The sequence below is a fragment of the Malaclemys terrapin genome, chromosome 4, assembly GCF_027887155.1.
Source record: "Malaclemys terrapin pileata isolate rMalTer1 chromosome 4, rMalTer1.hap1, whole genome shotgun sequence".
Taxonomy (NCBI): Eukaryota; Metazoa; Chordata; order Testudines; family Emydidae; genus Malaclemys; species Malaclemys terrapin.
This window is the reverse complement of record NC_071508.1, coordinates 145,528,624-145,816,266: the sequence shown is the minus strand read 5'-3', so window position 1 is coordinate 145,816,266 and position 287,643 is coordinate 145,528,624. Positions and strand designations below refer to the sequence as shown.

Sequence of the window (287,643 nt, the reverse complement as noted above, 5' to 3'; positions counted from 1 at the left end):
TCCCGCCCCCGCACAACCTGTTCTGTCCTTCCAATATATTTTGTACCCCGGAATGATTGTGTCCCATTGATTGCTCTCAGTCCACCAGGTTTCTGTGATGCCTATTATATCAATATCCTCCTTTTTCACAAGGCACTCTAGTTCACCCATCTTATTATTTAGACTTCTAGCATTTGTGTACAAGCACTTTAAAAACTTGTCACTGTTTATTTGTCTGCCCTTTTCCAATGTGTTAGATTCTTTTTTATGTGAATGTTTATCATCTGATCTGGCCCTTACATTATCCTCCTCCATCCTCTGCTCCTGACTGTAACCTGGAGATTCTCTATCATTAGACTCTCCCCTAAGAGAAGTCTCTGTCCAATCCACATGCTCCTTTGCAGCAGTTGGCTTTCATTCAGAATGCTGTTGCAAAGATCATTTTCCTAATCCAACACTGATCATGTTACCCCACTCTGCATCATCCCAGTGGCTCCCCCTTTAAACATAAGTTCCTTGTCTTCACTTCCAAGGCCCTTCCTGACCTGTCCCCACTCTCCCTATCTTATGTCATTCAGTATCAAAGCCTCAGCTCCCACCTCCGCACAGCCTCCATCACCCACTTGTTACCGTTTCAAACACGCACTTTCATGCCTCCTCCGATGCTGTTCCTTGTGCTTGGAAGGATCTCCCCATAAACATCCGCAAAACTGACTCATTGGTTGCCTTTAAATCCCTCCGGAAAACCCTCCTTTGTGGTGATGCCTACAAAAAAGTTGACAACAGTTAAGCTGTTGGTACCGTGTGCAATGAGACCGCTGTCAATCGTACTGACCAATATTGTCTCCTCGTTGTACTCCCCGATCACTCTGTATCCACCTGTTGTTGCTTGTCTCATACTTAGACAGCAAGCTCTTTGTAGCAGGGACCACATTTTTGTTCTGTGTTTGTACAGCGCCTAGCACAACTGTCCGTGACTGGGGCTCCTGGGCACTACAATGATGCAAATTATAAAAAATAATAATCAATATCAATGTGAGGCAGCCATGAAAAAGGCAAATATGATCCTAGGATGGATGAGGTGAGATAGTTCCTGGAGAAACAGGCAAGTTTTAATGCCATTGTACAAGGCATTGGCAAGACCTCCTCTGGAACACTGTGTACAATCCTGGTCACCTGTGTTGAAGAAAGATGAATTCAAACTGGACCAGGTGCAGCGAAGCGCTACTAGGCTGATCCGGGGAAAGGAGGGCCTGTCTTACTAGAAGGGCTGAAGGATATATCTACTCTGCATCCTGGAGCAAGCCCTCCCATCCTGAGTCCACAGACGTGTGCTAGCAGGGCTTGCCTAGCATGCTAAAAATAGCAGCGTATCTCTGGTGCTTTGACAGCGCGACTGGGACTGGAGCTCAGGTTCTCGAGCAAGGGTGCGGGGGGTGGGGGGGGCCCTTATAATATTCAAAATTCTACTGGGGCCCAGAAACCCAGCTTAGGAGAGAGTTTATCTACACTCAGAAGCCAGGAATGTTTGTTGGCAAGACCCTTCCCGTACAGCAATTCAAGAAGGCTTTGCAGAAGAGCAGCTGGGGCGTGTTAGAAGCAAATGTTAATAATAGCATTTGAATCGTTTCCTTTTAAAAGCTCAGCTCGGACTGGCTCTCCAAAGAGCCTACGGCCCCATTCTGTCCTCACAGTGGAGTAACTCAGTGGGCCTCAGGGGAGTCGCTCCTGATTTTCACCATGTGAATGAGAGCAGAATAAGGCCCTAACTGGAAGGCATAGTGCCAATTCTCATATTATGATTTATTTTTTTAAAGATCCTACAAAGATTATAGTCGTCTAACTGGCACAACAAAGTCATACACAAGAAGTTAATCAAATCCCTAAACGGTTTAATATGTTCTTTTCAATCTTTCTTGGGCCAGCAAGTTGCTGCCCCCAGGGTCATAGTCTCTCCACTTATGTCTAAGCAACCCCCCGCCCTATGAGCTAGACTGTGCTTCTGTGACGGGGTCCTGTTGATGAGATATAGGTCTGGTAAATTGCAGTAGAGTTTCTTCACCGAGTGGAATTAAATAAGAACGTAAGAATGGCCTTACTGGGTCAGACCAATGGTCCATCCAGCCCAGTATCCTGTCTTCCGACAGTGGCCGATGCCAGGTGCTTCAGAGGGAATGAACAGAACAGGTAATCATCAAGTGATCCATCCCCTGTCGCCCATTCCCAGCTTCTGGCAAACAGAGGCTAGGGACACCATTCCTGGGTCCATCCTGGCTAATAGCCATTGATGGATCTATCCTCCATGAACTTATCTAGTTCTTTTTTGAACCCTGTTATGGTTTTGGCCTTCACAACATCCTCTGGAACAGAGTTCCACAGGTTGACTGTGCATTGTGTGATGAAGTACTGCCTTATGTTTGTTTTAAACCTGCTGCCTATTAATTTCACTGGTTGACCCCTAGTTCTTGTGTTATGTGAAGGAGTAAATGACATTTCCTTCTTCGCTTTCTCCACACCTGTCATGATTTTATAAACCTCCATCATATTCTCCCTTAGTCGACTCTTTTCCAAACTGAAAAGTCTTTTTAATCTCTCCTCATATGGAAGCTGCTCCATACTCCTAATTGTTTTTGTTGCCCTTCTCTGTATCTTTTCCATTTTTTTTTTTTTTTTTTTTTTTTTTTTGAGATGGGGAGACCAGATCTGCACGCAGTATTCAAGATGGATTTATATAATGGCATTATGAGATTTTCTGTCTTATTTTCTATCCCTTTCCTAATGGTTCCTAACATTTCCAGGCTTCATGGTGTGCCATAAAATAGGGAAAAAGAGTAGCAATCTATCAGTACAGAAAAGAAAAGGACCTCACTCCTGAAATACTAAAAAACAACCCTGGTGGTATTACTTGGTTTGACAGTCTTGCGGGCCAGGAGGCATCATACCAAGAAGGTGACACAACTTCAAGATGAGGGATTCTAAAAATATGAGGAAGTTAATTAGAATCAGCCTGAAGAGGCGAGATAGGACTCTGAGATGGGTCCACACCAAATCTCAGCTCCAAACACTTTTGGCTTTGTGGGTGTTGAAAATCCAAACAGAGTCAGATCCAAGTTGCTCTTGGTAATAGCCCAAACCAATCCCCCAGTCCTGGATCACAGGGCCTTTCAAAACACCCATCCAAGTGTTGCCATTGGATCCTATCTCTGGCCGGAAAACACACATTGTGTTTGGTGAAAAATTTCTAAATTTCAACATTAGCTTTTGTTCCACATCAGAATGAACACAAGATCTTTAGGACATTTTCACAAAAAAGTGTGAGAGAAAGATTTCCCCCAGCCAATAGCCCAGGTTAGGGTATTCATCTGAGATATGGAAGACCCATCTCTGATTCCTTGCGCTACCTGATTTGGAGCAAGGAATTAAACCTGGGTCACCCACATGCCACAACCACCAGGCTATTGACTATTTTAGATTCACTCTCCCTCACCGGAAATTCCATCCTGGACCTGAGAAACCTTCCCAGCAAAAGTGATGTCGAAATAGATGTGTTTCCAGGAGCACATTCAGTTTTGCCAAATTGGCATTTTCCAACGAAAAAAACCCCATTTAATTAAAAATGTCCTGATCAATTCTATTCGGAGTTAAATTCCATGGAAATCAGGACGGATGTTGCTTAATAAAAGCATACTGGAGGCAAAGAAAGCATGCCCTGACTCAGAACAACAGCAAAAAGGAAATAGCAGAGGAAACATAACAGTGTGGTTAAACGGCTGTATTCAATATTTTTACAAACATCCAGGCCATGTGCTGCAGTGTTAATGGCATAAAAAATTAGCGTGGGAGGATAAGATGGGGAGTGACAATTAACAAGACAGAGAGGGAATGTGAAGAGCTGATAGCTGATCTAAGGACGAAAAGATACAAAGACAAATAGTACACACCCTTCTTTAAATACATCAGAAGTAGGAAGACTGTAGACGAATCAGTGCATTCTCTAGGCGTAAAAGAGGAAAAAAGGATAAGTAAACTGCATGTAGAATGACCATTGTTGACAAAGTGTTAAAGAGAGAGATTTTTTCTCCTTTCAATTGTTAAACCAGTACAGAAGCAGGGTAGAGACTGGTTCCTTGTCTCTGGGCATGGCTACACTTGCGCATTAAAGCAGCCCCGTGTGCTCTAACTCACGACCCATCCACACTGGCAAGGCACATAGAGCACTCTGACTCCACGGCTAGAGCGCTCTTGGTACTCCACCTGGTACTCCACCTCGGCATTTGATACGCCCCTGCTGGAGCGCCGCGGTGCCAGTGTGGACACTCTGGTCTGTTAGTGCGCTCTGATCGGCCTCCAGAAGTGTCCCACAATGCCTGTTCTAGCCACTCTGGTCATCACTTTGAACTCTACTGCCCTGCCCTCAGGTGACCAACCATCAAACCCGGCCTTTAAATTCTCTGGGAATTTTGAAAATCCCCTTCCTGTTTGCTCAGCCAGGCATGAGTGCTCTCAGCGAATCTTTCCAGGTGACCATGCCTCCATGCGCTAGGCGATCCCCAGTATGGAGCAATGACGAGGTGCTGGACCTCATCAGTGTTTGGGGCGAGGAAGCTGTCCAGTCCCAGCTGCGCTCCAGCCGTAGGAATTACGATACCTTCGGGCAGATATCAAGGGACATGATGGAAAGGGGCCGTGACCGGGACGCACTGCAGTGCAGGGTTAAGGTGAAGGAGCTGCGGAATGCCTACCGCAAATCCCGCGAGGCAAACATCCGCTCCGGTGCTGCCCCCACGACCTGCCATTTCTACAAAGAGCTGGATGCGATACTTGAGAGCGACCTCACCTCCACTCCAAGTACCACCATGGACACTTCAGAGCCCAGACCAACAAGGCAGGAGGAAGAGAGGGAGCAAAGCGGGAGCGAGGGTGCTGAGGAGGAAGAAGACACCCCGCAATCCCTAGATGCATGCAGCCAGAGCTGTTCTCAAGCCAGGAGGAAGGTAGCCAGTCGTGGCAGCCGGTGCTTGGGGAAAGACAAACACCAGAGGAGGTGCCCGGTAAGCGGCTTTTATTTTGGGAAGGAAGTTATTCAGTGCGGGCTCTTGGGGCAAGGAGGGTTAGGGCTGCATGCCTAGATGCAGAATAGGGCGTTGATGAGCTCTCTCACATTGCAGTAATTGGCCTCAGTGATCTCTTCAAAGGTCTCATCCAGAACTGGGCAATGCGCTTGCGCAGGTTTCGTGGGAGAGCCACTGTGGTCCTTGTCCCAGTCAGGCTAACGTGTCCGCGCCACAGTGCCGTGAGGAGCGGGGGGACCATTGCTGCACACAGGCAAGCTGCACATGGGCCAGGGCGGAAGCCGCATTGCAGTAGAAGACCCTCCCTTGCTTCCCAGGTCACCCTCAGCAGCGAGATATCTTCCAGGATGAACTCCTGTGTGGAAAATGTGGGGACAGTGTTCAGTATAGGGGTCCCCTGCAGCTGTTGGCTCTCCCCAAGGCACAGAAACCCAGAGGACAGTACAGCCATGAAAGAGTCAGTCCCCCTTGACCCTGTGCTTACTCATCATTTTGGGGCTCCTTGGGTTATGTGCACTTGCTTTGGGACGGGCAAATTATGCTATTGTGTAGACTGTGCTTGGCCTTAAGTACGGGGGAATCATTGCTCTGTCTGGTGTGAACAATGCTGCCTCTGTTAAGTGTTGCATTTTGCCTTTACAGATGCAACCTTGAGATCTCAGCCGTCCGTGTTATCACCGGCCAAGAGGCTGCAAAGAATCAGGAAGAGACCACGTAGAAGCAAAAAGGACATGCTGCATGAAGTCATGCAGCACTCCCTTAGTGAAAATCCAAAAGTGCAGGAGTGGCGGGAGAGTGAAAGGAGGGTCCGCCAGCAGAATGCGGATCACTGGCACCAAAGCATGGAGCAGCTGATAAGCATCATGGAGCGCCAAGCGGACTCAATCCAGGCGCTTTTAGCCATGCAGGTGGAACACTTCTGCGCCTCCCCCCCCCCCTCAGCCCTTGTCCCAGAACTTTCCCTTGTGCCCCCATGTCACCTCCAACCCACTTTCCCCAACATTTGGGTTCTTATCGCCACCAGCTGCCTCCAACACCTGTAGCTTCACCACCCAGCCCTGAAAACTATGACCCTTACCCACTGCACTCAACCCCCATCACCCCCATGCAACATAGCCATCCTGAAGTGCAGCGTTCATTGCACAGCACTCCAAACAGGAAGGCTGAGTATGATAACAGGACATACGCAAATCTGTGATTGTACCGTTCCCCACCCCACCCCCTGGCCCTTTGTGTTTCCCAAGCAGTTGTGTTTCTTTTCAATAAATAAATTTTCTTTTCAATAAATGGATTTTTTTGCTTTGAAAACATTCTTTATTATTGCATAAAGAAAAAGATACCTTAGCCCAGGAAAGCAACAGGCACTGCAAGTCAGTGTATCATACGTAGCAAACATAGATGACTACTCACACTAGAACCACTGCACTTCACTCCCGTGCAGGGCATCAGCCATTACTGCTGGTTTTCAGCCTCAAATTGCTCCCTCAAGGCATCCCTAATCCTTGCAGCCCCGTGCTGGGCCCTTCTAATAGCCCTGCTCTCTGGTTGTTCAAATTCAGCCTCCAGGTGTTGATCCTCCAAGTTCCATGCCTGAGTGAATCGTCCACCCTTCCCTTCACAAATGTTATGGAGGGTACAGCACGTGGATATTACCGCGGGGATGCTGTTATCGGCCAGGTCCAGCTTCCCATACAGAGAGCACCAGCGGCCCTTTAAACGGCCAAAGGCACACTCCACAGTCATTCGGCACCGGCTCAGCCTGTTGTTGAACTGCTCCTTGTTGCTATCAAGGCTCCCTGTGTGGGGTTTCATGAGCCACGGCATTAACGGGTAAGCGGGGTCTCCAAGGATCACAATGGGCATTTCGACTTCCCCTACAGTGATCTTCTGGTCTGGGAAAAAAGTCCTGGCTTGCAGCTTCCTCAATGGGCCAGTGTTCCGAAAGATGCCTGCGTCATGCACCTTTCCGGGCCAGCCTGAGTTAATGTCAATGAAACGCCCACAGTGATCCACAAGTGCCTGGAGAACCATAGAGAAATAGCCCTTCCGATTAATGTACTCGGAGGCTAGGTGGGCTGGTGCCAGAATTGGAATATGCGTCCCATCTATCGCCCCTCCACAGTTAGAGAAACCCACTTGTGCAAAGCCAGCCACAATGTCATGCACGTTACCCAGAGTCACGGTTCTTCTGAGCAGGATGCGATTAATGGCCTTGCAAACTTGCATCAGCATGATTCCAACGGTCTACTTCCCCACTCCAAACTGGTTAGTGACCGATCGGTAGCTGTATGGAATTGCCAGCTTCCAGATTGCAATAGCTACCCACTTCTCCACCGTCAGGGCAGCTCTCAATCTCGTGTCCTTGCGCCACAGGATGGGGGCGAGCTCCTCACACAGTCCCATGAAAGTGGCTTTTCTCATGCGAAAGTTCTGCAGCCACTGCTCGTCATCCCAGACTTGCATGACAATGTGACCCCACCACTCAGTGCTTGTTTTCTGAGCCCAAAAGTGCCGTTCCACGGTGGTGACATGTCCATGAATGCCACAAGCAATCTCATGTCGTATGCGTTACTTGAGTCGATATCATCATTGGAGTCCTCGCTGTCACTTTGGATCTTAAGGAATAACTCAACTGCCAAACGTGATGTGCTGGCAAGACTTGTCAGCATACCCCTCAGCAGTTCAGGCTCCATTCCTGCAGACTGAAAGGGAAGACAGAGTGCGCAGTACAAAAAAACGTTGAAAGATGGCGCCAATTGTGGACAGAAGCAGAGGGGTTGCTGGGATGCCAACCGATGGATCATGGGGTGTTGGGACAGGACCCAGAATGCCTCCCCCACCTTCCCACAAGCCACAGCACCAGAATAGGAAGAGGTGCTCTGTGGGATAGCTGCCCACAATGCACCACTCCCAATGCCGCTGCAAGTGCCGCAAATGTGGACACGCCAATGCGCTTGCAGCTGTCAGTGTGGACAGACTCCAGCACTTTCCCTACTGCGCTCTACGAAGGCTGGTTTAACTCAAAGCGCTCTACATTTGCAAGTGTAGCCATGCCCTCTGATACTGTCCACTGTTAATGCCATAAATGTGTCACTGCTCCTGGAGGAAAGTGGGAGTAAGACTTCTCCTTTGAGTAGTACAAGTGTGATTTGTATTTTAATCTCTGGCTGGGCCAGATCCTCAGCTGTGTAAGTCTGCATAGCTCCATTGCAGTCCATGGAGCTATGCTGGTGTAAACTGGCATCACTTCATGGCCTTCAATGGAGCCGCGCCAATTTGCGCCAGATGAGGGTCTGGCCCAGAGCTTTCTCTTACATCAAAAAAGACCACCTACCTACCGGAATGACTTCTCAGAGCGGCCACCCAAATCAAATCAGAGACAGAGAGTGACAGGCAATGTAGGTCATTACAGACCAAAGAGAGGTTAATTGAACTCTTCCCTCATTATGCCAACGGCTTGTGGGAAGTGACACCTTTCTAACATTCCCATGACCGTGCCTACAGAAGAGCTGATTACAGCATATGTGCAGAAAACCACACAGAGGTTGGTTCATCGGCCAAGACATTCCAAGAGTTCAGACTCATTGCAGGAAGGGAACACGAACAGTGGAATGAGCCCTGATGCGTGATTTTTTTCTTTTTCAAGGCATCCATAAATCATCATCCGTTTCTCATTAGCACTCCATACCCCGCCCCAGGACAGCCAGGAAAAAAGCCAACATGTGAAAACATCTGTCCATGCTCCTTCGCTATCGCAGGAAATGGTTTTTGTTTAATTCTGGGCGAATGCTTGATGTTCAGCCATCAGAAGTTGGCATGGCAATGCTGCTGCCTGAGCCATGTCATCACAGGCTCCAAATCCGGCAGTTGCCTACTCGTTACGTTGCCCTCACCGACTGCCTGGGAATCAGTTCAGGAGGAATCCAAGCGACAGGCTTGAGACTCTTGCAAATGTACATTAATTGCTTCCTTTAAAATAAATAATTCTGCACGTAAAATGACGAAGCCAAGAAAAAATAAAGAATTCTCTACTAACTGGAGTGGAAGAAAGTGCTGCTAAATATAGAACTCACCAGAGCCCGGCTGACTCCTGGGAGCGGGTCCTCGGCGGGCGGCACAGCTGCACTGAAGACAGTGGATGAAGTCAATGGGGCTGTGATGGTTTAGACCAGCTGAGGTTCCGGCCCAGTGGTGCTGCTAGCCCGTACTGGCATTCTAGATCTGCGGGCCCTGATTCTCCTCTCCTTTACACCAGAATGAATTAGGAACAATTCTGCTGAAGTCAATAGGTTCAGGCCAATATGTGACACCCCAGTTTTAAAGATAAAGCCGGGCTGCTTGCCGTTATAGTTGATGGCGTATAGGTCCAATGCACCCCAAACCAATCACTGAGAGGTTCTGAAGTCAAGAGGGACTTTTAAGTGCACAAGTAATGCAGGATTGAGGCCTAGGTTAGCAATTGAGGAGATTCAAGATGGCTGCCACCCAGCCCAGGATTTTAGGGCAGGCTGGTTAGGCAGACTTTTCCTTCTATGGAAAGCCCCACAGTGCAGCAGCGTGTCACAGGAAAGAAATCAGGCTCTTTGGGGAAAACCTCTCTTAGAGAGAAGTCTGGACAACTCAGATCATCCATAGAAGAGTCTGCAAAGAAAACCAACGCCCTACATGTTGCCTCCTGCCAGGTTCCTCTGGCAACAATGGCTCCTTCCAGATGCTTTAGCAAAACTTTATTAATCAGTCCCAGTCGAGAAAAATCTGCTATAAATCAGTTGCTCATTATTGTTGCAGCTGTTCCTATGCAGAGCAGTAACTGCAAGGACTATTGGTTCACAGAGCTAATAAACAATAAAATCTGCTGGAGTCAATGTTAACCCTTTTATTATTATTATTACTCCTATTCGGTGAGAGCAGGAGCATTTGTGCAAAGTTGAGATTAAAGTCCTGTTTTTTACATCCATCATTCCCAGGACATGGACCACCAGTGATCCACTCAGACGGTGGTGGTGGTGGAATATAGAAAGTTGCTGATCATTAATGATCTGGAGGACGGCGTGGACTGCACTCTCAGCAAGTTTGCAGATGACACTAAACTGGGAGGAGTGGTAGATACACTGGAGGGTAGAGATAGGATACAGAGGGACCTAGACAAATTAGAGGATTGGGCCAAAAGAAACCTGATGAGGTTCAACAAGGACAAGTGCAGAGTCCTGCACTTAGGACAGAAGAATCCCATTCACTGTTACAGACTAGGGACCAAATGGCTAGGAAGCAGTTCTGCAGAAAAGCACCTAGGGGTCACAGTGGACAAGAAGCTGGATATGAATCGACAATGTGCCCTTGTTGCCAAGAAGGCTAATGGCATTTTGGGCTGAATAAGTAGGGGCATTGCCAGCAGATCGAGGGATGTGATCATTCCCCTCTATTCGACATTGGTGAGGCCTCATCTGGAATACTGTGTCCAGTTTTGGGCCCCACACTACAAGAAGGATGTGGAAAAATTGGAAAGAGTCCAGCGGAGGGGAACAAAAATGATTAGGGGGCTGGAGCACATGAGTTATGAGGAGAGGCTGAGGGAACTGGGATTGTTTAGTCTGCAGAAGAGAAGAAAGAGGGGGGATTTGATAGCTGCTTTCAACTACCTGAAAGGGGGTTCCAAAGAGGATGGATCTAGACTGTTCTCAGTGGTAGCAGATGACAGAACAAGGAGTAATGGTCTTGAGTTGCAGTGGGGGAGGTTTAGGTTGGATATTAGGAAAAACTTTTTCACTAGGAGGGTGGTGAAGCACTGGAATGGGTTACCTAGGGAGGTGGTGGAATCTCCTTCCTTAGAGGTTTTTAAGGTCAGGCTTGACAAAGCCCTGGCTGGGATGATTTAGTTGGTGTTGGTCCTGCTTTGAGCAGGGGGTTGGACTAGATGACCTCCTGAGGTCTCTTCCAACCCTGATAGTCTATGATTCTATGCAGGCTCCTCTTCCTTGTTTCCAGCTGCTAAACCACATTTAAAGACGTTAAACAATACCTCCGATACGTTCCTAATAATATTTTTCCATGCGAACAATTGCTGCGGTTGTCACCATCCCAGATGGGAGAGAGGTGGGGTCTGTGTGATCATGAATGGGAGTGTCTATCCGATATTTTTTATTACGATGTTGTCTGTATCATGGAAAGGTTGGAGAACGCCAGTCATACCCGCAGGGGGCCGGATTTTCAAAATAGCTCGACACCCAGCATCTCCCATTGCTCCCAAAGGGAGATGCTGGGTACTTGTGAAAGTCTGGCTGACCTCTGGAAAAAACCTGCTCTGGTTGCAGGTGTTCGATTCTTCTGGAAATTCTGGCCTATGGACCTGACCTGCTTCTCATTGATTTCAGGGGCCTACGATCAAGCCCTACGTCAGAGAGCGGCTTCCAGGACTTGCTATTAGCAACCTTCAGATGTAGATAGTGCCAAATTATCTGCTGTAGAAAGGTACCATACAGCTTCCTCTCCCCAGACACCAGAGGATTTGTTTGCTTTGCTCTCCGGGCATTATGGACAGCACAGAATTTATGACCAGGTGATTCTGTTCTTTGTAGTCATTATGATGAATCAGTCTTTATTCATGGACTTAGATTAGAAGAAAAGTCAAAGTTTCTCAACCTGTTTCATTTCTACAAAAATTGCAACCAAGATACTGGAACAAATTATTAAACAATCAATGGGTAAACACCTGGCGGATAATAGGATTATAAGGAATAGCCAGCATGGATTTGTCAAGAACAAATCATGCCAAACCTATGTCATTTTCTTCTTTGACAGGGTTACTGGGTGGGCGGATTGGGGTGGGAAGCAGTATATGTGATATATCTTGATTTTAGCAAGGCTTTGGACACAGTCCCTGTGAGTGGATGCAATGGTGTCCCCTCTGGCCAGGTGGGGGGCATAGCACCTGAGTGATCACAACCTGGTAGGGCTGTTAGTCTATTCCTGGTGCCCAGGAATCTGAAACCTCCCTCTGCTCTTAAGTCCGTCAGTAGGTTAGTAGAGGAACCGAGACCCGTCCACTCCACCGGGTTCCAGTTCAGGGCCTCAAGCTCCTGGGCAGTGGGTATAAGTCTACGCCTCTGCTGACGCAGCCACTGCCGACTGCCGCTGGACACGTGGGCCCTGGTGGTCCTGCCTCTTCCCAACCCTGCTGGGAGTGGGCTTCCGCCGGAAGTTTTTGCTTATTTATTATGCACCATGCAGGTTCCCGGGCAGTTGAGGAGGAGGTATCTGCTGCTCAGCTTCCCGGGTCCCTTGGACTCCCAAGCTTGATTACACAGGGAGATACCACCTCCTCAGCCACCCGGGAACCTGCATGGCACATGTAAAATCCCAGCGTTCTATGCTGGCCACTGCCTGGCTGCTCCTTTCCAGCACTCCACCCTCCTCCCCGGAGATCCTCGCCGCCGCTCACCAGTTCCTCCTCTCCTCCCCGCTCGGCCCCCCTGCTGCATTCCTCCTCTCCTCTCCCCCTCCCCGCTCAGCCCCTCCACCGCCGCTCGCCGCATCTCTCCTCTCCTCTCCCCCTCCCCGCTCAGCCCCCCCTCCACTTACCACATCCCTCCTCTCCTCACCCCCTCCCCGCTCAGTCCCCCCACCACATCCCTCCTCTCCTCACCCCCTCCTCACTCAGCCCCCTCCCCCACCTCCGCTCACCACATCCCTCCTCTCCTCCCCTCGTCCCCGCTCGGCCCCCCCGCCGCCGCTCACCGCATCTCTCCTCTCCTCACCCCCTCCCCGCTCAGCCCCCCCCACCTCCACTCACCAAATCCCTCCTCTCCTCACCCCGTCCCCACTCGGCCCCCCTGCCGCCACTCGCCGCATCTCTCCTCTCCTCACCCCTCCCCGCTCAGCCCCCCCCACCTCGACTCACCACATCCCTCCTCTCCTCACCCCCTCCCTGCTCAGTCTCCCCCACCAGCGCTCACCACATCCCTCCCCCTCACCCCCTCCCCGCTCAGTCCCCCCCACTGCTCGCCACATCCCTCCTTTTCTCACCTCTCCTCGCTCAGCCCCCTCCCCCACCTCCGCTCACCACATCCCTCCTATCCTCACCCCCTTCCCACTCAGCCTCCCCACCTCCGCTCACCACATCCTTTCTCTCCTCAGCCCCTCCCCACTCAGCCCCCCTGTTGCGTGGCTAGAAGTTGCAACATTAAAGGTATGCCACATATGGTAATAGCTCGACCTATCACCTGTAAGATCCTCCCTCCTCTGAAGTACCAGAAGGATGCCTGATCTCTGGGGAAATGAGGGGTTTAGCTTTATTAGGAACTGGGGAAGCTTTTGGGAGAGGGGGAGCTTATACAGGAAGGATGGGCTCCACCTAAACCAAAACGGACCCAGATTGCTGGTGCTTAAAATTAAAAAGGTCGTAGAACAGTTTTTAAACTAAAGGCTGGGGGAAAGCCGATAGGTGTGGAGGAGCATGTGGTTTGGACAGAGACATCCCTTAGGGGAAGATCTATACATGGAGATTCCCTATGTCCACTAAGGAGGAGAGGATGGAAAATGATAAAATACAGGGAGGATCTGATGAGAAACAGTCAAATGAAAAAAAGTCCCATTCAATTACGTCATGCAATAAGGGACAGCCAAAAAATGACAAGTTTTTAAAATGCTTATATACCAATGCTAGAAATCTAAATAATAAGATGGGTGAACGAGAGTGCCTAGTATTAAATGAGGATATTGATATAATAGGCATCACAGAAACCTGGTGGAATGAGGATAATCAATGGGACACAGTAATACCAGGGTACAAAATATATCGGAAGGACAGAACAGGTTGTGCTGGTGGGGGAGTGGCAAGAAAGTGTAGAATCAAATGAAGTAAAAATCTTAAATGAACTAATTTGTACTATAGAATCTCTATGGATAGTAATTCCACGCTTGAAAAATAAGAATATAGCAGTAGGGCTATACTACAGACCACCTGACCAGGATGCTGTTAGTGACTCTGAAATGCTCAGGGCGATTAGAGAGGCTATTAAAATAAAAAACTCAATAATAATAATGGAGGATTTCAACTATCCCCATATTGACTGGGTACGTGTCATCTCAGGAAGGGATGCTGAGATAAAGTTTCTTGACACCTTAAATGACTGCTTCTTGGAGCAGCTAGCCCTGGAACCCACCAGAAGAGAGGCAAATCGTGATTTAGTCCTAAGTGGAGCAGAGGATCAGGTCCAAGAGATGAATATAGCTGGACTGCTTGGTAATAATGATCATAATATAATTTGGAGGCATACCTATCTCATAGAACTGGAAGGGACCCTCAAAGGTCATCGAGTCCAGCCCCCTGCCTTCACTAGCAGGACTAAGTACTGATTTTGCCCCAGATCCCTAAGTGGCCCCTTAAGGATTGAACGCACAACCCTAGGTTTAGCAGGCCAATGCTCAAACCACTGAGCTATCCCCCCTCCCCCCCAATTTAACATCCCTATGGCAGGGAAAACACCACAGCAGCCCAACACTAGCATTTAATTTCAGAAAGGGGAACTAAACAAAAATGAGGAGGTTAGTGAAACAGAAACTAAAAGGTACAGTATCAAAAGTAAAATCCCTGCAAGCTGCGTGGAAACTTTTTAAAGACACCATAATAGAGCCACCATCATTATAGCACAATAGACCACCTCTTCACTCCAAACCAACTAGTAGAGCGTTCAAGGGAATATAAGTTCTCTTTGTGCATTGCCTTCGTGGACTACGAAAAGGCGTTTGACAGCGTACAGACTAACGCCGTTCTTGAAGCTCTTTCAGAACAGGGCATCAGCATGAAATATACCACATTACTAAAGGAAGCGAACTCTGGCTGCAGCATGGACATATAGCTGTTTGATACTCTCCTCCGAATCCCCATCAAGAAAGGTGGGAAACAAGGAAATACAGTTTCACTAAAATTATTCACAGCCTGTCTTGAATTGGTTTTTCGATGAGCAGACTTGAAAGGTGGGATTAATATCAATGGCGAGCAGCTAAACCGTCTCAGGTTCGCAGATGATATAGTGCTGATAGCCGAAAATACAGCCCAGCTTGAGAGAATGCTTAAAGAACTGAACACGAAAAGTAGTCAAGTCGGATTAAAAATGAATCCGTTAAAAACGAAATACATGAGATCAGATGCTCTACCAAGAACCCAAATAACTCTTGGAGGAGAGCAGATCCAAGAGGTTGATAAATACATTTATTTGGGCCAGGAAGTCAACATGCGCCACGATCAGAAAGGCGAACTGTCACGCAGAAAAAAAGCTGGATGGTGCGCATTCAATGACATCAAGGACATCCTCCAAGGAAAGATCAGAAAACAACTCGTGCGAATCTTTTCAACTCGACTGCGCTTCCGGCGATGTTATGGCAGGTAAACATGGTCGCTGACGAAGATTGAAGAACAGCAACTGTCCGTCACACAGAGGGCGATGGAAGGAACATTTCTGGGCATTTTGCTCCGCGATCACATCCCCAACAAAATATTTAGGCAGCAGTCTGGAGTGCGAGACGTTGTTGTTGAAAGCCGGCTCAGCAAAATGCGGTGGGCGGGACATGTGGCCTGACTCAGCGACAACAGATGGAACGCAGCTATATCGGAGTGGTATCTGCGAGAACAGAAACGCGGTCGGCCTCCAAAGAGGTGGGATGATTTCCTAACAAGGAGACATGGACAAGCATGGCGAAGGATGGCCAGTGCAAGAGAAGATTGGAAGACATGTTGTGATCAGCTCAGTCGCAACCGATGAAGGACCGACAGGGTAGGCAGTCCATGCATAATATAAACTCAACTTAAATGTATACCCCAATTTAAAAAACATAGTAAGAGAACCAGAAAAGAGCCACCGTGTTTAAACAACAAAGTAAAAGAAGCAGTGAGAGGCAAAAAGGCATCCTTTAAAAAATGGAAAATACAGTCTAATGAGGAAAATAGAAAATAAACTCTGGCAAATGAAGTGTAAAAATATAATTAGAAAGACCAAAAAAGAATTTGAAGAACAGCTAGCCAAAGACTCCAAAAGAAATAGCAAAAAACATTTTAAATACATCAGAAGCAGAAAGTCTGCTAAACAATCAGTGGGGCCACTGGACGATCGAGATGCTAAAGGAGCACTCAAAGATGATAAGGCCATTGCGGAGAAACTAAATGAATTATTTGCATTGGTCTTCACTGTTGAGGATGTGAGGGAGATTCCCAAACCTGAGCCATTCTTTTTGGGTGACAGATCTGAGGAACTGTCCCAAATTGAGGTGTCATTAGAGGAGGTTTTGGAACAAATTGATAAACTAAACAGTAATAAGTCTCCAGGACCGGATGGTATTCACCCAAGAGTTCTGAAGGAACTCAAATGTGAAATTGCCGGACTACTAACTGTCATCTGTAACCTATCATTTAAATCAGCTTCTGTACCAAATGACTGGAGGATAGCTAATGTGACGCCAATTTTTAAAAAGGGCTCCAGAGGTGATCCTGGCAACTACAGGCCGGTAAGCCTCACTTCAGTACCGGGCAAATTGGTTGAAACTATTGTAAAGAACAAAATTGTCAGACACATAGATGAACATAATTGGTTGGGAAATAGTCAACATGGTTTTTGTAAAGAGAAATCATGCCTCACCAATCTACTAGAATTCTTTGAGGGGGTCAACAAGCATGTGGACAAGGGGGATCCAGTGGATATAGTGTATTTAAATTTTCAGAAAGCCTTTGACAAGGTCCCTCACCAAAGGCTCTTAAGCAAAATAAGCAGCCATGGGATAAGAGGGAAGGTTCTCTCCTGGATCGGTAACTCATTAAAAGATAGGAAACAAAGGGTAGGAATAAATGGTCAGTATTCAGAATGGAGAGAGGTAAATAGTGGTGTCCCCCAGGGATCTGTACTGGGCCCAGTCCTATTTAACATATTCCTAAATTATCTGGAAAAAGGGGTAAAAGGTGAGGTGGCAAAATTTGCAGATGATACAAAACTACTCAAGATAGTTAAGTCCCAGGCAGACTGTGAAGAGCTACAAAAGGATCTCACAAAACTGGGTGACTGGGCAACAAAATGGCAGCTGAAATTTAATGTCGATAAATGCAAAGTAATGCACATTGGAAAACATAATTCTAACTATACATATACAATGATGGGATCTAAATTAGCTGTTACCACTCAAGAAAGAGATCTTGGAGTCATTGTAGATAGTTCTCTGAAATCATCCACTCAATGTGCAGCGGCAGTCAAAAAAGCAAACAGAATGTTGGGAATCATCAAAAAAGGAATAGATAATAAGACAGAAAATACCATATTGCCTCTATATAAATCCATGGAACGCACGTGGCGAGTGGCGGCGGGGGCAGGGCCAAGCAGGGATGGGGGGAAGGAGAGGAGGAACGCACATGGCGAGTGGAGGCGGGGACGGGGAGGCGGGGCCAAGCAGGGATGGGGGGAAGGAGAGGAGGAACACATGGCTAGTGGCGGTGGGGGCAGGGCCAAGCAGGGATGGGGGGAAGGGGAGGAGGAACGCATGTGGCGAGTGGCGGCGGGGGTGTGGCCAAGCAGGGATGGGGGGAAGGAGAGGAGGGATGCACACCGTGAGCGGGACCTGGGGCAGGGGACGGGGCTGCTGGTGGAAGAGGCAGGACAGGGAGCTAGGCTTCCCGAGGGGAAGCTTCACCCGCTGCCCATGCTCAAGCTAGATAAGCTGGATCAGGGTTCGTCGACTCTGGCTGTGCTCTGAGCTCCTTCCTGCCTTCCCCCGGGCCTCTGCAGGCTCTTCAGCCTGGAGGTCTGGTCATCTCTTTCCAGGGTGTTGTCCCTGGGTGGCTCCTTCAACAGCTTCCTGGCAGGAGATCCCTTCTCCAGCCTGCTCACTCCTTCTGTGTCTGCCCTTCCCAGCTGGTTCTCAGCCCTTTTATCCTCCCAGCTGCGGTGAGGCTGCCAATCAGCAGTGCCTGTGTTAACCCTTTGGTTACTGGAACAGCGCAGGGTACATATCCCCCGCATGACAGTCCCACATGACATTCTCCTAAGCAAACCAGAGAAATGCAGTGAAATTACTTACTATATAGGGTGACCAAATGTCCCGATTTTTAGGGACAGTCCCGATTTTGGGGTCTTTTTCTTATATAGGTTCCTATTACCCCCCACCCCCTGTCCCGATTTTTCACATTTGCTGGTCACCTTATTACTATAAGGTGGTTGAAAGACCATCCTCGCAGAGCAGTGATCAATGGTTCACTGTCACACTGGAAGGGTGTATCTAGTGAGTCCAGTAAAGGTAGGGTGACCAGATAGCAACTGTGAAAAAACGGGACAGGGGGTGGGGATAATAGGCACCTCTATAAGAAAAAGTCCCAAAAACGGGACTGTCCCTTTAAAAATGGGACATCTGGTCATCCTAAGTAAAGGTCCGCTACTGTCTGGGTCCACTCCGATTCCATATTTTCATTACTCATTTGGATAAGGGAGTGAAGAGTGTACTTACAGAATTTTTGGATGACATCAAGCTGGGAGGGTTTGCAAGCCCTTTGGAGGGCAGGATTAATAGTTAAGGGGCAACATTTACAAAAGGTGCCTAAATGATTTCATAGCCTGTGTTCTATGGTCTTCCTTGTTATCCTCTTACTTTCCACTTGCATAATGGCAGCTCTCACATCCTCCTTCCAGCTGGCCGTGTTTGCAGCATTTTTGCAATTCCTTCCTCAGCACTTATTTTTGGCTAGAGCAGCCATTCTCAAACTGTGGGTCGTGACCCCATTTTAATGAGGTCACCAGGGCTGGCTTAGACTCCTGGGGCCCAAAGCCAAAGCCAAAGCCCGGGCCGCACCACCCGGGGCCGAAACCGAAGCCCGAGCCCCACTGCCTGGGGTCGAAGCTGAAGCCTGATGGGTTCAGCCCTGTGCGGCGGGGCTCACATTACAGGCCCCCTGCCTGGGGCTGAAGCCCTTGGGCTTCGGCTTTGGCCCCCCAGCTCAGGGCAGTGGGGCTGAGGCTTTGGCCCCCCCACCCGGGGCAGTGGGCCTTGGGCAGGCTCAGGCTTCGGTCCCCCCTCTTGGGGTCGTGTAGTAATTTTTGTTGCCAGAAGGGGGTCGCGGTGCAATGAAGTCTGAGAACCCCTGGGCTAGAGCATAGGCACCAACTTCGGAAAAAAAACAGTGGGTACTCAGCTCCCACCAGTATCCCCGCGGATCAGCTCCCCCTCCTCCCCCCCAGCGCCTCCTGCCCACCTCAATCAGCTATTCAGCGACGTGCAGGAGGCGCTGGGGTGGGGGGTGGGGGAGAATTGGGGGCAGGAAGAGGTGGGGGAAGGCAGTGGAATGGGGTGGGTCAGGGGCGGGGCAGGGGCGGGGATGGTGGTTGAGCGCCCCCTGGGAACTCTGGAAGTCAGCACCTCTGGGCTAGAGTCCTACAAGTGGCATAGACTCCAAGGCCTGAAGAGACCACTCTGATCACCTGTATCACACAGGCCAGAGACCTGCCCCAAATCATTCCTAGAAAAACATCCAATCATCATTTTAAAATGGTCAGCGACAGAGAATCCACCTCGACCCTCGGTAAATCGTTTGAATGGTTAATTACTCTCACAATTAAACATTTACGCCTAATTTCCAGTCTGAATTGGTCTAGTTTCAACTTGCAGCCACTGGGTAGTGGTATTCCTTTCTCTGCTAGACTCATTCCATAGTTGTTCCCCATGCAGGTCCTAACTCCCTTTCCGTTCTCTGCAGTTGGACCTCACACCGGCTGCTTCTGCCACGCCATGAAAATCTTCTCTGCTGCTTCTTCCCTTTCTCCACCTTCACTCTCCATTTCACTCCAGAAGGGACCCAGCGTCCTCCTGAGCTCTCACATACATAGGCATTGTTTTTGAAACCCCTTGGATACAGCGCCAGCTCTGTGAAGCTCTCTGCTACGACCATGGTGCCCAGAATGTCCCTGCTGGTACAGGACAGGGAGGATCTGGCTGGATATGAGGATACTCTTTACTGAAGAGTTTGGACCCAGACAGACCCAGCAATCCTTCTGGACTACATCACCTTGGAGACTGTCCCTGGTCCTGTCCAAGGCTACACACCCAGGGAACAGGCTTCCGGCTTCACCAAATGTCTGACTGATGACACTATAACCTTGTGTGGAGCTTTGTCCCCCTCTACGGGTGACTGAGTCACATAGCAGTCGATGACCCTGTTCCCAGCCAAGGCTTACAAAGCTCAGATACTAGAAGTTCCTGCTTTCACATCCCAGGTTCAGGTCCTGCTGTCCCCAGCAGTGTCCCAATGGTCCTATTCAGAAAAACGAGGCCAGCTCTCTCCTCTTAGGAAGTGCGTCTCAAAATGACTCCCCCTCCCCTAATGCATCAGTTCAGAAGTACCCCACTTCTGAAGGGCTTTCAGTCCGCACTGTCGATCCCAGAGGATGGTTACACAGAGTCTAGCTCTTTGAAGAAAACCACAGCAAGTTTGCGTGCAAGAGACAGTCACAAGTCAGCTTGGATAAAAATAGAAAAGCCCATATGCTGGCTCTGCAACAGAGAGAGGTGGTTGAAATATGGAGCTGCCTTGCATAATCTTCTGGCCTTAATATCAGCTCATCCCACGGCCGTTACACCCTCCTGACGGCTCGCCGCTTTCACGCTGCTTCCCACACTCGTCACGCCGCTTTGTTCTCTCCTTCAGCCTCCTTACATCACTGCGCAGATGGCTGCTGCCTCTGCTGGCCATTGTAATAACAGCCTCTGAGGTCTGCTACCCTGTTTCCCCGAAAATAAGACATCCTCCGAAAATAAGGCCTACTTACAGTTTTGCCTCTCGTTGTAATATAAGGCATCCCCCCGATAATAAGACCTCCCCGATAATAAGGCATCCACCGATAATAAGGCATTTTTCATTTCTGAAAAATAAGACATCCCCTGAAAATAAGACCTAGCGCATCTTTGGGAGCAAAAATTAATATAAGACACTGTCTTATTTTCGGGGAAACAGGGTAACAGCCGTATATTGCTCCTCCCCCCCGCCCTCCCAGGCGGGACACGGGATTATGAACGAAAGGCCAGATTCGCCCACCTGGGTTCCGTCCGTGGAAAGCTGGGGGCTCCCAGGAGCGACAATCCAGCTGGAGCAGAGGGTGCAGCCGTGCCAGCCACCTGCAACTCCCACCCTGCTGGAGAGCTCATTGTGGGAGCCCAAGGCGTGGGCGGGGCTGGCCAGTGAGGGGGCCCGGGGAGAGCCCCCAGGAAATGAGCTGATTTAGCCCATCTCCAAAGGTGCCTGAGACCGCCTGGCTCCTGGGGGGTGAAACTCTGGCTGGAGCTAAAGCTGCCCTTGTCTCACAGAGCTGTTGCCACCCCGTGGTCCTGGGGATGAATCACTGCTTGGGGGCAGAGAGTTGGGGCTGTTCCCACAAGGGTGTGTGCCTTTCACCGCCCATTGCTTACCGGGGGGGAGGGGTATTCAAGCCCTGTGTGTTTGCACCCAGGCTGCTGGGATGGCTGGGTAGGTGGTTTCTTTCCCTGGTAAGCGAGATGGGTGGGCCCCCAGGCAGTATTAGCTCATGATCTTCGCCGACCTCTGTTTATTCCTGTTAGCATGGCCCTGAGCAGGGATGAGTATTTAATAGCCAAAGCAGCAGCACGCAAGCCTGCTCGCTCCCAAACAGCAGCCGAGGGGTCACTCCCAAGGCTCAAGTAAACAAGTTCTCTGTCCTCATTCCACCCTTCCCAGTTTCCAAGTCTCTTGCTATTCAGGCTGGATTGGCTTGGCCAAGACCTCTCCCAGCTGCAGGTCTCTGCTGGCATGAAACTCGCCTGGATCCATTCAGGGCTTCAAGCTCAGACTTTTGTTCTTGTCTTACGCCTGCTTTGACCATATGATGGTGAGGATTAGATAGGCAGATGCCCTCATGTCAGCCTAGTGCTGCTCGGTCTTGATGCACACATGTCCTCTCTTAAAAACCCAAGATGTCCTCTCTTAAAAAGCTCGGGTCCATGCTGCTTACTGTCCCCTCACAAGTTAGAAACAAAGGATCCTTGAGCTCTTTCCAGTTAAGCCCTGTTTGATATCGGTGCAGCCTACTGGCCCCAGTCTTTATAAATTTCTTCCCAGCGTGTATTAGATGTGTCTTTATAATGTGGTAAGTGTAGCAGCGGTACAAGCTAGGAAGGATGGTCCAGTGGTTAGCAGGCTACATTGGGCAGTAAGAGACCTAGATTCAGTTTCCTGCTCTGCTCCTGGCTGCCTGTATGATCTTGAGCAAATCACTTAGTCTCTTTCTGCCTCAGTTTCCCCATTGATACAATGGGGATAATAGCACTGCCCTACCTCATGGGGTGCTGTGGGGACAAATTTTACAGACTGTGAGGTGCTCCAACCCTATGGCGATGGAGGCCAGAGAGGTACTTACTCCAGACAGGTATGATGTCACTTCTGCCATACCATCAAACAGACTGCCTTTTTAGGCATGACTAGGATGAAGCAAGATGTTTGATATATTTGCCAAAAAATGATCTGAACCCGGAGGGTTCTAAGTTACTAAATCACGTTGACTCAGAGCACCCTTCTTCCCACAGTGCTTTATAAACTATTAATAAATATCTGACCACACTAACCGTAGGGATTTTTTTTTTTTTACGCAGATCCCATCGGCTGTTTTTGGATCACATAACCAGAAAAGGTCACGCACTGTTGCTGCATCAGGGAAATGTTGACTTTCAGCGCCATTCTACGGGTGGAGGGAGGAAACCCTTGTTGTCAGTAGTAAGTAGCTGGGGCAGGCTACAATTCCCTTTCCCACCGGCAGAGGAAGCAGCTAGCATTGCAGATAAAAGCCAGACGCCTCCAACATCTCTTGCCAGGGTGAGAGCCAGACCAAGGGAGCTCAGACACCTTCCCTGGCAAAAAGGCCGCTAGATTTTTTCCAAGCCCTCTCCTCCTCTCAGCCCCTGCTTTGAAGGGGTGTCATGGGGGGGGGCAGGAGGGGAGTCCCCAGTGACTGGACCTTTAAAGGGGCTGCTAGTGGTCCAGTGAACTGGACCCGTAAAATGAGAAAGAATCGCTGTAGCAGTACAAAAATTGTGAGGGCAACTCAAGGCAGTCGTATTCCCTGGGCAGGGGCGGCTCTAGGCACCAGCAAAGCAAGCCCGTGCTTGGGGCAGCCCATTTTGCAGGGGCGGCAGGGATCCAGCGTGGGAGCTGAGAACCAATAGGGGCCCCTGGGAGCTGTAGTTCTGTGGTTAGCTCCCTGCCTATAGAGCCAGCCCTGGAGCAGGGAAAGAACTACATTTCCCAGCATTCCCTTGGCCACTACCAACAGGAAAGAGGGGGAGGGAGGGAGGAAGCTGCAGCCTGCTGTGATTGGAGAGCTGCACTGGGAAGGAAGGGCAGGGATACCACATTTTAACATTCAAAAAATAGGACACTGCACGGGGAGGGAGGGTAGCCCCATCCTGCCCCCATCCACTCCCTCCGACTGCCCCCCACAGAAACCCCAACCCATCCAACCCCTGCTGCTCCCTGTCCCCTGATCACCCCCTCCTGGGACCCCTGTCCCAACTGCCCCCCGGGACCTCACCCCCTATCTAAGCCTCCCTTCTCTTTGTCCCCAACTGCCCCCTCCTGAGACACCCCCCCCAACTTCCCCCCTAGGACCCCACCCCCCTACCTGTCCCCTGACAAACCCCTGGGACTCCCATGCCTATCCAACTGCTGCCTGTCCCCTGACTGCCCCCCCAACCCCTGACCCATCTAACTCCCCCTTCTCCCTGCCCCCCCGGAACCTCCTACCCCTTCTCCAACCCCCCAGCTCCCTTACCGTGCCACTCAGACCAGTGTGTCTGGCTTTGTGCAGCGCCAGACACGCTGCCGCATGCATGCTGCCGTGCTCCCCTGCGGAGCCACAGCCCCCCCCCCCCCTCTCCCCCCCCCCCCCCCCGCCCCTGCACCTGCCTTCCAGATTTGAACACCTCAAAACTCAGGAGTGCTCAAGCTCAGTTTGGGCAGCTGTTACTTCATTTCTCCCAAATCAAATATACTGATCCTCTGGAACTTGCTGTAGAAAAAGTCGGATAAAATTGAGCAAGAAATGCTTCCCAGTGGTTATTAGGACTGGAATTGCTATTTTCAACAGCCATTGCCTTTTTTTGGTTTGTTTGTTTGTTTGTTTGTTTGTTTAAAAGGAAGACAGTGATGTTGCCTTGGGAAATTCCCCATAGAAAGAGTGGAAGAAAAGAATAATAAAGGCACCTCAACTTTTCCTCATTTATGTAGGACAGTCTTATCATCCAGATATCTTCCAATCACACAAGCTGAAAATTGTTCCACTTTACAGCAGTTCTGTAACCATATGGGAACCAATCCTGTCAGTGTTCTGTGCACATCTAAAATTCCTGCTGAATGACCTGCCCTGGGAGCTAATTACCAGTGACCCAGGGCTGCAGCGGAAGGAGGGTGCAGGTGTGTGTGGGAGGGGAGCGCCAAGGGCTGGGGTGGCAGGAGGGGTGTGTGGGGGGCAATGGTGGGTGGGTGGGTAGGGGGAGAGCCCAGGCTGGTGTGTGTGGGGGGTCTGAGAGCCCAGGGCTGGGGCAGCAGGGGGGTGCGGGTTGGGGGGAGGAGGGGGAGAGCCCAGGCATGGGGCAGCAGGGGGGTGCGGCGAGGAGCCTAGGGCTGGGACAGGGGGCAGCTAAAATGTTTTTTGCTTGGGGCGGCAAAAAACCTAGAGCCGACCCTGTCCCTGGGACCACTAGGCAGAGATTTTCAGACACTCCCATGGAATCGGGCATAGCCATCAGTCACAAGGGGTCCCTTAGGGGTTTCTGAAAACCTACGTCATGTTTGGAAGTGGACTAGATGTCAGGCTGTCAGTGTCACTTTAAGCGCTCACCTGTCATCCCATGCACGCTCGCCCTAATTTACCGACAGACATAGTTTCGTTAAAGTGAACTTTCAAAACAAAACAGGCAAACACACTAGTCCTCAAAGAGGGAGCTGTGCACGGCTGCTTACAGACACATGCCTGTTGCTTTTTGCTGTAACCCTGTCTAAATAGCGGGGGGGGCGGGGGGAGAAGGGGAAGAGATTCAAGAAAAAGTGTTTGGGGAAGGAAGGGAGAAAAGAATCTACCCTCTCCAAACCGAAAAATCTCAGAAGGAATTTTGCTCATCCTTAGCAGACAAATCTACTCTGCAGAAGACACCAAGCATAGAAAATTTCCGCCTGAAAGGTAAATGATTCCTAGACTCCGAGGCCAGAAGGGACCACTGTGATTATTCTAGTCCAGCACTTCTCAAACATTTGTACTGGTGACCCCTTTCAGACAGCAAGCCTCGGAGTGCAACCCTCCCCCTTATAAATTTTTTTTTTTATATATATTTAACACTATTATAAATGCTGGAGGCAAAACGCAGTTTGGGGGCAGAGGCTAACAGCCCACGACTCCCCCCCCTCCCATAATAACCTTGCAACCCCTTGAGAGCTCACGACCCCCAGTTTGAGAACCCCTGTTCTAGTCTGACCTCCTGTATCACACAGGCAAGAGAACTGCCCCAAATAATTCCTAGAGCAGAGCTTTTAGAAAAACATCCAATCCCAATTTAAAAATTGTCAGTGATCAAGAATCCATCACGACCCTTGGTAAATTGTCCCAATGGTTAATTACTCTCACTGTTAAAAATGTGCACCTTATTTCCAGTCTGAATTTGTCTCGCTTCACCTTCCAGCCATTGGATCGTGTTAGACCTTTCTCTACTAGCTTGAAAAGCCCATTATTAAATATTTCTTCCCCATGTAGATACTTATAGACTGTGATCAAGACACCCCTTAACCGCTTTGTTAAACAAAACTGATTGAGCTCTTTCAGTCCATCACTACAAGGCACGTCTTCTATCCTTTAATCATTCTTGTGGCTCTTCTCTGGACCCTCTCCAATTTATCAACATCCTTCCGAAAAGTTTGCTGCTTTGCAATTTCAGAACAAGCCCTTTAGAGTTCCTACTACAGGAATTGGCTAAACCGCCCTAAGTGATTTTTAATTGATGCTATAAGAAACTAACCTCAGCGGCTTGCTAAGTGTTGCAGATCCATTACAACAAGCGATTTCTTTCACTTTAGCACTTAAGAAAGGTTTGCCCTGGAGTGAAATCTGTGGCTGCAGACCGGCAGAGGGTGAACGGTCTGCTTCGGAGAGTGTGCTGACAGGGGAAGAGAAAGAACAGTGAAAGCAAAGGCCTTGCCAAAGAGCAATTAGTGAAAACAAACAAGCGCAGTACAAGATTTTTCAGCTGTCAATTTCCTTTAAAGCTCACCCCTGTGTTATCAGCGCTATCAGGTTTAAACCTCAGCATGTCGTGGCCACTATTGAGAAACTAGACAGCATTATACACAGAGCTCTGGTTTTCTTTAAGGGGAAGTTATTCTGGAGGAAATTGCCATGTCAGAGACATTCAATGCTCCATTTAGCCCAATATCCTGCCTGCCTGCACGAGTGACCAGTGCCAGCTGCTTCTGAGTAAGGCACAAGGAACCCTGTAATGAACCATTTTTGAACAACCTGCATATAGGAAGAAACTTCCCTCTAAACCAGGACATGTATTTTAGGCCATGTCTACACTGCATAGTACGCCTAGGGCTGTGGGACTCACACCTGCAGACTCAGTGTTTTCTAGCCCAACACATCCAGCCGGAGCCATTTCTGGATCACACGCTCCCAGCAGCTGGAGACAGCAACACGGATCCCAGCTTGGTGGAAGAACTTCTTCAGCCCACATTGTCAGTCCGATTTCAGGGGTCGGGCAGAGCATCTCTGGACAGTGGTATCTGATCTGCTGAAGGCATCTCTCAGAGGGGGACATTGGCATGCCAGCCATGACCCCCCTGACACTGCTCCTACTTACTGCCATAGCTGCACATTCCCCATAAGTAGACCAGTGCCTCTGGGGCAGGCCACAAGCCTGGGCTGGGGGATCACATCGTCATGCAGCCCTGGGATGACCAGCAGTGGCCCCAGAGCATGGGCAGGGGTATAAGGTTTGGGGCAAGAAATGCCGAATGCGGCGCACCTCCCTTTAGAGGCCTCCCGGCCCGCCACCTTCAAAACCCCACTGCCAGAAGCTCCCGAGAAGTGGAAGCACCACCAGTGCCCAGACCGTGGCCCCACCCATGCTCCACCCCGAGGCCCTGCCCCCACTCAGCCTCTTCCCTCGTGGCCCCGCCCTTGCTCCATCTCTTCCTGCCCCTGCTCCGCCTCTTCCCCCAAGGCCTCCCCCTGCTCGTTGCTAGCTCCTCTCCATCACCGCCCCTGTTGCTCGCCCTTAAGGCAGGAGAGGTAGAAAGGACCAAGCAGCAGGCGGGCTTTGGCGGGGAGAGGCAGAGCAGGCATGGGAAGAGGTGAAATGGGGGCATGGCCTCGGTGAAACAGCCGAGCAGGAACAGGGCCTGGGGGCGGAGCATGGGCGGGACCTCAGAGGGAAGAGGCCAAGCCGAGGCAGGGCCTCGGAGCAGGGGGCGGGATCACACTCTGAGCACCGGTGGTCCCCCCCACAAACATCTAGTGAGCTTCTGGCACTCGTGTCCAGCTTCCCCAAATGCAAGAGTCCTGCACTGCCTATGCGCCAGAGCTTTTGCATGAAGAAGCAGACATTCCTGGAGGGTTGTGATCAGCTTGCCCTGAACTGTGAGCACCACGACACCCACATGAGGGTCCAGAAGCAGGTTGCTATAGCCACCTGGAGGCTGGCTACTCCAGATTGCTACAGGTCTGTTGCTAACCAGTTTGGAGTTGGCACGTCAACTATGGGGATTGTTATGGTGGAGAATTTCATCGGGACTCTGATGGACACAAAAGCTCCTGAAATAATTGCTGGCTTTGAGAGCACGGGTTTTCCATGCCATGGTAACTGAGGGAACTCAGGTGCCCATCCTTTGCCCTCCACAAGGACCACGTGGTACAGCACCATAGGTGTGAGCGACGTGGCAATTTCCTGCAATACCCTGGACAAAACTTACTGAATTCAGTTGAAGTATTTTAGCAGTTTGTTGTATTAAAAACGCAAATGTGTGTGTATTATTGTGGGATGGTGTGGAACATCTCTAGGAGGCAGACATGGCTAACGTAAGCCCTGGGAAGTGTCACGAGCTTCGAAGGACTTCTGTAAACAACGTGCCAGATAAGAATGAACTTTTAGTTGAATGGGTTTCCTAGGAAAGACATGCGGGGAGGGTCAGGCAACTTCTCACCTCCGGACTTGAACTTTTGAAGCTATGCCCTGAGAAGAAATCCATTGTCTGCTGCTCACCTCTTCCCAAGGGCCCAAGATCAGAGGGCCAAACTGTGTCAAAGAGTGACTCACAGATCCATGAGGGTGCTTGTACTGAGCAGTTATTATCTTGTGACCCCCGAAAAACCCCTGTGTGGGGTTGGAAGAACTGACTCCTACCAGAGCCCTTGCTGGAGTGGGAGGTGATCTCTGGTAAGTCTATTAGCGTGCAAGTAGGTTCTTTTATTGTTTTAATGTTGTCTCTGTAATGTTTTCACCTTAAGAATAAATGTGCTTGCTTAGAAAGCGCTCAGGAGTAACACAGCTGTGGGTAATTATGCTGTTTTAACCTCTGAGGAGAAAACAAAGCAGGCCAGCTTAGGCAGCCCGACTTTCTGGAGAGCTCACAATGTAGGCAGGGAACTGTGCAGCCTAGAAAAACCCTGGTCAGGAAGGAAAGAGATGCAGGTCTCTCCCCAAGAGAGGTGACAGCTGAGGAGTCTGGAGTCTAATCTTCTTGCCCTTGCTGGACCACGACAGGTGCAGTCGCTCTGAACTGTGACAGTTTGCCCTCTGCAAGGAGCACATGAGTACATCAACCGCAAAGGGCACTACTGCATCATGATGCAGGCCCTGGTCAACCACAGATGCAAATTCACAGATACTAATGTGGGCTGCTTCCCGTTCCTGGGAGTCAAGTAAGACGTTTTGGGATGGATGAGCTGAGAAAAACAGGCTTAGGGGGTTGTGGGACAGCACTGGCCGACCTTCCAGACCTGAGTCTGGCTACCTGGACTGGAGCTGCAGCTGCACTGGCCCCGCATTCTAGCAGGACTATGGCTTGGGCCCTTATCGCTGGCCTGCAGGTCCAAATCTTGAGGGCTCTCTGGCCTGACTCAGACCAATCTGTGAGTGGGTGGCAGATAGGGTGACCAGATGTCCCGATTTTATAGGGACAGTCCCGATTTTTGGGTCTTTTTCTTATATAGGCTCCTATTACCCTCCCATCCCCCGTCCCGATTTTTCACATTTGCTGTCTGGACACCCTAGTGGCAGGGGTGCATTCAGAGCCCAGCTTTACTATGTAGTGTAGTCAGACCCAGATTAGCTGCCTCTTCCGAGAAGTCACAGCGTGAAATTAACAAGAACCAAGCCAGTTTCACAACAGCTTATTCACAACGGTGAAATTGCCATGAATCTAGTCAGCAGTTTCACTTCTGAGCTACCTTCCCCAGAGACCTGCTGACAGAAAGCCACAAACAGCCCCCGAGACAGACAATGGAGCTGTTCACAATCTCCTTTCCCCATTCAGCAGACAGGAAGTGCTGAGTTTCAGCATTGGAGGAAAAGCTCCTTCTACTTTCCAGTAACCACATTAGCAGATCTTCACATATTTCCAGACACACACTGACACAGCGGCTGCTCACAACAGATGAAGCCCCTAGCAATGTCCAGGGACAGCATTTGGGTACCAATCCCAACACCCTGCCCAGCAACAGGGATAGATGCTGGGTTCTCACCAGGGCACTGCCTACAGAGCCCTGGGTGATATTAGCCTGTAGTTGTTCAGCTCTCTTGCTACTAGGCACGAAATCCTGGCCCTGCTGAAGTCAGTGGGAGTTCTGCCAATGAGATCAGTGGAGCTGAGATTTCACCCCAGGCATCTGGCAAATATAATGGCAAGCAGAAGCATCCTGTGTGGGAAAGCCAAACGAATTAGGGAATGAAACAGCTGCAAATCCCAGCAGCTGCATCCCTGAAAAGGCACGAGAGGGCCATACATGTGGGTATAGGACCCATAGGCAGGACACATACACAGCCTCACTCAGTGCATTCCACTCGGGTGGTGGTGTCACCGATGACACACCCAACCTCAGAATAAATGTTTTGTTTTGTGGCTGGGCGCCTCATGCCTATGTCACTTGAAAGGTCGGGTGAGTCATCCTCCGCCCCCATCGCATCCCAGCAGGCGGGAGCTGTAAGACAGGATGCAGGGGTGAAGCCAGAGCCAGGTGGGGCGGGGGGCTAAGGAGATAAACAGCACTGGCAGCAGGAGATGCATGTTCAGGATATTAACCTTCACTAATCAGGAAGCGTATAAAGACGAGAGAGGCGTTTTTGCTTAAGTGCCAGCAGATCAAATACTAGCAGCTGAAGAAGGAGCTAAAACAAACCGTGCAGGGAAGTAGCGGTGTATTTTGGGGAGACACTGGCCATGCCAACAGCATAGTTCAAAGTAAAACAACCACCTCCAGCTATTGCGAAGATCATGGTGTGCAATTATAGAAATCAGCAGGCTCGGTTCTAACAGCATCTCAGCCCACACCCACCTCCCCACCCCTCTCTGTGCCTCTGGCTTACTCCGCTGTGCAGCCAGAAATAACCCAGTTTGCCAGCGACCAGTGCCACATTCCCCTCCAAGGCAGTGCTGTGCCAGGAGGATCGAGCTGTGGCAGCAAACAAGAGCCATAGTGGTTCCCCTCCCCCCAACTTTGTATTACTTGTGGTCAGCTCTGGCCTGTTGCATCAATAGGATAGTATTTTCGGCGTGCTGGCTGCTGTGACCTTTGCTTGGCTGGTTGGGAAAGAGAGGAATTTCACAGCTTGTTAAACTCCTGAGCAGACGACATCTCACTCTCTTCCTATCTAGTCACATTGCTAGAGCCCTGCCAAATTCATGGCTGTGAAAAATGTTGTCATGGACCATGAAATCGGACCTCCCCTGCGAAATCTAATTGTAGAGGAGGTGCAGGGCTGGGGACGTACCAGCTGGGGGCTCCTACTCCAGCTGCTAGTCCCCTCTGGGCTGGGGAGGGATGGGACTTACTCTTCCCCTGCGCAGCTGCTCTGGGGAGGAGATCAGACCCACCTCTTGGAAGCTGCCCCAGCTGGAGGTGGGTCTGATCTCCCCTATGCTGCTGGGAGTGCCCCAGCCAGGGGCTCCTCGCTGCAAGTCCTGGGGCAGGACCGGACTTGCTCTTCCCTGGCATGGCTGCACTTGGAGGGAGATCAGACCCACCTCCAGGTACCTCCTGCAGCTGCAAGAAGCACTGGGACTGGGCAGGAGCCCAAGAGGTATAGAACAGAGCAATTTGAAGAGCTCCACCCTGTTTTACCTTTCTGGCTCCTGTGAAAGTAGTTTCGATTTCTCCTCTTTATTATGGTTTGATTGATGTGTAATGCGTCCCCAGCCCCATTTTTTTGCATACTTCCAGTTAGAAATGAGCAGCCCATTTGCAGCAAATAATTTTTTTTTTTGCCTGTTAACAGTGTTTTGCCTATTCTTCTGTTTGCAAATCGTCCGTGAGCAGCTTGTGATTTTTTTCCCCAAACGCTCAGATAATGTTGGCAACTGGTTCTTGGCTTGCAGCTTTGCCACGAGCATTTTATTGTGAGTTCACAATATCCAAAATTCAAGCAGTGGTTAGCTTTCACTAGACACTGGGGCGGCGGGAGGAAGGAAGGGAGAAGATGTCACATACTATTGTCCCCATTCCCTTACTGAAAGAACATTTCAGCCTTATATTGCCGAGGCAAATATTGATTCACTAGACCATTCCCCGCTAGGGTGACCAGACAGGGGGTGGGGGCTAATCGGAGCCTATATAAGAAAAAGACCCAAAAATCGGGACTGTCCCTATAAAATTGGGACATCTGGTCACCTTATTCCCCGCAGTTAACAAAGAAAGGAGTAAGATTAATTTTGAAAAGCAGATTTTCGCTGGGTTTCTCAGATCCAGATCTTCCCCTGATTTTCATATCAGACATCTGCCTGTCTCCCCTCACGTTGCACTCTCAGCCTGGCTACACTCTGAGTGGAGGCTCTCATCAGATTACAGCTCAGCGAAATGTCTGTCTGCCCTGTGAAAGCTGTGGTGACTTCACTCTTCCAGGCTCTCTCTCTTACCCACCCATCTTTCTAGATCTCTGATGTCTCTGGCAGTTAGCAGGCATCAATGTCTTTACCCCCCATCCCAGCCAACTTTTGCTCTGGTTTTCAGCCACACTGTGATGGGATGTTCACCCCACCCTTGCCCTGACAGGACTGAGGCAATAAGCGCTGACTCCATGGGTGCTCCAGCCCCTGAGCACCCACGGGGGGGAAATGATGGTGCTGAGCACCCAGTGGTTGCCCCCCCATATCAGCTCCCTCCCTGCCCCTCAGTGTTTGCTGCCTGCTGGCGGGCCCTGCTAATCAGTGCTTTCTCCTCCCTCCCACCACCGCGGTCAGCTGTTTCGCGGTGTGCAGGAGGCTCTGGGAGGGAGGGAGGGCATGGTGTGCTGGGGGCAGAGGATGGAACGGGGCAGGAAGAGGTGGGGCAGGGGCAGGAAAGGGTGGGGCCTTGGGGAAGGGGTGGAGTGGGGGCAGGGCCTGGGGCAGAGCTTGGGGTCGAGCACCCCCCCCCACTCTCCAAGCCCATTAGAAAGTTGGCGCCTGTGGTTGAGGCGGAGTGAGAAGGGGCCGAATGAACCCAACAGGCCATGGCTGAGGGGAATCCGGTGGCTAAGCAATCCCCTGCCTGAATGAGGAAGCCCAGTTGAGGAGGAACAAGCCGGGCTGGGACTGTAAAGGCAGGGAAGTGGCCAGTGAAAGGAGCTGCTAGGACAGTCTGCGGTCACTCACAGGGAGAAGGGGGGAGTGTTTGGAGGCTACAGGGACAGGTAGCCCCCAGTTACTCCCTAGGGGGCAAACCCAGAGAAAGGGGAGGGCTAGATGGGAAGGACAGGGCTCTGGGAGAGGCAGTAAGGTCTAAGAGGGAACGGACCTTGGCTGCTGACTAGACGGTCACAGAGCTGGAGTCGGTGGGTGGCAGGCCTGAGTTCCCTTGCGAGCCAGTGAGGGAGTGGCACGATGTGGCAGTGAATGGGAAGACTGCCCGGGGTTGTTGATGGAGACTTTGGTACCCTGGAAGGGGAAAATAGCGAGCCGGCCGGCGGGCTGAGACACAGAGAGGCAGCCGCAGCTGGTGGAGTGAGAGCGGGGCTGCGCAGGCAGAGAGACGGTATGCAACTGGGGGAAGGGGTACTGACCCAGCGAGCTATTCCCCAGAGCGGCCAGGGGGAGGCGCCATCCTAGCGCCCCCTCACACACACCTACGTCAGTTCATTGGTCTGCTGCCCTGCCCAAATGCAAGGGCGTCTGTAAGGGTGGAGTGACTCCTGATTGGCTGTAAGCTGGTGGGGGCAAGACTGGAATTGGGGCCTGGGAATGACAGGCTCCTACCTCTTACAGGAATCAGTCCTGCCGTCTGGAACTGGTGTCTGAGGAAGGCCTTAGGCCCCCATCATCGCAGCAACAGGAGGTAGCTGAGGTGAGGGGCAAGGACCAGAGACCTCTTTGAGCAGCGAGGGAGTAGTGTCCTCTCAGCCTAGTTCATAGATCAGCAGGATTTTTGGGAGGTGGGGTTTGAAGGACCATTTCCCCCCACCCCAGGAGAGGGGGACAAGAGCCCCAGCTACAGGATGAAAGGCTGGAGTTACTGCAAATGGAAAATCGGCCACAACTGTTCAGAAGCTTCCCCCGGGAAGGGCTCCAGAGGATGTCTGCTGCCTGTCAGCACTAACAGCTGGAAGCTCTCCAGGGGCAGCCTAAGCTCCTGGCAGCATCTGGGAAATCCTGTTAAAATGGAAGCAGCAGCCGGTATCACCAGTCCCAGACATTCACAGAGCGCGAGTCGCCCCCTAACACATTGTGAGATTTGAAAATAAATAAATATGTAAAGTTGGGGGTCTTTTGAGTTGCTTCCGGGGGTTTTAGCCTGTAGGGAAGGGTCCCATTTTCCAGCTTTTCTCTGCAACTACGAGGCTAGAAATTTCCTTTTCGTTTTTCAAATGAAAGCCAAGAGTCTGGAGTAAATCACAGGACTCCAGGAGCTGGCACCTGAACAGAAAACACCAAACGGCCTGGGAGTTGACCACTCCGAGGTGCTATCCTTCTTTTCGCAGCACATCCCAATTGCTATTGGCTCCCCACTCCACACCCCATTTTATAAGTTTATAGGGCAGTTCTGCTGGTGGCTGGGGAAGGAGACAGGTGGTGTGGTATTGACTTTATTACCAGCTGGCCCTCGGGCACGGATTCTTAGCAAGAGGGCTCAGAGGTGAATGCAGAACGGCATGGCCTAATACTGAAGCAAAGGCTCTACCCGAGGCAGCTGCTCCCGATTCTGCTGTTTATAACAATGTGCGTCCCTCCATTGGGACTGAGATAGCAACCATCTGCTCACGTCACGCATATAAGAGACGGGACAGGCTGAAAAGCCCCTGGGGAGGCAAAAAATAAAGCCAGACATTTCTATAAGTAATGCGGCCTCCCCCAGCTTTGCTTTCTTCCCAGGGGTCTTGCTCCTGAGATGCAAGACAGAGGAAAGTTCATTTTAAGCCAGATGGGGCTTGGGGCCTCCAGCGATCCACGCTGCAAAGCACTATCCCCCTCTACTGGGCATCTGCTCCAATGATGCATCAATGCAGGAAGCAGAGGAAACAAATATTCGAGCCAGCTAGTGGGCTATATGGTTGCCAAGAATCCAAGCCAAGGTTTAGTTTTATATGCAATTCTGAAGGCTCCTGCCCTGCGTTCTGCTCAGAACTTCAAATATACTATGCAAAATACAGTAGCTAGGACAGCTCATCCCCTTTGAGACCATCATAGAATCGTAGGAGTGGAAGGGACCTCGAGATGTCTGGTCCAGTCCTTTGCACTCATGGCAGGACTATATTATCTAGACCATCATCGACAGGTGGTTGACTAACCTGCTCTTAAAAACCACAAAGGATGGAGATTCCACAACCTTCCCAGGCAATTTATTCCAGTGCTTAACCACCTTGACAGTTAGGAAGTTTTTCCTAATGTCCAACCTAAACCGCCCTTTCTGCAATTTAAGCCCATTGCTTCTTGTCCTATCCTCAGAGGTCAAGAGGAACAATTTTTCTCCCTCCTCCTTGTAACAACCTTTTATGTACTTGAAAACTATTATCATGTCCCCTCTCAGTCTTCTCTTCTCCAGACTAAACAAACCCAATTTTTTCAATCTTTCCTTATAGGTCATGTTTTCTAGACCTTTCATCATTTTTGTGGGGTCGTGGATCAGCATTCATGTCACACTCCCGGGGCCAGGGAAGCTAATGATCCAACCAGCGGACCAAATTCAGTGATGAATCCTGGTCACATGCCACCTGAGGCACGTTGTGCATACACTAAAAAGAATCATTTTTGTTGCTCTCCTCGGGACTTTCTCCAATTTGTCCACATCTTTCTGAAATGTGGTCCCTGGAACTGAACACAGTACTCCAGTTGAGGCCTAATCAGCGTGGAGGGAAGGGCGGGTGCCACCACAAATTCTGCCAGCTCTCCCAGCCGATTCCCCACCACACGCAATCTCATCCCAGTCCTGCCGGCATTAAGCCTCAGCTGGTTGGGCCTCACCCATGCCCTGAAATTCAATCTGGCTAAAGGTTTCGAATAACGCCCACCCCTGCGTCAATCATGGACCTACTCGTTCCAGTCGCCTGTCCTGCTCAGATGTGGCACCATCAGGACAGGATAAAGGACTGTCAATGCTTCCTGACACAATAGGGCCTGATTCTTAGCAGGGCTGAGCACCCAGAGCTTCCATTGACTCCAGTTGCAGTCGTGGGTGCTCAGCACGTCTGAAAATCAGGCCCCAAGGGTCAGATCCCCAAGGGTATTTCAGCACCTAACTCCCATTGATTTCAGCGGAGAGACGCCCGTTTCAACGAAATCAGGGGGAATCCGGTGCTGAAATATCTTTGAGGATCTGTGCCCACGTAACTGCCTGATCCAATGCCCTAAGAATCAGTGGGGAACTCTCCATTGATTTTAATGGACATTGCATTGGGCCTTGAAAGAATTCAGTGTAAACAATCTAGGGGAAGTCTTTGCACATTGTATTCTCCAGCATATGCAATGTTGGACTAAATCAAGCAAGAAGCCTATCGCAAACTATATTCTTGCAGAAGCTACATCAACATGATAGGGTACAACTCAATGGCAGTCGGAATAATTAAAGACTTTTAATTTCTCCTGATGAACAGCTGCAAAGCTAATGTTGGATGGGTAGCATAGTTCCCATGGGATGATTCCAAGAACGAAATTTGTCTTAAACTGGCCAGAACCACCAAGTGAACTTTTCAACTATAATGAATGGAGAGAGGATCTGAATTTCAGATTAACTATCAGCCCCAATACAATCATTGGAAACCACCAACATTTCAAGAAGCTGACACATCCAAAGACTTATCTTAAGAAAACTATTTGTGCAGCGGAGGCGTGACACAGACCTGGTCTTGGGAAATAGATTTTCCTTGTAGTTTAGGAGTAAATTGCTAACGGAAAAAACATAAGAGCCAGAGCCGCATCTCAAATAAGATTTTCGTCAAGCTATACCAATCGAGGGTCTGGCCCCAGGGTTTTATTTTTGGAAAGGTGGGATACAGCTTTTCAAATTTTATTTTTTTTATTGCAAACTACTTATATTGGACCAATGCGGCAGTGCCTGGCTTCTCGTTTTAAAACTGAAACATTTCTTTGCCGAAAGAACTCGACGCTATGTTGGCCTTTTTGGTAGACAACAGCAGGACAAGGTTCATCACCACCATTTAATTCCTCCAACTTTCAGTTGAGTCTACATGATGGCCGTCAGCCACAGGGTAGGTCTCCACTGCCATCTCCAGGTGCTGACATACCCACGTTAGCTTGGATCTAGCTACTACTGGAGCAGTGAAGGCCTGGCAGCTTGGGCTGAAGCATGTGGTGCCATGGCTTCATTCCTCTGGTACCTGAGCTTGGGTCTGTCTACTCAAGCTGCAATCACACCCCATGCCAGCAGCTTAGACGCCCCTCAGTCACAGGAAGGATTGAGTGAGTGAGTTCAACTCAGAGCAGCCACTGTCATTAGGCTTCTACCAGCGGTTATTGACCGCAATGGAAATCGTGCATCTCAAGCTAAAAGCTGAGATTCCAAAGGGGGAGCAGAGCCAGGTACCTGGCAGTGCTGGGGGCTAGCGCTGGGTGAGGACAAAAGAGGCTTATTGTATTAATAGACGGGCCAGATCCTCAGCTTGTGTAATTTCGTGTAGCTCCGTTGAAGTCAGTGGAGCGACACTGAGTCACACCCGCTAAGGCTCTGGCCCATTTATTCCTCATGTTGAAGTCTGGTAGCCATTGTATCCCCTTGATTAATCACTCTCTTTGCCCTAATTTCCCCCCATTAGCATTAGCCCCATGCTTTTCTGATTCTTGCCAAGTCCCTGCTGCAGTTAACTATAGCTTCCTTGGTCCGAGACATCCCTACAGGACCCCCCGGCAACAAAACTTCCAGGAGATTGAAACACATATGGGATGATGAAAAGGTGATCTACCTTGGCCTATCACTCGATTGCTTCCCTCTGATTTGCCCTGGTACCTAACCGAGCAGCTCTCTGTGATATTGTAGTTACATCCTGATCTGACCTGCTCCCTGCAGGTTAATGGGGGCATCTTTGTTTCTTTCCAATATTTCTTTAATCCCAGTTTCTTTCATTTAAGCTTCCACTCTGACGCTTGCACTCTGATTTCAAAAACCCAGTTGCACCAATTGTGAATACACGTTGCATTCAAGTCTCGGTCCCCAATCGGCTAGTCAGAGCTCTACGTGACATCAGCTCTGTCCACCTATAATTGTTCCTGCAGGTAGTTGCCGCATCCAACTGGACGTTGCTGCATTTAGAAGTAGGCTGTCAAGGGGGACTTTGGAGAAAGACTTGCCCAGACCAAGGAAATTGAGTGGGGAAATTTCTAAGACACCTCCCATTCCCCTGACCCCATAGTCATCTGGGGGCAGATTCAGTCCCCAGCCTAACTCACAATATCTTAAGGGCTTCCCTAAGTCATGCTAGCTTGCTAGGGACCAGGCTTCAGACTAGTGATGGTCAGAAAGCAAGGGGCTCTGGCCACAACCCCTCCCACGTTGGATTCACCCCCCTGCCCCAGGGTTCCAGGAATGGGTGGCACAGACTCCGCTCTCCGCCAGCCAGGAATTCAGGGATGTGCAGGGTGTGAATGCCGTCTGTACAGAATAAGCCTTGTGAGGTATCCTAGGAACTAACACCTGGTCAATGACACCATTGTAATAAATATGTAACCCTGGTATGTGTACAGTTAGGAATTGGCTCTGCGGGATGCTATGACGCCAGACGGCCTGGAAGGCAGCTTTCTAGTTGCATTACCTGGGCAGCGCAAACAGCCGGATAGAGGCTGAGAATCTGACCTCGCCTGACAAGTTCTGATCTCACTTAGCCTGGTGTAACTCCACTGGCTGCTGTCCTATTCCGGAGTGACACCAGCATATACGAGATCAGAATCAGGGTCACTGCCCTGTCTTTGCTCTCGCAACAGAATCCCCACTCCAAGCATCTGAACTTGAGGGTGGGGAAGTTCATGTCCCAACATAGCAGCTGGGGCTTATCTCTGCAGCGGGATGGATCCCAAGCAGCCCTTGGGGAGTTCAACTCTGGATGAAAACTTGGCAGCTCACTCTCTTCCTTCCAGCTGGCCAGCAGAACCATCTGCAGGGGATCTAGGGGACCCTAGAAAGGAAACTCCCCAGGTCATGTCGCATTCAGCTGCAATTGCATCCTTGACGCTCTTAAGAATGAGCATATCTGTGGGAAATATTTCAAATGCAACATTTTCCCAGTGCAAAGGGGCCTGTTTCCAAACTCAGAATTTTTTGTGGAAAAAAAAATGGTATTTTAATTTCTCATTTTTTGCTGACAAATCTGGAAAATTTGAGGGTTTTTTTGTTTTGTTTTTTCCTCTTCCCCCCACCTTCCTTCAGTGACAAAATGGACAATAATAATGTCTAGCTCTTACATAGCACTTTTCAGCAGCAGATCTCAAAGCACTTCACAAACCCTAGAGACAGAAGGTGGGTGAGGCAATCTTTTATTGGATCAACTTCTGTAGGGGAGAAAGAGACAAGCTTTTGAGTTTCCACAGAGTTCTCCTTCAGGTCACACTCGTTAGTACATTTATCCTCACAACCCCTGCTCTGAAGTGGGCAGCATTATTACCCCATTGTACAGATGGGGAAACTGAGGCAGAGAGCAGCTCAGTGACTCGCCCAAGATTATTCAGGAAGTCTGTGGCAAAGCAGGGAACTGAACCCGGGTCTCCCGCGTCCTAGGCCAGTGCCCTAATAAGAAAAGGGAAAACCACAGACATTGTCAGCAATTTTCACAAAAAATTTGGAACGAATGAGAGTTGGTTCCTTTCTAAAACCTGTGGAATGCAAATGCCTGGGATTTTTGGTGGCCTTTTCCCTCCTCTAATGCCACACCTTCTGGTGAACTGAACATATTCTTACAGCCAATGAATGCCAGACACATTAGTAGATCATAAAGTTAATTTTTTCCAGTACATCATTTACCACAGGGCGGGAGGGGAGGGGGGCGCAACTGCTGTGAGGAACACTGACTAAAATGCCACTCTAGCCTCCTGTTTGTTTATGAAGGTCGCTGCTGTGACCTCATTACCGACTGTCACGGTAGGTTCTTCAGAGCATGCGTTGAAGAGAAAGGTCCCTCGGAGAAAGAGGTGGATTTTAGCACTTAAGAAACCACAGATCTGTCACCTCTGCCTGCCAGGAAACCGTCAAGGTTCCTCAACCTCTGTGCAAAATTCATATATGGCTACCTGCCCCAACGGACAAAAGTGTATGTCTCTGAGACCAAAAAAACCCTAAGCCAGACTGCAAGGATGAATCTGATTTTGGGCTGTCCATTGACCGTAGTGATTGTTCTGCACTCTCTGTCCATTAACAGGGCCAGATCTGTTTTTCCCCCCCACATTGGATCATTAGTGCAATCGTCTCAGCTGATTAAAACACATCATGACCTAGGTTTCAAAATAGTCTTTCCTTTTTTGACGTTTGGGTTTTTCCACAATTTTCCCCTTGGAGAAACACTTGAAATTTTTTTTTTTTTTTTTTTGGCAGGGGAGGGAGGTATGATTTATATTTTTAAGCAAGAGGGAAGAAATCAAAGCCAAAGAAGTTCTGCTTGAAGGCTGAGGAGGAAGGGGGAGATTCTCAGCTGGTTGACGCCAGTCTCGCCATCTTATGCTAGCTGAGAATCTGGCCCCAAATTTCAAGAGGTGTTTATCACCCCGTGCCCAGCTTAAAGTTACGCACAGCAAGAACTGCTCTCACTTGAAAAATCAGGTCATTTAAAAAGAATGATCTATGAGAAAGCTCTCACGGGTAATCAGACCCTCAGCTGCGATAAGAGGGTAGAGCTTGAATCTGCCCCTCAGGTTAAGAACAATGCTCATTGGTGAAATATACCTGCTCCTGCTGCTTTATGGTTACGCATATTTTACCAGGATAAGTCTGAAATAATTCACAGGCCTGGTTCTGATTTTACCCTCCCCGTCTCCTCTCAATTGCCCAAGCCCATTGCAGATGACATGACTGAGGTGTCAGTTTCCAGCCATCCCAGAAAGGATACCACACTCACTCCTTGATTAACGACATCCCTGGACTCCGGTTACTAACTAGCGATGTGTCCAGTAGCACTGGGCAATCTCTTCACATGCATATGGCAGGAACAGGCAATGGACTGCTTCCTCTAGGAGAAAGACACCACACCTCCCTTGCTCCTGATGGGTTCAGATTCCAAGGGACTTGCAGCTAGGAGGAGGGTGGGGCAGAAAAGTGGATAGGCATGGTGTAACGTTTAGGGTGCAGTTCAGACCAGTGAGAGGTTGTCACCGCATGTCCTGTAATATTGGGGACCTTAAATGCTCTGCTGCTCAGTCTCACAGCCCACACACTATCTGCCAGCAGACAAGCAGGCAGTACCCCAAGGGGCTGGGTGCTGGGCAGTCCTTGTTCCACACTCAGACCCCAGCAGCCTGCCTACAACAGCCCTTGGTTACTACTTGCAGGGTGACCCCAACACACCCCCAGTCCTGAATTTCTCCCAAACCCTCTACTCTGAAGTATCTGGCCCTCTCCTGGAACACACCGAGAAGCAGATAAGATTCGTTGCTCCTTTAAAGAGACACAAGCACCACTTAGGAGTTTACAATCACTTCAATTCAAATACAGTACCGGGTCCATTAAGGTTCAGCGATAGCAAATAGACGGGATTGATGGTAGACCAGGTTACACAAACAAACGTTAAAATAGGCTTTCTAATGGCTAAGACCTAACAAGCTATAGTCTTTGCTCAAGGTAGTTTTCTCAATTATTCTATGTCCAACATGGCTGACCAAACCCCTGGCCAGGAGTCAGTGCATGGAGAACAAAGTGCTTGGTTCCTTTTCTCCTCAGGGGTAGGATGAAGATGGAGTCTCTCTCTCTCTCTCTCTCTGTGTCTGTGGCCCTTATATACCCAAAGGGATTGTCTTTGTCCTAAAAGTCAGGAAGGCCTCCTGGAGATTCAGTCTCCTGTGTCTCTTTGGGGTAGGGTGACCAGATGTCCCGACTTTATAGGGACAGTCCTGATATTTGAGGCTGTGTCTGATACAGGCGCCTATTACCCCCCACCCCCGTCCCAATTTTTCACACTTGCTATCTGGTCACCCTACTTTGGGGTGCATGAGCCGTGTTAATTCTCTGTCTCGTGAGTTTGGTCTCAGGCTAACCCCCGCTGGTTTAACTCGATGGCTTTGTTTACTGCCAATATGTAAACTGAGGTAAACCCGCCTGCCTTTGTCTAGGACCAACTGATTTGTTACCTGTCCCGAGGCCAGGCCGTCTGGCGTCGTAGCATCCCGCAGAGCCAATTCCTAACTGTACACATACCAGTGTTACATATTTATTACAATGGTGTCGTTGACCAGGTGTTAGTTCCTAGGATACCTCACAAGGCTTATTCTGTACCAATGGCATTGCAGGGATGTGCAGGGTGTGAATGCAGGGGGAATAGGGTCACAGGTGATCAGTTCAACAGGGGTCCCAGAGCAGTAGTGGGCGCCTAGCTTGGGAGAGGCAGGTAAATGGGGAGGGAGCGGGGTGCCTGGAAGGATTAAGGGCAGTTTGGGGCTCGTGGGATTGGGGAGCCAGTGCTCAGCACGGTCGGGGTGGGAGAGCTGGAATGTCGGGGCTGAGAAGCCAGGGGAAGCAAAGAACAATGAGGAGGGAGAGGCAGGGGAAAGCTGAAGAGGAGGTGGGGCTGGGAGAAGGGTGAGAGGAGGCAGCAGGGAGCCCACCCAGCTGGCCGCCTGCTGCACGCTGCAGTGGTTGAGAGGAGAGGAGGTAGGTCAAAAAGTGGCGATGGGCCTGGCTCCACCGAGTCCATGAGGCAGTGGGCCATAGCACCCCGCCACACCTGGCATTCACCAGCTAGCTGCCAAACAGAGACAGACACCACCAGGGGACCCTGGTTCACCATCAAACAGGTTTGTGAACAAGGACGTATCACCCACAAAATAACTCCCAGCTACGGTCACTTCCTCAAGTCAGCCTGAGCCGGAGGACTCACCAAACCAGGGCAGCTCCAGTGCTGACCAGAGGAAATGGAGTGAACAGGCTGTGAACCGTCAATACAAGAAAGCCACATGGTGGTTGACTAACCTCAGCTATGAGCTGTTTCTGTTTCTCAGGGAGATTGAAGGTCTCTGAGGGCAGGATGGGTGACCCAGTTGGCTGCCTTTCCAAGCTCTCCCTTCAAGCTCAGCCGGGGAGTCATGTAAGTGGCCTCCCTGTTACACGTGGGATGTATTATCAAGGAATGATGAGTCATCATCACTGAACTACAGACCTTGATTCACTACACATCCTCTGAAAGAGTGTCTGTTTCCCCGAAAGATAGGCCTGAACCAAAACCTGGGCTACTAGGATCTCCAAACTTTGGATCTACTTCTGGGTCAGAACTTTGACCTTCATCAGGCACATCTCTAGTCTCCAGAACTGGTACAATTTTCCTCTGGCGGCCACATCCATAAAACCACCAACTATCCTCACAGTGACCCTGAGCAGTGACGTTGAACCCAAAACATGCAGCCACATGTAGCCTGTGCCAGGCCCCCTTGTCGCCCTCCCACACGGGGTGAAGAGGAACAGTGAGGTGGCCTGGTCACAGCATGCTGCACTGTGGCTATACCCAGCTAGCAGTCCCCTGGGGACTGTTGCCATGTGGCCTAGGTTTGAGAACCCTGTAAGATGCAAATTAAGCCGAGGACAGGGGTGGGCAGAGAATCAGGGATATGTGAGTAGCTCCCCGACAGCCTGTCTTATGGCCTTCAAATCTCATGCTTCAGGGCTTTAGCTAGTCACCTGTAGCGGTCAGGAAGAAATTTCCCCACCCCATGTTTTGGGGCAGGGGGGAAGTTTGGGGGCCAGGGGGGTGTTGTCTCCCTCCTTGATTTTAGTAAGGATTGACACAGTCCCACATGGTATTCTCATAAGCGAACTAGGGAAATGTGGTCTAGATGAAATTACTATAAAGTGGGTGCACCACTGGCTGAAAAACTGTACTCAAAGAGCAATTCTCAGTGGTTCGCTGTCCCACTGGGAGGGTGTATTTAACGAGGGTCCCACAGGGGTCTGTCCAGGGTCCAGTACTACTCAACATTTTCATTAATGATTTGGATAATGGTGTGGGGAGTGTGCTTATGAAATTTCTGGATGACACCAAGCCGGAAGGAGTCACAAGCACTTTGGAGGACAGGCTGAAAATTCAAAATGACCTTGATAAATTGGAGAAATGGTCTGAGATGAAATTCAATAAAGACAAGAGCAAAGTACTTCACTTAGGAAGGGGAAAAAAATCAAAGGCACGGTTACAACATGAGGGATAACAGGCTGGGGGGTCACACTGCTGAAAAGGATCTGGGGGTTATAGTGGAGCACAAATTGAATATGCGCCAACAATGTGATGCAGCTGGTTCTTTTACCCTATTGACACAGAGATCAGAAGATCCTTTGCTCTCCCCATATAAATAGTATTTTACCAGTTAACACAGGCCTCAACAGAGTCTGGGCCAGACCTAAGCTAACCAATGCTTTCCTTGGCCCTCCCTGGACCACAACTTTCATCTCTCTTGATGCTGGGGAGACAAAGGGGACTCCTTCCCACCCCCACTTAAGCACCAGCCGGGGCCTCCTAAACAAGTACAGGGGCCAGACTACTGAACACCACCAGAACAAGTTTATTAACAGCCCATCCAGCCACCATCCAATACAGGCTCTGCAAACTGCCTGCTCTCCACAGGTGCCACTCCGTGGCAGAACAACATAGAGCATCATAAGCCGGTTCCAAAGCTCCAGGACCAAGCAGGGCTGGACATTCAATTGTCTCTTGTCCCTAAAAGCAGCCACCATCTCTGCAGCGCAGGTGTTAGGTCACTCTCAGGGCAGCTGGAGGAAACGTATACAGCAACCATCCAACGAGCATGAGTAAGTTGTGGATGAAACAAAAGAAAACTGACTTTGGCTTTCATCTTTGCCAGCCTCTTAACTGGGAAACTGAACGATAATCACCAAGGTTAAAAACATGTACACGCTTGCCCATTATATTCGCTGGGCCCATTATATTCACTGGCTTGCCTTTATGATATTTAGTTGCTTCTAGTAACAGAGGGGTAGCCGTGTTAGTCTGAATCTGTAAAAAGCAACAGAGGGTCCTGTGGCACCTTTAAGACTAACAGAAGTATTGGGAGCATAAGCTTTCGTGGGTAAGAACCTCACTTCTTCAGATGCATACTTCTGTTAGTCTTAAAGGTGCCACAGGACCCTCTGTTGCTTTTTAGTTGCTTCTGTTATATTTGCTGTAACGCAAGAACGCTGCAGGCCTGTAGCCTGTAAGATATTAGCTGGAGCATAGGTTAGCATAAGTGTGGTTAAGTAGGCCATAACCCTGGACACAGATCAATGGTCACTTTTCGTTTTTGGGAACTAAGGAGAGCTTGCTCGATGGTAGGAGTTAGAATGTTCCAGGCAGTGCGACCGCAAGGAACAGGGAAGTAATAACCGCAAATCCGCTTAAGCAAGGGGTGACAGGTAGCATCATGCGCTAAAATGGCAGTCACATGTATCAATATGTTAACCTATAGAATAAGTACATCTCAGTATTACATTGGTGAAAAGGCTTAATATGGGCATAGAGGTATAAGCATGAGGAGGTGATGCCTATAACAGGGCAGTCAGCATGTGGCCTGGGGCTGTTCTTTCCTGGGCCTCTTCTGTTGCCATCTGTTTCTCTACTACTTGGCCCTTCAAACTCATTGGGGAACTTGGACCATTGGACACTGTGGCATGCCAGAGACAGGGCCCTTTGTCTCCTATCACAAGGTCATCAGCTAAGGGTGTGAGTATGCAGTTCTAAGAGCTTGTGCATAGAATGCTACCACAGATCACCCTGATCCTGTATTATCTCTATCTTGCTATGTGGCTTGGGTTTATTCTAGCTTTATCCATTATTGTACTAAAAGTACAGTGCTCTACATCCAAAATGCTTCTGAAATAAATGTAGTCAAACTTTACTAATTCTGGGTCACTGAGAATAAAAATGATGCTTAAAATTGTTGATTGGCTCTAGTTTTCAAGATATGCTATTGGGTCAGTATATACGACCCTTGACTTGGGAATGGCAGAGGATAAGTGAGTTATAAAGGGAAGGGATCTCAATTTAAACCAGAAATGACTAAAATACATCTTTGACTGGATCTATGAATAAATCTATGACTGGGTTTGGACAGTACTTGCTTTTTAGGCAAAACAATGAATGATGCAATCTGAAGCTGGTATTGTGTCATACATGATATGAATTGCATCATGTTATTCCTAGAAGTCATGGATGATGCAATCATAACGAAGCTTACATCACTCTGCTGAACAAATTGCCCTATATCAGCTCTAGAAATCATACAGTGTCGTGCTCTCTTATTTGTCAGTGTTTTATTTTGCAAAGGAACACATTTCTGTTTATCTAAAGTGAGCAGAGATGCCTCGTACTTGTGTGAACAGTGCAGATAACTTCTGCTATGTTTGTGGTGAAGTGACTTTTGCATCACAAAAGCGCAGTATAACCACTATGGTTAAGAAAGCCTATCACCTTTATTTTGACTGCAAAATTGGAGATCAGAACAAGAGATGGGCCCTACACATATGCTGCAACACTTGTGCAACAAATCTTCGCCAGTGGTTGAACAGGAAAAGGAAATCTATGCCTTTTGCAGTGCCAATGATTTGGAGAGAGCCAACAGATCATACCAGCAACTGTTACTTCTGCGTGGTGCCTCCAGTTGGGAAAGGTGTGTCAAAGAAGAAAAAGTGGACTGTGCATTATCCAAACATTCCATCAGGTATACGCCCAGTACCCCATGGAGAAGGACTGCCGGTTCCTGATGCACCAGAATCTTTCTCACTTGAGTCAGACAAGGAAGAGGAAGAGGATGAAACTTCTGGTCCTGAACCATCAATGTCGCAGGACCCACATTTTCTCCCATCCTCCTCCTCTGAACCACACCTCATAACACAAGGTGAACTGAATGACCTTGTCAGGGATTTGGAACTACCCAAGAGTAAGGCAGAGCTGTTGGGCTCCAGACTACAGCAGTGGAATCTCCTGGCAGGTGATATTAGGGTTTCCATGTTCCGTGACTGTCAAAAGGATCTTGTCCCATTCTTCTTCATGGAAGGTGATCTTGTAGCCTGCAACAACATCGATGGTGTGATGGCAGCCCTCAACATCGTTCACGATCCAGATGAGTGGAGACTGTTCATTGATTCGTCGAAGACGAGTCTTAAAGCTGTTTTACTGCATAATGGCAATGTTTTGCCATCAATTCCAATTGGTCATGCAGTCCATATGAAGGAAACCTATGACAATATGAAACAACTTTTGAGGTGCATAAACTATGACCAACATCAGTGGCAGCTTTGTGGCAATTTGAAGGTTGTTGCTCTCTTGCTTCGTCTGCAGACTGGATACACAAAGTACTGCTGTTTTCTCTGCGAATGGGATAGTCGTGCAAGAGATTCCCACTACATCAAGAAAGATTGGCCACTCCGACAGTCATTGGAGCTAAAGATACATTTTTTGCACTCTCATCTAGATTTTTTTCCACTGAATTGCGGAGCAGTGAGCGATGAGCACGGCGAGCGATTTCACCAGGACATTGCAACAATGGAGAAACGCTATCAGGGCAAATGGAGCCCATCAATGCTTGCAGACTATTGCTAGACAGTGACAAGAGATGCTCCATTTAATGAATACAAGAGACAAGCCAAGAAGCGCCGAGTAGACACTGAATAGAACTAAACTATGTACATAATAGTTTTTTGCCTTTTGTTTCATAATACATTTTATTTATATAACCCTTTTGCTGATATTTAAAGTGTTACATAAACAGGACAGGTGAAATATTATCATGTAAAGCAACCATAAACACATGAAAAGATCTAGGTTTACAATTTATGATTAAAACTCTACTATCTACACAATATACATAGACATAAAATGTAAAAACTTAAATATCTTAGAAACAGTAGCCAATCAGTTGTTTTAATTGTCATATTTGAATCCAGCACATCAAAATACATAATAAATAGCACATTTTATCTCTGAAGCAGATGACTTCTCAAAAATTGTAGACCAGTGATATCTAAGATTTTACTTTGCCCTCAGTGTGAGTGTCGCTGTCATCTATCCTGAGACTCCCCACAAGATATTGAACTCCATAGTGTGAATTCTGAGTAGTTTGATTCTGGGGGAAGAACCTTATCACAGTCAGGTTCAATTGGCCATTAATCTAAAGATTAGCAACCTTAAAAAGGGTCAGTCAACAAACAAAAATCAGCAAAGGAAAACAGAGCAGATGCATTTTCCTGTTTCTGTCTAATGCACTTTGAGGTGCTTGGATGGGAGGGCCCATATTATCAACCTAGGCCGGCAAAGGAAAGAAAGACCAGCTGATATCAGTCAATGGGTTAGAGCTTCTCACCTCTGGCCATTGTTGTGCAGTCATGGCTAGGATAGAAATCAAAATCAGTTTCTTGGCGGGTGGGCGGGCTCCACCTGCCGCAAACGTGGACTTCCCCGGCCCCCCCTGCAATCAGATGTAACACAACAATTTGACTATAGCGGTAGGTCTACTAGGAAAGCATTCTGTAAATGATATGCAAGTCACTGTTCGTTTACTTAAGGAGGTACTGAGCGAAAGGTGATATCTGCTTGCTGAAGATCAAGAAAAACAGGACGGGGAAGGCTGACACTGATCTGTCCCTAGTTATCTGATAAGATCTCTAGTACTCAGATGTGCTAAGCTAGGGTGACCAGAGGTCCCTATATTATTGGGACCATCCTGCTATTAGAGGGCTTTGACTTATATGGACAACTATGCCCCCACACACACACCCCCAAAAAAGTATCCCAATTTTTCACACTTGCTCTGTGGTCACCCTCTGCTAAGCTAATAGAAATAAATCAGGCTCTTTACTAGGTGATGTGACAGAGGGAGGAGGTCTATGTCGAACTGTGAACTCCGTGTTGCTTTGTGTTGGCCATTTGGTGTTCACTGCCGGTCTGGATTGTCAAAGCAGGCTGGCCTGACTCCTGCTCAGAAGGAGTGAGGAGACCCATCAAGGGCCATCAACACTGATTGTCTCTTCCCTAATGGCCCATCCACAAGAACAAACAATTCTCCTGGCTGGGAGAAGTTCTCAGCCTGAGCACATGGCCAGTGAGATCAGAGACTCTATTTAGGGGTAATATGCTCTCTGTGAAGGAGGGGTGGGGGGCACCCACCACCACCTGCCAGAAGACTGGGCAGAGGAAAGAGAAGACAGGTGGAGTCGGCCTAAACCTGAAATACTGACCAGGTCTCTCAGGTTCCCAGAACGGGTGAGATCAGACTCATGGAGGTGGCATCTCAGCACTGTTTGTTGTTTTTCCAAAGATCTGTAACTCTGTTTACAGTAAAGTGCCGGTGGTGCAAAATCCCTTTGTTAAGCCGGCATTCCTTGCTCACCTGCCACGCTGTCCCGGAAGGGGTTAATTGAGAAGCCCAGCACCCACAGCAAAGTGGCACTCTGGACACAAATAAGCAGCTTATTCCAACACCCATGATCCTTCCACATCCCCGCCCCACTCTCCTTCCTACTTTTCCCTCTTTTCTCATTCTTTTACTCCCCACGTCCCATCTCTTCCTCCTCCCCAGGGATGCCGGCTCTGCATGCCAGGCATTCAGCTGGCACAGGCGAGATCTAGCCCATAGACTCATAGAAATGTAGGGCTGGACGAGATCTCAAAAGGTTACGTCGTCCATCCCCCTGTACTGAGCCAGGATGGCGTATACCACGTTCAATGGCGCATAGTAAAATGGCAGATGAAATTCAGTGTTGATAAATGTAAATTAATGCACCTTGGAAACCATCGTCCCAGCTATACATATAAAATGGTGGGGTCTAAACGAGCTGTTACCACTCCAGAAAGAGATCCGGGAAGCATCATGGATAGTTCTCTGAAAACATCTGCTCCGTGTGCAGCGGCAGTCAAGAAAGTGAACAGAATGGTAGGAATCATTAGGAAAGGGACAGATAATAAGACAGAAAATATCATATTTCTGCTATATAAATCCATGGCACGCCCACGCCTTGAACATTGTGTGCAGTTCTGTCGCTCCATCTCAAAAAAGATATATTGGGATTGGAAAAGGTTCAGAAAAAGGCAACAAAAAGGATTAAGGGTCTAAAACAGCTCCCATATGAGGAGAGATTAATAAAACTGGGAGTTTTCAACTTGGAAAAGAGCCAACTAAAGGAGGATATGATAGAGGTCTATAAACTTATGGATGGTGTGGCAAAAGTGAATAAGGAAGTATTATTTACTCCTTCTCATAACACAAGAACCAGGGGTTTCCCAATTAAATTAATTGGCAGCAGGTTTCAAACAAACAAAAGAAAGTCTTTCTTCACCCCACACACAGCCAATCTGTAGAACTCGTTGCCAGGGGATGTTGTGAAGGTCAAAACTATACTGGGGGTCAAAAAAAGAAGTAGGTAAGTTCATGAAGGATCGGTCCATCAATGGCGATTCGCCAAGATGGTTAGGGATGCAACCCCTTGCTCTGGGTGGCCCTAGCCTTTGACTGCCAGAAGCTGGAAATGGACGTTCTGTTCATTCTCTCTGAAGCACCTGCCATTGGCCACTGTTGGAAGACAGGATACTGGGCTAGATGGCCCACTGGTCTGACCCAATATGGCCGTTCTTATGTTTGATAGTTTCCCTGGCATCGCAAAGCTCATGATGGTGCTGTAAAGGAAAATTTAGGGGGGGGCCTTAGGACTCTGGTCAAGCTTACAGGCCTAAAGAGTTGACCGAGCCTGTTTTTGTAGGAAAAATCCCCAAAGCAGAACAATGGCTTTGTGTGTATAAAGGGCAGGAGGGGGCAGAGTGAAAAAGTCCCCAAGTAGCATAATTTGCAATAGCCAGGCTTATGAAATATATAACCGCAACAGTTGTGTTAAAAAGGTCGCTGACCGCAAAAGAACAGACAGTAAGTAACAGGAGTGGGGAGACGCTTGGTTTTGCTTTTGGCCTGTATTGATTTTGCAATGTATTCCAAATAAGGTGATTAATACGGAAGTATGTGTAATTTGTCTGCGGTTTTAAGCTTTAAAAAGCTTGCGTGTTCCTTGACTCGGGGGACAGCTACTTAGAGCTGTTACCCCCCTGCGCGCTGGTAATCAATAAAGGTGCCTCAGGCTGATCTAATCCAAAATCAATCGTGTGGTCAATTTTCCACAACAGTGCCAATAGCACAGCCGGCTTGTGAGCAGAGATGGACACCCTAGCAGTAATGGTGCAGAACGAGGTAGAAGACAACTGGGAGATATTCTACCCAAAAGCAGGGGTGTGAAGGATCTGGGATCAGAGAGGCCTCCAGGATGGGGAAAAGGAGTAGGCTGATGTGGAGTAATGTTTCCCTTCCAAGCAAGGAGCTCTGCTCCACATGGTTACACTGCGACTCCCCTGTGGTTCAGAAAAGCTGGGCAGGGAGGAGGGGGACAGATCTGACTTCCTTGCCATCTCCCATTGGCATGAGATCTCTAAAGCCTCCAAGCAACGGTACCTGACAGTCCGTGAAGCGGGACAGAAATGCAAAGTGCTGCTGAGTCAGCCAGGCCAGCAATGGGGAGAGGTCTCCAGCTCATTGGGTGGAACGCAAATCTCACTTGTGTACAACGGTCTCCATTGTTTTAAAGTGGTTTTATCCAATGCAGGAGTTGGGATCTCAGCAGGAGGCCAATGCAGTCAAAGCAAAGCTCCGCTATCCTTTGTACAGTAATTGGGATGTGCTGATCTCACAATGGGTAGGCCTGGTGACAGGGCTGGGCTGGGCTAGGGAATAGAATGTAATACAGACTCACCACACGGATTCCTCAGACCAATTTAAAGGGGAAAGTCAACAGAACCCAGGTACTGAAACTCCAGTTCATTTCAAGGTCCCACTCCCAGGCTCTCTGTTCTGGAAAGCAGTTATCATAGAATCACAGAATCGCAGGACTGGACGGGACCTCGAGAGGTCGTCTAGTCCTGTCCCCTGCGCTCCTCCAGGTCTATTATCTAGACCATCCCTGAGAAGTGTTTGATTAACCTGCTCTTTAAAAACCTCCAATGATGGAAATTCCATAACCTCCCTATGCAATTTATTCCAGTGCTTAACCACCCTAACAATTAGGAAGTTTTTCGTAATGTCCAACCTAAACCGCGCTTGCTGCAATTTAAGCCCATTGCTTCTTGTCCCATCCTCAGAGGTTAAGGAGAACAATTTTTCTCCCTCCTCCTTGTAACAAACTTTTATGGACTTGAAAACTGTTATCACATCCTCTCACAGTCTTCTCTTCTCCAGACTAAACAAATCCAGTATTTTCAATCTTCCTTCATAGATCATGTTTTCTAGATCTTTAATCATTTTTGTTGCTCTTCTCTGGACTTTCTCCAATTTGTCCACATCTTTCCTGAAATGTGGCACCCAGAACTGGATACACTACTCCAGCTGAGGCCTAATCAGTGTGGAGTAGAGTGGAAGAATTACTTCTCATGTCTTGCTTACAATACTCCTGCTAATACATCCCAGAATAATTCTTGCTTTTTTTGCAAGTGTTGACTCATATTTAGCTTGTGATCCACTGTGACCCCCAGATCCCTTCCCACAGTACTGCTTCCTAGGCTGTCATTTCCCATTTTGTATGTGTGCAACTGGTTGTTCCTTCCTAAATGGAGCACTTTGTATTTGTCCTTATTGAATTTCATTCTATTTACTTCAGACCATTTCTCCAGTTTGTCCAGATCATTTTGAATTTTAATCCTATCCTCCAAAGCACTTGCAACCCCTCCCAGCTTGGTATTGTCTGCAAACTTGATAAGTGTACTCTCTATGCCATTATTTAAATCACTGATGAAGACACTGAACAGAACCGGACCCAGAACTGATCCCCGCAGGACCCCTCTTGACATGCCCTCTCAGCATGACTGTGAACACTGATAACTACTCTCTGGGAACAGTTTTCCAACCAGTTGTGCACTCACCTTGTAGTAATTCCATCTAGGTTGTATTTCCCTAGTTTGTTTATGAGAAGGTCATGCGAGACAGTATCAAAAGCCTTACTAAAGTCAAGATATACCACATCTACCGCTTCCCCCCATCCACAAGTCTTGCTAGCCTGCCAAAGAAAGCTATCAGGTTGGCTTGACACGATTGGTTCTTGCGATGGAAGGTGCTCTCCCAGAGCAAATTGGGATCCGGGGGCAGTGCTAAAGCAAAACAGCAGGGGGCGTCTGAACTCAAAGGAGGACAAAAAACAGCCTATATTTCCTCCACTGAGGCTGAACCAGCAGGTCCAACTAATCGGAAATGTCCTGACCGTTTACGAGAGAAAAGATGAAAATGCACATGTAGAGAAGGTGATCAATAGCACTCCAAGCTTCCCTGTGTCTTTCCACAGGGCAAAACCAGCCACCATATGCCAGAGTAAAGGAAGCCTGGGACTGCTGATGCTTTCCATGCCTTTGATATGCCTACCCCAACCAATTTCTCCTGGAAAGCTCTTTAAACATGGAGAGCACAATGGAAGGGCTAAGTATTATCGCTCCTTCCTGGAACAAGTGCTTCTGCAACTGCTTCCCCCTGCCTGTCTCTGGAAAAGAAATCCCCACCAAATTGTACAAGCAAGCGGAGGCCTTTTCAAATGTCTAACAAATGGGCTCAAAACGGTGTTTGATCCCAGAGACTCAAACAGACCAATCAGGTGCTGGAGGGACTTTGTTAGATAGCTTTGCCAAGTAAGTTGATTTTCATTTTATGAGGATCACATCATCCCTTTTGCATATTATGTATTTTATCCTCCGACTCTCACCTTCTTCTCAATTCAAATACACAAAGGAATGCTCCCGACTGGATGAAAGTTACCAGCTTTATTATGTACCAGTAAACTGCACACCGTCAAAAAAGAAAAAAGTGTTCAGGAAAAGACCTGAAAAATCAATATCACGTGTCTCAGGCGCACGTAACATCAAGTCACAATGCCCTACACATGCAATTCTCCAACACAACATCCTGGAAAATACAGATCTGCAGCTTAAACAGATGAAATTACACTTTAATATTCAACGTCTGAGAAGGAAACGGATAGAATTGATGCTCACTATAGCTGTGCTTCATTTAACTTAAATGCGTCAATACACACAGTCACACAAAGCCAATACACACAGCCTCATTCCATTCCCTTGACACGTACAGTGCCCTGAAAAGGACTTCTGTTTTGAAGCACGACATGGATTCATTCTGTATCTTAATGCTATCCCATTGCAATGTAAGCCCGGGAATAGCAGAACTTGAGTGAGCCAACGCTGGGTTTGTTAAAAACTTGAGCACCTCCACTCATTTGTAACCCCCGTTAGGAATTGTTGAACCCTGGGTCCCAACTTAGGGCTCCTGCATCTACACTGCATTATGTGTGCCCAAGTCCAACCACCCGTATCCCAGAATTCCTAGCATCCTCCCCAAATGAGGGGCCGTGCTAGCCATAGGCACCGACTCCGTGGGTGCTCCGGGGCTGGAGCACCCACAGGGAAAAATTGGTGGGTGCTGAGCACCCGCCGGCAGCTCCCTGCCCCAGCTCACCTCCGCCTCCGCTCTGCCTCTTCCCCTGGGCGCACCGTGTCCCCACTTTTTCCCCCGGCTCCCAGCGCTTGCACTGCGAAACAGCTGATTCACACGGCAAGTGCTGGGAGGGAGGGAGGAGGAGGGGGAATGCGGCGTGCTCGGGGAAGAGGCGGGGCCGGGATCTGGGGAAGGGGTCCAATAGGGGCAGGGAGGGGGTGGAGTTGGGGCGGGGACTTTGGGGAAGGGGTTGGAATGGGGGCAGGGCAGGGGGGCATGAGCCCCCACCGGCGCCGGGGAAAGTTGGCGCCTATGGTTCTAGCGCTTTGTTCGTGGTGCAGCATGGGAAAACTTGACTGTCCACCAGATTTGACTGTCCAGAGAACAAAGAAAATTGGCGTGTGGGACACTTTTGGCAGACTCCCAGAGCACCACCAGTGGGACTATGTCTATGCTGCGAAACAATACGGCTAGAACCCTGGTCCCAGCTTGACTCAGGCTCAGACCCTGCATCCCTGGGGGGTCCTGGGACGCCGGGTCCGAGCCTTGGACGAGTGTGATTTGTGTTTAGACAGAAGGGGAGTTAGCCTTGACCCTGAGTCTGGACTCTGGGGTTACACTGCCGTGTAGACGTACCCTAAGGATTCAAGACCTCTTCCTTTTCCTGCAAACACAGTATTTTTTTTTTCACTCAAATCCACCTGAATGGATTGGGTTTGTCGATGATTTTTTTCTCTTGCTGCTGTGTCCATCTGTTATCCTTCCCCGGGATTGCTTCAGACCCAAAGCAAATACATGAATGTAACCCAGAGTCCTTCTGTCAGCCGATGAAGAGAACTGTGAGCAGCCTGACGATAACCCAACTCTGCAGCCGTATACATCAGACGTCTGATGAGTTCTCTCCTGTATGCACGGATCCGTCTGGTCTTAAGTTTTCTGCTGGTGTCGGAAAATTCAGTAAAGCTTCTCAGGTAAAAATCCCAAACTAAATTGCATCATCTAACCTGTTTTAGGATGTGATACTGTGCTCCTCACTCAGGCAAAACTGCCACTGACTTCAATGGGACTACTCAGGGCGCTGATCCTGCAAACCCTTCTGCACATGGTTAGCTTTACTCGGGTGAGTAGTCCCACTGCACGGCTACTCACCCGAGCAGTCAGTCCTAGATTTTAGAGCAACTGTGATCATTCAGACGGATCCCCTGCATAACACAGGCTTGGTTCAGGGATTCCTGAACCAAGCCAATAACTTCAGAACAAGACACCCAATCTCGATTTAACATTTAGCACAGGGACATTTCCTGGATCTGGCCCAAAATGAATAATGCCAGCCTAAGATCTTAGTATTTAGATTCAATTTGGTGTAGATAAAAGACAGCAACATACCTGTACTGGGTCATTTGCTGTCATGAAAACTTTTACCTGCTGCCACACAAAGGCTGCATTGCTATTAAATGTGCATTAGACAAAGAAGGGATATTAATAGCCTTCATTCCCTTTGGCTCCGTTTAAAGATTTCTGGCATAGGCACCTTAATAATCCTTTGTTGTTTTTTCTCTCCAAGAGCTGTGAACAGTGGATGGAATTTCCCTTACTGGTTGTGCCTATGAACCAAGAGTGAAGTTCATGACAGCAAAGAGCCTAAACTGGGCATAATTTAAAGCCTCCATAAGCCTGGGGGTCTTGAGCAGCATATAGGGCCTTGTTTGGGGGGCGGTGAAGGGTCCACTCCTGCTCCCACTACCGTCAACAGTAAAACTCACTTAGATTTCAACAGTGACAATTATTGGAGTGTAACTCTGTGTATAGTGGCAAATGCCAGCAAGCTCTCCCTGCTGCTAGCAGAGAACGCCACATGGGCTCATGACCAGCAACCAACCAACTCTCTGTATAACTTAATGTAAATGTATTCATCTGAATTTGGGTTATTGCAGATTATGTATTATATGTATCTTATGAGTTTTTAAACAAACTTTGCACCTGTGGATTATCTAAGCACTATACCCGGATGTACAGACACACTGTTCTCAACTCAATGTGTATTATATAATTTTAACATTAGCTTTAATAAAAATTTTATATCTGGCACATAAATACCTTGCAATGGTGGCTACAAAAGTCCCATGCGAATGCCTGGTCTCACTTTCTGGTGACAATGTAAATAAGAAGTGGGCAGCATTATCTCCCGTAAATGTAAACAAACTTGTTTGTCTCAGTGATTGGCTGGACAAGAAGTAGGACTGAGTGGACTTTTAGGCTCTGAAGTTTTACATAGTTTTGTTTTTGAGTGCAGTTACGTAACAAAAAAAAAGTCTACATTTGTAAGTTGCACATTCCTGATAAAGAGATTGCATTATGGTATTGAAAAGATACATTGAAAAATACTATTTCTTTTGTTTGTCATTTTTATGGTGCAAATTTTTGTAATAAAAATAATAATATAAAGTGAGCACTGTGCACTTTGTATTCTGTGTTGTAACAGAAATCAATATATTTGAAAATGTAGAAAAACATCCAAAAATATTCAATACATTTCAATTGGTATTCTGTTGCTTAACAGTGCGATTAAAACTGCGATTAATCGCGATTGGTTTTTTTGAGTTAATCTCATGAATTAACTGCAATTAATTGACAGGCCAATGTTAGATTTATAATACAACCTTGGGGGGAAAAAAAGAAACTTCTGCTTTGAAGCCTGCCTTCAAAACTAGGTCAAGAAATGGTCCGTTCCAGTCAGGGCCCTTGAGAAAACCAAACGGCTCTAGGTCTATTTCTCTCTACCCAGGCATTTCAAATAACTCCCATCACTTGGGCACCTAGGCAGCACGCAAGTCTGGGAAAACCCAGCGTTTACAATGCTCTGAGCAACTGATTAGCATTTTTTGTTTTTTTGTTAACGCTATAAAGGAGACTGGGAAATTGAGCCCAGTGGTGTCAAGGGCTTGTTCCAAGGGCAGTTTGTTGAAATAAGCTGATGCCAGCTGATCCAGTGCACAAACATTCCCACGGCCTTCAACGGGTCTTGACCAGGCCTTAAACTTCTTCCCAAACCTACCAGGTGCCTGATCCTGCAGCCCGTGCTCACGAGTAGCCCCTGTGGATTAGGCCCCACCAATGAATATGTTACCATCAATGTTCCTGCTAATTTTTCCCACCCATGTGCAGAATTAATTTTGTTATGTGCACCAATATGGAGGTGATGTGCGGTAGGGGTGGGGCTGAGGGGTTTGGAGTTTGGGAGGGAGCTCAGGGCTGGGGCAGAGGGTTGGGGCACGGGGGGAGGGCTCCAGCTGGAGGTGCAGGCTCTGGGGTGGGGCCATGGATGTGGGGTTTGGGGTGCAGGCTGCCCCTGGGCTGCAGCGTGGAGAGAGGACTCCCCCCAGCCCTCTCTCCCCACAGCAGCACTTGGGCTGGGGGAGAGTTTTTCTCCCCCTCACCACAGCCCCAGAGCTGGGGGGAAGAGGCGCCTCGCCCCATCGCCACAGCCCCAGAGTGGTGAGGGAGAGACGTCTCATCCCATCGCCACAGCCCTGGGACTGGAAGGGAGAAGCACCTCGCCCCATTGCCGCAGCCCCAGAGCTGGGAGGGAGAGACGTCTCGCCCCACAGCCGCAGCCCCAGAGCTGGGAGGAAGAGACGTCTCGCCCCACAGCCGCAACCCCAGAGCTGGGAGGAAGAGACGTCTCGCCCCACAGCCACAGCCCCGGAGCTGGGAGGGAGAGACGTCTCGCCCCACAGCCACAGCCCTGGAGCTGGGAGGAAGAGACGTCTCGCCCCACAGCCGCAGCCCCGGAGCTGGGAGGGAGAGACGTCTCGCCCCACAGCCGCAGCCCCGGAGCTGGGAGGGAGAGACGTCTCGCCCCACAGCCGCAGCCCCGGAGCTGGGAGGGAGAGACGTCTCGCCCCACAGCCGCAGCCCCGGAGCTGGGAGGGACAGACGTCTCACCCCACAGCCGCAGCCCCGGAGCTGGGAGGAAGAGACGTCTCGCCCCACAGCCGCAGCCCCGGAGCTGGGAGGGACAGACGTCTCGTCCCACAGCCGCAGCCCCGGAGCTGGGAGGGAGAGGCGCCTCGCCCCACAGCCGCAGCCCCGGAGCTGGGAGGAAGAGGCGCCTCGCCCCACAGCCGCAGCCCCGGAGCTGGGAGGGAGAGGCGCCTCACCCCACAGCCGCAGCCCCAGAGCTGGGAAGGAGAGGTGCCTCTCTCCTCGCTGCAGCCCTGGGGGTCGGGGAATTGCCGCAGTCCTGCACACCCCAAGCTCTCCCATCACCAGTCCCCACCTCACCACACTGCCATCTTCCAAGCCCACCTGTGGCCAGGTCCCTGAGTGCAGTGTGCACGCCTGCGCGGCTCTGCTAATTAAGTGTGCAGCCTCCCGCGCAGCCGTGCCCCTTAGAGGGAACACAGATCACCACCACCGCTGATTGTAAAAGGGAAGCAAGCGCCAAAGGGATGCTGCCTTTTTCCTGGGCAGTAAGTCTCCCAGTCTGGGAGAGGATGTGAAACAGATCTCCCGGCATCAGTAGCAACCTTTGCTCTCCAGCCTGGGTCACTGCAGACTCTTCCCTTTAAACCCTGATGCCTTTTGCACAGCTCTGAATGGCTGTCCTTCCGCACTCTCCCGCCCTAGTCTGCTCAGGTCGCAGCCCCCTGACTAGTCATCACGGGAGGAACTGGGGACGGCTGCTGGCAATCAGCCAGCAGGGAGCCAGCCAGTTTTTACGTCCGGCCCCATCCCTGCTCAGAAACAGCAGGGTGATGGATTCAGCTGAGCAGAGCTAGCAGTCACACACAAACATGTCAGGGGAAAGTCAAGACCTGGGAAGTCCAGTGTGTTTGTCTTCCCCACTCGGCTCTCCTTTTCTCAGGCCAGCGCCACACGCAGCTTTTGTACCGATGTCACTATTTCCGGGAGGGGGGCGATTTTTCTACCGACATAGTTATATCCGTACAGCTCCTAGGCCTGATCTACACTGGGGGGGGGAAGAGAGGGATCAATCTAAGTTATGCGACTTCAGCTACGTGAATAACATAGCTGAAGTTGACGTACTTAGATCGACTTACCGTGGTGTCTTCACCACAGTGAGTCGACTGCTGCCGCTCCCCCGTCGACTCCACCTGCACCTCTCATGGTGCTGAAGTACAGAAGTCGACAGGAGAGCGCTCGGGGGTCGATTTATCACGTCTAGACTAGACCCGATAAATCGACTTTGGTGGATCGATCACTTCCCGCTGATCCGGCGGGTAGTGTAGACATACCCCTAGTGTGGACACAGTTATACTGGTGTAAAGGTGCCTTATGCTGGCGTAATCACATTTATACCAGTATAACTGCACATACACTATGGCTTTAACTAGACTGGGATAGTTCGGTGTGTGGACAGAGCCCTCAGCAATGGGAATTAGCTTGTTCACACATCCTGATCAGCTTGCAAAATGCAGAACGCTAGGCTATTTCCCTTCCTGATTTACCATGAAACGCAATACAATAGGTGAGATTTAAGTGGTGACCTGATGGATGCTCCCGCAGCAGCCAGGAACATTCTCAGAGCCTGGCTGCGGTAACACAGATCATAGCGCTAGACAAAATGACCTGCGCTTGATCGGCTTGGAAATCGGGCTTTAAACCGTAATCCTGCTGCGGCCTTCACTTCATGACCAGTTTCACACAACCACATCCCTTTTGGTTTTAAAGAATCGCTATGACCATTTTAAAGATCGGATCGGCATGGGTGAAACATCCTGGCCACCCTTCTAACGGCCTTCGTTAGCACCCGTAGGCTGATCATTGGCCATCACAGCTCCGTGTGTCGCTTGGGCGGCTTCTCTCTTCCTACGAGCCTTGGGACCGTGCCACGCAAGTCTCTCCCTGGCGACTGGCCTTTCTCTGCTTCCAGCCCCGGTTCTTCCACCTGCTCCTCTCGGACCGTCGACTTCTCTTCAGAGACCTCTTCTGCCTGCTGCAGGTCCTCGGTACCACCACGACTATAAACTGTGTGCACTGTGAATTCAGGTAGGGTGGCCTCCATCATGCGTAAGAAATTGTAAGCAGGAAGAGGAGGCTTCCAGGCTTCATCAGACAAAGTAGCTGAGAAGAGACACAATCAGAAGTTAATGACCGAGGGTTGGGACACATCGGATGGCAGGTAGGCCCAGATCTTGCACTGAGAACTGCACGACCCTATAGACCCCTCACTGTGTGATTCTCAGTGCAGGCCAGGGCCTAGCATTTCTCTCTTTAGCATAACAGTTTGGCCAGAGCAGTTTCAGTCAGTAATGGAAATCACAATTTCACTACAGTTTCCATTAGCTACTCGGGACACTGGTTTTTCTCATGGCTGGAAAGAATTTGTATTTTTGAAATTGGATTTCTTCTTTAAACAGCGCCTTCAAATTGAGGACAATAATACAGTCATTTAATAAACACAATATGCAGTCCTGGCCCTTTTAAATTCCTCCTGTAGTAGAGGAGATCTCTTGCCCTCCAAGGTGAAGTCCAGTGCGTAAGACTGTGAGCGCCTATAAAAAGTTCCCAAAGGGCTAGAGGAGTTTTAAAGGGACAGGACTCTAAATACCATATTCTTGTTTTGCACACGAGAAACTGGTGTTTTTTCAAAACATCTCCATTTCCCCCAAAAGTTGTGTTTTTTTTTTTTTTTTAATTTCAAGCTTTGCATCACATTTATCCCCGTCCTTCAAATCATTTTGTCCCTAGAAAGATTTAATGCAAACCAACAGTCTTTGGTTATCATGTGTTATGTGTATTGTGTTTGATGTGTATTATGTATTGTGCATTATGTTCTTATGTGTGCAAATAAAGCTCTTTGCTTCAAAGTTATGTTTGCTCTTCTAGAATTGCTGCACAAGGGAACCACGCTGAGCTTATTTAACTAGAGCCAAACTGGACCCACCCACCATAAAAGTTGCTTTGTAAATCTACACCTTCAGCATTAAGAATGTTGAAAAAGGTGGACAGTGGATATCTTGTCTATTGTTTTGACTATAGAAGAGAGGACTAGTATTAAGACAAATCTTCTGTTCTAAGTACAAAGGAAATCTCCTTCTGGTGCATTAGTATATCACAGCTGAACAGGGAGGAGGCGGAAATCACATCTGCCATATGAAGCAGTTGGGACACCTCTAACAATAATATTTTAAAAAAAGCTTTCACTGGGGACTTAACCATGTGCTTAAACGCTCTGTTGAACTGGGGCCTGAATTAAGAAACAATTGAGTGTGTACGGCTGAATGAGGTTTCTACAAAAGGCAAATGCCCTAACAGAAATATAGTATGCAAGGCATAAACATATGCACAGAAGGTGAAATTGGGACTTAAAGGCTGAAAAGGGCTTATGTGGGACATCACCGGGACACTGTCCTTACTCTGCCCACGGGTGAATTCGACACGAAGGCCCCAGTCCTGCCATGAGCTGGATGTGAAATGAATGACAAATGAAACGCGATAGAGAAAATGATCCCTTCAGTATCAGGTGAGCAGATTCAGATTGTTTGCACGGAGCTGGGGAAACACAAAAGATTGAACGATACTGGTGTCATTTAGGGCCTACCAAGATTGGGAGATTGGACAGAAAGGCGAGAAATTGAGCTTTACTCGGCTGACAACAGGAGGTAAGAGATCGTTATCTTGTCCAAGAAAACTACTGAAAGGAAGTGAGGTGAATCTGTTTCCATTAGATAAGACAGGTTCTTAAGTATGTTTTCAATGGTAAGTCTATGGTTTGTGGGATTAAAGCATGAGATAAATTAGTCTTCAGACTCTTTCTAAACTAAAATTCGATGCAGTTGTTGAGGGCCTTTTATTACCACAAAAGCTTCACCTATTACCACAGTGTGGAGCTTTGTCTCCCTCTAGTTGCCGGACCACGTAACAGGTTTATGAGTATGCCGCTGCCTCACGGTGCACACATCAATTCTTAGCTCAGGAAGTAGAAGCCCTGTCCTGAGTTCAATCTCCACCAACAACCAGTCTATTACCAGGAAGCAGTAGCAGACTCATAAACCTAATATGTGGCCCTGCCACTAGAGGGGGACAAATCAGCAAACCGTCTCCAGAGGTTTAGCACTTCTCAAAACGTCTCAAATTCTGAACTATTGCGACGGAAGAAAGGGACGTGTATTTCAACAAGAACGTTGGCAGAAAGTGTGTCCTCTTGTCCAAGCTGCTGTGCGTGAGTCGCACTGACATTGCCAACATCTGCTGGGTTTGGATAAGTTGGCTTTAAACAAGCACTCTAGAATCCAGTCAAACCAGCTTATCCAAATTTTAGTTTGGAAAGAGTCGTACGGGAAGGGAGCTAGATGTTAGCACGGAGGTTCCATCTCCTGTTTGCCTGTGCCATCCCCGCTATCAATCAGCCCCATCACTACACCTATCGCCATAGGATCCAGGTGCTATCCTGAGCTCAACAGTAGTATAAAGAATATCGCCGTTGGTTCTGTAGACACTGACTGGAAATGGTTTGGAAATTAGGATCTCTAAGGAATTATTCCAGTGGAGAAAAAGACTCCACTTACCAGAAACTACCCAGAGTACATGGGCATGTAGAGATGTCTTTAGCTGTGGAGGGAAAGAGATTTGGGGACAACACATGGTAGATACGACGTTAAAAAGGGATGTCCACAATCTTGTTATTGGCCACTAGGAAGCTAACCCAAAACCCACTGGAGTCTTTCCATTGACTTCAATGGGGTTTGGATCAGGCCCTAGGTTATCTCCTCAGAAAACACCTGGTTTTGCCCCAGTGTCATTAACAATCCACCAGGTTTGTATTTCACATTGCTCCAAAGTTGAGTGTTAGTTTAGTGATTGTGAGTCTGAAATTGTTGTAGGGATGACTTATGAAAAGCGTTTTGGCTTTTTCCGCCTCAGTTCCTGAGTCACACAAGCCACTGCACAGTTACCAATAACGACAATACTCCATCTTCAAAGAATTTACAATACGAGGCACCAGATCCCTTTCCACCGATACTGCACTTTGCCAGTAAATGCACGGGAAGGCTGCATGCCTAGCACTGAAAGTTCCTAGTATGAGAGCTGGGGCAGACGCAGGAGACTTTTCATTAGCAATCAGCATTGAGAAAGCCCAGTTCTCAGTAACAGGCGTCAAATATAGTTGTGTGGATTATTGCAGAAAACTGATGGCAGTTCAGAACAATCCCCCCCAGCTGTCCCGCAAAGCACAGCACCTCAGACTGCAGAATCCGAGCAGTCTTTTCTGGCTGGACTATTTGTGCTTTGGCTCAAGCACAGAATAACTGAACTTTCCCATCATTAAATAACCATGACAGACAATTGAGCGCAGTGCCTAGAAACATCCGACAAGCCTTCATACTTACTGCTGGGAATCTCGAGCCCGGCTTTTAATTTCTCGAGCCAAGACAAGACGTTCGTTTCGGTGACAGATTGGTCTGAAGGAAATGCAAATACTTGACCGCCGGAATGAAGGTTCACCCAGGCAAGAAGAGGCAGAGGAGGTGGAGTGCTGAAATATGCCTTCAGGACTCCTCGGCCTACAGGAGTGTTTTTCCTGTAGAACAGATCCGATTGAACTTGGTCACTAACACTTAAGCCACGAGACAGGAATAGGATGTCCCGATTTGATAGGAACAATCCTGCTATTCGGGGCTTTTTCTTATATAGGTGCCTATGACCCCTCACCCCCTGTTCTGATTGTTCACACTTTCTATCTGGTCACCCTAGACAGGAATGAGCAGCAAAGGGTAGATCCTGCGAGGTGCTGAGTGCTCTGCCCTGACCCAGCAAAGCACGTAAGTCTGTGCTTAACTTCAAGCATGTGGCCACTTGCACTGAGGTCCCTGAGATTACTCAGGTGCTTCATGGTACATGTGCTTCAGCTGGACTAGGCCTAATGTGTCTGTGTGAGGGTGATCATTTAATGCGGAGAACGTGTGGCCCACTGTTTAGAGGCACGGGGGGGTGGGGAGGAGAGGGGAGGGAAGAGGTGACTTCACTCCTGTAAGATGATCAGCATGAGTCTTAAGAACCACATAAGTCCTACTATGAGTGCTGCCTAGGAGCTGGGTTTCTGCACAGCAGTGAATTTCACCCTAGAAGAGGATGCATTTTACTAGCTATAAAGCAAACAGGCATCTCCTTCCCGGTCTAGCCATTTAAACGACACAACCTTTTCCTCTTTGAAACGACCCTTCTTCCTTCCAAAAAGGTGATTTTTATTTTTAAATAAAGAGCAGTGGAGGATCGGGGGCAGGGAGAATTTGAGAAGGCCAAAAATTCAAGGGGCGCTTATATACTGCACATTGCTGGCAATCAGGTTGTTTGCCCTTTTAAAAAAAAAATAGTGCATTCCCCATCCACTAAATTACTCCCCACCCCGCAATACAGTTCTCAGTGCACAGAGCACTTTCTGATTCATTGATTTTGGCGCCTCAGGGAAGAGAAAAACATTCAGAGATGGAACAATTAAAAATACATGTCGGGGAGGGGCTAAAAATCTTCCCTCTTGCAACTTTGCATTTCTTGGCTGTTAGCTTTGCTCTGTTTCATAATTTGGTTGATGGTGGGGGCGGGGACGGTCCCTTCTTTTGCTTTAATTCTTTCGCTCCTTCTTTTGAAAACTTTCCTTTCTCTCCCATACCCAGCCCTTCATTGCATTGTTCATGAGTATTTTCACGTTAGTTACTCAGAAAGTAAAATCTATCAAATGAACTCCTTCAGCAAGAATTCATTTACCCTGTTCTCCTATGGGTGAAAAATAAACTCCGGGGCAGCATCAGTTATAAGAACAAGGATAGGATTCAATTGATAGTTTAGTACTTTTCCTTGAACGCTGGTAGTTATCATTCAGCTCTGACTGCACTTGGCTCTTTGGGCTTTAATCACTACTAAATAACTCAGCGTCAGCCTAGGAATATGGACTAGGACTGCAATGGACCTCCTGCTTCTGCAGGCATCCTTGCCGTGATCCCCACACTGAATAACGGGTTAAAAAACCAGCTCGATGGTGTTTTCATTAACTGCAGAACCATGCTGTGAGCTAGGTCCTGGAAAGAAGCAAACGTGTTTTTTCATGCTCACAGGTTCATCCAGCAAGCGAGAAACGCCTCGTGGCCCTTTCCATTCGCCAAACTCAACATTTCCAGTCTCACTCTTCGATTTAGGCCTCCATCGTTGAACAAAATGAGTAAGGGTTTTTCCAGGCTCAAGTAGTCGGGGAGATTTTCCACTGTGATTTCTGGCTGCAAGAGAACAAAGTGAGATGGGTTTTAGAGTGAAAGGATCAAGGCCAGAAGAACGCAGGGGTTAATTTTACGGATTGGTGCCATTCTTACATTGGGTGGAAGCTGCTCAGATTATGGACATGTTTAAAACACCTGGAAATGCAGACACATGAATCCAGCGGGCTTAACAAGGCATGTGGGTGTGAAATTCACCCCTCTCCAGAGGAACGGTGCAAGGCCTCGGCACCACTTAGATATAACCCCACCCTCCCAGCACTCATAGACTCTAGGACTGGAAGGGACCTCGAGAGGTCATTGAGTCCAGTCCCCTGCCCTCACGGCAGGAAACTTGTTTAAACACATCTCTGAACACATCGCGGATGGTCATGCGGGATCTCATGAACTCCCTGTGTAACTGAGAAAATGCATTTATTTTTACCGTAAGCAGCAATTATACTTACAAATGTTTCCAGTAATTGGGACCTGATGGTCTGAACTATGTCCGGGACACTCTGTTTTGATAGCGGGACGCTATCTATTCTGTGATCTTCACGCCTCACTAGGAGCAGCGCTGGAAGAGGCACGGCATATTTACGGGCCCTACAGGAAAATGGTTTATTACAACCATGGAATGCCACATCTTACGCACGCAAAAACTGCTGCAACGCATTGTGTATGTCCTGAGGGACTGGATCAAGTGCACAGTAGGGAAATGCTGGGGAGGGAGAGAGACTTGACGTCATCAGGGTCTCAGTCCTGTAAGATCCTGAGCACGCTAGGATCCAGCAAAGAGACTTTAAAGTCAGAAGGGACCACTGTGATCCTCACTCTGGCCCTGCCTCCAGTGGGGTTCCTTCTATGCTTCAAGCCAGGCATGTGCTTACGTGCTCTGCTGGACTGAGCACGGAGAACCCGATTGGCAGAGGTACTTAGGCACCAAAAGATGCAGCTAGGACTCTAGGCTGCAAACACCGACGTCAATGGGAGTCTGGCGCCTTGGTGCTTTTGAGAATCCTACTCGGTGTCGATCTGCTTCTTCAGACAACCAAATCCCCTTAAAAATCTGGCCCCGGCTGTTTGGCTCCTCGCCGGAGTGAGCTCGAAGGCCCTGATTGGCTTTAATGGTGAGCATGCGATGAAGCGGTCGGCTGAATAACGGCCGGCATGGGGGTCTATGTTCACCAGCCCCAATGGGAAAACTGCCGACTACCAGCACAGAGGAACCACCTAGCGCCTTGTGGCTGAACACTGAAATGGCCAGCAGCCACTCGCTGCAATACAGCAGAGTCAATAAGGATTTGGGCAAAGTTTTCCGGTGGCTTTAAAACTCTAGAAAAGGGCTTCCCTTCTCTTGGTTCCCAGCCACATGGATTTATAGCACGGGTACAAAAGAAACTCGTGGGACCCAGGGTATAAACGGAGATTGATGCCCTTTTGAAGGCTGAAGGAATGGGGTCTGGAGAGACAGCCATGGACTTCAATGGGATTTGGATCAGGCCCACTCTGCACAGGAAGCCGGGGAGAAAGAATCAGCTAAAAGTAATCTACAAAGGGGAAAAAACGGAGAGGGAGACTTTTTCTTTTGCCTCTTTCTGATGAATGAAGAGGGATGAACATTTTCTCCACACCCCCGCACTACTCTGAAAAAGGGGAGGTTCTGCCTTTTTTTTCTTTTTTACGTTAGCAGTTTGGTCTTGCCTGCCCCAGACGATTCTGGGGGTAAAGAACTAGCAAGGTTGTGAGATGACAAGGACGCGAAAACTTAGCAACGGAGACTGGCAGGGACGGCTCCAGGCACCAGCGCAGCAAGCGCGTGCCTGGGGCGGCAAGCTGTGGGGGGCGGCCTGCCGGTCGCTGTGAGAGCGGCAGTCAGGCAGCCTTCGGTGGCATGCCTGCGGGAGGTCCTGCGGCTTCGGCAGCAATTCGGCGGCGAGTACGCCAAAGACGCGGGACTGGCAGATCACCCGCAGGCGTGCCGCCAAAGGCAGCCTGCCTGCCGTGCTTGAGGCGGCAAAAAACAGAGAGCCGCCCCTGGAGACTGGGGAAAAGATTCCTTCAAACAGAGACATAAAGTGACTTTTCCAGGATTACCCAGGAGATCAGTGGCAGAGCCAGGAGAGAATCCAGTTCTCCTGCATTCCAGCCCAGTGTCCTCTCATAACTGGCTATCATAAGAACACAAGAACAGCCACACTGGGTCAGACCAAAGGTCCATCCAACCCAGTATTCTGTCTTCCGTCAGTGGCCAGTGCCAGGTGCCCCAGAGGGAATGAACAGAACAGGGAATCATCAAGTGATCCATGCCCAGTCACCCATCTCTGTTTACAGAGCAGTGCTGGCCTTATGGCCCTCTCTACTCTATGGCTTGTACCTGTATTTGAACAGTTACGGTAATGCCCGGACAGCTGGAACGTTGTCCTTAAAAAACAATGGAATTCACTGACGTGCAGATCAATTCATATTCTTACCAAAAAAGGAAAAAAACCCAAATACTTACAGAACCAACGCATCATCTTCAGCATACAGTCCTGTTGTTACATATCCCCTGAGCATGTTTCCTGCTTCGACGAAAGCTTCCCTTGCTGTAAAAATACATAAATAAGTAAATAACAATCCCAAAGAAAAGTGCATTTTTTCCTTTAGCCACTCCGAGAGGGTAGTTGAGCGCGGGAACAGGTTTCCAAGGGAGGTAGTGGAATCCCCGTCTTTGGTGGTTGTTAAGAACAGGTTGGACAAACACCTGCCAGGGACGGTCTAGGTTTACTTGGTGCTGTCTCTGATCGCTTGAGTTCCCTTCCAGCCCTGCATTTCTACGATCATACCCTGTTGGCAGCAATAGCAAAGTCTGGGGCAAGGACTGTCTTTTTGTTCTGTGTTTGTACAGCACCTAGCACCATGAGGTCCTGCTCGATGACTGTGACTCCTAGGCACTCTGATAATGCAAACAATTACCAACACTATGTAGTATCTACATCCTGATGGAAGGCCAATACAAGCACATTGTCTTACTGATTCTACATTTACACCCCTTCAAATCCAGCAAACTAATTCCTTCCAACTTGGCTTGACTTTTAAATCTTGGCGAGACCCTTCTGAATTAATTAATTAATTAATATTTATGTATAGCTCCAAAGAGCCCCAGTCGTGGACCAAGACTGCACTGTGCTAGGTGCTGTACAAACACTGATCAGAAAGAGGGTCCCTGCCCCAAAACACTTACAATCTCAGGCCCCGGTCACCGTCTAATCAAAAGAGGGCAGTGTTGCAATTTCTATCTTGACACTGCCCTAAACTGTAGCTGCTGCAAAGATGTTCTAGGCCATTAACGCAGAACTCCAGAGGCCTCAGTTCAGGGCGGTGTGGGTTCAGAAAACTGCTTATCTAATTAGAACATGTAAGTTACATTGGGGGATGAATGTCCTAAACGACAGGTCTGGTAGCTACAGAGCAAAGTTCTTAAGGCTCTATTGCTCAACCCAGCACAGTCTGGCATCTCTGCAGACTGAGTAGCTCCCATTTTTCTATCTCCCCCACACACACCCTTAAAAAACCCTCCAAACATGACAGCTAAATGCAAAAATCCAGCATTCTTTCTTGATTAAAAGAGAGAATTCCTACACTCGGGAGAAGCCAGGAATTTCCAAAACTTAAGACTGCAACTTTAACCCAGCCAAGTCACACAGATGTACCTTTTTATAATCCTCGTTAAATTTTAAGACTCAAAATATTTGTTTTTGGTTTTAATATATACCACAAAAGCAGCATAGCCGCACCTAGGCATTCAAAAACCATGAGTCAGGTCCTGATAAACCATGAGATTGGGTTAATAATAATACATGTGGGGTTCTCTTTCTTTGCCTTCTGTTTATGAGCTTTTAGGGAACACTCAGGTCACATTTTCATGCTCTCCTCTTCAATCACAAGGGCTAGAAATGCTCTTATTTTTCTTTAAAGGAAAGCTGAGATGCTCACATAAATCACATGACTCCAGGAGCTGGGGCTTAAAGTAAAGCCACCAGATATCACAAGCCTCATGATAAAATTGTGAGACCTGGCCGTACTGTAATATAGATAGCATGCACAACACGGATGAATGAAAATGATAGGTGCTACCTTAGTTTTTGGAATTTCCTCATCTTTGGCTGCTTAATCAAACCACTTTAACAAAGCACCAGTGGTAGGGCAAAACCAAAATAAGCCCCCAAAGGAACAGCTGCTTAAAAAGGGGAGGGCAAAAAAGATCAGCAGCAAATGGAGCTGAACTGCCTCTCCCATTTTTTTTTTTTTGTCAGATAATATAAACAAAATACAGGGACTAGGTGGGTGAGGTGATATCCTTCAGCCACCTTGTCTCTCAAATATCCTGGGACCAGCACGGCTACCACAACAATGAATAAACCAATACAGAGGATGGATCTACACTGTCCTCAGTGGTAGCAGAGGACAGAACAAGGCGTAATGGTCTCAAGTTGCAGTGGGGGAGGTTTAGGTTGGATATTAGGAAAAACTTTTCACTAGGAGGGTGGTGAAGCACTGGAATGAGTTACCTAGGGAGGTGGTGGAATCTCCTTCCTTAGAGGTTTTTAAGGTCAGGCTTGACAAAGCCCTGGCTGGGATGATTTAGTTGGGGTTGGTCCTGCTTTGAGCAGGGGGATGGACTAGATGACCTCCTGAGGTCTCTTCCAACCCTTATCTTCTATGATTCTATGATTCTAAGATTTACTAGGAAGTGTCCAGGCGGACACAAGACATATAGACTCCAATTCAGGAAAGTACCTAGGCAGGTGCTTAAATCTAACCCTATTCAGGACAGCATTTAAGCAGGTGGTTGGGACTTGAGCACGTGTTTAAGTGCTGCCCTACATAGGCAGGGACAATGAGGATGCTTTCTTGAATTGAGACTGTGCTCAGCTGAACCAGATTTTGATGAATTCCTCAGGTTGCTTGTGGCCTGGATCGTCCCCCTCTTTCGTGCGCCTCTGTTGAGCCTCAGCCTTTTGGGGGCTGTCTGAGGCAGAGCCAGAGCTGCCTGCCTATTCCACTGCTGGAGTTCCCTTTTGAAGTGATCACTGTGGCAGCCATTGAGTTTTCTGTAGGAACCAGAACCCCTGAAATTAACGTGGCTCCTCCACAAGATAACGAACCCTACCAAAAAGAAGTGTTGTCTAGAGTCATCATCAAACGTTAAACTGGGTTCCGCTTTAATTCCCCCAGAATCTGATCAGCTCTTCACACCTATGGCCCTCGATAGAGCTTTGATACTTGCCTAGAATAAAAGTCCGTTGGAACAACAGGGAGAGTAACTGCCAAGGGAGACAGCTCTGCGTCCTACACAAAGTTTCACTGGAAAAAGAAACCTTGGGCATGATCCAGTAGTGAAAGTTCCCAAATATCAGCCGTATCTTATGAAATTATCCTCTATCCAACAGTAACTCTTGAGCACAGTATGTCTAGCCTCTTGTGGAGGGATGAAGTGACCTCTAGACATCAGTCAGCTGCTTATAAATTCAAAATACTGTCGTGACTCTTCACTGCAGCAATGGAAAAGTTCCACGAACAACCCCTGTAGGTTTTACATGCGCTGTATTTTTATGTCTCCTGAAAGATCATAATCAGGAGGTGAATGTATTGTAGGAGAGACGTGGCATAATAAACTGCAGTGGCACAAATTATGCCCCGTGGCAGATAGGTGTTTGTTACTCACTGTTGGCTCAAATATCAAACATAGTTTAAAACATTATCCTGAGAACCAAAGAATAGTTGTAGCTGTAACAAGTGTTTTGTTCTATACCCACCTTCATGACTCTGCGCCAATCGGGACGCGTGCCAGGCTCCTTTTTCAAACCTGTGCAACGCTCAGATTTTGTTTGTAACCCTCCTTACTGGTTTTGCGAATCATGAGGTTTCAGCTTAAACAAATGTTTTACCACTGCCCAGCCAACATCTACTCTGCGATCACACAGTGCGGTTAAAACACGGCATCAGACGCATCAGTGATTTCCAAGGCAACCGGTGATACTGACAGGTAGCAGAGGACAAAACAAGGAGTAATGGTCTCAAATTGCAGTGGGGGAGGTTTAGGTTGGATATTAGGAAAAACTTTTTCACTAGGAGGGTGGTGAAGCACTGGAATGTGTTACCTAGGGAAGTTTTTAAGGCCCAGCTTGACAAAGCCCTGGCTGGGATGATTTAGTTGGGGTTGGTCCTGCTTTGAGCAGGGGGTTGGACTAGATACCTCCTGAGGTCTCTTCCAACCCAGATCTTCTATGATTCTATATCCAAAGCAACAAAGAGGTAACCCCATATTATTTGTATTACGGTAACACCTACAGGCTCCAACCAAGAGCAGGGCTGCATGGTTGCAACTACAATTCATAGGACCTCACCCAGAAATCTCCTCTATGCCTATGGCTGCAGCCCAGAATCAATGGGGCAGGAACCATCATTGTGTTCTGTGTTTGGTCTGTGCCCTAGTGCAATGGGGTCATGGCTTAGGTCTGGGGCTCCTGGGCACTCCCAAAATACCAATTGTAGCGGGGTGGACACCCGCTCCTGCCTGGAAGGGCTTGAAAGCGGCCCTGCAGAGGGCTGCAGCTCTAAAAGCTGGGCTGATTGGGGAAGCGGCTGCAGCTGGGCCACGCCCCAATCAGGGCCCAGCTGGCCCTATAAAGGCTGGGAGCCAGGCGCAAGGACGCAGTCTCTCTCTGCATTCAGAGAGAGAAGGGCCTGGCTGCAGGGAGCTAGAGACAGGGTACCTGGGTGGAGCAGGGCTGGGGACAGGCTGAAGAGCTCGGGAGCTCCAGCCTGGAAAGCCCCAGGCTGTGGCCTACCATTGGGCTAATAGGTACTGGGGGTTGCCGAGGGCAGCCCAGGGTTAGGCCAAGGCAGCAGGTCCAAACCCTCCTTGCCAGCGATGAGTGGCCTATACTGCAGTCTGCCCCAGGGTGTGGGGCTAGACGATGACCGGCAGTAGCCTTATACTGAGGCGAGGTGGGAATAGTGGGTGGGGGTTCCCCAGGGAGGGGAAACCCTAAGACTGAGGGGTTACTGTCAGGGGGCAGCACCCCAGGAACAAGGGCACCGGGGTCCTGGAAGGGACACGGGGCCACAGGTAAGGCGGATCACCAGCCTACAGAGGGCGCTCTGGATGCTGGAAGAGCTAATTCCTGGAAGTAACCAGCAGGAGGCGCCGCAGGGGTGAGTCCGCTCCTCTACACAAATTAATAATAATAATAATAGTGGTAGTAGAATGACGGTAGCACCTGGCCGCCTGAACTGAGATTGGGGCCCCGTGCTGTGCAAACACATAGCAAAAGAGCTCCTGCCCCAAAGAGCCTACAGTCGCTAAGCAGACAAGACAGACCAAGGCTGCGACAAGAGAAGCATCATTTAATTCAGCAAAGCACTGAATTTTTAATAAAAACCCTAGTCCTCAGGGTTGCAGAGAAAAGCTGGAAAAGGTGACCCCCCCTCACCCTCCCCGTCCACCCTCAAGCTCAAACACCAGACAGGAAGTCAACAGACCACAACATGTATTGGCTTTTTTTTTTTTTTTTTAAACCTCTTGATTTTTTTTAAGCCAAGCTTGTGATTTCGGGGACCCGACTGATGGTTTTTTGAACTCTTGGGCCTGACAACCCTAAGCCGGACTCCAGCCATGGCATTTGTGCGAGCCAATGTCTGCAGACCCCTTTCAGTGTGTCTACACTGCAATAAAACACCTGCGACTGACCTGTGTCAGCTGTCTCAGGCTTACCGGGCTCGGGCTGCGGTGCTCTAAAATTGCAGTGTAGACGTCCGGACTTGGACTGGAGCCTGAGCTCTGACATCCTGCAACGGGGGAGGTTCCCAGAGCTTGGGCTCCAGCCCAAACCCGAATGTCTACACTGTGATTTTATAACCCTGCAGCGTGAGCCTCCGTCAGCTGACACGGGCCAGCCCCGGTGTTTTATTGAAGTATAGACACGCTCCCTAAGCACACATGGTGAGAGGGATTCTCAGCCTCTATTCTCGCTCCCTTCAGATTTCAGTCCTCACAAGCGGCCTGAGCCCAAGCCCAATGAAGTCAATGGAAAGACTCCCATTAACTGGCCTCCCATTCAATGCTGCATGCAGGCCGATAAGCCCTTCATCCCATTCCCATAGGCCCACTGAAAACCTTGCAGTTAGGCAGCGTTTTAACTAGCAGTCAGTGAGCCAGGAACTTTGTCAAACACAGTAAGTCTTACAGGTGCTTCCTAAGTACACAATGAAGCCAGTATTTAAGAGAGCATTTTGTTTCCAGTATACTGAAAGAATCAACCAACTTTTGGTATCAAATCAAGTTAATCTTCTATGTGATCTCCTCCAATTTTTCCAGGAAACTTCTTTGCCACTGTTCTTTACAGACATCCTGTGGGGCTTGTCTGTATGGGGAAATTTGCCAAAATAGTTGTACCGGAATAATTATTCTGGAATAAGACCATTCACGCAGGGGTTTAGAGCACAATAACTATAACTATTTTGGTACATTTCCCCTGTAGACAAGCCCTTAGGAAAACGTTTATTGGTCCCTTGAATGGTTATCTAATAATACAATTTAATTGAAAGTGCATTGATTGTTTTTTTTGTTTATAGCTGGACATCCTGTTAGTCTAACTTCGGTTCCTGGAAAAACCAAGCATATGCCATCATGCTGTTCTGGAGTAAAAGCGTCATGAGAAAAATATCCAGAGACGTCCTCATTCCGCTAAGCAAAGAGGTGAGCTTTCCCCTGAGTCAGGAGACCTGGGATCTGTCCCTGGCTCTATTTCTGACTTGATCTGGAATGTCGGGCACGTTCCAACATCTTTTGGACGCAGTCATTCATTCGGAAGGCCTCGATTTGTGGGCCCCGCCCCGATGCGCTCAAAACTAGAAGCGGCTTTTGAAAAGCTGGCCCTGGTGCTCAGTTTCTAAAATGGAGAGGACAGTGCCCACCACCATTATAAAAAATGCTTCAGGTTCTACTGATGAAAATGACCCAAAATCCATGGGAGTCAACAGGTGCCTTTCCATTAACTTTAATGGGCTTTGTATCAGGCTCCATAGCAGTGTTAAATATTATTATTACTGTTTGAAGATTGTAATGTGCCTTAACTATTGCCGATTAGTCCTATACCTTTAACTCTATTACTCTCATGTTGTGCCCTCGACACATTTTTACCCCCTTCTGTCAGAGCGTGGGTTGTGCCTGTGCGTCTCTGAAGCCAGTATGAAGTGCAGTACAGAAAACAGTGCTATGGAACAAGATGTAACCAATCTGCCTCTGGCAGGCAGATTCTCTTCCCAGCTGCAAAGCCTCCCTCTTTCTGCTTTCCAACCACGGCCGGAGGTTCTCAGATTTCCAAGCTGGGTGAAGATAACTGACAGGATGTGGGGTCAAAAGGCCACTTGTGTTCAGTTGGGCTTTGACTGGGGCATGGCGAGCCAGGCTATTTCTTGAGCTGTTTTTGAGGGGAACTGTGCCTGCCCATTCTCCCTTTCCAGGTTGATTTATAGTCATTTAACTCTCTCACATTAAAGTCAGGGCTGGTTCCATTTAGAAACATCATGGACCAGATTGCCTCCTCTCCGTCTGCTGATGGAGAAGATGGAAACCCATGGGGCTCGGAAAGGTGCGGGAGGCAGGTACCGCTTGTGCCAGCAGACCCATCCTTTCTTCAGACGTCCTGGAAGCCCCTCTGCAGAGATCAGGTTATGGAGGAGGGGGAGGGGTAGAATGGGGTTCGTGGGAACCAAGTGAGAAAACTGGAGCAGAACTCAACCTGCGGAAATGTCAGCGCAGAGTAATTTCCCATCGGTCAGGAGAGAAGATCGCATGTTTTAAGGAAGATGCCGGAGGTCCATGCAAAAGAATGCACATGCTATTGTGCACCTACTGCCTGCCTAATGACCCAGTGGATCCAACTCATTTGCATGTGCAGTCATAGCAATCTGACTCACTACCCCTCCTCTTGACCCTGAGTCCTCAGCATATACAATTATTAAGATAACCACCGACACCTCACTAAAGATGTTCAGTGGGTCCAAGCACTAATCACTTCCACGCCTGCTTAGCTTGTAAAGTAAGATGACCATCAGGATTTTTCAGTTGTCCCATCTATTTAACTTAAGGTTTAATACCACTGTCCATAAGTACAGTGGCTGGACACCTTCCATATAAAGTTATTAGCAACAGTGAAGTCCCTGTGGATTTCACAGAGTCACTGGCACTTCTCCTTTTATGGGGTAGAAGCTCTGCTTGGGGTAGGTTTTGGTTTTGATTTTTAAAAAATGTATTAGCGTACTTTTGGTTTCCTTTGTTCCAGGAGTTGGGCGGATTGTGGGTTGGTTGAAATTTGCTGGGCAGAAGGGGGGAATGGCATTCTCACAGTTGGAAGGCCTTTCTGGAGAGGAAGGGTGTGTAGTGTTTCCTTGAGATCATCAGTCTTTGGACTGGCCGGACCTTGATTTTCCCTGGAAGTTTGTTCCATAGCTAGATCCCCTCAACTGAGCATGCTTTGTCCTTGGCTCTCACGCACACTGTCGTGATATTTGTGAGCTGCGCTGTCCCAGAGGAACTCTTCAATCTAGCTGGGGGCTTATCCATTGCTTGAGCTGAAGATCAGGACAAGGTTTTAAACTGGCCCCAAAAGCTGACCAGGAGCCGGTGGCAGGGCAGGAAGATGGGCCTGATATGCACTTGTATGCTCACTTCTTTCCGCTAGCCCTACAGCTGCCGATTACTGCATCTCTCATAACTTATTCATTCCACGAGGCACGTAGGCCCCTGCAGCCGCATATTCAGAGATTGTTCTGCCACGAGCATGAACGTTCTACCGCTCGCTGCAGCGGCTGGAAAGATTAAGGAGGGTGGTCGTTTGTAAAGCTGAGCATGGTGCAGAGTTCACACCAAAACTTGACACGCACAATCCTCACATCTACGGTTGTGGTTTCATCTCCATGGCTCCTTCTTACTTATCATCCAATCAAACCTACCTTTCTTCTCTCGCGTACCCAGTTGGTGCACCGTAGCTCAGTATGACGTTTGGAAGGGAAGGAAAATAATCTAGGTGGTTACTTGTGGCCGTAGTAACTGAGTGCCTATGCACTCTGTTATGTTTAAACCACCGGTACTTGAGTTCACAAGGAAATCCTGCGTTCTACTCTCAGGATGGTGGACATGTAGAGGGCAGAGTTAAAAAAACAACAAACCCTTAAGGCTGATCTTGAGTTATCCACTTGCAAATAAGAAAAAGTGTTAACAGTGCAAACATCTCTCTCACCCTCGGGTAACTCAGACCCACCAAGAGATTATCTGGAGACTCCCCCGCAGCACAGACAAACCCTTTGTGTGACTGGGTACTTGGGTTCTTCTGTTGCTCCATCCCTTGCTGGCAGGGGTTGGAACCCTGCAGATTCAATGTAGCTGGTTAACAAAAGAGCTGGGCTTGTTCAGCCTGGTAAAACGAAGGCTGCAAGGGGCTCTGATTGCTCTCTATAAATACATCGGCAGGAGGAATCCCAGGGAGGCAGAAAAGCTAGTTAAGCTAATGCATAAGGGGGTCACAAGAACAAAGAGGTATAGACTGTCCATGAGTAAATTTAGGCTGGAAATCAGAAGGGTTCTAACCGTCAGAGGAGGGAGGTTCTGGAACGGCCTCCCAACAGGAGTAGTGGGAGCAAACTAAGGGTACGTCTATACTTACCCGCTGGTTCGGCAGCCAGCAATCGATCTTCTGGGATCGATTTATCGCGTCTTGTCTAGACGCGATAAATCGATCCCGGAAGTGCTCGCCGTAGACGCCGGTAATCCTGCTCCGCGAGAGGAGTAGGCGGAGTCGACGGGGGAGCCTGCCTGCTATGTGTGGACCCGCGGTAAGTACCTTTAAGTTCGAACTAAGATACTTCGACTTCAGCTACGTTATTCACGTAGCTGAAGTTGCGTATCTTAGTTCGAACTGGGGGCTTAGTGTGGACCAGCCCAAACAATCTGACAGGTTTCAAGGCGGAACTTGATACATTTATAAATGCGAATATTTCCCGGGGCTGCCTGCGACAATGAGCCAGGACATCCCTTCCAATCCTATGCAATGCCACCCTGCACATAAAGGGAGGCCTTCCAGGTAATAATAATAAAACACCTACCTCTTACACAGCGCTTCTCATCAGTAGATCTAAAAGCACTTCACAAAGGAGGGCTGTGTCATTAGCTAGATGGGGAAATGTAGCTACAGAGAGGGGAAGTGACTTGCCCGGGCTCACCCAGGAGGCCAAGCTAGGAATTGAACCCAGATCTTTTCAGTCCCAGTCCTCTGGTCTAGCCACTAGCCTACACAGTGCTAAAGAGAGCATGAAAGTCTGAAAGATGGAGCCCTAGGGGTAGCCAAGCTAGGAGAGGAGGCATGGGCTGGAATATAGGGGGTATTATAGCGAACAACTGTCAATAAAGCCAACCCCCAAGAAACAAGCGTGTTTAACCTTATTCAGCACATACAGCCTTTATTCTGGAGCAGGCTGGAAAAAACCATTAGGCAGGAGAATAGTCAATCCCAGAAGGTGCATGTCTTGGGGATATTAAGAGCTGTGGGACACAGGGCTGATAAGGGAAGTGCCATCTCCATTTTACCTATAATGCCCACACTGCAGTGCTACCTTGGCTACTTCTTTCTGCCTGGATAGCATTTCTCGCAGAGTGCTGCTACGTGAGGAATACATGCAATCCACTGCATGCGCATCTTTCACCTCTGCAGCCATTCTCTCTCTCTCTCTGGAGGGCCGTAATTTAGTTCAATATTTTGCTCTGAGAGAGGAAATGAGTTATTGCCTGGGTGTGGAAATCGCTTCCTTTGGAGGACAATCAACAGACCATCATTAACAGGTTTGCTCCAGAACCTACAGGAAAAAGATCACTAGAAAACTTCTAAAGGGAGGATTTAACTTAGCAGGGCCCCGATCCTGCAGCATGTGGATGGACCTGTGTCCCAGTGTGGAGAGCCACTGAAGTCAATGCCGGGGCACAAGCGTCACCCCACACGTACCTGCTTGCAGAACTGGGGTGTAGGGCCTCATTCTCTGGAACAGCCTTTGTTGTGAGTGCACCAACAGAGAGCTAGACTGGTCCAGTAGACAAAGCACTAAACTAGGGCTCAGGATATCTGGGGTCTGTTCTCAGCTTCTTAGATGAGTCACTTCACCACTGTTTGTTCTCTCACCCTTTGTGCATCTTGTCTATTTAGACTGTAAGCTTTCCAGGGTAGAGACTGTCTCCCACGAGTTGTACAGCCCATAGTACAATGGGGCTGTGCTCTCATGTAGGGCCTCTAGCCACTACCGTACTGCAAATTATCAGTGTGACCACATATGCCCAGTTACATCATTTAGCAAACAAGGAACCAATGAGTTCCTCTCAAATGGCAGAAATCCTCATCTTTAGGTACCAGATAGGAGCTCCTAATACTGCTAACCTTGTATTCTCTCTCTCTCAAAGTGCCACGTTTACCTGCTTTCATGCGAGGGTGAAATATTCCCAGAACTGATGTGCTGTGGTAAGAAGACGAGTCGGCATGGACTTCCCCACTTAAATATTCATCCACTTCTTCAATGGTGGTCAGCTTCACAGGGCAGGAAATGCTGCTTCTAGAGAAATGAATGATAGGCAGGGGGAGATGCTTTGTTCAGCATGATTAAAAAACAAAACAAAACATGCAGCTGTGTTAAATAAGCAAAAACCACAACAGAGTGAGTGCAACGGAAGACAGAGACACCAGGGAAAATCCCAACCGGCTTCTGGGAAGGGACAGCAGACCCGTGTCACGACTACTCATCTGTCGTGGGTTTGCTCTCTCATCCTCTCCCCAGAGGGAGAAGCACGTGGAGTGGAGCATCTTGTTTCGGTAGTGTGGGTTTTTGTTCGTTAAACATACCTGTTACTCCATGTTTATATTAGAAACAGCAAGGTCAAGAAATGCACCTTGCACTTGGAGCAGAAAGTGGGGAGGCTTGTGATGGTCTTTAGTTACCATGGGAGTTCATTACACAGGCTCGAACCTAGGGTGACCAAATGTCCCGATTTTATAGGGACAGTCCCGATTTTTGGGTCTTTTTCTTATATAGGCTCCTATTACCCCCAACCCCTGTCCCTATTTTTCACATTTGCTGTCTGGTCACCCTACTCGGACCCACCCCAGAGAAAGTTCTGTCTCCTGCACAGATGAGCTTGACTTTTATTGCTGAGAGCACCATTGGGCCAGAAGACCGTGGTTGGCAACTCTGCTCTTCGTCCCAGAGTTTTAAACAGTCTTTTAGGTAACCTGGGCCCAGGTCAAGAAGCTCTTTAAAGATAAGGACTGAGACCATGAACTAGATTCAAAATTCTGCAGGAAGCTAGCATAGAGAGCAGAGGACAGGTCGGATGGGCTCATGACAGCCTGTGTTGCTGAGAAGATGCACTGCAGTGTTTTGTACTAACTGGAGTTTCCTACGAGCTGAAGGTTTCATGCCCAAGTACAACATGTTGCTGTAGTCCAGCCAAGAGGTGATGAAGGCATGAATAAGGGAGGCCAGGTCTTCATCCACCAGGATGGGATGGAGCGTCCAAGCCAACCGGAGATGGTAGAAAGCGTTACTCACGACCATCGCGGTGTCAGAGCCCAGCGTCGGTGAGGAATCCAAGAGTACTCCTAGACTACAGACTGATGGACCAATTGTGGGTGTGAACCTTCAAATCAAAGCAGACAGCACCGTGGCTGAAAATGCCCTGAAATAATTTCCTCTGCCCACCAGCCTCACTTCTGCCTTGCTTGGGTTCAGCTTCAGACAGTTGTTCTACATCCAAGAGCTGATCTCATCCAAGCACTTGTTTTGAAAAATTTGAGATGAACCTCCAGTAAAAGTTTGCAAAGCCTAGAAAACGTTATAGGCTGTACACATGGGGGGGGGGGGGGGGGGAGAGGGAGGAGGGAGGGCAGCCAAGTAGCAGACAGCCTAGACCTTGAATGGATCCATCTTGATTCCTTCTGGGGACAGGATGAAACCTAGGAACTCAGTTGAGGTCTGATCAAATGAGCACTTTTTGAATTTACTGTAGAGACCGTGTTGTCAGATTCTCTCCAGGACTGTGCAGTTGTGAATGGTGTGTTGGTCCAGATCATCTGAGAAGACCAATATATCATCTGAGTATAGAACTACAAACTGGCGCAGTAGATCTTATTGCACACCATTAATGAAGTGCTGGAATGTTGCTGGGGCATTAGTCAACTCAAATGGGATGACCAAATATACAAACTGTCCATAGCAGGTCTGAAAGGCAGTCCCCCTCTTGGATACAGATGAGACTGTAAGCTCATCAGAGATCCAGTTTAGTGTATATGCGGGCAGCCCCCACATCGTCCAACAACTCAGAGATTAGGGTTATTGGTTAGTGGTTAGTGGTTCTGGACTTACTTGATTTAGGGCTTGGTAATCAACACAGAGGTGGAGGCTGCCGTCCTTTTTTATGAAAAGGACTGGGGCATGGGCTGGTGAGGTTGACCTGCAGATGAACCCCCGTGCCAGGTTCTCTTGGAGGTGTCCTTGTAACGCTACCAGTTCAGGCTCTGACATTGCGTAGATCCACCCAGACGATATCTTCACCGCTGGCTGGAGTTCTATAGGACAATCATAGTCCCAATGTGGGGGGAGGCTTTCTGCATTCTTTTTTTAAAGACATCAGCATCGCTGCAGTACTGAGAGGGAGGGGGAATTCCATAGTTCCCCCAGTAGATGTTTCGATGTGGGAAACTATACCTATTTGAACCTTCTTGGGCCTGAGTGCAACCCTTCCTGGTCCCTGGCCGCACCGTCAGCAGAATTCTGATATGAAAGCGACCTTCTGTTCTCACCAATGAATGAGGGGGCCATGAAGGGTTAGCCAGGAGACTCCAACGACCAGGGGAAAATGTGCAGAATGGATCATGCCAGATCGAATTATCTCTGTGTCCCTGAATAACAGCCTCCAGGGGGACAGTCTCCTCCACATCTGGACCCAAAGACAGTGGAGAGCCATCAATAGTTCCAATCATCTCCAGCGTGGCCTCGTGTTGCAGGGGAATCTGTAGGGCCTGAGCTGTAGCTGGTTCCACAAAATTGTCTGCTGCTCCTGAATCGATGAGGGTCTCTTGGAGGGGGATCTGCCGGGGATCTCCCCGGATGCACAGCTGGATAGATACCTGCAAATGGGAAGCCTCTGGATGGGGCTCAGGGTGGGTCTCAGTGAGGACTAGGGTACAGGGAAATTATTTTCCCTCAAGGACCAGGCCGGTTTCCCCCACTGTGTCTGGACAGACTTGTTTCCCCAAGCTGCTGGGCATTCATACTGGGCAGGTCGAGATGACATGGCCAGGTTCACTGCAGTAGAAGCACAGGTGGCACCGACGGCGCCGTTCTTTTTCTTCAGGAGTGAGGCGCTGATGAGCCAGGTTGGCTTGCACAGGTTTGGCGGGCGATACACAAGGTGAGGTCCCAGTAGGCCTGTAGAGGGACTGCAAGGAACATCTTTTCTCCTTTCTTCATTCTCACAGCAGCTCATCTGTGCAGATGGCAAGGTCCACAAGGGTGTCTAGGCCTCCAGGCATCTCTACCCAGGCCAGTTTGTCTTTGATTTCTTCCTGCAAGCCCCCACTGGAACTGGTACAGCTGTGCTGTTTCGTTGCACTCTGTATCCGCTGTGAGGCGACAGACGTGTGCCACACAGGAGGCCATTGTGCCTTGCGCCCCTGCCGAAGTCTTTTCAGCGTGGCCTCGGCCATTCGAGCTTAGGGTGGGTCATCGAAGATGATTGATATCAGCTGGAGAAAGGCATCCCAGTTCGACAGCACCAGCCTACAATCTTCCAGCACGGGGGGGGGGAGCAGTCTAACACATCTCCTGTCAATAGGCTGATTACCAGGGCCACCTTGGCCTGGTCAGAGGCATAGATTCTGGGACACATCAGAAACAGAAGGTGGCATTGGTTGATGAAACCGTGGAACTGCCTGCGGTTCCCGTTCAACCATTCATGCCAGGGTACGGCAGGCGGCGCTCGCAGCATGGCATTGTCGGTGCTCAGCTGCCTCAGTTGCTCCTGCAGCTGCTGGTTGTCCCTGATCCTCTGAGCAACTTGTGCCTGCAGTGCTTGATTATCCACCTGGAGGAGGAGGTCCCGTTCAGGGGAGTCCTATGCTTCTGGGGGCTGTGGCAGTGCGGCTGGGTCGTGGGCACCGGGCTCGGCCCTGCAGTTATTGTGGTCCGAACAAGTGGTCACGGCTGGGTCATGGGCAGCCAGACCTAGTGGTCAGAGCTGGAGTTCACAGTCATAGAGACAAGAGTCAAGAATACCAGTAGATCAGAAGCAGGAGACAAACGTGAGATCAGAACCACAAGTTGGGCCAGGCCGGGTCAGGATACCAGGGGGTCAGAGGCACAAACAGGATACCAGGGGGTTAGAGGCACAAGACAAAATGGATATCAGAACCACCAGTCAGATGCCAGGAAGTCAAACTGGGGGAGCGGGATGGATCCCAGTTGTTTGGACAGTTTCCTGTTCCTGCTGCTGGCTTAAATAGGGCCAGTGGGCCAATCGGCTGCTCTGGGACTCTGCCATTAGGACCTCGGGGTGGAGCCTCAAACTGGGCCTGGGCTTCACGGGTCCTGGGTAAGGAGCTGTCAGCAGGTGGCCAAGTGGAGGGTTGGAGCATGGCTGCTCCTGTGGACCTGGGTTTGGAGGCCCGTAGGTCATGACTCTCCAAACAATAAACAAACATAAGGTGTCTCTCTATTGTGACAGGGAGAGTCAAACCAGTGGATGGACGTATCCTTTAAGAAAAGTTATTTCCTGATAGTGAAAAGGTGTGGAAGGTTGTTAAGCTCATTTCAGACCTACCCACTAAACTCTAAGCCTGGTGTTGAAACTAAGATTAAGATCCAAACTATGACTATGTAAACAGACTACGGTTCAACTTCTGGGACAGTAAAGATCCTTCAGAAATGTCAAGCTGAAATACTAACAACACTGGCATCAACAGGACACTCACAGCCTGAGGAATCTGAGCAGTTCTGCTGTTCCGAGCATGCCAGTGTAAGTCAGCGACCCTGCTCCCTTCTCATACATCTTGGTAATGGGAAATTGAGTGACGTTCTGCTTCATGCAGACATCAGGCCAGTCCCAGCAGTTTACTTTGGCAAGCGAAATTCCTTGGGTTCCTGTAGCGGAAAACAAAAATATTTACAATAAAGTTCGAGGAGTCAAAGATGAATTATTTAGGCAGAGCGCTTTCCAAATGAGCACTTAGTTAAATACCGAAATATACGGTAATATCCATGTTAGAAATCCCTTTGGCTTTGGACTTCCCGGAACTGCAGTGTTGAGGGCTAGATTCTGATATACTTACTCATGCAGAGTGGTGCCTTAGTCCTGGAGTACTGCCATTGAAATCAATGGGACTGCTCACGTAGTAAGATACCAGGCTGGTGAGCAAGGGTATCAGAACCTGGCCCTAAATGAACCTCACCCATCATCCCAATAATAGTTTCATTGCTAGGGAACTTATTAAAATTCAGTTGAACTATTGTTCCCCTGTCTGCCAATGTATTAATTATCACAGCATGTTTGGCTCACTTTTTGGGTCCTCTGTGTGGCTGATTATGCCACTCAGTGACGCACCGGTAGCAGTTTCATGTTCAGTGAAGTGTTAACTTGCTTTTTCTGCACCGTGTACATTGTACGTACAGAAGACAGGAGAATCAGCTCTGAACGGTGGGGTTATAATGCCATTAAGACAGTAAGGTGATGTCAAAACATTACAGCAAAGGACAAATGGCTTGTGTAGCTATCGGAGCTGCAAGATGCAAGTACGGCCCCCTAAATCAGAACTGGCCAGTTGTCTTATTTAATAGATCTAATCTTGGATAGCTTCTGGTACTCCTCTCCCACCCCAAAATCATTTCAGTGCCAAAAGAAAAGGGGTATGAAAGGGAGGACGTGGCATCATATTAGAACTGGTCTCCTGGATTGCAATGGAGACATTTTGCTCAGCAATCTTTAACATGAAGAGAAATATTCATGCCACAGCTACAGATATTATAGTCCATGTTTATTTACCAGCAGCCAGCATGTTCTTTAAGGCAGTGGTAGTAGGGGTACACAGAGGGCTTCCAGGGGGTACATCAACTCATCTAGCTATTTGCCTGCTTTTACAACAGGCTACGTAAAAAGCACTAGCAAAAGCAGTACAAACTAAAATTTCATACAGACACTGAGTTGTTTATACTGCTCTATGTAAGTGCAATATTTCTATTCCAATTGAATTATTTAAGACGTATGTGGTAAAAAAGAGAAAGTCAGCCATTGTTCAGTACTAGTGTTCTGGGACACTTTTGTATTTTGATGTCTGATTTTGTAAGCGGGTAGTTTTTAAGTGAGGTGAAACTTGGGGGTATGCAAGACAAATCAGACTCCTGAAAGGGGGACAGTCGTCTGGAAAGACTGAAAGCCACTGCTGTAAGGTAGCTCCTGGCAATCTTTAATAATACAGTCGTCGTATTCCGATTCAGCACTTCTCAGCAGGCGCTCAGCTCCCTCCAGGATTGGGCCCATTGCATGAACAAGTAATTCAACTCCTCTGACATACCGTCATATCCACCAGGCAGAACTTCTGGCTGAACTCTTATGTTAAAAATAAAAAATAAACAAAGTTTTCCAGTCCAACAATATCCAGGGTTCAGCTACGCATGGGCTATGTCACACAGCCAGCGCAGGGACACCGGGTTAGTCAAGCTGCTGGGAATTTTAGATTCCTCATCTGCAACCCACAGCAGCCACGCACGCAATATACTATTTCCAAACTATTAGGAACCCTTCCCCTGGTGTCCAACTGCCAACCATCAGAGATACCCATCTCCCTCAAAGCTCTGGATGCCAGGAATTCACTCCCCACTCTCATCTTGTTCAGTCTTTCCAAAGAGTAAATTTCCCACAGTCAAAGTTTTCAAAAACAGGAGCCCAATTGTTGGCTGCTAAGTCTGCATAAAGGCACAACAGCCCAGATTCTCCAAAAAGAACAGGAGTACTTGTGGCACCTTAGAGACTAACAAATTTATTAGAGCATAAGCTTTCGTGGACTACAGCCCACTTCTTCGGATGCATATAGAGTGGAATATATATTGAGGAGATATATATACACACATACAGAGAGCATGAACAGGTGGGAGTTGTCTTACCAACTCTGAGAGGCCAATTAAGTAAGAGAAAAAAAACTTTTGAAGTGATAATCAAGCTAGCCCAGTACAGACAGTTTGATAAGAAGTGTGAGAGTACTTACAAGGGGAGATAGATTCAATGTTTGTAATGGCTCAGCCATTCCCAGTCTTTATTCAATCCTGAGTTGATTGTGTAGGATTGAATAAGGACTGGGAATGGCTGAGCCATTACAAACATTGAATCTATCTCCCCTTGTAAGTATTCTCACACTTCTTATCAAACTGTCTGTACTGGGCTAGCTTGATTATCACTTCAAAAAAAATTTTTTCTCTTACTTAATTGGCCTCTCAGAGTTGGTAAGACAACTCCCACCTGTTCATGCTCTCTGTATGTGTGTATATATATCTCCTCAATATATATTCCACTCTATATGCATCCGAAGAAGTGGGCTGTAGTCCACGAAAGCTTATGCTCTAATAAATTTGTTAGTCTCTAAGGTGCCACAAGTACTCCCGTTCTTTTTGCGGATACAGACTAACACGGCTGCTACTCTGAAACCTGTCAGATTCTCCAAGGCATTTAGGCTCCTAACTCTCATTGGATTTGAGTAGGATTTAGGCATCTCACTACCGTTGAGAAGCTGAGGCAAAGGACTTGTGCTCCTAAGTCACTTAGGTGCTTTTGAAAATCCCATCCTTCGGAGCCTCATTAGACTCGGGTTTTGAAAATGTGGACCCACCTCTGTGACCAGCCTCCCTGCCCAGGGGGAAAGCTGTGTAAGTTGCCAGCAGAGGACGCTTCTTTTTTTAACCACACCAATTGTTCTCCTTTGCAAAAGGATAGGTGTTGCCCCGTAAGGGGAAGCAGATAATGCTGTGTGTCACCTGAATTCCTGCGTGGCCGGGTTGCTCCCGGGCTCTTGACAAAGCACTGCTGGCTCCCTGACCGGGTGCACGAACATTTATTTGGCTGTTCCCCTGTTCAGGCCTCCAGCAGTCTCACTCAGGAACAACACGCCAGTTACTGGTAGTACATCACAGCAGTATTCCCGCGTCAGTGCTACCTTCCCTCAGGGAGGCTCTGGCAGGCTGCAGGCTCCAGTCAGTTCCTGGCCCCAGCCTGGCCTCTCCCTCACAGAATGAGAGCTGGACGCCTGCTGTCCTTTCCAGTCAGCCCCCAGCTGAGCTCAGCTCTCCCCTCCAAGTCTGACGCCTACTGCAGGGGTAGCAGAGCGGGGCTGGCTGAGCCCAACGCTCCTCATCAACACTTTCCTGGCCAGTGTAGGGTTTAGAGTCCATCGCGTCCACCCGTGTGTATTCTCACAGCCGAACTCCATCTTGTTTCACAGAGGGTAGACATCATGCCAATCGAAACTCAGCTGGATCAGGGGAACTGAGGCCCTGATACCGCTGTCATTCCTAAAACCTCTACTACTCTCGCAGAAAAGATATTCCCCCAGTCACCAGACTCCATTCTTTTCGGGGATCTCAAGGACTTGATGAAACTCTTGCCTAAGCTGGTTATTGAGATCCTCCACTTAGTCCGAAATGCCATTTTTCTTAGCTCCTCTGTGCAACCCGTGTATGGCCTTTGGCTGATGTCTTCTCAAATGGACATTCAAGCCTCTGGCAAAGCCAGCTGTGAGCCTACATCACTGTTTCTGTAATTCTCAAGCAGTTTGCACCCAGAGAGAATTTTAGCAATGGGATGGAGTGCTGCTCTTCCTGGATGTAGAACAAAAGGAACATAAAAAGACCTCTGCATGCAGTTATCTGGATTTTGGCATCAAAAGATGAAGTTGCACGATGCTTGAGCAGCAACGGGCTTGAATCCCCATCATCTTCAAGCCTAATTTGTAATGCTCCAAAATGGAGGTGGAAAAACAAACCCACTGAGCCAATAGACAGCTAATTATCCGAATGGCCACAAAACACCTTAACCAAACAGACCAAGGGTGAAAGAGACCAGGCTAGTGAGAACACAGGGCCAGAGGTGGAGAGTGATTAGAATATGAGGCCCCCCCACCCCAACACACACACACTCAGGGTAGTTATGAGCAAGGTCAGATTGTTAAGGGTAGAGCTCACCTCCATAAAACCATAACGACCGAGGTCTCCAGAGAGGAAGGCAAAATTTCCCAGTGTGAAAACTCCACAGAGAACATGGCCCATGGCCCAGCCTCAAGACTTGGGACCGGATCCAAACTGACAACCTTCAAAGCCAGCCGTGGCCGGCGGCGCCACCATCCACAGAGGAGTAACCTGATTCACAAACCTTTAGCCAGCAACTCAGGGAGACTCTCTCTCCAAGCCCTAGACCACGCTGGAGACAGTCAGCGTCACTCCCTGCCCGGGATAAACCACGCAATCGTATCATCCTGCTTTTGTAACCGGCTGCGGAGGAGAAGGAGCCAGAGCAGAGAACATGGCCAGCTATAGAAGCAATGGCACCAGAACTGGGAAGGTCAGTGGTCCATGGCCCTCCCCGTTTTTGCCACGGCCCGCCCCAACTCCTCCTGCCGAGGCCCCGCCCCCAGGCCAGGCCGGCAGCTGGAGCCTAGCCCGGGAGGCCAGGCAGCGTGGGGCACCACGCCACAGACCCTCCGTCTGCCCGGGCTGGGGTGGGGGGCAAGAGCAACCCCAAGCCCATGTCCCCGCTCCCTGGGCCCCACACCCAGGACAGGTGGAGGGTCCGCAGATCCCCATAGCTGCCTGGCCACACGGCTCTTACCACAGCCAGGCTGCGTGGCTCTGATGCCCCATCCCCTGGCCGGAGCCAGGTTAGGGAGAGCCACATGGGCAGCTGTGAGGAGCCACAAACCCTCCACCTGCCCTGGGCGGTGGTCTACGGGGCAGGGACATGGGCTGGGGGATGCTATTGCCCACCCCTCTCCACCCCCCGGGCAGGTGGAGGGTCCACAGCTCCCTGCTCACTCTGGCTTCTGGCTTGGCCGTGATGAGGCCTCAGGTGGAAGGGGTGGGGTGGGGCCATGGAGGAGGCAAGGGGCTCCCCCACTTTTAGGAAGGATCCGCAACTGCTGTTTGGAGGGGGAAGATCTTATCTCACACTTTCTCTGGCTCTCTCGCCTGGCCTGATGTCACCATAGGGTCCTTCCCGCACAGGGCAACGCCTGCATTTCAGATTGCTGTACGGCTCATTGTAAGGTCACCAGCCGGGGAGCGTGCGCACATCATCTCAGTGTCCTGTGGGACAGCAGACTTTTCCTGGATAACCTGCTTGCTCATCCGCAAAGCCCAGCCTGAAGACACTGGCCTCCAGTCTCCCCACTAGCTCAAGATCACCGATCCTTGAGGGAAGAGGAAGGATCTCACACCACACCTGACACAACCTGCCCCTGCGGCTGCTTTGCCCAGAGACGTGACACACGCCACTAGGACTCAGGTCTCTTTTGGAAAGCCTGCTCCCTGCACTGGGGCATTGCCTCGGCTAGACCCAATACCCAGAGATAGCAGATTTAAGCCAATGTCCTGCTTGCCACACACCAGAGTCGTGATTCTAGGTAACTTACCAGGCAAACCCCCACCACAGGAAGAGAAATCCACCTGTGACGTCCGGTTTCTTCCATTTCCCACTGGTCTGACAGCATGAGATGCTGTTATTGATCTTCAATTGTTTGGCGCCATCTAGTGGCTACAAGATCATTCACGGACAGCTCCATTTCGTGTTGCTAATTCTCAGATCTCGACGGGAACTGGTTTTTGTGTTTCATGGGGAAATTCCATGATCTTGAAATGTTTTCTGTTCCGAAACGGGGCATAACCAAAAAGTGTCAAAATTTTCCAGGAAATAAAATTCCAAGGGAAAAAGTGGTTTGGGGGTCGACTGAAACATTTAAAAAAAACTGAAGGATTTCATTCCAATTTTGAACTTTTAAAACTTTTTTAATGTACTGAAAAACAATGAATTTCATTTCGAAAGGGAAAAATAAATCAAAACGTTCTGTTCCGAAAGTGTCAAAAAAGGGACGTTTCAGAACTATTGAAACGCCTTGTTTTGAGGGGGGGAAGGGCAGAAGATTACGTGTTTTGAGTTTCATAAAAAGGGCTTTTCAACAAAAAATGAGCAGCTCTACCCAATATCTTTCTTTCTCAGCACAGCTGCAGCCTTCCTTCACGCTGGTCAGCAAGGTTCCAATGGAACAGATGTGGACTTGGACAGACCTGTGGTATGGGGACAGGGGAGCAAAGGAGAGCCTTGGGTCTGACACTCGTGACATACCTGAACGCTCAAGCAGAGCTCTCGTTTTCATTTTAATTAGGTTGCCATCAGGGACTCTGTTGGCTCCCATTAACAGGCTCAAACAGATGCTTGGTTGGAGCCTCATTTCATAACAGCCACATTCACCAACACCTGCTGCTTTCCCTTCCTTTTTTATTTCTACCTAAGGATCTCGCAGACTCTTTCTGACATGCCAACAACGAGCTGCAGGATAATGGAGTTGCCCTCACAGACCGGACCAGATCATGCTAAGGGATGGAGGAGCCGGACAGTTTCCTTCCTCGCTCAATATGGTGCCACTGGTGAGGAGGCAGAAGATGTAGTGACTCCCAGTGGAGACATGTTACAACACACGTGGTGATTTAATTGGTGACTGGATGATTTAGTTGGGGATTGGTCCTACTTTGAGCAGGGGTTGGACTACATGACCTCCTGAGATCCCTTCCAACCCTGATATTCTAGGATTCTATGATTTTATGAAATCTCGGCCCCAATGAAGTCAATGGGAGTTTTGCCGTTGACTTCACTCACTTTCCCCTGGAGCAAGGATTGCTGTTGCAAACCCAGACCAGTGCCTGTGGCAGTACGCATGACAGCAGCAGGGTCTGAACCGCTGGAGGGAAGTTCACTGGTTAAGTAAAAAAAAAACTGTTATAAAAATAACAATAACAGCCCTCTCTGAGACTTCCTGTTTATTTTCAGGACTTTGTTTAACCGAAGAACAGCAGCTAGCAAAGCTTCTGGCCACATTCCCTTCATGGGGTTTAAAAGGCTAGAAATGTTGAACAGCATCAAACCAACACAAATCACAAATTGTATCTCCAGAGCTCCCTCTCCTGGGTCCTTGTTCACAAGCCCCACACTCTGTTCCTTGCCAAGGCTCTGCACAGAACTGCTGTGGTTCAAGCTTGCTAGGACGTCTGCTTACTGTATGTCGGACACTCGGGGCAGAAGGAGACCAAAGCAAGAAACCCAGTCATGGCAGAGCACAGCCGCCAGCAGCAGGAGTGAGCCAGGAGAATCACCAGTAACAGCAGTGGCAGGTTATTTTCCAAAGGGGAATGAGGGACACCGAGCACCATGTGACTCAGAAAGTAGTGCAGACTTCCTCGAAGGATAAATTCCACCCATCCTTCTCTACTCACCGATCACCTGCTGTCTTTTAAGTTAACCCTCATCATTGCTATTGCTGTGTATAATTTATGCAGTGCCATAGATGTACATGAGCTACACCTGGCAAGAGACATAAAAAGCAGTAAGAAGAGGTGCTTGACACATATTAGGAGCAAGAGAAAGACGAAGGAAAGTGTAGGTCCTCTACTCAGCAGGGAAGGAGAGATAACAACTGAGGACATCAAGAAAGCTGAGGTGCGTAATGTCTATTTTGCTTCAGTCTTCACTAAAAAGATTAATGACCAGATACTCCACACAATTAATATTAACAACTGGGGAAGACATGCAAGCCAAACCAGGGAAGAACAGGGTAAAGAATATTTAGATAAGTTAGATGTATTCAAGTCAGCAGGGCTTGATGAAATTCATCCTAGGGTACTTGGGGAATTAGCTGAAGCAATCTCAGAGCCATTAGCAATTATCTCTGAGAACTCCTGAAGATGGAAGAAAGCCCAGAAGACTGGAAAAGGGCAAACATAGTCCCTAGCTTTAAAAAGGGGAACAAGGAGGACCTGGGAAATTATAGACCAGTGAGCCTAATTTCAATACTTGGAAAGAGAGTGGAGCGAATTATTAAACAATCAATTTGTAAGCACCTGGAGGAGAATAGGGTTATAAGGAATAGACAGCATGAGTTTATCAAGAACAAATCATGCCAAACTAGCCTTATTCCCTTCTTTGATAGGATTACTGACCTAATGGAAAGGGAGGAAGCAGTAGATGTGATATACCTTGATTTTAGGATGGCTTTTGACACAGTTCTGCATGACAGTCTCATAAGCCAACTAGGGAAATGTGGTCTAAATGAAATTTCTATAAGGTGGGTGCACAACTGGTGGAAAGACCATATTCAAAGAGTAGTTATCAAGGGCTTGCTGTCAAATTGCAGAACCCCACTAGATAAGCCCTCCCAGAGGTCTGTCCTGAGTCTGGTATTATTCAATATTTTCGTTAATGATTTGGATTATGGAGTAGAGAGTATGCTTATGAAATCTGCAGATGACACCAAGCTGGGAGGGGTTGCAAGTGTAATGCCGACAAACCCCGGTCATCGGTGGGCGGGATCGAACCTGAGACCTCTGGAGTTTAGTGCATGAGCCTCTACCGCATGAGCTAAAAATCAATGGGCTCTTAGCTAAGATTGTAGAGCAGACTCATTAATCTCTCTCTAACTGGTCTCGGTGCCACTAGATGGGACAGAACACCACACCCAGGGGTGTGGGTTACACAAGCATTTTGGAGGACAAAGTTTAAAATTCAAAATGACCTTGACAAATTGGAGAATTGGTCTAAATTCAACAAGATGAAATTCAATAAAGACAAGTGCAAAGTACTTCACTTAGGAAGGAAAAATCAAATGCGCAACTCCAAAATGGGGAATAATTGGCTAGGCAGTAGTACTGCTGGAAAGGATCTGGGAGTTACGGTGGACCACAGACTGAATATGCATGATGCAGCTACAAAAAAGGCTAATAAGATTCTGGGGTTTAATAAAAGGACTATTGTTTGTAAGACACAGAAGGTAATTGTCCCCCCCATTCAGAATTGGTGAGGGCTCAGCTGGCGGACTGTATCCAATTCTGGTTACCACATTTCAGGAAAGATGTGGACTAATTGGAAAGAGTCCAGAGGAGAGCAACAAAAATGATCAAAGGTTTAGAAAACCTTATCTATCAGGAAAGGCTAAGGCTAAACAGGCCCTGTTTTTTTAAGAAAAGAAGACTGAGGGGGAACCTGATAACAGTCTTCCAATATGTTAAGGGCTGTTATAAAGAGGAGGTGATCAACTGTTCTCCTTGTCCACTGAAAGTAGGACAAGAAGTCATGGGCTTAATCTGCAGCAAGGGAGATCTAGGTTAGATATTAGGAAAAAATTTCTAACTGTCAGGGTCGTTAAGCTCTGGAATAGGCTTCCAAGGGAGGTCATGGAATCCCCATCATTGGCAGATTTTAAAAACAAGTTGGACAAACAACTGTCAGGGATGGTCTCGATTTACTTGGCTTTGCCACAGTGCAGGGGGCTGGACTTGACTTCTCGAGGTCCCTTCCAGCTCTACATTGCTATGGGTCTATGAGGCTTTACAGGTAATTAGGACAGTGTCCATCCCCCAAGGGCACCATTGTTTTACATTCCTTGGTTTGGAGGCTGTGACCCAAGAATCTCCTACTGCCAGTTGTCAAGGGGCTTACAAGAAACTCCAGATTCTGGTATGTACATTTGGGTTCACCAAAGAATGTCGCATGAGGTCTCAAATGAGAGCCAGTGTCACGCTGGTCATTAGTATCGTGAAATGTACGTACAGATACTGAGTACGGAGTTATGTGTATAGACACTGAAAATAAGACCGTAAAGTTGGTAGCATCTATTGTTTACATGTCAATTGAACACTGTCTCCTTCACAATGATTCACCTATCATGAGTCTGAGCTGAAGGCAAATGAAGGACTGTGAGGACATCAGAGGGAAAACAAAATCTAACAGGAAGAGTTAGGGGGAGTGAACCCTATCTGGAGGTGTACATCAAAAGTTCAGGCTTGGCTGAAACCACTGTAGAGAACTTTGGGTGCGATAAACTTCTTTAGACAAGAGAGTGACTTTTCATTAAGTTTAGTCTCTAGAAAGCGTGTTATGATTTTCTTTTATATGTAACCGCTGGTTTCCAATATTTGGACTCACTATTATTTGAATCTCTAATCTTTGGCAAGAAACCCGTTCTTGTTTTCCCTGGAAATATATCTCAGTGCTTAAGCAAAGTACTGTTCCTTTGGGAAGAGCAGGCCTGGTGACTCGGTGAGTGTCTCATGGAGAAGGGGATGGCCACGGCAGGGGATGTACCTATTGCTACCTGTCCAGAGAGAGCAAAGCCTGCAGAGGCCTGGAAGGCAGTGCTTGTGCCAGAGGCTGGGGTTTTCAGGGAGCTGACCCACAGCAAGTGCAGACAAGATTGCTTCGCACTAAGGGCAGGCTGTGGTGCGGTCCCTCCCAACCCTGGGTACCCCCGGGAGTCTCACCCGGGCATCCTGCTATGGCAGGTTCTTGCCTCTTTGTGCCCAAGAGTTATTTCACCTTCTGCCACTGTCCTCATGTTTGCTGTAACTGCTCCTTCATAGTCGTGCGCAGCCCATTTCATTAGGGTGTGCAGCCAGGGAGCCCCGCCCCTGCCATGCCCTAGCCCTTCCCCCACCCTGCCCCCATCCACTCCCTCCTACTTCCCGCCCTCTGACTTCCCCCCTCAGAACCCCCAACCCCCCCTGCTCCTTGTCCCCTGACTACCCCCTCCTGGGACCCCTGCCCCTAACTGCCCCCCAGGACCCCACCCCCTACCTAAGCCTCCCTGCTCCTTGTCCCCTGACTGCCCCCCTAGGACTCTACCTGTCCCCTGACTGCACCGACCCTTATCCACACCCCCACCCCCAGACAGATGCCCAGAACTCCCACGCCTATCCAACTGCTCCCCACCCCCTGAACTCCCGACCCATTCAACCCCCCCTGCTCCCTGCCTCCCCCAACCCCTCTCCACACCCCTGCCTCCTGACAGCCCCCCCAGAACTCCCGACTCATCCAACCCCCCCTGCTCCTTGTCCCCTGACCACCGCCTCCAAAGACACCCCCCCCCCCCACGACCCTCCTTACTCCCTGTCCCCTGACTGCCCTGACCTCTATCCACCCCCCGCCTCCTGACAGACCCCGGGACTCCCATACCCCATCCAACTCCCCCTGCTCCCTGACCGCCCCCTCCAGAGAGCCCCGCCCCTATCCACCACCCCATAATCCCACCCCCTATCCAATCAGGGGTGGCAGGTTTGTATGATTTTTGGTGGTGCCCAAGCAGAGCTGTCCCAACCATAGGACGGATCGGGGCAACCGCCCTGGACCCCGTGCTTTGGGGGGCCTTGTGCTTCAGGGGGACACAGGGTCCAGGGCAGCCTGGGGGCTTAGCGGGGAGCCTGGCACCAGCGAGCAACCCGGCCCCAGCATGCCCCACCCCCTCCCCCAAACCCCCACCACTGAGCAATGCTGGGAGCCGGTGGGGTGGAGCAGAGCGGGCTGGGGCCAGGTCACTTGCTGCTGCCAGCGCCAGACCCCCGCTAACCCCCAGGCTGCCCTGGGCTCCTTGTCCCCCATAAGAATATCCTGAGGCTCTCTCTGCCTGCAGCTCCCGCCCCCTCCCTGCAGGGGAGGCGTGGTCAGGCAGCTCTGGCACCGCCCCCCCACAGCTCCCATTGGCCGGGGTTCCTGGGTTGGGAACCAGGTCAGCACTGGGAGTGGGGAGGGAGGCAGCGTACAGAGTTGCCCCTGCCTCTGCCGAGACTCTCCCCTGCACACAGGGACACTGGGGATGGGGGAGCTGGCCCTGAGGTGAGAGCACCACACCCCCCGGCCCAACCCACCCTGCTCCCTGTCCCCCGACTGCCCCCCGCCACTTCCAAACCTCCTCCCCCAACCATGAGGGAGGCTCCTAGCAGTGTCTGGCTCAGCACGGCGCCATACATGCTGCCCCGCGGGAGCACATAGCCTCGCCCCTCCACAGCTCTGCCTGCCCTGCATTAGGGTGTGCCCAGGCACACCCCCTGCGCACGCCTACGTGCTCCTTATTGTAGCTACCGACTGTTAGTGCCTAGGGGTGACTTTCCCCATCTCTTGCTTGCATCTGAAGAAGTGAGGTTCTTACCCACGAAAGCTTATGCTCCCAATACTTCTGTTAGTCTCAAAGGTGCCACAGGACCCTCTGTTGCTTTTTACAGATTCAGACTAACACGGCTACCCCTCTGATACTTTCCCCATCTCGTACACGGCTCTCGTTCTTGTTTCCAGGATGTTATTCGTTTACCCCTCACACTGCAAGCAACTCACACACGAGCCTCATGCTCCTTGGCCCAGGAACAGTCATTTTCTTCTACGTCTGTACCGCACCTAGCACATGGGGCCCTGAGCCCTGCGTGGGGCTTAGACGAGCGTCGATAATGCAAATACCAAATAAGAGTAGTCCCTGATGTTAGCACATTCCTTGCTCTTAAGACCGTATCTTGACACCTGCTGCTATTTATATTTCAGACTGGACTTGTCCACGTTCATGCCCACTTGCAACCCATTTTCTGCTTTCATTTACATCCGTCCGGAGTAACTCCAGTGCGGTCAATGGAGTAACTGATTTACACCAATGTAACAGAAAACAGAATTTGACTCTATAGGTCAGATTCTCAGTCCTGTGAAGGTCCCAGAGTGGCACAAAAGGACTTTACACCTCCCTCGGTCAGCAGCGGGGGATTCCCTTCAGCGTGGCTCTACGCTAGTCCCTCCTGGGCTGCTCTCCCAGTACAGGGAGGGCGTGTCAGGAACAGGAGGGGACATTCTGGGGGCGGGGCTGGATAATACTGAGCTCCAGTGATCCTCGCAATAGAATGGCCCCTAAGGGTATGTCCACACGGCAATAAAAAACCCGCGGCACCAAGTCTCAAAGCCCGGGTCCGCTGAATCAGGCTCGTGGGGCTATAAAATTGCAGTGTAGACGTTCAGGTTCGGGGGAGAGCCCAGGCTCTGAGATCCTTCCCCCTTGCAGAGTCTGTGAGCCCAGGCTCCAGACCAAGCCCAAACGTCTACACTGCAATTTTATAGCCCCACAGCCCGAGACCGGCAAGCCTGAGTCAGCTGACCCAGGCCAGGTCTTTTATTGCAGTTTAGATGTATTCTAAGGGGCTATTACAAGCCTGCAGAAGTTAGAGCAGCCCTCGGGTGTCTGTATGTGCGTGTATATATCCTGGATGAAATCCTCTCCCCATAGCACTCAAGGTGAGTTTGGCCAGGATTTCACCCACTGTACATATACACAGAGGCGCCGACTTTCTAATGTGCCACGGGGTGCTCTGGCCCAGGCCCTGCCCCCACTCCATCCCTTCCCCCAAGGCCCCACTCCTGCCCCTTCCCACCACCGCCCCACCTCTTCCCACCCCCTCCCCTGAGCACGCCCCAATCTCGCTCCTCCCCCTCCCTCCCAGCACATCCTGCACGCCGCAGAACTGCTGATTGCAGTGGGCAGGAGGCGCTGGGAGGAAGGGGGCAGGTGGTCATGGGTGGGGCCCGCCGGCAGGTGGGAGGTGCTGCGGGGAGGGGGAGGAGCTCCAGGGGGGCTGCTGGTGGGTGCTCAGCACCCACCATTTTTTTTCCCTGTGGATGCTCCAGCCCCGGAGCACCCACAGAATCGGCGCCTATGTATAGACACATCAGTTAAACTTCCTCCTTTGTAAAACGAGGACATGGTACAGGATATGAACATCGCCTGCTCTTTAACAATGCAACGGAGCTTTGGCACTGTACCTTTTAACGCAATGGCCACCTCTACATACGATTGCAACATCGCCAGAGACACCGCTTCCCCTGCAACATACAAGAGACACTGTCAATAGCGCAACATCACACACGGCCTGTCTGTCGGCAGAGCCGGGGTCACTCCTGGTCAACAGGATGGGTTACTCTCTATAGATCGGGATCGGCAACCTTTCAGAAGTGGGGTGCCGAGTCTTCATTTATTCACTCTCATTTAAGGTTCCACGTGCCAGTCATATATTTTAACATTTTTAGAAGGTCTCTTTCTATAAGTCTATAATATATAACTAAACTATTGTTGTATGGAAAGTAAATAAGGTTTTTAAAATGTTTAAGAAGCTTCATTTAAAATTAAATTAAAATGCAGAGCCCCCGGACTGGTGGCCAGGACCGGGGCAGTGTGAGTGCCACTGAAAATCAGCTCGCGTGCCGCCTTCGGCCTGCGTGCCATAGGTTGCCTACCCCTGCTATAGATCATGCTTCTTCGGTGTCTCAAGCTTTGCCATCGTGACAGACAGCGACAGTAGCTCTCCAATTTAACGGAGTGAATTGTTCTGGCATTAGGATTGCCATGCGGAAGGTAGAATTACACTGAATGTATATGTCACTACAAAAGAAATACCTAGGTATTTATATGGAGACCTTCAAAAATAAAAAGATTATCTCTGTTCAAAAAAAAAAAAAAAAAAAAAAATAATGGAGATATCCCATCTCCTAGAACTGGAAGGGACCTTGAAAGGTCATCGAGTCCAGCCCCCTGCCTTCACTAGCAGGACCAAGTACTGATTTTGCCCCAGATCCCTAAGTGGCCCCCTCAAGGATTGAACTCACAACCCTGGGTTTAGCAGGCCAATGCTCAAACCACTGAGCTATCCCTCCCCCCGTATTAGTATTAATCTATTACAGAAATCGATGTAATTGTATTGTTCAGGGTGCGTGAGGACACCTGGAGCCTCACACAGGCATCTTTTCAGCTATTATTTAAATAGAAATAATTAAATAAATACAGGTTTCAGAGTAGCAGCCATGTTAGTCTGTATCCGTAAAAAGAACAGGAGTACTTGTGGCACCTTAGAGACTAACAAATTTATTAGAGCATAAGCTTTCGTGGACTACAGCCCACTTCTTCAGATGCATATAGAGTGGAATAAATATTGAGGAGTATATATATCTCCTAAATATTTATTCCACTCTATATGCATCCGAAAAAGTGGGCTGTAGTCCACGAAAGCTTATGCTCTAATTAGGGTGACCAGATGTCCCGATTTTATAGGGACAGTCCCGATTTTTGGGTCTTTTTCTTATATAGGTTCCTATTACCCCCCACCCCTTGTCCCGATTTTTCACACTTGCTGTCTGGTCACCCTAGCTCTAATAAATTTGTTAGTCTCTAAGGTGCCACAAGTACTCCTGTTCTTTTTGTAAATAAATACAGGCACTCTAACAATATACTAAACTCTACAAGAAATGTGCACCCACGGTGATATGGATATGTGTATTGTACTCACAACTGGCATAGAATAGCACCACCATGTGGGCGGTCTCCATCAGAGCAGCATTAAAAGTTTCTTCTGTCAGGGTAGGGATGAGTTCCAAAGGGAGTTCTCGCTTCCTGTCTCTGTAAACCGCTTCCATCACCTGGTCATCTTGAACGTCTAGAGCAAATCAACGTACACATAAACACGAGCACACAGATGCAGCAGGAACTCAACGTTTGCCAGGGTTTGAAAAGACCAAACGCAAAAGCAGGACGAAACCAAGCAATTTATTATGATGCATATGTATATTCCAGTAGCACCTAAAGGGGTCAGTCAAGATCAGGGCCCCATTGTGCTAGATGCTGTACATACATACAACAAAGACAGTCCACGCCCCAAAGAGTTAACAGTCTAACTATGAGATGAGAAACAAGAGGTGGATAGGACAGGCAGATGGGGAACAAGCGGGAGACTGTTCTGATCAGTGTAATAAGCAGCAGACAAGACTTGCTACTGATATACACCTCTATCCCGATATAACACGAATTTGGATATAACGCGGTAAAGCAGCGCTCTGGGGGGGCGGGGCTGCGCGCTCCGGCGGATCAAAGCAAGTTCGATATAATGCGGTTTCACCTATAACACAGTAAGATTTTTTGGCTCCCGAGGACAGCGTTATATTGGGGTAGAAATGTACTATTTAACACTATTCTGCTAGGAACTCTGAGCTTCACCGAAATGAATAGAAAGATGCAGAGTTATGCCAGCTGAGGATGTAACCCTTGGAATAAAGAATACTTTTATCTAGGAATCCCATTCACATTTTAGTTTTCCTCAGACTCACACCGGCCGTTTCCTTTAGCTCTTATGTGAAATTACTGGAAAACATGAGCAACTTGCTAGGAATGTATTTTAAAGGAAGACTTATACAGGCATGTAAGACAAATGGGATTTGAGCACAGCACACATAGGCACTCAAAAGAGGGCAGCCTATATTTTCAAAAATGGCTCCAGATTTTGGGGGCCTGACCTGAAATACCTCAAAGGGGCCTGGTTTTCTGACAGTGACGAGCACCCGCCCTGTCTCGAGTTGGACACTTCAAAATTAAGGCCCCAAGCCAGTTTGGATCACGTAGGCCAAGGCGACTACAGTACTTCTATATGTTTCAGAATGTCTCTAGCAAGGAGGCACTAGTTGTATGAGTAACTCTCCTTAGTAATTAACTAGCACGGGACTAAGTGTGAAAAGGAGAATTCCAAACACCAACGTTACCCTGGTCATAATTGTCACTTTCATCCTCATCTTCCTGGATCTGTTCGCCCTTTATCTCATCTTCCACAAGGGCTATTATTTCATCAGTGTCTTCCAAAACCAGGTATTTGATCGGCGCACCCTGGGGAAGAGAAAAATACCAGCTGGGACACAAGGGCATTTATTTGCACCTGTGCTCTGGAATGGCTGGAGTTGCTGCCATATAAAATGGAGGCAAGGGGGCGCTCAATGGCACCATGTGGCCACTTTTTGTTTGTTTTTGGACATGTCAGTAGACTTCTAGGGCTGCTGCACATGGCTCCACACTCTCACATTCGGCAGCTGGAACGTCAGGCATCCAAGTCGAGATGCCTCTGCAGTTCCTCCTCCTGCCCGGAGGGTCGCTGTAGTGTCCGCTGGGTGACTCTCCTCTTCCCCTCTCCTATTCCCCTGGCAAACTTACAGTCAGCACAGAGCAGCTGGCAAGAACTGGGAGCAACAGCAACAAACTGGGGAGACAATGCTGCCACAAGAACTACCCTGCCAACACCCCTTCCCCGATGGGAGTTACCCTGCAGGGTTCAGTATTGGGACCAGGCAGTTCCTACTGTCTCTGGACTGTAGCTTTAAAACCCCATATTAATACTAATCTAGAGGGTTCCCAGCCCTGTGGTTTGCCATTAATGTGCTCCAGCCACTGGCACTGGTGAAAAAGGAGAACTGAAGCAAGCCTCTTTTTCATGCAGATCTTACTCAAAACACACCTGATTGTTGCCTTGCCTGCGTCCGTTTTCCCTCCAGTGACAGACCTGTGTGCGCTTGGCTGCCGGCCTCGATCAGGAGGCTACATTAGTGTCACATGACCCGCGAAAAGCTGCCGACCGGCTAACACCTGCTTTTGCAGATGTCTACAAATTATGCAACACGTTCACTCGAAACTCTGCTCTGCAGGTGGATACAATCGCCTGTCCATTTCAGACAAACTGCTGGGGCCACGGGCAGTTCCCCTGAGATGATCAAGAATGTTAACGGAACGCTGATGCATTATTGGTCTTCCCAGAAAATAAGAATTCTAACGAACGTTTGCAGCGGAGTAACCACAACCCTGACACGGAGAAGGATTCTAGCATAGAAAGGTCTCCCATTCAGATCGGAGTCCAAGAACTTTTCCTTCCCCTAACTTAGATTCGTGCCCGGATTCTACCTTCTTCCTCTGTTACAAACCATAAAGCAAAGGCCTGCTTTGTGTAACATGAACATCTACTCTTCCGCTAAGGGGTTATTTTGTGCAGCACCACGAAATACCCTTATTAATTTGTATTTATGTGCTTGGTGCTGTACAAGACATACAATACAGACAGCCCCTGCAATCGCAACTTGCAATCAAAATAAGACTGAAATCTATCAGAGAGGAATTGGAACTGTGACTACAATCTTGACAGCTTTCTGTTTTACATACCTCAGGTAATCATACAATTCCCACCTAGGGACCACCTGGGCACCTCACAAGCTTGTAACCTATTTTTTCTACAAAACACCCCTGTGAGGCAGTGCTACTACGCCATTTTACAGGTGAGGAACTCAGGCACCGGGCAGCTACGTGACTTGCCCACGGTCACAAAGAAAATCTGTAGCAGGGCAGGGACTAGCACCCAGAGCTCCAAGTTAGTGCCCTCACCACTGGATGATCCTTCTTCAGTGATGAACTTTTGAACAAATCTGGGCCCAGCTCCTGCCCCCCTGACAGATTTTTGCCCCTGATCCCTAAATGGCCCCCTCAAGAATTGAACTCACAACTGGGGGGTTTAGCAGGCCAATGCTCAAACTACTGAGCTATCCCTCCCCCCGTATAATGAATCCACCTCCATGAGAGGCGCTGGTGACAAAACAATATAGAAATGAGGATTTCACAACCACAACGGTTGAGAGGTGGATTCTTGCCAGACAGGATGCTATCCAACCAAGTTTCCTTTAACCATCTTAAGATCTGTGTTTCTGGTGATAGTGGGTGCTATTAGGACAGGATGTGAATTCCTGCTTCTCAGGTAACGACTGCTCTTTTAATCTGGCTGCAGACGAAGGCCGTAGGCTTAGGCTTTACAATATGGCTGCAGACAAAGGCCTTATCCTGGTGCCCTAATGTGTGCAGGTAACACAATGTGGGCGGGAGGAGCTCTCCCATCGACACAACGCTGTCTGCACGGGGGCGTTAGGTCGGTAGAACTGTGTCGCGCTGGGTGGTGGATTTTTCACACCCCTCAGCGACGTACTTATACCAATGTACGTTTATAGTGTAGACCTGGCCAGTAGCTCAGTGTTGGCAGCCATGAGCAGCCCTACACTAACGAGCCCGGGCCGATATGCATTGATAAGGGAAGAAATGTCAGTTTTACGCGTCCAAGGGGATTGGTTAAAGAATAGCGAGGAAAACAATCGTGAAAAAAATAACACCTTGAACTTCTGCCGGGAAGTGCACTATGTTAAAGCAATCAGATTAAACGTGAACCAATCGTGTCATGAATAAATACAACAACTAACCTCTTCTGCTGTCTTGAGGGCTATGTTAGATTGGAGAAAAACGTTCAGATGTACGGAGTCCCTGTCAAAATATAAATCAGATGTTAAATGGTGTCATGGATAAAGCAACATTCTCCCCTGGATACTGCCTAACTCCTGGGCACTGGTGCTTCTCTAGCAGCACAGGGGTGCTGTCAGTGTCTGACCCTCTAATCAAGGGGAGATAACAGGCTACCTTTGCCCACCCCCTCCTCAGCTGCGCAGCCCTGGATCTAGGCCAGTGTGTCTTGGATATTTCTTTCAAAGTAAAGCAGAGAAGCATGTGAAATCTAGCGGTGCCGTTTTGAAGGGCATGGGTTTCAAAAGTGGCATTGGCCTGACTCTGCTCCCACTGAAGTCAGAGGGAGTTTTACCACTGGATGCAGGGAGAGCAGAGTTAGACTAGCGGCTACTGAGGCTACAGAGGCTGCCAGGAGCCCCGGAGGTAGTTCCAGCAGGCATCAGAGAGGAATCTGACGGATGACCAAAGCCAAACCCAGAAGTAAAGGCTCTGCACAAGCTGCCACAGTGCAACTTCTGAGAGGTCAGCAGTCAGGGCTTTTGCAAAGTGCGCGGCCATCACCTTGTCCCCCCTCCTCACAGAGTGCAAGCACATTGCCATGAGATGCCTGAGAGTTCAGAGTTACCAGGCGGCAAAAGCACAGGGTCTTCCAAGCGGCCCTATGACAACCCAGCTCACTGATAATAGCATCACAAATAGCAAACAGATCCTACTTGGAGTTCTGTCATGCAGAGAGTCCAGCACACACTCTGGGCTAGCATCCACGACTCCTGTCCCTTCCTGGGTTTTCCTTTACTCATAATTTAAAAACAAAACACAATCCTTTGTCTGAGCTTCTTCCCAAATTGGCCATTGCTCCTTCCTGTGTTACCACACAGCCCCTCTGACTCGGAGAGAGGCATAAACCCTTTTATACTCCGGGGCTGATGCTAATGAGGCCAGCCTGGTCTGACTGCCAAGAGGAGTCAGCAAAACAGCTCCACATGCAGGGACCAATAACTTGACAACTTGTCAAGGGGCCTGTTCTGGTTCTCATTTACTCTTGTATAAGTCCAGTGTAATTCCACTGACTTCACTGGTTATTCTGAAGCTATACCGGTGTAACAGAACAGAACATGTAGCACTTGTTAGTCAGCCTGAATACAACACAAAGATATAAGTCACCTTCAAAAGAAGGATTGCTCATAGGAGACCATCATATTACTGAGCTTATATACCTTGACAAGAGGGCAACTCCTGCTTTCCCCAGCAGCTGCCACGCAACAAACTCAGCAGTTCTCTTATCAACTTCATAGGTCTCCTTCTGACTGAGAATAAACACCAGCGGCAGACCGAGCTGTAGGTGAACAGTTGAAACCTTTTCGGGATCTTCAGCAACTTCAGTCTAGAGAAGAGATACAATTAAATGGTTAAATATCGGCACGGGGTAGGTTAGTGATCACCCATAGGTGATTAACAAGCTTAGATTTTAGATAAGTTATGCAAAGTAGATAATGAGATACTATTTTAGTTTATCCTAAATAAATAGGATTCAATCACCCCCAAACCAACATCTGGAACACTGCCATCTGAATACGCCCATTAGGGTTGATATTTAAATGGAGGAGCATCTTGTGCATTGAAATGCTGACAATTTAGGTGGAAACGTTCATAGATTTTAAGACCAGACGGGACCACTGGGATCATCTCGTCTGACCTCCTGCATAACCCAGGCCATGGGTCTTCCCTCACTTGATTCCTGCTTCAAGTCCAAGCGGCGTGGTTAAACTGGAGCAGATCTTTTGGGAAAAACATCCAATCCGGATTTTAAAATTGCCGGTGATGGAGAATCCACCACACCCCTAGGTCGGTTGCTTCAATGGTTAATTACCCTCACTATTAAAACGCTGCACCTTATTATCTGTGACCATTGACCCCCAGCACCATAATCCCTACGGTGGCTTAGAAAATCCCACCAGGAATGCGCAGTACGACCTGGATTCTTTTTCCCTCCCTGTTTTCATCATGCTGCTGCAGCTAGCACATGACCACTGATCTTCTGCATGACAGACCCAGGCATGACTGATCTTCTGCATGACCGTGCCAGGGCACAGAACGCCCCCAACGAAGGGTGTCCCATGCCCCCGGGGGGGTCTCGTTCTGACCCGTTTCCCCACGTCTAGCTCAGCGGAGGGGATCTGAAGCTGCGGTTGCACTGGCCCAGGCACCTTGCAGCCACAGGGCAGTCTCTGCTGGTGTGAACCCATGGAAGTCAATTTACACAGCCAGAGTATCCGCCCTTGAACGTCTGCAGGGACATAAACACCCTCTGCAGAGCTCTGAGGCCGGCTCCTGAGTTCTCTCTCTCCCCTGCCCCTCTGGAGGGTACAATACCCTCTGCAGGGCTCCCAACCAACACACTAAAGCCCAGGGATCCAACCCAGGTCCCACTGAAATCAGTGGGAGTTTTGCCATTGACTTCAGTGGGGTCAAGATTTACACCCCAGGCCTTGCCCATGGAGTTGCTCTGGGCTTCCTGCCCCAGCTGCAGGCTAGCCTCGGGTGCTTTCATGCAGTGCAGATGATGGCGAGTATCATTTAAACCCATACCACAATGGGTGCTGCCATCAGTTTGAGATACGTGTGGATGTTCAGCGTGGCCAGTGATTGCACCATGGGAGTCCTCCTACACGGCTGGGTCAGATCCGGGACCCGCTGACAATGGCAGAAGAAGAGTCGAGCAGACAATGCATCAGAATCTTCATGGCTAGAGGAGAAAAACAATACACTGAGACTGTGTTTGTCACAGTGCTGGGTACATGCCCCCATGTCTCCTCTCAGTGATCCAGCCAGGGCAGCCATTCTTGGCTTCCAGCTCCCCTGCCGCGGCCTTTCTGGGTGGAGACGGGTGTTTCTCTCCCTTCTGACCAGGGTATGTCCAGGCTGCACCGTGCCTTGCCTTCCCTGTATATTTCCCAGCAGAGACGGGCTGCCCAAGCGCACCTGCTGGCTTTCCTTTCAGAGATGGGTAAGAGGTGTCATTGCTACAGTGACACGGTCCCGCACAGCACTGCCGATCCGAGCCTGCTGTATTCGCAAGGTACAAAGAATTCCAGAGAAACCACGTTAAAAATCAATAAAAGAGTCTACCCGCCTGCTAATAAGCTTATCGGGGCTCACCCCAACCCGAATCTGGGCTCCGGCAGGAGCAGTCCTTCAGCACCCCACCCCAGGGCGATTCCTTGTGGTTTCAGGTTCATCACAGCTTCAGCTCAGAACAAGCACCCAGGCTTACAGGCCCAGGCTTTCCCTTTCCTAAGGATTGGGGCCCCTCGGGGACCAGGGTCCTATTCCTTTGCTGGATCAGGAAGAAGGCCCTGAGCCAGTTTAAAACCAGGCCATTTATCCAAAAATCCTCTTTGTCCATTGATCCCTGGAGAATTCACTTTGAACTAGTATAGGCACACCTCCCCAGGGGGTGGCTTCACAGGGCTGACAACTGGAGGAATTACGTTAGCCTCCAACTTATACTAGGGAAGGTACATACAGCTCCACAACACATACACAGTGGCGTTGTTAATACACTGGAGTCCAAAGATATTAACCCTAATTCAATAAGGTTTGCCTTAATTCATTAAAGTTTATCTTAATTCCATGAGGTCTGTGCAGGATATGGAAGGACGTTGTCAGTCTGCCACAGAGTTCACTACTGTCTCTATGCAAGGGACACCACTATAGGGCCTAACCACATCAGCCACGCCATCAGGGGCTCGTTCACCTGCACATCTACCAATGTGATATATGCCATCATGTGCCAGCAATGCCCCTCTGCCATGTACATTGGCCAAACCGGACAGGCTCTACGCAAAAGAATTAATGGACACAAATCTGACATCAGGAATCATAACATTCAAAAACCAGTAGGAGAGCACTTCAGTCTCCCTGGACACTCAATAACAGACTTAAAAGTGGCCATTCTTCAACAAAAAAACTTCAGAAACAGACTTCAATGAGAAACTGCAGAACTGGAATTAATTTGCAAACTTGACACCATCAAATTAGGGCTGAATAAAGACTGGGAGTGGCTGGGTCACTACAAAAAATAATTTCCCCTCTGTTGATATTCACAACTTCTTGTCAACTTTTGGAAATGGGCCACATCCACCATGATTGAATTGGCCTCATTAGCACTGACCCCCCCACTTGGTAAGGCAACTCCCATCTTTTCATGTGTTGTATATTTAGACCTGCTACTGTATTTTCCACTCCATGCATCTGATGAAGTGGATTCTAGCTCACAGAAGCTTATGCCCAAATAAATTTGTTAGTCTCCAAGGTGCCACAAGGACTCCTCATTGTTTTTACTGTATTTAAGACATCCCAAAATTATTATTATTGTTTGTATTACTGTAATCCCTACGAATCCTTATCACGGACCAGGATCCCATTGGTTAGGTGCTCTACATACACAGACCAAACACAGTCCCTGCCCCAAGGACATTACAATCTAAGCGTTAGACAAGAGACAGCTGATAGATACAGGAGTACCAGGAAACAATGATGGGAAATACCGGTCAACACACAGACCAAGAGCCTAACTGTGGTCAGGGTTTTTGTAGGCGTCACGGCAAAGGAGAGTTTTGAGAAGGGTCTGGAGGCTAAGTGGGTGGCTTTGTGGATGCTCCCAAGCGTGTGGGGCGGCGTGGCAGAAAACACGAAGGCGGTTGTTTGAAAATTTGACAAGCGGAGGAGCGAGGCTGGCATGACGGCTGAGCAGAGATGAGCATCGACAGAGAATGAGAGATGAGGGCTAGGGTGGGCAGAGACCATGAAGGGCCCTGAAAGCGAAGACAAGCTTGTGTTTGATGCAACAGAGAAAGGAGAGCCAAAATCCGCCACAAGATTTTAAAGTTAGCAAGAACAGACAACGCTCAAATTCAAAGGTAATCCGGTGGGTGTTCAAGACTCTGGGGTCTATTCGACCAATCCTAGCATTAAGATGCAGTATGGTGCCAAAATAGTTTTTAAAACCTATGCATATTACCAAACTACCCTCTACCGGGAGTCGAATGGCCTCGCTCCATTGAAATCAGAGCTGGGGAGCTGGCCCCATTGATTTCAATGGTGGTGGAAGTCAGACTTCAAGTCTATTTCATTCTTTCTCATAAAGAAAAATGCCATGGGATCTACTCTGTAATTGGCTACAATAGGAATCCTCATGTGAGAAAGGATTACTCACAGGAGTAAGGGTTTATAGGGCTGGGCTCATGGTGTTTTACATCTGACAACTTGGGATTCATTAATTACATTTACAACCCTGTATGAACCATTTCTTGGCCTTTAAACTAAAATCAAAAGTAGCTTCAGTTTAGGAAAGGCAGCGTTGCCTAGCAGATAGAGCATTAGCCTAGGACTCAGGAGACCTGGGTTCTTTCCTGTCTCTGCTGCTGGGTGACCTTGGGCAAGTCACTTCCCTACTTTGTTCCTCAGTTTCCCCATTTGTAAAATTGGGCTAATGACATTGACCTCCTTTGCAAAGCGCTTTGAGATCTACTGATGACAAGCGCTATAGGACAGCTAAATATAAGTTTTATTCTATTAATACATAATAGTTCCTGCTCTTGCAGCAGGATGGATTCATTGGGCCGGATGCTTACTTGGTAATAATTGGTGTAGTGCCTCTGACATCCATGGAGCTACTCTGGTTTACACCAGCTGCGGATCCTGTTCTGATAATAGATGTTCTTCTTTAACTACTACAAGTCTAGGCTCCTATGTCAATGTTCTAAAAAAACTGCAACCATGCCACCTAGTGGACAGCCAGATAACTCGATCAAAGATAACGTTTCCTCATTAGTATGTCATGCTTTACGCTATTGCAATGTGGAAAGCAAAAGTTGCCCTATTTAGCAAAGTCAATCCTCACTTTAGGATATGACGAGAATGATTTTCTTTGTTAGACATTGGCTGGTGAAAGGGTAAATATAAGTGTCCTTTGGCAGACATGTCTGATAAAAGCTCATAGATCCATAGAGTCCAAGGCCAGACAGGACCATTGTCACCATGTGGTCTGATCTCCCGTACCACACAGGCCAGAGAACTTCCCAAACTAATTCCTAGATCAGAACTTTTAGAAAAAACATCCAATCTTGATTTTAAAATTGTCACTGATGGAAAATCTACTACAACCCATGGTAAATTGTTCCAATGGTTAATTACTCTCACCATTAATGTGCGCTTTATTTCCAGTCTGAATTTGTCTAGCTTCAATTTCCAGCCATTGGATCATGTTAGACTTTTGTCTGCTAGACTAAAGAGCCCATTATTAAACATTTCTTCCCCATGTCACCTCTTAACTTTCTCTGTTAGCTAACTAGATTGAGCTCTGTGAATCTATCACCACAAGGCAGGTTTTCTAATCCTTTAATCATTCTTGTGGCTCTTGTCCTGGAGGGATAGCTCAATGGTTTGAGCATTGGCCTGCTAAACCCAGAGTTGTGAGTTCAATCCTTAAGGGGACCATTTAGGGATCTGGGGCAAAAATCTCTCTGGGGATTGGTCCTGCTTTGAGCAGGGGGTTGGACTAGATGACCTCCTGAGGTCCCTTCCAACCCTGATATTCTATGAACTCTGTCAAATGTATTTAATCCCAGCTATTCCTTTATAGTCACCCATCCAAGTCTAGGCAATATCATTGGTATGAAAAGGCGGCGGGGGGAAGTTAACAGGGAGCCAAGAAATGACACAATGATCTGAATCCCAAACCTTTCCATGGAGTTTTTCAAATGTCAAGTCTCTGTGTTCACAAGTGAGGACAAGACAATAATTGTGGAACGTGGAAGCCAATCAAAGTGTTCACCTGAGCACTCCACATAAGCATGTGAACATAAGGGGTTGCATCTTGGGAAAATGCAAGCAATAGCAAAACTCCCATTTACTTCAACAGGACCAGGATCCAGTTGACACTCTCCTTCCCTTCACTTCTCCTGCACAACCTCATGCTGGAGATCTCCTAGTCTCCTTGACGTTAAGGCCAGAAGAGATCGTTATGATCATCCACTCTGACGTCCTGCATAAGCCAGGCCATAGAATGTCACCTAGGGATTCCTGCACTAGAGGGAACTAACTGCCCTCAAGCCCAATAAGCGGTGGTTGAACTAGAGCATCCATTGGATGGGCCAAAGCCACAACACCACTCTCTAAAGGGAACCCGTTAAGTCCTGACGTCTCTGCACCCTGCCTCAGAACAGTGTTCGTGTGTGGCCATCACTTGACTTCCATGGTGCCTTACACTCATGTCCCTTGACTTCAGTGGAACCAGGCTTGGCCCAAAAGAAATAGCTTGTTTAGATTCCAGTTTTCAACCTTTAATAAGTGGAACAGGAGTACTTGTGGCACCTTAGAGACTAACAAATTTATTAGAGCATAAGCTTTCGTGGACTACAGCCAACTTCATCAGATGCAAGTGGGCTGTAGTCCATGAAAGCTTATGCTCTAATAAATTTGTTAGTCTCTAAGGTGCCACAAGTACTCCTGTTCTTTTTGCAGATACAGACTAACACGGCTGCTACTCTGAAACCTTTAATAAGTGGGCGGTTTGGTCCAGTGGCTAGGGCCCGAGCTTAGCAGCTGGGAGACCGAGGGTCAGTTCCCTGCTTGACCACAGAGTGCCCATGTTGCTTGGGGCAAGTTGCTGTGTGCCTTGTTCATTGTGCCTCAAATAGGGATACTAGCATTGTTGTTGTGAGGTGCTCAGACCCTATGACCCCCAAGGTCACAGAAATGCCTAAAAAACATAAACCAACCTGTGTGATAGTCCCATCCAGTCTAACCTGGGTGAGGTTTTTCGGAGTGAGCCAGACGCTGATTCCCTGTGTTTTCCAACACCCACAGACGTACTATACTGTCGTCAAACTTTGGGCCAGCTCCTCAGCGGGTGTAAACTGGTTCTGCTCCAGTGAAATCAAGGCTGCTGCACTAATTCACAGCAGCAGAGGACTGAGCGCCGTACGTCCCTCTGCAATAGCTGAGGGCCCTGCTGAGCCAGGAGCCCCCCCACAAAGAGCTGTTGGCGTCATGAGCACCTACACTCCCTGTCTCTTTATGCTGCAGCTGGTGGACTAACAGTGCAGCTTTACTCTGAAAGGTGACAGCAGGCCTGCTGCATTCAAAAGTGCTGTATTTTGCCCAAGTCCTCCTGGGGGGAGGTGCCACAGAGCTGTCCCTCCCTCCCTTCCCCACCAGATCTGCAAGTCTGTGCTCTCAAAAGCAAAGGGGGACGACTGGTTGAGTGCCATTCTTGCAACTGTGTTAACTTGCAGCCAAATCAAGGGGCTCCCATCAGAGCCCACCTCAGTGTGACTGAAAAGTCTTATGAATTGCCCCGAAAATGAATCTCTCTCAATTTGTAGCTTGAATGTTTCAAACAATAAGCAGGAGGGTGGGAGAGGGTCACTGAGAGGGGACCTGGCCCGGAGGAGAATCTCCCCCTGTCCAGCCAAACTCAAGCACTGACTGCGGATTGTTTGCATCAGAGTCCAGTCCAGCCAAGCTCAAGCTGGATTCCCTTTGAAAGAAGCAAAGTGAAGGGAAACCCACTGACACTGCAGCAGCTGAGATCGAGAGCAGCTCCTCGGGCTCCGGGGCCCCACGGGGAGGAAGACAGGCAGCATTCCTGACTCCGTTTTGTCAGGGGGGCCGTGTATTTCATTGCTGATCCGGGATCGGCGGCACAAGTCACTTCTGGAAACCTTTGCAAGTTTCCATGTGACGCAAAGGAATGGGTGGCATTAGCCGTGCTTTGGGAGAGTCCCATAGCGCCACTGATGTCTATGGCATGTCACTACGAAACATCGACAAGGGACCAGAGGTGATACCCTGGCCCCACCAAAATCAATGGAAAACTCCCACTGACTTCAGGGTTTCACCCCATAGTTTTTAAAGCTGGAAACCTCAGTAAAATCCACGTGTCAGAGGGACACCGAGCTTCAGTGGGGCAGGGCAGCCCCAGTTGCCAATTTTCTGTGTTAAACCATCCCTGGGACCACTGAGTAAAAGACGGCCTTGTGTCTAAGGCTCTGGCCTGGAACTCAGGAGAGCTGGGTGCAAGTCCCAGCTCTGCCACAGCCTGCCTGTGTAACCCTAGGTCAGTCACATCATCTCTCCGTGCCTTCCTCCCCCGTCTGTGAAGCGGGGACGATACTTCCCCCACCTCATGGTGAGACTGAATTCATTGATGTATGCGACTCTCCAGTAAGAGGAGCCACGTCGGCGCGTAGACAGAAATTGTGCCAGTCTATCGAGTGCTGGGAAAATAGGTTCTGATCCCGCTGACATCAACAGAAGCCGAGGTGGCTCAATGCCTCACAGAATCAGGTGCACAGAGTGGTCTGATCTTCCACCCAGAAACATCAGCTTCCTCACGTTAGTGTTCTGTCCCTCCCTGCTCAGCCCCAGAATCCTGACCTCTGGCTCCGTGTGTGACTGACAGAGCCACCAGCTCTTCCCTGGTCTGACTTTCAGGGGTTGCTTAACGTTGTAAATGTGGGGGGTTAAAACATCCAGGATGAGAGATGGGCACCACAGCCAGTTGAGGAGGAAAAGACACAAGTCCTGAAGAACAAAGCTTGGCCCTCAGACCCCGAGATAGCTACAGGCCTGGCAGTCAGAAAAAACAGCTCTTCACTGGTAAAGTGACTGCATTTGCTAGGGAGATCAGTGAGAAGCTGCCAGTGTGCCATCCCTGATGGTTTTTACAGTATTTGGAGCACAGCTGCATTTTCAGTTCAACGTTAGGGCAAAGGCTTGTGCTAGTTCTACTGACACTAACCTGGTTCACCCGCGTCTGCTGCTCCAACCGCAAAAAAACAGATTCTGCCACATTTACAGCAAAGCGTTCTCTCCTCCGCGAGTAGTCTCCTTCATTTCAACGGGGCTATTTATGGAGCACTCAGAACCTGGGTCTGCGCTTCTTCCCACCTGGGACTGTGACCAAACCAAACCAACAGCATAAGCCGTTCAGATGAGTCCCTTTCTCCGACCGTTATACCCACCCAATGTCCTTCGCCAGCGCCGCTTCTGTGGTTAAAACAAACTGGTGGGCAGTACCATATACAAAAGCAGCTTCCATTACTGCTCTGTGCTCTAAAAAAAAAAAAAAAAAAAGGGTTCCAGTTAATACATTCTTAGCCCACTCCCTCACCCACGCGAAATATTACAGCCCAGATTTTTGGAATCGGCGTAAAAAAAAAATATATGCCTGACTAATTGGCACGCATTTCAGTATACTCTGCATGGTGAAATGCATCTTTCTTTTAAACAGAAATAAAGATGTTTGGAGATCTGGGTCAGAAACTCAGTTCTGCACTATCTTATCAAAAAACAGAAAAAGCTCCTGAAGGGATATTAAGATGGAAGGTTGATTTTAGTACCTGGCGTTCCAATCGCTGGCACATAGGCAAAGACAACATTTGATCTTCCCTTCAGAGAATTCTCTAGATTCTGAAGCTCCACCAGTGTTGTAATATATTTAACTTCGTTAAAGAGAAGGGCGCTGAGAAGACATAAAAATCTCATTTACAGCATTCTTCAAAAGCAACCAGAAAATTTTCACCCACAACTGCAGGCACAGAGCAGAGCAGGTGCACCTCTGGCTACCTGCCTCATGAAGCAGCAGATGCAACTGCTCCGATTTGCCCCGAAATAGTCCCCCAGGATGTACCGAGTTCATGTTTATGCAAAGCGTCAGGCAACAAGCGAAAAAACAAAGCAAATGATTTCACACAGATGAATGTTCGCTCTACTTACAACAGGGTATTGGCTACAATGGCATTCACGTCGAACAGGGCATCTGTGGGGAATTCTCTGAGCAATACGTTACCTCTAGGAAAGAGAACAACCAACCAAGTCATAAATCAACATAGAGGTTATTTATCCATGTAGCTGTACTTCCTAGTTCCTGATTCTTTTTGCAGATTCTAAGCCCAGACGGGATCATTCTGATTATGCCGTCTGACCTCCAGCATAACAGGCCGTAGAATTCCTGCACTGAGCTCAGTGCCTTTGGTTGAACTAGTGCATTTATCTTTTAGACAGACATCGCCCAAAATGCTCATCTGAGAGGAGACAAGAGACTCCTCTTAAATTGGACAGGTCAGTTAAAAGGAAAGCGTTTGTGCAAGGGATATGAACGTCTATGGGAGTTGGGCACCTAACTCACTTAGGTGCTTTTGGTGGTGTCTTCAATCTAACAAGCCTGCAAGAGATCCAGAACGAATCCTGTATTAGCCCACTTTGCATTAACTTCAGTGCACTTTGGATCAGATCCTTTGTCAGGTAGGGAGACCGATCAGTGGTGAGCAAATGTAACCCATGCTTACTCTGAGTGGTGCTCTGTCCCCCTCTAGTGGTGGTTGGGCCACATAAGGTAGAGCTGACTGGGAATTTTTCATCAGTGTTTTTCAACTGAAAATCCAATTTTCACAAAATATTTTTGACAAATATTTTCAGTTTTTCACCAGGAAAATCTAAATGAAATATTTCATTTTTGATCAGGTCAATAGCTCCTGAGCCATGCAGTGCCTCGTGGGAGTTGTAATTTGGGTGCCTCGGCCCCCATTCTCCTCCATGGGCCAGGCTCCCCGGCTGAACTACATTTCCCATGATGCATCATGGTCTGACCTCTGGCTGAACCTCTACAGTGCATCAAGGGAGTCCTATAACCATGGTGCATGCAGTCATATAACCATGGGAGATGCAGTCCAGTTTTTTTCCCCATAATGAAATCCTGCAGTCTAGCAGACTCTCGTCTCTGTTCCTTGTAATTTCAGCCTCCTGGTTTGTTAAAAAGAAACAAAAAAGTGTTCACTTACATGCCAGTTCTTGGTGTAAAATGACCGCAGTTGCCTTGTATAAATATTTGCTTCCTCCAGAATAACACCAAGCAACTTATCTCTAACAAAGTCAAGAAAATCACACTAAATTCACCCAGGCACCTCTTGTAAGGTCTAACCCATTCCTTCCATTCCCATCCAGTACTATTACAGGGCAGTGATCTATCTAGGGATACCTAAACCTACCTGGGCATGGGGATGGAGGGGGGGTGGACCAGGTGACCTCTTGAGGTCCCTTCCAGCCCTACATTTCTAGGACTCTATAAGAGCGATTTGTGGTATCCATTCCAGCTATTCACCTAAGCCACAATTTTAAATTGAATTTTCCATACTGATTCATCATTGAAAGCTAAAGGTTCCTCCCTGTACTTCCTGGATAATCTGAGAGGCTTCTAGGACTGGCAGACAGCTTGTCTGCTACTAATGGGCCTGATCTAAAATGGAGGTCTTTCCACTAGTTTCAAAGGATCATGGTGGAAAGTGTCTCCTTCGTTGCTACAGCCTTCCAGTGCTGGACATGTCAGCTTGCTGACGTGGTTTCCTTAAAACCTTGCAACAGAGAACCTTTCAAAAACAGTATTTTATTTAGTCACTAGCATGTAATAAAACTCCATTCACCTGAACAGGTACGCTTTCATTAAGGCATTTTCTTTCCCACAATATCTTGATACATCTTCGAGACAATTAACCTGGGTATTTAAAACAAGTCGTTATAAATCTTGACGCATAGACAGATACCTACAAATATATAAAGTTGGAAGCATTTTATGGTCCAACTGTATGAAAGAGAATTTTTTAAACCTATTGTAATAGGCAAAAATGCAATGAAGTGATACTGTGAATGGGATCCAGTGTTATGATTAAGATTTTACAAGCACAAAAGTCAGGAAATTCCAAGTCATGGTTCTCAAACAAACATAATTTAGCTACCTTCATTCAGTTTCACCCAGTTACTCCTATAGTAAGCCCAAACTATGTTTGATAGCTAAGTGCTAATTTGCGTAGGATAACACTTAACAGAAAAGGCCGAGGAAAATTTCTTTATACTTCTCCTCAAAATATTTGGACTGAAAGCAAGCGTGTGAAATTTCAGCCAAAAGGTCATCTTTTAGAAAACTGAACCTGCCTCAGGATAAGGATTAAAGGTTCAGTTGGTTGCAAAATGGTGTTTTTTTCCCCCACAGTAAATGTAGATTTTTTTCAGCCAAAATCTGAATATTGAAAATATTACTATTTAGAAATGCTGACATAGTGCCTCCCATTGTCCTCTGTAGGCAGGGCTCGGACTACATCGCCCATGATGCACCATGACCTCCCCTACTAAAGATGGGAGGGGATGCATCATGGGAGTCCCTTGCCACGATCCATGCAGGGAGACCCCTGCACTCACACAGAACCCAACGGAGCTTAATGGAGTTCCATGCAAGCCAGGGGTTTGCCAGCAGAGAGCCAACTCTGAGAGCAGAGAGCCCCCAGAGAGCAGGGTTGGACAGATGACAACAGCACCTTCTCAACTAGCTGCTTAGCATTGCTAGTGCTGCAGTTTAGAGGTGACTGCTGTGAACACATTAATACATCTGTTCCGCAGACAGTGACAACATAACCACCTGTACGGAGAACTGTCCCGCGTGCCCATGTGATCAGAATTACAGCCCCACCAGAGAGCAGCCGCGTTATTGAGGAGTCTACATTTCTCAGCTAGGAAAACAAATGACATGTTCATTTACCTTCACCACTGAAATCCCATAATCCTGAAGAGCTCCGACCGAGTTCTCTAGCTGTTCCAGAAACAGACGGACACCTGGAGAAACTGAAACACCAATAAGAGCTGGTTTCTCTAGATCTCTGGCCCTCTTGAGTATCAGGTAGAGTAGCTAGAACAAAACCTAATGTCACCTAATCTCTCTGGAGCAGACTGAGTTACCCTGACTCACACTGAGTAGTAGCTTGCTCCACAAGTCTCCCCACTGATTTCAGCAGGGCTACTAATCAACACAGACACGGGTATGACAAGCTGGCCTTATTTGCCTCAGTTTCCCATTTTACAGAGAGGGGCAATGTTACTTCCTGTTTCCCCAAGGAGGCACTTTTGGAGAGAAATACAACCCCCTTTTGGCAAGCTAGTCCACAGAAGGAGTTCCTTACGCGCACACAGAGCTCCGATGAAGGCAACGGGGGTCTGACAAAGACACAGAGATCTGCCCAGGCAGCTCAAACTGCGGGATCGGTGCGTCCAACAGGAACAACAGTAGGAAAGCGCTCGCCTCCTCACATTTCTATGATCATCAGGAATATGCCGGGGAGTTGGCAAATTCCTGCTCTAAGAGATGTTCTTTCAAACTATTTAGGGTTTCAAGTTTTCCAAGAACTGTGACCATCTGATTTTCACCATTACCAAAGGGCCTTTTCCACAGCTACAATGTTATTTGCTCTCACAAGCACGTGAGACTTTCCCCTCAAGTTGCTTATTTCTCCTGCGAAGCCAGGATAATGAAAACACATACATTTAAAATACATACCATCTCGACTAAAATAAACCAGGGATGCTCTTCCCGGCTGCAAGCTACTGAAATACTCCTGGGGGCTCAGCTCTAGCAGTGTATTTGCATTTCTTGCCGCAGCCATGTAATAAGTACATAACAGGAAGAAAGAGAAGCAAGAAACCCATCCATTCATTTGGGGGAGCATGATTTCATCAGTTAAAGTCACTGCAGAAGCCACATCTGAAAAAATAAATAAATAAATAAATAGTCTGCTGTTTACATAGATTTCCAGATCTGTGACTAATTTACAAATGTGACAAGGCCAATAAACACCAATGATTAAAATGCGAGTTTATCTAACTATAAAAATAGCAGATGAATTCAGTAACAGCAAAGCTAATGTTGATTACAATTGCAGGCCATTCCTGTTTCTTATTAATTATATTTGCAACCCTCTGTGGCTGTGGTTTGGGGCTGGGGATTTTTTTGTTTGTTTCTGTTTTGGTTTGGTTTTTTGAGATGGTTAGAGAAAGTCAAGTATCCAGAAATGAAAACAGTGCCCACCTACACACAGATCTTTCAATGCACAACTCTCCCCACCCCCCCACCTCAAGTAACTGATTAGGATCAAAGTAGCTTCATACACTCTACTGATCATGACTTGCATGAACAAAAAGCTTCCCAAAAGGCCTGATTAGCCACTTCTTTGCTCCAGTTTTACGCCAGTGCCACTAGAGTGAAATCAGGGTAACGCAAAGGCCAACCAAGCCTTTTTACTGTGCACAAATTGGGTTAAGATAAGAGCAGACACATGAGATGTTTATTGCATTTCCCCCTCATCCATGCACAGGTGAAATTCACACCCCCTTCTCCTTGCGGCAAAGCTGGAGTGGGGACCTCTATGAAACTTTGGGAGTTGGATCTAGCCTCCAACTTTTTTGCGCAGGATGTAGGGCAGCCCTGCGTGCAACTGCCATCCCTGGACCGGCACAGGGGCCAGAGCTGCAGCAGGATCTGCATCCGAAGAAGTGGGCTGTAGTCCACGAAAGCTTATGCTCTAATAAATTTGTTAGTCTCTAAGGTGCCACAAGTACTCCTGTTCTTTTTGCGGATACAGACTAACACGGCTGCTACTCTGAAGCAGGATCTGTGTTGGCTCTCCCTCTCCTCCCCGCCACGCTGCCTGGTGAGGAGCTGGCACAGAGCCCCCTGAATCTCAATGGGTGCTCTCTCCAGGGCTGCCCAACCCCCACACACTAGCAACACTGCAACTTGGCTCTGTTGGGGAGCCTTCCACAGACCCCTTGAGAGGCTCTGATGATCTCCGCCCTGTTGGTAAAGTAACCTTCGGGTGACCTTGACACAGCAAAAATCATGAATCCAGTTCATCAAACCTCCCAAAGCAAACGAGTGCTGTTCTTCTATCCAGAACCAACACAAATAAACAAGGTGCCTTTGCAAGAGTATTGCAGGATTAGAAAATGTCACCTGTATTTGATTCTTCTGTGTAATGTTGGTTTGCAATAGATGACTCAGCCACTAGATGTCACTGTTTGCTGTATAGCGTTCCTAACAAGGTGTGGTTCCTGGCAAACAAGGGAGACAAAGCTGGGATTCAAGCTGCATAGAAGCCCCTTTGTTTTGCACTATAGCTGCTGATGATTTCTTTACTCAACACCTCCTGTTTAAGGCAGACCATGAAACTGCATATTGTGACATCTTGTGCTCCCAGCTATTAGGGTTGCCAATTTTGGTTGGACGCATTCCTGGAGGTTTCATCGCATGACATAATCTTTAATTAAAGATTAATCTTTGAATCCTGGAGACTCCAGAACAATCTGGAAGGCTGGCAACCCTAACTAACTGAGGCTGTTATAGCAGTAGTGCTCAAAAACAAACACAAAATCCGGCCACCCTCCAACAGCAGACATAGTTAATTGTGGATAGACATAGTTTTTGTGGATACAGACTAACACGGCTATCCCCTGATAGTTAGCAAAGACACAGAGACCTAATCTTCAGGTTCTCCCTCTGTGTTCAAGTACTCTGCCTTTCCTGCTCTCTGCATGGAAAACAGGACACTTTAAAATACAAGTACACACAAATTCCACTTTATAGTAAGAAGGCTTGGAAGGATTAGATATTTATTGGTAAACGTCAGTAAACACTGATTGCACTGTATACATACTAACCAATGAAAATATATTTCCTTCTATAATAATCTAAATGTACAGGCAGGAGAAATAAGGAAAATGCTGTTTGAGAATTTAGAGTCAAAGTTCAGTGATTTAGACTTTCGAATTAGCTTGTTACAAAGAGACTAGCAAATGAACAGTAAAAACAGGTATGATTTGTTAAATGAAGGATATTTCCTTTGTGTAGTTTGATACGTGATATTGACAATTTATGTCAACGGTTTATAAAGCCTTAACTCTTTGAATCTCAATGTCTAAATAATTGTCTGACCCCTCCCCAGCATTTCATACAGCTGCGAAAATGTAAATGGATACAAAGAGAAAAAAAATGCTTAAAAATATGTCGATATTATCCATCAAAATGATAAAAATCTAATTCTGCCAAGATGAATAGTAAGCAACACTATCACCACATGCCATTGTGTCTGTCCGCTCCTTGTTGAGTGATGCTTAACATCCAGGGGCGTAAAAAGTACTCCTGGGGAAATTCTGCACCAAAAAATTTAAAATTCTGTGCACCATATTTTAAAATTCTGCATATTTTATTTGTCAAAATAACACTATATAATCATGCCAGTTTCAATGATTTCGGTAATTTATTTCAAAATACCTGTCAGCAAGTATGTCTGTAACAGTACAGACCAAAAAATTCCCCCAGGAGTAGAGGGTTAAAAAAAGCCCTATGACAACCCAGTTCCTGTTTCTCTGCCCACTCCTCCCAGAGCCCAGGGATCCAGAGGGAGAAACGGACGGATGCTGGGTCCCGGGCTTGTAGGGAGTTTCCTGCACATCCCTTCCTTCCTTCAGGGCCTGCGGGGAACTGCTGCTGCTGCGAACCCTCCAGCTCCCTCCCTCTCTCCCCGGCAGTGTCTTCTATTTGTGAGCGGGACTCTGCTGGGTCCAGCGGCTCCTAGTGGCAGTCAGCAGCTCTGCAACCCATTTCTGTCTGGGGGGTAGGAAATTCTGCATGCACAACATTAATTTCTGCGCAAATTCTGCATTGCGCAGTGGCGCAGAATTCCCACCGGAGTAAAAAAGAATGCACTCTCCACCAACTACTTAAACTTGTCTCCTGAAAACAGACATTGTTTTTAATACTGCCTGAAAAACACTTTAGGGCTTTGAATCAGGCCCTAATAAAGTACAGAGACAGCGGCTCTGGAAACCCCTTAGACAGAGCAGAGGAAATTTCATTCTCATTTGAGAGGCTCTGCTGATCTCCGCCCTGTTGGTAAAGTAACTGGAATTGACTTTGCTCTGCTGTCTTGTTTGTTCCCCTGCATCAGGGACAGCTTGTTGATCAGGAAGAGCATTTGCAAGGCGGCATCATTGTTTGGTCGTGGGGAAAAGAGAGCAGCGTCCTTCTCTCCGTGGTGTGGAGGAAGCAGCGTGTGACAGATCAGGGGCTCCACCAGCCGGGGCACTACGGGAGCCACCCAGGGGAGACATTACATGCTTAAAGTTTTATACCTAGAAGATTTTAAGTGTTTGAAGTTTTTAAGATGTTTACAAGACCCCATCCTCTCTCCCTGTTATGTCCAGTCCCATCGTCCCACGCACTGCTTGGCCACGTCGACTGTGGTCCTGCACACCCCACCCTGGGTCCCTACGCACCCTCAGCAATGACCAGCCTTTCCAGGCCTGCCTGTGGCTTGGCAAGATCTCCCTGTCACCCGTTCTCTGCCTCTCCTCATGCTCCCCAGTAGCTGGCATCTCCTTAAGGCCCTCGGCCTTCTTCCAAGAATCCCTCCATCTCCCCCATTATTCTTCCCTCCTCTCTATCCCTCCTCCAGCCAACTGCTAGATCCCACCCACATCGCTCCCACATACATGCTCTCTATGCCTCCCCAGGCCCCTTCATCCCCTTGCATGTCCCCCAGGCCCACTCTCCTTTTCCCACATTTCACACACCCTGCCCCCTTTCAGTTTGTTGGTAACTGGACACTGAGACCCCACCCCCGCTCAGTCTCTTCCCCCAAGGCCCCACCCCCAACACTCACACCTTCCCCCCCCCCATCCCCTTCGCTCCCTGGATCGTCTCCACCTCCCTCTCCCACCCACCCCCTCAACTGGGCTCCTCTGCTCCGGGGCCGGGACGGGAGCTGCTGCAGTCTGACAAGGAGCCAACTTGCAGGGAGAAGGCAGCCCCGGCTGAGCAGGGGCTGGGGTGGGTTAGTGACCCAGCTAACCGGGCTTTTGGGGTCCGGTCAGAACATCTGACTGGACACTTTCAGGTCCCCTTTTCAACTAGACTTTCCCGTCAAAAACTGGGCACCTGGCAACCCTATGCCCACAGGGTCTCCTGCATCGCCCTCCATGGCCCACCAGTGTCCTGGGTCCCCCTCCACATTCCCCTTCTGCAGATCCAAGATCAGACAGTGCAACTCCATGCTAATGCTCGATGTGCCCCTCGCCCCCAGTCCACCGCCCTTCCAATCACCTCCCACTCCTTCCATGCCCTCCTTCTGGACTCCTGCCCCGTGGATCCGCCCCTGCTTACCTTCCCCCTCTCCATGCCCCCCATCACTGGCTCACTCCAGCAGCAACTGCAGCAAAGGCTGGAGTCAGCAGAAGGTCAGTTTAAATTATAAATGTTTACATTATTTCTACTGTAAATAGTGCTCTCTGTGCACATCAAACCAGCTCTTTATAACTTGGGAATTCCCCAAATACCCCCTTCCTTCCCCCCTCCTCCTCCAAAATCAACTCAAAGGCACCTCTCCCCCAGCAAAGCCAATAAAATAAACATGGAGGCTTGACACCAACCCTTCTAGAGACAGGATGAGTCCCTCCCCACCCCAAAAAAGAAAGAATTAGGGCATTTTCCAATGACAGAGACACTTTTGAGACACCGTAACTTTCAAATCTCTCTCTGAATTTCACCAAACTTCCCAAAAATTCCCATCCCAGGGATGAATCATAGAATCATTGAATATCAGGGTTGGAAGGGACCTCAGGAGGTCATCTAGTCCAACCCCCACTGGGTGTGGAGATGTGGCAGGTGGAATTTTGGGGGGGAACTCAGTTTATTTTTGAGAAAGCTGAGGGTTGGAGGGGAGTGTTTTAAAAAGTCAGATTTACAGGGAGAATCTAAGTTCAGCTTTACCTGTGGGTCAATTCCTGCTGCTTTGTAATGAAGTATTCTGAAAGGAGGCCTAGAAGTAAACAGGAGTGTGAGTGAATAGGGAAATAGACACCACGCCTTATTCTCCACGGTCTTGCACCTTGCGTCATCATTTTCACCTGTGCAAGATGTGTGTATTATTATTATTATTATTTATGTATTATTATTATTTAATTCCCACAGCTCCCGGGAGCCCCAATCATGGACCAGAATGCCATTGTGCTAGGAACAAACAATTATATCATGTTCCTGTGTAATCTGGTAGCATTTCACATCCACTCAGCAGTAGTATTAATCATCAACCAGGGTGCAAGGCACTGGAGAATCAACCCACACGGCCAAAGCAAGAGCTAACTAGATTCTAAGGGTACGTCTACACTTACCGGAGGGTCCGGCGGCAGGCAATCGATGTTCTGGGATCGATCCCAGAAGTGCTCGCCGTCGACGCCAGTACTCCAGCTCGGCGAGAGGAGTACGCAGCATCGACGGGGGAGCCTCCCTGCCGCGTCTGGACCCGCGGTGAATTTGCGTACCTTAGTCCGAAGTGGGGGGTCAGTGGGGACCAGGCCTAAGTCTTGTCCACTAACTCAGCCATTAGTGCCCGGCAATCAAGGTAGTGGCACCAGTGCTGATTCCTTAATTAACACAAAAAGAACAGGAGTACTTGTGGCACCTTAGAGACTAACAAATTTATCTGTGCATAAGCTTTCGTGGACTACAGCCCACTTCATCGGATGCATGTAGTGGAAAATACAGTAGGTATATAGTGTGTATGGTAACACCCATTGTTTCATGTTCTCTATGTATATATATATCTTCCTACTGTATTTTCCACTACATGCATCTGATGAAGTGGGCTGTAGCCCACGAAAGCTTATGCTCAAATAAATGGGTTAGTCTCTAAGGTGCCACAAGTACTCCTGTTCTTTTTGCGGATACAGACTAACAGGGCTGCTACTCTGAAACCTGTCATTAATTTACACTGTTTGCCTTTATGCAGTGTAGTTGTAGCCCCGTTGGTGGCAGGATATTACAGAGACAAGGTGGGTGAGGTAAGATCTTTTATTGGACCAACTTCAGCTGATGAGAGAGACACAAGCTTTCTAGCCACAGAGCTCTTTGTCAGGTCTGGGAAAGGAATTCCCAGCCTCCCAGCAAAATGCAGGGTGGAACAGATGGTTTAGGGTTAGTAGTTAGCACATATTGTAAGGGACCATTCAGGGTAGAGTGGCCCGTTAACACCTCCGCAGTCATAGGACAAGAGGGGTCAGTGGGTTACAGATGACTGGAACAAGCCATAAATCCAGTGTTCTAGAACAAAAGTTGGTCCAATAAAAAATATTACTTCGCCCACCTTGTCTCTATAGTTTGCCTTTGTCCAGCCTGAGGGGTCAGCACCAGTTTGGCTGCATGGATTGCTGAGTCAACACTATTCCCAAATGGCCGCTTGTGCCTCTCCACCCCCTCCCCCGAGACCCCCTTGGCCGCTGCTTGCTCCTCTCCCCCCCTCCCCCAGGCCCCCTTGCCCGCCACTCATGCCTCTCCCCCCCCCAGCTCCTCTCGCCTACCACTCGTGTCTCTCAGTCCCCTCCCCCGAGACACCCTTGCTCGCTGCTTGCTCCTCTCCCCCCCTTCCCCAGGCCCTCTCGCCCACCACTCATGCCTCTCCGTCCCCTCCCCTGAGGTGGAGAGGAGCGAGCGGCAGGCAGGGGGGGACTCCGGGGAAGAGGTAGAGTGGGGGCCAGACGAGGTGCAACGTGGGCAGAGACCCGGGGGGAGAAGCAGAGCAGGAGCGGGGCCTCAGGGCAGAATGGGGGCAGAGCATGGGCGGGGCCAGGGGCCAGGTGTCGGTGGCCCCCCCAACTTCTCCAGCGCTTCCACCTGTGGCGCTCCAAAGGCGGCAGGGGGAGGGAGGGAGAACCTGATACTGGGAGTTGAGTTGGGAGACTGGGCCTGGGTAAGGACGCGACTGGGAGCCAAATGGGAGACAGAGATAAGCTGGAAACAGAAGACTAGGACTGGGAACCAGGGAGGGAAATGGAGGGTGATGGCTGGGAGCCGGTAGGTGAACAGGGAGACTGAGATAAGATGAGGAGCTGGGGGGAGACTGGGATTAGGAACCAGTGGGAAGGAGGGAGAGGGAGAAGGGAGACAGGTCTGAGGAGGAGCTGGGATGTGGGAGGAGAATTGGGACTGGCAGGGCAAAGAGATTGGGACAAAGAGCTGAGGGGGGCACTGAGACTGGATGAGTCCAGAGAGAAAGGCTGGAACTGGGAGACAGGGGTGTGTGATGGGGCATCTGCCCCACACTGGCCCATAAGGGGTTAATAGAGACCTAGGGAGGTTGTGCAGGAGGCAGCCAATTGGAGAGGGGCTGTGAGGAGCAGCCTATTAGGGCCAGGCTGGTCCATATAAGAAAGGCTGCAGAGCAGAGAGCAGCTTCAATCATTCCCTGGAGCTTGAGGAGGGAGGTGGTTGGGCTGCCTTGCAGGCAGAGGGCAACAAGCACCCTGGACCGACCCGTGCTGCAGGCAGAGACCCAGGGAGCTAAAGGCAGCTCCTGGTGGGCTGGAGGGATCTGCAGGCTGAGGCCCTGAGGCAAGGGCAAAGAGGGTGCTGGGGCCATGGGGAAGTGGCCCAGGGAAATCTACTGAGGAGTCGGAGGGGACGCAGCAAGTGATGGCCATCTACAGGGTCCCTGGGCCAGGGTCTGGAGTAATGGGGTGCCACTGAGGAAGTGGCCAGACATTGGGCTGCAGTTGCCACTAGGGGACAGCTGGACAGCTGACGGGCTGTGTCCTGAAGAGGACGTTGTGGTCCTTGGAACGACACGGGTCCAGGAGCAGAAGTGGCGGCAGCAGTGAGACATCACCAGAAGAAGGCCCGCTGGCTAGCAGAGCTAATCCCCAGGACAGCCAGTAGGCAGCGCTGCAGTGGTGAGTAGCATACCGTCACAGGAGGACAACTGGGCACTAGAATGGGGACAGAGACAAATCAGGGGGGTGGAACTGGGACTGGTTAGGCAAACAGAGTGGGGACAAGAGGGCAGGAGGACTGGGAATGGAGGGGTAAGAAGACCAGGAATGGGAGCAAGGGAGAGACTGGGACTGGGAGCCAAGGAGGGGGAACTGGGAGCCAGTGGGTGTGGGGAGACTGAGATCAAACAAGAAGCTGGGGAGGAGATTAGACCTAGCTGAGCATGGAGAGTGGGTCTGGGAACCAATAGGACCAGAGAAGGAGGTGAGGGGAAGGAGGCGATTAGGACAAGGAGCTAGAAGCGGGGGAAGCACTGAGATTGGATGAGGAGCCCAAGAAGGGAGACTGGGGGAGCCTTTGGGATGAGGAATGTCGTGGGGGGGCAGAGTGAGAAAGTGAGTGGGGGAAGGGTGGAACTGGGGCTGGTTGGGCAAGGAGTGCAGAAGTAAGAGTGGAGGGCAAGGGGAGACTGAGATTGGGATGGGGAGTCCAGAAGAGTGACTCTAGGACTGGGATCAGGCAGAAGGGGCCAAGCTTGTGGGGAATGGGCAGAAAAGTCCATGCCCACTAAAGAACACACCTTTCCATAGCCTGGAATGGAAGATTCCCGAGTCTCACCATTCCTCTGCTGTCAGCAAATATCTGCGAACCTCACTGGCAAAGTGTTCCATCCCCAGCGAGTGCTGGTCCTCACAGAGGATGACAACCTACTACTGCTGTCACTAACTACTTTAGCTCAAGTGGCATGGATCTGTACAGTAGATCTAAAGGTTCCGACCATGCACATTTCAATGTGATGCCACATGATGGAATTTCTGGGATTTTTAGTTTGTTTTTTAGACAAACCTGAGATATGACACACAAAAAACTTGTTAAACACATTAGTAAGGTTGCAGAGTCGTGCACTCAAAAGTTAGAATATGCCAGAATTTAGGTTGCCAGGGCAACCTTAATTCCCCCTGTGCATTATGACACTATCTTTAATGACATGACCACATACTACTTGTTTCCACAGGACCCTCGCCTCACTCAGTGCACAGGCTGGACCTGCTCTGGGGATGAATCAGGCTCTTCAGTGAAGGAGGCTGTTGTCTGAAGGACCCTACCTCATTGTTTGATCCTCATTTTCTGAGTGCTTGACTTGAGGCCCTGTGGTCTGATATGCAGACGTGCTGAGCACTCACAGCTACAACTGAAATCACTGGAAGATGTGCTTTGAACTAGGGCTGTTGATTAATCGCAATTAACTCACGCGATTAACAAACTCAAAAAAATTAATCGTGATTAACTGCAGTTTTAATCGCACTGTTAAACAGTAGAATACAACTGAAATTTAATAAATATTTTGGATGTTTTTCTACATTTTCATATATATTGATTTCAATTACAACACAGGATACAAAGTGTATATACTTTTTTATTACAAATATTTGCACTGTAAAAATGATAAACAAAAGAAATAGTATTTTTCAATTCACCTCATACAAGTACTGTAGTACAATCCCTTTGTCATGAAAGTGCAACTTACAAATGTAGATTTTTTTTTTGTTACATAACTACACTAAAAAAAAAAACGATATAAAACTTTAGAGCCTACAAATCCACTCGGTCCTACTTCTTGTTCAGCCAATTGCTCAGACAAACAAGTTTGTTCACATTTGCAGGAGATACTGTTGCCCTCTTCTCAGGGCCGGCTTTAGGCCAATTCCACCAATTCCCCCGAATCGGGCCCCGCGCCTAAGAGGGCCCCGCACCCAGTGGCAGGGCCGCCCAGAGTGGGGGGCAAGTGGCAGAGAATCCCTTCCCTGGCTAGAGGCGCCTTTTTAATTTTTACTCACCCGGCGGCGCTCCGGGTCTTTGGCGGCGGGTCCTTCACTCGCTCCGGGTCTTTGGCGGCACTTTGGCGGTAAGTCCTTCAGTGCCGCCGAAGACCTGGAGCGAGTGAAGGACCCGCCGCCAAAGACTAGGAGCGCGGCCCGGTGAGTACAAGCCTCATGTGTTTTTTTACGTGGTTTTTTTTTTTAGTCATCCCTGCCGGGGCCCCGTCGAAACTGTTCGAATCAGGCCCCGCACTTCCTGAAGCCGGCTCTGCCTCTTCTTATTTACAATGTTACCAGAAAGTAAGAACAGGCATTTGCTTGGCACTTTTGTAGCCGGCATTGCAAGATATTTACATGCCAGATATCTAAATATTCGTATGCCCCTTCATGCTTCGGCCACCTTTCCAGAGGACATGCTTCCACGGAGATAACGCTCATTAAAAAAATAGTGTGTTAATTACATTTGTGACTGAACCCCTTGGGGGAGAATTGTATGTCTCCTATTCTGTTTTACCCGCATTCTGCCATATATTTTATGTTATAGCAGTCTCGGATGACGACCCAGCACATGTTCATTTTAAGAACACTTTCACTACAGATTTGACAATATGCAAAGAAGGTACCAATGTGAGATTTCTAAAGATAGCTACAGCATCGACCCAAGGTTTAAGAATCTGAAGTGCCTTCCAAAATCTGAGAGGGTTGAGGTGTGACACATGCTTTCAGAAGTCTTAAAAGAGCAACACTCCGATGTGGAAACTACAGAACCCGAATAGGGTGACCAGATGTCCCGATTTTATAGGGACAGTCCTGATTTTGGGGTCTTTTTCTTATATAGGCTCCTATTACCCCTCCACCCCCGTCTCGATTTTTCACATTTGCTGTCTGGTCACCCTAAACCCAAACCACCAAAAAAGAAAATCAACCTTCTGCTGGTGGCATCTGACTCAGATAATGAAAATGAACATACGTTGGTCCGTACTGCTTTGGATTGTTATTGAAAAGAACCCATCATCAGCATGGACGCATGTCCTCTGGAATGGTGGTTGAAGCATGAAGGGACATGTATCAGGGGGTAGCCATGTTAGTCTGTATCTACAAAAACAACAAGGAATCTGGTGGCACCTTAAAGACTAACAGATTTATTTGGGCACAATGCCCAAATAAATCTGTTAGTCTTTAAGGTGCCACCAGACTCCATGAAGGGACATATGAATCTTTAGCGCATCTGGCATGTAAATATCTTGCGATGCGAGCTACAACAGTGCCATGCGAATGCCTGTTCTCACTTTCAGGTGACATTGTAAACAAGAAGCAGGCAGCATTATCTCCTGCAAATATAAACAAACTTGTTTGCCTTAGTGAATGGCTGAACAAGAAGTAGGACTGAGTGGACTTGCAGACTCTAAAATTTTACACTGTTTTATTTTTGAATGCAGTTTTTTTGTACATAATCCTACATTTAAGTTCAACTTTCATGATACAAGTTCTGTAGTGCAATCTCTTTATCACGTGAATTGAAAAATACTATTTCTTTTTTTTTTTTACAGTGCAAATACTTATAATCAAAAATAAATATAGAGTGAGCACGGCACACTTTGTATTCTGTGTTGTAATTGAAATCAATATATTTGAAAATATAGAAAACATCCAAAAATATTTAAATAAATGGTATTCTATTATTGTTTAACAGTGCGATTAATCACACGATTAATCGTGATTAATTTTTTAATTGCTTGAGAGCTCTACTTTGAACATTAGCTCTGCAATGCTAAGTACTCTGAAAAAATCAGGGCCTAGGAATCTCAAACTGAGCACCCAAAATTAGCGAACACTTTTGACCTTGATTTCTCTGTTCCCCAGTTGTAAAATGGGTTTAATACCCCCGTACCTCACAGGGGTTTTGTGAAGATAGATTAATTAATGTTTGTGAAACACTCGGATACTAGAGTAATGAGCATCCTAGAAAAACCCATGAGGAAATTAATAATTCTGCCTTCAAAGCAGGGACTGAATAGTGGACAGTAAAAGAGACTGGGGGCCACTCATTGAACAGCAAGGAGAAAACAAAGTACTGAACAGCTACTGATTAACTGAGCACCATCCATCCTGTGCACTGAATGAGGCAGAGGTCCTGTGGAGAAAACCATATGTGATCCTGTAACTAAAGACTGTATCATAATGCATATGCACAAGCAGGCCAAATTAAGATTTCACGGGTAAGCTTTGTTCTGGCATTTCCTAACTTTTGAGTGCTTGACTTTGCAACCTTAATCATGTTCCGTTAAGTAAGTAGGTAAGTAAGTAAGTGTGTGTGTGTGTGTGTGTGTGTGTGTGTGTAAAATGTATATTGTTTTGCTGGGGGCTGAGTGAAACCTCATTTGAAGCTAGTAGGTAGAAGAGCTGCCTCTTCATTGAGGATAAGTATGAAAACAATCAAGCTTCTTTCTACAATAGATAGCTGAAGCAATAGAAGCCGCCACTCAAAAGACAGGCCATGCACAAAGCTGGCCAGGAATCTGAGCTATGTGGGTGGAGGGGTTTGAATGCAAATACAGGGGTCAAGGTATTCTTGGAGGGAGATCTGTGTGTGAGAGAAGGAGCAGAAACACCACAGACGCACACAGACAGCAGCAAGGAAGCCTCAGAGACAGATAGATAAGCACTTTGTAGTGTGAACCTAGGAAAAAGCAAAGAGCGAGAGAGAGCTTTGTGGGCAGAGTACTGGCTGGAAAGAGGCTTGGAACTGTAAGCAAAGAAATTGTCTCCAGCTGTTTGATTCCTGGTGTGTTCAGAGAAACAGTCCTTGGTACATTCTTGTAAATAAACAGGATTGCATCGTGGACATACCTGACTCCATCAATTTCTCCTAACAGAAATAACCCACAAGACCCAGAATATTGATTATTCACTTGAGTCACAAGAGGTAATTATATATTTGGAGGGCATATTTATGGGTATGAATCTGTTCCTTTCTGTCACTTGTCCTGCAGAACAGGTCCAGATACTATTGTCAAGGCTGATTCCCCACTCTGGCACTTCGAGAAGGTGGGGGCCCGCAAGGATTCTAAAAATTAATACTGGCCATTCCAGGCTGGTATTAAACTCCCAAGGTTACATCTTTTCTCTGACCTTGGATTGGTAGATGCTGCCACCACCGAAGTGCAGAACCCCTTTGAGAGTCCAAGAAGGCACAGTTGGGAATTCCTTCCTGTGGGGTACCCTCAAGCTCTTTCACCCCACCCCACCCCGGGGAAGAGCTGAGAAGAAAAAAAAAAAAAGGAAATCCGCTGTTGCCACCAGCTAATTAAACAACAGGTGCACAAACCTCTTAAGACACAAAAATCCAATTCTGTTCTTTAAAAAGGTAAATTGTATTAATTAAAAAAAAAGAAAATACATCTGGGAACTCAGACTATTGCTAGATTTTAAAAGAGCAACTACAAGGATTAAGCACCAAGAATAGCTTTCTTGAGGTCCAGCTTAAAGGTTACAAGCAAAACAAAAGCATCTGGGGTTAGCACAGAGGGGTCTACAAGCCATAAAGAAATAAAAAAGGATAAACCTAATCGCATCTTCCTAGACATTTCCTGATCTACTTACATAGCTGGGGTTTCAAATGAGTAGTTTCTAGGTATGATACCGAGGATTTTTCATACCTGGCCTCAAACTTCTTACAGCATAGCTGTTGCCCAGTCCACCTCTCTCTGGGAGAACAACAGACAGACAGACAAAAGGGGCATCTTTGTTTCAATTTTAAAAAGTTCTAGCCTCCCCACTGGCTCTTTTGGCCAGGTGCCCACTCACTTCCTTCTACCTATACATCGAAGTGAGACTTTTTAACCCTTTACAGGTAGAGCAATTAGAGAACAGCTACTAAGAGGGATTTTATAGCTGCTGGCTGGGTGTCCATAAAAGGGAGCTATACCCCCCCCCCTTCATTTATCACAACTATATATTGTGTTTTGACCTTGGGGTTATGTGCAGATGTGGTTGCCCCATCTCAAAAAAGATAGGTGGGAATTGGAAAAGATTCAGAAAAGGGCAACAAAAATGATTAGGGGTATAGAACAGCTGCCGAATGAGGAGAGATTAATAAGACTGGGACTTTTCAGCTTGGAAAAGAGCTAACTAAGGGGGGTATGATGGAGGTCTATAAAAACAAGACTGGTGTGGAGAAAGTAAACAAGGAAATGTTATTTAGTCCTTCTCATAATACAAGAATTAGGGGTCACCAAATGAAATTAATAGGCAACAGGTTTAAAACAAATAAAAGGAAGTATTTTTTCACACAATGCACAGTCAACCTGTGGAACTCCTTGCCAGAGTATGTTGTGAAGGCCAAGACTATAACAGGGTTCAAAAAAGAACTAGATAAATTCATGGAGGATAGGTCCATCAATGGCTATTAGCCAGGATGGGCAGGGATGGTGTCCCTAGCCTCTGTTTGCCAGAAGCTGGGAATGAGCGAAAGGGGATGGATCACTTGATTCCCTGTTCTGTTCATTCCCTCTGGGGCACCTGGCATTGGCCACTGTCGGAAGACAGGATACTGGGCTAGATGGACCTTTGGTCTGACCCAGTGTAGCCATTCTTATGTTCTGATACCAACACTCATACATTGTTGATTTCAGTGGGGCTTGTGCGTGTATAGCTAAGGGTGGAATCTGGCCCATAGTATTTATTCCAAATATAAACAAGAGCTGGCAAGAGCCAATGAGTTGTGTCTCCACTCGAAATGCAATTTACAATTTTCCTTTCGTTCAGACTGGAACGACCCATGTTTACAAAGCGGGTTCCAGTCCCAGCTCCAGCTTGGGCTGTGATTGATTGTGATCAAGATTTCCAAAAGCGATTAGTGGTTTGGGACGGGTTGATTTCCCCCCCCCCCCCATGCCCAGCTTAAGACACACACACACACACACACACACGCACACACCCCTGAAAATCAGGCCCCATAGGTGTCTTCAGCTGGACACCCAAAAACGGTGACCACTAGTCACACTGGAAAATCTTGGCCTGCATATGCTGTCTGCAACCTGCTGATTTGTTACTTTATTATTTGTATTGCAGTAGAACCCCCATAGAACTAAGACGAGGGCCCCACTGAACAAGGCGCTGTACATAGTAAAACAGCCCCTGCCCCCACACAGCTTACAAAACAAAGGGTGGGAAGAGGAACACACAGAGGTGAAATGATTTCCCCACGGTCAGGATTAGAACCCAGGTCTCTGACGTCTAGCCCAATGCTCTACCCATTAGAACATACTGCCTTCCGCACTCTTCACTGGCTGGTTTTTGGTTGCAGTGTATATTTCTTAAAATGCTCTGGCTAAAGAAGACTATTTGTACATAGTGTTTATTAATGTTTCATCTGCTTTGAAACAGGGACTGCAAGCACTCTGGTAAGTGGATTGGCGGTGTAGTTTCATTGTGGCATCTGTAATTATTCTACAGCCTTTATAGATATTCAGCCCCTGCTCATGGTAAGCAATCCCTCTGCACTCAGTGCTCAAAACGGAGCTGAAGGTAATATTATCTTCACCTAAACTATATCTGAAGCAATAAATCATGGATGCTTTGGCCAGCAATAGAACTTGCATGCTGCCCATTCAAGGAGTGGGAGTAATAAGACAACACTGCCACGGTAAATTGTCTGCTAACAGAATGGTAGGCAGGATACACACACTCACTCTGACTGAGCTCCCAACACTGAGCTAGGCACCTCCCGGTTCAGATCAGACAACCGAGCCCCAAAGAGCTGCCCATCCTCCTAGGATGGAGGAGGGACTCATCAACAGGAAGGAGTTAACGGAGGAAAGACATCAGCCGCCTTAGGGAGATTTATGCAGTTACTCAACAAGAGCTGATGCCGAATTGTTTTTCTTTGTTGAATATAAATACAAATATATCAATGTCACTGTATTGTTTGCATCACCCAGTTAACTGGTTGTGTCCCAAGACCGCAGGGTTTAGAGGAAAGTGCATGGAGTGAGAGGGAAGAAGCTCCAAGTTTTAATCTTGGCTCTGCCACTGACCCCCAGCATGGCCTTTTGCATGTCCCTTCAGTTCTCTGCCTCAGTTTCCCCATCTGTAAAACGAGAATACTCATTTGTGACCTTCATGGGAGTGTTGTGAGATTACGTGTCTACAGCCCTTTGAACATGCAGCTTAATCAGGAATGGGTGTGAAATGCTATCCAATCAGAAGGCTGGCACTTTGCATGGATGTGCTTTACACCTAAGGCATTGGAGAATCAGGCCCATCCAACACTCTGTAAGGGTTACACAATATTATTATTATTACTGTTAGACATTTACACTAGGGCTCTACATCGACTCTTTCCAGGAATCTCTGTGTCTCTTGTTTAACCTCTTACTGGTTTTAAATCAATGGAAAAGAAAAACTACACGCACAGGGAATTAGAAGTTATACAAGCGCTCCAGCTGCTTTGATCATTTCCAGGGGGCACATAAGCCCTTAAGCCAGCTGAACTTGTCCCTTTGTGTAGGGTAGGGTTACCATATTTTAATAAAATAAAAGGAGGACAATCCACGGGGCCCCGGCCTAACTCCACCCCTTCCCTGCCCCAACTCCGCCCCGGCCCCGCCCCAACTCCGCCCCTTCCCCAAAGTCCCCGGTTCTGGCCCGCCGAGTGGCTCCAGCCCGCCCCAGCCCCGGCCCCAGCCCCGGCGACTCCAGCTCGGCTTGGGCTCGGGCTCCGGGGCACCGGCCCCGGCCGAGAGGCTCCGGGTTGGCTCGGGCCCCGATTCCGGCCGAGCAACTCTGGCCCGGCCCCGGCCCTGGCTGAGCAGCGCCAACCGGCGGCCGAGCACCGCCAGCCCCAGCAGCTCCAGCCCGGACCCAAGCCCCACGACCCCTCCCTATTTTCCCGGATATGTCCAGCTTTTTGGAATTTCCTCCCAGGCGGGGATTTGAGGACCAAAAAGCCGGACATGTCCGGGAAAATCCAGACGTATGGTAACCCTAGTGTAGGGGAATCTCTAGGGGGTATCCTATACCCTCTCCTCTGTTACCAACCCCACTTTAAATGACTAGAATTGTTTAAAATCTAATTTACTTCTCCCCCTCCCCCGCCAGTGCTGTCTGCATCTCCCAGGCAGCTGGGACAAAGGAAATAGCCCTCAGGACACTTTCACTTGGGTTTCACTTTCACTTTCAGGTTCTCACTTCTCAAGTCAGCACTCTGCAGCATGGTTTGGGTTGCAAAGACTGCAGGAGCCAATGTTGTCTCATCTGGTTACAGTCAAGTGCAAAGCCCCTGTTCACTGATGCATGTTTTTGAACAGAAACAATTTCTACTCCTAGTCAGGGACTGAAGTTGGCTTGTCTACACATTGCCTCCTGCCCCCTCTGTCTGCTCATCCGGCCTGGCCTTAGGGACCCTCCCGCTGGAGTCTGTGGAAAGCCCTGCACTGTGAATAGATCAAATGGAGCACACCCCAGGATGGCTTTGGGGCCTCACTCACCTGGCAGGCGCTACCGTGTGTTTCGGACACCATTTTTGGCCCCGAGGACAGTGGCGTGAAGTTCTCCATCCGTCCCTCCTCTGGCACTGGTGGGATGGGATCACATCAGCCCCGCGTTACCTCCTCTCCTGTGTGTTCCTAGGCCTTTCTTATGAAGAGTGGTGGCACTGGATGCCTCCGGCGGGCAGGTAACAGGGCTCACCCTTGATAGCAGGAGGACACGGGTGTTGCTCCACAGTTAGCGCTGAAAGACCCAGGCCAAGCTAAACCTTTCCGTGCTGGAGATCTAGGTATTACCTATAGCAATGGGGATCTCTGAGCTCCCCTATAGCGATGAGGCTCTCTGAGCTCCCCTATAGCAGTGGGGATCTCTGAGCTCCCCTATAGCAGTGGGGATCTCTGAGCTCCCCTATAGCAGTGGGGATTTCTGAGCCACCCCTATCGCAGTGGGGATCTCTGAGCCACCCCTATCGCAGTGGGGATCTCTGAGCTCCCCTATAGCGATGAGGCTCTCTGTGCTCCCCTATAGCAGTGGGGATCTCTGAGCTCCCCTATAGCAGTGGGGATCTCTGAGCCACCCCTATCGCAGTGGGGATCTCTGAGCTCCCCTATAGCGATGAGGCTCTCTGTGCTCCCCTATAGCAGTGGGGATCTCTGAGCTCCCCTATAGCGATGAGGCTCTCTGTGCTCCCCTATAGCAGTGGGGATCTCTGTGCTCCCCTATAGCAGTGGGGAATCTCTGAGCTCCCCTATAGCGATGAGGCTCTCTGTGCTCCCCTATAGCAGTGGGGATCTCTGTGCTCCCCTATAGCAGTGGGGAATCTCTGAGCTCCCCTATAGCGATGAGGCTCTCTGTGCTCCCCTATAGCAGTGGGGATCTCTGAGCCACCCCTATAGCAGTGGGGAATCTCTGAGCTCCCCTATAGCAATGAGGATCACGGAGCCACCCCTATAGCGATGTCACCAGCTAGCCCTATAATAATGGGGATTTGTGAGGTCCGCTATCGCCATGGGGATCTCTCCGCTGCCTCCTCGCAGATCTGCGCCGCTCCTGTCCCCCCCCACACACACACACTCGCCCGCCCGCACAGGCCTCTCTGCGCAGCTGATCCCAGTCCCAGGCAGCGCGGGGCTGCGGCTCGGGAGGGCGGAGCGAACGGCGGGCGCTCGCTGAGCCGGGAGAACAACACAGGCGGCCAGAGGGAGGTAGGAAAGCGAGTCGGGCGGCGGCGGCAACCCAAGAACAAAGCCGAGCCCGGAGTGACCGCGGTGGGCGGCCCGGCTCTGACTGACAGGCCCAGCAGCCACCGGGAAGGGCAGAAGGAAACGGCGCGGGCGGGCCCGGCGGCAGCCAATGAGAAAAGTCTGCTGTCCGGAGCGAGCGCCTCAAATAATCTGGCTCAGCTGATCGTCTCCAGCCGAGAGTTGTTTTCGAAGCGAGGGAGCGCTGCAGCGGGGCGGGCGGGCGGAGAGAGGGGGCAGGCGCGGGCTCTCTTTTGTTGCATGGGTTTTTAGCCGTTGTTGTGAGTGGGGTGGGGGGGATTTTCCCCGCCCCTGGTTTTTACCCCCCCCCGTTTTATCCCATTGCAGCCCGCTCCCCTCCCCCCATGAGCGGCACCGTCTCTGCCCCCCCCCGCCGGGGCCATGCCCGCCATCCCCTACCCCGTGGAGCTGGGGCTGACGGTGCTGCACACCGCCCTGTACGCCTCCCTCTTCCTCTTCGCCTACCTGCAGCTCTGGCTGCTCCTCTGCTACGGGGAGAAGCGGCTGAGCTACCGCCCGCTCGGCCTCTTCCTCTGCCTGCTGTGGGCAGCGCTCCGCACCGTGCTCTTCTCCTGCTACCTGCAGAACTCCCTGCGGGCCGCCCCGCTGCGGCGCCAGCCCTTCCCGCACTGGCTGCTCTTCTGCTCGCCGGGCTGCCTGCTCTTCGCCGGCCTCTGCCTCCTCAACCTCTACTTCGCAGAGGTAAGGGGGGGGGGTGCGTGCCCCGGGGACTGTGTGTGCCCTGTGTGTGTGTGTGCGTGCCCCGGGGACTGTGTGTGCCCTGCGCGGGGACCGTGTGGGTGTCCTGTGTGTGTGTGTGCGTGCCCTGGGGACTGTGTGTGCCTTGCGCGGGGACTGTGTGTGCCCTGTGTGTGTGTGTGCGTGCCCCGGGGACTGTGTGTGCCCTGCGCGGGGACCGTGTGGGTGTCCTGTGTGTGTGTGTGCGTGCCCTGGGGACTGTGTGTGCCTTGCGCGGGGACTGTGTGTGCCCTGTGTGTGTGTGTGCGTGCCCCGGGGACTGTGTGTGCCCTGCGCGGGGACCGTGTGTGTGTGTGTGTGCGCGCGCCCTGGGGAGCGTGTGTGTGTGTGTGCGCCCCCTGCGCGGAGGCACTGTGTGTGTTTACCAAATTCTGTAAACTTGGGGCTGAGGAGGGGAAAGGCTGCGGGGATTTGCCTGGATTTGCTTTACTTACACACACACACACACACACTAGTGTCACTTGGGAAGACCAATAACCTCCGTGTTGCTAAACTGGGCTGTGGGGTTGTGTTGTGTGTGTTTTAAGGGGGACTAGATAAAGTGGTGATCGCAGGGACTGGACGGTTGCCAACCATTACGTCACCAGCTAGAGCCTGTTCTGCTATTGTTGCTGCGTTTCTCTCTTCCCCCCCCCCCTTTTTATTATTGTGAGCAGGTTTATTCTTCTGCCCCTTGTGGTGCTGAGGTTCCAGGAACCTCTCGCTGACCCCCCAAACCCTAGGCTCAGGGCAAGAGTCACTGCTCAGCCCCTAACACAATGGGCCAGTATTTATTGGGACATCTGCGAGGCCATTCGGGTGGCCTTTGTTGTTGTTTGTCACTTGGCTTTCCTTTCTCTCCCTCTAGAGCTTATTTTTTGTGGGTCTGATCCACCCCCGTCTCCCCAAATTCCCCAGATATTTATCCCTAGCCCGGCCTCTGATGAACGGCTCCCCCTTTGCAGGGACTCTGATGAAGCAAGTCACAAACTAATCTGGCAAGACTTTCCTGCTAGCTGTATTATTATGGTTGAGCTCGCCTTTCCTCTGCAGCTCTCAGCTGTTCAACAGCCTCACAAAGGCATCGCCAACACACTGAAATCCTTCAGTCCCAGGGGAATTATGATTTCACTTTCCCTAGGACATTGGCATTCACATGATAACACACAAGATTAGCACCTGAGCAGCACAGTTTCTTCTACATTTCTTCCCATTTCTCCCCTCCCCCCCCTCCCCAAAATAAAAACACCATCACCTGAACACTGGTGAAGCTGTCGATTTTTAAAAACTGTCAAAGCTATAAACACAAGTTATTATGTAACCTTTGTTTGACTGCTATCTTCTCTGCCAAATTCCGATTTACCTATCAATAGGTATTCAATACAGTATGCCCCCAAAAGGCAAAGGGAAGAGGGGATAATTGGGCTCCTATTGGTAACAATATGCCTGGGTTTTGTTACACTTGTAAATTACTTAAATGCTGCAGTATGTGTATGTGCATCGGGCTTTCTTCAAAGCTTAAAAAGATCCTTAAGTAATGAGCTAACTCTTTCTGAAATTGCAAACTAAATTTAAATAGGTGAGGTAAAGGGAAAGACAAAACTTATTGTTTTGCAAGGAGAAATGACTGGGGGGGGGGATGGGTTTGAGGAGGGGTGTTTATCTTGCTGCTCTAACTAGCATCAAGTGGGGGAGAGGGATACTCGGTGGTTTGAGCATTGGCCTGCTAAACCCAGGGTTGTGAGTTCAATCCTTGAGGGGGCCACTTGGGGATCTGGGGCAAAATCAGTACTTGGTTCTGCTAGTGAAGGCAGGGGGCTGGACTCGATGACCTTTCAAGGTCCCTTCCAGTTCTAGGAGATAGGATAACTAGGCAGGGAAAAAATAAATATTAATCTAAATGTCAAAAGCTATGGAATTTGAATTGGTGAGGGGGACTCTAGGATAATTTTTAGCAAAGACAAGCATACTTGGTTGGGGGGCTGGAGCCTCAACTAGCCTCTAGAGTCACATACACTAGAGCAGTGGTTTTCAACCTTTTTTTCATTTGTGGGCCCATTTTTAAAAAAATTCAAGTGGTGGTGTGGATCCCTTTGGAAATTTTAGGCCTAGTCTGCAGATCCCCATTGGTCCATGGACGACCGGTTGAAAACCACTGCAGTGGTGTAAAACCCTGTCCGTATATAATGCCTGCATCTGTAATTTTCATTCCATGCATTCTTACCCACGAAAGCTTATGCCCAAATAAATCTGTTAGTCTTTAAGGTGCCACCGGACTCCTTGTTTTTGTAAAATCCTTGTGGGTCAGAATGGCAGCATTTACTTGCACAAGTGTAAGCAACTACACTTGGTGCAAGGTGGTGGACAATTGGGCCCATGGAGTTTCTGAGAAGGCACGGGTAGAGAGTGCCTGCAACGTCTAAACCATTTGTTCGCCTGCCTGCCAGAAGAACTGAGCTCTACAGATGAAACTGGCAAGGTTAGACTGGAGCAACCCCCCATGTTTACACTTCTTACTTTGGCTCTAAGATTGTCCTATATTGTTAACTAATCAGTAAGGAACTGCCTTGATTTAGCTTATGACGACTCCTGATGAACCAGCTAAATGGATCCAGGACACTCTTAAACTGAAACAAGAGGTGCCACCACAAGGGGGCCACTCCAATGTAAAATTCAGAGTAACAGCCGTGTTAGTCTGTATCCGCAAAAAGAAGAACAGGAGTACTTGTGGCACCTTAGAGACTAACAAATTTATTAGAGCATAAGCTTTCGTGGACTACAGCCCACTTCTTCGGATATGCATCCGAAGAAGTGGGCTGTAGTCCACGAAAGCTTATGCTCTAATAAATTTGTTAGTCTCTAAGGTGCCACAAGTACTCCTGTTCTTCTTTTTCCAATGTAAAAGCTGTTCCTAAATGGAATGGGGGGGGGGGGGGGAGTGGGTGCAACTCTGGCATTGACAAGGCCATTGGTATAGGATTGCAACTTGCTAAATGGTGACACTTAAAACAAACTAGCTAACACTGTCCTTCAGTTCTTGATAATGATCTGCGAATGGGTGATATGGAAAACCCTGTCCACCTAATCCTTGGACCTGTAGATGTAGTACACCATGATTCAAATACCTGACTTGCACGCTGGTGGTAAGTACCTCTTTTTAAAGCAGAACATTAGGCTGGTTACCCATTGGCTTTCTTGTGCAATGTTCTTGGAGAAGATTGAATAATCATGGCCTTTAGGACTGTGCAGAGAGGTGGCATTTTTTTCCTCCGTGCTTCTTTATCTTGAGTCATTGTGGTTCCCAGCTGGCCTGGTGTCTGAGAACCGCATCCTTTAGCTCACAAACAATTCCCAAGCATGAAAGTGGTGCTGGGGTGTGAGGGTAAACTGCACTAGACTTCTATTTCACAAACACCTACTGACAAATCACATTATTTCTGTAAGTATTACCTGTTTGAAAAATGCCCCTCTTCTACTCCCCTTCCCCTCCCCCCCCCCCCCCCCCAAAAAAAAAGAAAAACCACAGAACAAAGTGCAGAATAAAAGATGACTAGAATTCTCTCTGGGCTTCCAGACCCACTATGTAATTTTCCTGTTCAACTTGTCAACGCTCATTTTAAAAGCCTTATTCTTGGTTGCCAGAGACATGCTGCTTTAGCAATAACAGTTGTGGTTTTCCTTCTGTTGGTAGCTAGTTACGTGTTTTGATGCTCCAAATGGAAAAGCAGTAGATACATAACCTGCATCTCTCCTTACTCCATCTCAACTCATTAAAATAGGTTCTGCTTTCATCTTAACTTCATCAGGCTTATTCTGAACTCTAGCTTTGTTGGATATGTCCAAGTCAGCAATTTGTCTCAAATGGGGCATTTCCCCACCCCCATCATGCCTCCAAAGAGGGGTATCTCCAAATTATAAATCCAAGAATTGCTTGTCGACTGTCAATGATACTCCAGATGAGACCTAAAATAGCTTTTGCTTTTTTAATTTTGTAGGCAGTAGATATCTTGGCTTCTTCCTAGTAGGCTAGCTCTGAAAGAAGTCTTCTCCCTCTACTGCCAGTCACTCCCCCTCCTTGATCATCCGGTGGGGCCTCTTATGAGTAACTTCAGCCACAGCAACCACTCGCTTCCCCTTCTACAAAAGCCTGCTTGAATGTGTTGCTTCCTCATCACTCCTTATGTATAGCAATATGACTCGGGGCTCTGGCTCTGCCTTGCAGGAGACTAAGAGGTCCTCTCAGCTTGCCTCCCTAAGGTTGGCTTATCCATGACCTCCAGTGTGTCTGGGTTTCTCTTTTTAATGGTGCAACTGACTAGACTGCTTCCCCTTCTTTAATTACACTGGAGCAGATGTGCATGTAAATCATACCCAGCCTGGGAGTTCTTGTATCCCAAAAATATCCAAGCTAGATAATGAAACTGAACAGTTTGGTCACTGTGATTCTTGTACCCTTAAACCTTCCTCATTAGCTTTATCTCGTTCTCCTGTTTAATGAACATCTAGTATCTCTATTTTTCTCAACAGTATGACTCTCAGGATGGGTTCACTGGGGGGCAGGGATCCTGGACAGTGTTAAAACTGCCCTGTTCACCAGCTAAGGAGTCTCCAGAGATTGGAAGTGCCCACCACCATGTGACATAATAGAGATGCTGCCATCTTTCTGTGCTGGGAAATGCAGGGTGCATCCCAGCAAGCCCTTGGGATTTGTCAGTGACCTTATCAGGGCAGGTTTCAGAGTAGCAGCCGTGTTAGTCTGTATCCGCAAAAAGAAGAACAGGAGTACTTGTGGCACCTTAGAGACTAACAAATTTATTAGAGCATAAGCTTTCATGGACTACAGCCCACTTCTTCGGATGCATATAGAATGGAACATATATTGAGGATATATATATATATACACACACACATACAGAGAGCATAAACAGGTGGGAGTTGTCTTACCAACTCTGAGAGGCCAATTAATTAAGAGGAAAAAAAACTTTTGAAGTGATAATCAAGCTAGCCCAGTACAGACAGTTAAGAAGTGTGAGAATACTTACAAGGGGAGATAGATTCAATGTTTGTAATGGCTCAGCCTTATCAGGGCAGTAACATTCTGGGAGGGGAAAAAACTAACCTTCCACAGTTTGTTCTTGGTTTCCTTTCTTGGTTAGACTGAAGGGTGTGATGTGTGTTTTTTGCAAACTTTGGATGCTTCTGGGATGTAGTCCCTAAAGAGCCTGTACGATTACACTGTATGTGATTGTAGCAAAGATGTACCTTATACAGAGACTACAGCTATGCTGGCATAATCCTGTAGTGTAGCTGGGCCTTCCCATTCCTGTAGGAACACCACCACCACCGCCTCAAGCAATAGTAGCTACATCAGTGAAAGCATTCTTCAATGACATCGCTGCATCTACACTCAGAGTTTGGTCAGGTCAACATTGTCACATCCTATGTAGCTACATCAACCTAACTCTTGAGTGTAGATGGCTCTTAATGACAAAAGAGCATATCCAAATGTGACTGCTTCATGGTGACAACACACCCGGATGTCTCCATAATCTCTCTTTAAACTAGGCAGTCATGTTCTGTCTCCTCTTACGCTTGGTGAGAGGACTTCCAACAACTTCAGTTGAACCAGGACAGTTCTGAGGAGTACTATAGAATCCCTTCCATCCAACTGAAAGAAGGGGCTAGTGGTACGTCACTGTATTCTTCCCCGTTTGAGCAGGGGACTTTGGAGGTAACTGTGCTGAGTGTTTGTCTATGTGGAGTACTTACAGCTCTTAGCTCCTTTCTTCCTAGAGAGACTTCCCACTTACAACTCCAAGACTGGATGGCGGTACTAGTACAGCACTGAACGGTCCCTCTGTATGTCAGGCTTGCACAAAGAAGCTCCCCTAGCGCAAGGGAGCTGTACAGTTCCGCCAGGCCAATAGGGCTCCGCCTACTAGGGCTGGGAACAAATGGCTTATATCTACAGAACATGAGGCCTAAAACTTTTTGGTTTTTTTGTTTTTGTTCCCCCTAACCTTGGCTGGCTGAGATCACAATCTCATGACTTCCTTGTCCTTTCCTGTTAATTTTCAACTTGATTCCAGGACATGTAGCCATATAAAAACTTTGTAGCTAAAAGTCCATGCTCTTATACCTGCTAACTGCTTGAGTGGTGGAGTAGCATTGTATATTAAGGATGAGGTAGACCCTAAAGAAATTGTGATGGAATGGATACAAAAATCTGTTTGGGCCAAAATCACATTAGGGAAGAAGGCTACTAGATGTTCCCCTGATAGTGTTTGGAGTATGCTACAAACCACCGGGATCCAATTTGGATATGGCTAAAGTCCTCTAATGTTTTTAATGAAATAAATACTACTGGGAATTGTAAAAACGACGAGTCCTTGTGGCACCTTAGACTAACAAATTTTATTTGAGCAGAAGCCTTTGTGGGCTAGAACCCACTTCATCAGGTGCATGGAGTGGGTGGGGGGGGGGGGAAGTAGGCAGGTATAAATATACAGCCCATGAAAAGATGGGAGTTGCCTTACCAAGTGGGGGGTCAAGGCTAACCAGGCCAATTCAATTAGGGTGGATGTGGCCCATTCCCAACAGTTGACAAGAAGGTGTGAGTATCAACAGAGGGAAAACTTTTTTGTAGTGACCCAGCCACTCCCAGTCTTTATTCAGGCTTAATTTGATGGTGTCAAGTTGGCAAATTAATTCCAGTTCTGCAGTTTCTTGTTGAAGTCTGTTATTGAGTGTCCAGAGAGGTTGAAGTGCTCTCCTACTGGTTTTTGAATGTTATAATTCTTGATGTCTGTGTCCATTTATTCTTTTGCATAAAGACTGTCCGGTTTGGCCAATGTACATGGCGCAGGGGCATTGCTGGCACATGATAGCATATATCACATTGGTAGATGTGCAGTTGAACGAGCCCCTGGTGGCGTGGCTGATGTGGTTAGGTCCTATGATGGTGTCCCTTGAATAGATATGTGGACAGAGTTGGCAATGGGGTTTGTTGCAGGGATTGGTTCCTGGATTAGTGTCTGTGTGGTGTGTAGTTGCTGGTGAGTATTTGCTTCAGATTGAGGGGCTGTCTATAAGTGAGGACTGGCCTGTCTCCCAAGGTCTTTGAGAGTGAGGGATTGTCCTTCAGGATAGGCTGTAGATCCTTGATGATGCGCTGGAGAGGTTTTAGTTGGGGGCTGAAGGTGACAGCTAGTGGCGTTCTGTTACTTTCTTTGTTGGGCCTGTCCTGTAGTGGGTGACTTCTGGGTACCCTTCTGGCACTGTCAATCTGCTTCTTCACTTCCCCAAGTGGGGTATTGCAGTTTTAAGAATGCTTGATAGAGATCCTGTAGGTGTTTGCCTCTGAGGGATTGGAGCAAATGCAGTTGTATCTTGGCCCTTGGCTGTAGACCATGGATTGTATGATGTGGTCTGGATGAAAGCTGGAGGCACATAGGTAAGTATAGCAGTCACTAGGTTTCCGGTATAGGTGGTGGTTGTGTGACCATCGCTTATTTGCACTGTAGTGTCCAGGAAGTGGATCTCTTGTGTGGACTGGTCCAGGCTGAGGTTGATGGTGAGGTGGAAATTGTTGAAATCCCGGTGGAATTCCTCAAGGCCTCCTTCCCATGGGTCCAGATGATGATGTCATCAATGTAGCGCAAGTTGAGTAGGGGCATAAGGGGACGAGAGCTGAGGAAGCATTGTTCTAAGTCAGCCATAAAAATGCAGTGCCACTGATTTGAAGGTATATGCTGTCCCCAAATCTGAAATAGTTGTGCATGAGGACAAAGTCACAAAGCTGAGCTAGGTTTGCTGTGCCCTTACTGGGGATACTGTTCCTGACAGGTTGTATTCCTCTTTGTGTGGAATGTTGGTGTAGAGGGCTTCTACATCCATAGTGGCCAGGATGGTGTTTTCTGGAAGATCACTGATGGATTGTAGCTTCCTCAGGAAGTCAGTGGTGTCTCGAAGATAGCTGGGAGTGCTGGTAGCGTAGGGCCTGAGGAGAGAATCCACATAGCAGGATTCTCAGGCATTGGCACTCTGACAGCCAGACATAATAGGGCATCCAGGATTTCCAGGTTTATGGATGTTGGGTAGCAGGGGCTCTAGGCATGTGTCTGTGTAGATTTGTTCCTGTGCGTCTTCAGGAAGCTTCTTGAGCAGATGGTGCAGTTTCCTTTGGGAATTGTGTGATTATGGGAGACTTAACTTCCCAGATATAGATTGGAGGACAAGTGCTACTAATAGAAGGACCTAGATTCTCCTGGATGTGAGAGCTGACAGGTTGCTGAACCAACAAGAGGTGATGCCATCTTTAGATTTGGTAGTGGTGAGGACCCAGTAGAAGAACTGGATGTAGAGGACAACCTTGGTTCTAGTAATTGTGACGTAATTCCATTTAAACTAAATGGAAGGATAAACAAAAATAGGTCTGCAACAAGGGTCCTTGATTTCAAAAAAGCTAACCGTAAATTTAGGGAATTAGTTAGGGAAGAAGACTAGACCAAAGAACTTGAGGATCTGAATGTGGAGGAGGCTTGGAATTACTTTGTCAAAGTTGCAGAAGCGATCTGAAGACTGCATCCTGAGCAAGGGGAGAGGGAAGGGTTGCAGACCAAGCTGGATGAGCAAGCATTTCAAACAAGTGATTTAAGAGAAAGCAAAAAGTGTACAAGAAATGAAAGATGGGATGGATTAGCAAGGAAAGCGACCACTTGGAGGTCAGAAAGTGTGAGGATGAAGTGAGAACTGCCCAAAGCCAAGCAGAGTTGGACTTTGCAAAGGGAATTAAAACCAATAGTAAAAGGTTCTATAGTCCTATTACATAAGAAAAAACAAGGAAAGAAGATGTGGGACTGCTAAGCACTGAGGATGGGGTGGAGATTAAAGATTATTTAGGCATGGCCCAACATCTCAACGAATACTCTGCCTCGGTTTTTAATGAGGCTAATGAAGAGCTTAGGGATAGTGGCTAATAGCAATGAGGATATGGAGGTAGAAATTACCCCATCCGAGGTGGAAGTCAAACTCAAACAGTTTAATGGGATGAAACTGGGGGGCCTGGATCACCTCCATCCAAGAATACTAAAAGAACTGGCACATAGAATTGCAAACCCAATCGCAAGGATTTTGAATAAATCTGTGGACTCGGGTTGTACACTATGACTGCTAATTGCTAGTCTAGTTTCTATTTTTAAGAAGCGGGGGGGGGGGCGGAGTGATTTGGGAACTACAGGCCTGTTAGTTTGACCTCCATTGTATGCAAGGTCTTGAAACAAATTTTGAAAGGGAAAATCGTTAAGGGCATAGAGGTGAATGGTAATTGGGATAAAATACAATATGGTTTTACAAAAGGTAGATTGTGCCAGACCAACCTGATCTTCTTTGAGAAGATAATTGTGTGGTGTTTGTTTTAAAGGGAAATGTGATCAGTCTAATCAACCTGGATGTCAATAAGGCATTTGATACAGTTCCATATGAGAAATTATTAGTTAAATTGGAGAAGATGGGGCTTAATGTGAGAACTGAAAGGTGGATACCAAACTGGTTAAAGAGGAGGCTACAACAGGTCATACTGAAAAGTGAACTCTCAGGCTAGAGGGAGGTTACTAGTGGAGTTCCTCAGGATCAGTCTTGGGACCAATCTTATTTAACATTTTTATTACTGATCTTGGTGCAAAAGTGGGTGTGCGCTAGTAACATTTGCAGATGACACAAAGTTGGGAGTTATTGCCAGTATGGAGAAGGATCAGAATATCATACAAGAACTGGAAGTAATAGAAATGAGATGAAATTTAATAATGCAAAGTGCCAGGTCATGCATTTAGGAACTCACAAGAATTTTTCCTATAAACTGGAGACTTTTTACTTGGAAGAGAGAGACCTGGGTGTATTGGTTGACCACAGGATAACAATGAGCTGTCAATGTGATGCAACCGTGAAAGACTAATACCTTGCCTGATGCATCCTAGGACTGTATTTCCAGTAGAGACTGGGAAGTGTTATACCATTATACAAGGTGCTGGTGAGACCTCATCTGGAGTAGTGTGCAATTCTGGTCTCCCATGTTTAAGAAAGATGAATTCAAACTGGAACTGGTGCAGAGAAGGGCTACTAGCATGATCCAAGGAACAGAAAACTAGCTTATGGGAGGAGACTCAAAAGAGCTTAGCTTGTTTAGCCCAACCAAAGGAAGGTTTAAGGGGAGATGCTCTCTTATAAATACATCAGAGGGATCAATATCAGGGAGGGAGGGGAGTTATTTAAGTTAAGCACCAATGTGGACCTCAGAACAAATGGATATAAACTGGCCAACAAGTTTAGGCTCAAAATTAGGTGAAGGCTTCTAACCATCAGAGGAGTGAAGTTCTGGAACAGCCTCCCAAGGGGAGCAGAAAAGCTAACTGACTTCAAGACTGAGCTTGACAAACTTATGGAGGGGATGGTCTGACAGGACTGTCTACAATGGCATGTGGGCCCATTGGCAACTGCCAGTAGCAAACATTCCCAGCTGCTGGAGACAGGACATTGAGTTACTGCAGAGAATTCTTTCCCAGGTGTCTGGCTGGCGGGTCTTGCCCACAGGCTCAGGGTCTAACTGATCACCAGATTTGGGGTTGGGAAGGACTTTCCCCCTGGGTTAGATTGGCAGAGACCCTGGGGGTTTTCACCTGAAACTGCAGCCTGGTGCAGGGTCACTTGCAGGTTTAATGTAGTGTAAATGGTGGACTCTCTGTAACTTGAAGTCTTTAAACCATGATTTGAGGACTTCAGTAACTCAGCCAGGGGCTAGGGGTCTATTACAAGAGTGGGTATGTGAGGTTCTATGGCCTACAATGTGCAGGAGGTCAGACTAAGGTCAGAAGGGACCATCGTGATCATCTAAAGTCTATGAACATCCATCTGTCAAAGGCTTGACAAATCCACTTGCCGAGGGAAAGTGGGGAAATGTTCTCTGGCAAATTGGAAGTTCACCTGTCAGTTTTGGCTGCTTTCAAGCTCCCATTCTATAACTGGAGTCCTCTGCAACCCTAAGACCCTTCCAAAGGTGTTGCTTTCTGCCTGAGCCTGCAGTCTCTGGAAGGACAGGTGTGAACTGTCTAAGGCCCAAATCTCATGTGTTCCTTCCCCAGCCCCTAGAGCACAACTGGTATGCAGCCTGGCTGCTCTGAAGGATTCTGCTGGATCTTAAGGGGGAGGATTGTTAGGGGGCTTATTCCTTCATCCTCTCACTTCCTTGGTCCTTCTCGCATGAACAGAGAGCAACAATACCCAAAGTCCAAAGGTGCAAACAATTAGATGTTTATTGGGGGTGAACTTCCAGCAAGCATGATTCCAGTTTCCTTTCTTAGTGTCCCCCTTCCCAGCTCTGACACCACAGAGCCTTGCCTGTGTCCCTGTTCCCATTTCCCCCCCTTAGTGAAACATGATTCCAATTCCCCCACCCCCATTCCCTGTTCCCATTCCCCCCCTTACTTCCTGATTGACTGCAGGCTACATAGTAAAACTTGAGTTCTGCTTAGCTATACCTTAACCAATCATTTTACTGAAATTTAACTAACCAATCCTGACACATTGTAACATGGTTATTTAACCAATCATATCCCACCACCTTAATTGGTTTACACCCAGCAAAATTAATTCTACAGCAGGCAGAAACAATCACAGAACCAGACGGAGATTATACAGACAAACAATAGGGAAGTGGAGACTACAGTGATAGAACAATACAGAAATGAGGATTTCACATCCCAGCTATTGATAAGTGAGTTCTTGCCAGACCGGATGCTATCAAACTAAGTTTCCTTTTACATCTTCTAGGCTCTTCCCTTTCTCTGGAGGTGATAGGAATACAATCCTGTCCTAACAGCCCAATATCACCTTATTTCAATGTGACTAGTTTGGAATGTGAGGATGTGACCAGACACTTCCCAGTTTATGGCTGGCCTCCGCTGCTTAGCGGAAGGCCTTAGCCTAAGAACCAGGCCTCAGACCATCACAGTAAGAGAAGGCTCTTAGACAGACAGTGACTTTGATTTTCTTTTATACCTCTCTAACTGGCCAAGTGATAAGAATACACCTAAATTCTTAAAGTATAGGCCTTTGCAGACAGGCCTGAGTATCTATATCCGAACAAGGATGTGAAAACGTTCTTGCTCCTCTCCCATAGGCCTGCTGTTCCAAACACAGCAAGTAGCTGCTGCACTGCTTGTGCCACTGGGTGGGGTAGGCAGGGCCGGCTCCAGGCACCAGCTTAACAAGCAGGTGCTTGGGGCGGCCAAGGGAGAGGGGCGGCACCTGTGGCAATTCGGGGGCGGCAGGTCCCTCACTCCCTCTAGGAGCAAAGGACCTGCCGCTGCCGATCGCGGCGCTTTTCTTTTTTTTTTTTTTTTTTTTTGCTTGGGGCGGCAGAAATGCTGGAGCCGGCCCTGGGGGTAGGAGTGCTGCTGGGCATCTGACCAGTGAATCAAACTAGCAGCAGATCCACCAGCTCTATCACTGTTGCATCAAGGAACCCCTGAACCCCCAGTCCCTGACATGCTGTCCAGTAAATTTGCGCTATGATGCAGGATGCCTCATTCAGCTCCAGAGGCAGATCATTCTGTCTTGGCCTCCTAGGGTTTGTTCTCCCTCCTTCTCTTCCTCCTCTTCCCCCCACCCCCACCCCCCCAAGAGCTCTGGACACTGGCCTGACTTAGCTCCCATCCAAATTGATGGAATTTTTACCATTGAGTACAAGGGCAGCAGAGTTATTCCAATGCTGAGAGCTCTGGAATTCCACCCTTTAATCTTGAGGGGTAAAACTTGTAATTCTGGGGGCTACAACCATTCATTCTTCTGCTCACCCAAATCCCTATGTGCCCTGTTAACAAAGACCCTCTTCTAGATGGCAACCTACTGGATAACTTGTCAAGGGTTTGCAGAGAGTATAAAGCCTCTAGTAGCCGAAAGCTATGGTCTGCCTAAACTGTTAGAATTGGCATCGAGGAGGTGAGATGCAACACATGCTGATGGCTTTTATTAAAGTCTATCTCCTGCCAAGGCTTATTGATCATAACATTTTGCTAGCCCTGAAATATTTGTAAAGTACTGGTCCTGCATGCTCATCCTCCACTTCTCATGGCAGCAGCTGAACAAGGATCCGAGAGCTTTGGGATGCTCTGCAACTTTTAACAAGACCGCTTTAATGCGTGTGTCGTAGGCAGGGAACCTGCTGCCTAGTGCAGCCAATGAAGTATTAAGAAATACTCTTTAGATCAAGATAAACAAGATTTTTTTTCTTACCTCCCATCAATGGCTCACTTCCACTGGGAGTGCAGGGGGTTTTAGTGTAGCAAAGAGTGCGGGTGGAAGAAAACACAAGCCAAAAACTCTTTTCTACTTTAATCTCTTAAGTCAGGTCTGAGCTCTGTTGACTTGTGCCTTTCAGAATAGTCATTCAGGGTGATGATACAAACATCTTAGTTGGCGCACAGATGTCCAGGATACACAAACACTCACTAACCACAGACTTCTCTAGTTCACTCATCTCGATGTCCCTCTTAGTGTTTTCAAAACCAGAAAATCCCCAGCATAGTGAGCTAGCTTTGAGAATGAGCCCAATGTACTGCTGATCTGCCAGCAATAGTCACAGCTTGGAGGAATATGAAAAAAGCCCTTGCACTGCCAATAGCTCTTCAGGATGGATTGGGAGGCAAAATATCTAGTCTCAAAAATAAGTTGAACTTTTTTTTTTGGTGGTCTTAAGCCAGTCTCTAGCTATTAGGCCTAATGGGGTCGGGGGGCAGATTATCCTACATCTGCATACTGTGTGGCATTCTTCACCTCTGAAGAGTCTGGTACTGGCCACTGTCAGATGGGATACTCTACTAGACAGACCTCAGGAATTGCCATATTGGATTGGACACCTGGTCAGGCATGAGTGCTAGTGGCAATTTCATCGTGGCAAAGGTTTCCTGGAAGCCTTTTGCTGTCTGTAGTTGCTGAAACTCAGTATTCTGAAGCCTCTCAATGTGAATTGGCAGCTTTGATGGCTCAGATGTGAATGTAGAGGGAGACGTCCGCTCAGAATGTTGCAGTTAGTCAGCAGCGAACCGCAGTTCATCAGCCCCAAAACACCCATGATGTAGGAGCTTAGCTTTTCAGTCTAGCTTCCTGCAGCAGTGGGAGAAACCGAGCATCTGCACTTGGGCAATGACCCTACAACTGCTTTGAGATCCAAGAGCAAGTGTCTGCTAGAAGTGGTAGTGTCTCTTACTCCAGTCCTTCAGCAAAACCATGCCAAGCTTTCTTCAGAGCTCTGCTACCCCGTCAAACTTGCCACCTTGGCTTCAGAAATCTTGAGACCATATGAGTGTGACTGTTTCAGAACCCTTCCTTGCCAGACTAGCCCAGTAAATACTCATACCCTTATAAGCAACAGACAGTGCTCTCCAAAGACTGAAATGGCGTTTCTCCTCCTACTGCTTCAGTGTATGAATAATGAAAGTACTTATAGTGATGTTGTGTTGCAAACCCACACAGCCTGAATGCGAGTAGCAGCCATTCTACTTGCTAGCTATGTTGAGGCCATTACCGGTTAACTTCATTGAAAAATAGGGCTCTTTTCTGAATTAAGGATTAGGCGATAGGAAGGTTGCAGTGTTCTTGTCGCTCGCATCTCGGTAGCTGGAGACTTGTCTGTCTGGTTCCTGTACCCTTAGAATCCTTCAAAGGAGCCTATGAGGTCTAGGTGCTAGCATTACTGAAGTTCAAACCCTGCCTAAGTCCTTGGTAAAGACACTGGAAGCATTAGTCAGCACCGTATGAGGATTACTCACTGCAGTTTGAAGCACAACAGACACTTGATCTAGATGGAGGGAGTCACTCCTGACTTCTAACCTCTTTGCTGAGCAAGTGGTAGTGAATCTACCTTCTCAGGAGGTGCCTGGGCGTGTTCTAAAGGACCAAGTCTTGTATCTTGACACCAAGTAGTGCCTCAATATGAGCCTCCTTGGCCTCTGTTTAGAACATTGTCAGGGGCTGCTCTTGGGCACCCTGCTCCTCTGCCCCGAGCAGACGGATGATCTAGGGCTCCCCATAACAGGCTGTCTGGGAGATTCTTCCCATGGCCTGGCTTCCAGCCTGTCCAGGGGATGGGGCTTTTGGGGGATGGGGGTGAAGAGTGAGGGGCAAAGGCCCACCTCAGCACCCCCCCCCCATTGGGAAGAAGCTGGTGCCACCCCTGAACCTCAGACAGGTATGAAGCAGTGCCACAGGGAATCCAGATCAAATGCTGTCCTGGATTGATTCTGACCAGGACTTGAATTTCAGGATTGTCACACCCAATTGGAACAGGTGGTCACCCTACACATCTTGTACAAAAAGGTACTATAATAGTATGTCTTGTAAGGTGTCCTTTGAAAACTCATTTGCTGGTCAGTATCATGCTGATACATAAAAATGTGTGGCAGTATTGTGAAGTCCTAAACTATCCCTGTGATAACATATGTTCCAAACCTCACAACCCTGCCCAAACTGAGGTTGGGACACTGCTTTGTCCTAAACAAAGCAACGTGTGCTCTGCTTAATTTGCATATTAAGCAGTAAACAGAGTACTCAAACATGGAGGGAAACAAAGCTCAAACAAAGTAAGCCAGCAGGAAACATCCTTCCACATAGGCTGTCTCCTCCTTCCCAGCTGGAAACGTTTTTCTAGAGGTGGGACTAAAACTATAAAAAGGAGGAACAAACACTCCAAGGCACCATCTCTCTTCTCCCTGCCCATCACATTCACTGCACCTGAAGTGACAAAGAAAGAAAGCCTTGAACTCCGGGGCAGGGGTCCTGACCAACAGGGTTTCTTCAGTAAGACTGCTGAAAGCATGTGGTGAGAAACTTTGCTTGACTCTGATCTAGTTTGTTAGTTAGGTATTAGTAAACTACTTGTCTTTGTATTTCTTGTAACCGTTTCTGACTTTTTGTGCATCATTACTTCTACTCAATGTAGATAATCTTTTTGTTTTATTATTTTATCTAATCCAGTGTGTTTAAATTGAAGTGTCTGGGTAACAAGTTGTGTACCTATTATTCACTCAAAGGAATGATGAACTTAAAACACTTTGTACTGTCAAAGGTGGCTGGGCAATACCGGGCATACGTGACTGGGGGTATGCTGGGGTCACCCCGCAGTATAACAAGGGCTTGTGAGAAGCAGGGTGTAACTGGCAGGTTGCAGTTACAGATGCTCAGGGTGTGGCTTGCATGCTGGAAGGCTACTTGTGAGCAGTCCAGATGGGAGCTACTTCAGCAAGGCATTGTAAGGTACTCGAGGTTACAGGGCAGGGGTGACACCAGGGTACAATCCAGATTAATGAGCAGGTATGTCCCATGTACCCAACTCCCTTTTTAAGAAGGAGAGGTGCTTATAGCCTCAACTTGCCCATACTGCTCCCTTCCCAGTTGAAGAGCCGCTCCAAAGAGTGACATGACACATCACATGAGCTGCTGACTTTTTTCTGTCACATTTCTAGTCATATGGAATTGTAAATCTCATCTACTCTGCAGAATTCAGAGGGCTGAAGTCCCAGACATGCTGAAGAATTTCTTCAAATACATGGTGAATCATTGTTAAGCAAATATAACCAACTGAGCTTCTGCCAGGGTGAAGAAACCCAGAAGCAAATGTGCACATACTCTATTGCAATATAGTTCTGAGTTCTAACATAATCAAATATCCGTCTAACCAGAAATAGCCCTCTAATGGCTAATTTAAGAATAGCAGCTCAAGCCCTTTCTTTAATAAAGAAATTAAACAGGACCAAGGTCCTAAAATATTCAATACAAAAAGCATGTCACAAAACAAACTTTACTTTGCTGAACAATGTAGCTCTCATTCAGCTACTGAAGACCAAATTCCACTCTCCTTGTAAAGTCCTTAGGAGCAAAGCCTCTTGAAATGCAAATCCTGTCTTCTCAAAGAGGGGACAGTTATTGCCCAAAGAATAACTGGATTCATAAATTACTTATTTAGTTACTAAAACACTTTTGCTTGGACTATACTCTCATGACCTATTCAGTCCACCTCGCAGAACGGGTCAGTTTTCTACGTGGCAAATGGTTGCAGGCTACAAACGGTATGGAGAACTAGATTGTCACTTACCAGAACTAGAAACCCAACCCTCTTCTGCTCTGTTGCTGAGCGGAATCCCTTCTAATTACAAAGTGAACTATAACATGTACTGTAAGCATGTTAGAATAACTTTCCACACTCTTGTGTTTTTTTTTTTTGTAGGTTATATTCAAAGTCAAATGTGCAGCAGAATTCAATAAGTACAAGTAAGTGACTCCTCTTCTTGCCTACCCCAAACATGTCCTCATTGGGGGTATTAACGGTACAGCGTATCTGAAATCTACCAAATGCTACATTCGTACTTCATAGCAATAGCTTTTTGTTTTTTGTCTCTTACCCAGATGTTGTTTAACAAAGATTTAATTGTTACCTCAGAGCACAGTGGGGAAAGCAAAGCCCTGAAGTTGTGGGCTAGTCACGGGCAACCTGATCATCAGATTTGGGTGCCTACGTGGGTCTGGAGGTGAAGAACTCGATTGTACCCATAAGGGAGATGCTATAGCCCCTGGCTTGCCTCACACTCACACACTCTCTTACTTCCAGAGAGGCTGTCGTAGGTGCTAAGGGTACATCTACACAGCAGTGGGGGAGGGGGAGGAAGTCTAGCCAATGCCAGCCGGTTCAGCCTCACAACCTGAACCCTGCGAGCTTGCTTCATTGCTGTGTGGACTTCCAGGCTCAGGATGGAGCCCAGGCTCTGGGACCCTCCCACCTCACAGACTCTAGAGCTTGGGCTCCAGCTGGAGCCCTAACATCTACACAGCAATGAAACAGCCCCATGGGCCAGCTGCCAGTGTCTTGTCTGCTGTGTAGACACAGCCTAAGGGTCTAGAATGAGCACTGCTATTGCCGCTGAGCGTTAGACAGCTCCTGTTTCTGTAATTCATGGGAGGCTATTGGTGCTCTAGCACATTAGGGTCACACATGATGAGACTGAGAACCATCGTAGAACACTTCTGGGATTCGCCCCATCCTGTCTAGCCATAAGCCAGTGAAGGAGTCTTACTTCTGCAGGTCTTTGTGATCCCTAGCTTATGAACCCATGCCATGGGCATCACAACATGCCAGCCACTCCTGTTGCTCAAGCCTGTGTGTTAAGTCATTCTAATAGTACATCCTTCTGTATGGAAGGGACTTCAGACCGTGTCCGTTAGACCAAGAACTAACGGACCTGTGTCAGGAAACACTCTCAATGGGAAGTGTGTACATTGTACTGTATTTGCAGCCGCTTATTTTCACCAAGGCTGGTGGTTGTTGGGCTGACTCTCAACTTACATTTAATCTAAGTTAGAACAATAGTTAAGTTGTGTGTGGTGTGTGTGTGTGTGGGTTTTTTATCTTGCAACTTTAATTAAAGATAGACAGGAATCTTGTAACTCATGATTCCTTGCAAGCTTCTACCAACTGAATGATTTCAATACCAGCATTATGCCAACTAAACAACTTAAACTGGCCTTCTAAATGGCTTCCCTAATTCCTTGGCTACATGACTGACCTTTCACACTTGCTAGTCTCCTGAGTTCTAGCAAGTGAAGAGCAATGCTGGGAGTGAAATGAACTGATAGAGAACAAGGGAGAGGATGTGGTGGTAGAGACTTCTTCAGACTGTTTCTCTTTCCTTTTCCAGGATCCTGTTGTATCTGGGCTCCATATTTATCAGCCTTCTCTTTCTCGTTGTGAATTTAACTTGTGCAATGCTTATCCATGGAGATGTCCCAGAGAGTCGGCTGAGATGGACAGTATTTGTTCGGGCACTAGTCAATGACAGTCTCTTCATTCTTTGTGCCATTTCATTAGCTTGTTGTATGTGCAAACTTGCAAAAATGTCATCGGCAAACGTCTACCTCGAGTCAAAGGTAGGTAAATGCTCTCTAAACTGCACTGAAATGATTTACTTCAGTCCATGGGGGTGCAAGTCCAAGACCATGACCCCATCATGCTAGACGCTCTGCAAACACAGAACAAAAGGATGGTCCTAGCCTGGAGCTAGTAAAACTCTTTTCAGTTTGGGTTCTTCAGTTTGTGTTCGTGCTTGCAAGAGAAGATTATAACTCACAGATACTGGACCTTTTCTTGCATTGAGTCTCTTAAATCACTTGTTTCAGTACAGAGCCTAGATCTGGTACTAATGGTGTGTTGCTGTCTGACACCAAAGTGGCTTAATGTCGAGGCATTTGATAGTAACTGCAGTCCTCTGCTAATGTGACACCCAGTCTAGTAATAAAACTCTGGTCTGTTGTAAGCTGGCTTTCTCCTACGTCACTTGTGTTAGAAGCAGTAGTCCACTCCATGACATGTAGCATATCCTTATGGGCTAACTGCACCTGGTGTGGGGTTCCCTCTCTCCCTGCCTTTTCCAGAGTAGACCAAAAGATGTATAAACGCACCCACATTCCATCAGCTGGGAGCACTGCGCATAGGCAGCCTGTTAGCTTCACTGGCCCTTCAGGGTCAGGGAGACGCTCTCCTTTCCTCACCTGGCCATGACTTCCACCACTTGAGGGACATGCACAACTTGCTGTGCATAAAATTACAATTTTATGGGAAAATTTGTGTAACCGCCTATTTGATTTTTAACGTATCTCGCTTCTTCTCCTGTTCTTAGGGCACATCTGTCTGCCAGGCCATTCTTGTCGGTTCAGTAGTTGTTCTTCTGTACTCTTCAAGGGCTTGCTATAATCTGGTAGCAGTGGCCATATCTCCAGAGAATGTTCCTAGTCCATTTAATTATGGCTGGGACAACCTTTCGGATAAGGTAACTAGTAATATTAACGGGTGGGCGTTGAAGGGTGGTGGGGGGGGTCTCAAATCCAGAACGTGGCTACTGAGGAGAAAAATCAATGTTCTGGGTGTGTGGGATCTCACTAAAGATGCTATAGCAGTGTTCTAAAAAGCTCTCCTATTCCAGTTCCTGCGACTCACTAAACAGTCAGTTCTAATAGCGGATGTGTCCTATTAAGCATTACATTCCTATCTACAACTAGACATGTCTATGGAGGAGCTTAACCCTGAAGACTCAAAGGCAGCCCAGGTAACTCTCACCTGATGCTAATACATTAAAAGAGCTGCTGTATTTGGGGAAATATGACTGTCACCCCATCGCTACTTTCTTAGGCTTCTCCTTTAATTTGGGGGGTTACTTGTCACAAGTGCTTCTAAATGTTAGATCTCTGGTGGCAACTACCGTACCTTCCTACTCCACGTAACTGCCCCTAACCTCTTACTAGCCATAACGGGAAGATGCAGCGAATGGGATTTGCTTGCCAAGTATCTAAATACTGACCAGGTGCACAAGAGTAAACATCAGTGAGATCTTAATTGGACCCCAAACTGCACCCTCTTAATGATGAGTGCACACCTGTATTGCTGGTGTAATGGCACGATATACTGTGCTGCAATATAGACCGGTCGGTAGGTCACTCTAGATCCTGAGCATCTGTGACCAGCCAGGGTTGTCTGAAACCACAGTGGAGACGTATAGAGCACATCTGTCTGTCGTCATACCCTCTGCCCTAGAGGCAATGGTGCTGATGGGATACTAGTTACCACATCACTGTAAACATGGGTGTGAGAGCCTCCCATGTACCACCCTATAATCCAGAAACATTCTATAAAATGTCTGACTTGACATGGAACACTTGCACTAATTGGTGCAGGGTCCACTTTCTACACTAAGGAACTAGCCCAACCCCCCCCCCCCCCCTGAAAACGGAGTAGGCTTGGCATGGAAGCTCTCAGCTGAAATCTGTAGCAGCTAGTACTGGCCACTCAGTGGCAGGATACTGCCCTAGCTGGACCACTGATCTGAGCCAGTCTGGGAATTGCAGTGCGCAATGCTAATCCGAAATCTTTCCAGATTTGAAATGCAGAAGCGCTTCCGTGCACTGCATCCTAGTCTTTCTTGGAATCCCATCACTCTGGGGTAAATCTCCATGGGTTTTTTTGTTTTGTTTTCCCCCCAAAAGTGCTGTGTTAAGAACAAAACCCTGGAGGTTTAAACATAACTCCTGTGTTTGCAGATGCATGCAGAAGAAGTCAGTGGTGAAGAATATGTGGTGTTCGGAGTAGTCCTCTTCCTCTGGGAGCTTGTGCCAACCAGTTTTGTGGTGCTGTTCTTCCGGGCTCAGAGGCTAACTCAGAACTTGGTAGGATATGAACTAATTGCTCTAGGGTTAAGATCTTTTTCAAGTTGCTCTTTGCACATAAAACTTGTCTGATTTACTCTAGCTAAATAGCTCTTTTTCCACTACATAATCGCTAGAAACAATTGGGTGCTTTTTAAAAAAAAAAAAAAAAACTTTCTCCCCTCCCTCTATCAACAGACACCAGCTGGCATGATAAACAGTCATAGTTATAGCTCCAGAGCATACTTCTTTGACAATCCAAGGCGATACGACAGTGACGATGACTTGCCAAGACTTGGTGCGAGAGAAGGAGGAAGGTAGGTTGGGAGCTGTTCTGAAATCCAAATCGCCATTCAACTCTCACGTGTGAGCAGCAAACAGTGTCTACAGAGCAGCCAATTCCTGCTCTTCTTTTAAGCCCAAGAATCTTCCCTAGCAAAGGGGCCTAGAACTGGTAGACCAGATTAATAAGGCAGTTCATAACGTAAGCTTTGGCTTGCACTAAGGACCTGAGATCTGAACTTACCCTGGTGGAAATCATGGACTTTGGTTACAGGTGCTAACCATCATTGAAAATGAGGCCACTCTTGTGTGCTTAAAGTCAGAGAAAAGAAGTCTGTTAAAATGCATAGAGGTTTACAGGCATGTGTACCTGTAAACTAAAAACTGCTGATTTCCTGGTGAAGACTTGCAAGCTGCAGAAAGTCCTGGGTAAAGTGGGTGGGTGTGTTTGTTTTTTTTTCCCATTGATTGATTGGTTTGCGTGGTGTGTGTTTGTGGTGTTTTTGGCTGGAGTAACAATTATTGCTGTATAACAATCTTGAGACACAAGATATATGAAAACTTAGCGGGGCTGTAGTGTTCTCCTCAGGCTGAGGTCCAGGCATTTCTCGGAGTTCATCTTGGTGTGATGGGTGCTCCAGAAATACTAACAGTCCTAGAAATGCCGAGTGAACTTGTCTATATTGGCTTTATTTTAGGGCTGGCAATTAATTGTAGTTAACTCACATGATTAACTCAAAAATTAATCGCACTGATAACAATAGAATACCACTTGAAAAACATCCAAAAATAGTTAATAAATTTCTACATTTTCAATATTGATTTTAATTACAACACAGAATACAGTGCACAGTGCTCACTCTTAGTATTTTTTTATTACAAATGTATGTACTGTAAAAATAAGTAATAGTTTTCAATTCATCTCATACAAGTACTGAAGTGCAATCTCTATCGTGAAAGGGAAAATCTGCAGTTTGGTTACATAACTGCACTCAAACAAAACAATGTAAAACTTCAGAGCCTCCAAGTCCACTCAGTCCTACTTCTTAGTCTGCCAATCGCTAAGACAAACAAGTTTGTTTACATTGACGGGAGATAATGCTGCCTGCTTCTTATTTACAAGGTCACCTGAAAGTGAGAATAGGCATTCACATGGCACTTCTGTAGCCGGCATTGCAAGATATTTACATGCCAGATATGCTAAACTTTCGTATGCCCCTTCATGCTTCAGCCACCATTCCAGAGGACATGCTTCCATGCTGATGTGGTGGGTTTTTTTAAATGAGCATCAATTAAACTTGTGACTCTACTCCTTGAGAAGATAATTGTATGTCTCCTGCTCTGTTTCACCTGCATTCTGCATATATTTCATGTTATAGCAGTCTTGGATGATGACCCAGCACTTTCACAACAGATTTGACCAAATGCAAAGAAGGTACCAATGTAGCTATTTATAGAAATCTCACAGCATTCAACCCAAGGTTTAAGAACCTGAAGTACCTTGCAAAATCTGAGAGGGACTTGGTGTGGGGCATGCTTTCAGAAGTCTTAAAAGAGCAATGCTCTGCAGCAACTACAGAATCCAAACCACCAAAAAAGAAAATCAACCTTCTGCTGGTAGCATCTGAGCCAGATGATGAAAATGAACCTACGTCGGTCCGTACTGCTTTGGATTGTTATCAAGCAGAACCCATCATCAGCATGGACACATCCTCTGGAATGGTGGTTGAAGATGAAGGGACATATGACTCTTTAGTGCATCTGGCATGTAAATATCTTGCAACGCCGACTACAGTAGTGCCATGCGAATGCCTGTTATCACTTTCAGGTGATGTAAACAAGAAGCAGGCAATAATACTGCCTGAAAACTGTAACCAACCTTGTTTGTCTGAGTGATTTGGCTGGCCAAGAAGTAGGACTGAGTGGACTTGTAGGCTCTAAAGTTTTACACGATTTTTTGAATGCAGTTTTTTGTACCTGTTCCTACATTTGTACGTTCGACTTTCATGATAAAGGTATTGCATTACAGTACTTGTATGAGGAGTTGAAAACTTGTGTTTTTACAGTGCAAATATTTGTAATAAAATGAGCACTGTACACTTTGTAGTCTGTGTAATTGACATTAAAATGTAACAAACATCCAAAAATATTGAAAATGGTATTCTCTTGTTTAACAGCACGATTTAAAAAAAAAAAAATCGAATCATGCAATTAATCACTTGACAGCTGCTTTGGGGGTGGGGGGAGGGGAGAATGCTCAGCTTATGACATCCATTAGAAAGGGCCTGACCTCTTTTAGGTGCTGGACACCTACTTTCTGAAAATTAAGGGCCCTTTAAGATGTCAAGTTGAGCATCAAAATCACTGGTCACCTCTGAAAAGTTGAAGCTTTGTCCAAAGCTTCCTATCTGAAGCCACTTTCAACTTCTGTTTGTATTAAAACTCCCGCTCTAGACAGCACAATCCTGGGATAACGCTAGACTCCCATCTCTAACCAATATTTCCCATTTCTTCTCTCCAAAGCTTGGCTACCCCTCCTTGCTCCGGCTGGTATGGCACTCTGACTGGGAGCGATAGCTATGCGGTTATTCCCTATCTGAGTGGACCTAAGCCAGATACTGCCCCGCTGCTCTTCACATGTAGTGATTTGGAAGCTAACAATCACCATACCTTATACTCCACACCGCAGAACTGAAGAGCCCACCAAGATTCGCTTCTCTTGGGGGCAGCTTTCGTGGGAGTCCGATCATTTTCCAAACATCTAACTTCATCTGCACAAACATTCCATTCTCTCTTGCAGCTGTAAACCAGAACCTGGAGACTTAGGCTGCGTGTGGTATGTAAAACTGTTACTCATGGTACCGTGTAGCAAAGGGAAGGTGAAAAATCTCTGGGAGCTCTTTGGGAGGGAGGGGGGAGTCCAGTCTTCTCAAGATGCTCGCTGGCAGCTAGAAGCACCAGAGCTGACTCACTAGACCAACATCAAATGCGTATTTGCACTTTTTATCTGCACGTTCTGAAGGAACACCTCACACTCCGACTTCCCTTTGGAACAGCCCGCGTCTGTTCCATGTTCATCTTTTAATTGCACATCCATAGATGGGAGAGGTGCGGTCATCCTGCGAAGACAGGCGCGTCGATACATAGGCCATGCTGCACTCTGCAACCTGATCCGCTCCAAGGACAAATGCACCCTCTTCAGAAACTGTGTGGGATTTACACTAATGAAGAAAGTTACCTAATGTATAATGTGCCATATTCACACAAGACAAATGTAGTGTCTCTTTGCTGGGGATGTGGGCTTACTCTAACTCAGTCCTCGCGGCAGCGGACTGCTAAAATACTCTTAGCTGGACTGTGGGTTAAAGCAAACCTTCAAGCATGGGTGTTGTGAAGGCCTTTTAAAAGCCTGAGCTCAATGGCTTCTACTAGCACGAAGGTCACTGAACAGTAACCAGCTCTGCTCTTTTAAACAAAAAAAAAATGCCACCTCGAGCGAGTCAAATAAGTGTGGTTACCGTTAAGCTTGTAGAGAGAACACGTGGCCATGAGGCATGCTCCTTGCAGGGTGGCTTCTTAAGCAAACCTAGCAGTCAGTCTGCATAAGAGCGGCGTGAGCATTTTATTTTGGCCCGAACGCATACATAACACAGCTTCTTTCATACTAGGATCTGTTCACTGCATTCCCTAGTGGAGTCAGTGCTTAATCTGCCTTGGGGAGAATAGCAATTTTATATTTAACCTGACTGAATATAAACTAGAGGTCATTCTTAGAACATGAAACTTCTCTTCGCTTTCATGGCCGCTTTCTCTGACCGAAATCACGAAGCCTGCAGGGTGGTACCTGCATGCCACTATTTGGGACTGCCTCAAAACTTCTAGTTCTCCTGTCTCTTCAGACTGTCTGAGGAATAAGTGTCCCATGACATTCCACTGAATGTACTGTAAAAGTAGTGCAATGTGTCCTGAACTGGGGGGGGGGGGGGCCCGCATTGAAGTATTAGATAAATTTTGGCATCTCATTGCAGGGTGTGCACTGGAGGGTGGGTCTAGTGAGTGAGAAGCATTTAATGGAATGTGTAGGTTTTTTTTTTTTTTAACATCCAGGATTTTATTCTGGCAGGATGTTGGCCTTTAAATCACCTTTTTAACTGTGTCTAAAAGCACCCTATTCAAAATTGGAAAGCGAGACATGGCCGTAAGAATGCACAGGTGTTTGGATTAGGCTCTAAAGTTAGCTCTTAAATACACTGTTGGTTTACACGGATAGTAGCTCCTACAAGGAAAAGCATGCCTCTAGGGCAAAGCTGCTCTGGCCAGGGTAGGGCAGCTGCTATCTCCAGCCTGTAGTAGACTTCCCCTGGATCTCTCCACCTTAGCATTCCTTTAGAAGCTTAAACTGGAAACGGTTGGCATACATTGCTGATGAGAGGAGCTGGTCCTGCCGATCAACTGCATGCTCTTTCCAAGGGTGTGCTTTGTTTTTAAACTTGAATTAAGATTTGATGTTAGAGTAAAACTTCACTGAGGGACTGAACAGGACCACATAGTCTGTAGGATCATGGGGAAGTGTCCCCACTGGACAAGTGGGGATACTGCTGGCATATGGAACATGACTGACGTGACTGTCTAGCCTTTAAAATGCTGATTCCCAGGCTCACAGGTGTGGGTGTGTGTGTGTGTGTGTGAGACTCTCTCTCACACTCACACGCGCACACACACATACGTTTTCCAAGAATAAACTCTTGGTTCTCAAAGAAGGCAGTGGAGACTTGGGAGCAGGCCTAGGATCTGTGTGGGAAAGAACATGTGAGCATATTTACATCCTTGCTCTTACTGAGCTACTTCTGAAGCCCCTCTCTCTATAGCCCCCCACCCAGAAACTGAGCAGCTGGATTGAGGTGTAGGGGGTACTCTAATGTCCTCATTTTACTCCCTTGCTCACTGGTCCAAAACCAAGGCAAGCCGTGCTCTTTCCTCTAAAGGCTCGGAGCCTGTGTTTGACAGATCACTGGGTCCTTCTCGCTCTAATACTTGAGCTGAAAGGACTTTTATTTTAGCTACCATTGTACGACCCGTTTCATTGCCTAGGGTGGGATTCAGAAACCAGTTGCTCTGTCTTGATCGCCGCTTGACTTATGGTGAAACTAGCTAGGGACCTGAACTCCAGCTGCAGCCCTTCTCTTCCCCTCCCAGAAGTCACCAAAGACACAAAGTTCAGCCACTGGCCCCTGTTCTTGCTTTAATAATAAAAAAAAAACAAAGTCCAAAGCACTAGGAGCACTTTAAGTTTCCTTTGGAGGGAAGGGAGTGTTGCGCAAAAAAAAAGGGCTACTGGCTCATTGTTCATATTGCACTGACGCACAGAACGACAATATGATCTTCCTCTCATTAGGGTCACAGATCAGGGCCGTGAGTCTCGTTGCTTAAGTACGTATTAGTGAGTGACTAGCAACTGTTTTGGGTTTTATTACTTTGTATGGATGGCCATTAATTTCCGAACTCCAGCTCAGATTGGGGCCGGTCTTGTGTTTTACTGAAGTAATTTATAGCTGACATGTACAATGACTTTTATATGCATAGTTGCCTTTCATTCCATATTATTATTATGTTTTTTTTTGTAATGGTTTAACTGTTTCTTTGCTTCGTAGCCAGTTGAGAGCTGGTTGCAACAGGAAGCTGTGGCCAATGAATGTATCTATTTGTTGTTGTTCACTAAACTGTAACCAAGCACTACTATGTTGAATAAAAAATTCTTCTGTGCTATTTATGGGCATCTGGGCTGAGTTCTGCCAACGGCGGTCTCTGCATCACTTGTCCACTGATCAGTGGACTTTACCCCCAGTTTAAAATTTTTAAAGTTACGTTCTTTCCTCTCCCTCTTCTCTTCTCCCCCTCCTCCCCCTCGCTGCTTTCCTGCACAGAGATCCAGCTTACACTCAGAGCCTTTAGAGAAGTGCCCCTTTAGCAAGTGAGTGGAAGTCTAAGAGGAATCTTCTGGCTTGAGGAACAAACTGAGGAAAGTGATAGTAGTATGTGGGTCTCAACCTCCTTAACAAGCATTCCCCATGGCACCCACCATCCACATCTTGTAGGTTAACTGTCCTAAGGTGGATCAGCTGGAAGGGTCAAGTGCCTCTTGATGCAGGAAAACCACAAGCATAAGCTCTCGGCATAGCCCAGTCTGTAACTTGCCAATCCACGAGGTGACTCGGGGCATCTTAGTGACTCTGTATCTGTCAGAGGAGCAGTAGATGTGTGTGGCTGCAGCACGAAGCAGGATGAAGATGGGTGAGCAGGAGTGAGAGCCTGGCCTTCCTCAAGGGGAGGTGCAAACTACCCTTGACATAGCCTCTAACCCCTCCTACCCCACCTACTTATTCTGTCCTGCAACCCTCCATCTCTGTCCTGCGGAACGTAGGAGGAAAGGGCTCTAGCACTCCTCTCCCCAGTTCGTAAGCACGAGCTGTGATGGCGGAGTGGCTGCCATGCTTGAATGGAGTTTTTCTTTACGGGGGAACATACTTCTGGCCCTTGTACCCAGCCTTGATTCTAACCCACCCTCTCCTGTAACAAAGCAGATGAGTAGGTGGAGGTTCTGGGCCCTGTAGCATGATGCACTTAAAATTCACTTGGGGGGGGGGGGAGAGAGAGACAATATGCCACAAACACACAGCTAGTAAAGGCTGGGGGGCAGCACCTCCTAGGCCAGTAACACCCCCAAGGGGCGAGGGGACAAGGCACCCTAGGATATCTGTCGGGCATTGGGGGGAGCGGGGGAGACTCCATGAGGAGGTGTTTCAGGCAAATGTCCCTCTCCTGTCTCGTGCGAGGCTTAAAGGCCTTGCAGATCTTGCACTTAACCGCCTGATGGGCCTCTCCCAGACCCAAAGATGGGAGTCGTGGGGGTCGCCTGTGGGCAGAGGCTTGCTGCAGGAGCTACAGGGGTTGAAGGCAGCCCAACACTCTCCCCTGCCCCCAACTGCTAAAGACTATACTTAACTAAACAGGACAATTCACTAACAATGGGTAACTATATACAAAGATAAGTAGAAGAGTTAGGGATTAGTGGAGCACTTGTGAGCAAGAGACCACTCTTCCACCAACCGGCACTGGGGGTAAGAAGGAACTCAGGGGGTTGGGCTGTCAGGGTCATATATAGAGCCCCATATCGGTGCTCCAGGGTCTCCACAGCTGGCCCGACGGGTAGCTCCTAGGGAAAAGTTTCTGACATGCACACCTAACTGGACGTGATATGAGTAAGCACTCCAGGAAGAACACCACATTTAGCTTCCCTGCTCGTTAACTGTGCAGAGGCCAGCCATGTCACTAAGGTGCCAGAAGCAGCCAAAGCAGGGACTGCTGTGCAAGGTGAGAAGGGATAAAATAGGACCCAGCTAGGGTCCCCCATACCCTCAGCCCCCCTCTCCCTCTAGGGGAAAATAATACCCAGCTGGTACCTCCCTGCCTGTGATCTTGGGGACTCCAGCCAGAGCAGGGACCTCTTGACCTTGAGAACTTTTTACAAAGTTAACTAGACTTTCTCTGCCCTGGGCTGCGTGGCTCTTTGTTCTAACCATCTCCCTCCCCCACCAGTCCCTTCACCTCAGCTTTACTCCACACCTACCCTCTGTCTCATCTCCCCTGCCCAGTCCCACTTCCCTCAAATGGTCCCCTCTCTTCTGCTGATCCCTTCCTAACTAAATCCCCCCCCACACCCCCTTATAAACCATGGCACTACCTTGCCCGTGGCCACCCTCCTGCTGCTCATGTGTTTTCCCCTTCCCCTATCCCACCTATTGGACCTATTTAGATCCTAAGCTCTCCAGAGCAGGGCCTGCTGCAACTTTGTGCTGATACAGGACCTAGCCCAGTGACACCACCCTGCTAACCATGGTCAATATAACAAAGGCTGGGCTTAGCTCTTGGCTCAAAGAGCATTCCATGTCCATCCTTTCCTGCATTGCCTAGCGATGGAAATCACAATGATTGGTGGGCCCTACTCATGACACAGGCCCACTCGTGGTGGTAGAACAGAACTTGCATGCTCCGTCACTACCTTGACAGCAGAAAACTTGATGGTAACTTAAAAAAATCCACCTGTTTTCCTCCCTTTCCCTAAGGGAGTGGAGTTTGGCACATAACCCTAGCCACTGCTGCCATCATCAAACAGTGAAAGACGGAAGGAAATCACCTCAAGGAACTGTGTTTAACCAGTGGTTGGTTGCATTGGACAATGAAACCCAGTGGTGGATGTTGCCAGATGTGATGGAGGTTAGTTGAAAGCCAGGGCTTGAAAAAAAATACATGTGGCTGTCAGGAGCAGGAAACATTGAGGGTTGGCAGCAGAGGAGGGGAACAGAGCAGGTTCTACCCAATTTTGCTGCTGCTGCTCAGAAAAAATGTGAGTGAGAGTAGGGGCTCTGCACTTGACAAAGATCTTCTCAATGCATTCCTGGTTGGGGAAAGAATTGCTTTTTCCAACCAACAATGGTGGAGGACTCAGGCCCTACAGCTGCTCAGTTTTCCAGAGTGAAACATACTGTCTGACCTGTTGCAGTTATTGGAGAGCTAGGAACCAGTACAAATCTTGAATGGCAAAATGCTGTTGCTCAGAGACTATGAGTAAGAGAGGAGACGTGTGCTCATAAACACTTCTTCCCTGTACATGCCAGGTGGTGGAGCAGAGAAAAAGAATGTTCCCCCATCCTGAGAGCAGCTTGTGGGAAATCCAAACTTCAAACTCATACTAGCCAAGGTAAGGCATATTGAGAATGAAACCCAGGGCCCAGAGATAGCACTCTTGGGGCAAACCCTGGCATCCCTTTTCCCAGCACTTTGTTGGTATGTAGAATCATAGGACTGGAAGGGACCTCAAGAGGTCCAGTCCCCTGCAATCATGGCAGACTTAGGTATTATCTAGACCATCCCTGACACGTGTTTGTCTAACCTGCTCTTAAAAATTTCCAATGATGAAGATTCCACCACCTCCCTAGGCAACTTATTCCAGTGCTTAACCACCCTGACAGGAAGTTTTTTTCCTAATGTCCAACCTAAACCTGCCTTGCTGCAATTTAAGCCCATTGCTTCTTGTCCTATCCTTAGATTAAGAACAATAATTTTTCTCCCTTCTCCTTGTAACAACCTTTTATGTGCTTGAAAAGGTATGTCCCCTTGGTCATCTCTTTTCCAGACTAAACAAACCCAATTTTTTCAATCTTCCCCCATAGGTCACATTTTCTAGATCTTTAATCATTTTTGTTGCTCTTCTCTGGACTTCCTTCAGTTTGTCCACATCTTTCCTGAAATGTGGCGCCCAGAACTGGATGCAATACTCCAGCTGAGGCCTAATCAGGACAGAGTAGAGCAGAAGAATTACTTTTCATGTCTTACTTACAATGGTCCTGCTAATACATCCCAGAATTAGGTGGCTTTTTTTTTTCCCCCTGCAAGTGTTACACTGACTCATATTTAGCTTATGGTCTGTTATGACCCCCAGAGCTCTTCCTGCAGTACTCCTCCTTAGGCCGTCATTTCCCATTTTGTATGTATGCAATTGATTGTTGTAAATGGAGTACTTTGCATTTGTCCTTATTGAATTTCATCCTATTTACTTCAGACCATTTCTCCAGTTTGTCCAAAACATTTTGAATTTTAATCCTATCCTCCAAAGCACTTGCAACTCCTCTCAGCTTGGTATCATCCGCAGACTTGATAAGTGTACTCTCTATGCCATGATCTAAATCGTTGACGAAGATACTGAACAGAACCAGACCCAGAACCGATCCCTGTGGGACCCCACTCGTTATTCCCTTCTACCGTGACTGTGAACCACTCATAACTATTCTCTGGGAATGGTTTTCCAACCAGTTTTGCACCCACCTTAGAGTAGCTCCATCTAGGTTGGATTTCCCTAGCTTATGAGGTCATGTGAAACCGTATCAAAAGCTTTACTAAAGTCAAGATATACCACATCTACTACTTCCCCCCCATCCACAAGGCTTGTTACCTTGTCAAAGGCCTTAGCTACACTGGCCCTGTACAGCGCTGCAACTTGCTGCGCTGAGGGGTGTGAAAACACACACACACACACACACCCCCCACGCGCAGCGAGCACAGTGGTGTGGAGTACATACAGCGCTGCGAGAGAGCTCTCGCAGCGCAACTACACTCGCGCTTCACAGCAGCGCTGGGAAGTCCTGAGTGTAGCCAAGGCCAAAGGAAGCTATCCGGTTGGTTTGACACGATTTGTTCTTGACAAATCCATGCTGACTGTTACTTATCACCTTATCTTCTAGATATTTGCAAACTGATTGCTTAATCATTTGCTCCACTATCTTTCCAGGTAAAGATAGTGACTGGTCTGTAATTCCCCGGGAATTACACTAGAAATTTCTCACCTGCTGAGGGAGATGTAAAAGTCTCATCTCAGCCTCTAGGGAAGAAGTGTCTGGCAACCTTTGAGACCTGCAGTGATTGCTGATGCACTGAGATTCGTTTGTACAGAACCATTCTGGATTTGACTAGGAGTATCAGACTCAGCACATTGTACTCTAACTACCCTTCTAAAATAGGGTTAAGGGGAAAGTGTAGTCAGAGCAAAATACTGTTTTAGGCTTTGTCTACACAGGGTTTCACCAGTTTCACTTTAACTGGGTTTTTTAAATGGATTTAAATTAATGCAAACCTCTGTGTGATCACTTATAGCCGTTTAGCTCAAACTGATTCCTGACTGACTTTAGCTAAACTGCAACAAGCCTGGTTTAAAACTGAAATAAAGTGCACCCACACTGCTTTAGAATCACACCTTTAGTTCAATTAGTGCAGCTTTCTCCTGTAGACAAAGTCTTAGAGGGACACAGAGCAGTTGTCCTTTATAGCATCAACCATGAAGTTTAGGTGCATCCTCCAAGCCATCCTGTAGTTTGCCCCAGAACTGTACCAAGGGAAGAGTTTTCTATTTTACACCCTCACAAAATGTTGCCTTTAAAACAACTTAAATGCTGGCGTCTGGAAGAAACTATGGAACACAGACAACCGCTAGTGAGTTACTGCATGTGTATTTCTGTGTTTGTCCAGTGTCACATGTTCACCAACATTGTCAATTTCCAAAGGCAGACAAAAATAGGTAAGTTTTATCCAAGGAAGGAGTGCAGCACATATTTAATCATTAGTCAACCATTCAAAATTATCTTCAAAAAATAAAAATTGATCATTTTACTTTATACATAATCAAATCTTTCTTCCCCACCCCACCCCGTTACAAAAAGCAGCTTCTTTGTACAAAAGATTTGGTCTCAGCAGGTCACTGACACAATCATTCTGTAAAGTGAAGAGTTCTTCCAGTGTCTTTTCCTTTTTCGGTTGCCTGAAGTGTGAAGGAAATCTGATTTTCTTCTGTTTTATAGAAAACAGAATAAAAAAGGTCATCAAAGTCTTTTTCTGTCAGACAAATTCACTGCACATTTCGTAACAAGTTCTTGAAGTTTTCTAGCTCTTTAACGCTAGTTGAAATCCTGCATGCAAGAGAAGGGAAGAAAAAAGTTAAGAGAAATCTAAAATACACAAAAGATCTCATTTTAAATGTTTTTCTATAAATGCAAATATTAGAAAACAGTTCTTGCAGCTAAGCATTCTGCATGTTAAAAGGGATTATGGAACTGAAACAAGTTTTGCTGACTCATTTTAAAGCCAGATGTAAATTATTATACGTTCTCAATCGTGGTAAGAGAAGCGGACCCTTCATAAATAGAACGTTAGCTAAGGTGTGGTCAAATACGCTTGCTCAACAGAGGTGGTCATGAAGCCAACTATACAATTAAAACAGCCATTCAGAGGGGTTGTCAAAACAACTTACAGATAAACTGGTGTTTATTTTAAAAGTTTCTGAACTGCACACACCAAGTCATTTTATTGCAAAATGCACTTCGCTACTGGAGGTTTGGCAGCAGTGAGAAAACCACCAGGGCAAGTCCCTTGCTTAACTTCCCATATTTTTACAGCAATGTATGCTCCTTCATTGTATTCTCGTTTCAAATAGAGCAGTGGTTCCCAAACTTTAACAACCTGTGAACCCCTTTCACTAAAATGTCAAGTCTCGCAAACCCTCTCCTAAAAATGATTTCTTCCAGGGATTTTCTCCTTTACCTGAGTATAAATTATAAAAGCCGGGATCTTGGAAATATAAAATTTGCTTTTATGACATGCTTATTACACACTATTAATTATTTATCATTACAGTATTTTTATTACATTACAAAAACAGCAACACACTTCCAAGATCTCACTTTCGTAGCTTGTATCACTTTGATTAAGCCTGTTATAAGACAAGGCTCCTATGTTTCATCAAGGAGTATCAGATGTGAAACAGCAGGAAGGTATTTAAGAAGCCAACTCAAAGAGTTCCTTCTACACAAGTATTCAGGTCTTGAGCAGTCCAGGCAAACAATGCACGTTACAACAAAGCTTAAACTTGTTCTTCATAATAATTTTAAAAACAGCAAAAAATATCCACCTCCCTTTCTATTTCTTATAAGGAGTCTTGAAGTTTAAATCTCCTCAGTGTGATAGATATGGTTGCTTTGGTCTGCTTAGCTCCTGGAAGTCCAGGGGCTCTGGGCTGCTGGCCCCATGCTGCCCGGGGTCCCTAGGGACAGCTCTGTCCACCATTAGGGAATTCCCCCCCCCCCCCAAGAACCCCCTGTAACGTTCACGAACCCCAGTTTGGGAACCACTGAAATAGAGGATACCGACTAGCTGATTTGAAGGTCATTTACAAACATGATGGAGTAAAGAACATTTCAGTTTGTCGTGATGTAGTTAAATGTTTGTTTTACAAAGCACTTCCAACCCATATAGATGGGAAGAGAAAGTGGAATGAAAGCCCCTTATTGCTGGATATAGCTTCATACTGGGGTTGACACTCCTTCATGGTACTTTAGCACATAAAAGGACATGGGGGGGGGGGGGGGGAGAATCTCAGTGTCATGAATCAGCTTCCCTTGGAAATATTCACCCCTGTGGAGTGCTCCCAGTTTCATACAAGCTGTTTTCTAAGGTACCATTAAATTTGCACATTAAAAAGCAAACTGCAGTTGCTTTTACCCTTCTAAAAAGGATGGTAGCAGCATTGAGTGGTTTATTTTTTTGCCTCTCAGCACAAGCTGAAAAATGTCAACCCGCTGAGGAAAGCGTTTAATGTTTTCCAGACCAACTTATCTACCCTGGAGTTTTCCCCCTGCCATGTGCTACCAACTGGCGCTACAGGGGATAAAACTCACAGGCTTGGTTTGAAATTAATTTAGCTATAAACCAGGACTACGAAACTTTAAAAGTCAGCAACTTGGTGCAAAGAATCTCACAGAAAACCTGTTAGCCAGCTAAGAACTCCAGACCTGTTAACAGAACAAAGGGGCAGCGTGTAACCAAAACGTCTTTCTTTTGAAAGGCTTCTTTTTTCCACAGCTACTGCCAAACAAACCTCCCCAGCTCCCAAAGAGCCTAATTGATGGATGCCTGTTAAATAGAACTCTTGCAAACAGACTGTACCAATTTACTTTTAAAACAACTTAGAAGCTTTAAGGTCAGCCTCCACGCTAAACAGGCCTGATAACGGGTACCTTTGTTGAAGGACAATGTGTTCCTAAAACAGATGCATGCAATTTCGTACAGACTTCTGAATTCTTCATATGAGAGAGTTGAGCATTAACTTTAAATCACAGAAAATGAAACAGAAAATATTGTTGCTTATTCCTACTTTAAACGATATCAACACAATCAACTGAAGTTTCTAAGTGTCATTATCAAGAAGTCCGATCAGATGTTAAAGAGTTAACACCGCAGTTACTAATCACAGTATACTTTTTTTTTATTTGTATGCACCACCTTACATTTTAGATTGGAAAAAAGCAACACAGAATTTTAAACTAACCTTCCAAAAGCATTGAAGAAGGAGACGATTTCTTGTCTCGTTAGCTGGAATCCATAAGAGGGGCCACTTTCTGGCATGTTTTCTATCAGTTTTTGTGAAAAGAGGATCTTCAACGCCGTACCCAAGCCCTGAGTCTGTGCAGTATAAAACCAAACAGTAGTAAGTGCCATTTGATGAGCAAATTAACTTCATTTCCCATCACTTTATTTGAACAGATTAATACAAACAACAGTCATCTTAATTGAGTGTATGTTGCAGTAACACCTAGGAGCCCCAGTCATGGACCAGGACCCCAGTGCTAGGTGCTGTACAAATAGAACAAATTGCTTATTGGACTTACTTGCAGCTTTCCCCAAAGGCGACATTTTAAACACCCAACGCAGTCCATAATTCTTGAAATATTCCTAAAATGGAGCCTAAATTCCTCCTAAAAAAAAAAAAAAAGTAGGACTTTTAAATACAAAACATCATTGTTACATGGTTATTAAGAGATTTAAAAAAAAAAAAAAAATCACATGTTGATTAGTTAGTGCCTAAGGAAATGCTTTCAGGTATTAGGGGCTCTATCAGGCAGGCTGTACCCTACATGTACCCATTTCCCAGAGAGGTTTTGTGGTGCATCTGAGCTTTCTACCATTATCAGAAGGGCTAAGAAAACTAGTGTCTATGTTTACTCCAGTTGGATATTTCTGGTCTAGTAACTTAAGCATATCAATGTCTTATGATGTCATATTCAGTCTGATAACCCAACGTGAGAAGTACTTTATCCTGTCAGCAAGTAGTTTGAGGAAGGGGGGCACAAGATGAACAATTACCTTTAGTTTAGCAGCTTCCTTTTTATTTCCAGCAAAAAATGAGTTTTCATCAAAGTGCAAAGGGAAAGACCTGAAGCAAGACAAACAGGGTGAAATTTGCAAAAATCCCTAAATGACAGGAGCTTACACCCCATGTTCAAGTGATTTAGGCACTTTGGCTCCTAAATCTCATTGAAAGTCAAAGACAATTAGACACCTAAGTCACTTAGGAGTCTAAATTCCATTTTCAAAAGTCATTTGGGCTCTGAATCTCATCATTTAAATCTACTGTATGCACTTAAAATTCTCATAGCAAACCTCATTTTTATAATAAAAATGAGTTATCCATGTCTCAGTCACGAACAATAGGAGACCGGGCATGGGAAACTGACGAACTACAGCATCTCCCTCTATGAGGCCAAGGGCCAGATTCTAATCTGAGTTAACAGACCTATCCCATACATCCAATATTAGAGTCTTGCCCTATATCCATGACCATCTCTTTTTAGATGTTTAAAATGATTTTGGACTGAAACGTAAAGCTATACTAGAGTTCCGCAGATCAGTCAGATAGAAAGCAAGTTTCAGAAGTGACGACTAGACAGTTATTAAACTCAGTTCTGCGAAAGCTTAAAGACAACCTGAACTATTAACCAGTGGGGTTAGTACCTGGTTTGACCGTTTGAATTCAAATACCCGGGCAAGCCACTTAGCCTCTCTGTGCTAACAGAACTGCCCTGTCCCACAGGGGGGTTATGAAATTAAATACATTACAAGAATGTGAAGCACCTTGAGATCTACTGATGAAAAGCTCTATGTGAGAGCTAGGTATTATTGGTACTATGAGTACACTGGAATAATAATAATAATATCATTAGCTGACCCATACCATCGCACTACAGAAAAAAAAAAATCTTATTTTCTAAAACATTTTAAGGAGGAGAGAATAAGACATATTCATAGCTGCTCACTATTCTCTTTCCAGCATTATTTACTTGGTTAGGTGAAGGATTTCCAGTAGTTGGTTTTTGATTTCTCTGTCTCTGTTTTCATTCCCTGTGAACAACTGGAATCCTGGACGCTCAAAGAATGGCAGAACTTTCGACATTGCCCGTAATTCAATTAGGTAGAGGAAATACAGGTTCTTGAGCCTCTTGGGACCTTCTCCTTGAGTAAGGACTTCATCAAATCTGTGCTGAAACTCAGTAATGTTGTGTCCCCACTTTGTCCCCGACCACGTATCTGAGAGAGGAGAAGAAAGGGGAAAGAGTAGCTTTGAAAATTGGGCAGTAAGCTTCTTTCCCACTATGCCCTGCACATGGTTAAAGTTAAATTTAATGTTTACAACACTCAGACCTGGTCCATACACAAAGTTGCCCTAGCTTTTTATACCGATTTAAAACCTAACTTCCTATAAAGCCCTGTGTGGACATTCTTAAATCATCTTACTGGCTTATATTGATAAATTTACAGGTACAACCTAAATCAAGTTAACCAGTTTTAAACTGATCTATGCATATCTAAACTGATGCAACCCCCTGGGTAATTCAATCTGTTTTTAAAACAACTTTAGTTAAGCTGGTGTAATTTGCATGAACGCGAGGCCTTAGCAGTATCCACTCCACTGATCTCTTAGTTCAGCATACATTGATTGATGCCCCAATTTCCTTTGTCTCTTCATTCCTACCCTCAAAAAACATTAATTCATTGCAAAATTCAAAGACACATCTTTGTTATGGGATGACTTCCTGTGCAGGAAGACAGAGTGAGCTTCTTGTTTAATTCTTGTTGCAATGAATGCTGGACCCCGAGCTGCAGGCATTCCTGGATGAAATGAGTGATGTCAGTGCACAGAGAGGTTTTATGCTGCCTTTTTAACTAGACGTGCAGCAAAATAAAAAGTGATTTGTCCAAATGAGGACTAGTGAAAATAGTTTTAGTGTTCAAGCTCCTAAAAAAAGTCTGTAAACAGAGAAACTACATACAAATGTCAGAGATTTAACCATCATCTGGTGGCTAACTGACACATAGTGTGGGATAAAGACACACTGTTGTCGCAGGTTATAGACACTTAACCAGAGAGTCTATTAAACAAGAACTGTTGTACTAATAAGTCTTAAGGAATCCTGTAATGTGTGCAGTTGTCTGTCCGTACAAGCAGTGTATTACAATTCTTGGCCAATTCTGAGGAGTCAGAGGTCATTTGAATCACGCTACTGAGAAGTAAGGACCAAAATTTTCAAAGCTGGGTGTCTAAACTCAGCCATCTAAGTCCATATTTAGGTACCTCAAGAAAAGCAGTGTACATGTCCTGGGAAAAGTTAAAGAATCTTGGAAAATCTTAACAGATCAGAATCTCTGCGAGAAATTGCTGCTAAACTTACTGTAATTGAGCAAAGCATGAAGGGTTAACCAGATTGGCGGGCAAGGCTGGGTCAGAGGTGGAAAGTTACTCCAAAGTGAGCTGTGATGGGAATCTGGAGGAGTGTAAGGGGCAAAGGCCAAGCATTTTCAAACCGGAGTGCCTAAAGTGAGCCCCATTCAGGCAGTTCAGCACAAGGTGCGGAATGCCGGCAGCTCCATTCAGCAGAGATAGGTGGCTGCTCCGCACTCCCGAGCATGTGCCAGTTTTGATTCAGGTGCCCAAATACGGATTCAGGAGCCTAATTTAGGGTTTGAATTTTTTGGCTTTGGTTTCCAATTAAATTTTTAAAAAATTAAGACGTTGAAAGGCATTTGGATAATTGTCTACCCAAACCGCGTGCGTCTTCTTTCCACACCCAGCTGTCATCTGTGTATAAGGGAAGAATGAGAGGAACGAAGGGAGAGGAGAAGGAGAGCGAAGCTGGACCCAAACCCTGCTGAAATGGGCTACCAGCTAGTATTTTACTAAGCAGTGAAAGTCAATTCCCATCTCAGCTGCCTGCAGAAGCAGCCTGGCTCTTAGCGACACACGGCAGAAAGTCACACCCACCTTGCAAGAGGTACCTGGCGCTCAAGTGGACGTTGATGCTTGCATGTAGGCCAGAAATGAGTTTGTAGAAAGCTCTCTTTTCTACGCAGAGGCCTGAAAGGAAAACGAGTTGATATGTAAAATAATAATGTCTGAATTTCCTTCCCTTGCTGTTATCAGAGCTCTAATTTAATCACAGTTTGCTTTGGCCATTAATCCCCCGCTCCCCAGATCACCACCACAGAAAGTCCATTTTGTATCACTCACAAAAAAAAAACCCCAAAAAAACCACCATTACCTTCCAGCCAACTGTAAAATGAATTCCCTGGAAATGAAGAAACAAACAGTCACGAGAGCTTTGACAAGGAAAATTTTGCACATTGACCAAAATAAATCGCCTAAAACACGTTACAAATTTGTTCAGTGCTGTCCTCAGCGCACAAAACAATTAGGAAAAAGTTACAGGCTAAGAGGGAATCCATGCATCTTGGTTCCTATTAGGTAATTCTTGTCATAACCTCACAGCTGGTTTTGGTGTCACAGTAGGATTGCTGCACAGGCTAAGGTGATACTCTGCCAATCAGAACACCCCGGCCAGACCCCTGAACCAATCAATGCAGAGCTGCAATGACTTCGGTGAGACTGCACGGGCAGGATTGCAAGATCGGGGCAGATGTTTCCAAGAGAGGGCACACAAAACCCCGTTGAAAGGGCCTCGCAGGTGACGGACACCGATGTCAGACTCGACATTTGCTAGCAGCTAAAGATAGAGCATGTGCGCAGGGCTGAGTCCTGCAAGGCGCTAAATACTCCTACGATGTATACAGCGCCCTCAGCTTTGAAGGCAATAGGAGTTGAGGGCATTTTGGCATCTCACAGGAGCGAGCCCTTGAAAGCATGAGATAGGTGCCAGCTGCTATTGACTTTCAGTGATGCTGGGTGTTTAGGGTCCTGTGAAAATCCCCATTCTTATGGCATTACTTCACATAAAAGTAGCTCCCTCTGCCACAGCAGAACTAGCATGAACAGAGGCACAAAACACACCCCGCCCCGCCCAGATCTTATGGGATGGGGTTTTGAAAAGCACTGGGGGGCTTGTCTACACAGCAAAAAAAAGACCCAAGGTGGCAAGTCTCCGAGCCCGGGTCAGCTCCCTCGGGCTGCGGAGCTGAGAATAGCTATGCAGACGTTCAGGCTCTCGCTGGAGCCCGGGCTCTGAAATCCAGCCAGGGGGAAGAGTCCCAGAGTCTGGGCTCCAGCCCGAGCAGTTAAACTGCTATTTTTAGCCCCACAGTTGATCCAGGAACCTGTGCACCTAAAACTCTCTGGCTCTTTTGAAAACCCTGCCCAAAGACTGTTAGCCTCAAGGATGCGGCATGTTCTCTTGAGGAGTCGCAGAGATTCCTAGATTCCAAGGCCAGAAAGAACCATTGTAAACATCTAGTCTGATCTCCTGTATAACTTCCCCCACACACACAATAATTCCTACAGCGGATTTTTTAGAAAAACATCCAATCTTCATTTAAAAATGGTCAGTGGTGGAGAATCCACCAGGACTCTTAATTAGTTGTTCCCGTAGTTAATTATTCTCACTGTTAAAAGTTTACACCTTATTTCCAGTCTGAATTTGTCTAGCTTCAACTTCCAGCCATTGGATTGTTAGACCTTTCTCTGCTAGGTTGAAGAGCCCATTGTTATATATTTGTTCCCCAGGTAGATGCTTACAGAGTGGCCCAGTCACCCCTTACCTTTCTCTTTGTTAAGCTAAGCAGATAGTAGCTATAAAACTAAATAGATCCATGCAAGAGAAACTGAACAGGAAGATTTCAAGACTATTCCCATTTTTGCTTGAATAATTACTGTGCTTGCCTTGCTGACTATGCTAACTCTTCAGATCGTGGAAGCGGAAGAAGCAAAAGTTCTGTATCCATTTCTGTTGTGGTCAGGAAAAAAAAAAAATCAACACAAGTCACTCACCATCATCTCCTCCTGGGGAGGGGGTGGGGGGAAAAAAACAACAACAACAAAATTACATCACTAGAATTAATTCCAAAGTGCAAAGACTATTCAGATATAGTTGTTAAATCGGCTCAGACAAGAGAATAAATAGTGTTAGCAATGTTTAAAAGCATTCTATACGTGCATGATAGATTACTGTGCCGGCTTGAGATAAAGGTACAAGATGAGCAGAGTGCTTTGAAAGAATCTGACTCGAACGGAAGTAACTGCTACAAGGTATTAAGATCACTCCCAAGGGCTTTGGGGGAAGAAAAATGATCATGGGATTAGTGAGCACAGGACTGGAAGGTAGGTGACCTGCTTTCCTCTTTCCACCTCTGCCACAGACTTCCCACGTGACTTGGGTAAGTGATTTAGGGACCTATCCAAAGCCCATTCACGTCTAAGGGAAGACTCACATTGACCTCAATGGGTCAATCTTTGTGTACCTCATCTGCAAAATGGGGATTTCTCCACTTAACTTCTCATGTGGACAAGACAAAGCTGAAGTTACACATACAATACAATGAGATCATCAGAAGGCGGCACTCTTATTTTATTTTCCTTTGTCTATTTTGTCCGGCTACACTGCTCTTTGAGCTTATTCTCATTTTATTCATGTGGTAATCAAAGAATGAATTGCCGGAGCTTTTGCGGACAGAATTCAGATTCTCTTAAACCAAGTGACAAGTGAAAACCTAGTCCCTAGACTTTTCTTTTGCTAACTCCTAAGATGGTGGAAATTAGCTGTCAACACAGATGCCTGGACTGCTGCAATTGGGCAAATATTTTTTCAGGCTTTCATAGTAAGAGCGAGCATGACCAGCGGGGTTAGATTTCAAACGAAGAGGAGAGAGGCGGTGTGGTCTAGTGAATAGGGTATTAGACTGGGTGTCAGGAGACCTGGGTTCTATCCCTAACTCCGCAACTGAGCGGCTGCGTGTCCTGGGTCACTTCACCTCTCTCTGACTCTGTTCTCCTTGCCACCCTTTGTCCATCTTGACGATTTATATCATAACCCCTAGGGCAGGGTCCATCTCTTACTAGAGGTTTGTAAAGAGGCTAATACAATGGAGGCCTTATTTCATAGGGACATTCTCAAATGCCCTTGGCAACTTCAAGTATAAAAAGTGAGTGCCCATAAACCAATCCTGTTCCTAGTCAACGTCCAAGCTCACGTTGATTTCAATGGTGCCGACTCAGACCGTTTTTCCTAAGCGGTTACCACGCAAAAACATCCTCCCTCCGCAATGCCCTTTATGGTACACACACGGTTCTAGGCTTGTTCTAAACTATTTTTCTTTTTAATTCATAGAGCCAGCATAAATAGCTTTCATCATTACCGCCACCAAAAATTCATGGGCTGCCAAATAGCTTAGTGGGACGAATAAATGACTCACCTCTGCCAGAAGCCAAAGGATTTAAAGGTCTTTCTATGGTCCGAGGCCTAAGAGACAAAATAATTTAAATAGGGAATATGTAACAGCCACTTGACTCTGCAAAAACATTCATGAAAGACAAAACAACCCAGACTGGCGTTGAACTGTTTCCTCTGCCCATACAGATTTCAAGGTGGTGGCAACACAGAAAAAAAGAGGAATTGTGCCCTGTTTGGATTTTCTTTTATGCATTACCAAAAAAAACCAAACCAAACCAAAAAAAAAAAAAATCCTCTTGTTACGCTCTGATATGCCCCACAACAGCAATCCCAGAACACAAGGAAATCGAAGCAAGACATACAGGCCGGTGGTCAATCAACACATGTAATAACCATGAACCGGTTAAGTCAGCAACAGTCTGAACAAAACATAACAACAGTCCAAAGAGCAGGTATGTAGCAGCAGGCTTTGAGTAACCCCGCACACACCCAACGCTACTCACACCCAGGAGCAGGAACTAGAACACTGAGTTCAGGAAGCAATAAGCAGGAAGGCAAAACACCCACACACACATACATACAGTTTCCTTCTCTTCTCCCCAGAAGTTCAGCAGTACCTTGCCAGAGGCACTAGGTGATCCTGTAGGTTATACCTCAGATTCAGCTCAACTTCGCCAACTGGCCACGTGACATCGTCACACACAGAAAGGAGTGTCCTCCTCCCTCTCCATTTCCCTGTCAGTAGGCACTATATCTCTCGCTGGTTAACAACACATTCTCCGTGTGATAAACACACTCGCCACACTCCGTACCCTGCAACCCGTAACATCATGCCATGAGTATCAAAAACGCTTCCAGACCCTTGCCTACCATACACCACGTGTCCAGGATAGAATGCATGGAGTCGTGCATGGATACGCTTTCTGAAACTCGCGTAGTTCCTAGTCCCATCAGCTTTGAGGATGGCAAAGAGGTGGGATGAACCTTTTCTGTCAGCATAGACAAGTTGGCCCTCATAGGTCAGCTGAAGAGATGATAGAAAGGGGTTTCTACAGGACATTCATGAGGTGTACTCCAAATATCCTATAAACCACGGGTAGGCAACCTGCGGCACGCCAGCCGATTTTCAGTGGCACTCACACTGCCCGGGTCCTGGCCACTGGTCCAGGGGGGCTCTGTATTTTAATTTAATTTTAAATGAAGCTTCTTAAACATTTTAAAAACCTTATTTACTTTCCATACAACAATAGTTTAGTTATATATACTACAGACTTATGGAAAGAGACCTTCTAAAAACGTTACAATGTATGACTGGCACGCAAAACCTTAAATTAGAGTGAATAAATGAAGACTCGGCACCCCGCTTCTGAAAGGTTGCCGACCCCTGCTATAAACCATGACTCAAAAGTATGCGAGCTACACGCTCCTTCAGAGTCCGATGAAGTCTCTCCGCTTCCCATTTCCTTGCGGAGGGTACACAGCAAATTTATAATGTACTGTACCAATCCTCGCCTCCAAACTCTCGATACAAAGTGTCCCATGATCTGAAACATCGCTCCCTAGTAGGCCAAACATTGCAAATTAAGTGCTTAGGCAAGAAACGAGCTCCTTTGAGGTGCCTTATGAATTTATGAATGCAAAGGGGTAATGTCAGTAATACTCCATAACCGTCAACAGCGTGTAGCCACGCAGTGCAACTGAGGGGCCAATAATATCTTACTGCAAGTCTCTGCCATGATGTGTCTAGGACTATTGGTTTCAAAGGGGCTGGAGGAGCAGTTGATCTATGCATTGTGCATGCTCAGCCTGCCTTCATCTGATGCTCAATGTCTGAGTGCAACCCTGGCCACCCAGCATCAATGTTCCTTCATGTGTAACTCTCAGAATGTCCTTCACGGGCCACATCTAGGACTGTGTTGCAACGCTGCTGGGACAATCACCTGGGCTTCTCTGCATACGATATGTTGAGTAGCACATGTCTTCACCATGAGCTCAGAACAAATTTTGTAGAATGTAGACAAAGTTCTCTTAAGGATCGGGTCCATCCAAGCCACCTGTACAGCATGTACCATCTTGCACAGTTTAGCATCCGTGGTCTGCCCTAGTTCAACGGGCAGATCTTTCAGTAAAAAGCATCGGGTGTACTTTGCTGTTTCTGCACACAAGAGAACCACAGCAGCAGAATTTCTCAAATGAACATCAGCAAGCAAATGACGTCTTCCTTTGATACGCACCAAATTCAAGTCCTTCTGCTGCAACTGAAGAAACCACCGCTGAGTGTGAAGCTGTAGCAGGCCAATGACTTTATAACAGATTTGCCAAAGAGGCAAATGATCAGTTTCTAATGTAAAATGTCTCCCCACTAAGTAGACTTTGAAGGGTACAATAGCAAAAACCATGCCAAGAATTCTCGCTCCATCTGGGAATATTTTGTTTCCATTGGGATGAGAGTATGGGAGGCAAATATAACCAGCCATCCCTCCTGGAGCAGAACTAGGCCCAGTCCCCAATTGCATGGATCAGACTGAATCACTACTGACTTTTTTGGATCAAAATAAGCATATGATTGGATACTACAGAGAGCCTGACTCAGGGTTTCAAAGGCCTGCTTTGCCTCTTCAGTCCACACCAACCGGCCCTGGGTTAAACCCCACAGTGGCTTGGCAAAGGTACTAAAATGGGGCAGAGCATGACCACCTATGTTTCAAGGTAGGCCAAGGATCAAACGTAAATGGCTACCATCTGTGGGTAATGGTAGCAAAGCAACAGCTTGTAGCCCATTCAGGTGCCAGTTTCACACCATCGGCCGACAGAGAACGCCCTAGAAAATCTACATCATCTTCTGCAAAACTGCACTTGGCTGCATTCAACTTTATGCCAGCTTGTTGGAGTTGGGTTAGCCCTGGTCCAGAACAGCATTATGCTCAGGAGGACTCTTAGCAACCATGAGAATGCCATCCAAATATCAACATGCAACCTAGATATTATCAAGGAGCTGAGACACCAGTCTCTGAAATACCTCCGGAGCAGAGACTCACCCAAAAGGGAGTTGTTGATAGCAGTACCTCCCAAATGACATGCTGAAAGTCAATAACAACTGCAAACTTTCAGCCACAGGTATTTGCTAATAACCAGATCAGTTATCCAACAGAGAGAAAATCCGGGATTTACTCAGCAGGTCACCTCTTTGAAGGTTGGCAATCGAAACTGCTCCCGTTTCACCTACTTATTAAGTGCCCTAAAATCTGCGCACAGTCAAATGTCGTCATTCTTTGTGTGTCCGATCACCTTGGGAGGGGGCTCCATTTCCATAGGCCCTTCCACCTCCCGCATGATACCATTATCTTTCATGCGCTGCTTGGATCTTGTCCACAAATGCAGGAGGTACATGACATGCAGGTGATGCAAAGGGCTTGGCATTTGAATCCAGCTGCAGAAAGTGGGCATATCCCATTGAGAGAACATCGTCACCATTAAATAAATCCTGGTGTGTCTGAATGGTACATTGGGTATCCCCTTCTATTCTAGCCAACATAATCACACCCAAGGTGTCCTGTGCGAATCCCTGCATCATACCACGCTGCAAGCACAGATCACAGAACAATGGAACGGCATTCGCAGCAGCATCTTTACCAACGTAAAGCTTTGCAGCACAGGCTATACCTTTGTAGAACATGCAGCTCCACTCCCTGTCTGCCAAGCTTTTCGCACCACTGTAGTGAGGCAAATGGCCAGATTATGAACTAACCCAGAGGGGAGAACATTAACTTCAGCACTCCACCATGCCCTTCAGTGGTGAACCATTAATTTCTACAATACCGGATACCCGCTCCAGCGCCTTGCCACACAAGACGACTGTATCAAAGGAAACATCAAGGTCCCCAGTAAAGGCGGTCTCCTGCGGCTCCACATTTACAGTATTGTGAACCTGTGGACCATGGCACACTAACTGAAAGTGTCCTTCCTTCCCACAAGCCCAGCGCGTAGCAGTTGTAGCCAGGCAGGCAAGGAAACTGGCCAAGTGACCCTTACTACCAGAGCAGAAACAGTGAGGAGCTGGAAACTTTCACGGCTGAGACCAGGGTGTGGGAGTAGGTAGCGCTGTACGACTCTGAGCAACGGAAGTAGAAGGAACAGCTGACAGTTTAAGTGTAGACCAGAGGTGGGCAAACTACAGCCCGCAGGCCACATCTGGTCCATGGGACGCTCCTGCCCGGCCCCTGAAGCTCCTGACCTGGGAGGCTCGCCTCCGGCCCCTCCCCTGCTGTTCCCCCTCCCCTGCAGCCTCAGTTCACGGCACCACCAGCGCAATGCTCTGGATGGCGGGGTGCAAGCTCCTGGGACAGCGCAGCTGCAGAGCCCGGCCTGACCCAATGCTCTGTGCTGCGCGGTGCGTGGCTGGCTCCAGTCGGGCGGCACGGCTGTAGCACTGCCAGCCACCGGTGCTCCAGGCAGCGTGGTAAGGGGGCAGGGAGTGGAGGGGTTGGATAGAGAGGAGTTCGGGGGGAGGGGGCGAGGCAGTCAGAGGGCGAGGAACAGGGGGTTGAATGGGGGCAGGGGTCCGGGGGGGGGGGGCAGTCAGGGAACAGGGGGGTTGGATGGGGCAGGAGTCCTTGGAGGGTGTCGGGGGCAAGAAGCGGGGGGGGGGGCAGATAGGGAGCAGGGGCCGGGCCATGCCTGCCTGTTCAGGAAGGCACAGCCTCCCCTAACCGGCCCTCCATACAATTTCCAAAACCCGATGCTGCCCTCAGGCCAAAAAGTTTGCCTGCCCCTGGTGTAGACACGAGGATAGCAGCTGTCGGAGACACAGAACCCTTTCAGGGTGAGCCCCCTCAAATGTTCCACTCTTAGCAACCGTGGCATCAAAAGCTAAGAGTTCTAGCATCTTTGGCCAAAAACCATTCACCCAGGAGGTCATTGGCTACACTAATCATAACGTCCCCAAATTCACAATCCTGGGCCACCTGCTGCACACAACAAGCAAACTCACATACGGTTTCGTTGGGCTGCTGGCAAACTTGAAAAAACATTTTCCTCTTTAGCAGAACAATCTCCAGGCCCAAAATATCATTGAGGTGCTGCATAGCTACATCAAAGAAGGACTCGGGCTCCGGGAGTTCATCATAAATATCAATGCCATCATGGCACTAAGCACTTCTGCAGCAAGGGTAATCTAGCCACATCGGAGCGTTGCAGGATCTGCACATACTCTGTCTGGAAGTTTCGGAACTATCGCCAGTTAACAGGTGAAGAATGTGTAGGCAGCATGGGCCGCAGAATAGAAACACTTGTGGCCATAATGTTACACTCCTATATATCACAGGACAGCAATCCCGAATCACAGGGAAATCGAAGCAAGACACACAGGTAGGTGATCAATCAGGACATGTAATAACCACGACCAGTTAAGTCAACCACATTCTGAACAAAACATAACACTCCAATTGGAAGGTATGTAGCAGCAAGCCCTGAGTAACTTCACATAGCCAATGCTACGTGTGTGCGTGCATGCACACACACAAAAACTGAAACACTGAGTTCAGAATGCAGAAACCAGGAAGCTAACAGTAACAGCATGCAATAAGCAGGAAGGCAACACAACACGCACACACAAACACACCTTTGAAAAACCAGAAATGTCAAATCTGGTCTTGCCTAGTTTGCTGGAGGACTCAGACATGCCTACAGGGCTCCGCAGCCTTTCACTAGAAGGAAGGGGTGACAAATCTTCAATAAAGCCATTACCTCCCCACTGTACCAGTCCAACAAACACAGATTTAATGACTCTGGGGGTGAGTCACCACAGTAGTTAATGGTGATGCAACTCCACTGAAAAGATTGTCCCAGATCCTCTCAGAGTTTCAACAATCCCCAGATTGTAGCAATCCACCTTCCAGCAGATGCAGCTTGGCCATGACTCCTTCAAGACCCATCAGTACCACCCAGTGAGTCATCCAGGATTAGTGGAGAGCAATGGGAAGGAATCCCCCTATTCTGCAGCTGAAGACCCTGTCTGTGCAGGGTTCTTAGCCAGCCTGGGACCAAGGGGTGATGCTCAGATCCTACCATATGGCATTGGAGCAGCTGCCATGTCTTTAATCAGCAACATTGATTGGTGTGACTAGGAAAAAGATAGCTAAAAATATTACACACAAATCCTGAAGACAAGAATGGACATTTTCCATGGACATTTTCCAACAACCTTCACAGAACCTCCCCTACTTAAACAATTGCCTTAGAATTTGTGGGGGAAGTTTTTATCTGATCAAATGTATTTGTGCGCAATGAGTAGTAACCGAAGCACGCAGAGAGACTCTCTCAAACCACATACTTGAAACAGTTCTCCTCGTAAATGCTGTTCCAGATCTTCCAAGCCTCTGGTCCTTTGTAACCCGTGTAGCGTTCAGGATTCAGGAGTAAATCCACATACTCTGCATCAGGAGACTGTATATCTGTGAAGGGAAGGCCTTAGTTGAGGATAAAAGGAAGTGAAGAAACTACAAACTCAGGGTCAGATTTTGCCACCTTGATTCACACGGATACCATCTCCTTTGAATAGCCCCTAGGGGACCAGAGAGCAAGTGTGAAAAATCAGGACCCTTCTTTTTTTTCGGGGAAGGTGGGGTATAGTTGCACAAAGTTCCTAATATCAAGACATCGGCTCACCCTAGTAGCCCCACTGAAAGCAACAGGAATATATTGAAAGAGGAGTATTAAATGAGTAAGGTTTCAGAATCTGGCCCTTAACAACCAATATGTAGGCTACGTCTACACACAGCAAGGGAAGCTGTGACTGTAACACAGGTAGGTACACCCATGGTAGCTTTAATCTAGCTAGCACAGGTAACAATAGCAACATGGTCTTCAGCGCAGGCTAGCAACCTGAGCCTGTACCCAGAACCAGGGCACCGGGGAACGTTAGCCTATTGCTCCTCGTGCTGGCACAGGTGCGTCTACCTGTGCTACAATCACACCTTCATTTGCAGCATAGACACACCCTTACCTGTCTTCTAGTTTCAAGTTTGAGCCACACTGTGAATCCACTGAAAAATGAAAGTTAAAACCTGCGTGTCTGCTGGGAAACCTGAAACATTTGCGTTCCAAAAGATAGTTAGTTGCCACTTTAATGAAACTGCAAAGATCAGCGGACCCATTTTTACAGAAAGGAGCCTGCATTACACAGCACATGTACATGCACACACCCTGTTACAGGGAGACAGCTTTCCAGGACTCGGTACTGCCAGCTGGAATGTTTCCAGGGGCAAAGGAGTCTATGAAGTACAGAGTATTTCACTTTCACTTAATCTACACTTAAAAGTTAGGCTGACATAACGTGGGATTCAGGGGGGTGAAAAATTTGCACCCTTGAGCACCGTAGCTAAGAAGTTCTAACCCCCAGTGTAGACGGCGTAGAATGCTTCCATCACTCTAGCTACTGTCACCTATGGAGGTTGAGTTCCTACAATAACAGAAAAACCCTTTCCGTGGCTATGGGAAACAGCACTACAGTGGCATAGCCACAGTACCATTGCTGTGCTGCTGAAGCACCCATAGTGTAAACAGGACCTTTGTCTGAACCATTAGAGTTAAGGAATATGGAAGGTCACGTTTACCACTGCAGCAAATTTGACAAGGGATCGTTCTTCTTGCATCTCTTCAAAAAAAGTACAAATAAAGATTAAACACAAAGAATTCAGACTTACTAGTATATTATTCCACAGCTTAAATTTTTACAAAGATTTCAGACTTTGCAATCAGCCTTTGTTTAAATATTGTCACAAAATCATTCACACTAGACAGAGCCTCATACCATCAGCTTCACAAAAGTTGTCTGAAGAATCTTCATGCTGGGTCCACTGAAGCATGGCTCGCTGGGTTTCCTCGCTACAGAGAATAAAGAGAGACAGTTTGAAAGTCAATATTAATTTTTCTTTATGACAAACGTAATGATTTATTGAATGAAATTATACCTCAAAGATTCATTAACGGCGCCAAGTCTCTTAGCCTCCTCACATTCTCCATCATGTTTACTGGCTTCTTCTGAATACTAGAAGGCAAAGAGGAAATAGCTGATTTTCTGCATTTAAAATCCTTCCCCACATCTATTAAAGTATTTGGTCTGATTTTCAAAGGTGCTAAGCACCTAAAGCTCACAATTGTCTGTCAACATTTCATCTTAACCTGTATTTCTACAAAAGGAGCAGGGTATTTGAAGATGTTTAGAGGCCCATGCGATTGTGGTGATAATTTTGGATTTCACCTCAAAAGTCCCCAGTGGCAACTTCTGAAACTCCAAGAACTTAGTTGTTTTGAATGGGAAGTAGTTTTCTGAGCGTTGTGACATTAAAAAGGGGCAATATTCTAAACAGCAATTGTCAGGAGGAACAGAGGTTATTTGTGCGGTACACTTGATGTCAACCTGATTAGAGAGGTTGTATCAGCTGTAGTGAAATATAACAGTCACAAGTTATACCATTCATACAGACACACATACCTTATAGCTTGCAGATTCAGCTCCACCAGGGACTTCGTTCTGAAATGCAAGATATAAAACTGAGACACGTTTTATCCATCGTGCTGATGTGGTCGTCTAGTCTAATTTCAGGAAACTGACCAAAAATCTTTCAGTAAAATTAATTAGAGGGGCAACGTGGTTTTAGGATTAAGGCACTGGACTGGGATTCAAGAGTTCTGTGCTCAATTCCTGACTCCTCCCGAGATTGCCTGTGTGATTCATATTTTCCACAGCCAGAAAGGACCATTGTGATCATCTAGTCTGACCTCCTGTATAGCGCAGGCCATAGAACTTCCCCAAAATAATTCCTAGAGCAGAGCTCTTAGAAGAACATCCCACCTTGATTGAAAAATTGTCAGTGATGGAGGATCCACCACGACCCTGGGTCAATTGTTCCAAAGGTTAATTTCTCTCACGGTTAAAAATGTACATCTGATTTCCAGTCTCAAATTATCTAGCTTCAACTTCCAGCCTTTGGATTGTGTTATATGTTCTCTGCTACAATGAAGTGCCCATTATTAAATATTTGTTCCCCATGTAGGTAGGTATAGACTAATCAAGTCACCTCTTAACCTTCTCTTTGTTAAGATAAATATATTGAGCTCTTTGAGTCTATCACTATAAGTCATGTTTTCGATTCCTTTGATCATTCTCATGGCTCTTCTCTGGACCCTCTCCAATTTATCAACATCCTTCTTAATCTTAGGCATTTCCTTTAGGGTCTTATTCTCATTTACATTTAGGCTCCTCTCTGCCGCCATAGTAGTGTAAGGGGGCTTAGCGTACACCAGAATCAGGCCCCAAGTCTCTTTAATAATACTTGCTTTCTTATCCCATAGGGATGCTGGGAGGCTAATTCATTAACATTTGTGAGGCACTCAGATATTATGGAGGAGAGTGCCACAGAAAACCCAATAAGTAATTAATATTAAATGTTGTCTTTTTGGGAGGAGGGAGAAGAAGGAAGACGAAATTAGCCAAATGTAGCAGATTACACAATGTGTGAGTGGGTGATAATTCTTCCTGAACGAGAATGTTTTAGGGTTACATCAGCTGGTATATTTCCTGTTAATCAGGCCTCCCTACCTCTGTATTTGAGATGTTACAACATGGCTATCCAGGGAAGAAAAGCCAATTCTCTTCCTAGGCAAGATTACTGAAATGCACACTGTGCTTTTTAAGGATACGTGAAAATTAACTATAGTGACACGGAAAATATAATCTAAATAGGATCAGCTTATACCAGGCAGCCTTCTACCTTTAGAGTACTAGATTCTTTTGACTGCTTTCATCCAGGATGGATTTGATTTAATCACAGTTTTCTACATAAAAAAGTGTAGTCTTGTTGGTTGTTACAACCTTAATACATATTCTTCACAACTCAGGGATAGATGTAGGTTTCCTTTTTAGAAGGGACACACTATACATTTTTGAAGTGATTTATTTTGAAAACTTTTCAGATTAGTTTTACAACTATATCAGAAAATGAATGATTGTTTGGTTATTTCATTTACTAAAAGTAATTAAAGCAGATATTTATGAAGTCTTTGGGAGGTGAACTATCTCCAATTCAACAGGTTAATCATTAATATTTGGAGGATTTTCTTGCCATGCTGTATTAGGAGGAGAACATCACCAGACAGACATTAACATTTTTTTATTCAACTAAAACAACAAGATTATGTATTCTGGATTTTTTTCTTCAACAGCAAACATATAATATTTTAACAAAAAAGCTTATGTCCCTCGCTTTTCACATTTATCTCCAGACTTCTCCTCCTTGTCCAGATCTATTCCGCCCCCAACAATCTTCTATTCACGGAACTTTTTGAAACTCTGAACTTATCTATATAAGCCTGATCAAAGAGCTACAATTGTGTTAGCTACAGTAAGCAAAAGCGTGGATTGCTGTCCTCTGCTCGTCCTCTGTAAAGATTGGCTAGAGAAGAAACAAGTTACTGTGGCCCAGATTTGTAAAGGTATTTAGGTATTGCTGTGCACAGCCTTGCAACACTTAGCCAATTTAGGAGCTGGGTCTCATTTTCATTGACTGTCAATGTGATTTTGGCTCCTAAATACCTGAATCCCTTTTGAAAATGAGACTTAGGTGCTGGGCACAGCAACAATGCCTAAATACCTTTACAAATCTGGACCTGAATAGATTCGTGTACTTACAGATGCACAAGGCTTTACTGCGCAGTCTCTTATCCCACAGTGACTGCTGTCATTCCAAAGAGGGCAAGGTTTCTTTAGGTTTACCTATAAAGAATTGTATATAAAAAATAATTACATATTATACAAATCCACATAACCAAGCCAATTATATGAACCACGGCCTAATTTAATAACACTTGTTACCTTAGAAGTAAATCTAAGCCATAACTTTTGTAATAATTCTCATTTAGGGTGTAACTCAGCTCACAGCAATCCACCCTTTTATAAGGGCTTAAGTGACGCATGGCCCATGCTCTGGCTTTCTACACAGGAGTGAACTTCACCATTGGTGAAAAGATTCAGGATAAAACTTTTGTACTTCTCTCTCTCACGCGAAAAATGTTTTCAGTTGCGGTGACCTTACAGATGACAAAGATTTCAGACGTTTGACATTGCATTTTTCAGGGCATTGCTTAGGTGCTCCTGGGCCTAGAGCAAATTCTCAATTACCCCCTTATCTGCCTCAAAATATCAACCTCCAAGTTGTGCTCTTTTAAACAACCCTAACATGGAATGATTTTTTTTAAACAGTAATATACAAAACTACAGCCAAATACTCAAACACTGCCTCATGTTTGACTCCCCTGGTAGAAAGCTTTTTTAAAGCACAAATGGCCAAATTCTGCACTCACTTACAGCCGGTGCTTAATTTGTAATGAAAGAGGTGCCGGGGCTGAATCAATTTTTTTACATTCATAACTGATGCCGCAGAGGTGCTGGGGCTATGAGCTGCCAAACCTAGAAAGCCAGGACTGCCCTGGCACAAATTCAACACTGCTTATATTCATGCAGCTCCAGAGAGGTTATGGGTGTAACTGCAGGCAGAATTTGGCCTGTAAAGGATCAATTTAATAAGAACTGGATAGAAGTTAGAATGACTAATTCGCTTGGTCTTGTTAAACGCCTCTTCGTGCGTACAAACAAAATATTGTTCTCACTGCACAACTTTTGCCCCAGCAAATATTTTCCATACTTCACCTGGCATAAAAACCACTTCCTTGCTCTACCACTAAAGCCTTTAAGGGGAAAAAAATGCTTCAGAAGCAATTCTTAAAACTTTATATAATTTATCTGAAGACTATGTTGGCTCAAATTAAGATTCTCCGAATAGTATGAAAGCCTGAATTGTTATGATCATGTGCCTAAAACAAGAATACATGAATTAAAAGATAATTGATAACTTTTTTTAAAATCTCCATATAAGAAAAACACACTACTTATCTAGTCCCAGCGTATTTTTGACAATGAATATAATTTTCTAATATGAAAATACCTTGTAATGTCTGAAGTAGTCACTTTCCAGAAGTTTATTTAATCTAGGAAAAAGCTTGTTGTTGTTAAATGTATCTATGGTTTCAACATCACAGGTGCAATCATCTAAGTAACCAGTGACCTGTTGAATAAAAAATAAAATATGATGCATAATATGAACAAAACATAGGATCTATTTTTAAGTACAGTGCACAGTATTTAGTCTGTCTTCCCAGACTTTTCCTAAGAGGCTACCAGATAAGGAGGTTAATTAGAATTAACAAGCATTCAACCCTGCTGTCCTGGCTTGGTATTTTCTATTTTTTTTAGACACAGCTTTGAGAACTTTTACAATACATCTTGGTGTCTGTAAGTCTCTGTGGAAGAACGCCCTTTCTCCAAAACTTATTCATAGTTGGCGTATTGCTGAAGAGCTGATATTTCATGAATACTTCACTCTTTTTAAAAAAAAAAATCTTAGATTCTGATTGAAACATTTGACTAAGTTGTATTATTACACATACACTCTTGTCCTGGCTACAAAGCACACAAATATACTCCTTTGGCCACATACATTGTATATGTACAATTTTAGGGCCTGATCCAGCAAGATGCTGAAGGCCCTGAACTTCACCAGAACTAGACCAATGGCAATTGCCTGCCTAGGTTCTTACAGGACAACAATCCCTGTAGCATCTCAGGGTTGGAAGGAGTGCCAGTCCCCTGCATCAAGGCCAATTAAGCAATAACAATACCACCATCAGAACTCACAACAGCCCAAATAAAGTCCCATTAAACCACTTTATTAAACTGTTTTTAGGCAACTGTGTTGCTGCCATTTAGCCGATTTAATCAGAACTGGACAAAATGTGATGGAATCTCTTCAGCTATCAATGACAGAGATCCAAGAAAACATTCGTGGTAAATCTATTTTAAAAAGCCAACGTTTCTTGCGTCATTCCAAAGCAACTCAGTGGGCTGTTGTTGTTGAGTGCTTTTTTAAGACCGCACGAGAAGACAGATTCATTTGTGGTCTTACTGCACGCAGATTGCTGGCTCAAAGAGGAAGTTGCACAATGTCAAATAAGTAGACAGAGTAGGAAGTGAACAACTCAGTGTTCAAACATCTGAGCCAGAAGTACTCTCAGCACTCAACCCTTTACATTATGTTGGTGACTGATATTGGATTTTGACACATCAGCCCAACATATAGCAATGTGGCATTATCCAGTGTTGGGTAATATTACAGTTTTGGAAATTCATGGACTTAAGACCAAGAAGGACTTCATTTAAATATATATATTAGTTTATGAAGTGAATATCCACAGGAAGTTTGGTACAGTTGATTATAATAGGTTCCCTTGACCCCGTCCTTCAACACCTATCAAAAACAGTAGAAATCTATAGCACATAACCACACACACAGACAAAATATTAGTTCAGTCTCCAAAAGTTCTGATCATGTCAAATCTCAGCTCCCTCTTCATTACACTGGAAGCAAAGCTACAGGCAGAAGGAGAGGATAATGGAAAACAGAGGATCCTTACAGGCGTCAGGGTCGGTGACAGCTAAGTGTAAACCTGTAATGGTGCTGTTCTAGTGATTGCCAGGGGGTGACAGGAATAATACTCAATGAGAAGCAAGTAACAAAGTAAATACGGAGATATATAGACAGCAGAATATTTGTTGTTGTTGTTTTCAAGGACTTCTTGCTAATTCTCTTCTCTCACTTGCAAGTAATTCACAGTCTTGGTCCTTATTTTTAAGGTACTCATCACTTTGGGCTCAGGATACCTAAAGATCCGGGATAAGGGCTACAGAAATAGGTCTGCTCCTCAGGCCCAAAAGAACTGTGCAAAGTAGGGTAAATCTCCTCTGTTTGGGGAACCGAACTTTCTCAGGGGCTGATCCCAGACTGTGGAATGAAATCCCACAGGAGCAAAGTACCACCACAAACCTTCCTACATTCCACTCCCAGGGAAGGCACACTTCTTTGACCTGCCTTCTCTGGGACAAACACGGAGCAGCATAGACACCTATCAAATTATTTTAAAAAATATACATTTAAAAATTATTGTTGAGAAAGGAAAGAATGAGCCAGGCAAGAGATGCTAGTCACCTCACTTGAAGACTTCTGTAAGGCATTCTGATAACTACGTGAAGGCCATATACAAATCTGAACAGAATAGTGCTAATCACCACTGGGGCAATTAAACACCTTCTTGCTCCCTTCCGCCCACCCCCAAAGGGGGCAATGGCAATGGAACACTTTCCTCCTAGATAGTGGTTAAACAAGGAAAGAAAGAATGGATGGAACAATTAACACTCTTCGCAAAAAGCTCCAGATGACTGACTTTGCAATGGCCTAGTCTGCTAGCTGAGGAATAAGGAGCCCAGTCTCCAAACCTGAATCTCTTCTATTGTGCGTCAGTACTGTGGAGTCGACTCCTTTAAAGAAATCATTTGGGCAACCGGGACCACAATCCAGGCTTGCTGAACTCAATGGAAAGGGAAGTCTACATTACCATGCTAGCACTCCTGCTTCCCCATAAACAATCTAGTTTTGTTACAAAACTATGGTTCTGTGTTTGGTTTTGGAGTCTCCTGTTTTACAAAGCAAACCTAGTACTATTTCCTACACCTGACCTCATGTTTTCAGTATAAACATTGACATTTCCAGCCCTACGTTTCTACGATTCCGTAATTGGGAAACTGAAGGAGTTTTGTATTGCAATGGCTGGAAAATTAAGAGCTCAGCAATCAAGTTTATCACTAGGCTAAGACACCCAATTAAAAAAAATTAACTGACTAATCCCTAGTCTACACTCATTTCTGTTTCAAAATCCTCATTGCTACTTTCTGGAAATATTGCATTCTTCAGTTAAGCCAGGGAACGCGCTGCTCTGTGATCCAGCTGTGTTCAGCGCTACTGTGGTGCAAATCCGGGCAGCTAATGATTCATCTACACTAGAAAAAGGTGCCATTCTGAGAACACGTTGGTCCTGCTGGCATCCTTGAAAAACATGGAATATCTGCACGCGGAAGAGCTTCAAGGGGCATCCATGCCAAACACTGCTGGGATTAGATTTGCTTTCACTGATTCAGCCGGAGCTGTTTTGATCTGCAGCGTGGATGGCAATAATACCAGCATGGATGGATGGCACTACCATTGTGCAGACAGTTCCCCTGGGCACTGACTGTCTTTTGAAACAGCCCAGATTCCGCTGCTTCCGGGAGCTGCAGTATAGGGAGCCAGCGAGCACTGCAAGTGGGTTTAGAATAGCGCGAGGGAAAAGACAGGCCACGCAGAGGGTTCAGAACAATTCAGCCTGGCTAGTGTAGGCACATGGAACTCCTCGCGCCACTGACAATTCCCATTGACTTAATACACTCAGGAATTCACCCGTTGTGCTCCACCCCAGTTCTAGCCTCCCAGTTAGGAATGGTTCAGTTCTCAAGCATACCCATGGTCTAACAGGCACTATTGGCCTGCTTACCTACCACTGCCTCCCTTCCCGAGGCGCCAAAGGCTGGAGACAACGTAAAGGGAGACAGAACAGGAGCCAGTGAAGCCAGGAAGCCCCCAAGATGCTGACGCCTGAGACACCAGAGGTCCCATAGAAAAGAGCTACGAGCACTGAAAGTCAGAGTGTGTGATCCAAGTCTCCTAGAGGAGTGAAGCAATGCTACTGGTGTAAGGAGATATTAGTCTTGTTGGGACCTACGGCTTCCATTTCACTTTTGCCTTGGCTAAGCTGACCTACTCTAGAAAGTCTAGAAATAGCCAAGATCAAAATGCAAAGTCCAGCCAGGAAACACAAGAATACACCTCTGGTCTAGCGTAATTCCAGAGTTACAACGTTCCTTATATGGACATACATCACTGTATCAATGTCTTTCTCTGCTGCTTTAGGGCCCGTAGCAGAAGCCGTAATGTTCTTTATTTGGATATCTACAGCGCCTACTGTCATGGCAGCAACGTCTTAATTATAAATATGTTGACAACATATGCCACACACTACGCGACATCTTTAAAAAATAAATATTTATCTGGAACAGTTGTTTAAGATGAAACACACAAGCTGATATACTCACAAACGTGTGCCATCTGCTTCATTGTTCATAGGACTCGCCGAGCTGAACGGTTGGGTTTCCCTGAGCCCAGAGGCGAGGGCTGGTTTTGCCCAAGCGAAAGGAGGCAACACTAAAGCTATGGTGGAGCCAAAGATGGAAGGGGTGCGTAAGCATGACATGAGGCAACAGGGCAGGGCTGGTTTTGCCCAAATACAAGATAGCTATGATGCACTCGCAGCTGGCAGATACAAACATTCCAGACAATATGAGTGGCCCAGATCCTTGAGGAAGTTTGGGGTCTTCTTGTGAAGGAATGCAGCTGGAACTCACTCTGCATGTCTAATTAACTCTCTAAAACTAATGTGTCGGCATGGCGTGTGTACCTAACACAGCCATTAGATCACTGCAATATTTTGGTACTAAACCTCATCAGATAAAAATCTTACTATATTTCCCGTGCTTTTGTTCTTCCTCCTTCACTTCATGTCCCTCCTTTCCCTCATCTAGTTCTCCACTCTGTTCTGCAATTGTCCTCTCTGCTCTATCCTCTACTTTCTTCCCCTCCCATGTCTGGTTTGCTCCCTCCTCCCTCGCTTTCTCTCGGTCACCCCCTTCCTTTTCATTGCCCAGTCCAACTCCCATTTAAGTCAGTGCAAAGACTCCCACAAGCTCCCAAGGTAATGAAATCAGGGTGCGTGCGTCTTCCTCCCCCTGCTGCCACCTGTCCCCAGCCCAGCTATGGAGTGAGGAAGATGGTGACACATTACCCTGCCACCCCCACCTGCAGCCAGAACAGGAAGTGGGATCATCTCAAAGGATGGGACGAGGAGCATCTTTTAGCCTGTATCAGCAGCCACTCTGGTTCCCATCTCCCAGCTCTCCCTGCTTGTGGTACTCCACTCAATTTCGGGATCAACTCACTTTTTTTTGTGAGTTGGCAGCTCATGGCCAGAGGGAGATCTTCAGTTATGAAGGCTCCTAAGCCCAGGTTTCTGCCACAGTGGCGGTACACTGGGATCCAGTTAGTCCTTCCCCTCCCCCACCTCATCCAGGTGACTCCTATATGACGTGAGAGCCAAGACTGGGTTTGTAGGGCTCTCACGTTAGTCTCACTGGTAGCTCCAGGAGCAAGGTGCAGAGCTGTGCGTTCAACAGTATCTCACCTATTGAGTTCCCTGGCAGCATCTCACGCTGTGGAGACTGAAGATGCGTCAGGTGACATTTCAGAGTGTATGTTTGCTGTAGGGAGCTGCAGCTGCCAATAGAGTTAGAAGATGCATCCCAGTTTTGTTCCCCAGACGGCACTATGGAGACATTTTGAGCGTCGGCAGGTATGAATTCCTACCTCAGTGGTCAGGGCAGGGCTTGAAAACACAAACTTGAAGAACACCTTCTCCTAGCCCATTGCTTGGACCACCCCACGCCTTCTTACCTTCCTCCACTTGTTCCCCCTTCTCTGTCTCTTTAAACACAAGCTACTGGTCTTCACTTGCAAGGCCTTTCACAGTCTATTCCCACCCTACCCATCATCTCTTACTCACTACCAAAATGTCTATTTCACACCTTCAATTAGACCATGATGTCAGCCTCCATCACCCGCTCATTAAATTTTCAAACAGGAACCCTGCTGCCCCTACTGCTTGGGAAGAACTCCCCAAAGACATCCGCAAAGCCCTGTTATTCTCCCCCTTCAAATCCTTCCAAAAAACTCTCCTTTGCTGTGTTGCCTACCAAAATCTTGACAGCTGTACGTGTGCTGATACCACGCCCAATCACACTGATCAACATTGTCTCGCTATTTTCTTGACTTCCCCTGTCTGTCTGTCTCCATCTATTGTCTCTGGTCTTAGACTTAGATTGTAAGCTCTTTAGGGACCATCTTTTTGTTCTGTCTCCATCCAGCACCTAACACATGCTGAGTTCTTGGTCTGTGACGAGGGCTCTTAGACACTACCGTAATACAAAACAAAATAATAAAAAGAAAAGGAACGTGAGTTAAAAATCTGTTCAAGGAGCAAAGGATCAGATATTCTTGAGGCCCAACTTCTCACATGTTCTATTATGGCCAGGTACCAAACTGACCAAAAACAAAAAAAAAAACCAACACCCTTATGTTATTTGAATAACCTTCATTTGCCTAACTGCACAATGTTTGACCAAAATCCAGGTTGCCCTTCACCAAACAGCTGCAGTGTTTCCACAAAGCAACTACACAGGTCTGTAAACAACATATGTGCAGTAAGTTGCTGGGAGTCCACAGGGAGACTTGATTAATGATTGATTAAAGCATATAATGCATCATAAACAAAAATATCTGAGTGGAGGATGAGCTGTTTGTAAAGTAATTGGAACGGAGATCTTGAAATGATATTTAGTGCTAATGAGACAGATGGTAAAGCAGCAACATTATGTGAAATTGTTAAGTTGTTTTTAATTACACAGGGCCATTTCTGATAACCAAGTTTCAGAACTGGGTAGTGGTGGCCGTAATGTAAAGGAACTGTAACGTAGCTGTCAAAAAAGTTAAGCCTCAATCTCCCCCATGGGTAGCCTCACTGAAACCAGCCACGTGGAGCTCATTGCAGAATCAGGACCTATTTGGTCCAGCATCTGAAATGTTGAGAGTGCTAGTTTTATCTTAAGTCTGTACCAACATCCCCAAGGTCATCCTATGCCATGTCTGAGCTAATGGGGACATACAAGCTATTCTCTTTCCTTACACAACACACTGTCAGCACGTAACCAAACCCCTGTTTTGTGAAGGTGATAAAGTTCGGGATACCTCGATTATGAACAATGCTATTAACAAAACAAATTATATTCTAAAAGAAAAAAGCAGCAGAAAAAAAATCTGGCTTTAGAGAGCTCAGATGCACTAGTTATAGTGCCAACCGTTCCCACCCAAAAGAAAAAGAAAAGAATAAACACTTCAGTGTGCCTATGCAAAGCACTATTCTACGTCTGTCCCATACGGTGGTACTTGCTTTTCATTAGACTTGTACTTGTGTGAATTAATGCCTCTTTCTCCCAATCGCTATTCAGTCTCTATGGTTTTTTTATTTTTATATATATATGTAGCTCCGTTAACTGTGTGTGTGTATATATATATATATATATATATATATATATATATATATATATATATATACACACACACACACACTACATTTTTTATTCTTTATCAGCAGTACATGTCAATAATAATAAGTAAATATCAAGTCTGTGGGCTTTGAGATCCACAACCGGAAGTGGCTATGTACATGAAAATGATTATTAACCCAAGCCAGTTGTGCAACTCCATAGTTCCCATTTCCCACTTCCTTTTTTATAGATGGAAAAGAAAGAGGAAGTTAACGCAAAACCTATTATTGTCACATTGAGGTTACAAGGTTTAAACATGGGTCAGAAAATAAAAGCGTTAAATATTTCATTGCAATTTTAACTCATCTAGGCCCCAAATCCTGCAAATGAGCCAATAAAGAACCCACCGAAGTCGGGGATTCTGCGTGGGGTCCATTCATATAATTGCAAGATCTGGTCCTTACATTGTACATACATGGTTGCTGTTTAGGCTGCTAAATGTATCGCTCAAACACAGCAAGACCGATCCTCAGCTGGTGTAAGTCAGCATAGCTTCACTGAAGTTAACGGAGCTACATTGCTTTACGCCGGCTGAGAATCTGACCCAGCATATGCTATGTGGAAGAGTTAACAACAAAAACTTTATTATGCATTTACAGTCTTAAGATTGGATTTTATATTTTAATCTCTTCTACAAGAGAGGCTTGTACACAGGACAAATCTCAAAATCTGTCAAAATCTCTCTCTCCTGAATGTCAGAAGCATAAGGAATAGTTCCTGACCCCAGGGAATGTGACAAGTGAGAAACAGGACAGACAGGAAGATTTCACCCTCAGATACTATAGTGATGCACTCCTTGAAATACCTTAGACCAGTCAATTTTTTTTTTGCCAAGGTCCAAATTTCTTGGTCAAGGTATAGTCAAGGTCCAGACTTCAGAGAAAATAGTAAAAAACAAAAATAATAAGTAAATAAAAAGATTTTGGGGTCAGTTCAAAAGCATCTGGCAGTCAAGATTTGGCCTGCGGTCCCCCTATTGACTACCCCAGCCTAAGGACTATAAATGAGCCTGCAAAGTATACTGTCCCTCACGCCCTGATGATGGATCCCTCCAGCTCAGGGAGGAGACGCATTGGGAGCAGGGCTGTATGGGACAGCATATACTGCTGCGGGCCATGCTCTGCCTATGGTTTCATAGTGTCATAGATTCCAAGGCCAGAAGGGACCATTGTGATCACATAGTCCAGCAGTTCTCAAACTGGGGGTTGGGACCCCAAAGTGGGTCACGACCCCATTTTAATGGAGTTGCCAGGGCTTAGACTTGCTGGGGACCGGGGTCAAAGCAAAAGCCCGAGGGCTTCAGCCCTGGGCAGCAGGGCTCAGGTTACAGGCCCCCCGGCCTGGGGCTGAAGCTTTGGGGCTTCGGCTTTGGCCCCCCGGCCTGGGGAGGTGGGACTTGACTCCCCCCCCCCCCAAGGTGGCTCAGGCTTCAGCCCCCCTCCCAAGGTCCTGTAATAATTTTTGTTGTCAAAAGGGGGTCGCAGTGCAATGAAGTTTGAGAACCCCTGGCCTTCTCTGACCTCCTATACAGTTCAGGCCAGAGAACGCCCCCAAAATAATTCCTAGAACAGAGCTTTTAGAAACACAATCCACCCTTGACTGAAAAATTCTCCGTGATGGAGAATCCACCACGACCCTTGGTCAATTGTTCGAACAGTTAACAGAGACCTTCAAACTCCAGCACTGCCAAGCCAGCCCTAACCCTCACACAGTTCTGGAGACCCACCCTTCACCACATAGGTTAAGGAGGAGATTAGTGAGTGCCCAGGAGGGATACAAGGAGGAGACACTGCAGAACTGGAATTAATTTGCAACCTGGACACCATCAAATTAGGCCTGAATAAAGACTGGGAGTGGATGGGTCACTACAAGAACTAAAAAAAAAAAACACCTAATTTCCCCATGTTAATTTGCCTACCATTACTCTCACCTTCTTGTTAACGGTTTGAAATGAGCCACCCTGATTACCACTACAAAAGCGATTTTTCGTCCTGTTGATAATAGCCCACTTTAATCGACTTGTCTCAACCCCCACTTGGTAAGACAACTCCCATCTTGTCATGTACTGCTATATATATACACATCTTCCTACTGTATTTTCCAATCCATGCATCTGATGAAGTGGGTTTTAGCCCACGAAAGCTTGTGCCCAAATAAATGTGTTAGTCTCTAAGGTGCCACAAGGACTCCTCGTTGTTTTAGGGAGGAGACAGGTAGGGGAGGATGTGACAGGTGTGGGGACAGAGAAACATGCAGACAACATGGGTGTGGGGATAGGGGGTAGAACACAGACACTGTGACAGACACACGCAGATGGGGGGAAAAGGATGGACAGACAGACACTGGGAAAGGCGCAGAGGGGGGAGAGGACGGACAGACGGACACCCCGGGAAGGCGCAGAGAGGGGGAGAGGACGGACGGACAGACGGACACCCCGGGAAGGCGCAGAAAGGGGGAGAGGACGGACGGACAGACGGACACCCCGGGAAGGCGCAGAAAGGGGGAGAGGACGGACGGACAGACGGACACCGCGGGAAGGCGCAGAGAGGGGGAGAGGACGGACGGACGGACACCGCGGGGAGGCGCAGAGAGGGGGAGAGGACGGACAGACGGACACCCCGGGAAGGCGCAGAGAGGGGGAGAGGACGGACGGACGGACACCGCGGGGAGGCGCAGAGGGGGGAGAGGACGGACAGACGGACACCCCGGGGAGGCGCAGAGAGGGGGAGAGGACGGACGGACAGACGGACACCCCGGGAAGGCGCAGAGAGGGGGAGAGGACGGACGGACAGACGGACACGCAGGGCCCCCCGGCCTAGCGCTCTCACCTGGCAGAAGCACCTCTGCTCCGCGGAGCCCGGCAGCGGCTGCCCGGCGGCCGCCCCGGGTCGCAGCCCCGCCGCCCCGAGCAGCGCCAGCAGCAGCCAGCGCAGGTCGCAGCGGCTCATGGCGCGGGGGTGTGTGTGTGTGTGCGGGGCTGCCCGGCCGGCGCGCGGCACTAGACCCGGCCGGGCGGCTCCGCCCCGCTGGGCGCGGCCGGGATTTCCCGGCCGGGAAGCTGCGGACGTGCGACTCGGCCCGCTCCCGGGCCCCGGCCTGACCTGGCCCGGCCCCATTGGAGGAGCCGGGTGCGGGCGGGCCGCGGTGATGCGTCCCCGGGGCCCGCCCAGCCCTGCGCGGCAGCGGGACCGGCACCGCTCCGCGCCCAGCCGACAGCCCCTGCACCCGCCCCGAATCGTGCCAGTGCCCGTGGGCCGGGCCGGGCCAGCGCACCCGGCTGCCCTCGGATCTGCCAATGCACCAGGCCCTGGCAACACCCAGTGCACCAAAGTGTGCCATGCACCAAACCATGGCAACACCCAGCGGTGCCAATGCACCAGGCTACACTCGGATCTGCCAATGCACCAGGCCCTGGCAACACCCAGCCGTGCCAATGCACCAAAATGTGCCATGCAGCAAACCTGGCAACACCCAGCCGTGCCAATGCACCAGGCTACACTCGGATCTGCCAATGCACCAGGCCCTGGCAACACCCAGTGCACCAAAGTGTGCCATGCACCAAACCATGGCAACACCCAGCCGTGCCAATGCACCAGGCTACACTGGCATCTGCCATGCACCAGGCCCTAGCACAGTGGTTCTCAACTTTTTGTACTGATGACCCTTTTCACACAGGAAGCCTCTGATTGTGGACCCCCCGCCCATAAATTAAAAACACTTTTTAATATATTTAACACCATTATAAATGCTGGAGGCAAAGCAGGGTTTGGGGTGGAGGCTGACAGCTTGCGACCCCCAAAGTAATAACCTCACGACCCTCCGAGGGATCCCAACACCCAGTTTGAGAACCCTGCCCAAGCAACACCCAGCCATGGCAATGCGCCAAAGTGTGCCATGCACCAAACCATGGCAACACCCACCCATGCCAATGCACCATGGCATCTGCCATTCACCTGTTGCAACACCAAGCTATGCCGATGCACCAAAGTATGCCATGCACCAGGCCGTGGCAACACCATAAACTGTCATGGGATAAGAGGGAAGCTTAAAGTAACTGGTTAAAAGATAGGAAACAAAGGGTAGGAATAAATGGTCAGTTTTCAGAATGGAGAGAGGTAAATAGTGGTGTCCCCCAAGGATCTGTACTGGGCCCAGTCCTATTTAACATATTCATAAACAATCTGCAAAAAGGGGTAAAAGGTGAGTTGGCAAAATTTGCAGATGATACAAAACTACTTAAAATAGTTAAATCCCAGGCAGACTGCGACGAGCTACAAAGGGATCTCACAAAATCGGGTGACTGGGCAAAAAAATGGCAGATGAAATTCAATGTTGATAAATGCAAAGTAATGCACATTAGAAAACATAATCCCAACTATACATATAAAATGATGGGGTCTAAATTAGCTGTTGCCACTCTTGGAGTCATTGTGGATAATTCTCAGAAAACTTTCATTCAATGTGCAGCGGCAGTCAAAAAAGCAAACAATGTTTGGAATCATTAGGAAAGGGATAGATAATAAGATAGAAAATATCATATTGCCTCTATATAAATCCGTGGTATGCCCACATCTTGAATACTGGGTGCAGATCTGGTCGCCCCATCTCTAAAAAAGATATATTGGAATTGGAAAAGGTACAGAGAAGGGCAACAAAAATGATTAGGGGTATGGAACAGCTTCCATATGAGGAGAGATTAATAAGACTGGAACTTTTCAGCTTGGAAAAGAGACAACTAAGGGGGGATATGAAAGAGGTCTATAAAATCATTACTAGTGTGGAGAAAGTAAATAAGGAAGTGTTATTTATTCCTTCTCAAAACCCAAGATCTAGGGGTCACCAAATGAAATTAAGAGGCAGCAGGTTTAAAACAAACAAAAGGAAGTATTTCTTCACACAACACACAGCCAAGCTGTGGAACTTTTTGCCAGAGGATGTTGTGAAGGCCAAGACTATAACGGTTCAAAAAGAACGAGATAAATGCAGGGAGGATAGGTCCATCAATGGCTATTAGCCAGGATGGGCAGGCATCCAAAACCAAACCAACACCAAGCCATGCCAATGCACTAAATGGCACTGGAATCTGCCATGCACCAAACAATGTCAATCCACCAAACTGTTGTTAACTACCGTGCTATCCATCAAATAACACAGGAATCCGATGCACCAGGGCTCCAGACTTTACCATCATATAGCCATACACCAAACTATGTCATGATTGTAGACCACATCTGGCATCAGCTTGTGCCAGTGTTTCAATCACACATCCAACTTTGTTACAGAACAGCCACACCACACACCAAACTGTGCCAGACTACAGTAGCACTATGCACTGAACTACCATCCACACACAAACTATGCCAATGTTCAGCGGCACCATGCACTGAACTATACAAAGCCCAGTCACAATCATACCACACAAGAACCGTGTGACTGACTTCAGCCGATGGCACTCAGCATCTCTGAGGATTGGGCCTGTATACGTTACAACCATGGCTGAAAGACTTCAACCATGCTGTTGAAAACAACCATGCTTTACAAAACATGCTCAAGACAACTTCCACCCAGCAAGGTTATATTATGGCTTATGATCAGGGCTTAACCTAGGCCCTGACCCTGCGAATACTTACGCATATGTGTACGTTTACTCACATCCTATTGAACTCGTGGATAAAGAATTTTGCAGGATTGGACCAATGGTTTGTATTGTAAACATGTTGAGGATGGAGACAAACCAAGTGTCGGCACCTCACTGTTTGAAACTAGTTTCAAAAATTGTCACAATGTCTTTGTGTGGACTGGTCCAATAGGAGTCAAGAATTTTTACTGTTTATCTATACATTACTAAGTAAAGCAATACATTCTTTCTTTAAAATGACCTAGATTTCTCCCTGTGTGTGTCATCAACAGGCAGAACCCTGACACAATCATTCTCTGGAAAGCAGCAGGTATAGTTTGATAATGTACAAAATGAGTAATTCTGCAAAGGTCACTCAGCTGTTGCAACTGAAACCTTAGCGCAACTCTGATGCTTCCTGACTGCACTGTAGTTAAAGAATGCCTTTGTTGGTTTACCTGCAATTGACTCTTCACTATGCAAATTACATGTAAGTCATTTGATTATTCATTTAATTGTTATATTATAAAACTGATACTATGTGCTTTTGCCACACCCACCATCTGAGGACTCAAAGCACCTCACAACTTCCCAGTAAAAATGGGAAATAAAAATAGCCTTTGCTTTACGAAAAGGGAAATTAAGGCACTAAAGATTAAGGCCAGCATTTTCAACCCTGGGTGCCTAAAGTTAGCCACCTAGCTCCATGGTTAGACACCTGGATAAGAGTGGCCTGGTTTTCAAAAGCACTGATCCCTCACAGCCCCCTTTGACATCCTCCAGTGCAGCGCAGCACATCTGAAAACCACTTATATTCAAGGCAACTGACAGCATGTGTGTGGACTGCTGTGTCCATTCAGTACCCCAGTGACTTCACTGAGGTTCTGTAGTGAGTGCAGCAGTCTGGCCACATGGACCGCAGTGGAAGATCAGGGCCTAAGGCCCAGATCCTCAGAGGTATTCAGGTGCCTGAAGTGCCCATATACCTTTGAGGATCTGGATCTAAATGCCTAAATACGGAGTTAGATGTCTAAAGTTAGGAACCCATGTATGATAATTTTTGCCGGTGTAACTTGCCAAGGGTTAGACAAACAATCTGTAGCCATAGAACTCAGGTCTTCTGACTCACAGTCCTGCGCTTGATCCACAGGGCCATTTTCTCACCATTTTGCTGCTCACATTTCTTGCATTTGAAGGATCCTCGTTGTCTTCCTGTGTCTCTTGGAATTCCAATAGGAAGGTGCTCCATTAGGTTGGCATCAACACAGTGAGATGGCAGGACAACTGGATGGCCCTACCACCAAATGCAGTGGAAGTTACTTGTGACTTTATTACCTTGTCTGCCATTTTAATGGCTTCTGAAGCAGCAGTGGCCAGTGGGAATCATGGTCTTCAGTGCCAGGAAGCAGGGAAAGGACTGTGGCCACTGGCCAGGGGAGGAGCCCCCAACCAGATGGCCTGTGTCTTCTATAGATCCTAGGGGACCCACAGGGTTTGATGGTGTTGTCACAGTTCAGGGTAGCTGCACGTATATTTAACCCTTACTGGTCCAGCAAACTCACCCACTCTTAGGCTTCCAGCCCCCAGTCATCACCTCTCTTGGGAGGACACCATGTCTCTCTCCTTCCTGCCCAGGGTATTTCCAGACTGAACAGTTCCCTGCCTTCATTGTGTAATTCCTGTCAAAGGATAATCTGCAGAAGCAGGCTGACTTGCTTGCTCTTCAGAGACTAATAATGTAACTGCCCACAATTATAAGTTACCACACAACTCTTTCTAAGCCTAACCCCCCTTCTGTTCACTGGCCCAGTATGAGGTTGTCCAAGCTAGGCTAAGTTGGCTTTGGGGCTTTGGGAAACTGGGCCTGCGGCTCCTCTGTGTGCTCTGTGTTGTGTGTCAGTGGGCATTGACCTCAGACCAAACCCACTCAGACAAACCACCAGGAATGAGGTTTTAGTCTGTAAAGAAACATAGAACAAGATGACAGTCCAGCGGCCTCCTCTTTGCTTGCTTGCCTGGTTGCTCCCAGCTTCAGTCAGCTTCCTACTGGGAGGGCAGCGGGTGCATCCTGGCAGGAACCAGGATGTTCTCCCAACATGCGCAATTTGTGATCAGGAACAATCAGCATGGATTCACCAAGGGCAAGTCATGCCTGACTAACCTAATTGCCTTCTATGAGGAGGTAACTGGCTCTGTGGATGAGGGGAAAGCAATGGATGTGTTATTCCTTGACTTTAGCAAAGCTTTTGATACGGTCTCCCACAGTATTCTTGCCAGCAAGTTAAAGGAGTATGGGCTGGATGAATGGACTATAAGGTGGATAGAAAGCTGGCTAGATCGTCGGGCTCAACGGGTAGTGATCAACGGTTCCATGTCTAGTTGGTATCCAGTTTCAAGCGGAGTGCCCTAAGGGTCGGTCCTGGGGCCGGTTTTGTTCAATATCTTCATTAATGATCTGGAGGATGGCGTGGACTGCACTCTCAGCAAGTTTGCAGATGACACTAAACTGGGAGGAGTGGTAGATACGCTGGAGGGTAGGGATAGGATACGGAGGGACCTAGACAAATTAGAGGATTGGGCCAAAAAAAACTTGATGAGGTTCAACAAGGACAAGTGCAGAGTCCTGCACTTAGGACGGAAGAATCCCATTCACTGTTACAGACTAGGGACCGAATGGCTAGGAAGCAGTTCTGCGGAAAAGGACCTAGGGGTTACAGTGGACAAGAAGCTGGATATGAGTCGACAATGTGCCCTTGTTGCCAAGAAGGCTAACGGCATTTTGAGCTATATAAGTAGGGGCATTGCCAGCAGATCGAGGAACGTGATCGTTCCCCTCTATTCGACGTTGGTGAGGTCTCATCTAGAGTACTGTGTCCAGTTTTGGGCCCCACACTACAAGAAGGATGTGGAAAAATTGGAAAGAGTCCAACGGAGGGCAACAAAAATGATTAGGGGGCTGGAGCACATGACCAGGGCTGGCTCCAGGCACCAGCTTAACAAGCAGGTGCTTGGGGCAGCCAAGGGAGAGGGGCGGCACGTGCGGCAATTCGGGGGCAGCAGGTCTCTCACTCCCTCTGGGAGCGAAGGACCTGCCGCTGAACTGCGGCCGCCAATCGCGGCTTTTTTTTTTTTTTTCCCCTTGGGGCGGCAGAAATGCTGGAGCCGGCCCTGCACATGACTTATGAGGAGAGGCTGAGGGAACTGGGATTGTTTAGTCTGCAGAAGAGAAAAATGAGGGGGGATTTGATAGCTGCTTTCAACTACCTGGAAGGGGGTTCCAAAGAGGATGGATCTAGACTGTTCTCAGTGGTACCAGATGACAGAACAAGGAGTAATGGTCTCAAGTTGCAGTGGGGGAGGTTTAGGTTGGATATTAGGAAAAACTTTTTTCACTAGGAGGGTGGTGAAGCACTGGAATGGGTTACCTAGGGAGGTGGTGGAATCTCCTTCCTTAGAGGTTTTTAAGGTCAGGCTTGACAAAGCCCTGGCTGGGATGATTTAGTTGGGAATTGGTCCTGCTTTGAGCAGGGGGTTGGACTAGATGACCTCCTGAGGTCCCTTCCAACCCTGATATTCTATGATTTTGTATTGCACAACTTGTAGTTCCCACTACTGCTGCTGAAGCACACTGAAGCTTGAGCTAGATAAGCAAGCCTATTTTATTCTTAAGTAAAAGCACTGCAGAAAAAAACATATTAAAATGTACAAGAACCTACACACAATCTAAGGAGAGATTGTCTCCTCCTCATCGATGTTAGTTGTTCCAACCCTTCCGTAAGGATTGGGGCCCTCTGTGGAACAGAGGTCCCATCCATTTGCTGGATCAGAACAAAAAACCCAGAGCCAGTTTAAAACCAGGCTATTTCTCCAAAAATCCTTTCTGTTTCTGGTCCCAGGAGAATTCTGTCTGAACTAGTTAGTATTTGCCAACCTCTCTAGGGGGTGGCTTCAAAGGGCTGAGAACCAGAGGAATTACATCCGCATATCCACTCCTCCTAGAGAAGTCACATACAATCGCACAATAACACATAAACAATTGCATTTTAACACAATGGACCCCAAAGGTATTAAACTCAATTCAGTAAGGTTTGTCCAGGACATTGTTATATCCATCACAGGTGGGAAGGAGGACCCAGCCTTCTATAGGAACTATGGAAGGATAAGCCCTGGGAAAGGATCTTTGCAGAGTTTTCCTCCTATAATTAGGCATGTGTGTAAACCTTCACAGGATTGAGGCTTAACTGCATGCCTGGGAGCGTCTCATGTGCATAAAGCTAAGCAGGTTGCCTAGATGGTTGCAGGATTGGAGCTGCTGGGGTGAGTATTGCTGATGTCAGGTTTCAGAGTAGCAGCCGTGTTAGTCTGTATCCGCAATAAGAACGGGAGTCCTTGTGGCAATAAATGTGTTAGTCTCTAAGGTGCCCAGAAGTCACCTCCTACAAGACAGGCCCAACAAAGAAAATAACAGAACACCACTAGCTGTCACCTTCAGCCCCCAACTAAAACCTCTCCAGCGCATCATCAGAGATCTACAACCTATCCTGAAAGATGATCCTTTACTCTCACAGATCTTGGGAGACAGACCTGTCGTCGCTTACAGACAACCCCCCAACCTAAAGCAAATACTCACCAGCAACCACACATCACTGAACAAAACCACTAACCCAGGAACCTATCCTTGTAACAAACCCCGATGCCAACTCTGTCCACATATCTATTCAAGTGACATCATCATAGGACCTAATCATATCAGCCACACCATCAGGGGCTCGTTCACCTGCACATCTACCAATGTGATATATGCCATCATGTGCCAGCAATGCCCCTCTGCCATGTACATTGGTCAAACCGGACAGTCTCTAGGCAAAAGAATTAATGGACACAAATCTGACATCAGGAATCATAATACTCAAAAACCAGTGGGAGAACACTTTAACCTGTCTGGCCATTCAATGTCAGACCTGCAGGTGGCTATATTACAACAGAAAAACTTCAAAAACAGACTCCAACGAGAGACTGCTGAGCTGGAATTGGTATGCAAACTAGACACAATCAACTCAGGATTGAATAAGGACTGGGAATGGCTGAGCCATTACAAACATTGACTCTATCTCCCCTTGTAAGTATTCTCACACTCCTTAACTGTCTGTACTGGGCTAGCTTGATTATCACTTCAAGCGTTTTTTTTCCTCCTACTGAATTGGCCTCTCAGAGTTGGTAAGACAACTCCCACCTGTTCATGCTCTCTGTATGTGTGTATATATATCTCTTCAATATTTCTTCCACTCTATATGCATCCGAAGAAGTGGGCTGTAGTCCACGAAAGCTTATGCTCTAATAAATTTGTTAGTCTCTAAGGTGCCACAAGTACTCCTGTTCTTTTTGCGGATACAGACTAACACGGCTGCTCCTCTGAAACCTGTAAGGTGCCACAAGGACTCCGGTTCTTATTGCTGATGTGTGGCTCTTTTAAAAATGGATAGATTTATACAACTTGTACTTGGAATCATTTTTACAACGTTTCGAGGCAATGCATGTATTGCACACACACACCCTCCCACCCATCCACCCCACTGCCCTGCGCTCCTCTCGGCTGCAGCCCGCCTGGGGCTGCCCCCGCCCTGCAATTTGCCTCCCTTTCCTGAGTCTGCGCGGATGGCGCTAGGACCCTGGGGGGGGGGGGGTTGCGCGGCTGGCGGCGGGCGACGCAGCGCCTCGCCGGCGGCGCCGTTCCCCTCCGCGGCGGCAGGGGGCGCTGTCCGCCCGGGCGGCGGGCGGGCCTGCGTGCGCGGGGCGGGGGGAGGTGGCGGCGCGCGGCCCTGCCCCCGGCGGCCATGGCCCTTCCCGGCATTCCCTATGAGCGGCGCCTGCTCATCATGGCGGACCCGAGAGACAAGGCGCTGCAGGATTACCGCAAGAAGCTGCTGGAGCACAAGGAGATCGACGGGCGCCTGAAGGAGTGTGAGCGCCGCGCGCCGCCGGGCCGGGGGAGGGCGGAGTGGGGGGCCGGGGCCGTGCCCGGCCACAGCGCTGGGGCATCGGCCGGGGCGGCCGGGCGGGGGTGGGGAGCGGCCCGGGGCCCCCGCAGTGGGAAGCGGGCGGAGGGGAGGGGAGCAGCCCGGGGGGCGGGGGGCTGGTAGCGCCTGGGTATCCGGAGAGGCTGGGCTGGGGGCGCTGGCCCTGATCCAGTGGGGGAGGGTTGTTCCCCTCCATAGGGGGTCCCCATGCTGGGGGGGCATGGCTGGGCCCAAGTGTTCCAGCCCCTCCCCCCATTGGTTATTAGGCAGGGAGGGGTTCGGCCCAGCTGAGCTAACACTAGTCACCCAGGGGCAGGGATATAGGCGTATTGACAAGCGATTGACGACCCTTGTTTTTCCCATTAGCTTTCTCCTAGATTTTGTGCCGGCCTTAGCCTAGGATACCTGGTCTGCAAGCCAGAGTTAATGGCTGGGTATCTGTTCTGGGATAGAGTTACTGCTGCTAGCAAGAATAGCTCATTGCTCATTCTCCTGTATTGACTTTACCCAGAAACTGTTAAATGCAGTTATATCTACTCTGCAAATTGGCCAGCCCTTGCACTTGGTTTCTAGTGGATTTAAAGGCGTACCAAATCTTTTTCTTTTCTTTTTTTTTTTTTAGTAAGGGAACAACTGAAAGAGCTTACCAAGCAGTATGAAAAATCTGAAAATGACCTCAAGGCTTTGCAAAGTGTTGGACAGGTAAGCAAAAATAATGACACAACTGTGTATGGCACTGTGCGGTAGGTGAACTGTGCGTAGCAAGTTATTACCACAGATGGATTTAAAATTGAAGGATATAAATGGGATATGATACCATCAGAGCAAATTTGTGCCATGGTGTGTGTGGTCTTTACAGGAGGTAAGTACACAGAGTAGGTGTATTTTTAACAGTTGTTCCAGGTGTATGGGGCAATGAGAAAGAAATAGCATAGTAGGCTTTTCCTATGGAGCAAGAAAAGGGAGTAGAAGGTGACTGGCAGAGATGGAGCTGTGAATTCATGTTAAATATTCTATATACTAATATAATTTCATAGATGTAGCTAATACTTGTTTCAATTTTTTTCATAGATTGTTGGTGAGGTTCTTAAACAGTTAACAGAAGAGAAATGTAAGTTCCCTAGATGATGATTTACTTTTTTGAAACCTCTGTTTTTTTAAAATAAGCCAATTAAATTATGATTTTTTAAAAAAAAGAATGAAATAGAGCATTATTAATTAGACATCACTTTGAAAACACTGTATAATTGCTACTTATTTTGCACTAGCAATTAGGGGGGTTAAAAAGAGTGTGATCTTGTTTTCTGTCATTTTCTCTTTCTCTAGTCATTGTGAAAGCTACAAATGGACCAAGATATGTGGTTGGCTGTCGTCGTCAGGTAACTCTGCTTTGCTTAGATGTTTTTAAATGGCTTGCTCTAATATGCAATTATATGTATTATAGTCATTTTTCTTGTTACACTTTTAAAGTTAGCAAGTTCGTACTTCACTTTTTAAGCTGCACTTGGCTAACAACATATAGATGTGGTGCTCTCTGCACCCTAGTGATAGGTAGTGATATGCCAGGAATGCTGGAATGAATTCTTGGGAATAATAAAGCAAAGCAGACCCAGTCCAAGATGTTACGTTTTTTTTTTTTTTTTTTTTAGTTTTTCAGCTTGTTCCTTCTTATAAAGTTAAGTATAAGCTATTAAACCTATTCCAGAACCTCATTTCTTAAATGTTTAGAAACCTTCTAATTTCTATCTTAAATCTACTCATGGCCAGTTTATCCTCATTTGTTCTTCTGCCAAAGCTGTCCTTTAGCTTAAATAGCTCTTCTCCCTCCCTGGTGTTTACCCACTTGATGTATTTTAGAAAGAGCAATCCTTTTCCCTCTCCGCCTTTGTTTTGCCAAGCTCTGCTAGCCAAGCTCTTTTAGTCTCCTCCCATAAGATAGACTTTCCATTCCCCTTATCATCCTAGTAGGACTTCTCTGTACCTGTTCCAATTTGAATTCATCTTTCTTGAATGTGGATGAGCAGAGTTGTCCACAGTATTCCAGATAAGGTCTTAGAAACTTTGACTGTTTGGGAAGGTTTCACTTCCATTGTTAACCACAGGGTCTGCACAACCTCCCTTTGGCTTCCTTTGTGACTTTCCCTTCTCCATCCTAGTTGAAAACTGAATTCATAGTCCAGTGCATTAGGCCTAACTTCATGAAACTGTTTTTTCCCTTGATAGCCTCCCAATCCACCCCACTGACTACTTTTTGTGACTGTCAAAAATCAGCTACAACTCTACTACAGGACATGACTAGCTTTGTCTCTAAATGACCTTGCAGAACCTTTATGCTTTGTGTTCAAGAGTCTGGTGTCTGTCTGCCTAGATTTTATAAGGTGGTTCATTGCTCATGATATCTGAGTATATTTCACACAAAATAAACCCTCTTCTAAAATAATTCCAATTCTTCCCTATTCCTTGCCAGCAGGAATAAACTTCAAGTTACTCTTGGGATTTTTGTATAAAAATGTGAGATGCTGATTTCAGAGGGTTATTGCAGGAAATGGTTGTCTTTCTCTAGTGTCATTCCTCCACCTTTTCCTGCTACCTCATATACTTCTATGAAAATGAATGAGATGGTGCTGTTGCCATAGCCAATGATATGACATTTTAGGCTGCTGGCATTGGAAAGAAAACAGTAAGGGCCTGTCTACACTGCCACTTTACAGCGCTGCAACTTTCTCGCTCAGGGGTGTGAAAAAACTCCCCCCTGAGCGCTGCAAGTTTCAGCACTTAAAGTGCCAGTGTAGACAGTGCTACAGCGCTGGGAGCCACTCCCCTTGTGGGGGTGGGTTTTTTTACAGCGCTGGGAGAATTCTCTTCCAGCGCTGGTGCCATGACTACACGGCCACATTAAAGTGCTGCCAGCAAAGACATACCCTAACATGGCGCTGTTAGGGACTGTTTACCTGGTAATGGGCCACTAAATGGTATGGACTGAAAATGTGATCCATTTTTGATGTTTAGCAGGGAATAGCCATCTGATGTTGGGTTTTTTGTTTTAAATCTACTTTGCAAGGTGTCTTTTAAGTCACTTTTTATGTAGGGCCTGTTCATTGAAAGTGGTCTGAATTGTAGAACCAGCAGAGGGAGTACAAATTAATCTCTAGTTGGTGATGTCGGTACATACTCTATGTAGAAAACAGGAAATGAAAAGAAATACCCTTAAATTTCAAGTTTCATATAGCTTCTAAATAGAGGATGACAAAATTGGTAGAGGGTGAAAAGTCACGTTTCCAGGAAGATATAAATAATGTTATACTTCTGGGTTTTTTTTAAATCAAATCTGCCAGTAACTTCTGAATATATAAAATATGCTGTCTAATTTAGTGTTTTTAATATTCTTGGAAGGAGACAGCCATTATTGAGACTTCTGACATATAATCCTAATATATTCTCCCATATTTAGAAAAATCTAAAGCAGAAAGAAGACAATGTGACTTAATATTAGTATCTGAGTTGATCTCCACTAGAAAGGAAAGAAACCAAACCTCATTATAGACATTAACTTTACCCTCTTTTGATTGCAGTGATCCAAACACTAAAGTAACTGCATAGTTTTTAACGATTATTCCCTAGACAGTTCCGTACAGCATAGGTCCACTTCTTGTAAATGGTGCAGCAGGATGAACAATGAATTTTCTAAGGGCCTATGACATTAAATATACCTTATTTTGGGGCATGGAAGGGTTGATGTTGATGGGCTAGCTCAGGGGTCGGCAACCTTTCAGAAGTGGGGTGCCGAGTCTTCATTTATTCACTCTAATTTAAGGTTTTGCGTGCCAGTAATACGTTTTAACGTTTTTAGAAGGTCTCTCTCTAGAAGTCTATAATATATAACTAAACTATTGTTGTATGTAAAGTAAATAAGGTTTTTAAATGTTTAAGAAGGTTCATTTAAAATTAAATTAAAATGCAGAGCCCCCCTAAACCGGTGGCCAGGACCCAGGCAGTTTGAGTGCCACTGAAAATCAGCTTGCGTGCCACCTTCGGCACGCCTGCCATAGGTTGGCTACCCCTAGGGTAGCTTTTGTCTGGATAATAAAGTTGTAATTCTTGAATAAAAAAAACTTTTTGTAAAATGCCAAGAGCCTAAGCATGATACCAAACAATCAACATGTATTTATCCATCACTGTTCCCAAAATGGTGAAATATCAAGGGAAATAATTTCCTGTGTATGGTACGGGTGCAGATGAGTGCTAATTTACTTGGTGCAAGTGGGTCTGCCAAGTATGGGGAGTGGCAGGGTTCTGATTAAGGCAGGATATAATGCTTTAATTGGTCCTTTTTTGTAAAATTTGTAATTATGTTGCAAGTTGATCTTGTGTGAGGGGTGAAGTACCCTCATGGGTCAGGAATGGTCTAAGCAACAGGAAGCAGAGTGTAGGACGGGGTGGGCAAACTACGGGCTGCGAGCTCCCGCTGGGTCGGGGGCCGCACCACACGGCTCGGCCCTGCTCCGCCAGGGCGCTGGGTTGGGGGCCGCACCACTTGGCCCCGCTCCGCCAGGGCACTGGGTCGGGGGCGTTGGCTCGGGGTCTGGACCATGCGGCTTGGCCCCGCTCCGGCCGGGGCGCTGGGTTGGGGGCTGCACCACGTGGCTCCCGGAAGCTGTGGCATGGCCCTGCTCCAGCTCCTACACGCTCCAATGGGAGCTGCAGGGGTGGTGCATGCAGATGGGGCAGCGTGCAGAGCTGCCTGGCCGTGCTTCTGCGTAGGACCCAGAGCTGCTTCCAGGAGCCACTTGAGGTAACCGCTGCTCAGAGCCTGCCCCCTGAGCCTCTCCTGCCCAGCCCTGATCCCCCTCCTGCCCTCCAAACCCCTGACTCCCAGCCCAGAACACCCTCCTACACTCCAGACTCCTCATTCCCAGCCCCACCCCAGAGCCCGCACCTCCTCCCGCACCCCAGCCCCAATTTTGTGAGCATTCATGGCCCGCCATACAATTTCTCTTCCCTGATGTGGCCCTTGGGCCACAAAGTTTGCCCACCCCTGGTGTAGGAAGACATGGTCAGCAAAACTGCCTGCCCGAATTGCAGTGGAAGTGGAAACCACTAGATTCCCCTTGATCAGCTCTCTTCACGTGTGTCTGAGGAAGAAGGGAAGGTCACCATCTGAATCCTTGCTGAGACTATACACTTTCTGTCATACCAAACAAGAACAATTACTGCAGAAATATAGAATTCCATCACTTTGCTGTTTGAGTCAGTTTCTAATAGAAAAATCTTTTGTGAAACTAGCTTGACAAAAGTAAGCTGAAGCCTGGGACAAGAGTTGCTCTGGACATGACCACACTAACTATTATGAGGTAAGCTTTTGCCACCAAGATTTTTTTTTCTTTATGTGAAGGATAGAGTTGGTCTAAATATGTTGTAGATATTAGGTATGAATAATAAATCTTGTACTGCTTTAAAAATTCTTCCAAATACATATATACATTATATAGGCAAATACTTCCAGGGTGGTCTTACAGATTTGAGAGCTGATCCAAATTTCTTGTTTGAAATTACTTTTTAGTCAAAACAAACTTCTGTGGGAAATGTCTGTTTTTGTCAGTTTTGGGTATTTTGTTGAATTCTCCCCACCCCCCCCCAAGTTTCATTTTTGAAAAGTTTGACTGCCAGTCTTCAAGTTTTATTGCAAAGATGAAAAAATGTTTATTACAAAATTTTGAGGGAATTTTTTTGTCAATTTTTCACAGGGGAAACAAGCATTTGCCAACCAGCGCTAAGATTTATTTAAATGACTGAGTATACAGTGTTTGCAGAATGAAAAGATAACATCTGTTTTATTAATACTCAAATGCTACAGATACTTGCCAAGGGAAGTGGATCCATTGGTTTACAATATGTCTCATGAAGATCCTGGGAATGTTTCTTATTCTGAGATTGGAGGGTTATCGGAACAAATCAGGGAGCTAAGAGAGGTACTGAATGTTTAATTACAAAAATACTTACTGAATAGAGGTACACCTCTACCCCGATATAACGCTGTCTTCGGAAGCCAAAAAATCTTACCGTGTTATAGGTGAAACTGCGTTATATCAAACTTGCTTTGATCCGCCGGAGTGCGCAGCCCCGCCCCCCCCCCCCCCCCCAGAGCGCTGCTTTACCGTGTTATATCCGAATTCATGTTATATCGGGTCGCGTTATAGGGATAGAGGTGCATCTGCTCTGAGAGAAAATTGTACTTCATGTTGTGCCAGGTGGGTTGAAAGGTCTAAAAAGTCTAATACATGCTATTTAAAGATGATCAGGAAAGGTTTATATACTGATTTTCTGACGGGAGGGGGAGGGTTTTCCTTTCCGTGCCATAAGCATGTAGATAATCATGTTATATTTTTTTAATCTTAAACAATCATGAGTCCGGATATTAAAGAATAGCATTATTTGCACCTTATTAACTTCATGTAGGAAGGAGAGCTTTTAGGACACTATTTAAAAATACTTTTTGATCTCCATTAATGTACATAGTGCTCAACATAGCCTCTGAAAGAACAGGGGCCTAGACCAGATTGCAGGCAATCTGGCTCTGAGGAATATAACGTGCACGTCTACAATTCAGGTACAAAAGGGTGTGGAGATGCAAATGAGATGAACATTGGGAGGCTAGACTAAAATAGGTGGGTTTGATGGATGCTTCCAAGTCAAGGGGATGTCATGAAGTAAAAGTGCAACACACGATGGAAGAGAACGACAAAGGGCCAAATTCTAGTCTTTGCACTGGAGTAACTATTGAAATGAGTTCCTCTGGATATTCATGTGTATGACTGGGGGCAGAACTTTGTCCAAAGGAGCAAGTTACAGGAAGGTTTAGACAAGATGTCAGAAGGATTGGAATAAGAGCAGAGACGGAGTTGTGCAGCTCCTCAGATTTAATCCGTAAAACAGGTGAAGGAAAAACTCCCTGACAGCATTTCTATAGCTAACGCTTTCTGATCCTGTAGAAAGAGATTGTGCTTGCTGGGATTAGTAGTGTCTTGTAGAAGAAAAGAATGAAGCTATCGGGAAATCCATACCTATGTATTGTACCATAAACATATATACCATAGCATCTAAGCATACAGTAATATAGTCAAGGATCTCTTTAAAACTAAACACAACTTACCTGCCTCTTTTCTCAGGTAATAGAGTTACCGCTTACAAATCCAGAATTATTTCAGCGTGTGGGAATTATACCTCCAAAAGGCTGCTTGCTGTATGGCCCACCAGGTGAGTACACGTCTGTAGCTGCCTTTCATTTCCAGTTTTGAGTTCTGTCCATAATTAAGGCAGAATGAGACTTCGTGTCCATAAACCTATTATCTAGGTATCTGAATTTCAGTTCTCCTTACAACAGTAGTCTCAAAACTTTACCTTGCCCCCCCCGTTACCACGTCCATGGCCCCCCGGGGCCGGGAGCAGGAATGCTTCTCTGAGAGTGGGGGACCTGGACAGGGATAAGGGGGCCACAGCTGGGGGCGGGGCCGGCCCTCCCCCTTTCTGCCCCCCCCCCCCCCCCCCCGGGTTGGGGCCAGCAACTGGGGAACAGGGACGGAGCTGGGTGGCGCTCGCTCCCTGTGGGGGCTGGCCTGGGCTCCAGCTGCGTTCCTCCGTTCCACAGTTTGGGGGTCTTTGCCTTACAATATAATTAGTGCTGAGCTGCCCCCCTTGGAAACCTGTTGCTGTATTCTATTATACTTCTACCCTTGAAATATATTTCAGTCTGTAACTTTAGCGATTGGTCTACAAGTTGAACAGCTTCAGTCTCTGTCTGTCCAGGTACTGGGAAAACACTACTAGCCAGAGCTGTTGCAAGCCAACTGGACTGCAATTTCTTAAAGGTAAAACAATGGCATTCTTTTCATATAGTGACAGTCCCTCGGGTTGTACTTCAGTCTGTTTGCTCATGTTACTGTTCATTTTCAACAGGTCGTGTCTAGTTCTATTGTAGACAAGTACATTGGTGAAAGCGCTCGGTTGATCAGAGAAATGTTCAACTATGCCAGAGATCATCAGCCATGTATCATTTTCATGGATGAAATAGATGCTATTGGTAAGGCTAATGGACTGTAAGATGGCTAAGTCTCTTGTGATTATTTAAGCCACCTCTGAAATAATAGTCTTGCTTTTCTTAAAAAGATTAATACAAAGTTGATTGTCAGGGAACCTTTCTGTGCGGAATTTACAGGGTAGAGGAGATCTCTCCTTTCAACTTGCTTCTGGAGCCCATTACAGCTAACTTAAAATGAGACCTGTTTGCATTTGGCTTGGATCTTTGACCAAGATACATAGCACTCTTAAACATGCATTTAACTTTACCTAACACTTAATTTGATTTTTAGTACTTTAACATTTATTTAGCTCGGAAACCATTTTGATCCTTAAAAAGAAAAAAAGTACAGGTAACTTCCAAATTTAATATATATTATAGGTGGCCGTCGTTTCTCTGAGGGAACTTCAGCTGATAGAGAAATTCAGAGAACCCTAATGGAGGTAAATGTCTAATATGTAATCTTTTATAGTAAAGAGGAAAATAGATGTGCAAATCCATATATTATCCCGATTGTTAGAACGGTTGCTGTGCTAATGTCGTGTTAAAAGTGAACTGAGATACTTCACTAAAAAAATGCAGTTAAAACTGTTTGAGATTCAAAATGCATAGGCCATGTATTTGTATGTAATTAACTTCAAAAGTGATTTGAGAGCCTTTATCTGCCAAGACTTAAGCTCAGGCTTCTGCGCTTCGTCCACAAGAACTGACTACAACGACACTTAACGCACCTTGTTTAGATGTTGGAGGACATCAACTCTTTTAAGGGAAAAACCTCCCTGCAGAACCTCTCTGCAGGTTAGAGGCTTTCTGTTCAAAAGATATCTAAAATTAGAAACACACATTGTCATCAATTTGGGATATTAAATACAACGGTGAACTAAGGTAATTGGAAACGGAACACTCAATCATGTTAAGAGAATTAAAAAATAAATAAATCAGTAACACAATTCTTAGTAAGAATTCTAGGTCTGATTAGTGTGCGTGATCCCACTGGTCTGGTTTGTTTTCCCAGCCCAAAAAGAATGCGTATTAAGCAAATATATCTGCCTCACTTGTAGTATAAAATAATCACAAAGAATAGAGGTTTGAGTTTTCCATAGCAGAACTGGATATATCTAATGAAATGTCTTCAGGGGTGATTGAATATTCAAGGGGCTCTTCTGCAAACATAGTTTGTGTGAATCATCCTATATTGAAAGTATAACTGCCAATCACTGGCTTTTAGTATTTGGAGGAAAAAAGAGAGAGAATGCAAGGTGACTAGAATGTTGCAATCTTCTATTTTTGAGCTGTTTTGTTCCTACTTGTGCAATTTTTTTTAAAGTTTTCCTTTATGGAATATATGGGGAACTGTGGTATTCTTGGATCATCAGTTAAGAATCGGGTAGCATTGTTTTAGGATTGTTTCCATCGCTCCTTTTATCTGTAATGATCACTAGTGAAAATGAAGTGTGTGGAAGATGGTGTGAGCTATTAGATTTATGAACACATTAAGTTTAAAAAAATTCCTTGTTTTTAAAAAAAAATGTCAATTTCCTCTAGTTATTGAATCAAATGGATGGATTTGACACTCTGCACAGAGTTAAAATGATCATGGCTACAAATAGACCAGACACTTTGGATCCTGCATTGCTGCGTCCGGGAAGACTGGATAGAAAAATCCGTGAGTTGACATCTTCATTCTTAAGTGCATGTGTAATTCTGAATTACCCTTGTTCACCCGTTTTAATTAAAAAACCCAACCCTCTCTTTTTAGATATTGATTTACCAAATGAACAAGCCAGATTAGATATATTGAAGATTCATGCAGGTCCTATCACTAAACATGGTGAAATAGGTAAGTACGCGAGCCGCTTAAATATTTCTCCCAAGTGTAAAAGTGAGGGGAAGGTGAATTGGTTATTGGTTACCCTAACACCTACCTTCCCAAAAATGTTCCTCAGTATTTCTTAAATAGATCCATATTGAACCATTGGTGAACCTCACTTTGTAAAAATATGAGGGTGGGGGATATAGTAACCCTCCTAAATTTGGCTACAAATCAGAGAAACTGTCTGATTTACATCTGGTTGGACTCTCTCCATTGTATAATGGAACACCTTGCTGTAAGCAAACATTCCCATTTGTCCAAAAAAAATAAATAAATAAACCTTAGGACCATATATGGGTCTGAAAACAAACAACGGTATTTCTGTCCAAAAGGAAAACCCTGAAAGTTATGAGCAACTGAAAAGTGGGTTCTACATGGAAATCTTTTTAATTGCAGTAGTATTGCCGTTAGGTTGTGCTGTAACTGTGGCTTGAAAAAGAATGCACTTGCCATTAAGGAGTAGGGCAAATTTTATCTAGGACATGGGTGGAAGAGGCAGCTATACAGTGAAACTGACAAGATTCTGGTCAGTTATGTTACTGCAGACTGACCAGAATCTTGTTGGCTTCCCTCTGAGATTGCCTTGAGGAAACCTGTGAGAAGCAGCTGAGACACTGTGAAGTTATCAGGAACTTGGGGGTGGGATGGAGAAGAGGACATGAAACAGGAAGGAAGAGAGACTGAGAATAGCACACCTCTTCACTACTGATGGAGGGCTTTTCCCCTGCCTGTTGTTTCCAAGAGATGTGAGGAGGAAGAGTCTCCCCCTCACAGGAAGAAGAGAGAGGAGCTCAGTGTCAGACACCTACTACCTAAAGCTGATACAAAAGAGAACTGTGAAGTTGAATCGAGATAGCACCTGAAAGGAACCCCAGCATACCCTTTTCAAGAAACCAGATAGGAGCATGAGCAGTACTAAGCTCTTTAGGAGGGTACTGTCTAGTTCAGGGGTTGGCAACCTTTCAGAAGTAGTGTGCCGAGTCTTCATTTATTCACTCTAATTTAAGGTTTCATGTGCCAGTAATACATTTTAACGTTTTTAGAAGGTCTCTCTCTATAAGTCTATAATATATAACTAAACTATTGTTGTATGTAAAATATATTAGGTTTTAAAAATGTTTAAGAAGCTTCATTTAAAATTAAATTAAAACGCAGAGCCCCCTGACCGGTGGCCAGGACCCGGGCAGTGTGAGTGCCATTGAAAATCAGCTTGCGTGCTGCCTTCGGCACGCGTGCCATAGGTTGCCTACCCCTGGTCTAGTTCTTGGACCCAGTGTGAGGGACACCTGTTTTTTGTATCAGTGTCTGGTCAGTAGGTGTCAGACGTCTCAAGCCTTGGCTGTAACTTTTAAAATTCTTTGAAGATAAGTAATCTGCAAACTATTTCCATTTTTGTGATCTTACAAATGTATGTAGATTCGCTAGACTAGAATGCCACTTAATTACGGTAATGATATAGCTACGGCTCAGGTGGAAATATTAGTCCAAGTTTTCAGATTCTTAACATAAAATAAAAATACCATTTCAGCTAATGTGTCTTGTGGTGTTCATAATGAAAAGGGAAACTATTTTGAAAAGTTTTTGGTAAAAATCAGATTTTTGGTTTAAGATACTTGAATTTAAGTTATGGAAAAAATGATTTGTTAATTCAGACTCTCAGTATTTTGTACCTCCAACTCAAAATTGAATATGCAGTCAAAAATTTGATGGAAATCTGAAATGCACAGAACTTGTGAACTTATACCCTAGAAACTATAACCTAGCTACACACTTTGTGGATGTGTAATAATAGTGGATAGTGCTTTTAACACTTTTTTTTAAAGCCCATTGGCCTAGGGGGCCAAGTTATGGTTACTGTGGGATTAATAAATGTTGAAATTATTTTTATTCAGATGCATCTAAATCTCAACTATAAGATTGATTAACATACATCTTTTATATTTAATTCTGTGTATGTATGTTCAAACTAGTAATTTTTAAATAAAATAAACCCAGAATAATTATATCTAGATTTGTATGTTAATGGGGGAATAACATAGCTGGTAAATACAATCATTAAGGTAGCTAATTTTTTCACTTGCACTGAGAAGCAAAGTAGAATGTTCAGGTTTTTTTTATAGCTGATGCTGCACTCCAATGGAACACAAACTACTTTGTACTTCTAGTTAATTGGCATTCTTGTTTTGTTAATAGATTATGAAGCAATTGTGAAGCTTTCAGATGGCTTTAATGGAGCGGATTTGAGAAATGTCTGTACTGAAGCAGGTAAGAGGCTCCTCACTTGTATTCGTTTGCTCAGTTCTTAATTTTGATGTGCTGAATCTTGCTATAAACGTTAAATATTCATGACTAGTTTCTCTGATCTGTTCTTAGTATAATAGATGAACATGAGGTTCATAAACATTTCATTGTTTTAAATGCATTCATTCTTGAGGGTCGTCTAGTATTTACATTTTTTACATCAGTGGCTGGAAACTTAGGTTAACATAATAGTGAGTTTCACTGGTAAGTTTCAAAGCACTATAAAAATTTATCTCTTGAAACTGGCATTGTGGTCAAATGCACACTGGAAAGGATCTGTACATATGCCCATACACCTTAAAAGTGTGGGGAGAAGTAGTAAGATGAAGTTCCCTGAAACCGGATGAAACATGTCTATCCAACTTGGACAAAAATCTGCTTTATTAAAATGTTTCTTTACGGCTTATACCAGTACAGAAAGTAGTATAGAAAATGATTTTTTTGGGATCTCTCTCTCTCTCCTATGTGTTCCTGCCTTACTCTTCTTGAGAAAATATTGTCCACTCAGGGCTTGTCTACACTGGGAAGCTAACTGGTGTAGCTGTAATGGAATAATTATACCTCTATAGCTAAGCTGATATAACAGCCCTGTGTGGATGCTTCTTGCCTGAATAAAAGTGACTTTATTCCAGAATAATTACTCTGCTTCCAAACATATCTGATGTGCATGAAAAGAAATACAAAACTGATTAAAGTTACTCACTGAATCTCCATATGGAATATGTAATTTTTAACTTTGATCCTTTCAATGTTGTTTGAATTTCAAAGTGATAGACTTTATGGAATGTTTCAGTTCTATATTATTGCTGCGAGTAACACGAACTCTCTGTAAATATCTAGCAATTTCTCAAATTGTTCTTCACAGGTATGTTTGCAATTCGTGCTGATCATGACTTCGTAGTTCAGGAAGACTTCATGAAAGCTGTTAGAAAAGTAGCTGATTCTAAGAAGTTGGAGTCTAAACTGGATTACAAACCTGTTTAAATTAACCAGATAGTTAATGATCGACTGCACAGGAGATATTGGATTAATGTATAGAAGAAGAGAAATAATGTACCTCTTGGCTATGATCTTATTACAAGTGTATGTATAACACCATAAGCAAGTAATTGATGCTAGTTACAAGTCGGCTACAGAAGTGTGTTCTGTACAGTTCTGAAAATGTGGCATTCATTGCAGCCCAAGTTAAGGAGTGAGATATGTTCTCATAATAATTACTGTGTGAATTTATAAACATACCCAAATGGTTGAACTTAGCAAATTTTAAGAAAGTCAGTGCATTTCCTGGCATTTTATATCATTTTCCTTTAAACAGTTGAATAAAACTTCTTTAAGTCTTTCATATGTACCTCCTCTCTACCTCTTTAGATAAGAGCATTCATTATAGTTCTTTAGGTACTTAAAGTGCTACTTATCTCTGATATTAATGATCATGTTCCATTTAGGCATGTATTTTGATAAACAATCTATACAAAATTCTCTACTGGTAAAACTGGTGTGTCAGATACAATGTACCTAAAACACAAGTTAGGAAATGTAATCTAATGAGCTCTTAATAGTGTGTAACAATTTCATGTTGCCTGTCCATGTGGAAGAGGGTATGGTACTATTTTTGTTTCAAGATTCCACTGTTGAAACCTGGGGAAGGGATTCAGTTGGAACTAAAACTTAAATGATCATTGCTCAAAATGCATTAACTAAACAAAACATTTGTTATAGCCTGATTTCGGTTAGCACAATTCTTTTAAAAGGTTCATATATACTTCTCTGAAAGTGCCACATCCTAGATGTTTGTAAGTAACCTACACAGCCAAATAGCATTTTGATTTTTATAAAAACCACTTAACTCAGTGTTTAAAGAATAACAGTACTACTAAAATTGTCAAGCAGGTGAGGCTTAATTTATTTTGGTTTAGATACCTTTGTGAAAACAGCTCTCCTCCCATTAGGCGATCCAAGTCACTTTTTAAAATATGTCTCTCACTCCACTTTCCCAGCTGTCACTTCTGTCATATAGCAACTGAGACTATCCTCCATAAACTAGTAAAATTGTATCATCTAAACTACACTGTTTTGGGAGTGGCAGAGAGATGTATGGAGTACACAGAGGGCTAAGTATTGTTCTGCTGTGGATTGTAATGGTGTAACGGGCCAGAATTTGGCCTGCTGCCTAATACCTCCACATGTACTGGGAACTGTTTACTGCAGCTGCTAATTTGAGTAATCATTCAAGCACCATAAAACAGCTTTAACTCAGAAGCCCAGGAGTGCTTTGTTCATGCAGTCCAGCACATTGCATCAATGTGGATTTTTTTCATTCCACTTTTGATGTGTGTAGGGAAAGGTTTTCCATAGTGCTTGTATTTTACTTCAACTTTTAGGTAATTTTTACAAACATCACAAGAGTGATGCTTCTGTATGTATTAAGACTCCATTTTTTGGCCACTTCTGACTACCCCAACTCGATTATTCTGTGCCTATCCAACTCACAAACAAGTTAGATTAAATTTTCTAAAGCCATGCCATTTCAGTTTGCCTTATGTGCTAGTACAGAATGACCTGTGGTACTATCCTTGTTTAAACCACGAAAGAGCTTTTAATAAACTAGTTTAAAATAAAGAACTGAAACGACTACAATGCACAGGCAACAGTATTTTGATAAGTGGCTACAACAAGCTAATGATTATCATTACAGATGAAAGAGCATGCATGTTTATCTCAATGTAATAGTAAAACAGGCTTGTACAACATTACCTTGTCTATAGTGTCAGTGGTATAAAATGTCAGTGTCAATTTATTTCCATCACGAAACCACTCTGAATAGGGCCAGATGTCAATATGCATGGTTAAATGCTGCTGTTACAGAAAGTCTAAATGTATTCAGAAACAATTAGATGAAAGTTTAATAAAATTGACTAGATCTACAGCCATCTTATAATATATACAAATTTGTTACATGAGTTTGGAGAGGATGAATGGGATAAGTAGAGAAACTGATTCCTAGATCACTACAATCTAACTAAACCCCTCTTATTACGCTCAAGCTAAAACATAGCATGTTATATGGATCTTTGTATCTCTTGTGCATACAACTGAATGTCTGTCTGCTGTTTTGCTAATACCTAAGTTGTTTTGGTCACTTCCCTGTGAGCAAACCCTCCCTTCAGCATTGAGGTCAGTAGACATATTTGGTTCCTGGCTGTGAAGGAGAGCAAATAGGCAAGATTTGTTCAAGTGAGGGGGCAAGAGCAGAATACAGTAGAACGCCATTTATCTGACACTCCATATTCTGGCTCTCTACAGTAACCAAACACCCAGGACTCCAGGGCCAAAAGTGGGTGATCTCTCCTGTGGCTGCTAGAAGGTGCTGCAACAACGCACTTTTCCTTTCTCTGGATTTTTGATGATCTGATCTGGCCCCAGTCCCGATTAGATCCGATAAATGGGGTTCTGCTTTAGTTATTTCCTTTTGAAGGGTAGTGCCTAAGGGTAATACCTTTGCTGCAACTACACACTCACAGCTGGCCTGTGTCAACTGACTTTGGCTTGTGGGGCTCAGACTGTAGGCCTGTAAAACTGCTATGTAGATGTTTGGGCTGGGGCTGGAGCCCAGGCTCTGGGACCCTCCCCCCTTGTGGGGTCCCAGAGCTTGAGTTCCAGTCTGTGCCCAAATGCCTACATAGCAGTTTTACAACCCCTGCAGTCTGAGCCCCACAAGCCTGAGTCAAGTTAGTTGCAATGTAGACCTATCCCAAGAGGCCCAGTCATGGACCAGGACTCTCCTGGGCTAGGTGCTGTACATGCAGCGAACAAAGAAACAATTCCTTCCCTAAAGAGTTTACAATCTAAGGAAAAGATGAGAAAATAGGTGGACACAGACAGCTGGGAAGGACAAGGAAACATTGGGTCCATGTTGGTCAGCATGATAGGCAGGGATCACAACTCCCCATTTGCCTATTTATTTATTTGTAGGCATAGTAGTAAACGTTTGAAGAAGGACAATGAGATAGCTTTGTGGATATTTACAGGGAGCTCCTCCCACAGATGAGGCAGCACTGGGGAAAGCACAAAGGGGAAAATTTAACGGGTTATTCAGGTTCGTATCACTGGCTGATCAGAGCAGGAGTTGATATCTTTATAGCATATGAAATGACAGGTAGGTAGTGATAGGCTGTGAAAGTGAGGACAAGTAGGTGTATGTATGATACAGTGGAGAAAGGAGAGCCAGTCGTAGTACACAGAGAGGGGTAATGGTAAAAAGCAATCAGCTAGGTCTTTTCAGCAACATGTTGAACTGATGTGAGGCAAGATTGCATTTGTCAAGGTCAGAGGACCGTAATCGAGATACAAGATAGTGGGAGCTTGGCTCTGAGTTTTAGCTGTGTGGATGGATAGGTAAGGCTGTATCTTAAAGAAACTATGCAGAAGGAATTGGGGAGATTTAGAGACAGCCTGGATGTGAGGACCTAGAGAGAGGACTAAGTCAAAGATGACACCCAGTTTACAGGCCTGAGGGATAGGATGGTGATATTGTCCACAGTGATTGAGGTAGGCTGGCAGGGGAATATTCTGTTTTTGGCATGTTGAATTGAAGCTGATGGCTAGAGATCTTTAGAGATGTCAGATTTTAGTGTGGGCAGAAGGAGACAGGTCTGAGTAGAGGTGTGGATAATCTGTGAGTTGTCTGCACAATGAGAGTTGAATTCATGTCTGTGAGTGAGATTATCCAGAGACAAGGTGCAGAGGGAGAAGAGACAGGAGCCCTGGGGAACCATCAGAAAGTTGGAGGGGAATGAGGAAGATCTGCTGATGGAGTGATCAGAGTGAGAGCAGTCACTGAAGCCAAAGTAGGATGAGATCTAGAAGAGCATAGTCAAGAGCAGTGGTTCTCAACCTATTTATCATTGTGGCCTGCATACGCAGCCCCCAATGTGTTACTTGGGCTGCAAGTTGAGAACCACTGTGCCCAACCCCCGCAGATCCCTATGCCCAGCACCGCCCTGGCTAGAGACAGCTCCACAGAGTGGGGCCAGGTGCCAGGACAGCCCCGACCCTGCACCCTGCTATGTGGGGCCATGTGGCAGCCCAGCCCCTGGAGCCTGTTGTGCGGGGCTGACCAGCAGCTTGGACCTGGATGTGTGGCAGCCCTGACCCCCTTTTCCAGCTGTATGGGGCCAGGTGGCAGCCCTGACTCCGGACCCTGACCACCGCTGTGCTGCAGGTTGAGAACCACTGGTCAAGGAGGATAAGGATGGTGACAGATCCTGCCTTGTTTCTTTGAATTCCCCCCACATGCCTGTATCCATCTTTTGTCTTATACTTAGTCCCTGCTCCAAAAAGTTTACAATCTTTTTGTTCTGCTTCTACAGTGACTGTTCCCACGGTGTCCATGACTAAGGCTCCTAGGTGCTACTGCAACATAACTAATGATAGAGGGGAGGCTCTGAGCTTTAGCCGGGGAAAGAAGTCACTAAAGTTTCAGTGGCTTGCCAGGGGTCGAAGCCAGCTTGGCGTGGAGAAAGTCCAGCCATTCTAGACAGTTTGTTCAATGAGGTTAGAGATAAAAGGGGGAAGGGACAGGACTGGGAGAGGCACGTGGGCTCTTTAAGCTGGGAGACCCTAAGGCACCTTTGTAGTGGGAGAGCCTGGGGAGAGTGGGGGACAAGGGAGGGGGCAGGAGGGAGATCAAAAGAGAAAGTCGCTGCAGCAAGTGGCTCCTGTAGCCTGGGCACAACCAGGGGCCGCCCAGCCCAGCCCAGCCTCTCCCCGGGGCCCGAGCGCGGCAAGGCGCCCGAGGGACCAGCTGAGAGCGCGGCGCGCGCCACGGGGCCGGGGCTCGCTGGCCCCGCCCCCAACCTCGTCTTACCTCGCGAGGCCCCGCCCCCGCGCTCTGAGCAGGCCGGCCCCGCCCCCAGGCTCGCGGGAGGCGGGGCGGGGCGGGGCCGCTGCTGGAGCGGCGCCCGGCGGGCGGCCGCGGGAGGGAAGCAGCATGGCGGCCGGGTGCGAGCCGCTGAGCGCGCCGCCGCCTTCCCCTCCTGCCGCGCCCGTGGCGGGGCCCGCGGGCCCGTTGCCCGAGTAGCCAGCGCCGCCCGGAGCTCGCCCGGCCATGGAGCTCGCCCGCCCGGCCTTCCCGGCGCTGCCGCAGGCCAAGGAGGACTCCGAGGTGAGCGGCCCGGCCGCGCGCTCGGGCCTGGGCACGGGGCGTCCGCTCCCGCGCAGCGCTCCCGCTCCGCCTGAGGGGCCCGAGCGCCGCGGGATCGGCCCCCCTCCCCGGCCTGCCCCGCGGCCCTCCCGCCTCCCCACTCGCGAGACATCCCCCCTTCATCGGGGGGGCCTCCTGCCCCGGGGGGGGCGTGACCCCCATCCTCTTCCTTCCCCTTGGGACCTCGGCTGAGCCCCCCGCCCCATACAGGGGCGCTGGGACCACTAGTAGAGTGGGGGTGCTGACCCATTGACCCCCCCTCCAGCCAGGGGGTGCGGCAGCCCCCACAGGTGCCTAGGGACCCTCCCTCCCGTGCCTCCTAGTGATCGCCTTCTCTAAGGGTCACTTCTGATCCCTCTGCTGCATAAACCTGCCCCCAAGGTCCTACCTGCCCGCAGGTGACTATGGCAGCACCCCGGCCCCCCTAGGCACCCACCTCGTACCCCAGCCTGCCACTGAACATAGCGTCCTCTCCCCTCTGCTGGGATCAGGGGGACTTTCCCCCTCTCCTGCCATCTGCCCCTGCCTGTAAGGTTGCCCCTGTTTTGATAGTGCGCTGCCGGACAATTGCCTGCTACCTCACTTCTTAGACATTGAGGGGAATGGGTCACCTGGAAATCCCCTCTCCAGGTGTGTGGAATTTACTGATTGAGAGACAGTCGAAACAATGTGGAGCGCTGGGTGTTCCTTTGTTGAGGAAATATTTTTAGTATTCCAGATCGGGGACTGCCCCGCAGTTTAAGACAGGTGGCAATATCGGCTAAGGCAAAACTACTCCCTGTGTGGTGTCAAAAGAGCAAGGTCGGTTTGGGGTTTGATTTCTGAACGTGGCTTAAATCTGTAGTGCCAGTCTTGGGTACGGGTAATGTGTTTTCGTATGTTGCAAAGGCACAATTTTCCCCTTTTTGATAATGTCATATGGGTAGGGCCCTACCAAATTCACAGTCCATTTTGGTCAATTACAGAGTCATGGGATTTTAAAGATTGTAAATTTCATGATTTCAGATATTTAAATCTGAAATTTCATGGTGTTACAACTGTAGGGCTCCTGACCCAAAAGAGGGTTGTTGGGGGAGGCTGCATGGTTATTGTAAGGGGTCCCGGTATTGCCACTATTACTCCAGTGCTGCTGCTGCTGCTGGTGTCAACGCTGCCTTCAGAGCTGGGTGATGATAGAGCGGTGCCTGCTGGCCGAGAGGCCAGCACTGAAGGCAGCGCTAGCAGCAGCACAGAACTCAGGCTGGCATGTTATTGTATTGCCACCCCGACTTCTGCGCTGCTGCCTTCGAAGTTGGGCCCTCGCCACTCTCTGGCCACACAGCTCTGAAGGCAGCAGCACAGAAGTAAGGGCGAAATGTATTGGTATTGCCGCCCTTACTTCTGCACTGCTGCTGGTAGAGTGCTACCTTCAGAGCTGGTTGCCCAGCTAGGAGCTACCATTCTCTGGCCACCCAGCTCTGAAGGCCACGCAGAAATAAGGGTGGCAATACCATGCCCCCTCTACAATAATCTTGCAATCCCTCCCCCCACAACCATCTTTTGGATCAGGACCCCCAGTTTGAGAAACACTAGTCTCCCCTGTGAAATCTGTATAAAAGTACACAAAAGACCAGATTTCACAGTCTGTGACACATTTTTCATGGCTGCGAAATTTATAGGGGCCTACATATGGGGAACGCAAAATGCCACTGCGTTTATGGTTGGATGTGGATAGGGTCTGAAATCATGACAGTTTTATAAATTGCTGCATACTTTACAGATGCTAGAAATTATTACATCAGTATTGGTGGGAATTATTGTTGATTGCTTGTTTTGTGTTATGGTAAGCTATTTGCAATACCTAATTTATTATATCTATTTTCTTGTTTTGGTACTATTTCTTTAATGCCCTTTCCTTACTAGGTCTGGTAACAGTCTAAAATTTTAGACACATTCTCAAACACAAATATAATATAGTTTGTATCTGAACTCAAGTTACAAGTTGTGTTTGCAACTGACTGCAGGTAGTCAGTAGTATAGCTGTTTGTTTAAACAAGATATCTGCCCACTTTGGAGCACCCATGCATGCTACCTACAGCTGTGTCCAGAAATAGTTAACCAGAATTGTGTTTGTTTGACATTTTAAACCTCAATTTTAGCTAGCATAGTTTGAAAGGACACTGGGTAAACCGATTTTGAAAATAAATATCATTGCTAATGTTACAGCTATTTTAGTTAAAACTGAAATTATAAATCTATTTTACTTCTCACTGTTTGCATTTTTCAGTGTAGATAATGAAAACAGACTAATCCCTCATAGTTCTCATACATTAACATAATGCCGTAATGTTAGGGCTGTAAACGTGACAGGAAAAAAGTTGGAAATATTTTTTTAATTGTGAAAACACTTCTATTGATCACAGGTCTTGTAAATGTTTTTACAAAATGTAAGTTGTGTCTAACTTGCATCCCTTCAGTCCCCATTTGTGGGGAGGCGTAACGACTGTAATACCACCGATGTTAGAAAATATTTGTATAAAAGTAAAGCAAACTGACAAGGAGAAACCTTAAAATCACTTGTGATGCTATGAAGTCCAGTGCTTAAAATATGCTTTGGAAAAGTAAATTAAATTTGTCCAGTCAACAAAAACAAAACAGTTCAGTGAAAGCTGAAACTTCGTCTCTTATACACTGCCACAAGAAGGTAGATTAGTACAAGTAGTATAACAATACACCGCTTTTGAGACTCCTGTAATACTTAAAACTAGTGTGGTAGATTAAGTAACCATAAAATATCAGTTTAAAAATGATCAAGAATGTTGGGAATGTCATCTGATAGGAGCATCAGTAGCGTCACCCTGACTCACAGCGGGTACTACTTTCTGTAATGTAAAAGTTCCTATTCTAGTTCATTTCTCTCTGCATAATATCCAAGAGTGAAAATCAACAGGTAAGTTTTCTGGTAAACAATTTATTTGGGACGACCCTTTCAGGCTGCATGTTGCAGCCACTAGCCTTGGAGAAAGATGCCTTTCAGAGCTCATCACTGCCATCCTTCAATCAGCGAGAACAGGGGTTCTCAACCTTTTGCTTTCTGAGCCTCCCCCCCCCCCCCAACATGCTATAAAAACTCCATGGCCCAATTGTGCCCAAGAACTGGTTTTCTGCATAGAAAAGCCAGGGCCAGCGTTAAGGGGTAGCAACCAGGGCACTTGCCTGGGACTCCATGCCACAGGGCGCCCCGTGAAGGTGCATTGCTTAGGCTTCAGCTGTAGCTACAGGGGTTTCAGTCCCATGTGGTGGGGCTTTGGCTTTTTGCCCTGGGCCCAGCAAGTCTAATGCTGGCCCTGCTTGGTGGACTCCCTGAAATCTGCTCATGCCCCTCCCCCTCCCCGGGATCCCTGGTTGAGAACCACTGAGCTAGAAGGCTTGCATTGAGAAACACAAGGCAGCATTTACCCCTACCTGCTGGGGTGAGGTTAAGTTCATCATGGCTCAGCAGCATTTGTAGTCTGCTGCCTTCTCAGGGACTGGAACTTGTGATTGGGTCTCCCATATGAGCACACAGAGCCATTACTGGGATGGCTCACGTTTTCTCATTTTTCTTTGTATTTACTTTAATTGAATGAATTTAGTGCTCATGCAAAGGAGGAGCTCAATCACGGTCTCCAGGTAGACACAATGTAGGCAGGCAGGTGCTGTCATCCAGCTTCTGCCGCACATCTCTGCCAGCATACATCAGTCCTGGCTTGCTTTATCTCCACTGTTCCGTGCTGAGGCACCGACTGCAGTAATGCTAAATTGTGCAATGTTGTGACATGAGCTAATAAGGTCTCGGATGAGATCACTTCTTTACTGTTTTCCATGTGCACTCTGATTAGATTTTGAACCCATATTTCCAGCTCACAGCGCCATTGAGGTTCCTATCGAGAATGTGTTTATCTGTATTTTGTGCATCTTGATGCATACTGGAAATATATCACAGTTCTGGCAAAGCGCATCTGGTAGATGCTGTGAATGTGTGTTAACAATTATAAGCATTTGTTTTATTATGGATCAATAATATTGAACATGTCAAAGCCTTTTGAATAATGATTTTACATGCTCCAAAATAATTTTAAACCTTAAACTCTCATGCTCTTTCAAACCCCATCCCCCCAATCCCCATGTAATTAGTCTACATCTTATAATTATTGCTTGCCAAATTTCATTAAAAACTGCAGAAGATACACACGGGGAAAAAATGGTATAACTGTTTCTACATTCCTGTCCATAAAGGTACATTGTAAAGTACGTTAGGTCCAAAGTTCAGCCTCCTTTAACAGTTTGATTATTACTGCTTTAAACTCTTAACACTTCTTGGCGAAAACCCTCTGCTCAGATGCTGAGAAATTAAAATAAAAACCACCCATTTAGGAGCTAGGTTTTGTACTCATGTTCCCTCTGCTGGCTCTACAGCAGTAATTAATACACTGTTCCCCAGAACCAGGGTGTAATAACTGATGTTGATGAATAAAGGAAGGAATAAATAAAGAAAAATCGTAATTTCGAGAGACAAAGATAATCGGTGTTTGCCAGAAATGTAGAAAAAAGCAGTATCTATGTAATTAAAACAATGCAGACCCTTAAACATGCTTGCAGTGGTAATCACTGCTAAAATATTTTAGTTTGAAGAAAAAAAGAGTTAAGGATTTAAAATTTCCATTTTGTAGTCTTAATTTGTAGAATTTGGATTATAGTTCAGTATTTGGATGTAGGTGCCTAAAGTAAACATTCTTAATGTGGAGGTCAGTCTCTTGGTACAGTGGCTCTCAACCTTTCCAGACTACTGTACCCGTTTCAGGAGTCTGATTTGTCTTGTGTACCCCCAAGCTTCACCTGACTTAAAAACTACTTGCTTACAAAATCAGACATAAAAATACAATAGTGTCACCGCACACTAGTACTGAAAAATTGCTTACTTTCTCATTTTTACCATATAATTATAACATAAATCAATTGGAATATAAATATTGTACTTACATTTCAGTGTATCCTATAAAGCGGTATAAGCAAGTCATTATCTGTATGAAATTTTAGTTTGTACTGACTTCGTTAGTGCTTTTTATGTAGCCTGTTGTAAAACTAGGCAAATATCTAGATGAGCTGATGTACCCCATGGAAGACCTCTGCATATCCCCACCTAACCCGGGTGAGAACCATTGCCTTGGTGTATTTTGCATACTAGTTATTGCCTAAGGGCTGGTCCACACTAACCCCCCAGTTCGAACTAAGATACACAACTTCAGCTACGTGAATAATGTAGCTGAAGTCGAAGTACCTTACTTCGAACTACAAAGTACTTACCGCGGGTCCACACGCGGCAGGCAGGCTCCCCCATCGACTCCGCGTACTCCTCTCGCGGAGCAGGAGTACCGGCGTCGACGGCGAGCACTTCCGGGATCGATTTATCGCGTCTAGACAAGATGCGATAAATCGATTCCAGAAGATCGATTGCTTATCGCCGAACCCGGAGGTAAGTATAGACGTACCCTTAGTCTATTATATTATTCAATATAAAAATAATTGGGAGGACTCATTTTGTTTGTCAAACATTCGTAGCAACACTAATTTTGTGTCAGTTGTCTGTGGTTTAAAACTTTGTAATCTGTCTGTTTTACCCAGATGAATTACAACTATTTTGTGTAAACATTTAAAAATCTAAGAAAAACTGGGAACATTTTCTTAAGCTTTCACTTTTACATGAGCTGTAGATTACTGTAAAATGAAACCCAACAAAACCCATCTTAATACAAACTTTTAATACCTGATGGTCTGTGGGCACTTAAAAATAATGTTTTTATTTATTTTTTTTCTGTTAAAATGTATGATCAACATACCCAAATAAAAATCAGACAGGGAAAAGGCTTTAAAAAAAAATGCTACACAATGCTAACAAATGATACAAATTAAAAAGAAAACAAATCTTGAGCCTAATTTTGTAGGATGTCACCAAAATACATATGTCAAAGGGGGAGCATTTCACAGCTGTAGAAGCTGATAGTCCTCTCATCTGTGGTGATTAGTTTAGACCACTGGTCTCCAAACTTTTTATGCCCAAGATCACTTTTTGAATCTAAGGGCAACACAGGTTCTATCCCGCCCTTTCCCCAAAGCCCCACCCTCCTCACTCCATTCCACCCCCCCATTCCCCCCATCGCTCATTCTCCCCCACCCTCATTCACTTTCACCGGGCTGGGGTAGGGGGTTGGGGTTCAGGGTATGGGCTGGGCTGGGGCTGAAGGGTTCACAGTGTGTGAGGGAGCTCTGGGCTGAGTCTGGGGCAGGGGTTTGGTGTGCAGGAGAGGGTGAGGGATCTAAGCTCTAGGAGGGAGTTTGGGTGCAGAAGGGGGCTCCAGGCTGGGGCAGAGTGTTGGGATACAGGGTGCTGGCTCTGGGAGGGGGGTCAGGGCTGGGGCAGGGGATTGGGATGCAGGAGGGGGTATGGGGTGCTGGCTGGGGGTGTCAGGGCTGGGGTACAGGAGGGGGTATGGGGTGCTGGCTCCGGGAGGGGGCTGAGGGTAGGGTTTGGGGTGCAGGAGGGGGTATGGGGTACTGGCTCCAGGAGATGGCTCAGGGCTGGGGATTGAGGTGTGGCCTCTCACCGGGCAGCACTGACTTCCCTCGGCTCCTGGTCGGCAGCGGGTGCAGCAAGGCTAAGGCAGGCTCCCTACCTACACCGGCCCCACACTGCTCCTGGAAGGGGCCAACACGCTCCTGCTGCCCCTGGGGGGAAGGCCAGCGGGCACGTGGCTCTGAACTCTGCCCCACTCTGCAAGCACTGCCCCTGCAGCTCTCCCGGCCAATGGGAGCTGTGGGGGCGGTGCTTGCAGGCAGGAGCAGAGCATGAAGGGAGACCCCTGCCTGCAGGGCCATGCTGGCCGCCTCTGGGGGCAGCGTGGGGCCAGGGTCGGCAGTGAGCCTGCCTTAGCAGCAGCCACACTGTGCCACCAGAGATCGCAATGGACTTGGGAGATCCTCTAGGATTGACCAGTTGGTGACCACTGGTTTAGACCCTGCACCTGTGTGGAGCTCTGTTGAAGTCAGTGGGAATCCCAACAGACACAGCGGTTTACTTGCATGCAGCGGCTTCCAGGAGCATGGCCTAATCTGAAAAGTGATTGTAAAAATGACATTGTGAGGCTCCATGTTTATTATCTCATTACTGTTCAAATCGATATGCTCAGTTTACAAGAGGTGCATTTTCTAACTACAGTCCAGCAAACTCAACCTTTTTCCTAATTTGGTGTAAATAAAAACAGTTTGAAACAATCTTAGTAAAAAATCCCTTCCCCGGTGCCAGTTGCAAATGTGTTCACTTCCTTAATATTTGTGGTGTTCTCCTACTAGATCTTCATGGGTTCTCATAGTCATCCAGACAACAGAGTAGGCAAGACCTCTATTTTCATCCTGTTTAAAAAACCAAAAATTCTACTCTGATTATCTTACGTGCCTAACAGTGAGAGGCAGCACTCTGCCTTCACCCTCCATCATCTGTTACAGAATATTGCATTGATGTAATCTAGTGGTTCTGAGTTCGTGTTTGTAAATTGTTATGGGATTTCTTCCAGACTAATACAACAAGGTGGAGGAAATAGCGCACAAAACAAAGTATTTTGTTCTTGCCATCTTTCCTTCCCTTATGTACGTTTCTCCATTTTCTTTGTAGTTTCCTTTGTCTTAATTTTCTTTGTTTACTCTTTTCCTGTTTCTTGAAAGAACAAGTAAGCACGCTAGCATACTTTCTCTTTCCTATTTGTGTTCCCTCTTTCTCTTCGGTTATCTTCACCTGTTTCTGTTCTGTCTGCTGCCCCATGAATTTCCCTGTTGTTTTGCCTTGTTTTCCTATCCAATCCCCATTGTCTTCGTAGTCAATTAACTTGCTTCCCACCTCTGCTTTGGGATTCACTCTGTATTTTCAAAGGTTAAAATATTTGTATGGCAGTTTATATGCCGCACTGGAGAAGTACTCCGCAAAAATAGTTGATATATCTACAAAAAACAAACTATTAGAAGCTTTTTGTCAAATGCAGCTTCCCCACCCCGTCTCTGTGGATGTGCCTCACTCAGCTGTGCACGGATGCACTAGTTTAACCACTCCTTAGAAAGATTTGTGTGGGAGTTGTGTTCAACACCTTCTCTTGCCCAGTTCCATTCCGTATAGACAGCCTATTTGTGTCTGCTTGGTACTACCCTAGAGCAGCTCCTGTTTGTGGCTACTAAGAATTTCAATCCCTGGTAGGAAATGGAGATTAAAGAAGCACATTTTACAGTGATAGAAAAGGTGGTTGTCAGTAATATTCATACCTTTCTCTTGAATATATTTTCAGCAGCCTAACTGTGTATATCTGATTAATAGCAAAACTAAGAATCAGACTAGATGAAATTCATACAATTGGATGTTCAATCATCACTTTATTAATGCATTTTATGGCCTTTTGACAGTTGTATTTTGCACTCCTATTTAGAAGTGCCATCAGTACAACCAATTTAAGTTTTATATATGGCCCTTAATGCACAATATCACAATGTGTTATGGAGAAAGTGATTAGCTAATGAGAGAAGGAAGGTTTCAAGATAAGTACCCGTGGAAAGAATTAGAGGATGTAAGTGAACAATCATGGAGAGTTGTGGTGTGAGGACAAGATGCTAAAACTGTCAGAACAGACTAATAGTAGAAAATGAAATGAGGGAATTAGGGTAAAGTAAATGAAGGACTTTGAATGGCAGGAGGGAAACTTGGATTTGGAGGGAGAGAGGAAATTGAGAACTGTGGTTCTGCAGGGGGATGATTGTTTCCTACTTTGAGCACCACAGCAACCTAGTTAAAACATCCTGGACATGTAGAAGTTCAGAAAATTGGGATGTAGAAAGACTGCCAGAGGAAATTTCAGTAATTAAGGGGAGTCGCGAGGTTGGGAATTAAGATCTCTGGAGAAGTAGAGTCAAAGTAAAGATGGATTCTTGCTACAGTATAAAGGTAGTTCTAAAGAAGCTTATAGAGAAGTGAGATGTGGGAGGAAAAAGATTTGGGCCCAGATCCACAAAGGGACTTAGGTGCCTAAATTCTAGTTTTTAGGAACTACTGCAATCCTCAGCTGCCACCTGTAGGTGCCTAAACTCACACCAAAAATTTTTGCTTTAAAGTTCCTCTAGGTGCCTAAATTTCTGCCTTTGGGGAGGAACAGTACTGCCTCAGGCTGGAGATAGGCAACCTGCGTAATCCCTCGTGCGAACCTCAAACCAGCTGAACTTCAGCATTGCCCTTCCTATCTTGCCTGTGGGGCCCAATCAAGTATGCGTACTCAGAGCACACCTAACCCACACAAACCAGCCAAGAGATCAGAGGAGGCCTCCCTCATAACCTTCAGTCCGTTGGCTAGGGTACTCACCTGGCATGTGGGTGACCCCAATTGAGTTCCCGTCTCTGCCTGATGAGGTGACGGAATTTGAATAGGGGTTCCCCACCTCTTATGTGAGTGCCGTAACCACTGGATTGTGGGATATTCTGATGTGGGGCTCTGAATCTCTCGAAGCTCTCAATTTTTTATTCAATAATTATTCATAGGGCCAGAGAGAGAGTGAGAATGACTCCATAGTCCAGTAGGTAGGGCACTCCCCTGAAAGTTCAAACCTCACTCTTCAGGTAAAGAAGGGAAGTAAACTGACGTCTCCCACATTCTGGGTGAGTACCTCCTAACCAGTGAACAAAAGGTTAAAAAGGAGTCTGCCATCTCCTTCCCACAACCATTTTGTGTGGAGTAGGCTTGTGCCGCTGCTGCTCTGGAAAGAAATGGTGTAGGCACCTGATTGCAGGAGAGGTTTCCTGGCTGTGAATTGCAAGAAGAGAGAGATGTCTCGCTTGCAGAATGGACTTGGGCACCTAAGTCTGAGAGAGAAGTGAGGCTTAGGACACATCCCTCTCATTGGCATCTCCCATTGGCTAGCTTAGGTGGGCAGCTGCCTAGCATCTTGCCTTGTGTGCATCCTTTTCTTAGGCATCTATCTCTCCCATGTGTGGTATAGGGAGCGTTGCAGTGACTTACGTACTTTGTGGATCCCTAGGTCATGATATCAAGGATAAATTGAGATAGTAGCAATGGAGTCAGACTTTGGTGGAGCAGGGGGACTTTCCCCTAGTGACCCATATACACCATAAATATAGTCAAAATAAGACGACTTGGTTACATTTTAGAATGTGGACAGGACAAGACTTAACCCTCTCCTGTAATTGGATTAAAGCTTTGGACATGCCCAAGGATCCCATCCCATCACAGACCCATCCACACTGCAAACTGTAACCTAGTCAGGGGGACAACTGTAATATAACCAGATTTTCTGACTTGGGTTGTAGTTATAGTGCTTGATGGACCTCGGGACACTTATTTAGTCTCCAGAGATCCAGTAGTATGAGATTACTGTATAGCCAGGGGATAGAAGGATCAAAGTAAATTCAGCAGAATGTATGATTGCATACTTTCTGCATAAAAGTGAGACTTAAGCTAGCAATGACACAGCCGAAGGAGAAAGATCAACCAAGGGTAAGAGCAGAGTCTTGGAGTACTTCTAAACTTCTTACAAGAAATGAAAAAAGTTTAGATAAGAGGATGCTGAAGATGGATTCTTGTTTGGGGAGCAATCAATATTGCCACACAGAGATCCAGTAGGATAAGTAGAGGGATCTGTCCTGAGAGGTGAGGGGTGTCATCAACCAGCTGGAGAAGACCCTTGTCTCAGTATGGTGAAAGGTTCAGAAGTCTAGAAGGGGTCAAGGAGATTTCACTGAGTTGTTGTAAAATAACCATTATTCACAGCAGTAAAGGCTTCTCAAAAGGGGATGAGGAGTGGTTCTGTGTGGCAGGGAAAGAGCCATTGCAGGTGGGAGTGACTGATGGCAGTGATATAAGGGGGAAAGGTAGGGGCTTGAGGCAACAGATGAAGTTCAAAGGGGGATCTAATAGGTGTTCTTCATAAAAGAGAGAGATGCAAGATGACATTTTCTGCTAACACTACATCATTTCATAAACTTACACATACATAATCCACAAGGTCATACATTTTATTAAACTAGTATTCCTAATTCTACAATTTGGCCAAACACGTTCCTCACACAGGCAAAGAGAGTTTGTCCATCAGTTCTCTGGTTATTAATATTAAATATAGAAGTCAGTGTTCCAGCTTGTGTGTTAATAGCTATCCCTTGCTTCAGAACATCAGATTCTCTCTTGGTTAATGCTTAAATATAAAGTTGGCTTATTACATTACACACCAGGTTTTCCACCACTTTCTGGAGCTTGTGCCTCTCATCCAGAATACAAAGTGTTTCATAGGCCACCAGTGTTCCTAACCATAATCATGAGCAGGCACAATTTTTTGACTGCAACAGGACCAGAAAAGATGAATCTTTATGGATTGCTTGCTCCTCAGCCAGAACTGAGCTCCAGTAAAGACTGAATCACATGCAGTGTGGTTGTATGCGCTCATAGGCCTTAGCTATCAAAGCAAACGTGTACCATTTCGGTGACGTATTGTCACGGTGCATACGCACGTGTGAGTATTTGCACTTTTTCATACATGATGGTTTTTAATGGTGTATGTGCTGTTTAGTATAAGATAAATCCAGGCAGACAGCAGACACTGTTTAAAACTCCCTCACATTCTTCACTCTACACTGAGCCATTAACTGGGGGTCTTGGGGGGACACATGTGCAGGATTGATGTTGTATATTCATTTTAGTTCTTTCACAACTCCTGAAAGTCCCCCTAGATTCTCTCTGAACAGCTGTGCCTGTGAGCCACAATCCAGTTTGGGATAGCCGGTTATAGATGAACAATACCTCTTTGCATGGCTTTTTTTGATCACTTTTGCATGGCACTCTTCAGTTTGGTGATTTACAAACCATAGCTAGGAACGATTTCATCTGGTGCTGAGTTACATTCACTACTTGGGTATAATCTGCCACATGGTTAACAAATCTTAGCAGTATTACTGTATCCAGTTGGCATGTCTTAGTAGAGTTTGTTTTCATAACAAAATTCCCACGTTCTGTCTGATCTGAGAGGAGATGCTTACTATTGTTTGTCTGCTGGGTATCTCAGGCAGTATGCAAAGAGCATTGTCACTCTGGAGAAAATACTGATGATGGGATGAATTCCTTGGTGTGAGACATCTGCCAGGGCTTAATCTAGACAAAGATATTTTCATATACTTTCTGTACAGCAACTGAATAATCTTGTATTGTTGAGTGCAAAAGCCATGAAAAACTATCATTAAACCACCAGAATAATAATTGCATTTTATTTTAGAATCTTCTAGTAACTAATCTTGTGCTTTTGGGTAAAGGAAGCACTTAATCTGAGAGAGCATCTTTCTGATACCTACTGTCCAAAAGAGATACCAGTGGAGAATGGCTTTTGTACCCAGGGTGGATAAAAATCAATGATTTAAAAAAAAATTTTTTTAAATCAGATTTTTTTATTTAAATTGGATTTTTCTGATAAAATGCTTTTTGAGGAAAAAACCTATCTAAAGGTAGTTTTAATTAAGATTACCTTATAGCTCAAAGGCAGAGAGTCCTGTGGCACCTTTAAGACTAAGGCCTTGGCTACACTCAGGACTTCACAGTGCTGCCTCGGCAACGTTATGAAGCACGAGTGTAGTCGCGCCACCAGCGCTGTATGTACTCGACCTCTCCAAGGGGAGTAGCTTGCAGTGCTGCGAGCGAGCATGCAGCACTGCAGGCACTGATTACACTGACACTTTTCAGCGCTGTACTCGCTGCGCTCGGGGGGAAAGGGCTTTTTCACACCCCTGAGCGCAGCAAATTGCAGCGCTGTGCAGCGCCAGTGTAGCCAAGGCCTAATAGATTTTTACAGATCCAGACTAACGCGGCTACCCCTCTGATACTTATAGCTCAAAGATGCTGTTAAAGAAAAAAATCAAGAATACATAACGTTGTTTTAGTTAAATAAAACAGTTTAAATGTCTGTTTGGTGGTGATCTCCTCCTAATACAGCATGGCAAGAAAATCCTTCAAATATTAATGACTCATCTGTTGAATTGGAGATAATTCACCTCCCCAAATGACTTCATAAATATCTGCTTCAATTACCGTTGGTAAATGAAATAATCAAACAATCATTCATTTTCTGATATAGTTGTAAAACTAATCTGAAAAGTTTTCAAAATAAATCACTTCAAAAATGTATAGTGTGTCCCTTCTAAAAATGAAACCTACATCTATCTCTGAATTGTGAAGAATATGTATAACCAACAAGAATGCACTTTTATGTAGACATGATTAAATCGAGTCTTCCTGACTAGTGATTTAAATCAAATCCTCCCTGTTTGTACCCGTAAGACTTTCCAAAGACATTGGAGACTGATGTCTGGAGAGCACATGGAGACATTTTTCTCCATTCAGAATATCTTCAGGTCATCCCTAATTTTCTTTCCCTGGACTGTGTATGGCTAATTGCTGCCTGCTTTTCTTGCACAACTACATTTTCTGCCACAGGATTTGGCCCCTATTATGATTTGTGCCTGCTTTCTTGTTTATGCTCTGTTTAAGTATTTCCACAAAAAAGTGGTTTTTTTGTCCCTAAGAAAAGAAAATTAGAAAGCAGTAGGACTCAGTCTTGCCTAAATATAACTGGTTGTATATTTAATGTTGTAATCCTTTAGACCAAACTTCTAACAAGGGTATGCACTCTCAGTATGCATTTTCACCATATTTTAAATTAAGACTGTATCTTATAAACTTGACAATACAAGGCAACCAAACAAACAGTGTTTATCAAAACGCACAAGTGTGTTTGTACAACAGGTTCCCAGGACACCAAGAGCATACATAAATCATAGGCCTTGTCTATATGGATAGTTAGAACAAAGGGAAAGCCTTTGTGGATGTTCTCATTTTGGTTTCAATCAGGTTTATTTCCGATTAGCTTAAATTGATTACAAACAGGTTTAATTTAAACTGAGATAAGAATACACAGAGGGCTTTCACTGGTTTAACTAAACTAGGGCAAATTTGTGTGTGGGCAAATTTAAAAAAGGGGAGGTTCTTTTCAATCAGCCTAGATATCAAAGGAAAGATATTGGTTATCAATATGTCCACACTTTCACACACTTTTAACTATCCAAAGTACTAATAATAAACTCTCTCCAAATTCCATTTCCAAACAAATATAAGACTAGTACAATCAGTGAGGCAAGACTTAGAAAGCCGTAAGACTCGTTTTCTTTTCCTAAGGACAAAGCCCATCTTTTTGTGTAAATAAGAAATCCTTAAGCTGATCACCAATTGTTCAAAACAAAGGACGCAATCAACTAAAAATCATTTCTCTCATAGAATTTACCTTCTATTACAAGTAATGCATGATTAGTGTAACTGGAAGATAACTTTTAAAAGTTAACTAATGTATTTACTTTGTGCATTTGGCAGTGTTTTCTGTGTAATCAATTTCACTGCAATCCATTTTCTGTGTTTGTGTAGTTTTTTCACACAGTAATAGAGAGAATTTTTCTTAAAATGTGGTTCCATATTTTAATTTGAATTGAACTTTCCTCAAATGCTGCCCCAGATTCAATTCTGCAATCCAGAGGCTTAGGGAAAATTTTTTACTTTGATACCAAAATCCTATATAATCCTACTAAATATCATTTAGTCAGTAAAGCCTCACTGGGTACCTATTTTTGTTTTAAGACATGTATCTAAATGAGGGAGGTGATATATTACGATGTTAACAGTATTTATGGCTTCCTCAAATTCCTAGAATTGGCCATACTGTGATTTTGGGACCTGAAGCTACTACTCCCACTTCTGAAATCTAGGGGTTACATTCCATAATTCATTCCTTGCAATATAAACTGCTACCGTAACCCTGACACTTCAAGTCACAGTCAGCAGTTGTCCAATAAGTATGTTTTTATATAACCTCTTAATTTTCTAAGGGGATGGTGGGAAGGGAAAAAGGGATATCAGCAGAGCCCTGGAAGGGCAAATGGGAAGAATTCATATAAATTTAACAAAGGAACTATTAATGCCTCTGTGGAAGGCGGATTGAGGAAATCTTATGTAAATACACACACGCTGTGGAAAACTAAGCAGGTGTGCTTATCACCCTGATCTCTTTGCATATATGTTTTATTCCTTTGCCCTCCCCCCATTGCCTTTTTAGATTGTAAATTCTTTTTGTTGGTAGAATACCTACCATAAGGGGACCTTGATCCTGATTAGGCCCTAAAGTATTAACCAGTAACTGGAGGAGAGCAGGAGATAATTAACATGGGATAGGGAATGAATGAGTGAACAGCAGGAAGGGGCAGTGGATTGTCAGGGAGGAAACGAATAGGAGTGGGACAGACGGTGTTTATAGGTTGTAAACCTCAGCTCTGGCAGTTGTTCTGTAAGGTGCCAAAAACAAACAAACAAACAAAAAAAACCGTGTGGGCGTTTGGAATGCTGGTTCTAGCATCTAGAATGTGCAGGTGGATTGAGGGGATGGTACAAAATGAGCCAAGGCAGGCTGCTCTGTAGTGGACCTTGCACTGGCCACAAAAACACTTTGAAGGGATTGTGATGGTGCAGGAGTCGGACATGCTAACTAATAGGAATATTCAGGTCCTTCTGGCAGGGAGGTGTGCATACAAACCCATCCAATTGTCTAGGATAAAGAAAAATAGAAATGCCTTTTTTGTGACTTACCAGTACTCTGCAGTGGAATTGGCAAACTGTTAATATAAAATCAGTTTCTGGAATTGTCAAAGCTTAATATCAGGTGATGGATTATATGGTGGTACTTGCAAGATTTCTGTTGATGCATACCTTTGCCTATGTTATAGCCATAGAAACATCCCCTTTACCAGAATTTTGTATCCCCCAGGGCTAATGCAGAAAACTGTTTAGAGACAGGTTAGGCTTGATCCACTCATCATGAAAAGTTTGAATTTCACTGGTCCCTTTGGTTGGAATTCTGCTAGTGAGTCCAACAACTTTCTTTGCTCTGATGGTTCATTTTGACCCAAGATGCATTTAGTAGCAGATTATGAAATGGCAGCCAGCTGGCTTAATTTAGAAAATCCATATTCCAGCAATCCGACTATTTCACAATGTGCTTGTTTGTTTTGGTTGCTAGCTTTTTTTTTTTGCACATTCCCTATTGTGTGCGTGTGTGTATGTGTATATATATATTTATTTTATTTTTTAAAGGATTGGACCTATCCCATGAGACGAGAGATGCAGGTATGACACTTTAATTTGTTCATTGGAGCCAAAACCCAGTGGCTCATTCAGTAAGTACGTGGCGTTGCCAAACGAAAGACTTGACTTCAAAACTAACCACAGGCTCTTAAATAGCAGTCTGGCAGTATTCCAGCACATATGCCTCCTGGGGGAGGGTGCATGCTGCATTGTTCTTGAATTCCCCACCCCTAGTGGTTAGCATAGAGTAGTTACAGTATATAGCAGGAGGATGCTAGCAATCTCTTTTGCTGGACATGTGTTGTGTTCTACTGGAGGTTTACGTATGAAGGAAGGGATTTTTTTTTAATGGGGGAAGAGGAATGAGGAGAGAAGAGTGGACAGTCTAGAATAAAGGCTGACTGGGATCAGTGTTGCAAACATAAAGTTAAAAAACACTATTAATTGGGAATCTTGGACTCTCTCCCAATACCTGAAATATACAGTATTTTGCCTTCATGTACGTGTTAGAGCCTGGGAATTACAAATAGACTAGAACTTTGCTTCTGACTTAAATTCATTCAGAAGCAGGTGTTCTCCAATAGCAGCCTTTGGGGAACTTAAGTGTTAGTACATGACCTTTCAGCCAAATCCTTGCATAAAATAAAGATCTTCAGACATGCCTGAAAGTGAGATTGAATGGAGGGGGGATAACTGGATACAAATTAATCATTTGTTACTAACTGTCATATAAAGTGAAATGACTTATTGCATATGTAAACTGCACATAAGTGAGCTTTTGGAATACCTAAGATAACTTGCCTTCACCCCAGCTCACAATTCCACTGAAACCCACTATTTAAAAAAGGGCTGGATAAGGTGTGGCAATCTAACGAACTTTGCCCATATAAAGGATTTAATTTCTCTTTCAAAAATAAGAGTCTCTTCTTATGGATCACATTTCTCTTACTTTGCAAAACCTTTTTTCCTAGCCCTGTTATAAATGACGCTTGATAACATGTCCCTCACAACATGATAAATTACTTATTTCCATGGCCACAGTTGGAGCTGAGAGCCCAATGCATTTTTAACTACGTTTTTTGAGTTGATGTTTAATGTTGTTGTTGTTTTTTTTCCCCCTGTAGGAAATTTTACCTGGGTTATTTTTAGGCCCATATTCTTCAGCTATGAAAAGCAAGGTATGGTTTTCAGAATCTTCTCCTCTAAGTAAAGTTCTAGCAAAATTGCTCTTGGCACATTGTTAACATTGTTATTGTGAAAAAGTAAATTGCAGACAGTTAATATTTACACAACTCTCTGAAGTCTTTCATATGAGCTCAGTATAAAGGACACAAGGTAAATGAGGGAATATCTTTTATTGGACCATCTTCTATTTTTGAGCTACACAGAGCTCTTCCTCGGGTCTGGGGAAAGTACTCGGGGGATACGCCTACACAGCAAAGAAACACCTGCGGCTGGCCCGTGCTATCTGACTCAGCTTTCTGGACTCAGGCTGGAGTCTACACAGCAATGAAACAGCCCCTCACAGGGCAGCTGCAGGTGTTTCTTTGCTGTGTAGATACCCAGTGTCACAGCTAAATACGTGGTCGAACAGACAGATTAGCATATAGTCTAAGAGGGACCGTTAACGGTCCACTTCACCTTGAATGGTCCCTTAGCATATATTCTATCTGTTCCACCTTGTATTTAGCTGTGACATTGAGTACCTTTCCCAGACCCGAGGAGGAGCCTGTGTAGTTTGAAAGCTTGTCTCTCTCGCCAACAGAAATTAGTCCAATAAGATATTACTTCACCCACCTTGTCCCTCTAATACCCTGGGACCAACACGGCTACAACAACTCAGTACGAATGACGTATTGTCCATTTCTTTTATTACCTGCTATGGTTTGTCAGATTTGCAAACTCAAAAGATGTGTTCACTTGGGCAGGATGAAGGTAATCTGGGGCTATAGGAACACTATGACATGAGGTTCCCTGGCCTGTGCCGTGATCCCACTCGTCCCAGAGCAGTGAGTCTTGGAATTGGCACCCCATTCTGATACATGGGGCAGTTCAATTCACACCTTTCAGCTGTTATTTCAAGCTGTCTGCAGACTCAGGTAGACACCTTTGTATCTGGTGCACCCAGTTCATGTTTGAGTTTTCCTTGACAATCATGAGAGCACAAAGCTTATTTTGAAACAAATGAAAGCTGAGTCTCATGTAATCACATGCCTAGGATGTTAACTCCTGAAGTCAGACCCTGAACTCCGCTACAGTGATTTATTCACTTGCCTCTGCCATATACTACTACCCTACTCACTCCAGACAAAAGAATCTGTAATACTAGATTGTATAAACAAGTATTCAGTGACTTCCCCTAAAGGTGATGAGCATTTATCAGTGATTTCACCATAATTAACAAAATCTGAGTTTATAGATTGTGGCAAGCAGATATTTCTGTGAATGCTCCTTTGTACTTTGTTCAGAAAATGGATATTGGGCCATTGACAGTTATTTCTCTGTTAGTGTTATAACCATAAATCAGATCAGTCAATATAATATTTATGTAGTGTGAACTAAGATAAGTGGCTGGTGTTCCGTTTGAACATATCCCAGAGGCAGAGAAAAGGTTTGCAAAATTACATTATATAGTTTAGAAATATCACTTCTCGCCTGTTACGGACTGGTTCCATCAAGATTCAGTGTTAGCAGTAATATTACCACATGGCACGTGAACTTGAGAGAGATTTCAGAGAAGTTGAAGGGTGTGCTGGGGGTGGGGAAACCATTTTTTAAATCCCCTCTCTGCTGGGTGCTTTTTTATCCCTGCTGCTAGGAGCATTCTTCATATAACCCTACATTTGATAAAACAGTTCTCTTTATCTGAATATTTGGAGGTCTAGTCTTAAATGTATTCACTTTTCATATACTTGCCTGATAACCCCAATCTAACATTTCACATTGATCATAATTTAAGGATAGTGTTATTTTTTATTATAACTCTAAATATGCTACAATAAAAAACATATCTGTTCTTTAAAAATCTTACCTAAATTCTTATCTTTTGCAGCTACCTATACTTCAGAAACATGGAATAACCCATGTAATATGCATACGGCAAAATATTGAAGCAAATTTTATTAAACCAAACTTCCAACAGTTATTTAGGTAAGAAATGAACATAATAGCATTCTGAAAAATAAAACCATATTGAAGATCTTATTTTGAAAAGCTATGCTTTAATTATATTGAATGGGATTTTTAAAGGTGTTTTCCTTATTGCTAGCATGGTCCTCTCAAGTAATCGTGTTATGTTTATATTGTTTGAAAAATCTCACTAAAATAAACAAGGTTGTGTCAGATAATCTCGACAATGAGTATTTGTCCCACCACGCCACAAAATACTTTGTGGTATGCCAGACAAACACTCAGAGTCTCCAACTGTCTTCCAATTACTGATCTGTCAGTTCTGGGTATAGTTTGTTTAAGTAAGTTGAAACCCTGCTGCAATAACTGATTCAAAGACAATATTGCAGTCTTTTTGTGGCATACAGGGCCCCCAGAAGAGAGTTCAGGTACAATTTAACATCTTGGGAATATGGAATAGCTGTTAAGCTGCATTATATATAAATTCATAGCCACCTTGGTTCTCTGCATCTTTGAGAACCCCTTCCTAAGGGGTTTCGCACTGCATTTTGGATCTCATCCTTCCAGCTGAGAACTGGATAGGATCCTTCAGATTCAGTCAGAACCTTTTCACGGCCTACAAGGGTGCTACATTCCCCATAGTCCTGGAAATGAGACAGGAAAATGAGGCTAGGTCTCTTATATGGCATTGTACAACTTTTTATGCACTTTTCTGAGTGACATTGTTGCAAAGCTATCTTCCAGATTTACTGTACCCATTAAAGAAAAGGCAATATATAATACTGTTGTATGCTCACAGTAACTGTTTTAATTTCAGGTATTTAGTCTTGGATATTGCAGATAATCCAGTTGAAAATATAATACGATTTTTCCCTATGGTAAGTATTTTGGTCAGTCAGTTTGAGTGGATTGTGAATGGAGCAGTTCATAGTCAGATTTTCCAAAGTGACTAGTAATTTTGGGTGTTGCAGTTTTTCAGTGCCTAACTTGAAACATCTTATAATGGATTCTATTCCTGGCTCTGCCATTGTCCTGCTTACTAACCTTGATCAAGTCAGTTTCACCTCTGTGCTTCACTTTCCCCATCTGCGGAACTGGGACAATGATACTGACCTCCTCTGTAAAGCACTTTAAGATCCGCTGATGAATAGTACTAATAAGAGAGAGGTGGTGGTATTATTATTTTATTATTCGTGCTTGATTTTCAGTGGGTGCTCATCACTTTCTGGAAAGCAGGCCCATTTAAGGTATACCAAGATGTGTACCCAGAATTACTAGATATTTTGGAAAACCTTGGTTTCTAAGAATCAGCCCTATAATTTTTTCCTTACAGCAAATGTTAGTACAAGTCAGTTTAAAAAATGAAAGGAAACTGGATGGTGCAGAATTTCAATTTGTTTTCTGGAAGCATATCGTAATCTACTTTAAAGGACTTAAAAGGCAATTTTCATAATAAAAAAATTCATTTTAATACCTAGTTACACTCTAGAACATTAAACAGAAAAATGTGGTTAAAGAAATGCTGAGCCTCAATTTGTACACTTTGGGTTGTTTTTGAGAGAATTGAAGCATTTTATGAGAATTCCCCCCAAATTAAGTTGGAGGGGAGGGAAATCACATCTGGCCTTGCATCTTACAATAGTCCCAGTGTTTCCATAGTGTGGACCACATAAGTCTGTTTCCTGGGGCCACCTCCTTCCTAATCATTAATCCATATTTGATCACAGAGCAGTGTGTTGACGTGGATGGTAACACGGTAGAGGTGTGTACTTTCAACAGTCAAACACAGTAACACTTTGTCCCCTCTCTTTGAGGGGAGAAATCATTCACTTTTTGTTCATTTCCTCTACTTGCCTCACTCTTGACTCCTTCAATGTACTACTCTGCAGCTACTTGCCTTCTCCCCATTCCCCTGCCCATGCTGCCGGGCTGCCTGGTCCTTTTTCTGCCCTGTTCCTTGTAACTGTTTTACCCTGGATATGCCTTTCCTACCGATGGCGGTCGACCGCCAGGATGGCTCGTTTGCTCTCCTATGTAGCAGTGACCCAAAAAAGAGAGGTCTCATTTCCAGCTGCATATGAAGGTTACTGGGCTCTTCTATGCAGTGAAGAGACGAGAGCTTGAACAGCAGCTGGAAACCAGGAAGAGCTAGCACTATTTGGTGACCCAGAGAGCTCTTTAGACCACGCAGCCCATGTTGTAGGTTGATTAATAGAAACCTACAAAATAGATTTGAAAAGGTGGCTTTTTACAGTAGATATACCGACAGCAATGTAATTCTTCGTAAGTACTTTATTGTGACCCAGATTATATTTGTGTTGGGTATTTTGCTTTTCATCTGTTCATTTCTGGATAGCATAGGCTGTTTGCATTGAATTGTCATGAAGTATCTTGGGGTCATGTTGGGATTATAAATAACAAACTTTGTTTGTGGTAATGCTTAACTAAAATGTGTTTAATTTCTGATAATTAAAAACTTTTCTTTCTATCTCAAAATTCTCATTATAAAGCCCCTAATTTGTATGTAGAACAGTTAAGTGACATATTAGCATGTCAAAATCTTGACTCTTTACATACTAACTAATGATGTTTGGTGTGAAAACTCTTCCGTTTTTAAATGTAAAAATGGTGTTAGTATTTACAGCTCTAGTTGGAACTGCGTGTCTTCATGTAACCAACTCACTCTTTTCCCTATAGACGAAAGAATTTATTGATGGAAGTTTACAAACTGGAGGTAAACTTGGATTCACTTTTTCTTTGATTTACCTAATATCCTAATAGTTGTTACAAAGCTTTAAAAATCCACTTGCTTAGTTGTGTGTATCTGGACATAAATATTTGTAACTGTCAAGTACTGAAGTGGGGATTTCCCAAATGTTTCGGTTTCTTGGCTGACTGGTGCTTGTCATTTTGCATGCTCATGAACCTGGTAGTGGAACTAGTCTTAACATTACATTTTAATATAGGCCCAATACAAACTATTCTCCTTCCCTTCCCCCCAAACTTGGATAACCAATCTATTCCTAGAGCAGTCTGTACACTGCAGATTCGATTGTGTTCTGGAAACTAATACAGGTTCATATGCTTAGGGTTTTGTTTTTAAATGTAGGGCCTCGCTCCTATACTAGGATCCACGCTAACAGGATCCCGGTTAGTGATCTAGAGTGAAGTAAAACAAAATTTGTAAGACGCTAACCTATTACTCTTTAGAAAATACCTTGCTGTTGCATAGATGTGGTTAAGGTGAAAAGCTGGTAAACTTGGGAGAGAATAATTTTTACCCATCTGTACAAGTAATTCTCTCTCTTCTCAGGAAAAGTTCTTGTCCATGGAAATGCAGGGATTTCTAGAAGGTAGGAACCTTTCCCTTTTTTCTTTTGTTTTTATATGCAGTATGTTTTTTTTTCTAAATAGTTTGTTTCTTTTCAGTGCTGCCTTAGTTATTGCATACATTATGGAAACATTTGGGGTGAAGTACAGGTAAGAACAGTACATTTAAACTGAGTTGTAATTTAGTTGTCTTAAGTTATCCGTAGAAATTGAAATACGTTTAATTTAAAAAATACTTATGGGACATTGGTCCATTTGCAGTTTAGGATAACTGCCACCTTCCCAACCAAGTACTTAATTGTAAATGTAAAGTAATAATTTAACTTTGAAAATTCTTTATAATATTACTCAGGGATGTACACCCTGTGGCTTCAGGGCTTAAGCCAATCTTTAACTCTCGGGGATTGAGAGGAGACTTTTCCCTTTGGGCAGGTTATCCCCTGATTGTCTGCTGCAGGGTTGTTTTCAGCTTCCTCTGAAGCAGTTGGAGACAGGATACTGGACTAGATGGACCACTAGTCTGATCCAGTGTAGCAATGCCCATGTTCTTGCCTGCTGTAATAGTCCCTTGGGGCCTTCGCCACCCAGTGCAGTTTAGAGATGCTGTGCCTTGAGACCAACCTTGTGGCCCTAGGCAAGGGGGAGCCTAAAGGTATTTAATAAAATATAAAAAATAGGTCTCTCTCGTTTATAAAATCTCATAGAACTGGAAGGGACCCCAAAAGGTCATCGTGTCCAGCCACCTGCCTTCACTAGCAGGACCAAGTACTGATTTTGCCCCAGATCCCTAAGTGGCCCCTTCAAGGATTGAACTCACAACCCTGGGTTTAGCAGGCCAATGCTCAAACCACTGAGCTATCCCTTCCTCCCAAAGCCAACTCCTACACCCCCAAGCTAGTTTAGGTACAGAAGGGCTAGTTCTAACGGGCTTTTTAAAGAAAAATGTTTCAGTAGCAATAGATTGGTGTAGCTAGAGATGACTACAGAGATCTTTTTTCTCGTTAAGGGATGCATTTACTTACGTTCAAGAAAGAAGATTCTGTATTAATCCTAATGCTGGATTTGTCCATCAACTTCAGGTAACATTTTTTCCTGATTATAACTTAAAGCACGTGGCTTCCTTTCCAGCCAGTTATGTATATACTTATGCAACTAAAAATCAATGTTTCTCAAGTGATTTAAAATTAAACTAATTAGTATGTTTGTTGACATACTCTGACACTCATTTATCTGGAACTATGGGGGGTGGAGGAGAAGAGAGCTGTCACTTTAATCAGTTACCAGAATCAAACTTTGAAAAAAGCAACTTCGGACATGAGTAAAGAAATGAAAATCTGTTGTTTCATACTAATTAACCCAAGAAAGAAAAAATGGGGCTAACGAGATGGATGTGTTCCAATAAGCTTAACTCGTTGTTTACTAAACGTCTTCATTCCCATAAACCTTTCTCTGACCTTTGCCCTACGCAGCTTTCTCTCTTAGTCCTGTGTCTCCTTACTTTGCAAAGGGCCATGCATACCCAGTAGCAATATGTCCTTATTTTTTTTTTTAGGAATATGAAGCCATCTATCTAGCAAAATTAACTATCCAGATGATGTCACCACTGCAGCTGGAGAGATCACTCTCTGTTCCACCTGGTACTACAGGTGAGAAGTCTCTTCTGTTCTGTGTAACTACTCTCTCCTTTCCTAAGGACAGTGATGTGGCTTGGTTTTGTGAAGTGATTTCCATTGGCAACAATGGTCAGGCTTACTTGTGCAGTGCATCTGTTTCTCTCTGGGTGGAAAATGACTTCAGTTGGTATATAGGGGTTACTTGCAATCTTGTGTTTAGGATGGAGTATTCAAAATGCGCCACTTCCCCGATATGCTGGAGAAAGGGTGGCTTTGTGGCAAGCATCCTCAGAACCTGCTGAAAGCTCTAAGCTACATGGATCCAGACTGGGGGGGCAGCCAATAATCCGAGCATAGTCCATGCCTAAAGCTAAGGCACCTCTGCTTGGAAGGGAGGATTTTGTTGTGTTTCAATTGAGAGAGCTGTGCACTTTTAAAATGTTACCTTCAGTTTCCCTCCCTCACGTTGTCCCAACAGCGGCCTCTGGTCAGGCAAGGAGCACATGCTGTGATGACAAAAGGGTGAGGCTTTAATAGCCCACGCCCACTGCACATACTCAGATATGATTTCTCAGTTGCTTAGGCCTGGTCTATACTGCGGGGGGATCGATCTAAGTTACGCAATTTCAGCTACATGGATAACGTAGCTGAAGTTGACGTACTTAAATCGACTTACCGCGGTGTCTTCACCACAGTGAGTTGACTGCTGCCATTCCCCCGTCTACTCCGCCTGCCCCTCTCACAGCGGTGGAGTACAGGAGTTGACGGGAGAGCGCTCGGGAATCGATTTATCGCGTCTAGACTAGACGCGCTAAATCAACCCCCGCTGGATCGATCGCTGCCCGCCGATCCGGCGGGTAGTGTAGACCTACCCTTAATTCTTTAACTTCTCCTTTAATAAAGACTGAATTTGAGCTGCTTGCTGTAGCCATGTACGGTAACAAAGTGCACTTGGAATGTTTCACAGTGGAAAAATGTTTCACTTTGTTACATCTCCTATAACCCAAATGGCTGAACATTTGAGGTGTGGGGGGAGGACGACTAGTCAGAGACCAAGCACGGAAAGCTTCACCCCACAAGGTGAAAGTTTTGGAAGGCTGAGTATGTGCAGATTTGAGTTTCTAATGCAAACTGTCTTGGGATCTTAATCCTAGTAGGTGCTTATAACAACTGACTTCTTAAAGCATATTCTCTAATCTTCTTTTTTTCCCCCCCTTTTTAGGAAGTTTGAAGCGAACACATGAGGATGAGGACGAATTTGGAAATATGCAAGTGGCAGCAGCACAGAATGGGTGATGTAGGGCACCACTATTCATAGAGATTGTGAATTCCTGCACGTGGAAGTGAAGAAAACTAGAAAAGATAAATTAACACAAAACAATGAACACACCCGAGCTTCTTTTCAAATACATGTTGCTTCCAGATGTAAATCTGCCTCTGCAACACACTAAGCAACATTTTAATATGTTGGACTTCTTGAATGAATAGATGGCACTGATTGTTTTACTCCTTTTTTACACTTTACAGTTTTATTCTATACCAAGATTTTTGGACTTGCAAAGAGGTATTATTGCAATAATGCACTTTTCATACTTGAAATTTCTTTATTTGTATGATATAAAGTTATTACTTTAAACAAAATGCAAGCTGGGGGGATTTGTTTATAAAGTTATTTGTGTAATTTATAACAAGAGACTTTAGTAAAGAAAAGTTTGCTAAAATTCACTGTGTTCTAAGTATATATTGCAACTTAGTAACTCCACTTTTGGAAACATACAAAAAGTGGAAATAGATCCTGTTTTTACAAACGTCCATATACCTTCTGCTGTTAGCAGTTGAAACCTCCCCAATTATCTGAACAGCATTGACTCACTATCTTCACAATAAAACCCCATTATGTATCCATTTATCTTCAAATACACTGGCTACACTCTTGTTAGTCTTTGAGAAGAGGAAATACTGATCTAGAAACCTCCATTAGTATGATGCAAGCTAATCTAATAACTGTATCTGGTTAGAGTAAATTATTAAATAAAAGGGTCATGTGTTAAACTAACCAACGGGGAAACCACCATCTCAACTTGATGTATACTAGGACTGAAATCTTTCTATTAGCAAGCAGGAATCAGTAAGTTTCAGACTAAGGTTTTGGCAAACTTAGTTGTTAAGTCAGGCAATAGTTGGTGTAACAAATCAAAAATAGAACCATTGCCTACCAACTCATTTCCAATGCCTTTCCCGTGTATTGTATCAAACAAGGGAACCATGGGACAAGTAGCGGTGAAAGCATACTGCAAGACCGTAGCCTGGCTGACTGAATGGAGGAACACTGACATTTCACTCAAACACCAGCGAGTGTCTCTGCCATTGAAGATAAGATCTATGCACCTCCAAAAGGTTAAAATTAATAAATTCTGTTTAAAAAACACTTAGCTGTGCAACCTTGATTTTTCTCAAGCATTCAAGTCCAGAATTGCCAAGGGTTTTCACACAGTCTTAACGCCTATCTCCTTATTTCATCAGTTACCTCTCAATTTTCTGCAACTCTATGTATGCCATCTGTTTGTATGTCAACCAGGCCATGAAACAAAAGATGTGAATGAAAAAATAGTTCCTTTAGAGCCCGGCCTTCCTTACTGAGCACCATAAAAGGTGGTAGAAAAATAACTAGAGTATTTCTTAGAAATAGCATGTTCACGTAATTAGACTGTGTCCTTATTCATAACCACAGGTGGGGTGGAGTTAAGATTTAACATACTGGCATTTCCTGACTTGCTTATTTAAGAATCCAACCTCAGCCTAGTTTTCTTTACGTGGCCATCCTGTCCCATTGCAGGTTTTCTACAACCTTGTAAACTATATATTCTGTGCACATAAGTTTCAACTTTTGCTTTAGTCAAGCAAGTTATCGGGCTTAATAATAATGGGATGAAATTATACAGGTCAAACTACATGATCTAATGGTCACTTTTGACCTTAAAATCTATGAATCTGTACGGTGCCAGTCAATGTGCATTGAATGAGCCATGACTCTCGCACACACTAGATAATCAAGGTAAGCGTCCGAGTTTTTGCATAGGAGCATTGCCTCACTTGGTGTGCACGTACCCTGTACTGCAAAGAGAGCTGCGCTTGCACAGTGCAATGTTCTTTTGCTTAGAACATGGATTAAATGCTGTTAAATCATAACTATACCGCTGAGCATGCATAGTGAGACTTCTGTATCTTCCTAACATGGTCAAATCAACACAGAATTCAAAGGCACTTCGCTTGGTCACTGTTTTCCAGCCACCTGAACTTTCTACTCCTACCCATTCTGGTGATAGATTTGTGTGGCTGTTTTTGGTAATGACTGAACTGTTTAATTTTTTTAAATCTTAAACATAAACATCAGGTGGAGGAAGTTTTCAGCCTACAAGCAGACCATTATACCCATTATCAGTCACTCAGAAAACTGACAAGAGAACTAACAGCAGCTGTCATCCAGTGTAATACTGTTTTCAAAGTTCTTCTAATGCTTATAATACGTCTTTTAAACAAAAAATGCTAGGAGCCCTATTCTCAGTATTTCTATCTGCTTTATTACTCATCCCATAATGTTACTATGCAACTTACAGGCAGTGTCATCTGCCACCAAGCGTGTTCTCAGCTCGTGGATCGTGGAATATCCCCCACTTCCTGCAGGGGAGGAGGTAGCTGCTTATTTGACAGGTTTCTGTGCTTATATTGCAGTCATGGTCAATCTGACGGCAGTACCAACAGTGTGTGGTGGAGCAGCAGAATGCTGCTGCCCCTAGAAAATACCAACAATGTCCATAGACAGACCTGGACATGGCAAATGTAGGCTGCTATCAACTAAGCTGCAGCCAGTTACAAACTAGAGGAGCATGCAATTGTCCTTCCATAAGTATCACAAGGGGTCAATGGCAGTTGCTAGGAGAAGGAACCCCGAACTTAAACCTACATCCACATTTGCCGCCGTTTACTGCAAATGCTGCAGCAGCCTGGCACGTGGCTTGTGGAGATGAAAGTGGGCCTGGAGCTGCACCCACCTTTCTCAATATCGTCCAGTCACAATGCAGGTGATTCAGCAACACCGTACCCACTGCAACCTGTTAATCAGCATCCTGTGGCAATGGGGATTGGAAGTCCTTAGTCACAGTCCTGCATGCAGACAGCCTGAGACTGATGGCCATTTGTTGGAGACTAAAGCAGATGTCCTGTTCGTAGTCTGCCTAGGTGTCAGAGCAGCGTTGGCTAGGGACAGCACTGCTCTCTGCATAGAGGGAAGGGAATGGAAGAAGATGCCTGAAAAAATGCTTGCTCTACTCAAATCTGCTGGAGTGCTGGGCCTTATTGGATATCCAGTTGTTCTGCTGTCTAAATACAAGGAAGACCCAGATAAATTTTGCAACTTAGACTGTTCACACCCTCCTCGACAGAGGCAATAGACCTGAGCATGGGACCACTATATTCAGTACAGTAACTCCTCACTTGACGGTGTAGTGATATTCCTGAAAAATGCGACTTTAAGTGAAATGATGTTAAGCGAATCCAATTTCCCCATAAGAATTAATGTAAATAGGGGGGGTTAGGTTCCAGGGCAGCTTCCCTTACTCCGCAAGCACCAGAGGCGGGGGGTTCAACCTTCAGCCCCCCCTACTCCACTCCTTCCCCCAAGCCCCCACCCTTGACCTGCCTCTTCTCCCCCCACCTCCTCCCCTTTTACTTTGCTCGCTGCGTCCTGGCTCCTCCCCCCTCCCTCCTAAACGCCGCAAGCCAGCTGATTGCCACGTAGGGGAGCGAGGGGGGGAGGCAGGCCGAGTCCTTGCTCCTCCCCCCCTCCCTCCTGCTTCCAGAACGCAGCAAGCCAGCTGATTGCTGTGGGGGGAAGGCGCTGATCTGCAGAGTCTGCCAGCAGGTGGGAGGCGCTGGGGGGGGAGGGGGCTGTAGGGAGGCTGCCAGCAGTGGAGGAAGCAGGCAGCCAAACAACGTAAGAGTGGAGCATTGCGCAACTTTAAATAAGTATGCTCCCTAATTGATTAGCAACGTAACAACAAAACAATGTTAAGTGGGACAACTTTAAGTGAGGAGTTACTGTAGTATACTGGCATGGTACATTCTGGATATTGCTGCACTCAGACAAGACTTACTGGCAAGTTGCCGCTAGAAAAAGAAGATACTGGTTACACTTTTTAGCAGAATGGCAAATCTGAGGATGAACCCAGATGCTCTGCTCTTTGCTTGCAAATGCACTGCCAAAGGGTGTTAATGCCAGACTTATGCTCCTCGTTAGCCTTGCTAACAGGTGTTCTACTGCTGGCAGCGGGGCCCATGCACTGGCAATGATCCATCCAGATGAGGATAAGGAGGGAGGTAGCAGGTTGGTCCCATATAATGAACTGATCATTTTGGGCGATTTCAATGCCGGGATGTGACTATGCACCTTAGGGCAACGTGATGGATTGTCCCAGCATTGATAACATGAAATGACTTGCTCCTACTTTCCAAATGTGCTGAATACACCCTACTCATCACCCATACATATTTCAGCAGGCCAAGTATAAGACAACCTGGATGCATTACTGACATAATCAATTACATTGTAGGGTGAAGAGATCTCCACCACATCAGGCTCACGCACCTTATCAGTGGCACCGCCTGCTGCTCAGGCTCTTGAGAAGTCAAATGTCCCTGTGTGACTACGTGGATCCAATACGCCACTGGGAACGGCGTGCAGCCTACATGCTGCAGGGAAACGCAGGCTGTCACTGCATGTGTCAGTGAAACGCTCTGGCAGGGGCGAAGCAGCAGAGGAAGGTTGCTGGAGTCTTTCACGGCAGTGGGGAAAGGTGCTGGCAGGGGAGGAGGCAGCAGAGAAGGGCTTGGCCTTTCCCTGGTGCCAGAGTCCTGCCCTGCTGTGGTGAAAGGCTCTTGTATCAGAGCTGGCAGAGCCTTGCGCTTGGGGGGGGGAAGGGGAGGGCTCCAGTAGCAGGGAGGCAACAGGCCATAACACTGCTAAAGACAGTAGTGAAGAGAAGGAGGCAGGGCCTGGGTGAGTAGAGAACTGTAGATTAGGTACTCAGGGAACAGCCAGAAGACCTCTACGGGGTCATCCCCCTTTTTGTTAATGGAGATATCCTATCTCCTAGAGCTGGAAGGGACCTTGAAAGGTCATTGAGTCCAGCCCCCTGCCTTCACTAGCAGGACCAAGTACTGATTTTGCCCCAGATCCCTAAATGGCCCCCTCAAGGGCTGAACTCACAACCCTGGGTTTAACAGGCCAATGCTCAAACCACTGAGCTATCCCTCCCCCAATTGTTTGTCTAGTCTGTTTTTTATTAACTCAAAGAATAGGGGGCTTCCATTGCTTTCCTAGGGACCATTTCACAGTCTAAAATTAGGGTTACCATACGTCCGGATTTTCCCGGACATGTCCGGCTTTTTGGGCTCCAAATCCCCGTCCGGGGGGGAAATCCCAAAAAGCCGAACATGTCCGGGAAAATCGGGACATGCGGGGCCAGCGGTGCTGGGCCAGGAGTCGGGCCGGGGGCCGGCGGTGCCGAGCGCCGGGGGCCGGCGGGGCTGAGCGCTGCTGAGCAGGCCGGGGGTCCGGGGGGTGCTGAGCGGGCCGGGGGTGCTCGGCCGGGGGCCGAGGACCGGCAGTGCTGGGCGGGCCGGGGGTGCTCGGCCGGCCAATGGGAGCTGGGAGGGGCGGTGCCTGCCAGTGAAAGCTGCAGGCAGCGGCTTGCGTGCCTCCGCCTAGGAGCTGGACCAGTTGCTGGCAACTTCAGGGGTGCAGCGCAGTCTGTGGTGCCAGGACAGGTGGGAAGTCTGCCTCTGCACCCTGGCTGTGCCACTAACCAGGAGCTGTCAGAAGAAAGCCTGTGCCCTAACCCCTGCTCCCACCACAAACCCCTTATCCCTGGCCCCAGCCCTGACCCCCTCCCACACCCTGATCCCCTCATTCCTGGCCTCTGCCCCAGCCCTGAGCCTCTCCCAAACCCCTCCTCCCCAGCTCTGTTGGGTCATGGGCATCAACAATTTTCTTCAACTGGGTCACCAGAAAGTGTGAAAAACCACGTCTCGACATGCTATAAAACCTCCAGGGCCGAGCAGGGGTGTAGGTACCTTGGGGCAGGGTCATAGGTGTAGTTTGATTTTGGGGGGGGGGGGGTGCAGCACAGCCGGGCTTGAGCCACCTCCACCTAGTTTGGTCCAGGGAGGGAGTGCCACCTCCACCCCCTGCCTCACCTCTGCAGGCCACCCACCGGTCTGGGTTGGGGAGGGGTGTGCAACCAAAAATCATAACTCAAAGAGTTTGAAAACAGCTTAGGGAGGGGGTCGCTAGGGGCTGTGTGAGGGCAGGGGGTAGCTCAACTTGCAGGGAGGGGGTAGGGAGATGGGTATTAGGGGCTGTGTGCTGGGAGGCCTCCCCTGCGGTTCCCTGGGGGATCCCAGAGGGATGTGACAGCCACAGAGCCAGGGCTGGGAGCTGAGGAACAGCTTCAACCCAGGGCACCAGCAAGAGATGAGGGGCCGCTGCCTGCTCCATGGCACCAGCTGCCCCTCTTCGTGCCTCTGATCTGGCCAGGGGGCAGGGAGAGGAGATGTGGAGCGGCTGCTGGGACTGCAGGTGTGGGTGTGGGGAATTCCCTTCATGTCCCCAACTCTGCCCATGTGCTCAGGGCTTTTGCCCCACAGCGACCACCAAAGCTCAAGGCTCCAGTATTCAGCCCTTTGTGGGGGGTGCGCCCAGGATCAGGGCTTCAGCTCCATGGCCCCCTTGAAAGGGCTCATGGCCCCCTGGGGGCTGCAGACCCCTCGTTGAGAACCACTGCTCTAGAGGTACTCAGAGTTGCCAAAAACAGACTGCAAGTCAGCTATGGCTTTGGGTTTACAGCCCAATACCCTATTTGCCTCTGCTGTTCACTGTCACTCCAGGTTCTTTTTGACATCACTAAGTATCTTTCTCTTATTTGGTGTCTGCTTTCTAGGTTGGTTATATGGATAAAGCATTTAAGACTGCAAATCTTTTGCATTTCTCTTTTCCTAACTTAGTGTTGGGTGAAAGTTTTATATATTCTCAAATTTCAGCCAGCCCCAGTTTTATGGAAGAAGTGGTAAAGTAAATGTACATCTTATCAATTTTGATTAAAAAAAAGTGTCCTGTTTTTTCTAGCAGTTCAGCTAGTGTTAAACATGGAGCCCTGCAGCTCCCCCTGCCCTAAAACTTTTCAGTCATCCAACTTCAGCAGTGTCATTGACTACTGGTGGTTCTTCAGTCAGCTGGACTGTGAGCCAATTTGGCCACACCTTCAAACTCTAAAAGGTATGCTTCCCTCCACGCAGAAGGTAAAGTATTTCCCAGTGTAGACATTCCACACACTAAGGCTACATCTAAACTACAGCCGGTCAATTTAGGGGGTCTAGCGAAGACCCACCAAATGGACAGCAGATCACGCTCCAGTTGGCCCCTGTACTCTACCCCGCCGAGAAGAGTAAGGTAAGTCAACGGGAGACTTTCTCCCATCAACCCCCTGCGGTGTAGACCCCACAGTAACTCGACCTAAGGTACGTCAACTCCAGTTACATGATTCACAGAGCTGGAGTTGCGTAGGTCGACTTACCCCGGTAGCGTAGACATAGCCTAAGTTAACGCCATAAGATTTAACTGTGTCTAACCCTCATACTAATTTATCAAGTCACAGAGGAGTGGCACAACTAAAGGTGCAGTAGCCACCCTGCTTAGTAGGAAGAGGTAACTTCAACAACCGCTGGTTTTGCTACCATCAGTCCGCCAGGGGCCAGAAAGTAGCCTCTGATACAGCGTGAACAGTACTTTGGAAAGCTTGTACCACCGTCAGAGCAATATGCATGAGCTGGATTTCTCCCAGTAAATGCGTTATTGAATATGTAATAGACCAAAGCCTTTAACTGTCTTAAATCAATATAAGCTAGGCCTATAACTGCAGTGCTCCCTCCATACTCTTGTACGAGTTGTCTTATGAACTTCTTACCAGTTATTGTTAAAGGGGAAGTAATGAGGGCAAGAACCATCTCACTCTAATAAGGGTCTGAATGGACTAGGTCCCGTAGATCAGTAGCTCTCAACCTTTCCAGATGACTGTACCTCTTCAGGAGTCTGATTGGTTTCATGTACCCACAAGTTACACTTCACTTAAATACAACTTGCTTATAAAAATCAGACCAAAGTGTCACAGCACACTAGTACTGAACAATAGCCGACTCATTTTTACCATATAATTCTAAAATAGATCAGTTGGAATAGAAATAGTGTACTTACATTTCAGTATATAGAGCAGTATAAAGTCATTGTCTGTATGAAATTTTAGTTTGTACTGATTTCACTAGTGCTTTTTATGTAGCCTGTTATAAAAGTAGGCAAATCTCTAGACGAGGTGATGACCCACAGGAAGACCACTGCGTACTGTAATGTACTTAAAGCTAGACGAAGTTCAACATCTGATTAAAGTTGTGAAGAACAGGAAAATCCACGTTAACCTGGTATAGCATAAACCAGCTGTCACTTCTGCTAGGAAGCTGGAGTCTTAATCCCAAAGGCTTGAAAATCAGGTATAGCTAGTTATAATCTCACTTCCTTATTTAAATGCCCTCTAGCACGTTCCAAACTTCATAAGGTTAAAGCAACGAAGAGAGAGGCTGGGGGGGGATAAGTGTGTTTTTGCACTACTGCTAGCTTTCTCAGCAATAACGTGTTCATTTTAAACTTGGCTGGTAGCGAAAATACATTTACAGTATCCCAACAGTTAGGCGTGCTTCCGTCTCACTTGGCAAAGGGTTGGACTGTTGAGCTCAGGTTTAGGACCCCCAGGTGGAACAAACAGGAGTTCTCCAGCTCCGAGACTGGTGAAGTTCAAGTGATGGATAGTCTCCAATTAGCTACTAGTAGTGTTACCGGGCTTATTTATTTTGTCGTCTCTCCTTACAGAGCTCAGGAACGGTAGTTCTGAAGAAAGTTTACTCTGCATCCAATATCCTTATTTAAATCACGGGGAGAAAAGAGACCATGATCTTTAACAGCTATTTTAAAAAAGGAGATCTCCAGACTAGGGAAGGCAAAAGCAATCAGGTTGTATCTAGACGATTATAAGGAAGTACACACACCGCTGGTATAAACCTCAATGCGAAACCCATTAAGGACAAGGAAAATATGGCAGTCTCTGTTTATTTTAGATTAAACAACGCTTTTTAAAAAAATAAATAAAACCTAGACATCACCAAGAAAACAATATATTAGAGTACTATCAATTACATCAAACAGAGCCCTCACCACAACTTAAAGTAGTCCTCAGCTGAAAAGAGAACAGTTTCTAAGGCCTAATTGTTCAAAAACAAGAAGAGATTGTTCTGTAGTAACCTTCATTACTCACAATACCCTATTCATAACGCTAGTTTTTATCACTCTCCTACCATATGTTACCATTGAAACAAGGGTTTGATTGCCATCAATGGCAAGAAGTGCTAAAATCATTTACCCAATGTTAAGAGCAGACGGGACAATCCAAAGCAGCATCAAGCCTTTGGTACCAGGATTTGGGATTTCTTTGCTAATCAGCAATTCAATATTGTGTAACCAGTTACCATCAGAGAAGAACGTCTATCTGGCCCAGAGGAATCAAGTATGGCCAGTAATAAGTCAAATGTGTTCACTGACTTTGAGCACATCACTGATACAGGAGGTGTTAACTCCTGTTCTTAAATGACATTAATCTAAATAGAACAGAAATACGGAAAGCCTTACTCAAGAGGAGATAAATATTTTGCACTTTAGACAACTTTACAATTTCCTTGCTCTGTGCACAAGCCACAAGTTTATAAGTGACTGCTTTGAATCTTTCCAATATAGCAACTAAAGTGCAGGACCTGAATATGTAGTCAGTATTCAGGTATATTTTAAAATGTCAACTGAAGTATGCCCAATAAATGTCTACTATAGCCACATTATATCTTCCAACATAATCTGTTCAATCTAATTTTTGGAAGCTAATGCCTATGAAACTTTCATTTTGAGTTTGTTGCAGCGGCATGAAGGAAGCATGAATGAAATGCCGCCGTGTAAAATTATTCACATGAATTAAAACACATTAGCTAATTTCCCATGGAGAACGTAGAGGCATCTATTAAAGGGTGTTCATTCGATAGCTGTTAGGTGGGTACTTGCAGTAGCATTGAAGTCTACGTTTTAAGGTTAGAAATAAAACAAGTTCCTTTTCTGCCTTACTGTTGTTATGTAATAGGGTGCGTTCCCCACCCAGTTTACATTTGTCTTCAACGAAGTACAGAGAGAAGCTCAACCCCCACACTACCTGCACTTTGGCTACCAAGAAGCACAAAACTTTAGAAAAATACAAGGCAAGAAAAATTTTGAGATTAAAAATATATACCTTTGGTTAAAAACCATCCCCTTTATAACCCAGCTAAGAACAAAAAAAAGCTTCACTTAGGCTGAACAGTAGTAAAATTAGTACCAACAGCTCATCACCCCCCAGAGACCTTTGAAAATGTCATTCAAATTGCAATTTTTACAAATCTGTTGTCTGGGATCTACAGGGCTCATTACATTTGCAGTGACAAACTATTTACATTTTCCATGAAGAGAATGAGTTTCTCCACAAGGTCCTCCACTAATAGTCTTTACAAAAGATAAGCTGGAAGTTCTTAATTAAAGAACTTTTGACACATGTAGTTTTCTTCAGATACTGAATATCCAAACTTTTTATAGAAAGCCACATTTTTGGGCAGACACTCGAGAGTAATTTTATAACAGTTCAGTCTCTTACTTAGTAACGTAAGCGTAGACATTAATCTGAAAGAGACAGAGAACACCAGTGGTTATATAAAATAGCATTTGAACATTGGATCAATTAAAGTTCAGTTCTTCAGCGTGAATGCAAACATTTCATTATTACTATTTGATGAGACCTCTCTGCAGTAGAAGCTTAAACTGCAATGACAGAGGCAGTTCACTTTTCTACATGAAATATTACTTCAGCTTTTACTTGGGGAAAAAAATGTAGAGGCATCTATTAAAGGGTGTTCATTTGATAGCTGTTAGGCGGGTACTTGCCATTCGTTAGTTAGTGAGAATTTGTTAAACGTGCCCCCGAGCACAATGTGACGTGAGGGGTGCACCCATGTCCGCACGCACATGCAGGGGAGTGATTTGTTACCGCTTGAGTCTAGTTATTGATCAGTACGTGTTCATCTGAGCAACTACAGCGTGTGTGTTAACAGATGCTAGAAACTGGATGTGGTTTCCGGGGCTCCTGACCTGTACGGTGTTACAAGGTAAAGACTGTGAAGAAATACTTACAGTTTGCCAAGCTGCTTTCCTCTGCATTCGTCACTTACTACAACGTCTTCTACCCTTCCTCGCTGAGGAAACAGATGCGTCTGTGTTCAGTTTACTATAGCACCTTGATGTCATTTTTCAGTTAAATTAACAAGTGAATCTCTACCATTGCATCATGTTTTGATCAAGTAAGCAAGGAAAACAGATCTTAAAATGTCTTTGGAACTGACATGAGCAGAGTACACTCATCTTACTCAGTTTGACAGTAAACTGTATTAACTATTTTTGAAAAACAATTAGTTTAATGTAATTTTTTTCTTTATAATTACAGACTGGAACGCACAAACATACCTTTGCACATGAATGAGTAAATTTATGTTCTATAACTAGCGTTGCTGTAGCAACAATCTGTCCCAGATTTGTATCTTCCACCACGGTCACATAGTAATCACCGGATCTCTTCATGTGTTCGAAGGTTTCTGTGGGAACAGGAGAATAGTAAGACAGTTCTAATCTATTAATAAAATATGTGCCTGACAGCCACATAAACTGATTCTGAAGGATAAATTCTAATTCATAGCACTGAAGAATTCAACTCCACAACCCAAGAGGAGATCGAGAAATTAGAAACGGACAAAACCCCAGGGTCAAATAGGATCTGTTTCAAATCAGGATGGAAATGGCCAAAAAAGAGTAGACAAAACAAATTCCTGTGTTCTGAGATGCAGGGAGAAGACTGGCTGCTAGCATCACAGACCCACGAAGATCAAAGTAGCTCACTCTTCCTTACAGTGACAGACTCTAGCTCGAAGCCCTATTAGTTTCTGTAGGCAGACCAATGAAAAAAGAGTAATGGGATGACCTGGGGAATTATAGGGCTATTAGCCTGACATTGATCCCAGGCAAGATAATGGAACAGCTCGTATGGGACTCAATGAAGAATTAAAGGAGGGTAACGTAATTAATGCAAACCAACATAGGTTTATGGAAAACGGATCCTAACTCAGGTCTTGTCTACACTGGCAAGTTTCTGCGCAGTAAAGCCGCTTTCTCCGGTGTAATTGCCGTGGTGTACACACTGGCAAGCCACTCTGTGCACAGAAACTCCTCAGTTGCAGCATTGCAAAAAAAACCCCCCACCTCAACGAGAATGGTAAGCCTTACAGCGCCGAGGGGACGGACGGACGGACACACACACACACGATGTTGATAAATTGGAGAGGGTTCAGAGAAGAGCCACGAGAATAATTAATGGCTGAGAAAACCTGCCGTATGGTGATAGACTCAAAGAGCTCAACCTAATTAGCTTAGCAACGAGAAGGTTAAGAGGCGACATGATTAGTCTATACGTATATACAGTATGTGGGACATAAATATTTACTAATGGACCCATCGGTCTAGCAGAGAAAAGTAGAACACGATCCAATGGCTGGCTCATTGCACAGGGAGCAGCTGCAGAGCTCCTTGCAGCCCGGGGGGAGGTTCCCAGAGGAACACCGCCTCCTAGCCCCTCACACTATGCCCATGTTGAAAAGTGGGGGTGTGTGGCCTCACAGCCCCCGGATCCAGTGCCGCCCCCCCCAATTCTACAAAGTTTCTGGCACCCTTGCCCTCATTCCTGCCCCTCCCCAGCTCCAGGCCCAGCGTTTGGAGGTCAAGGGGCCTTGGGCTGGCTGTGTTTGTGTGGGGAAAAAAAACACAGTGCCCCCTTGACCATGGGGTCCTGGGTGGTCACTCACTGTAAGGCCGGCCCTGCCCCTCCCAAAAAGCGATGACACCCCCCACACACCATGAGACCCTCATGTTTGCACTTCCAGATGCCCAGCTCTGACGGCAGCTCCTCCATCAGCAGCAGCGCAGGAGTAAGCGTGGCAATACTGCGACCCCCTTACAACCCTCTTTTGGGTTGGGACCCTAATGGTGAGAACACTGTGAAATTTCAGATGTAAATATCTGAAACCATGAAATTGACCATTTTTAAACTCCTACGACCGTAAAATTGACCAAAATGGACCGTGAATTTGGTAGGACCCTAGTTATACAGGAGGTCAGACAAGGTTATCACAATGGTCCCTTCTGGCCTTGGAATCTGTGAAACAAGCTCATTGCCTCAACAGGAGTAAAGAGAAGCCCCAACTTCAAACTGCAAGTGGTGATGGACAGACCATGACAAGACACGTTATCTTCATCCATTCACCTTCAGTGCTCACATCTCTAAAACTCAATCTGAACACAAAGAACTACAGTTTGTCCCATTTATGTGCATGAACGCTGAAGTCACCTGGGACAGGCGAATGAATGTCACAATGACCATGAGATCCTAAACCATCTCAAAACGCTGGAATCTGCCTGGAGAGGCCTGGGCTAGCAAACTCTCCTGTGGCATCATCCAGCTACAGACGTCAAGAGGTTCATTCATGATCAGATTTGCTGTCAACATCAATAACTTCCTGTTCCCACCCTTCCCCTTTTCAAATGCCAAAATAATGAATAATGTACTCACTGATAAACTGCTCAGGGCTGACAACTCCAGCTGCTGTCAGCTGACCCAGAACCTTAAAAAAGCCTGGTGCAGAAAAGTATAACAAAAAATAAAATAAAAGGTTAATGCCACATAAAGATAAGCAATTAACTAGAAGCCCAAAGAATATGGCTTCAGCATTTCAGGTACAAATTCAAATCTGTAAGTCTGTGCACACGATCATGCAAGCAAAAATAGCACGTTATGCCATATGTTGTACCCAGGCAAAGGAGACAACGTGACCCCTGAACGATTACTGAAACTGCTCCTAAAACGCCCCCCTGTATCCCTTCAAGATATGTAACGATACCACACAAAAGCAACATCGATGTGTTCCAAGTAAAGTAAAGTTTTTAAATACAGTGTTGAGATTCATGATGTGAAGGGACTAGACTTCTCTGTATGCCACCTACCATCTAGTTTAAGCTGCAAAGAGTCCTATGGCACCTTATAGATTAACAGACGTATTGGAGCATGAGCTTTCGTGGGTGAATACCCACTTCGTCGGATGCATGCCATCTAGTTTAGTTAGATGTAAAGAACTCCACATACTCCATATGTATACTTACAGAATTCTACATCTTGAAAGTGAATGCAACATTAATTTTGAACTCATGCCATAAGCAATGTTAAATGATTGTCTAATGCTGTAACAGTGAACTGTTTTGAAAGCAGACAAGAGACATGTGAATCAAAGCAAAGACAGAATGCTAAGAAACTGTGGGTACGACCTTACAGTCTTGCACGTTCTCAGAGCCTGGAGTCCAGCCCAACCCTGAACCTCTACCCTGCAATTAAACAGCCCCATAGCCTGAGCCCCATGACTCCAAAGTCAGCTGATGAAGGCCAGTCACAGGTGTTTAATTGTAGCGTAGACATACCCTATCAGGTTTACATTTTCATGGAGCCTCAGAGAAATAATCTGAATGTTGAGCTCTATTTTCAAAACAAGTTTTCCCAAGTTCCACAGCTAATGAATTAGTTGTATTTTCTAACATTCAAATGAATAGGAATCAGTGTATTGTTTTTTAAAAAGAAATGTATGTTACTTCTACAAGAGATTGTGATGAACAGGAACGTGTGGATTACTTGAAAGATTTGAGCTTTAAGATTTGTTTTAAGTGCATTCTAAATATGAGGAAACCGGTTTTAAGTGACCATCCAAGCAACCAGCAAGTATCAAATGCCTAAGCACTCAGCTACCACAATGGGGCCATATACTAACCTAGACCAGATAGAAGAGGTGGTTCTCAGCTATAGGACAGATTAGATTGTATTGTAAATCTCAGAGAGATTTCAAAGTGATTAAGAATGAAGTGAGGGCAACCTACTGGAAATAGTTGTTAGTGCAGGTTGCACTGTACTGTGTACAATTCTGATCCTCAATATTCATTACACAATAGGAAATAGAACTGGACTTCACCTCTATTTAAATCAGCAGTGCAAAGGGGTCTCATAACTAACCCATCCCCTGGATCTAAAGGTGAAATGGCAGGAGAAAATGTTGCTGTGTTCTGGCTCCAGTCGAGTTCCTGAAGGAGATTTGGGTCAAACATTGGTGTGTCATCAGGCATCACAGTTGCAACAGGCATCATGGCAGCAATGGTTGCAGCAGGTGTACTGAAAGCAAAACATAGATGCATTCTATAAAAAACATTTGAGATTGAGTTAATATTTATACCTTGTAATCCTGGTAGCTACATAGTAACATGATTTTATGTTTATACCCTTATTCCAGCTATTTACACAGTAACATATGTTTTCTCTATGATGCAATGAAAGGTTAATGAAATTTAATCTCCTATTTACTTTATCAGCAGTTGTACTGTTTGAACTAGAACCTAGCAGGATTTGGGTTTAAAACAAACAATAAAAGTACATACTTTGAAGTTCCTTAATGCATATTAAGTAAAGCCTATTTGAATAGCAACTTTATTTTTGTGCTAATGAATCAAATTTCTTATGGAATTAAGGTAACTATAGCAGATTTTGTACAGTATGCTTAGCATTTACATCCAGTTCAAAAAAATCTAGCACCCCTAATAAAGAAGAAATGCAAACATCGTACATCGATACAAACATCTGTATCTCAAAGCTAGAGAGACCACCATTTGGATAAGCAAAATTACACACTTTTTGCTCATAGAATTTTTTTTTTCAAACTATCCATTAATGGCCACACTAGTAGTTTAATCTGAGTCCCATCACATAAATATTTAGCAATTCAGTTAGAATCGCTTCACATGAACATACACACACACTCTCTCTCTACAACAATTTGCATACTTCCCCCCTCGTTAAATATCATGCCATTTTTTTTAAACCTAACACTTCTCACGTGATAATGTTTGCTTGTTTTTACAATCTACCTTGTGAATTTACAAAATCAAATGCAGTTTTTACTGCCAGGTGTAAGTTTTCACTGACTGTTTTACCACTTGGCTAATACTGCCATGGTTACAGTGTAACAACGGTAAATGATTAAAAGATAATATGAGGGAAATGTTTGTAATTCAGTGGGTGAGGGGAGGAGAATAGAAAATGGGAAACAAGGGACATTTTGCTGATTTCTCTAATTTAGAGGTAAATTATTATTATTGTGTGCGTGTATGTTGCTTCTGAGTAGCAGCCGTGTTAGTCTGTATCCGCAAAAAGAAGAACAGGAGTACTTGTGGCACCTTAGTCTCTAAGGTGCCACAAGTACTCCTGTTCTTCTTTTTATGTTGCTTCTGTAACTAGACTATCTGATGGTGTATATAAAATGAATTAGAACTCAAAAGACTACTTCTGAGGCTAGATTTTCTCTTTGTTAAATAGAGTCCTCTTTATGTATCTTCAGTTGAACCAAAAAGCCACCATTCTTCAATGCAAGGTACAGTGTTCATATATACCACTGGACATGCCAAAGGAAACTAAGTTCTAAAACCTATTTTATTAGGATCCTTATATTTCAAAAAAATGCCCTTTACATGAATTATAAGACAGTGCAACATCTCTGTAATACTGTCTAGGGGAAAATGCAGAATGTGTTACGTATGAGGCATTTTAATGGAACCCAGAGCACAGAAGTTTCAGATCAGAAGGCAGCACTGTAAGTACAACAGGAAGCACTAAATATTTTTCCTTCACCTGCTGGTATATGATGACCTTTACATATACGCCCTTTTCACAAACAACGATATACTTAAATGTAAACATCTGCAGCGTATCTCTCTTCTGGGTAAACGCTAATAGAAACTCCCCACCTACCTTTAAAAAAATAAGTACCACCATACAACAACTTGAATTCCACCGAAGGATCTCACTGTGCTATACAATCAAGCCTACTACTTTTATGAGGTAGCTAAGTATTATCTTAATTTTAAAGGTGGCGAAACTGAGGCACCAAGAGTTTAAGTGACATTCCCAGGGGCTCAGGAAAGCCAGGAATGGGAAGGCAGGTCTTTTGATGCCCAGTCCTGGGCTTTAGTGACTAGACCATGCCAACGTATGCAGAGGACTTTCAAGCTGTAACAAGTGTTTGAATTACTCTAAGGCTGACAAGAACTAAGCCACTGTAGCTCTGGTACCTCACATGATAGCTAATGTTATGCTGAACTAAATAAACCTGAGCATGCCTAGTTTTAGTTGCGGGATCATCCTGTGCTTACCCAGAACTCATGGCTGATCATACAATAATAGAGCTCTACTCGAACAATATTCTATGCAGAACAAAATTGGAAGTAATTTCAGTATTGTGTTAGAGAATGCTCAGAAGACACACTGAAAAGAAATATTCGAAAAGAGAACACCAGGAAAATTAAAATATTTTCATTTAGTATTAGTTTGATAAAGTAATCGACTTATATAATTCACAGCTACACTACCCAAGTCTGGCTGGTCCCTGGGTTTCCTCTAGAAACCAGTAGGAACTTGGACCAATCCCAGCTCAGACTGGGAAGGTGTGCAGAAGACCCGTTCAATATCAGCACACATGGCAGTTTAAACAGACATGAATATGCTTTGAAAAAGTCCTGTCCTCCTTTGCCAGAGATAAGGGGGCCTGGCAGGAAAGGGGCAGTCAAAAACTATTTCAGTGTACTGCAAATTAATTATTGGGACCTTCCTCTTCTAAGACCACGTTCTGCACTTGGGTACATGTGAACAATCTCCAAGGAAGTCAAGGGAGCTGGGAGCCTCCACCATCTGGAAGAGTTTGAACCACAGACACCTGCCTCCTTCCACTCCCTTCTGACATCATCCTGCTGTGCTGGTCTCCAGGAAACACCAGGGCAGATGGCAATAGAACTACAGTAGAATCTCAGAGTTATGAACACCAGGGTTACAAAGTGACCTATTAACCACACACTTCATTTGGAACCGGAAGTACACAATCAGGCAACAGCAGAGACGGAAAAAAAAAAGTAACATAGTACAGTGCTATGTTAAATATAAACTACTACAAAAATGAAGGGAAAGCAGCAATTTTCTTCCACAAAGTACAGTTTCAAAGCTCTATTAAGTCAATGTTCAGTTGTAAACTTTAGAAAGAACCACCAGAACGTTTTGTTCAGCGTTATGAACATTTCAGAGATACGAACAATCTCCATTCCCGAGGTGCTCATACTCTGAGGTTCTACCGTCCTTAAAATTTGTATTCTCACAAACAGAGCCATTAGTCGCCATAGTTAATTAAACAAAGCCAGGAGGGGAGTGACCATCTCTTTAGAGGAGACCAGGCAGACCTCCCCTAAGGGAGAGCGGTCCAGGGATCCCAGCCACAGGTGAACACTAGCTTAGCCTGCATGGAAAAGTTACAGTGAAGTACACCCAGGGTCAGCCTTGGGCTAGGAGGAAAGAGACTTCTTTCCCCAGTACTCTCATCCACTTGTGTCCCCCAAATCTGCCTGCCCCACACACAGTCTCACCCCAGCCCCCGAGCCCCAACCCCCTTCCCAACCATATGCTCCCCCAGTCCAGCCCCCACCCCTGGATATCCCCTAATCCAGCCCCCCTTTTCCCCCCATGTGTCCCCCAGCCAGCCCCCCCTAAACTAGCTGTATCTCCCCAGACCTCCCCTCCTGCACCTCACACTGAACGTACCCGCCAAACCCAGCCCCCCAGAACGTACCCCCCGAACCCAGCCCCCCCATCCGAGCGTGCCCCCCAAACCCAGCCCCCCCAGAACGTACCCCCCCAAACCCAGCCCCCCCACCCGAACGTGCCCCCCAAACCCAGCCCCCCAGAACGTACCCCCCGAACCCAGCCCCCCCCACCCGAACGTGCCCCCCAAACCCAGCCCCCCCAGAACGTACCCCCCGAACCCAGCCCCCCCACCCGAACGTACCCCCCCAAACCCAGCCCCCCAGAATGTACCCCCCGAACCCAGCCCCCCCACCCGAACGTACCCCCCGAACCCAGCCCCCCCACCCGAACGTGCCCCCCCGAACCCAGCCCCCCCAGAACGTACCCCCCGAACCCAGCCCCCCCACCCGAACGTACCCCCCCAAACCCAGCCCCCCCAGAACGTACCCCCCGAACCCAGCCCCCCCACCCGAACGTACCCCCCCAAACCCAGCCCCCCCAGAACGTACCCCCCGAACCCAGCCCCCCCATCCGAGCGTGCACCCCAAACCCAGCCCCCCCCAGAACGTGCCCCCCAAACCCAGCCCCCAACACAGCCCCCCCCAGAACGTGCCCCCCAAACCCAGCCCCCCCGGAACGTGCCCCCCAAACCCAACCCCCCCCCAGAACGTACGGCCACCGAACCCAGCCCCCCGTGGCGCTCACGCAGCGATGGGCTCCGGGCTCCAGCTGCCTCCGCTCCGCGCCGGCTCCGCGCCGCTCTCCGCACGGACGTGGCAGGGGCGGGGCCAACCCGCCGGCGGACGCACAGCCAATCCCCGGGGCCCGGCCCCGCCCCCCGCCAGAACGCCGGGCAAAGCGCCGGGCGGCCCGGAGCCTGAGTGGGCGGGGCGAGCCCGCCCCCCGGCTGGGGCTCCCCAATCCCTGCAGAGTCTGTCAGGCCCCGCCCCGTACGGGCTCTCCCCACGTGGGCACCCCCCTTCCTACAGAGACTCGCCCCCCCCCCGGCTGGGGCTCCCCTCCCCCTAAGGAAATCCCGCCTCCCCCCCCACACCTGGGGCTCCCCATCCGTACAGAGACTCGGGGCCCCTCCCTCTACGGGCTCTCCCCACGTGGGCACCCCCCTTCCTACAGAGACTCGCCCCCCCCCGGCGGGGCTCCCCTCCCCCTAGGGAAATCCCGCCTCCCCCCCCACCTGGGGCTCCCCAATCCCTACAGAGACTCGGGGCCCCTCCCTCTACGGGCTCTCCCCACGTGGGCACCCCCCTTCCTACAGAGACTCGCCCCCCCCCGGCGGGGCTCCCCTCCCCCTAGGGAAATCCCGCCTCCCCCCCCCACACCTGGGGCTCCCCATCCGTACAGAGACTCGGGGCCCTTCTCCCTACGGGCTCTCCCCACGTGGGCACTCCCCCTTCCTACAGAGACTTAGGGTCCTCCCCACCCACATGGGGCTCCCCTTCCCCTGGGGCCTCCCCACGCACAAAACTGGAGCTTCCCCCTCCCCACAGAGACTTGAAGACTGACACCCCCTGGCCCCCCAGATGGGGCTTTCCTCCCCCTACAGGAATCTCCCACACACACACCTAGAGCTCCCCCCACCTCCATACAAACCTTCAGGTCCCTCTCCAACCACCTGAGGCTCCTCCCACCATGGAATCGCCTCACCAACTCCCCCCCCAGACCCAGGGACCCTGTCATAATGTTTGGTGTTTATTTGCAGGCCCCAGTTCCTGGAGTCCAGGGTTTAAGTGAGAGGCTAAGCTGCTATTACTTTGAATAAGGCTGGTTTCTAGCCCTCTTGGGTGGGGAGAAAGCTATGGAAACATAACCCCTAAAGGCCCTGTATAGATTGCAAATGAACTCGACCCCGAGTCATTGTGTTTACATTTCTCCTTTCTTTGCAGCTGATCCCACCGCTTTTTTTTTGAGGGCCTGACTTGTGACTTTTGAGCATTTTGGATTAACAACACTGCATCTGTGGACCTCCAAGCACCAGAAACCACAAGAATACTCCACAGCCAGATCCTGGCATTGCTACAGCTGTCAAACAACCCCAACCAAATGCAAACGACACAGAAGTTGTGGAAAGGGGGAGGGATAGCTCAGTGGTTTGAGCATTGGTCTGCTAAAGCCATGTTGATGAGCTCAATCCTTGAGGGGGCCACTTAGGGATCTGGGGCAAAAATCAGTCTGGGGATTGGTCCTGCTTTGAGCTGTGGGTTGGACATTAACAGCACAAGTGGCAGCTCTCATTACTAAAGCATCAGACCCTTTTGAAATTTACCCTCTTTAGATTCTTTTGGGTGGCACTGGGGCTGTATCATCCAACACAGAGGTTGCCCAACCATCTAGCATCTATGTAGCATCTTCCTGTGATTTGTGCTCTATATTAGGACCTTAGGGATTTACTAAGGGAGGGGGAATGAGGTTGGGATGCTGGCAGACCAGGGGCTAGTTCTCACCAAGGCTTAGGCTCAGCCAAGCACTGACCAATTCATTGCTGGAAACGAGTCTGTTTCACCTGTCTGTCAGGATGGTTAAGATGGGTGTTGGACTTATAACAGCATATTTAGTTTTTAGACTTTATCAGATACATGATAAATTGCTGCATTCATTAATCTCACGATTTCTTGATCATCTGCTGTAAAGTAATATTTAAGTTTTTGCACAGTAACTGTCAAAAATGTTTGCTCTGAAACTGTGAACCCAGTCAGAAGAGATCATCTCCTGTTCATCAAGAAGCCCTATCAAAATTAAATTGGCCGTTGTGGGACATCACAATATGAAGACTTTGGCTTTGGCTACATTTGCAAGTTAGAGCGCATTAAATCAGCCTCGGGCGCCCTAACTCCTGAGGTATCCACACTGGCAAGGCACGTAGAGCGCCTGGACGCTGCAGCTGGAGCGCTCCTGGTAATCCACCTCCACGAGAAGCATAAAGCTTGCTGCGCCCTGGCTGTCACTGTGGCCGACGTGTTGCATTACTGTGCTGTGATTGGCCTCCAGAAACGTCCCATAATCCCTTGAAGTCAACTGGCCACTCTTCTCGTTGTTTTGAACTCGGCTGCAGGCATGCAGATATCCCCTTTCAAAGCTCCGTTTCTGACAGCCGGCTGCTTATCTGCTCCGGGACAAAGCAACCATTACTGTGGAATGCTGCTGTGTTTGTGCGGGTGTGAGAGAGAGAGAGAGAGGCAGGGTTTCCCCCTTCCTTCTGCCGCGGTCTGCACTTACAAGACAGCATGCTGACACCCTCTCTTCCCCCCAAATCACAATCTCTCCCCCCACATATACACAACACACTCCCTGTCACACTCCTCCCTCCCCCCCACCGATTTGAAAAGCACGCTGCAGCCACTTGCACGCTGGGATAGCTACCACAATGCACTGCTCTCTGTGGCGTTGCAAGAGCTGCTAATGTGGCCACGCCAGTGCGCTTGCAGCTGACAGTGTAACACACGGCAGCGTTTTCCCTGCTGCGCTCTCCGAGGGCTGGTTTAACTCCCGGCGCTCTACATCTGCAAGAGTAGCCAGGCCCTTTGTTAATTACCCCCTTGCACCCATGAAGAGGCTATCTCCCCTCAGCTTGAATTCTGGAAGAAGGAAATAAAAATCGCCAACAAGAAAATGTGTCATCTCTTTCGCTGTTTGGTCTCTCACAGGGCTGGAGCTACAAAACAGGCCTGGGTTAGACGTAAAAGACATTCAGAGCTGACAGCTTATTATAACTCGGTCACCTTTTAAACCTGTACCTGTCACTCATCTGTGTATATATGTTGCCTGCTTTGACCTTGTAATAACTCTCTCATTTCTTTTCTTAGTTAATAAATCCTTAGATAGTTTACTATAGAATTATCCTCTTTGGTGTGAGATCTAAGGTGCAAACTGACTTGGGCTAAGTGACTGGTCCTTTGTGATTGGGAGTAGCCTGAATATTCTTGTGATTTTTGGTGTAAAGTGACCAACTATCACTAAGTCCAGCTTGTCGGGGTGGCAAGATAGACGGGAGTGCCCAAGGGGACTGTCTGTGACTCCGTGGTAAGACTGTTATAATGCTTTAGGCATTCACACTGGGTTGGAGAGATCTAATTATAGAACATACACCAGTTTGGGGTCTCTGCCCTGTTTCTTGACACTCTGCCCTGAGGCCGGCACTGACGGTCATGAGCCGCTCCAGACAGCATGGCAGAGGTGTTTTTACATCACAGTGCCAACAATTAAAAATAAAATAACCATTAGAACTTAGACTTAAACCTGTTTTATAAGTAGTTGAGATCAGGTAACATGTACATTGAATATGAAGTTTGCTGAACAAGATCATTACAGACTGGACATATTCCCATGATGTGATTGTGATATGTGATCACACTTGTCTATGTTTATTCCCTCTAGTATCTTACCTTCTTAGTGAGTCACACTCGGTTACCATGGAAACAACCAACATTACTCAGTTTTAACTTGCACTGCCCAACAGTGACCAAACTAAAAAAAAAAAACAACCACCCATCCACCCTCTTTGTATGAGTTACACCCAAAGCTCTGATGCCAGAATGAGCTGGAAGGTGAACAGTTCATACTGGGAACTTCATGGATTACTCACTGGGTGTCACTTTGGCATTAAAGGTCCTATCTAGGCTGTGAGACTCTGGGGGCACTGAACAACTCGGAAAATGACAATGTCCCAATACCTAAAAGAAACATAGAAATTGTACCAATTGAACTAAACCAGTTTGCTTCGTTTGTGTAGACACACTTAAATCAAACCGAGTGGCTAAAATTGGTTTAGCTTAATTCAGTTTGTTGTAACTTTCTTTCCTGAGGCAGGAATTACTGATGTGAGATCGGTGAAAGGATTCTGTCCATTACCTAAACAACTGCTCTGACTGATCTGGCAATTTCCTGCAATATCGCTGGGAGATTTTATTGTACACCTCTACCCCGATATAACGCGACCCGATATAACACGAATTTGGATGTAACACGGTAAAGCAGTGCTCTGGGGGGGGCGGGGCTGTGCACTCCAGCAGATCAAAGCAAGTTCAATATAACGCGGTTTCACCTATAACGCGGTAAGATTTTTTTGGCTCCCCGAGGACAGCGTTATATTGGGGTAGAGGTGTAGGAAGCACTGTGGGCCAGAGATTGTGTGTAATTCCATGGGGGAGGGGGACCGCAGCTCCCCCAGGAACTAAGAACGAGTGAGGAAGTGCGGGGGGGGAGGGAAACGGGGGGTGATTGGGCAAATTCACTCAAGTAGTAACACCACCAGAGAAGTACCACCACCTGGAAAGGCTTGCATAGAATAATTCCAACTAGATTCTCCAGAACAAATGAAGGATTTTTGGATAAATAGCCTGAGTTTAAACTGATGTAGGGCCCTCTTTCTGATCCAGCAAACAGCCTAGACCTTCTGTCTGAGGGGGGCTCCAATCCTTCCTGGGAAGGGTTGGAAGGTCTTTGGCCTACTGAAGCCCCACAAAACTGATGGGTGATCTCTGACAAGCTTATTAGCATGCATTTCGGTTCGTTTATTGCTATTAATATGTTTTTCTGTAGTGCTTTCACCTTAAGAATAAATGTGCTTGCTTAGAAAGAACTGTGCGGTAACGCAAAACTGTGGACAATGATGCTGTTTATAGCCTTCAGAACGCTAGCAAAGCACAGACGCTGGCCTGTTTAAGCAGTCTCCCTTGCTGGGGATATCACAGTGTAGGCAGAGGACTGGTCAGGAGGGAGAGAGATGCAGGTCTCCACTCAAGAGAGGTGATGGCTGAGGAGGCAGGAGCTTTGCTGGACCACAGAGGGGAATAAAGGTGCAATTGTCCTGAACTGTGACATCTGCAGCATGTCGAGCTGTTTTAAGTAGTTATTGTTCAGGTTTGGCTTGACGTTAAACATTTTCCATCATTCCGATATTTTTGTGATTAGATAAGGAATTGTTCATTAAGATTTTTTTTTAAATGCCGGTTATGAATTAAGCTGAATTGATTCCAAACATCCTTAATCCAGTTTAAGCTTGTCCATGCCAGGGAGATGAACTGATTTAACTAATTTGATTTATGAAGAGATTTAGTTAAATGGGCAAATGAAAGTTGAGCAATAGAAAGGGGGAAGCATTTTTAGATTATTCAAACCCCTTTTTGTTTGGTTTTGTTAAATCCTATTGATCTTCAATGATTAATTAACATTTCGGAGAATGGAAACTTTTGTTGAAAATGCCACCCCTCTGATTACGGTGTGAGCACTAATGATATACATCCTCTGAGCCCTCAACAAGTCCTTCAGCAAAACTAGGGGTTATCAGAGTCAATATTCCTGATATATCTAAGGTAATCTCCTCTCTCCTGAATGTTCAAGCTTTCTCTATACATCATAAATGAGCGCATGTCCACTTTAAAAAATCCTCTTTAAAGACAAGCAGTGAGGCTCACAGAAGCCAAAGGAAAATTGCCTCTGACTTCTCTGGGACCTGGGTTTGGTTGTCATAGAACTAGGCAAATCATAGAATCATAGAAGATTAGGGTTGGAAGGGACCTCAGGAGGTCATCTAGTCCAACCCCCTGCTCAAAGCAGGACCAATCCCCAACTAAATCATCCCAGCCAGGGCTTGAGATGACGCTTTTCTGCTTTTCTGCCTTCAGTTCCATATTGGAACATTTCGTAGCGAGAAAAAGACATGGCTTTTCCATGTTTGAGGGAGTTGAAGCAAGGCGATTTCAAGATGAGGACATTACAAATTAATTACTCCAGGACATGCGGAATCATGGAAAATGTATGTTCTTGATGTAAATGTCTGAGTTTAAAATAATACCCTGCTTTATGAGGGGAAAACCCATCTCCTTTAATTGGATCATATGACACAGCGCGGTAAGAATGAATAACTCCTTGTGACAAACTAATTGTTTATACTCTGTTTTGGAAACAGATTCCCAGAGCCGGATATTCCATGAGATTATTTTGTTTTGCTTCTTTTTAATCTGTAATGAGTAACTTTTTATCTAGTCACACACAATTCTTGAATGTTGGAAAATATTTAAGGTCTATATTGTGACTGCATAAAACAGCTCAATCCGCTGCAGCTATTTAAGTAAAGGACAGACTCCTTTCCCCTAGCTCACATCAGTAAATCTTTCCTAGGAAAAACAGGTTATATCCACGCAGCAGCTGTCTCAAATGGGGGCGTAAGTCTCGGACAAATTGTGATAACTAAATACCTGCTATCATTTAATAAAGTTGCTGGGAAAATCTGGCAATCCTTGGACAAAGATCTCCAGCAACCCAGATGGCCATCTGGAGCTTGGGAAATGGTGGTTATTCGGGGCTTATGATAACATTACTTCAGTTATGAAAGAAGAAGAGCATCTGGAACATGTCTGCCTGTCTGGAAATTATTACCCAATCTTTAGCCAAGAAGCCAAATATAATTTAAGTATAGAGGAAAGGGAGGTGTTAGAAAAAACAGGTGTGCAGCAAACAAAATATAAATATTTCCTAGCCAAGTTGGAGAAGAGGGTATACGTCTCCCAGAAAAGTTCAGAAGCCTAAAGTCTCACACTGCCTTGAAAGGATCCAAACAATAATTAAGGCCCAGATCCTCAAAGGTATTTAAGTGTCTAACTCCCATTGAACTAGTTAGGCTCCTAATTCCTTTGAGAGTCTGGGCCTAAAGAAATATATGGTCTGTATTGTTAGGTTTTCCAACATTCGCTCACTAGGGCCTGGCAACCTTTGTCTGTGCAGAGAATTCCACTTGAAGGCAGAAGCACTGTTGATCCCAAACAGTCGAACAGCATGAGCTTGGCTTACACATCACAAGATTTAAATAATAATGCATTCTGGGGTTGTTTAATTGGCCTTCCAGTTTGTGATACTATCAGGTGCACTTGCTTCACGTTCTTAAGCTTTTCTCGGCCACTCTGAAGACTAGAAACTCACTTTTTTTAAAGTGAAAAGCTGCGAGTCTATTGTATTTTCTTGAGTCCGGCAGCTGGGGCAGGGAGAGCAATACCAAATATCACAAGACTTGTGTAGTAAGTGAAGGCCTAATGAAGGCCCAGTATGAGGCCTGAACCAAACTAAAGTAATGGTCAAGACTTTGCTAATATGAAGCAAAAGTTAAGCTGTGAGCAAGAGGCAGGCCCTGCTCACAGAAGTTGGCAAGGAAAGGGCTGATGTTGCATAAATATATATTCATTTAGCATAGTTATAGTATAAACATGGTACCAAGATACACTATAACCGGAACATTCCACAGATAACAGGGAACAGACCGACCCATCCCAATGACAGGGGCAAAAGGGTAAAATGATGGATAGAGTTGTTTTGATCGAACCAACAGGTACAAGGTGCGAGGCGGCACCTTACTACGTAAAGGGGTTGTACCTTGCTATGTAGAGGGGTTGCACCTCAATACGTCAGGAGTGATGTGTAACTTGTTTGTACCTGTGTATAAGAATGTGTCCCTGGGGTGGTGTCTTTGTCCGGCCACGGGGGAGGTGGAAAGTCCCGCCACTGAGCCGGGTCCTTGCCAAGAGGCATCTATTAGTAGTATGCCCGGTAGACTAAGTAATCTACGGGGAACTGCAATTGTGTCCGAGATCGCAATAAACCTGGCCGAGGGGCCTTTGTACCTTACTAGACTCTGTGGTCATTGGGGGTTCTCGTCGGGTCTGCTGTGTCAGCTATCTGCGCAGAGCTGGGGCAGCACACAGAGGGAACACACGCACGCAGCCGAGTGATATCAACAGGAGAAAGCAGAAGCACCACACCGGTAGCCTCTGACAACAACTTGCAATAAAATCCAGAGAGTTTTTACCACCGTGCAAGTCATTTCCTAAAGGACTGTACCACCATCACAGAGGATGTTTCAGAACACAAGCATCTTATTTTAGTCATTTCAAAGCCTTTTTAAAGCCAGTTTTGTTTTTTTGGTTTTTGGTTTTAAAACAAGTAGGCCCGGTTGTACGCATAGGGATGCAGGTCCAATTGCTCCTACTTTGCATTGACTACAATGGCTTTATTGAGCTATCAGGCACACGTGGGCAATTTAGTGTATGTCCAGTATCACAATGAGATTGTTATTTTCAGAAGCAAGTGCTCGGTTTGCATATGCACTGAGGAGAATAGCCTGCACGGGCAATTGCATCTTTAAAGAAAACAACAGGCTGGCCCTGTATATTTCATAGAACCCTGCTTTTGTTTGGTTGCCCTCTGTGAACAATGCCCAGCACTACAGCTGATAGCCATCAGGAACCTAAAATATATTCTTCTCCTTTCAGTAAAAGTGGTTTGGCTTTTTTAACCTCTCAGATCATCAGCTAGTAATGCATTGAGCTAAGGTGGTGATCCCATTCCATCAACACATAAGAGAACCCTCAATCTGCCAAGAGGTATTCTGCCTAGAAATTGCAGCACAAATAGAACAAAACCTCATGCACTCGTGTGAGACAGACCCTTGGAAAAACCTGAGCACAGTGTGGGGAGTTCAAGGAAAACGACACGGATTAGCTCTCTCTTCAGTAACTATGCCAAGATTTACAGTGATCACATTTTCCCTTCAGCAAGGGAAAGTGCACTCTCCACCGTGGTTTACCTCATAGAGATTACAGTTCTTAGGCATGTACTTTACTAAATGCTTATTTGTTACTGGGGAGTTGATAATCCACATTCTCTGTATTCACTGGATACCAGATACCAGCTGTTGCTGTCCACTGCAGCAAATATGGACCAACGATGACACAATCTCACCTTACCTAGCACTAGCATATACCAATGTGGTGCCTCCCAGAGGTCACAAGGTCTGCTTCCACCAATAGTGAGAGAGTCTAGGCATTGGGGGCAATTTGGCCAACTTGCAAGGACCTTCCTTTATTACTTGAAGGGTATCTCCATGCTTCTTGGTTAAGAGCTGTTGTAATAATTGGGTCTACAAATTTATGCTAATTGGGAGCTCAAGTGCGGGAAAGTGGGGGGGAAAATGCCACTAACCTGTAACAACAAATGTGGATGAGAAAAAGCGCAAAAGGGAGACAGACTGAACTAGTACAAGCAAAAGGCCTAACTTGATATCACCAGGGTGGTGAAGCACTGGAATGGGTTACCTTTACAACTAATTTATTCCCTTTTCCCCAAAGACGACAGCAATTACCATGTTTCAGAGTAGCAGCCGTGTTAGTCTGTATCCGCAAAAAGAAGAACAGGAGTACTTGTGGCACCTTAGAGACTAACAAATTTATTAGAGCATAAGCTTTCGCGGACTACAGCCCACTTCTTCGGATGCATATAGAATGGAACATATATTGAGGAGATATATATACACACATACAGAGAGCATAAACAGGTGGGAGTTGTCTTACCAACTCTGAGAGGCCAATTAATTAAGAGAAAAAAAACTTTTGAAGTGATAATCAAGCTAGCCCAGTACAGACAGTGTGATAAGAAGTGTGAGAATACTTACAAGGGGAGATAGATTCAATGTTTGTAATGGCTCAGCCATTCCCAGTCCTTATTCAAACCGGAGTTGATTGTGTCTAGTTTGCATATCAATTCCAGCTCAGCAGTCTCTCGTTGGAGTCTGTTTTTGAAGTTTTTCTGTTGTAATATAGCCACCCGCAGGTCTGTCACTGAATGACCAGACAGGTTAAAGTGTTCTCCCACTGGTTTTTGAGTATTTTGATTCCTGATGTCAGATTTGTGTCCATTAATTCTTTTGCGTAGAGACTGTCCGGTTTGGCCAATGTACATGGCAGAGGGGCATTGCTGGCACATGATGGCATATATCACATTGGTAGATATGCAGGTGAATGAGCCCCTGATGGTATGGCTGATGTGATTAGGTCCTTTTTTGTTGTTGTTGTCAGAAGGGGGTTGCGGTGCAATGAAGTTTGAGAACCCCGTGTTAGATCTTTGTCTGTTAGATTGAAGAGCCCATAATTAAATATTTGTTCCCCACATAAATACTTATAGACTGTGATCAAGTCACCCCTTTACCCTCCCTTTTGTTAAGCTAAACAGATTTAGCTCTTTGAGTCTATCACTATAAGGCAGGTTTTCTAATCCTTTAATCATTCTTGTGGCTCTTCTCTGACCCCTGTGCAGTTAATCAACATCCTTCTTGAGTTCAGTCTTTCAAGACTCACAACTGGGGTTTCCCCCATGGTTACAAGTTCATCCATTTTAGATCCAGATCCAGACTAGGCAGATCAGTGGACCTTTGATTTTGGCCTTGTCTAACAGGTCATCAGCGGACTCTGACCCTCCCATCCCTGACAAGGCTGGGATTTTGCATAACGGGAGTTGGGGAATTTGCAATGACCTCTCCCTAGGAATGCCCCAGGACACTTACTGTCCCAAAAGTCCACACTTGTCTGGCCCATTTTCAATATGGTCTTTTGAGCTCCCAGGCCTCACATCTATATCATCCTGCTCCTAGAGAGGTTACATACAATCCTGGCCCACAATAATACATTAACTTAATACAGGTTTCTGAGGAGTAGCCGTGTTAGTCTGTATCAGCAAAAACAATGAGGAGTTCTTGTGGCACCTTAAAGCCTAACACATTTATTTGGGCATAAGATTTCGTGGGCTAGAACCCACTTCATCAGATGCATGGAGTGAAAAATACAGTAGGCAGGTATATATATTACAGCACATGAAAAGATGGGAGTTACCAGTCCTTGCTTACAGACAGCCCCCTCCAACCTAAAGCAAATACTCACCAGCAACTACACACCACACAACAAAAACGCTAACCCAGGAACCTATCCCTGCAACAAACCCCGTTTCCAACTCTGTCCGCTTATCTATTCAAGGGACATCATCATAGGACCTAACCACATCAGCCACGCCATCAGGGGTTAGTTCACCTGCACATCTACCAACGTGATATATGCCATCATGTGCCAGCAATGCCCCCCTGCCAAGTACATTGGCCAAACCGGACAGGCTCTATGCAAAAGAATAAATGGACATCAACAAATCAGACATCAAGAATTATAACATTCAAAAACCAGTAGGAGAGCACTTCAATCTCCCTGGACACTCAATAACAGACTTAAAAGTGGCCATTCTTCAACAACAACAAACTTCAAAAACAGACTTCAATGAGAAACTGCAGAACTGAAATTAATGTGCAAACTTGACACCATCAGATTAGGCCTGAATAAAGACTGGGAGTGGCTGGATCACTACACAAACTAATTTCCCCTCTGTTGATACTCACACCTTCTTATCAATTGTTGGGAATAAGCTACATCCACCCTGCTTGAATTGGCCTCTTTAGCACTGACCCCCCACTTGGTAAGGCAACTCCCATCTTTTCATGTGCTGTATATTTCTACCTGCCTACTGTATTTTTCACTCTATGCATCTGATGAAGTGGATTATAGCCCACGAAAGCTTATGCCCAAATAAATTTGTTAGTCCCTAAGGTGCCACAAGGACTCCTCATTGTTTTAACTTAATATAGTAAGGGTTTCCATGGGAAAGAGCTGTATCTGTCACATGCATTTTCCCCTTTCCAGCTGAATACTTTCAAAATCTGGCTTCTCCTATTCCGTTCACAAATCGGGGCTATGAATAACTGGAATCAGTTGAGAAGATGTCTGTGTGCCCAATTTGCACCTTCAAGTTTCAGGAGTTAATTGAACTTTTATGGCAAAATAGTGTTCCCAGAATGCACTTTGGTGGAAAATGGACCAGGCTGTCTCAAAACCTCATAGACGGGGAAGTGCTCTTTCAGTACCAGGCCAGTTCTAAGGAGGTGGCAGGAATGAGCCATTTTAAGTTGTTTTTAGGTGTAGATTGCAGGGCAGATTTGTTTGTTGCATGAGAAATCGTGAGCTATGAGGCCACCGGCTACAAACAGTGCTAACAGAAGATTTAGCACTTTCCTCGTTTGTCAAAATGAGCCAGATTTTTGATGCAATAAAACAAAACATGCAACAGTTTGGAAGTAAGCAGTTTAAAACCTATTCACAGCAACACAGCAGTTTAAGGGAGACTATGTCACAGATGAATACGCTGGAAACCCCGGAGCGACCTGGGCTTCTTTAAAAGGACAGAACGGTGGCTAACTAGGCCATGTCAGAGCTTGCAAGGAAGCACAGGACACCCCCCACCCAACAATAATCACAGAGGAAGCAAAGAATGTCAATACCTAGTCTGAGGATCTTAGCAGAGTTGCCAGGCTCAAGTGATCTATATCTACATCACAGGGCAAATGCTTTCTCGCCTTATCAGGTGTTGTGCTTGTTCTGATAAGACATTGTGTTGTAAAAATAGAAGCGGGTGCCTTGTTTCTGATTTCAGAGGGTACACAGGGGAGGGGGAAAGATCAACTCAAATGCCCGTAAAACCAGCAGTGTTTTTAAAATCTAGACAAAAGTGCTTAAAATCTAGACAAAAGCAAGATTATGGGAAAAAACGGTTACTCACTTTTTTGTAACTGTTGCTTTTCGAGATGAGTTGTTCACATCCATTCCAATCACACCAGCAAGTGAACCTCTTCCACTTAGCTAGATAAGTGGCCCTGGTGGATGCCAAGGAGAACCTGCCTTACCAGTTCCAAGCACAGGAGCTCCAGTAGGTTTAACCATGAAGCTTCCATGCCGTGAAATGGAGGGACGGGTGGTGAAGGCGACCGTGGTCCAGGATGATGAGATCTGGGTAAAGCGGAGGCAGGATCGGGGTGTCCATGAACAGCTCCAGAAGCGTGATGTACCAATGTTGGCGTGGCCATGCTGGGGCCAACAGAATTATTTCTGCCTTGTGTCTGCGGATCTTGAGCAGCACCTTGCGTACGAGTGGGACTGGTGAAAAGGCATACACAAGGCGGTCCCCCCCAGGGCGGCATGAACGCGTCCGAGATCGAGCCCAGGCTGTGTTTCTGGAAGAAGCAGAACGTTGGGCAGTTTCTGTTGCTCCAGGTGGCAAACATCTACCTGGGGAAACCCCCACCTTTGGAAGACAGATGTATGACATCCAGATGGATGGACCACTCATTGCAGAACGACCTGCTGAGGTGATCCGCTAGTTCATTCTGCACTCCCAGGAGATGTGACGCCTCCAGGTGAATGGAGTGGGCTGTGCACAACTCCCAGAGCCTGAGGGCTTCCTGACATAGGGGGGAGGAATGGGATCCACCCTTTTGATTTAAAACATGGCAGTGGTGTCGGTCATCACTGCCACACACTGGCCTTGTAGTCGGGACAGGAAGGTCTGGTAGGCTAGTCCCACCGCTCGGAGCTCCTTGATATTATATGGAACGAGAGCTCGTTCTGCGACCTTAGGCCTTGCATTTGGAGATCTCCCAGATGAGCCCCCCAGCCCAGAGCTGACAGGTCCATTACTAGGGCCAGAGAGGGTTGTGGGCTGTTGAAGGGGACTCCTTTGCACACTGTCTGAGGACTCGAGTACTTGCTCTGTGACCACTGAGTCAGGCTACCATGCCCCAGGCAGTAGACCAAAGCAAGCCACGCGTGGAGTGGTCTGAGCCTCAGTCTGGCATGTCGGACCACGTAAGAGAAGGCTGCCAAGTGGCCGAGGAGACTCAGGCATCCCCTTGCAGTGGTGGTCGGGTACTGCCTGAGGTTTTGAATAACATCTGTTATGGCTTGGAATCGGGTCTCTGGCAGGAACGCCCTTGGCTGTACCGAGCCCAGCACTGCCCCGATTAACTCTATCCTTTGGGTCGGTGACAAGGTTGACTTGTTCACATTGAGGAGTCCCCCCAGTCTC

At 46.4% G+C, this 287,643-nt stretch overlaps 6 protein-coding genes across 13 annotated transcripts; 3 read left to right on the top strand and 3 right to left on the bottom strand.

Moving 5' to 3' along the window:
• Positions 1-53,695: 53,695 nt before the first annotated feature.
• Positions 53,696-136,656, bottom strand: TXNDC16 (thioredoxin domain containing 16). Of its 5 annotated transcripts, XM_054025643.1 has the most exons (23): positions 136,567-136,656; positions 134,839-135,082; positions 122,535-122,583; positions 118,722-118,819; positions 117,270-117,473; positions 116,478-116,560; positions 115,369-115,439; positions 113,666-113,740; positions 113,290-113,411; positions 112,912-113,002; positions 105,470-105,626; positions 104,098-104,264; positions 102,841-102,901; positions 100,324-100,444; positions 99,081-99,227; positions 97,564-97,623; positions 83,672-83,840; positions 79,123-79,259; positions 68,119-68,203; positions 66,083-66,221; positions 65,479-65,639; positions 63,759-63,949; positions 53,696-60,489 (listed from the first exon to the last, which is right to left on the bottom strand). In XM_054025643.1, exons 5-23 carry the CDS (start codon positions 117,436-117,438, stop codon positions 60,197-60,199), a joined length of 2,499 nt encoding a protein of 832 aa, XP_053881618.1. In that variant the 5' UTR covers positions 117,439-117,473; positions 118,722-118,819; positions 122,535-122,583; positions 134,839-135,082; positions 136,567-136,656; the 3' UTR covers positions 53,696-60,196. The 5 variants fall into 5 exon arrangements, with proteins under 5 accessions (XP_053881618.1, XP_053881617.1, XP_053881619.1 ...); XM_054025642.1 differs by lacking the exon at positions 122,535-122,583; XM_054025644.1 differs by lacking the exon at positions 122,535-122,583 and having other exon boundaries at positions 134,839-135,041; positions 136,567-136,590.
• GPR137C (G protein-coupled receptor 137C) lies at positions 136,266-164,126 on the top strand. Its single transcript, XM_054025648.1, has 7 exons — positions 136,266-136,803; positions 154,115-154,158; positions 155,580-155,808; positions 156,558-156,707; positions 157,972-158,097; positions 158,275-158,393; positions 160,882-164,126. The coding sequence occupies exons 1-7, from the start codon at positions 136,483-136,485 to the stop codon at positions 161,051-161,053; spliced, it is 1,161 nt and encodes a 386-aa protein (XP_053881623.1). The 5' UTR covers positions 136,266-136,482; the 3' UTR covers positions 161,054-164,126.
• Positions 164,127-169,401: 5,275 nt separating this feature from the next.
• Positions 169,402-201,591, bottom strand: ERO1A (endoplasmic reticulum oxidoreductase 1 alpha). The gene is made up of 16 exons (XM_054027852.1): positions 201,435-201,591; positions 191,414-191,533; positions 190,102-190,185; positions 187,906-187,944; positions 187,382-187,458; positions 187,222-187,295; positions 185,743-185,863; positions 179,434-179,480; positions 178,013-178,024; positions 176,334-176,360; positions 176,057-176,149; positions 174,078-174,324; positions 173,104-173,173; positions 172,629-172,715; positions 172,289-172,422; positions 169,402-169,874 (listed from the first exon to the last, which is right to left on the bottom strand). Exons 1-16 carry the CDS (start codon positions 201,552-201,554, stop codon positions 169,814-169,816), a joined length of 1,413 nt encoding a protein of 470 aa, XP_053883827.1. The 5' UTR covers positions 201,555-201,591; the 3' UTR covers positions 169,402-169,813.
• An 8,453-nt stretch (positions 201,592-210,044) lies between these two features.
• On the top strand, positions 210,045-225,241 carry PSMC6 (proteasome 26S subunit, ATPase 6). Its single transcript, XM_054025893.1, has 14 exons — positions 210,045-210,184; positions 210,863-210,942; positions 211,312-211,351; positions 211,567-211,619; positions 215,524-215,591; positions 216,095-216,209; positions 217,407-217,494; positions 218,044-218,105; positions 218,194-218,317; positions 218,696-218,757; positions 219,860-219,980; positions 220,074-220,154; positions 222,381-222,452; positions 223,354-225,241. Exons 1-14 carry the CDS (start codon positions 210,058-210,060, stop codon positions 223,470-223,472), a joined length of 1,212 nt encoding a protein of 403 aa, XP_053881868.1. The 5' UTR covers positions 210,045-210,057; the 3' UTR covers positions 223,473-225,241.
• Positions 225,242-228,464: 3,223 nt separating this feature from the next.
• On the top strand, positions 228,465-255,413 carry STYX (serine/threonine/tyrosine interacting protein). Of its 2 annotated transcripts, XR_008444807.1 has the most exons (12): positions 228,465-228,651; positions 244,923-244,955; positions 246,038-246,091; positions 247,966-248,063; positions 248,860-248,920; positions 250,740-250,776; positions 251,356-251,395; positions 251,472-251,522; positions 252,379-252,451; positions 252,925-253,018; positions 254,208-254,549; positions 255,245-255,413. XR_008444807.1 is itself a non-coding variant. In XM_054026947.1 (11 exons), exons 1-11 carry the CDS (start codon positions 228,595-228,597, stop codon positions 254,279-254,281), a joined length of 672 nt encoding a protein of 223 aa, XP_053882922.1. In that variant the 5' UTR covers positions 228,465-228,594; the 3' UTR covers positions 254,282-255,413. The 2 variants fall into 2 exon arrangements, 1 of the variants encoding a protein (XP_053882922.1); XM_054026947.1 differs by having other exon boundaries at positions 254,208-255,413.
• A 7,766-nt stretch (positions 255,414-263,179) lies between these two features.
• GNPNAT1 (glucosamine-phosphate N-acetyltransferase 1) lies at positions 263,180-273,692 on the bottom strand. 3 transcript variants are annotated; one of them, XM_054026700.1, is made up of 6 exons: positions 273,613-273,692; positions 269,267-269,463; positions 267,826-267,888; positions 265,674-265,801; positions 265,344-265,405; positions 263,180-264,836 (listed from the first exon to the last, which is right to left on the bottom strand). In XM_054026700.1, the coding sequence occupies exons 2-6, from the start codon at positions 269,436-269,438 to the stop codon at positions 264,689-264,691; spliced, it is 573 nt and encodes a 190-aa protein (XP_053882675.1). In that variant the 5' UTR covers positions 269,439-269,463; positions 273,613-273,692; the 3' UTR covers positions 263,180-264,688. The 3 variants fall into 3 exon arrangements, with proteins under 3 accessions (XP_053882675.1, XP_053882676.1, XP_053882673.1); XM_054026701.1 differs by lacking the exon at positions 273,613-273,692 and adding an exon at positions 272,954-272,963; XM_054026698.1 differs by lacking the exon at positions 273,613-273,692 and adding an exon at positions 271,494-272,706.
• Positions 273,693-287,643: the final 13,951 nt, after the last annotated feature.

Excerpts from the sequence above, each read along its gene's own strand:
- TXNDC16 (XM_054025643.1), bottom strand. The coding sequence starts at position 117,438 with ATGCTCCCCCAAATGAATGGATGGGTTTCTTGCTTCTCTTTCTTCCTG. Across the intron at positions 115,440-116,477 it reads ATGGGATTTCAGTGGTGAAG|GTTAATTGTCTCGAAGATGT; the intron begins GTAAATGAACAT and ends TTAAATACCCAG. Across the intron at positions 60,490-63,758 it reads CGGGCTCGAGATTCCCAGCA|CTACTTTGTCTGATGAAGCC; the intron begins GTAAGTATGAAG and ends GTCTCTTCTCAG.
- GPR137C (XM_054025648.1), top strand. The coding sequence starts at position 136,483 with ATGCCCGCCATCCCCTACCCCGTGGAGCTGGGGCTGACGGTGCTGCAC. Across the intron at positions 155,809-156,557 it reads ACGTCTACCTCGAGTCAAAG|GGCACATCTGTCTGCCAGGC; the intron begins GTAGGTAAATGC and ends TCCTGTTCTTAG. Across the intron at positions 158,098-158,274 it reads AGAGGCTAACTCAGAACTTG|ACACCAGCTGGCATGATAAA; the intron begins GTAGGATATGAA and ends CTCTATCAACAG.
- ERO1A (XM_054027852.1), bottom strand. The coding sequence starts at position 201,554 with ATGAGCCGCTGCGACCTGCGCTGGCTGCTGCTGGCGCTGCTCGGGGCG. Across the intron at positions 176,150-176,333 it reads ATTTTACAGTTGGCTGGAAG|GCCTCTGCGTAGAAAAGAGA; the intron begins GTAATGGTGGTT and ends TTTTCCTTTCAG. Across the intron at positions 172,716-173,103 it reads AGGAAGCTGCTAAACTAAAG|GAGGAATTTAGGCTCCATTT; the intron begins GTAATTGTTCAT and ends TTTTTTTTTTAG.
- PSMC6 (XM_054025893.1), top strand. The coding sequence starts at position 210,058 with ATGGCCCTTCCCGGCATTCCCTATGAGCGGCGCCTGCTCATCATGGCG. Across the intron at positions 215,592-216,094 it reads ACCACACTAACTATTATGAG|ATACTTGCCAAGGGAAGTGG; the intron begins GTAAGCTTTTGC and ends CAAATGCTACAG. Across the intron at positions 218,106-218,193 it reads TGGACTGCAATTTCTTAAAG|GTCGTGTCTAGTTCTATTGT; the intron begins GTAAAACAATGG and ends CATTTTCAACAG.
- STYX (XM_054026947.1), top strand. The coding sequence starts at position 228,595 with ATGGAGCTCGCCCGCCCGGCCTTCCCGGCGCTGCCGCAGGCCAAGGAG. Across the intron at positions 244,956-246,037 it reads CCATGAGACGAGAGATGCAG|GAAATTTTACCTGGGTTATT; the intron begins GTATGACACTTT and ends TTCCCCCTGTAG. Across the intron at positions 251,396-251,471 it reads AATGCAGGGATTTCTAGAAG|TGCTGCCTTAGTTATTGCAT; the intron begins GTAGGAACCTTT and ends GTTTCTTTTCAG.
- GNPNAT1 (XM_054026698.1), bottom strand. Across the intron at positions 265,802-267,825 it reads CAGCCCTGAGCAGTTTATCA|AAACCTTCGAACACATGAAG; the intron begins GTGAGTACATTA and ends CTGTTCCCACAG. Across the intron at positions 265,406-265,673 it reads TTACTCATTCATGTGCAAAG|CGAGGAAGGGTAGAAGACGT; the intron begins GTATGTTTGTGC and ends CTGTTTCCTCAG.